General features: G+C 41.6%; 9 protein-coding genes across 22 annotated transcripts; 5 read left to right on the top strand and 4 right to left on the bottom strand.

The window, feature by feature from the left end:
• Positions 1-441: 441 nt before the first annotated feature.
• On the bottom strand, positions 442-3,760 carry nkx6.3 (NK6 homeobox 3). The gene is made up of 3 exons (XM_030417970.1): positions 2,997-3,760; positions 1,520-1,689; positions 442-1,116 (listed from the first exon to the last, which is right to left on the bottom strand). The coding sequence occupies exons 1-3, from the start codon at positions 3,409-3,411 to the stop codon at positions 886-888; spliced, it is 816 nt and encodes a 271-aa protein (XP_030273830.1). The 5' UTR covers positions 3,412-3,760; the 3' UTR covers positions 442-885.
• A 4,064-nt stretch (positions 3,761-7,824) lies between these two features.
• On the top strand, positions 7,825-10,863 carry LOC115581162 (E3 ubiquitin-protein ligase NEURL3). Its single transcript, XM_030416050.1, has 4 exons — positions 7,825-7,983; positions 9,175-9,687; positions 9,851-10,000; positions 10,112-10,863. The coding sequence occupies exons 1-4, from the start codon at positions 7,881-7,883 to the stop codon at positions 10,312-10,314; spliced, it is 969 nt and encodes a 322-aa protein (XP_030271910.1). The 5' UTR covers positions 7,825-7,880; the 3' UTR covers positions 10,315-10,863.
• Positions 10,864-29,496: 18,633 nt separating this feature from the next.
• Positions 29,497-60,506, top strand: sorbs3 (sorbin and SH3 domain containing 3). 8 transcript variants are annotated; one of them, XM_030417976.1, is made up of 21 exons: positions 29,497-29,576; positions 41,549-41,621; positions 42,366-42,554; positions 42,730-42,802; positions 43,532-43,665; positions 43,872-43,935; positions 46,141-46,179; positions 46,279-46,366; positions 48,106-48,214; positions 50,626-50,679; positions 50,858-50,965; positions 51,604-51,659; positions 54,355-54,425; positions 55,041-55,102; positions 55,289-55,335; positions 55,549-55,663; positions 55,756-55,881; positions 56,415-56,960; positions 57,063-57,166; positions 57,266-57,372; positions 59,198-60,506. In XM_030417976.1, exons 2-21 carry the CDS (start codon positions 41,610-41,612, stop codon positions 59,257-59,259), a joined length of 2,166 nt encoding a protein of 721 aa, XP_030273836.1. In that variant the 5' UTR covers positions 29,497-29,576; positions 41,549-41,609; the 3' UTR covers positions 59,260-60,506. The 8 variants fall into 8 exon arrangements, with proteins under 8 accessions (XP_030273836.1, XP_030273835.1, XP_030273834.1 ...); XM_030417975.1 differs by lacking the exon at positions 29,497-29,576 and adding an exon at positions 29,977-30,251; XM_030417974.1 differs by lacking the exon at positions 29,497-29,576 and adding an exon at positions 33,567-33,722.
• Positions 60,507-62,202: 1,696 nt separating this feature from the next.
• Positions 62,203-107,574, top strand: pdlim2 (PDZ and LIM domain 2 (mystique)). Of its 4 annotated transcripts, none has more exons than XM_030418084.1 (10): positions 62,203-62,636; positions 74,079-74,207; positions 76,071-76,222; positions 80,542-80,611; positions 81,035-81,186; positions 83,043-83,106; positions 97,047-97,165; positions 103,078-103,223; positions 104,497-104,608; positions 106,394-107,574. In XM_030418084.1, exons 2-10 carry the CDS (start codon positions 74,115-74,117, stop codon positions 106,581-106,583), a joined length of 1,098 nt encoding a protein of 365 aa, XP_030273944.1. In that variant the 5' UTR covers positions 62,203-62,636; positions 74,079-74,114; the 3' UTR covers positions 106,584-107,574. The 4 variants fall into 4 exon arrangements, with proteins under 4 accessions (XP_030273944.1, XP_030273941.1, XP_030273942.1 ...); XM_030418081.1 differs by having other exon boundaries at positions 62,205-62,636; positions 103,075-103,223; XM_030418082.1 differs by lacking the exon at positions 62,203-62,636 and adding an exon at positions 64,578-64,686 and having other exon boundaries at positions 103,075-103,223.
• Positions 107,575-115,179: 7,605 nt separating this feature from the next.
• Positions 115,180-161,116, top strand: adgra2 (adhesion G protein-coupled receptor A2). 2 transcript variants are annotated; one of them, XM_030418226.1, is made up of 19 exons: positions 115,180-116,230; positions 137,686-137,757; positions 150,844-150,915; positions 151,931-152,002; positions 152,088-152,159; positions 153,251-153,414; positions 153,816-154,029; positions 154,208-154,372; positions 154,451-154,649; positions 154,741-154,890; positions 155,006-155,167; positions 156,213-156,413; positions 156,527-156,716; positions 157,215-157,423; positions 157,508-157,635; positions 157,752-157,875; positions 157,959-158,107; positions 158,822-158,911; positions 159,066-161,116. In XM_030418226.1, the coding sequence occupies exons 1-19, from the start codon at positions 115,929-115,931 to the stop codon at positions 160,483-160,485; spliced, it is 4,155 nt and encodes a 1,384-aa protein (XP_030274086.1). In that variant the 5' UTR covers positions 115,180-115,928; the 3' UTR covers positions 160,486-161,116. The 2 variants fall into 2 exon arrangements, with proteins under 2 accessions (XP_030274086.1, XP_030274087.1); XM_030418227.1 differs by lacking the exon at positions 115,180-116,230 and adding an exon at positions 118,419-118,511.
• A 2,750-nt stretch (positions 161,117-163,866) lies between these two features.
• Positions 163,867-179,323, top strand: rab11fip1a (RAB11 family interacting protein 1 (class I) a). Of its 2 annotated transcripts, XM_030417685.1 has the most exons (6): positions 163,867-164,605; positions 171,032-171,468; positions 171,583-172,435; positions 174,742-176,499; positions 176,849-176,954; positions 177,704-179,323. In XM_030417685.1, exons 1-6 carry the CDS (start codon positions 164,256-164,258, stop codon positions 177,902-177,904), a joined length of 3,705 nt encoding a protein of 1,234 aa, XP_030273545.1. In that variant the 5' UTR covers positions 163,867-164,255; the 3' UTR covers positions 177,905-179,323. The 2 variants fall into 2 exon arrangements, with proteins under 2 accessions (XP_030273545.1, XP_030273546.1); XM_030417686.1 differs by lacking the exon at positions 174,742-176,499 and having other exon boundaries at positions 163,875-164,605.
• prlhr2a (prolactin releasing hormone receptor 2a) lies at positions 178,651-187,774 on the bottom strand. Its single transcript, XM_030417687.1, has 3 exons — positions 187,456-187,774; positions 183,534-184,014; positions 178,651-181,885 (listed from the first exon to the last, which is right to left on the bottom strand). The coding sequence occupies exons 2-3, from the start codon at positions 183,992-183,994 to the stop codon at positions 181,249-181,251; spliced, it is 1,098 nt and encodes a 365-aa protein (XP_030273547.1). The 5' UTR covers positions 183,995-184,014; positions 187,456-187,774; the 3' UTR covers positions 178,651-181,248.
• A 7,003-nt stretch (positions 187,775-194,777) lies between these two features.
• On the bottom strand, positions 194,778-205,436 carry got1l1 (glutamic-oxaloacetic transaminase 1 like 1). Its single transcript, XM_030416064.1, has 8 exons — positions 205,213-205,436; positions 202,903-203,084; positions 202,157-202,280; positions 201,194-201,411; positions 200,961-201,111; positions 198,769-198,934; positions 198,368-198,510; positions 194,778-195,980 (listed from the first exon to the last, which is right to left on the bottom strand). Exons 1-8 carry the CDS (start codon positions 205,382-205,384, stop codon positions 195,841-195,843), a joined length of 1,296 nt encoding a protein of 431 aa, XP_030271924.1. The 5' UTR covers positions 205,385-205,436; the 3' UTR covers positions 194,778-195,840.
• A 5,445-nt stretch (positions 205,437-210,881) lies between these two features.
• On the bottom strand, positions 210,882-223,306 carry adrb3a (adrenoceptor beta 3a). 2 transcript variants are annotated; one of them, XM_030415701.1, is made up of 3 exons: positions 222,914-223,306; positions 221,532-222,779; positions 210,882-212,523 (listed from the first exon to the last, which is right to left on the bottom strand). In XM_030415701.1, exons 2-3 carry the CDS (start codon positions 222,761-222,763, stop codon positions 212,496-212,498), a joined length of 1,260 nt encoding a protein of 419 aa, XP_030271561.1. In that variant the 5' UTR covers positions 222,764-222,779; positions 222,914-223,306; the 3' UTR covers positions 210,882-212,495. The 2 variants fall into 2 exon arrangements, with proteins under 2 accessions (XP_030271561.1, XP_030271560.1); XM_030415700.1 differs by having other exon boundaries at positions 222,905-223,306.
• Positions 223,307-265,635: the final 42,329 nt, after the last annotated feature.

Below are 265,635 nucleotides of genomic sequence, written 5' to 3' on the forward strand. Positions count from 1 at the left end.
TTCATTCCTTGTAGATTCTAAGTAAAAAACAGAAATGTTGGTGTCGTACCGTCAGACTAAAGAGCAGCTTCTTCTTCAACTCAATTGATCCTCAGCAATCCAACATAAAAAGTTGTTTTTATTTTATTACTTATTAAATTCACGTAAGTTGAAGTCGGTCCCAGGAATAAAAGAGAATAAATAGCCAGTCTACTCACTGATGGTCCCTTTTGCTTTTGTAGATCACAGAGAAGGATCAGTATCACACTGAGACTGTTTTATAACCAGCTAAATGTTCCTTGTAGCACGTTTTAAAAAAAATTGAAATTATTTTGAAAAGCAAATTCCTTCAAAATAGTTGTCCTAGAATGTCCTTCACATTTGTCACATTATTTCCTACAATGAGGGTGTAGAACCTTTGTTTTAAGGTTGCCAGAGCTTCCTGTTTATTGATGAATTACGGAAGTGTCATAAAGTCATTTTACCACCTGTCATGTCTGGCAACTCCTGCCGTCACTTTCATTTTGAAATTGGAACAATCACAAACTACACAAGAATACCTTCAGGTTACTCTCCTCTTTATTTCACTAGTATTACTCAATAGCGTCATGCAGTTTTTATATCGTCATTTTCTTCAGTTTTTTACAAAAACACGTGTGTATGAGGCGATCCCCCAACATACCGCTGTAACATGGAACAGGCCACAGATGATTTCTTTTTTTCACTCAGTAACAAATAAAAGTCTTTTCAGCTTCGTTCCCACAGCCTGTTTGCAAATGACCTCTTCCGGACATGCTTGAACTTTGTATTCAAAATGTGTAACTTTAATTACAGCATGCAGGTCTGCAGAGAAACGCGTCAACCTGTGCGTGCGTGTGTGTGTGTGTGTGTGAGTGGGTGGGGGTGTCAGACGTGGTGCGGCCCCAGGCGCAGGACGGAGAAGGCCCTGCGGTGTTTGCGCAGCAGCAGTCGGATCTTGTCGTCGTCAGAGTCCGGGTCCAGCGGCTTGTTGTACTCCTCGTCCTCCACCTCGTTCTCCGAGGCCTCCCCGCTCTGCCCCGGATGGCTCGCCTGCGTGGAGCTCGGCTCCGTGGCGCTCTTCTTCCGCCACTTGGTGCGTCGGTTCTGAAACCACACCTGAAAACAACAACAAGCGCGGAGGGGGGGGAGGTGGAGATGGAGGTAAAGATGGAGGTAGATAAGTATTCCTCTGCACGGGCATCTTTGAATTGCCACTCCTAGAAAAGGCATGACAACCACCCCTGACCCGGTTTCTGCTTGATGGAGAGCAGATAGCCAATTTATGTCATGTATGTTGTTTATTTGACCTCATTATTTAGGATGTTGAACCTGTTACTATTCTGCACCTGGAAGTAATTCACTAACTATACTTTTCATGTTTTGGATCATTTCCCTGCAGGTTACTTTACAGGTGCACATAAAGCCACACAGTACAAGAAACAAAGAACAACATAATGTACATTGAGTTCATGTGTTTCGAGTCTAACCCTCGATGTTATCTACGTGACGTTATCTTCACCTTGACCTGGGACTCAGTCATGCCCAGAGAGTAAGCCAGCCGTGCTCTCTCCGGCCCGGCCAGATATTTTGTCTGCTCGAATGTTTTCTCCAGAGCGAAGATCTGATGTCCGCTGAATGTTGGCCTGGTGTGTTTCTTCCTGCCTGACATCTCCCCCAGAGGAACACCGCCTGAGAGCAGCAAAGTGGAGAAAAATACTAAGAAACAAGATATATATATATATATATATTTTTTTTTACAACAGAATTTACACTTTATGACGAGACACACTGTTCTTGCCCTGATAAGAAACAGTTTGTCTCACATTATTTTGAATGAAGATCAAATGTTGTAAAAGTTTACTAAAACTATGATTGAATTTGCAGCAGCATCAACATTCTGAACACATTCATGAATACTCGATTGGCCATTCGGAATGCCACATTTACTCATCGACATCCATCGTTTCTTATTTTTGTGTTTCCTTCAACATGACACCCCCCCCCCCCCCCCCCCATCAGTACACCTCTTATTTCCCTCACGAAGCTGCTGAATTTCAGGCTTCAGCTGTTAGAAAAAGACATGTTTCTCGCTTTGCTTTGAAAAGTCGGTGAGGAGGGGAGCATTTTTTTAAACCGTCTTTAACATGTGCTGCTTTAGGCAAAGTGACGGGGGGATCATATGAGCTACTGACAGCTACTGCGGAGTGGACCAGGTGAAAATACTCAGCATAAATTACACACAACCTTTTCAGTCGTAGTGTACTGTATGCAATGGGTGAATCAGCAGGGGCGACTTTAAACTGCAGCTGCTGATGGAGAGCAAGGCGCTGGAAATTGTCCGTTGGACGCCTGAGATGCCACATTTACTCCTCAACGTGCGTGCATTTTTATTTTTTGCATTTTTTAAAGATTATACCCCCTAAACAACAATATAAACTCACACTCACAAACATTTTAAAATGTCAATAACGTGTAAGATTGTACAATTCCTAAAAAAAAATCTGAGCATTAATCACTTTTCCAGAAAAAACAGACTTAATGTTTGTAGTCAAATCAAACCACTTGACGCGTCATGACGAGCATGTTTCTGTATCGTTTGAATTTTTTTGAAACTGTAGTGCGTTGATGGTCTTCCACATTTACTCATCAACATCCGGAATGTCTTATTTTTGTATTTCCTTTAAGATTATACCCCTTAAACGTGACTCTCATCACACACACTCAAAATGTCAGTAGCAGATTGAATAAGAACTCAAGTCTAAGCATTACTCAGAACAATACAAACCTAAAGTTTTTTAGTCAAACCAGACAACATGATGTGTCTGAATTTTTGAAGTTGTATTATTTTGTATCATCTGTGATCAGTTTGGATTTGTCTCTTTTAGTTGAGATGAAAACACATTCTGACGTGACTAACAGTGATGCAGACACAGACGCAGTGAGGCGGTGATGTGTCGGTGATGTGTCGATGGTCTGGGTGCTGAGTTCAGACTCACTGTTGCTGCACTGCTGCCTCCCTCCTCTCCAGTCACAGCTGCTCTCCGCCCAGCAGCTCACACTGCGACCCTTCATGGGACACTCTGTGCCGGGCTTGGAGAAGCCGCCCAGGTTGGAGTTGTAGTCTCGGTTATAGTACATAGACGTGCTGGTGACGGAGGGTCCGAACCCCCCCATGGCGGAGTATCCGGACAGGAGGGTGGTGGTGCCCGTGGTGCCCATCCCAACCATGGAGCGGCTCAGGATGTCACTGATGCCGTGAGGGGTCCCTGCCTGCAGCTGGCTGTTGAGGGCCGGGTTGAGTTTGTAGAAAGAGTTGGGCACTGAGTACTGACACACTGGCGCTTTGAGGTCCGTTGGGAATTGGTTCAGGCTGTTGTTGAACAGGAAAGACCCCTGGATGTTTGGATCCATGGGGAGAAACTGTAACTCTGGTCTCCGGGTCTCAGTAACACATCCAATAAGATCCAGGCAGGAGGAGACCTCTGATGGGCCCACAAGGAGTGCTCTGGATCACACCCACCGTTCCCAGATATTCAAATAATTAAGAGCACTAATAGCAATTTCAACAAAGGCCCTGGTGTTTGCCAAAGTTGCTACCACATCAGAATCAGTGCAGCAGCAGATAAACTCTTCACTCTCGCCCGTCACCTCTTCTCAGCCACAGTGTGGTCTGTGATAATCCCATATCTGAAGTCTGGGGCGAGCCCTCCGGACACAGGTTTGAGCGTTCTCCTAAAGACACGTGCCTCCCGCCGGCTCTCTCCTCAGATTTCATAAATAAGCAGTATCTGGAAATGGAGTGGTACCTTGATAAAGATAGGCCACATTAGAATGCAGCATGGGATTGGCCCGGGTCTCACAGCTTTAATGGCCTCCCATTGGCTCCCGTCTGAGAGCCAAGCCTTTTATTGGAAGGCAGCAGATTAATAGTGTTTTGAACAGGTGGAGTGGGAACAAGTTGATTTTTTGATGGCCTGCCATGTCTGACCAAGTGTGGTGGCGCAGAGGCGGCTCAGAGGAGGAGGAGGCGGCGGAGGGTTGCTCTGTTTCCTGCTTTGACACTGGAGATGTGTGGTTGAAACAATGATATTGTTGTGTTAGGCATAAAAATAATCTAGAAGAAACAATATCTATATTTTGTAACTGTTTACATTAACAGACGTAGGTTAACATTAACTATAGCGTATAAGCGTGCATATTAGTTGCATATTGTTCTGTGTGTGTGTAGCTTTATGTTTTGTTCCCAATAGACCATATTAGTGAATTTGTTATTAGGAGAAAATGACAACAGATAAGATCCATAAGGATCAAAATTCATGCACAGCAACTTCCTTACTTACTATCAATAAGCTGTAATTTGGAGATTATTGAGGGATAACTCTTCTCTTTGGTCATGCATAATAAGGCATTATTAAGGGCGTTACCATGACTAATAAAGAGCCAGTATGCATACTAATAAGCATCGAGTTAATCTCTGTGACCCCACTGTGTGGCAAATCCCCGCATGCACCGCATGAATGATAAAGGAACAGTTCTCTCAAAAAATGAACATTCAGCCATCATCTACTCCCCCCATGCTGATGTAAAGTCAGGTTCAGTATAATAACAGTGCTGCAGCATTCCTCCTAAACTACTGAATCAACTGGGAACTTGTTTTATTAGTAAAGATAACAGTTTATGGTGCAGTGTGATGACATGTGTCAAAAAATGTTGAGGCAAGGGCTAAATATTAATCTCAACCCGCTGCAATAATTAATATAATAATAATAATGACAATAATAAGAAGAACAATAATATTAATATTATTATTATTATTATTATTATTATTATTCTTGTTATTATTATCTTAAATGAATATTGTCTATTACTTTACAAGTTAAGAAACATTCCGCTGGATAATGCAGATTTTCAATTTGGATCAATGCAGAAAAACTGTAAAAAAATAGATAAATAAAATGAAATAAAATAAAATAAAATAGATTTAGCTGATTCCATTTGGATCACTAACGAGTTGCTTATAGACATTATTATGTGTTAACAAGACTATATAAGAGTCAGTCCAATAAGGACAAATACCCCTACACAGTATAATGCAACAAAAAGCAAAGTTAACTGATAATTCACAATAAAGTGTGTGTTAATCTTGATAAAGCAACAGAATAAGCCAGTAATATCGTAACAATGACATAATAGGTCACTTAATTAAACTCGCTGGATGTGTTTGTAATGCTATTATAAACAGATCTCATAGGGCTAATATTAGCATTCATTAGCAGTCTGTACATGATTAACAACAGAAAATGTGTTTATGATGCTTTATTAAGACTTTGATAGTCTTATCAACACACAGTAACAGTAATAAGCAAGTTATGAGGACTTATATGGGTGTTTTTACCTATTACTAATACATACAAGAAGGACTTCATCATAACGCGTTACAGAATTGAATATTTAATGGATGCACATGGGCTGGATGATGGTGTTTAGGCATGTATGTGTACATACAGGCGTCCATGGTTTACTGACAGTGACAGTGCATGATGATCTGATAATCAAATATTGTCTTTCCCATATCAATTATTGCTAAGTTAATCATTGTAATTCATATTAAAGTATGAACTTCAATTAACAGATTTAGTCTGGGAGAGTCTCCAACCCATAAAAGCGGTTTCATTGCTTCTGGGAACAATGCACTCATTTATGACGTGTCCTGCCGAGACGTTCATCCTCTGTTGCAATAGTTTCAGCACAATTTCTACCCCAGCTTCATTATACGACTAGTTAAAACATGTCACGGCTGTGGACGTGCTGGACAAATATCTTAATGCATTTCAGTATGATTTAGCAATAAACACAGATTGTGTTCCACAGGCGCTACATTGATTTTGAAATTGATTTAGTTTCATTCGTGAATTTCCATTAGACTCTCTACCACAACAACCTGAATTAATCTACGATGCCTTTTAACATTTAATAGAACCATTTCAGTTATAGAAATGTGAGTGTCATGTCATTTACTGTCATGCTCTTGGACTGGGGTTACATCATTTCTCAACTGTCAGGATGTAAAGAAAATTCTCTGTACGTATAAGAAAAGAGCCGGAATGTATACTTAGAATCCAAAACTTGTTCTACAGGACATAGTTGTCTTTATCAAAAGATGCTTCACATAAAGTTTACATAAATTTTGACACAGAGATGTTAAAACATGCCCACAATTCCACACTCAGTATTTGCTTTCAGTGTGGCCATATGGTCAGATGACAGGATTCGGGGGGGTTCTCAGACATGTGCTTTTGGGTCATAGAAGCAGAGGGCTAGTAACTTTCCAGGAGTGATGATGTCATTTGGCTTTTCCAGTTATGGCTTATCCTGTCACATGGCCTCACTGCCAACCAATGAGGACTAAAGTAATGGCTGCGCATGTGTCCTGTAGAGGGGGACAAAGCTCAGCTGACACCAGTGTGTCTGGTCTGTTCCTGCCATATTCTCATCACACAACTATGCATGAAGTTCCCTGAAGTCCAGTGGGACCAGTCAGGAAAGTGATATCCCGTGTTTAAGTGGAAGTTTCCATCATTTGTTGCATCAGGTGACTTTTCCTGTGGTTTCCTTGGCCTCGACCAAGTAGGTCATGTTGTGTGACCCCCAAAATCTATTGATCCACTTCAGTTTTAAGGAACAAAGTCTGGTAACTGTGCATACAGTGCAATTGTTTAGCGTTTAAGGGGAATATGTGCTTCCTATTTTAAATTAAATTGGAATCAGCTCTTTTGGCCAAGCACGTGTACACACACAGGGACTTTGACTTTGTCAGTGTACTTATACAGGATACACTGCACGCCACCTCAGTCACTGCTATGTTTTTATTTACATAGGCAAACTTCCTTTTCACTTATCTTCTTTTCTAAACCATAATATGGAAATCACAGTCTCCATTCTCTTGACATTTTACTATGTGTTGTTCCCTTAAGTCCAATCTTTGGTGGTTTTTCGGCAACATCGAACCTCTGAACAGTGTAAGACTGTGGTGAAATCCACTGAGTCCAGTTTGCAAAAGTTTGACCTGATTTTTTCGGTGTGTTTTTTCCTGTTCGTTTGCTGTTGTAACTCTGTGTTGCTGCTGCAGGTGGATATGTGATTTCAGTGGGTCTAACCTGAGAAAAAAAAAAAAAAAAAAGGCAATTGAAATTAAGAAATCAATAGACATGCAGCTAAGAACAAGGACAAGAACTTTTAAAGGTAAAGAATAAAGAGTGGTGAATGGTAAAGTACGTTACACAAGCAAGCACACTGAACAGGTGCATGAAATCCAGTTACATACAATTTAAAAGGTTACACACAGGCAGAAACTACATGTTATCATGGTATCATCAAATATAGGTAACAACATGTGGATCACAATCAAGGTCAAGTTGACAGAAATACCAGCAAGTTGTTCCATTTCTCTCAGATATACTGCTATGTAATTGCTCCAAAACACTTTTTGGTCAGTTTTATTTTGTGCACGGACACAAACATGTGTTTGCATGACCTTTGTAACCACAAAACACAATCAACATGAAAATGAAAATGAAGAGTCCAGGACCTCACGTTGTAATATGCACTGTGCTTCTCTGAAGGTCCCTGATTTAAAAGAAGTCACATAATTATGACAATCAGGTCTCGAGCTGTAAAGAAAAAAAAAAAGAAAAAAAAAGAGGTTGGCTTGTCCTCCCCGCCCACAAGTTTAGGAAAATTTCCAAAGTCCCTCCCCTTTCCTTTCTCATCTAGAGCAGGCAATGTTTTGTTGACATGCCCCACACGTGCGCCTTGTTTTAAAGCCAGCCAAAACTTCCACTTCATGACAATCCGAGGAAGACACAGAAGAGAACACACGCATGCACACACTGCTCTCAAGACGAGAAGAAAAGAAAAGAAAAGAAAAGAAAAGGACTGTCTGCTTCTTCAAGATGGTGAAGAATGGTGGCAACGGCAACCCTGGTGAGATATTAACTATTTTTTCTTTTCAGATAACTTAATACTGCTTTGAATGTCAGTAGGATTCTCTGCTCACCACACTTTGTCAACTCGCCAAAAGGTTTTTAGGTTTTAATGTAAAAAATAAATAACAGAATTTTATTTCAAAAGTAAATTTTATTTTGTAATTATTTTGCACTTTTTTTTTATTATTTGAAACCACCCTATTTTCCTTTTGTCAAGAGCTACTGAGAGCCACCATTAGAACAGTGATTCTGACTGTAAAAAATTAATTATTAGCTGAGATATGAAACAGAAGCACGTTTTTTCGTGTCAGGTCTTGTCTTATCACATATACAATACCAGCAAGTTGCTGTAAAAGCGCTGTAAAACAGATGATAATACTGCGGAAGATGACCTGGAGCAAGCCGGGGTGATTGTGATAGAACCTGCGCTTTTAAGTGTCCGCCAGCGAAAAGATAACTATTAGAAACAGGCTCTACTGGAATAGCTCACTGGCTCTTACGAGAAAAAAAAAAACTTTTACAGTAAGCGGTTGGTTAGTGCTGTTCCCACATGTGTGTGAGTCACACATGAGACATAGATGTTAGCGCACTGTGCATTTTTATTAGCTCTTAAAGAAAATGTCAAATGGACACACAGCTATACAGAGAGCTGCAAGAAAATCATGATCATAATCATAATCTCAATTTGCAACAGATATTATGGTTCCATGTGCCGTTCACTGAAATGATTCATCTTTTGCGTGACTGTCACACCTTCACCTGTTGTTCAGAAGTGAAAGCGCAGGTGCACCACTTTCATTATTATGTTTTTACAGTTTTATCTGCTGTTTTCCTCATAAAAGATCAACTAGAGTAAACTTCACTATCACCGTAGTGAAGCAAAAGATTAACTAGCATCCGGTTTGAATGAGACTTTGTGACCTTGAGGAGAAACGTATGAGGTAGCTGTGTTGACTAGACTGTTTTAAATGTTGTCTCTTACAGCACCTTGATCTCATTATTAAAACTAGTTATCAGTGATTTCAAACCATTTAAATATCAGGTGCAGTTGATGTGGTTGTTTCAGGTTGTTTCGCTTCATTCAGGAAGTAGAGGCAAAACCTCCCAGCTTGTTGTTGTTTTCTGTACATGTGCACATTGTTGTGCAGATATAATCAAGATGAATAGTTTTGATTTTGTTCTGTTGCAGCTGTCAAGTCAGAGGCGTCACACAAGTGCAGCGTGTCCTGCCTCGGCCCTCTGATATTCCACTGTCAGGCTGTGGGAAACAAAGTCAGGCTGAGCCGGGGGGGTCTACTGGCAGAGAGGAAGGGCAGAACGTTCCAGAATGGCCTGGTGTTCAGCAGCCGCCCGCTGAAGATCCAGGAGAGGATCCGTCTGAGGGTGGAGAAACAGTTGATTAACTGGCATGGAGCTCTGCGCGTGGGCTTCACCAACGTGTCGCCCTCAGACAGATCTCGGCCTCTGCCCGCCATGGCCATCCCAAACCTCACTGACACACCTGGGCACTGGGCTGCTGCTGTGGACGAATCCTACTGCCAAGAAGGCACAGAGCTGGAGTTCTGGGTGTCTCATGGAGGCAGCATATACGTCACAAGTACCAGCACTGGCCAACAAAAGCTGCTGACAGGAGTGGATCTGAGCAAGCCGCTGTGGGCCATGATAGACATCTATGGACAGACGTGCTCCATCTCCCTCCTTGGTTAGTTTTCTGGTGAACAACTGCGATGTGTTGTTTTAGCACTGCCTGTTTTTCAACTCCTCGTTATGTGGGCAGGATGTTTCACATGCACTGACACTGCCAAGTTATTGTTGGAATGATTATCAAAGATGCATCAATTAAATGCTTCTACTCTTTCCTGCAGGCTCTCAGAAAAAGGAGCTTTTATACACCAGACGCTCGTGTCCTGCACCTGAATGCCTCACTTCACGTGATGCTGACTACAGCTACAGCCTGATTCCTGATGGAGACAGTGATGACTGTATGTCCCTTCTTTACATGGAAGTCCCAGCAGGTGAGAAAGAGTCCATCCAACCAAATACTATCTGATCTGCACATTTGTAACCAGAGGAATCAGTTTGTGTTGGATTATCTTCTAATTGTGACTTCTCTGTTTTGAGCACAGATACAGGCAGTGCAATGGACTGTGTGGTGTGCATGGGAAGAGAGGCCAGCATCACGCTGCCTTGTGGCCACCGGTGTCTGTGTCGGCCCTGCGGCTCCAGAGTCATCCAGCAGTTCGGCAGTTGTCCGCTGTGTCGACAAGAGATCAGAGCGCCATCAGTGGAGGAGAGGCAAGTCTCCGGGCTGCTGCAAGCTTCTTGGTGACTGCAACAAACAAACAAAAAACACCACGTGTAGCAGCGGCTCAATGTGACCTGCAGCTCACTGGTTGTGGCAGTTTGCCGCGTCACCACAGTGATCTGACGAATGGTCGGTCAGGAAACGTTTGAGACATGTTAGACAAATGATTGCATAATGTGTAAATGTTGTACAGCATGTGTACAGTAAGATGTGAAGATACTGAGCTGATGTGAAGATACTGAGCTGGATTGTTTTCTGATCATGTTAAAGAATGTGTGAAGCTTTACAGCTAAAAAAAAATGCACTGTTACTGTGACTCTTGCTTAAGGATGAAGGCTAACAAATGACTTTGGTGAAGAAAATCAATATCTTATAAAAATAGATTGTAAAACTTATTGGACCTAATTTAAAATGATATTTATTTTTCCACTGTACAGTTTATTTTGTCTCCCTAATGTTGTAAAAGTTAAATTATTGTATATGTTGTAAATATGTCTTTGTTCACTGAATGTTTTTATATCATTTAATTGTGAACATGTGGCTGTGTAAATAAATTCGATTTTGCACATCAAATTACTACACTCTTTTGTGTGTGTGATACAGATTCCTTAAGCACCTGTGCCTATCAGCTTTCAGGAATTTCACAGAACAAAATAATGATAATAATAATAATGATAATAATAATAATAATGCATTTTATTTGAAGGCGCCTTTCAAAGCACTCAAGGACACCGCACATAACGACAACAGTACAACAAAAGACAGTACAAGTACAGGACAATTTAGTGCAACAAATAAATAGATAAGTAAGGGGATGCAATTACATGGTGCCGTCTCGGGACAGCATTCAGACTCTGCAGTCCTCACCAAACAGGAAGTCAACCGGGCCGGGTTAGGCAGGGCTGAGCTTCCTGGGGGGGGGGGGGGGGGGATAGTGCAGTAGAGTGGAATAGAGAAAGGGAAAGAGTGTGTACAGGGTTCAGACTCTGCAGTCCTCACCATACGAGAAGTCAGTCGGGCCGGTTTAGGCAGGGTTGAGCTTCCAGGGTGAGAATAGTGCCATAGAGTGGGATGGAGAATAGGCAGGAGTGTGATTATATGATTAGGCTGATACAGAGTGAGCCACGCGGAATAAGTGTGTATTCAGGCGAGATTTAAAAGTGGAGACAGTGTCTTGACCCCATGGTGGTTAGGCTGGCAGATGGGGGTAAATAGCTGGATGGTAGAAGAGGATCGGAGGGTGCGGGAGGGTGTGTGGGTATGGGTCAGTTCAGCGAGACATGATGGTGCCAGGTTATGAAGGATCTTGAAAGTGAGGAGCAGAATCTTGAAATCGATGCGGGATTTGATAGGGAGCCAATGGAGTTGCTGCAGGGCTGGGGTGATGTGCTCAGCATAGGGAGTTCTGGTGATGATACGCGCAGCTGCGTTCTGGACCAGTTGGAGTTTATGGAGTGATTTCCGAGGAAGACCACGGAGGAGAGAATTGCAGTAGTCCAGACGAGATGCAACCAGGGTGTTTACGAGAATAGCACTGCAGGCTGGTGTGAGTGAGGGACAGAGGCGGTTGATGTCGCGTAGGTGGAATGTATGCAGACCGGGTAACATTATCGATGTGGGCTTCGAAGGTTAAGGTGCCGTCCAGGATGACACCCAGGCTCCTTACCTTGGGTGATGGTGAGGCAATGGAATTGTCAATGGACATGGAGAAGGGGTTGTGCATTCAAGCTCCACTCACTTGTTCGGTCCTTGAGTAGAGATTGTTTTGACAACCTCTCCATACAGGCTCCTGAACCAACTGTCAACTTTTTAAAATGAGCAGCTTGTTATTCATGACATTCTAAGACAGTGATGACTGTATGTCCCTTCTTGACATGGAAGTCCCAGCAGGTGAGAAGGAGTCCATCCAAATAAATACTATCTGATCTGCACATTTGTAACCAGAGGAATCAGTTTGTGTTGGATTATCTTCTAATTGTGACTTCTCTGTTTTGAGCACAGATACAGGCAGTGCAACGGACTGTGTGGTGTGCATGGGAAGAGAGGCCAGCATCACGCTGCCTTGCGGCCACCGGTGTCTGTGTCGGCCCTGCGGCTCCAGAGTCATCCCGCTGTTCGGCAGTTGTCCGCTGTGTCGAAAAGAGATCAGAGCGCCATCATTGGAGGAGAGGCAAGTCTCCGTGCTGCAACAAGCTTCTCGGTGACTGCAACAAACAAACAAAAAACACCACGTGTAGCAGCGGCTCAATGTGACCTGCAGCTCATTGGTTGTGGCAGTTTGCCGCGTCACCACAGTGATCTGACGAATGGTCGGTCAGGAAACGTTTGAGACATGTTAGACAAACGGTTGCATAATGTGTAAATGTTGTACAGCATGTGTACAGTAAGATGTGAAGATACTGAGCTGATGTGAAGATACTGAGCTGATGTGAAGATACTGAGTTGATGTGAAGATAATGAGCTGGATTGTTTTCTGATCATGTTAAAGAATCTGTGAAACTTTACAGCTTAAAAAAAAAAAGCACTGTTACTGTGACTCTTGGTTAAGGATGAAGGCTAACAAATGACTTTGGTGAAGAAAATCAATATCTTACAAGAACAGATTGTAAAACTTCTTGGACCTAATTTAAAATTATATTTATTTTTCCGCTGTACAGTTTATTTTGTCTCCCTAATGTTGTAAAAATTTAATTATTGTATATGTTGTAAATATGTTTTTGTTCACTGAATGTTGTGTTTTTATATCATTTAATTGTGAACGTGTGGCTGTGTAAATAAATTAGATTTTGCACATCAAATTACTACACTCTTTTGTGTGTGTGATACAGATTCCTTAAGCACCTGTGCCTATCAGCTTTCAGGAATTTCACAGAACAAAACGCATTCAAGCTCCACTCACTTGTTCGGCCCTTGAGTAGAGATTGTTTTGTCAACCTCTCCATACAGGCTCATGGACCAACTGTCAACTTTTTAAAATGAGCAGCCTGTTATCCATACATTTTGGAAATGGAAACCTGTTGCAAAGAGTGACTTGTATTTCTTTTACATAAAAAAAAAACTCAACACCAGTACTGTCCCCTGTATCAAACATAAATGTAGTGGTTTTTATTCTTAGTATTTTCGTGTATTATGAAGCATGTTCTTCAAATGTGCAGCGAGGGCAACATCTACTTTTAGTTTCATTATTACTTGTTTACAGTTACAAATGTTTTTTACAGCTGTCATCAAACTAAGCGTGATCATGGCAGCAAGCGAATGATTAACAAAGTTGTCAGAATAAAAGACAGGTGTCTGAGTCAAACCTGGAAGGTAGATGTTTCTGTTCGCCGGCCACCAGCTGGGTTATCATCACTCACTGCCACTGCTCTTTTTTGTTTTTTCAATTGTATTGTCATTAGCTTTTAAAGAAAATGTCAAATGGACACAGAGCAATACAGAAAGCAAACCGTGAAAGAGAAAAAGCAGGACAGAAAAAAGAAGACACATGCAAACACATACAGACACTCTGAAGAAACAGGCTGCAGGAAAATCAGAGACTATAAATGAGTGTGAGTTGATTCATGTGGAGTTAGATTCAGTAAAGTGGGGGTTTAAAGTTGAACTTCAGTATGATCCATAAATGGTTTGCAAATTCTCACAATTTTATCAGAGCAGCCATGTAATGTGAAACACAGTTTCTCAATTTGCAACAGATATTATGGTTCCATGTGCTGTTCACTTAAATGATTCATCTTTTGCATGACTGACACACCTTCACCTGTTGTTCAGAAGTGAAAGCACAGGTGCACCACTTTAATTATTATGTTTTTACAATTTTATCTGCTGTTATTCTCATAAAAGGTCAGTTAGAGTCAACTTCACTATCACCGTAGTGAAGCAAAAGATTAACTAGCATCCGGTTTGTATGACACTTTGTGACCTTGAGGAGAAATGTATGAGCTAATTGTGTTGACTAGATTGCTTTAAATGCTGTGTCTTACAACACCTTGATCTCATTATTAAAATTAGGTATCAACGACTTCATATAACTTAAATATCATCATTTTAATATTGATTTATGGTTGAAATTCAGCACAGTTTTTGCAGAAAGGTGCAGGTGATGTGGTTGTTTCCTACTCTTCATTCAGGAAGTAGAGGCAAAACCTCCCAGCTTGTTGTTGTTGTCTGTAAATGTGCACATTGTTGTGCAGATTTAATCAAGATGAATAGTTTTGATTTGGTTCTGTTGCAGTTGTTGAGTCAGAGGCGTCACCCATGTGCAGCGTGTCCTGCCTCGGCCCTCTGATATTCCACTCTGCGCGTGGGCTTCACCAACGTGTCGCCCTCAGACAGATCTCGGCCTCTGCCCGCCATGGCCATCCCAAACCTCACTGGCACACCTGGGCACTGGGCTGCTCCTGTGCACTAATCCCGCTGCCAAGCCGGCACAGAGCTGGAGTTCTGGGTGTCTCATGGAGACAGCATATACGTCACAAGTACAAATGCCAGACATGCACTGACACTGCCAAGTTATTGTTGGAATGACGATTATAAAAGATACATCAATTAAATGCTTCTACTCTTTCCTGCAGGCTCTCAGAAAAAGGAGCTTTTATACACCAGACGCTCGTGTCCTGCACCTGAACGCCTCACCTCACCTGATGCTGACTACAGCTACAGCCTGATTCCTGATGGAGACAGTGATGACTGTATGTCCCTTCTTGACATGGAAGTCCCAGCAGGTGAGTAAGAGTCCATCCAACCAAATACTATCTGATCTGCACATTTGTAACCAGAGGAATCAGTTTGTGTTGGATTATCTTCTAACTGTGACTTCTCTGTTGTGAGCACAGATACAGGCAGTGCAACGGACTGTGTGGTGTGCATGGGAGGAGAGGCCAGAGTCACTCTGTAGCGGTCCAATTGTTTGAGAGTTTCCTTTCTGTGTTTTGGGCTGATTTTTCCAAATCCCTCAGGACTAATTGCAGGGGAACAGGGTGGGCACAGTGACTCCTGATTGATGAGTGGAAGCAGCATGGGGCATTAACCTGCCAGTCAATCATGGTGTGATGCCGCCCTTTGTGCCCGTCTGTTTAGGCCCTTTAGTGTTTTCTTGGCTGCCCGACATCATTCTAGTGAGGAAACTGTGTTTATCCTGGAACCCCCTTGAAACCCTGTAGCCCCTATACACCTTCAGTTTGACATTTAGTTTCCTTGTAGTCTTGTAGGAGCACATTTGTTTATTATACCCAAGAGAGGAGGCTTTTGTTTATCTGTTTATCTTCAAAGGACATTGGGCATATCTCCTTGATTTACATGTTTTTTATTTATATTTTTTATATAGGTTGGGCTTGCCTGTAAGCCTTTTACTGTAAGTACCTCCACAACTCTTCGGCAGTTGTCCGCTGTGTCGTCACGAGTTCCGAGCGCCATCAGTGAAGGAGAGGCAAATCTCCGGGCTACTGCAAGCTTCTCGGTGACTGCAACAAACAAACAAAGAACACCACATGTGTTCTAGTTTCAATATTACTTGTTTACTAGCATGATCTATATCTGCTGTAGGAAAACATTCAGTGACCAACTGTTGTTAGATTTTCTGTGATGTGTGCAGATTGTCCTGTAGAGGTAATCTACTTTATTCTGTCAAGACACTCTCACTCAATCATTCTTATTTTGTGTGTGTGAGTACCTAAAGGTGAAAGTGTTAAAAAAAGAGTCTAGTTTCAATATTACTTGTTTACTATTATAACTTCTTTCATAGCAGTAAAGTGATCATTAACAACAACATGTTTATTGCAGCAAAGCAAATGATTCACATGAAATGCCGACATAAAACAGTGACAAGGCAAGAGATTATTTTGTTAACTGCGCTCTACAGTGGTCAAGAATGAACTGTCAGCATTCAAAATAGGAGCACGGAATCCATAGATTTTGAAAATGGAAACCTGCAAAGAATAAGTTGTATTGAAAAAAACAAATATAATATTAAGCACATTAGAAATCTTAATTTTTTTGCAAACAGAGGCAAAGATACTGATTGCCCACTGATGGATCTACATGGTTGAGTCATTGTTCAGGTCACAGCAGGAGCCTTAACAAAGATTGAAATACGAGTTAATCAATCAACAATACCACTGTTCCATAAATCAATCATAAACACAGTGCCTTTTTATCCGTTTATTAAACATGTAGCGTTTCTGTAATGGGTTGTTTTAATGTGAACGTGCAACATTTAGCTAGTTTCGTTATGACTTGTGAATAGTTATAAAGGTTTTATAGCTGTAATCAGGAAATACTTCATTATTGCTGCAAAGCAAATGATTAGCAAAGCCGATTAAGATCCTGGCAAGGTATGACATTGAGGATCAAATGTGGCTGATGGTGCAAGAAATTAGCATCATCAGCACCAAACGTGTTAATCACTTATTCAAATTGTCACTTTAATTTTTTCCAATCCAATCCAATCCAACTTTATTTGTTAAGCACTTTAAAACAACCAAGTTGACCAAAGTGCTGTACAGAAAAAAATTAAATAAAAAGACATCATACATAGAAAGACATAACAACTCACATGTAGCCCAAAGATAAAATATAACAATAAATCAAAAGGCATAAACATGAGTAAAAAACGCAATAAAAGTAATAAAAGTAATTAAAATAAGAAATAAGAAATAAGATCAAGTCGACCTCTTACTAAGTGTCAAAAGCTATGGAGAAGAGATGGGTTTTTAGAAGCGATTTAAAAACCGACAAAGAAGAGGCCTGTTTAACGTGCATAGGCAGATCATTCCATAGTTTAGGGGCCGACACAGCTCAATCAAGAAAGTACCTCAATTCACCCCTGATGTGATAGCATGATAGCAGCGGCTCAATGTGACCTGCAGCTCACTGGTTGTGGCAGTTTGCCGCGTCACCACAGTGATCTGACGAATGGTCGGTCAGGAAACGTTTGAAACATGTTAGACAAACGATTGCATAATGTGTAAATGTTGTACAGCATGTGTACAGTAAGATGTGAAGATACTGAGTTGATGTGAAGATAATGAGCTGGTTTGTTTTCTGATCATGTTAAAGAATGTGTGAAACTTTACAGCTTAAAAAAAGTGCACTGTTACTGTGACTCTTGCTTAAGGATGAAGGCTAACAAATGACTTTGGTGAAGAAAATCAATATCTTATTGGAATAGATTGTAATATTTATTGGACCTAATTTAAAATGATATTTATTTTTCTGCTCTACAGTTTATTTTGTCTCCCTGATGTCATAAATCTTACAGTACTGTATACGTTGTAAATATGTTTTTATTTACTGAATGTTATGTTTTTAAAAAATGCAATTGTGAACATGACGCTGTATAAATAAATTAGATTTTGCACATCAAATTACTACACTCTTTTGTGTGTGTGATACAGATTCCTTAATCACCTGTGCCTATCAGCTTTCAGGAATTTCACAGAACAAAATGCATTCAAGCTCCACTCACTTGTTCGGCCCTTGAGTAGAGATTGTTTTGTCAACGTCCACCTTTTATCCATGGATTTTGGAAATGGAAAACCTGTTGCAAAGAGTAACTTGTATTTCTTTTACATAAATCTGATACCGGCACGTGGCACAAACCCGAAATCTGTGCATACCTGAACGCCTCACCTCACCTGATGTTGACTACAGCTACAGCCTGATTCCTGATGGAGACAGTGATGACTGTATGTCCCTTCTTGACATGGAAGTCCCAGCAGGTGAGTAAGAGTCCATCCAACCAAATACTATCTGATCTGCACATTTGTAACCAGAGGAATCAGTTTGTGTTGGATTATCTTCTAATTGTGACTTCTCTGTTTTGAGCACAGATACAGGCAGTGCAACGGACTGTGTGGTGTGCATGGGAGGAGAGGCCAGAGTCACTCTGTAGCGGTCCAATTGTTTGAGAGTTGTTTCCTTTCTGTGTTTTGGGCTGATTTTTCCAAATCCCTCAGGACTAATTGCAGGGGAACAGGGTGGGCACAGTGACTCCTGATTGATGAGTGGAAGCAGCATGGGGCATTAACCTGCCAGTCAATCATGGTGTGACGCCGCCCTTTGTGCCCGTCTGTTTAGGCCCTTTAGTGTTTTCTTGGCTGCCCGACATCATTCTAGTGAGGAAACTGTGTTTATCCTGGAACCCCCTTGAAACCCTGTAGCCCCTATACACCTTCAGTTTGACATTTAGTTTCCTTGTAGTCTTGTAGGAGCACATTTGTTTATTATACCCAAGAGAGGAGGCTTTTGTTTATCTGTTTATCTTCAAAGGACATTGGGCATATCTCCTTGATTTACAAGTTTTTTATTTATATTTTTATATAGGTTGGGCTTGCCTGTAAGCCTTTTACTGTAAGTACCTCCACAACTCTTCGGCAGTTGTCCGCTGTGTCGTCACGAGTTCCGAGCGCCATCAGTGAAGGAGAGGCTAATCTCCGGGCTGCTGCAAGCTTCTCGGTGACTGCAACAAACAAACAAAGAACACCACATGTGTTCTAGTTTCAATATTACTTGTTTACTAGCATGATCTATATCTGCTGTAGGAAAACATTCAGTGACCAACTGTTGTTAGATTTTCTGTGATGTGTGCAGATTGTCCTGTAGAGGTAATCTACTTTATTCTGTCAAGACACTCTCACTCAATCATTCTTATTTTGTGTGTGTGAGTACCTAAAGGTGAAAGTGTTAAGAAAAGAGTCTAGTTTCAATATTACTTGTTTACTACTATAACTTCTTTCATAGCAGTAAAGTGATCATTAACACCAACATGTTTATTGCAGCAAAGCAAATGATTCACATTAAATGCCGACATAAAACAGTGACAAGGCAAGAGATTATTTTGTTAACTGCGCTCTACAATGGTCAAGAATGAACTGTCAGCATTCAAAATAGGAGCACGGAATCCATAGATTTTGAAAATGGAAACCTGCAAAGAATAAGTTGTATTGAAAAAAACAAATATAATATTAAGCACATCAGAAATCTTAATTTTTTTGCAAACAGAGGCAAAGATACTGATTGCCCACTGATGGATCTACATGGTTGAGTCATTGTTCAGGTCACAGCAGGAGCCTTAACAAAGATTGAAATACGAGTTAATCAATCAACAATACCACTGTTCCATAAATCAATCATAAACACAGTGCCTTTTTATCCGTTTATTAAACATGTAGCGTTTCTGTAATGGGTTGTTTTAATGTGAACGTGCAACATTTAGCTAGTTTCGTTATGACTTGTGAATAGTAATAAAGGTTTTATAGCTGTAATCAGGACATACTTCATTATTGCTGCAAAGCAAATGATTAGCAAAGCCGATTAAGATCCTGGCAAGGTGTGACATCGAGGATCAAATGTGGCTGATGGTGCAAGAAATTAGCATCATCAGCACCAAACGTGTTAATTACTTATTCAAATTGTCACTTTACTTTTTTCCAATCCAATCTAATCCAACTTTATTTGTTAAGCACTTTAAAACAACCAAGTTGACCAAAGTGCTGTACAGAAAAAAAATAAATAAAAAGACATCATACATAGAAAGACATAACAGCTCACATATAGCCCAAAGATAAAATATAACAATAAATCAAAAGGCATAAACATGAGTAAAAAACACAATAAAAGTAATACAAGTAATTAAAATAAGAAATAAGAAATAAGATCAAGTCGACCTCTTACTAAGTGTCAAAAGCTATGGAGAAGAGATGGGTTTTTAGAAGCGATTTAAAAACCGACAAAGAAGAGGCCTGTTTAACGTGCATAGGCAGATCATTCCATAGTTTAGGAGCCGACACAGCTCAATCAAGAAAGTACCTCAATTCACCCCTGATGTGATAGCATGATAGCAGCGGCTCAATGTGACCTGCAGCTCACTGGTTGTGGCAGTTTGCCGCGTCACCACAGTGATCTGACGAATGGTCGGTCAGGAAACGTTTGAGACATGTTAGACAAATGATTGCATAATGTGTAAATGTTGTACAGCATATGTACAGTAAGATGTGAAGATACTGAGCTGATGTGAAGATAATGAGCTGGATTGTTTTCTGATCATGTTAAAGAATGTGTGAAACTTTACAGCTTAAAAAAAGTGCACTGTTACTGTGACTCTTGCTTAAGGATGAAGGCTAACAAATGACTTTGGTGAAGAAAATCAATATCTTATTGGAATAGATTGTAATATTTATTGGACCTAATTTAAAATGATATTTATTTTTCTGCTCTACAGTTTATTTTGTCTCCCTGATGTCATAAATCTTACAGTACTGTATACGTTGTAAATATGTTTTTGTTTACTGAATGTTATGTTTTTAAAAAATTTAATCGTGAACATGACGCTGTATAGATAAATTAGATTTTGCACATCAAATTACTACACTCTTTTGTGTGTGTGATACAGATTCCCTAAGCACCTGTGCCTATCAGCTTTCAGGAATTTCACAGAACAAAATGCATTCAAGCTCCACTCACTTGTTCGGCCCTTGAGTAGAGATTGTTTTGTCAACCTCCACCTTTTATCCATGGATTTTGGAAATGGAAAACCTGTTGCAAAGAGTAACTTGTATTTCTTTTACATAAATCTGATACCGGCACGTGGCACAAACCCCAAATCTGTGCATACAGAAGCACAGGCCATAGGCACACAGCAGACAGCCCCTAAATCTGCAGTCCTGAATCATTGCAGCAGGAGCCTCAACAAAGACTGAAATATGAGTTAATCAGTCAACACCAGTACTGTCCCCTGTATCAAATATAAATATAGTGGTTTTATCCTTAGTATTTTTGTGTATTATGAAGCATGTTCTTCAAATGTGCAGCGAGGGCAACATCTACTTTTAGTTTCATTATTACTTGTTTACAGTTAGAAATGTTTTTTTACAGCTGTCATCAAAATAAACGTGATTACACAGCAAGCGAATGATTAACAAAGGTGTTCACGATAAGCCGAAAGATAGTAAAGGTGTTAGTGTAGTGTGACATTGAGGATCAAATGTAGGTGATGCTGCAAGAAATAAGCTTCATCAGCACCAAAGGTGTTTGTCACTTATTCACATTGTCAACTGAGCTTTATTTGTCAATAGCTCATTTGGTGTCTGCAGATTTGCTCTGTGCTGATTATAAGACACTGATGCTGGATTTCACCTTTGGTCTGACATATGCAGACTGTTTTAAAGATGTAATCTTCCTGGTAGGAGCAGAAAAAAAAGAAAAAGAAAAGCACAGTTGCAATAGTTTTTTTTTTTGTTTTTTTTTTGCCTGCATGAAAATTGGTGCTCCAGTGACAAAAACAATGTATGACAAACCACAGCAGATCAAAAGACTGTAATAATCGGGATGGACCTCAGGCACACCAAGGGCCATGACAGATATAGAAGCTCTTTTTCTTGCTCTTCTCATTAATTAGCCTGCTATTTCAAACACATTACCAAACCTAAAAATAGTATACGATTAATTTTCCACCGTTAAGGGTGGGATGTTCTAAAACTGGGATTATGTTATGATGCTGTGTCGTATTAACATTGGGAATCTGAGAAATCTTTACCATTTTACTGCTTCTACTGAAATGATTCATTAAGCTGTACTATGGTCAGGAATAAACTGTCAGCTTTCGTAATAAGAGCATTTTATCCACGTTTTGGAAATGGAAACTTGTTGCAGAGAATGATTGTATTTTTTCAATGAAGCATAATATTTTTTTCAGTCCGATTCTGGACATTTATTGGAATTGGAACACAGCAGTAGCACATTTGAGCTTACTGTCCTAAGTGATGGCAGCTGTGTGAGCATGATCTATATCTGCTGTAGGAAAACATTCAGTGACCAACTGTTGTTAGATTTTCTGTGATGTGTGCAGATTGTCCTGTAGAGGTAATCTACTTTATTCTGTCAAGACACTCTCACTCAATCATTCTTATTTTATGTGTGTGAGTACCTAAAGGTGAAAGTGTTAAAAAAAGAGTCTAGTTTCAATATTACTTGTTTACTATTATAACTTCTTTCATAGCAGTAAAGTGATCATTAACACCAACATGTTTATAGCAGCAAAGCAAATGATTCACATGAAATGCCGACATAAAACAAGGCAAGAGATTATTTTGTTAACTGCGCTCTACAATGGTCAAGAATGAACTGTCAGCATTCAAAATAGGAGCACGGAATCCATAGATTTTGAAAATGGAAACCTGCAAAGTATAAGTTGTATTTAAAAAAACAAATATAATATTAAGCACATCAGAAATCTTAATTTTTTTGCAAACAGAGGCAAAGATACAGATTGCCCACTGATGGATCTACATGGTTGAGTCATTGTTCAGGTCACAGCAGGAGCCTTAACAAAGATTGAAATACGAGTTAATCAATCAACAATACCACTGTTCCATAAATCAATCATAAACACAGTGCCTTTTTATCCGTTTAATAAACATGTAGCGTTTATGTAATGGGTTGTTTTAATGTGAACGTGCAACATTTAGCTAGTTTCGTTATGACTTGTGAATAGTTATAAAGGTTTTATAGCTGTAATCAGGAAATACTTCATTATTGCTGCAAAGCAAATGATTAGCAAAGCCGATTAAGATCCTGGCAAGGTGTGACATCGAGGATCAAATGTGGCTGATGGTGCAAGAAATTAGCATCATCAGCACCAAACGTGTTAATCACTTATTCAAATTGTCAATTTACTTTTTTCCAATCCAATCCAATCCAACTTTATTTGTTAAGCACTTTAAAACAACCAAGTTGACCAAAGTGCTGTACAGAAAAAAATAAAATAAAAAGACATCATACATAGAAAGACATAACAACTCACATGTAGCCCAAAGATAAAATATAACAATAAATCAAAAGGCATAAACATGAGTAAAAAACGCAATAAAAGTAATACAAGTAATTAAAATAATAAAATAAGAAATAAGATCAAGTCGACCTCTTACTAAGTGTCAAAAGCTATGGAGAAGAGATGGGTTTTTAGAAGCGATTTAAAAACCGACAAAGAAGAGGCCTGTTTAACGTGCATAGGCAGATCATTCCATAGTTTAGGAGCCGACACAGCTCAATCAAGAAAGTACCTCAATTCACCCCTGATGTGATAGCATGATAGCAGCGGCTCAATGTGACCTGCAGCTCACTGGTTGTGGCAGTTTGCCGCGTCACCACAGTGATCTGACGAATGGTCGGTCAGGAAACGTTTGAGACATGTTAGACAAATGATTGCATAATGTGTAAATGTTGTACAGCATGTGTACAGTAAGATGTGAAGATACTGAGCTGATGTGAAGATAATGAGCTGGATTGTTTTCTGATCATGTTAAAGAATGTGTGAAACTTTACAGCTTAAAAAAAGTGCACTGTTACTGTGACTCTTGCTTAAGGATGAAGGCTAACAAATGACTTTGGTGAAGAAAATCAATATCTTATTGGAATAGATTTTAATATTTATTGGACCTAATTTAAAATGATATTTATTTTTCTGCTCTACAGTTTATTTTGTCTCCCTGATGTCATAAATCTTACAGTACTGTATACGTTGTAAATATGTTTTTGTTTACTGAATGTTATGTTTTTAAAAAATGCAATTGTGAACATGACGCTGTATAAATAAATTAGATTTTGCACATCAAATTACTACACTCTTTTGTGTGTGTGATACAGATTCCTTAAGCACCTGTGCCTATCAGCTTTCAGGAATTTCACAGAACAAAATGCATTCAAGCTCCACTCACTTGTTCGGCCCTTGAGTAGAGATTGTTTTGTCAACCTCCACCTTTTATCCATGGATTTTGGAAATGGAAAACCTGTTGCAAAGAGTAACTTGTATTTCTTTTATATAAATCTGATACCGGCACGTGGCACAAACCCCAAATCTGTGCATACAGAAACACAGGCCAAAGGCACACAGCAGACAGCCCCTAAATCTGCAGTCCTGAATCATTGCAGCAGGAGCCTCAACAAAGACTGAAATATGAGTTAATCAGTCAACACCAGTACTGTCCCCTGTATCAAATATAAATATAGTGGTTTTATCTCTAGTATTTTTGTGTATTATGAAGCATGTTCTTCAAATGTGCAGCGAGGGCAACATCTACTTTTAGTTTCATTATTACTTGTTTACAGTTAGAAATGTTTTTTACAGCTGTCATCAAAATAAATGTGATCATCACAGCAAGCGAATGATTAACAAAGCTGTTCACGATAAGCCGAAAGATAGTAAAGGTGTTAGTGTAGTGTGACATTGAGGATCAAATGTAGCTGATGCTGCAAGAAATAAGCTTCATCAGCACCAAAGGTGTTTGTCACTTATTCACATTGTCAACTGAGCTTTATTTGTTAATAGCTCATTTGGTGTCTGCAGATTTGCTCTGTGCTGATTATAAGACACTGATGCTGGATTTCACCTTTGGTCTGACATATGCAGATTGTTTTAAAGATGTAATCTTCCTGGTAGGAGCAGAAAAAAAGAAAAAGAAAAGCACAGTTGCAATAGTTTTTTTTTTTGTTTTTTTTTTTGCCTGCATGAAAATTGGTGCTCCAGTGACAAAAACAATGTATGACAAACCACAGCAGATCAAAAGACTGTAATAATCGGGATGGACTTCAGGCACACCAAGGGCCATGACAGATTTAGAAGCTCTTTTTCTTGCTCTTCTCATTAATTAGCCTGCTATTTCAAATACATTACCAAACCTAAAAATAGTATACGATTAATTTTCCACCGTTAAGGGTGGGATGTTCTAAAACTGGGATTATGTTATGATGCTGTGTCGTATTAACATTGGGAATCTGAGAAATCTTTACCATTTTACTGCTTCTACTGAAATGATTCATTAAGCTGTACTATGGTCAGGAATAAACTGTCAGCTTTCGTAATAAGAGCATTTTATCCACGTTTTGGAAATGGAAACTTGTTGCAGAGAATGATTGTATTTTTTCAATGAAGCATAATATTTTTTTCAGTCCGATTCTGGACATTTATTGGAATTGGAACACAGCAGTAGCACATTTGAGCTTACTGTCCTAAGTGATGGCAGCTGTGTGAGCATGATCTATATCTGCTGTAGGAAAACATTCAGTGACCAACTGTTGTTAGATTTTCTGTGATGTGTGCAGAGGTAATCTACTTTATTCTGTCAAGACACTCTCACTCAATCATTCTTATTTTGTGTGTGTGAGTACCTAAAGGTGAAAGTGTTAAAAAAAGAGTCTAGTTTCAATATTACTTGTTTACTATTATAACTTCTTTCATAGCAGTAAAGTGATCATTAACACCAACATGTTTATAGCAGCAAAGCAAATGATTCACATGAAATGCCGACATAAAACAAGGCAAGAGATTATTTTGTTAACTGCGCTCTACAATGGTCAAGAATGAACTGTCAGCATTCAAAATAGGAGCACGGAATCCATAGATTTTGAAAATGGAAACCTGCAAAGAATAAGTTGTATTTAAAAAAACAAATATAATATTAAGCACATCAGAAATCTTAATTTTTTTGCAAACAGAGGCAAAGATACAGATTGCCCACTGATGGATCTACATGGTTGACTCATTGTTCAGGTCACAGCAGGAGCCTTAACAAAGATTGAAATACGAGTTAATCAATCAACAATACCACTGTTCCATAAATCAATCATAAACACAGTGCCTTTTTATCCGTTTATTAAACATGTAGCGTGTCTATAATAGGTTGTTTTAATGTGAACGTGCAACATTTAGCTAGTTTCGTTATGACTTGTGAATAGTTATAAAGGTTTTATAGCTGTAATCAGGAAATACTTCATCATTGCTGCAAAGCAAATGATTAGCAAAGCCGGTTAAGATCCTGGCAAGGTGTGACATCGAGGATCAAATGTGGTGCAAGAAATTAGCATCATCAGCACCAAATGTGTTAATCACTTATTCACATTGTCACTTTACTTTTTTTAATCAAGAAAGTACCTCAATCCACCCCTGATGATTTGCTTCATATATGGGTTACAAGACACTGATGAAGGCATGCAGATTGTTTCTCAGATTTAATCTTTACGATACTGTAAGACTGGAAAAACATCTCATGCAAACAAAATTGTTGTCTTTTATATCTAACCCTTATGTTACATAATGTGGATATGCATTCCAGTAGCATAGATTATGCATTACAATGGACAGCAGATCAAACTAATCACAGGGGTGGATCTCAGCCACCCATTTTGAGACATAAATACAGTTGATGTTTATTGCCAGAGCTAAATGACATATTATTGAATGATTACATTTTACACAAGAGACATATTTTATGTCTAATACCGGTCTACTCAAGTAGAAGTACTGATTCAACTTCTTAACTCAACTAAAGGTAATGAAAGTACAGGCTCTGAAGTGAACTCAAAGTGTAAAAGTCAAAAGTATCCCTTTCAAGGACATTTCTACCGGCCATCTCTATGCAAAGCTAACTGAACCTCATGCATGTTAATATAAATCAAAAACTATTGTAGAATCAGTAGGATTTGTCCAAGCTGTAACTTAAATGCACCAAAAAGATAGTTGACTGTTGAGTCTCATTCCTCATTTAAATTGTGGAAATAACGTCTTATCAAATCAGTTTGGATTGTGCTGTACTGGCTGTATGCAACCATTTATTTATTTATTTTTTATTTTTTTCCGTTGTTTATGAGAATGTTGCAACGCTGAATTGCTGTGGAGTTCCAGTGTCTTCTGTGGACTTGATCTTGTTCATGTTTGTATTATTACATTTATCGACAGTGTGTATGATAAACCGCAGTTACACAAAAATGTTAAACTCGAATAAGAGAAAAATGATACTTCGATAAGGTCTTTGAAACTGTTTCCACACACTGATGGTGGCATGTTTAAGACTCTGGCGACATCTGTCTGTATCATTCATGGTACAATAGGAACCGCACACAGTTCTTCTCAGGGCCACTAAGAGGCAGTGTGCTACAGCTTATCGTGTGACTGACCGCTGCGGAATGAAGTCTGTCAAAGTGAGACAAGAGGAGAAGATGTTTTGGGCAAAATGCATTTAGTTCCCTGATTTTTGGAAAGATTGTACACGTGTTAAAAAGAAAAAAGAAAAAATAGTGGCTACATTTTTTAATTTGAATGTACATACGTCCAAAGCAAAGGATGTAATTTATTGCAATGTTTATTTGTTTTTTTTTTATCATGGGGACTCAATTTGTACAAATGAAATAACTAGATATGTGATTTATTACAAGAGACATAATAAATGATTTGAAAAGCATTACATTTATGTCTAATATGTGTAATATGTCTAATATATCATGTTTTAGTAGGAGTTGCCTGAACTTTATATGTGATAAGTGAATAACCCATAATGCTTTTATTAAAGTTATTCAATTGATTAACTCTGAACTTTTGGATTAAATGTAACACTTAACATTGAATTTATGTCATAAAATGTGTCATTGTTTTTGGCAAATTATGCTTTGTAGATTGTAGATTGTGTTGTAAGAAGTATCCTCAAAGTCATACTCATACTGTTAAATGTTACTTTGGTAAAAATAGTGTCACCATGACGAATACTATTTGAGTAAAAATCTCAAAGTAACTGATATGTATAACTGAGTGTATTTAAGTTTCAGAAGCAATTCTCTCACAAAAAATGCAGTACAAAAGTACAAGTAAAAGTAATTCATACCCATATATACCTGTATGTATACACCATATGGTATTTATCGCAGATTATTGGATCGAGTATTTTTCATAACCATTTTTTTCTTAATCATATATATTTTTTTGTTTTCTTTTAACTTATTGCCAATAAGATCATTTTAAAGGGACAGTGTGTAATATATCAAGTATCTAGCGCCATCTAGCTGTGAGGTTCTATATTGCAACACTCCTTTGCTCACCCCTCCCGTTCTGAAGATGTTGGAGACGTTCCGGACGCTACGGTGGCCCTGACGGACAAGAAACTCATTTTCAAAATATGGACTCTTTCCCAACAGCGTCGAGTATTTCTACTGATTCAAGTAATGAGGTAACCCTTCTCCTGTGGTGTGGCATAAGTGTGTTTCTCTATTTATAAAACAAAAATTGCAGGCTTTCAAATTTTCCGGGGCAGTGACGAGCGCTTTCGCTGAGCTCCCTCCCAGTTTCCGCAGTCAAGCTGGCTCTGAGCAAAAGCACGTTTAGCCTTACCACGTAGTGCTTTGTGTCCCTCTCGGCAGTCCATAGTTTTTTTAAAACCGGAAAGACATGGCGGCCTCCATAGAGCTTGCCCGTGCTATGTATATTTAGATAGGTAATTCTTTGCTCAGGAGGATAAGTCAGATTGTTGGCAGAGGTAATTGTACACCAATGAGGACTTACTTATGAATGAAGACGTTGATTTGAGTTAATAAATTACTTAAATTGTTACACACTGTCCCTTTAAAATGTGCTACTTTGGCTCCAATGCAGCATGCAATCTACAAAGTAACTAGTAACTGAAATGATCAAAAAAAAGTATACATTTGCAGAAAACTGAAATACTCCAGTTAAAGTAGTAATACCTCAAAATTGTACTTAATTACAGTATTTTAGTAAATGTTCTTCATTACATTCCATGACTGAAAATAAACAGTGTTACAAAAAAAAAGAGTCATTCTTTATCATGTTGAAATATTACTTTGGTGACACTTAAATTTACACATAGAAAAAGTACCTGGGGAAAAAAATGTATCTGATATTAAATGGACTAAATTGCAAGTGTAGAGGAGTAAAATACTACACAAAAAAGAAGCAGAAATTGAAATACTTCAGTAAATAAGTGTCTAAAAAATGTACTTTAGTAAAGTATTTGAGTAAATGTACTTAGTTACATTCCACAGACAGAGATGGCACAAAAATGACAACTGCTGTTTGTTCAGGTGTGAAGCTGAAGTGTCATAAACTGATGCTTCTTTAAACGTGGTGGAGCTCGCTTCTCCTCTGGACTGTGGTTCCTCCGACTCACGGTGTCACTGTCGAGCTGTTGGTCGTTGCCTCCTGCTGTCCAACGAGACGACGGACTCCAGAGGAAAAGAGCGACGTGACCTTTGGTTGCTGATCTCGCAGCCAACCTGTTAAATATTTATCTTGGATGGCGGAGCTGAGAGCCACTTCTGGACACAGAGTGCAGGAATCCAACGGGCGTCTGCAGACTAATATGTCATGATGAGGAAGCATGGGAGTCAGAACAGACAGATAAACCTCTTGGGAAGCTTAACAGAAGCTGAACAGAGTCTGTAGTTACAGGAGCACAGCTGATCTGATGTGGACTTCTGTTGGCTTTGCAGCGAGGTTTTCCTCATACTGGGTGAGTGAAGTGAGGCCTGGTACTGGAACACAACATGGAAATACTGAGACTTGCCTGAGGCGCTTAACTGTTACTGTGTGCATGCATTAGAAATTCATTTGAAAGAACTCTTCTGAATGGAAGACTGAGCGAGGATGAACTGACAGGCGAGCAAAACAGCATATACATCATAGGCAGGGCTCCACACTGCCTTTTGTTTCTGATCTGAATGTGACAGACTCAACATCTGACAGTGGACAAAGCATGCTATTATAATATGTGTGTCACTCCCATTTATTGGGATGGAGATGAAAATCGCCTCCTCCTCTTTTCCACGTACAACACTGGAGGGCGGTGCCACTGAGCCTGTGCCTGTATGAGAATCTCTATTATTTCCAGCTGTGGATGGAAACTCTTACTGAGTGCCTTCTCCCTGATGAGCTGTAGAGTGCTCGCTCGCTCACACACACACATGCATTCACACGCCTACAGACGCTCGGTCAAACATCCAGACCCTCGCTGAATCATTCACCAAAGATAAAAGACACCCTGTTGGCCTGAGAAAGAGAAAGAGAAAGAGGGAGGGAGAGGGAGAGAGGGAGAGAGGAGCAGCCGTGGTTCCCTCCTTCTTTATCATTCACTTCCTCTCCCTCCGTCTGCACTGAGGAGACCTCACTGCTCAGCCTGCACTCGCCTGTAAGTACTGTACAACTTGTGCTGCCACTTTACACCATGACTAGAGAAGGTATAGAGGTAGATATTCACAGTTCAGTTTAAGAGTTTTCTGTCACTTTAATGAGCGTGACTCGGAGTTTCCTGCTCTTATTTGAAAGGAAACACACATTTGAGCATCATGTTGTTTTCCTTCAACAACCAGTTTATCACTGGAAACCATGCAGGCAAACCAGATCTGTCATTGTTGTCATTTTTCCTCATTTTTCTTTTTCTCAGCAAGTCATTGAGCAACAGTTGTATGGAAAAGGGCGGTTATGAGGAGGACTTTGCTTCAGTAGATGCTAATCTTTGACTGTCTGTGCTTCAGAAGATGGTTATCATCCCGACTTTTGTCGCAAAAAAACTGCCTCCTGTTGTGTCTCTAGTTGCTGTTTTGGTCTAAAACATTTAATCGTGTGAATGTTTCCCTGTCAGAAAAGCCCTCAATCATTTGTTTGTTATGCTTTTTTTTTAAATAAGCATCCTCAGAGCAGAATGTCCCACGAGGATTTGTTTTTCCTCCTCTCATCCTGGGACACTCACAGCTGGGGGAAAATGCTGTTTACCGCTAAAATAAACCCAGATGCTTTTGTGTTGTTCCCGGATAAATTCCACATGTGCTCTGTCAGAGTACAACCTGTGGTATGAATGACACACACTGCGCTGAGCTCCTTGTTATGCTTTACCTGCCTGTATCTCTTCAGTTAAATCCTCTTTACCTTGTGATTTCCCTTGTTTCCTTCGAGGGGTAATCACCAGCTTGGTTACACTTTTTTTTTTTTTTTTTTTTAAGTCATCATGTCATGTAGTTGTTGATTACATAACAAATTTATTTATGCGTTTGCTGGAATGTTTGGCTGTCAGGCTTTTTTAATGAGCCTCTGTAGCGACGGACTGGCACATACCACTCAGTGTGAAAGGACAGTTAACAGGGTGGTAAAGGTCTGAGGGACTGAGGTAAAACATCATGTGTCTTTCCTCCTCCTCTGACAATGTTTCACTGTAATAAAAAAAAAAAAAAGAAAAAAAAGAAGGGAGCTGGAATTGGTGAAGCCTTGTGTTTGTTTAGCGGAGACAAAGTGAACAAGGATCCAGTGTGAGGGAGAGGTGTCAGGTCCTGGGCCAAAGCTGCAATCGCCTCTTGCGTGATTACCTCATTTTGCTGCAGAGTGACGGGGTGTCAGATGTGGTCACAGCGGGGTGAAAGTCTGCTCCAGCGGGACACAGATTATTATGAGAGTAGCCTCCGCCTGAAGCCTGAAGCTGCACTGCCCAGCATGCCCATCAGGTTCAGCGACTCAACTGTTTGGCAAAAACAAGCCTGTTAGGAGTACAGGCTCAGTAAATGGATATCCACCCCGAGTTACACTCAACCAAGCCAGACCACTAAATTATTAAAAAAAGAGCTGAGTCCTTCAATTTCATGTTGGTAGTGGCCAACACACACACACACTTCTACACACACACACACACACACACACACACACACACACACACACACTAAAGCACTTTTTAACTCTTTGTCCTGTCTTCTGTTTACTGCTACAACCAACAGTAAACATGCATGAGAAAGCCAACTACATTTGTTAGCAGGCGACTGGATCTCCCACCTTGCAAGGGCCTACCTGCTGCACCCTCAGTGCCAAAACAAGCCTGTCAGCACGATAGATTTAAGATTGCGCGTTGTTTGTCATCGCTGGCAAGAACTGCGGGCAAACAGGAAATCCTGGTTTTATTTGGGTGAGTTTTGTATGCAAGAGCAGCGGTGGGATTTAAGAATTGTGCCTCATTGCTCTTTGAATGTTTTCAGCTCTGTGGTTTGAAGAGTCATCCGACCAGAATTTGAATGTTGACCGACTTATCTGTGCTCATACTGCATCTCCTAGTTTGAATAATTTGACCATCGTCCAGTCACCACCTTAACATCCAGCAGTATTGGTGTGTCTGTGTGTCTGTGTCTTGTTTTTATATGTAAGTGGGGACTGGCAACTCACATTGTGGGAACCAACAACTGTGTGGGGACCAAAATGCCGACTGTAAATTTTAGGGTCAGGACTTGGGTTAAGGTTGATGTTTGTGTGTGTGTGTGTGTGTGTTATTAGAGTACTGAGGTACTTTACCTGAATATTTAGAGAGAGTAAATAACATGTCAACATAGTTATAATTGACTTTTACTTGTAATTTTGATCCTTAAGTATATTTTATGTGAGAAAATGACTTTGAATCCTTACGAAGCATTAAATAGCAGATACTTATACTGTTTAACTCAAGTACTTGTTGTATGGGTCCAGATTCTAATTATCAGAAAAATGTAAATTACGTGTACAAATATATTCTAATGAACTTTGTAACTTCTAATTTCTTTACATAAGGGCTACTTCTTAGTTCACCACAACTTTAGTTACTAATTGCTTTGCAGATTGCATGCTGCTTTGGAGCTGAGTAAATAGCAAGTCAATATATTTGTAATTTACTTGTTTTGATACTAAATGCTACGTACATTTATTGTCAGAAAATGTATTTTGACACTTGTAGCAAATGTATAAATTAATGTAATTTATCTGCAATCAGATTAACGAAAAACCTCCAAAAGACTGATTCTAGTGATCAGAAAAATGTTGAATATCAGATTTGGTAAATGGCCAGGCCTGTAATCAATCCTTAGTACAGATGTAAAAAATGTGTTTAAGTCTGACTTTAATACTTAAGTACGTTTATAAGTAGATACTTTAACGTAAGTACTCTTTATATTGGTTAATTTGACTTTAACAAAGTAATATTTTAACATGATACTGTTACTTTTACGCAAGTATGACGTCTGAGTACTCCCTTACAATCCTGTGTGTGTGGTCATGTGAGAAACATCAGCAGGACTTGTCCTGTAGGGTGTAGAGTAATGACTCTGAAACACTTCCAGAGCTACTGGAACAGAAAGAACCTTTGCAGGCCTTTGCACTCACACATAAAAACACACACACACACACACACACAAAAGCAGAGGGAGGCATGGGAGAGATAAAGTTAAGAGGGGGTGTCATGGTGTCACTGGGCACTGTCTGGGGAGGTGGAGGTGATGAACTATTTTCATTCCCCTTTGGTTAACCCTGCATTGTGAAATATCACCTTATCACAACAATAGGGCTGCTCCACTGAAGGAGGTGCCCTGAACTGACAAGCCAAGAGCAGGGGGCCGAAGTGGGGTTGCTATGGCGATGCCTGTCAACCGGGAAGTTGTCCGCGGAGGCAGGCAGAGCGAGGGCTGGGAAAGACAGAGAGAGAGAGAGAGAGAGAGAGAGAGAGTGAGAGAGAGAGAGAGAGAGAGGGAGGCAGGGAGACAGAGAGATTATGTGTCCTGGTTAGTGTGCGAGAAAGAGCAGGGTCGAGTGTGCAGCGTGGTTTATGTGCAGGACGACGGTAGGAGGTGTGAGTTCCCTTGTTGCTGCCTCTTTTAAGGTGAGTACACTCTTTCCCATGGGACTAAAGACACAGGGAGTGATCTTAACATTGAAACTGTAGAAACTCGCGTCTGCTCGGCTGCTCTTTAAGGTGGAGCAACCTGTCTGCCTGCTCCACAGGATTAATGCTGCAGACTTACCTACGAGTGCATTGTGTTGAAAGGTGGGATGTTTTTACACAGGTGCACCCATTTGATAGGTGCAGTTTGGATGTTGTAACAGACCTGTCGGGCTTTTGGGCAAGTGGAGGCAGGAGCAGCTGTGAGCTACAGCTGGAGAGACAGAAACATAGAGAGAGGGTTACAGTGACAGTGTTTCCTAACATGTCATCCTTCATTGCTCTGCCCAGCTGCTATGTGTGCACCGACAGCAGAGTCAGAGGAAATCAGGTGTTCTCTCAGAGAACCTTCCCCTCTTTTGCTGCAGATTCGAAGCGGTAATGACCTGAAATCAGGAAGGTGCAGTCATCACCGGTGGCTCCCCTTACTGTCAGGGTGATTTCTACAGCCGGCTCTGATTCCCTTTGTGATATTACTGAGGGTCTGAGCTGCCAGTCCTCATATCCACAGGCGACACTCAGCTTTGGAGATGCAATATGACAGGCATGAGGATTTGTGTGATGTGTCTGCAAGTTCCTGTGATCTCAGTGTGCATTTTCTCATGCTGTGCCTGACACATCGTATTACAGTTTAACGTCTACAAATCGTATATGATGTAAAGTGTGTTTGTTGTAAGAACAAATCTGATAAAACTGCACAGCAATCCAGCTCTTCCTGAAAAGAGGGGCTCTGATTTATGACCCTGCTGCTCCTCCTGGGAACACATCTCCATTGACAAGAAACACGCATGCCGGCTCCTCCTGTTGCTCAGAGTGGAGGAGCACCATACAAGGAGGTGAAATACTTCTCTCCTGATAAATGTGTGTATCCCCCAATAACTGCATATCATAAACTTCCCACTGCAGGACCTTGTATGGGCTGCATGTGCACATCTGCTAAGTTGCAGAAGGGCAGCGTGGTTGTGTGATCAACCTCACAGGACCTCTAACGTCTCTCGCATAGCTGCAGAGTGACTCACTGAATGTGTTTAGAAATAAATGCCGCTTTTATTTATTCACCAAATGTGCTTGTAATTACCTTCTCACTACTTTTTTAAAGCAGGATTCCTTCGGTTTTTACGACCGCGTTATGTAACTTCTTGGGCCGCAGTAACATCACGTACGTGCAAACTGGTGATAAGACTTTACCCTTCTGTCTGTCCTGTCAGCTAATATTCAGGAAATACACACTTCATCAGACCGTCTGAATCTGTTTGTTTCCAAGTGTATGATCATTAATCTACATGTGATAAAAAGGTTATCATAGAAGTCACACGTGAAAATGTAAATTTATTATGTTGAAATTTTCAAATTTTCAAGAATGTAGAAGAAAGTAAGAAGTCAATCACATATTAGACATTTGAAAATGTAAGTCTCACATGTTAGTCATTTCAATTCATATGTGACAAAAAGTGAATTATCAGTCAAAGTCGAAATGTCCAGTTCATTTTTTTTATTTATTTATTTATTTTTTTTCAGATTTTAGTCAACATGTGAAAATATTCAGTTTACATATGACACGGCAAAATTCCTTTGCTGGTTGTAACTCAGAGTTTTTAGGGTCAAAAGTAATGCAGGTCAGCATTTACCCAAACAAAATGACCACCTTAAGCAAATACTGAGCTCATATTCTGTCCAGTTTCCTTCATGTACGTTGCAAGGACTTAGATCCCTTCACTGGACTGTGAGCAGTAGTTTCCACGTTATGGAGTCAATGATTAACTCACCACCCTGCACACAGAAGCAGAGAACAACACTTGTGCTAATGAATGGCTATCTGTTCACAAGTGACAGTTTTATTTGTTTTATTTAAGTCTCAGGACCTCCAGTGGCTGCTCATTACCGACACATTCTCCACCGTCACTCTCTTGTATAGATGATTTATTGATGAATTGATGAATTGATGATCCCTCCGACCACAAATCTTTACTTTCCTGGCGGTGCGCTAACAGTTCTCAGAAGTTCATGGGTCATCACTGTGACGGTTATTCATTAGGGTTTGTGTGGTCACCTTGACAGCCTTGTTCTCAGCGAGAACAATGCAAGAAGCGCTGCATGCTGTGAAGAAGGAGGTCAGCGTGGGTCAGGGTCTGTTCAGAGAAACCTGGTTGCATCCTTCCATGGAAGAGGGAAATGTGATGACTAATGAGTGTTGAGGAATAATGACCTCATAACCAGTTTTGTCATCAGTTGACTTTCTGTGCATGAATGGGAACTGTAGGGTGAATGGTTTTATCTCTTCACACATTTCTAAGGTTTGCCAATAATGGGATTTTTTAAAAAACATTTTTGCATGACTATGTTGCTATTCCTGGTTGTGGAAACCTCCCATTGTGATTCACAGGAATCACAGGGGTGTGGTGAAGTTCAGTGACCTTGTAGCTGCTGAGTAGGTCTGCTCTGGCTCAGCAACTTCAGATAAAAGTCTGGTTCCTCATCCGCTCCTAATGGGTAAAAAAGGAGAACAGAACGGAATTTTATTTTTTACCAATGTAGCAAATATTTAAAGGGACAGTTCACCCCGGGATACTTTTAGAATATACAAATTTTTACTCTTACCTGATGTGCTATTTATCCATCCAGATTGTGTTGTGGATGTCTACATTCTGCAATACAATGTATCTAGATGGCAAAAAACTAGATGACCAAGTTACTCAATATAATCCACAGACCTTCTTTTGAGCAGTTTCATGTAGGGACTGTTTTCTTTCTACTAAACTACACTACTGCTTTATCATGAAGGAGGAAGTGTGCATGTACTCATGGACAACAGGCTAGCTAACTAAGCCAGCTGATGTTACAGTTCAGCCGAGGAAGTCACCAAGGATGTTTCGTGCTGTCATGCACATCGGTCTCTAATACATGGGTACATTCAGAATCAGGAGAGCCTCAAGGAACTATTCAAGAAACCTTGCTAACTTGGGGGGTTCCTGGAGGAAACTTTAACGGTTTGATTTAGGGGAGAAGTTACAAGAGGGACTTTAAATAACTCAAAAATGTTTACCATCATGATCAAATACAGCATCTGACCAATAGCTCTGCACTTTGTCCACTGGGGAAGCTAATCCGTCTCCCTCAGTACTGTGAACTAACTTTTAAACAATAAAACAGATCAAATGGTTTAAATTGACATTAACTTGGTGTGATAACTGACAACTTTACATATTAAAGTGTAAACTATTTAGCTTTACTGTTTCTAAAGTCTAAGCGAACATTAGCAGTGATCCCAATGATCTAATGATCCTGCTGAAAAGGAGAGTTTGACAGTTCTGTAGATGCACTCTTCCTTGTGCGCAGTGGTGGCTGTGGTTCAGTAGAAAGGAAATACTTCCACCATGAAACTGCTCACAACAAGGTCTGTGGATTTTTTTGGTTTTCCCCCCTTTTTTTCGGAAAGAGATATTGCTGTGATATTTTCTCAAATGTATAATTGGAACTTTGAGCAGCACATGCCATCTAGTTCCAATATAATTGGAAAAAAAGACAAACATCTTATGGCCAATATATCTAAAACTTGGCAACTCACACCAAAAGAATCATGATGGACAAATAACACATGAAGAAAAACATGTCCCTTTAATTTTATGATGATGGAGTTGTTAGACTTCTGTTCCATGGATCAGTTTCCAGAGTTTAACATCTGGCTCAGTGCTCGAGAGGCCGGATGAGTTTCCTGGGGACAGAGGCAGAGATTTCCATACTAAAATCCCCTGATTCTCATTTTCAATGTCCTCAGTTACCCTGCCATGGACTAAATGTAAAACATGAGTCAAAGGCAACATAGGACACACCTCCAACTTTGAGTAAGGAGTTTAAGGATGCTGCGTGTTTTGAAAGTCTGAAGTGGACATCATCTCATCCTCAGCTATGATAAGAATGGGCCTTTTATGGCAATGTTTTTCCTTCCATCATAAAACTGATCTAGTGGTGATAATGAACCTCTGACCTATCAGGGGTTTAAATTGTAAATACATGGGCTATAAAGTTTATGTATTTCAGAAAGATAGCATCAAGGCCTTCACACACCACCAGTTCTAAAATCCCAGTCTCCATGCAAAACTTAACGCTTCCTCTGCTGTTGAGTCTCAGTAATTATATAAGAATGCTCTGGGCGTTCAGAGCAAACCCAGAGAGAGCCAGATCTGGACAGGGATTTTCTTGCTAGATATCGACCCTGATTTTTCCTTATTAGGTAGGATTGTGTTTGGTGCTCTCAAAGGGGGAATGCGTGCGATGCTGGAGGATTTCTCTGTTGGATTATCCTCCCCAAAGAAATGAGACACAGAGACAGTGTTATGACATGAGCTTACTCATCAGGATGCTGCATCGATGAAGCGGAGCTTTTCCGTTTAGTAGCCTCTCTGTGTGGAAACAGTTCAAATGTCAACTCAATATTAATGTAGTGAAAACAAAATGTGGTCCATAACTCTAATGATATAAAGCATAATAGATTTGTAGTAGTTTATGTTTACATGAGAACAACATTTATGTCCCACAGGGAATAATGAGGGTCAGGTTCTTGTTGTTACAGCCTTGCTTACAATGCATGAATCCCTATTTAATGAACAGCATTAAATCACTAACAGCTATAGGGTGTTAAGGGAAACCCTGGCAGGTGTTTTTCTGTTAGCGGTGGAAACACGAAATGTGTTACGGCTACATGTCATTTAATCTAGAAGTATTATCTCTTTACAATACATATCATGTCTTATTTGATAGACAAAGTTAATTATGCGTAAAAATGCTATGAATAACTTGCACGTTATTGCCTTTATGTACTGTGTTGCAGAGATATCTACTGAAGTTAGCATGCTAGCCATCCCTGGCCCGTCCTCTCTTGTAATAACAGTTTGTACCTCAAGAGGAGATAGTCTGAACAGTCAGAAAGTTTCTCTCTTTTACCGTGAATGAAAATATCGTTGAGCTAAGATGAGCTTAAATGTCCTCATAACTCAACGTAACTCGACTCAAAGGAAATAAAACTCACAAAAACCATCTTGGATTGTCTTTCCACGGTCACCTCTGGTTTGGTCAAACTATATCCTCATTCACCCTGAGGTGTGAACAAAGCCGCTGTAAATCACGTCCATACTGTGTCCAACATTGTCAAACTGACCTTTTTTGGGCTGGCTATAACCGTCCTCAGTCTGCTGTCCAGCCGTGTTCACTGGACTGAGCTCAACTTAGCTGAGCCCTGTTGGCCCCCGGAGATTTCCTGTGTGATCCAAGGTCTTGGTCCAGGCAAATTCTAGGGATACTAGCTTCATGGCTTGGGGCAAACAGAGCTAATTAGCTGACGGTAACTAACCACAGCCTTGTCTCGCATAGCAAGACCTAACTCCACAGCACTGTGTCAGCACCAATTCTCATTGATATGAGACAGAAAAACCCTTAGAGTAAATAACCAGTTGTAGCGGGTTGATGTAGTTTCATGTAGCGTTTTTGGTTTTTGAAAACAGTAGCAGATTGGAAGGAGTGAACAGGCGCCCGGTGACATAGTTTATACCGACAGCCTACATTCAGTAATTCATTGTAGCTACAGCCAAGCAGGGCAGTTGTTGGTTACTCTATATTTCTGGAGCTGCCTTTGAATCCTAGCCATTAAAGCCTGCTGATTAAATATCTATCGAATATGCTATGAACCTTAGGAGTTTGAAAAAAGTTGATATTTTTCAGGGAGGAAAAAGTGCAATCATATTGCACTATGGGAAATGTAGGATCCCAATGTGTTCCCAAAGTGATGATAACACAGTCTCTGCTGCTTTGATTCAAACCTTTCTGTTTTTATTAGACCTGTGCCTTGTGAGTCCCTCAACATTATGGAAGTATGCCTAATCAGTGGTGGCCCCTTAGAATTTGTTCTAATATTTTATGTAACCACACACACGATGAAATGCATGGGTATAGAAACACAAAGCAGAGATGCTGAACTGCAGCAGCTGCTGTTGATACATGAATGGCAGCAGTGTGGAGGTGAAAAAGAAGCTCCTTTGTTTCTTCTTCAGAATTTCTGTATCATACAAGCCTTTGTGGAAATGGTTCTTGTTGAAAATGCCAATAAATGACTCATGTAGTTATTTGTTCATCACTGTGATGTGCCCTTTAAAGTGAATGGCAGTCTGCTTAGGAAAGGTCTGGTGTAAATGAGTACCAGCATGTCGAACACATTGTAAATTGGATTACGTTAAGCCATTATTTGTACATGTGGCTTGTTTGCAGTGTTTCCTGTTGTTAGACGGATAATGAGCTAGCTGTGATTGCTTTGGGCGGTGATAGGTCATCTGTTATGCCTGAGCAGTAATGGTATTGTTGCAGACACAATCCTCCGGTTCCCATTTTTTTCCCATTACGTAACGCGGTTTACTGGGAGATGATGACTCAGATGGAGTGACATCGTCTGGAGACTGGAGCATTGATTCTATCTCTGCTGTAGCCTCCTAACCTTGTGCACAGAGACACAGAGTGCGTTTAGTTTTTCTTGGTCTTGACCACAATGATTATAGACTCTAATGCTCAGCTGCAAATTCCACATGGAAAACTCATCAGTACACATTGAATTGGGCAGCTCTCAGCCTGTAGTAGCCTGGCCCACATTGGTCACTTTCTTGCCAAGCTACAAAGCCATAGTTTGCACCACAACAGACAAAATAGCCCAATCCTTATATCAACCCTATTGTTTCCTTCTACAACTGATGGTTTTTCACAACATGAGACCAAGATCTGTTTTCACTGCAGTCCATGTGCTATGGACTGGTGTGGAGGCTCAGTTTTCTATACCAACACTGTTATTATGGGCCATTTAGCCCCTGTAGATGAGAAGTGCCTGCCTCATGCAGGATCGGAAATGGCCTCCCCCTCATTTTCCCCCTGTCTTTGATGTCCAAACAGCAGCGGGCCTAATCTGTTTTTCGGAGGTGCAATTGATTAGGAGCTGGTCTCTGCTTTCAGTAGCCAGCCTTTCCATCATCCAGCCCCCCAAGTCCAGCTTGTTACGGCATTATATGACTGGGAAAAATGAGGCGGGCATGTGAGTCACTTATATTGTTTTGGGTGGGTTTTTCCCTTAGTAACATGGAAAAGTAGTGACGGTAACTTTCCCTCTTCAGGATACAACAGGGATGGGATAATGGAACAGATGTCAAAGCTGCCTGGGTGTAAAATGTGATTTATGACAGAGAGGCTTTGACAACAAATGACTCAAAGGGTTAAAAAGGGCACACTGCAAGATTGATAGTAGAAGAGATACAAACTGAAGATTACGTTCACAAACATTGATGAGACATGCAAAATAAAAAAAAAGGAGATATTTTTGTAACTTTTACGCCCTGAAAGTATTTTCTCATTCAGTTTGGACTTTTGAACAAAGTCCTGATAAAGCCAGTTTTCTCCTTAAGTTAGTTTTATTTTAATAGCAAAGACGAGCTATGACTATAATTTCGTCGTGTAATCTTGTGTTGTATATTCTTGAGGTAGAGCAATACAACATGTATGACAAGCGCTCCTTCATATCTGACTCTACAATTGATGAGGAAAACGATAGAAATGAGGCGAGACACAAAAAAATGCCTGAAACACAAATAAAAAAAATTATCATCTAGGTCTTTCTTGCCCTATCATGAAGGTGCTGAACAGCTTAGTTTATGTTCATGATCTTGCGACTCTGGATAATATTATAATGGAAGTGAAAGTGTAATTTCAACTAAAAATGCATTTTTGTGTCTTTGCAGATACTTTTGATGCTGGGCGCAAGAATTTGATATCTGTCATACAAGGACAAAAACAGATCCCATGCAGTCTCAGGTAAAGTCATTTTCTAATCATGCTGAATAAGAACATTTAATCCAGGAAAAAAAAAAAAAAAACCTGTCCAGGAAACACTCTTGAGTGTCTCACAAGTCAGTCCAGTCCAGTGTCACAACAACATGCCTTTGGTGCAGATAACAGTTCTATCGTTACCACGAGGCACAGGGGCTTTCCCATGACCCCCAGCAGCCACACAGAGAGGACCAAAGCACCTGACTCACATACATAGTGCTCCAATAGAAGAGCTAAACTGGTCGCCATGGGTGGGGGGGAGTAAAGAGATCACTATGGAGACCACAAGACCGGTGCTGGCCCTGCTGGACTTTGAGGTTGACATCGACGGCCCCTTCCCAACCTCTCTGGCCCCGGCTCCTCCCCCCTGGCTGGAGAATAGAAAGGCCGGGTGAATAGGGAGTTAATGGGCTCATAATGGTCCTCTCCTGTTTCAGTGCCCCCACTCTGCACCTTGAATGAGGCCTTTCTGCAGTCGTGGCAAGAGAGATGATGAAGTGGGTGGAACACCACTTCCCACTGGTCCTGCTTTAAATAAATTAGGGGCCTTTTCATCACAGGCTCCCCCACAGAGGCCAGTTATTCTCTGGAGAATAGCTCTGCCACTAACAAGTTCACATGACCTCCCATAGAGAGCGGTGTTTGCCCAGAGCCAACAGGAGGACATGACAGGAGCAAAGTTCACACATTGTTATGTTCATCCATATTTCTCATTTCCTCTATGTATAGCAACGTGCGAACGTGGTCGGGGATCAGAATGGCTCCCGGATCGTCTTCTCTGGGGACTCTGATGGTTCCTCAGCTCAGCAGATCCTCACGTCTCCAGAGCTGACCCATGAGGTTGTCATCTCCCCTGGTCTTCCCACACCTCCTCTGAGTCCTTTTCGCTCCACAAGGCAGCCATATGGAGAGTTCAAGGTATGCACAGTGATGTCCTGGAGGCCTTGTTAATAACAGTGAGGAATTCAGTAAACAAGTGCTCCTCCCTGTGGAAAAATGATGCATCACAGGCTATACATTCAGCCAGGGTCATGTTTTGAAACCATCAGTGTTCCAGATGTCAGTTACTGACAATAATTTTGCCTCTCTCAAGGTGACAGAAGTGAATGGAGGTGGACCAACAGCCCTCAGCTTTGGATCTTATTATGGCCCCTCACAAACGCATGGTAAGTTCATTCTCTTTAGAACTGCAGCATCAGTTGCATTGAAAGTGCTGAGTGTTGAAATAGTTAAAATAACCATTGAGCTCTAAGTGATTAATAGAGTTGGAAGTATCAGTTGAAGTGGATGTCCAGAAAAGAAATCCATACGGAATGCACAGTAAAGGATTTTTGCAGATATAGAATATTTGGCTACTAATTTGGGCCAATTGCAGATGATGATACTGATACCGAAGTATAACACCATCTTATCGGCTGTTCATAACGGCATAAATGTTCATAAATATTTCATTTTATAGCCTTTATTGAACAATGCTGCTCACTGGTAATATCGTTCACCTGAAGAAGATGGTATCAGTTGAAGTGTAGGCACGGAAAGCAGTGCCAGTAAGTTGTGTATGATAAGAATGAACAATAAGAAGAGCTAAACAAGTGTTCTGAAAGGACTGGAAGTGTGAGTGGAAGTGTTAGTGTTGACAGCAGTTTAAAAGAAAAGAGATGAATGGGGCCAAAATATCAGATGACATGTAACCAATCAAACAAGTTTCAACTGTAGAGATGAAAGCAGTTGAAGCGTAAACCGTAAATTCACTTGAAAATTCAGTTGAAACATCACACAGTAGTTTGGACTTCTCTACAGTGTGAGGCGTTCAAAGGCTGTATGCTTCACCTAAAATTTATAATTAATCGAAATGAAATAATGACTGAAATATTATTGTGTCGGCTGTAACTCAGGCGGGCTGTCCAATGGCGTCCAGAGCTCCACCACTTTACCACGCAGCTGGACCCCGACCAGGGAGGAGAGGCTCATCAAGTTCTCAGGAATCGGTCCAGTTGATGAAACGGGCATGCCCATCGCCTCCAGATCGGTAAGACCGAGACACTGAATGTACTTTTCAAAATTGCGCACACCTTACAAAAATATCACAAGGAAATGTATGTTTTCATACATTACTACTAGATGAGAATTTCCACGTCTGCACACTCAACTGACATTTTTATGTGCCGTACTTCTCGTAGTCTCATTCCCTAGAGTTGTTTATCTTTTGCACCCTCCCTTCTTCTCTTATACCAGAGTGTGAACAAGCCCAGAGACTGGTACAAGAGCATGTTCAGACAGATTCACAAGAAGCCAGAGGGTATGTACTGTACACTCCTCCTCCTCCTCTTCTTCTCACACACACACACCGGAGAGAATTCCTCTCTGTCAATGTCAGGTACTCCAATGCCGATCCAGCAAACAGATTACTGCTGAGGCAAAATAAGACATGATGAAAGAGCCCCGAAGTCTTATGTCATTTCTGCTTGTTAGCTCTGACAACAATCCAGCTTCTTATCTCAGCCCCTCCTCAACCTAGCTGTTCATTTGTCTCTATTACACGTTGCGTAATAGAATCACATTCCCTGTTATTTGTGTGGGTAATGGCACCGTCGCAGCACTGTGGTGGTTTTACTGGATTGCTTTGGATCAGTTTTGTTTTGGACGACTATTCTCAACTCTCTGAAGGGGATTTTTCTATTCTTAAACAGTCCTGGAGGAGCACTGTCAGAACTAAGATAACCTTCTGAGATGCTACTGATGATCTCTGCTGGTGCAACGACAGGATCTCTACACTTCCGAAGGGACATTCATTTAACAGTTGAATTTACCTTGCTGATTAAGTTTAAATGTTCACATGATTGGCCTACAAAATATGACGACTTTATATATTTCAAATGTTCAAACTCTATCTAAAGTAGTTAAAGTTAGTCCTACCTTGTCCAACTTCGACACTAAACGACTGCTCATACATTACTACTTGTTCCTGACCAATGCAGGATTTTTTGGGGCCAATGTTGATACCGCTATTAATCAGAATCAGAAATACTTTATTGATCCCTGAGGGGAAATTGCTTGCTAAAGATGGTCCAATTGGCAATCCTTAGAAAATATGCAGAAAAATAAACATTGCATAAAAATATAAGAAATGTACACACTCTGCTAGAAATATATATTTATTGTGCAATAAATAATGCTACAGTTCAAATATGGGTTATTGCACATTATTTGTCGTAATTATTGCACATTATTTGGTTTGTCAACTAAATACAAAATACAAAGGAGAGAAACAAAGCGTCCAGAGTTTTGCTACTGACTCAGAGTGTCTGACACTCAGAGCGAGGGGTTGAACAGTTTGATGGCCACAGGCAGGAATTATTTCCTGTGGCGCTCTGTGGTGATTCTTGGTGGGATCAGTCTAGCACTGAATGTACTCCTGTGGCTGACCACCACGTCATGGAGTGGATGGGAGCCACTGTCCAAGATGACATGCAACTTGGACAGCATCTTTCTCTCTGACACCACCGTCAGAGAGTCCAGCTCCACCCCCGCAACGTCACTGGCCTTGCGGATCAATCTGTTCAGGCTTTTGCTGCTGCTACCCTACCCTATAAGGGAATAAGAAAAATCTGATATCTATGCGCTGGCTGATATTCCTGTATACATAGAATATATACAGAAACACACACTTCTTACAACAATCCTGCAAATATGGTTATCAAACAGTTCAACAAAAACACTAAAGTGTCCAATATTCCACTGAAACAATAAACTGCATTGGGAATTTAATGATTTGAAATGACCCTGTACCTATTTTTCAGCTTTGTTGTATCTAACAAAAATGGTCGTCATATCTGCACATATCCAACACATCAGCAACAGGCTAATATCGGCCGGTAATACTGATCATCTGATGTATCAGTCAGGCTCCAATTAACACATTCGTAAAATTAATCAAATTATGTAAGATAATACAACACTTTCAATCAATCAATCAACCTTTAATTATACACAAAGTAAAGACAGTCACACAACTGGCCAATAAAAAGCCAATGCCGCAAAAAATGCATTAGATGTGAAAATACTCATTGTACAGAATGCCATGCAGCCATGTATTCTGTACAAAGTGTATTTTCTTTATACTTTAGGTGCATTTGTACATTTTTATTTGTAATAATCAGAAGGTCTACATGTTGACGTGTCCTTGTGCAAGATGCTGAACCTCAAATAGCTCATGATGGTTGTTGGTTATTGTTGGCACCTTGCATGGTAACCTCTGCCGCCAGTGCATGAGTGCATGAGTGTGTGAGTGTGTGTGTGTGTGTGTGTGTGTGTGAAGAGGTAAAGTGCTTTTGAGTGGTCGGCAAGACTACAACAGTGCAAAAAAAATGCAGTCCAATAAGGTCTCACTGTAAGACAGATCCAGAAGAAATGTTAAAGTGTCATATTTAGTTTGATGTGTTGATATAAAGTACTGCAGTATTTGAAGGGTAAATAAATCCTTTCTTTCGTCCTTGTTTGTCAGAACCTGAGCTGGAGGATTCAGAGCGGTGGTCAGCCGAACGTAAGTGAAACCACCGGAGTCCACGTTGCTGTCCTGTGCAGTTACATCAATTTTTTTTTTTTTCCTAATACTGATCTGCTCTGATCCACTGATCTGCAGGGCTCCAGTTATCTGCCAACAGCGAAGAAAGTAATGAAGCGGACAAGAATCTCTTCAGGCTAACACCTTATGGAGCTCTGCCAGACTGGTGAGTTTGTACTGGTTTGATGTAACTGAGCATAGCACGCAACACACAATCTCAAGCAGGCGCACTTCCAGTCGATCACGTCACGTGTAAACAGACGGACTATCAATCACTCACTTTCACACCACTGGGCAATTTAATAAAATCTTGAGTCGACCTCAGCTGCATCTTTTCCACTGAGGTAACATAATTAACCTCTGGGCCTTCACATGCACACAGCAAGGCCCAGAGGCAGGTGTCAGACTTGATCCTGTGGAAGATATGCTTACTGACTTTCTTGCCAAAAGATTGATATTGATATCGCTCCTGCCTTTGTGCTGTATAAGTGTGAAAATATGTAACTACATATAACTATAACTATAACTATATATGGAATCGACTAGCCTGGCTTCTTCTCGAGTACATGGCAACCTCATGATGACAAAAATAATTACATAAGTGAGATATTATGTGTTCATTTGTGAACTTTAGAGGATCCGCTTGTTTTTTTGTTACCTTTGCACAGTGCCAGACTATCTGATTCTACCTGTCTTCAGTGTTTGTGCTAAGATAACTATCTCCTGACTAACTTCATATTCAGCAGACAGATGTAAGATCTGTGTCTATCTTTTCCTCCAACTCTTGGCAAGCGAATAAGCATTTTGCGCTAGGTTACCAACCTGTGACCAATCGAGAGCAGCAGGGATTTTGTGTTTCTATAGGCTTACCCTGACATTAGCATGGCCCTGGGTCCCTGAACCAGATCTTTTCAATTGGATTATTGCAGAAAATAAGCTCTGTTGCAAACACAGGTTCATGATACTTGCGTGTTCTCTTAATCTCGATCACCACTTTTATGATTTCTGACGCATGAATGCAATCGGCAGATGTTGAAAGCGAAACCTGTGGCTTAAAACGAACTACATCCCGGTAGCAAGACTATAAACGCGACCACCACTAAGCCTTCTTCTACACTTTATTACGCACACTTGACTATACATTGATCAATCTACAAGTTGGAAAGCTGGAGTCTGAAGCATCCAAAGTCTGCCTGTAGAGAAGTGAGTAGATGATGTAAAGTAGTGCAGCAGAGCAGTGAGTAGATGAGTCTCCATGTTCAGTGTAATGACCTCTGTAGTCTCATTTAGCCACTTTTGCCTTTTCGACTACCTTTTTAAAGAATCATAAACACTTTAAAATTCACAAGTTGGGTTATTACCGATATTTTTTTTTTCTTATGTCGTAGAACAAAACCTGAAAAACTCTAAAGCTTGTGTTAACCAAGGAACTTATTCAAGACAACCTGACTTCGAGACGTGGGAGCAGGGATTTCAAAAATGCTAATTTTTTTCCATTTTAGGGCTAATTTCTGCACCACTTTATTTGGTTTTAATTTCCGTGCAAATGTTTAGAGATACAGAGATTGTCCCACAAGTTTTGACGGATTCAAAGTTCCCTCTCCATGCATCACAATGTTTAAATGTGTTTGTCATGGGAGACTCAATAGTATGCTGATGTTTAAGTAAGTACTGGTTTTCTCAACTACGCCGACATGAATTTATCCCCGACATCAGATAAACACACAGCTGACGTCTCATGTGAATTCCAACCAAATCTCAGGCCAAGAGCAGTGGAGGGAAACGTGTGGGACGGACAAGTTTGGATTTGTTGCTACAGGCACTCACAATGAAGCCATGATTAAGTTGCTGTCCATGGTGTGTGTGTGTGTGTGTGTGTGTGTGTGTTGCGGTGTTATGTTTCAGGAGTGAGGATGTAGATAAGCTGTCAGACCCGGGAAAGCAGCACCCTCAGCCGAAGAGCATATTCGACTTTGAGCCTGGAAAGAGCGCCGCCTCAGAGAGCCGCAGCCAGGTACGACCTCACATGCAGTCATGGCGCAAAAATAGGATGTGATATCACTCTGATTGCATCACAGAGGTGTTTCTGTAGAGATCTTTAACCTGTAGATTCCACCAGCATTGTTGTTGGCTGTAGTCACTGCAGTTCTTTGGGTAGACGTGCACTGTTTTCCCTGTGCGGGGCTCAGGAACAGGTTTGAGGAAGGGCGCCTTTTCTTTAAGGATTATAGACTTAATCCTCGTATTTCATCTTCTCACGCGAGGTAACTTGTTAGTGTGGTCAGTCCAGAGTGTACCTGCTGCTAACCGCCAGATGTGCTCCCTTCTTTTTATTCAGAGGATCCAATAGGCCTCCAGCTTCCATTCATTTAGCTTTTTTCGGACAAGAAGGGACACAATCTGAGTATTTATTTTGGTGTTCCTCTCAGGTATTGTGCTGAACGTCTTTGACACGTTGACTCATATTTATTATCCTCTGGGGGTGTCATTTGTTGTCTAGTGTAATCTGCACTGTCCAGCAGCCTTTGTACTTGAACATGCAGGCGTTTGTGTGTGTCTTTGAGATTAGACCCCAGAGCTCTTGCAACAATGTCCCAGATCTGGTGCATATTGTGCCCTTGTGTCTGCACTCGTAAAGAAAAGGAATCTTTGTTTCCACTCCCCCACGAGAGCTGAGGTGTCTTGTGATCCGTATTAAATGGTGTTAACCTCTTGTGGTGCATAATGGCTCACAGCATGGAGACTTATTTGATTTCCTCTTTATGACAGCGGCCTATGTTCTATCCCCTGGACAGCGGTTGGAAAAACCAGCGCGCAGACCATATCAGGTGTTGTGCTGCCTCACAGTGACATTACAGTCTGTGATTGTAGTGAGGATGACTCCCAACCGAGGGGAAGGCCTTGGCGTTCAGAGAGACACATTCAGCCAAGGTTTTAGAAGAAAAAAACCTGAAAATGGAGCAGACGGTTTGTAGTTCTCGCCAGCAGAGCCTTTTAAAGTAATGCTTGATATAATCAGCTGCTCACTTAGAGTTAAGTCGTTGTAAAGGAAGGTGAAAGTTTTACTGGCTGCTCATTTAATCAAGTTCTGTGTAATACGAACAAAAGAAATATGTGGGTGTTTCATTATACGTCTGCTGGCATCTTGACATCCAGCTTGTATCCAAATGTGGTTTGACAACCTGTTATTAGCATATTGGCTTGTCTCCATTTTGAAAACTCTGTTCAGTTGCTTCTTCTCTTTTTTACCTTGTAATTGTAGGATAACTAAGGTTTTTAAGACCCGCAACTTTGAATTGCTTCAATATCTGTACTTGCAAGTACCTGTCCATCCAACGCAGTTGGTAAAATCCAGTTCATATAAGATATATATTGTCTTATATTTACGTATGTATTTGTATTTGTTTCCACGAAAAGATGCATGCCCGAACACTCCAACAAGCTTTTTGCAGGAGACTGTTGTTCCACATCCCTCTTAACTCCTGAACACACCTTCAAAAAACTGTTAAAGCATGCAATATTTCTGAAAGAAGTTTTGTTGAAAACATTCCAAAACTCCAATAAAAAAGAAAATATTTTTTCACCTATTTTGTCTACTAAAGAGGAAAAATAAAAGCGTACATCTACCAAATTCAAGTTCCTCTCTTTTACTGAACTAAGACAGACTTAAATGCTAATTGCTAACTTATTTCTAGACACTGCTTTACCTCATTGGTGCCGACAACCTCTCCCTTGCGTCTCTAACACTTCCTGACGCTCCTGTCCTGGTTGAGTTACCTTGGCACAGTATTACCTCTCGTCAAACTAGCCTCTGTCTGTCTTAGCTAATGTTGTTTTAGCCCCAATCCAGATCTGGTCTTAGGGCCAATAGCTACGCGGCCAACTGAAGTGACTAGTTAACATCAGCTGCTCCCAGTTGTTTGTGGAGACAGGTGGTGTTTGACAGGTGGCTAATTCTTACATATTGCACCTTTAAATTGTATTTATTTTCATTTATTTTTATTTGATTGGGTCAAAGCCTGTTGATGAACAGCAGTATAAAAATACACAACATAGATTATACTGCATACATACCCTGGACATGAATGTCTTATACGTCCCTATAACCCCGACTGTATATGACAGCTTCATTATTTCCCCAGACACACAGAAACCAACCAGAATACCTATATAATGTTTTTTTTTCTGGCCTCAAGATTTCTGTGTGTCAAATACTTTGAGACAGTTCAATGAAAACAACTTTATTTGGGAAGATGCGCTATGTGAGCACAGACAAACCAAACATAATTGTGGTTGTAAAACACATTTCTCATAAGTTACATTCAACCACTTGTTATGGAATGAACGTAGGTTTTTTTGTAGCCCCTGCATGCCTAGAGACTTCTGTTCAATGATGTTTCTCTCTCTTTCTCTCTTTTTCTTTAGGCTCATTTAGCTCCGAGGAAACAGCCGGAGAAGCCAAAGTCCCCGTCTATTGAGGTGAGCTGCTCTGACAGAATTTAGATTTCTGCCATTTCTGCAATCCACTCCTTCCAGGTTTCATCTTATCAGTCATAAAAAAGGGTCACAATTAGCCCCAAAAGTCACATTCTTTCAGCAGACTGTATTAGTGTTTTAATTTTGCCCTTCCAACTCCATCACTGGTCGGCTTGATCAGGCCAGTCTGGTCTCTGAGCTGAGTCGTTTTGAGGCTGAGCTGGACTCGGAGATCCAGGGCCTGGAGAGGAGACTTTCCCAGAAGAAGCAGCATCGAGGCCGGGGTGAGGTACTGAGCCCCCCTCCTGACTCTCTCTGTTGAAGCATCCCTCCTCCCCCACAATCTAGCAGAATCCTCACCCTCACCCCCACCCTTACTCCCCCCTCCTCTGAGTGAAGGCAGCCAGACCCTCCCTGCTTGCTAGCTTTGACCGCGTCTGTTGTTTTTCCTCTGTGACCTGGATGAGAGCTCCTGAGTCGCCTGCCTGCCCTGCACTTGGATTGATCTGCTCTGTCAATCACCTGCCTGCAAGTCCCTCAAATTTGGCTGCAAAAAAAAAATTGCAATCAAGTTTTCTTTAAATCACGTTTTTTGATCATGTTGTTTAGAGCTTCCCTCTGCAGTCCCACAGTGCTTGTCTTTAGAGAGACACTTGGATGTAAGCCTGCCAAAAACTGTCACTGACTGTGTTGCTGCTCCTGATTCCTGTGTGATTTAATCTGCTTCTGATCTGGCTGAAATCACAGACAGCTCAGACACATCATGAGCGGTGTTGTTTTTCTAGACTGAGGAGGATAGGACCCAGGGGATTTCTTGCTCCTCTGGGAGTGGTCAGCACCTCTACTTTGTCTGAGTTGTTGTGAGATTTCCTCGGAGCTGAGAGGCTGCAGGGAACAAACTGTGTTTAATGTTCACTCTGCTTTCAGGAGGCCAGAGGCCGGGATCCAGTGACCGCTCCACAGACCGGGACCACACACTACAGGTCAGTGACAACATTACTGATATACATGAGAAGGTTATATTTACATCTTTACAGACCTTTTAACCACATTTTAATCAATTATCAGCATTTCTCCACAAGAGATCTCACTGACAGACTAACTTGAAGTGTTTTTTCAGCCTGATACTGAAGGTAAATCTATGTTACATTACATGTCAAAGTAGTTTCAAGGCTTCCAGTGCTGACCAGTGTTGTAAAAAGTACCCAGACGTAATATTTGAGTAAAAGTAACAATATTGTGTTAAATATTACTTTGGTAAAAGTGAAACCCACACATATGAATGATACTTGAGTAAAGAGTCTAAAATGATCCGACCTTAAGCATCAAAAGTACATGTAAAAGTAAACTATACATATATTTACATGTTATTTACATTATTGACGGTCAGAATAAGTGTTCTTTTATCCGATTGCAGATTAATTGACTTTAAAAAAATGTGGTACTTTGGCTCTTCCGCAGCATACAACCTGCAAAGTAACTGCTCACTAAAGTAATCAAATTAATCTTGTGGATTAGCTCCAAATTTTAGTGGAGTGGATGTTTAGAGCAGCAGAAAATGAAAATACTCACTTGAAGTACGGCTACTTCAAAACTGTGCATGGGTAGAGTATTTGAGTAAAATGTAGTTACTTTTAAAAAATATTACATTGACAAAAGTGACACAAATATTACTTGAATAAAAGTCTTAAAAATGTCATCGGTAAATGTACTTAAGTATCAAAATTACTAGTAAAAGTAAAAAGTACATATATTGAGTATATTTTCCAGATTAATGGCGTCCGTGTTGTGTTAATCCGATTGCTGATAAATAAACATACTCTTTAAATGTGCTCCTTTGGATCTGATGCGGTGTGTAGTAATTAGTAGGGGAGTAAAAAGGTCAATGTTGACCTGCAGCGGAGTGGAAGCTGAGGTAGCACAAAATGGAAATACTCAAGTAAAGCACCTCAACATTTAAATACAGGACCTGAGTCAATGTACTTAGTTACATTCCTTCACTGTTTCCCTGGCACTTCTTTAAATCTTTTTACAGAGCTGTGACAGTGTGTGCCATGCAAACATTGAGAGCAGATAACTAAATGTAAATACAGTTATTGAAAGTGATGTATAGTGATGTTATTTCTATTGTGTATTCACGCAGGTTAGGTTAATGGAGATGTCTGGGTCAATCCATGCAACAGACCTCCTTAATCCTCTTTGATATTGCTTCATCAAGTGGGAGTAACTGCCCCGCTGCTTCCTGCTGTTTCAAGCAAGCGGGCACTGTGATTGGACGGCGCAATCATTAATTCTTCGCGGGGTACCTGCTCTGTTAGTCGATCAGATGACTCTCTGTGCTGGATTTTTTTTAGGAAGCTGTTGAACTTTAACAAGCCGCACAAGTACAGTATTTGTTACTTCAAACAGCAGGCAGCATTCCACATTTCTCGCCATGTGTGTCATGCTTTCTGGGAGGATTCTCGCTGTTGTTTGCTAAGTTGAGTTCATGGGGTTTGACCTTCTCTGGCTTAGTGGGATAAGGGGGCTTTTATTTTTAAAGAACCTGCTGCCAAGGACGTGTGAAACCAAACCATACGGCTTCGAGAAATTGCATGTCTTTAACGGTTTTCGAGTTGTTTCGCTGTGTCCATCCAGCTGCAAATGCTGGAATACAAAACAACAGTGTCAGTGTGGAAATATGCAGATGAGTCCAGAGGAAACCAGGCAGGAAGCGTTGGGTTTTTGGATTAATTCTGAGTCCAGAAAATGACCAGACTCATGGATTTGATCGTGAATAGAGTGTCAGGGCTGTAAAGTTCACCCCAAAATCAAAAACACGTAGTTTCCCTCTGACCTATAGTGCTATGTACCCATGGAAATAAGATCAGCGTAATGTCATTAGCGTAATGTCAAGAAGTCGTGGAATTAAAGGCGGGACTACTGATGAGGCGTTTCAGGAGCAGCGTTTTCTGTGGGAGAGAGGAGTTGGTGTAGACTTTGGGCTTTTTTTTAACCTTTAAGAGCTTTTTCATGCACAAGAACCTATATCACGACAAATGAAGGAGCATAATAGGTTTCCTTTCATGTCGTCCTTCTCAGGTGAGCTGTAACTTTGACTAGTTCAATCATGATGCACACTTCCTTCTGCGCTGTGGTATGGTTGTTTGGTGCAGTTCAGCAGAATGAAAGTGCTCACAACAAAGTCTGGGGATTATTTGAAATGTACATATGCCGAGTGCCATCGAGTTCCAGTATATTCAAACTGAAGGCAGACATTTCTGTGACTGATATCTCCGAAACTTGGCGACTCGCACCAAAACAATCTAGATGGATAAATAGCACCACAGGTACGAGGGAAAATGGTGTATTTCAAATTTGAGGGTGGACTGTCCCTTTAAGCTCCAAACTTCATGACTCACACAGTATCATCTGCACGCCCTTCTAGCTAGTCTAATCATTTGTGTCATCTCCGTCCAGTGTATGAAAAAACCAGCAGCTGCAACCAGATGTGTTGTACACTTAGTGTGCAGGAAATCCTCCCACACACTGTTTCGTGGACTGTGTGTGTGTGTGTGTGTGTGTGTGTGTGTGTTTCACTGGCCTTCATTGTCATCAGAAATCCCCTCCCCCGATCAGGAGACACAGTGACAGAATGATAAACACAAAAATATTTGATTTTCTTCACTTTGCTCTCAGCAGTCCACCAGCAGCAAGGCAGCCGGTCCATCGCCCTGCTGGAACATCATCGACCTCTGCTCCCACATATGGTAAACGACATACACAAGTGTTTCCTTCCCTTTTAGGCTCTGCAGCGCACATGCACTTTGGGATTTTCCCATGACACTTTTGATAAGTACCGCAGCAGTTTATATTTCCAGCAGCGCTGTCCGCAAGCTGATCGTTTTCTGCTCTTCTTCTTCTACTTTAAACCGACCATAAGTCATGCCCTCTAAGCGGGAGGGCGGCTCTTTCAATCAGGCTGCATGTATTTGATGAAAGCGTTTGGTAATCTAATATATTTCGGAGGTCTCATGATTCTCCCGCTTTGCCACGGCTGTTTCGGCTCTGAAGTTTGGCATTTCAGACGAGGCTGGTGTGAGCATGAAAAGCTTCTGCAGTTCTTTCCTACAGAATCAGAAGGGTCCTGTAGATGGGTGGGGAGGAAGCCCGCAGAAATAGGAAGTGGAACTCGGAAGACCTGATTAAAGATTAGCTTTATTCAATTGTTCTTCCTGGATATGAGTACAGAGTCCTTCTTGAGCTTGTGGTTGTGGAAGCCGTGATTGCTTTTTTGTCGTTGCAACACCTCCCAAAACAACATTTGATGAAGGAAGGAGTTTCAGACTCCACTCATGCTGCCGTGACTTCACTTTGTTCCGCAGTAGAGCGTCTTTCCCCTGCAAATGAGGCCATGGAGCACCCACCTAAGAAAGAGGAGAAAAAGGTACATTTCTGTGACTTTTTTTGCCGGCTATCATGCAGGGAAATGTTTCATACATCCATTTTGTTGTGTGGTGTTTAAGTTGTGTTGTTTTGTTTTTGTTATCTGGGATCATTCTGAATTGTTCACATAATAACTGCATCCGCGCGCATCGTCCCAAAACACTGAAGGATTTGTTTGTTTTTCCAGATGAAAGCAGCGCGTGCCAAGTTCAGCTTCCAGGCTCAGTCACCCAAGTGAGTTACAGCGTGAGCTGATGTGATAAATGTGCCATTTCCTTCCTTGCAGGGTCATTTAAGTTTTCTAAAAGAAATCATTACATTATAGCATTATCAGACATTATCATCAAATCCAAAACCCACATTCTCTTCATTTCACACACTCATTTAGAAGTCTGAACTGATTTTTCTTTAGCGTGTCTCATGATCTTTACGCCTTTCTGTCTTCAGGGAGCTCACGCTGCAGAAAGGCGACATCGTCTACATCCACAGGCAGGTAGATGCCAACTGGTTTGAAGGGGAACATCACGGCAGAGCTGGCATTTTCCCCACAACTTACGTGGAGGTAAATATCTTCATATCATTTCTCGGCACTGTTCGACTGTGCTGGTTATCTGATTCCTTCTGACACAAACCTGTTATCGCTGTCCTTCATAGATTCTGCCTCCTTCAGTGAAGCCGACTCCTATAAAGCCTCCCACCCTGCAGGTGTTGGACTACGGGGAAGCCGTGGCTCTGTTCAACTTCAACGCTGACCTACCTGTTGAGCTTTCTTTCCGTAAGGTGAGTGTCGAAGTGGAGCGGCTCTCGCTCTACACTGAGCCACTGTAGCTGTTTGTATCGGCGCACACAAGTTAGTTTCTGGCTGCAAATATTATAAGCACCTTAATACAGAGGTATTCTTTCTGAGAGAGATGAAAAGTTTGATATCACTGGCATGTTTGTATACTAAATGAGAAGCTAAAAACAGCTGCTGAGATTATCTTAGCATCAAGACTGGCAACTGGGGAAACAGCTAGCCTGCCTCTGTAGCAAAATCCACTGAGCAGACAATGTAAAGCGCTATTTGAAATGTCTAATGTTGTTGCTAAATCTGCGCAAAAACTGAACTGGAAATTTTACGCGTTGAGAGCCTAATTTTTCTCGTCTGTATGCTAAATTAAGCTAACCATCTACTGGTAATCGCCTCATACTATACGCAAAATATGCAAAAAGTGAGAGCTCTACTTCGAAACAAATGTCAGTATTTAAATGTCAGTGGATGTAACATTTATCTCTGTGTAACATCAAACTTTCCAATATGTTTCGTTCCTTAGGGTGAGGTGATCGATATAACCCGGCGTGTTGACGATAAGTGGTTAGAGGGGAGGATCTCAGGGACCAGCCGGAGCGGCATCTTCCCGGCCAGTTATGTCCAGGTCAACAAGATGCCCCGCACCAAATACTCCACGGATGACTACTCACCTGGCCCCATGTCTCCTGTCTCTCCTGGACCTCAGAGTCCAGGACGTCCGCTCCACTCACCCTGCCCGCGATCACCGTTATCCCCCTACACCCCCACTTCCCTCAGCCCCAAACCTGAGCACTCCCCCCTGAAGCCGTCCTCACCCGTGCCTTACGGCAGCCCAGCTTCACAGTCACGCTCCCCCACGCAGACACCCAAAGAGACGACCAATCGGTGGCCCCAGAGCACCCCCAAAACGCTTTCACCCACCATCCAGAACAGCCACTGGGCTGGGACAAACTCGGCTAACCAGAGCTCCGTTGTTAGAGCTGTTTCACCTTCCACTCAGTCGTCAGCGTTCCCACACAGAGCAGGAGCTACCACAGCGAACACTCCCAGATACACTGACCCCTCACAGGTCTGCTCTCACTGCATGTCCTCCCCGCTGGTGTTGCTTTTTAGAGTTGTTTATCAGTTCTCAGTTCATCATGTCTGACGCAAGGTTTTCTATTTCTTCCAGGGTGCAATACCAAACCAGGCTGCTCCACCTAATCCACACGTTAACTCCCTGCCACACACGCAAATGAAAAACAACCCTGGCTCTACTGTGGCGCAACACCAACCGTAAATATCCACATTTGTTGTTCACGTTGTTGCAGCACAGACCAAGTGTTGCAGCCCTGGTAAATTTGTGGCTCAGACCATTTGTTTTTTCTATATCAGATTCAAAGCTGTTTACAACTACAAACCACAGAACTCAGATGAGTTGGAGCTGAGAGAAGGAGACATCGTACAAGTGATGGAGAAATGTGACGACGGCTGGTTTGTAGGTAAGAAAGGGAGAGATCTTTCTTTAAGAAAAATCTACGCTGTATGTTATCGCTGAAAATACAAATGCTTTTTCAAAAACAAGTTTAATTTTTTTGGTTTTATTTGTTATTACAAAGAAATCTGCACTTGAAACAAGATATTTGCTCATTAAGATATCTTGAGATAAGATGTGACGTCTAAAGCTTGGAGTACTTTCCTTTTACTCAACTGCGTTTGTTTTACAAGTTTAGATACCAGTTACTTTGCCGTTTTAGTTTAATGATACAAAATATAATAAAGAAATATATCATGATATATGTTATATTACAGATTAAGATACATCTTTATTGATCCCCCGATGGAAACGTTTACAAGGTGCCCAGCTACTATATAAAAAACTGTAAAGTAGGTAAACCACCTTCAACAGCGTCAGCATTAAAGTGATAATTATAATGCAATAATATGATGGGGTCTTTCTGCATAATATGTACTTTGAGTATATTTTAATGCTAATAATGTTGTGCTTTTACTGAAGTGTCTAAGAGCATTTCTACACTTAGGTATTGCTGCTTTTACTTCAGTACAGGTTCCAAGTACTTCTTCCACATCTCATCAGTATGTGCTGCGTAAGAAGCCTACTGAAGCACGACATCATGTAGAGATAATTGACAAATTAAAGGACAGAACATCAATCTTCCAAAAGATGTTCCCTCATTTGCTGTTTTATTGATAGGTGAATGGTACCGAATAACACGTCGCTCTAAAACCTTAAATAGGTTCATCTTTGCATTAACACTAAGTGACTTTGAGGGCCACTATTCACAAATTTTTCATACTTCAAACTATTTGGTGATTTCTTGTGTCCTGCATGTATCTACATTTGTTTCGTTTGTGATCTTATTCAGGTTATTCCTCTAAATTGTCACCCTCTCGTAGATTGCACACCAGTGGGGTGTCATAGGGGCATTAAAGACGTTTTTTTAAATCAAAAATTATACTGATAGGCCGCGTCATCTGGGAATCAGCAAAGATAAAACTCTCTTCTTGAAGTAAAGGAGTGGGTTTTTCTACAGTCAGTGCAAAGTATTCTTACCTGTTCTCAGCAATGACAGAAGCCAGGGGCCAGTCAATCAACAAACATTAATAGTTTTTATGAGATAAAATGCACAAACATTTTACATTTTGATACAAATTAACTAACGTATTACCAATTAAATCTGATGAGATCTTTATTAGATATTTCACTGATATTTTCACTACTTGCTGCTGCTGCATTTTAGTTGTAAACCTTCTGGTTACTTTTGAAAGAAACGCTGAAAATAGCCAGCACCTCCTCCGCCATGCACTCACTCAGATTTTAGAATGATGCATAAACATGAACCATAAACATAACCTTTTCCTTCAACAGACAGAATAAATGGCATATTTAAGCTCTGTTAGTGTGACATACACATGTATGTGGTCAGATTGATCAGCCAAGGAACGTTTATTTATTAATTTAAACAGCAACAACAAAAGTAACAATAAAAAAAAGAATCAATGTATTTTGGTTATGAATAAGAAAGTGCACTGTATAGCAGACCAGATTTGACCAGTGGGCTGTAAATTGAGTTCCACTGGTTTACAGTGTTGATAAAAAACACAAAGTTTTTAACAGAGTTTCATTAAGATTGTAAACACGATCAGTGACCAGTATCAGAACATCGTGCAGTGTCATCGCCCCCTCTAGTGGACATCACGAAACATTGCACATGTCTTTTCTCAGTGAACTGCACATTCAGTTTCAGTCTCATCCATGTATTAGTTTCTGTTGTGTGACCACGCCGTGTACTCTGTTCTCTCTAGGTACGTCCGAACGGACTCGAGCTTTCGGGACTTTTCCTGGGAATTACGTGGCACCGGTTTGACCTCCCCACATCCTGCTTGCCCCACGTCCACCTGGACTCCACCAATCACTCCTTCCAGCAGATCCTGCTCTGACACTCCAGAGTTTCTTTTCCCATTTACCCTGCACACTCCTACATCTGGTTGAGTCAGACCTGCATGTTTCCCAGAACAGAGGTGAAGGCAGGGACACTGTGTGGTTTCTCACCTCACCTCCCTGCATGAGTGCATGTGTGTGTTCCACTGAGACATGCGGAGTGTTTTCACACACGCCACTTGAGAGGAAAGAATGAATGCTGATGATACTGTTTCAGATGCGGAGAATGGGCTGTTTTGTTCCACAGCTATTTGCAGCTGCAGGAAATTTGCATTCCTTCCCTCTGAGCAGCTGAACGGTTCCTTCTGAGGCCCTGATACAGTATGATGCTGCATTCAGCTTTTTGTGACCACGGTGCCATCACAAACCACTGCGGGGAGCTTTTTAATAAGGGTGGCACATTTTTTCTGGCATTAACGTTTCCTTCGCATGTCTTCCTCAGATTATCTTACAGATCTCTGAAAGCACCACGGGCAAGTTTGAGGAAACAACACGAACATCTGTAGATACGTGCTTAAAGTAAACATGACAGGTTTACAGCACTTTGACTACGCTATGCAGAAGAGCGAATATGATTATTGCATGTAAGTTGATCTTTAGAGAATATTTGGCTTTTTCAAATTGAATTTTTTTTAAATAACATTTGTCCCTCTTAAGCCATGGAGTATGATGCCAAAGTTGATAGGTAACGTGATCATGTTTTGTTCTGTGCTGTAAACGTTAAATTTACATTAATTCCTCCACAGCAAATAGTGGAACGATCCTTTAATGCTTAGGAAGTATTGCTATATGTGCCAAATCTAACCTTTTTATAACACTTCTCTGTTAAATAATGTCTTCTCTGCTTATGGGATTAACCCTCGCACTTTGTCAGTATTCCCAGAACCACTTGCTGTATGTTTAATGCAACCTTTGACAAATGTGGCGTTTCTAAGCCGAAATTAGAAATCCCCATCATGAAGTCATTTTGCAGTTTTGTTTGATATATGATATATTCCTGATTGTCACTGTAAAAAAGAATCATATTAGAAGCCACAGATGATTGTACAGACTGTAACCTTTTATCAAATTGAAAGTATAATATATATTTGCTTATAAGAAACAATGTATCTCATGTGTATGGTACGCAATTTTTAAAAAAAGCTATTAAACATTACAGAGTGATGCTGAGTAGCCGTGTGTTCATGTGCTTTTTTTTTTTTAAACTTCTTTTGAGACACTGGTATATTACTTTAACAAAGTATGGGGTTGAGCAGCAGCGTGGTTTCAGCGTGCAGGTATTTATACTGAATCCTTCAAATGCACATCAGAGTGGCAACCAAAATAAACTAAAATACAGTAAATGTAACAAATTCCGACAGTACTTCTTATGAAATAAGACAGCTACGTATTGAAAAAAAACAATACATGAACATGGTCTGATATACAGACAACAAACAATTACTGTTTGGATCAACAATGATATTTGATGAGTTGTGTGTGGTTTGGGTGTGTGTGTCTGGATGTTTGCATATTTGTATGGGAGGCAGTGATCTGTATCTGTGCAGTGATCTAGATCAGGTAGATTGGTGGCTGTGTGAGTAAGGAGTTTGACATGTGAGCGGCGGAAAGAGGGAAGAAAGGAAAAGAAAAAATGTGTTTTTTTTAAAAAAAAAGAAAATGTTGTTCCTTTCCATTTAAATATATGTGTGAGGCTGAATATTACAAAAACAGTTGAATCCAGTGCAACACCAACATTATCTCTGACCTCAATGCCAAAATGTATAACTGAATTAAGACCTCTGTGACAGCATCAAAAATAAGGACCATTATAGGCATTATAAAACCAGACTTTATGGCAGAACAGTTGTTTTCAATTGCACTAGGCTATCAATGTGTATGATAACATATGTACGTTTCTGTGCTTTAGAGATATCCCATTTCACAATAAACATTGTTTGTCATCATGTTGTAGAACATACATACAAACAACACACATTTGACGTCATATTTATCTCAAGTAGGACAAACTGTCCCCAGTGAACTGGCCTTCTGTCCGAAATTTGTCCCTGAAAGTAATCTGCACACATACAGTACATACACAAACACACACACACACACACACACACACACACACACACACACACACACACACACAGATACTCCTATTCCACAAAAAATACAGATGTAGCAGAAAAAGGTGCATAAACTAGGCTATAATTTTATGTTATAGTGCAATGGAAAATTAAGAGAAATTTTAATGAGAGGTTGGCAGTCTTCATTAAGTTCACCGGTGTAGCCATAAGATTTTGTAAATGTCTAATTGTACATTTTAAATCGGATTAGGTAATTTTGAAACTCATTTCCAAGATTAGAAGAATTTGAGATTATAGTGAGAATAAGAAACAATAGAACATGAAACAACTTCGTTATAGTTACAAATCTATAAATAATCAAAGGGCAAATGAGATGAAAGAGAATATTTATTGAAAAATAAACATTAGTTTTTGATTTGCTCCACCAATATTTATTATAATAATATTGATGCACTATTCATAGATAACTTATCAAACCGAAATATAATTTAAAAAATGAGGGATAAATGACAAAAGAAGAGCGAAATTAATATCTAAAACAAGAAAAACAAATATTCAAACCAATAACACAAGCAGGCGACTCACGTGCTCAAATTATTTGGCAGGAGCGCGTGCTGCTGTACTGCGCGCAGCCAGCAGGTGGCGCGCGGACACAAAACACATTCGCTGTGTTTTTTCGGATGAATGGATCAATTATCACCGCACTTCTCTCCTCTTCTCTCCTCTCCTCTCCTCTTTGTCCTTTCCTTTCCTTTCTTTTCCTTTCCTTTCCTTTCCTTTCCTTTCCTTCCTCCTCTCCTCTCCTCTCGTCTCCCCCCTTCTCCTCTCTCCTCTCCTCTCCTCTCCTCCACTCTCCTCCCTCCTTCTCCTCCCTGACGGGACACGCCCCGGGTTTCTGCCTGAGTCAAAGCTTTTATTTTGGTAACAGCACATGGCACCGCGAGCTCGTCCCAGTGATTTCACTGCGCGCGCAGCCACAGGTGGTGTTGAGCCGTGCCTCCTGTGAAAGGACGCCAGTCGTACAGAGACGGGACTAGCAGCGCCTCATCTCATCACCAGTGCCCCCACGCTGACGCAGGGAACTCAGAGAGAAGTGTTTTGGAGACAGCTGTTGTTGGGGGCTGAGGTGAAGCGGGAGCTGCTGGGTGCGTGTTCAGGGACGAGTCGGGGAGCGCGCAGAGATCCAGCAGGTGGAGACTGCACCTTCAATCACTCTGCACTCACCTCGGTAAGCAAACAAGCCCGACTTAAAGCGTCTTAACTGAGGAAACTAGATTTAATTCCATGAATCCAAACTTCGGAGGGGTTAAAGGGTGGTTTGTAAGCACGCTTTTGTTTGCAACTCGTGCGTCAGGTCGCGATTTACAACAGGATTACTGATAATTAATAAACCTGATGGACTGGTATCTGTTAACTAAAAGAAGAAAGTGTGGGAACCTCAGGGAATGCAGCGAGCCTCTGCTAAATTATGATTGATGCCGCAGCCAAAGCGTTCAGGAGCCACAGAGGAAGAACTGCTTTGGCCAGTGATGCATGTTAAAGAAGTGGAAATTGCAAGTCAGTCTAAACGGATAGAAAAAAAAAAAAAAAAAAAAGCCACACAGAGCACACTGGGTGTCGGTTGGCAGCTCCCACCCTGGAGAGCAGGGAGGCTGAGCACATGAAGCAGTCAGTGTGATTTGTGGAGGGGCTGGGCCAGGTGCAACCTCAGGACACCTGAAGTCAGTGTTTATCTCACATTAGCTGAATTGGTGAAGCTGTTATCTGCTCTCCTCCTCTTTAAGTGGCCTGTTGAGGTTTCCAGGTCTACTGTGGTTCAAGTTCAAGCCAGCCCTGCCCAGACATGGCTGTTCGTCCTGCTCACCTCAAGAAGATCCGACTTGTGCGGGCAGCAGGCGGGAAAATACTTAAAGAAAAAGTTCTCCCCGAAAATGAAAACGCAATCACGTTCCACTCGGCCACATGTGGATGAAAAGTCAGGTAACGCTTCTTTGCCCGCAAAACATTTCTGGAGCTTCACAGCAGAACAGCATGGCAGCATTCTCCTGATCAAGTGAAGTAGATGGAGACTTGTTTTAGAAAGTAAAAAAAAGGGGGCAAAATGTATATTAATTGGCTTCATACAGCTTGTACAGTAAAATCCAAGTTGTGAAAGCCCCAAGATCCCAAATCAACTCGATATAGATGTTATTTACTTTCCCCCTTAAATCGTCACTGTAGCTGCTAAGCTAAAAGTGTTAGCATGCACCCCGTCAGAAACGGGCAAAAGAGCTTGACTGTGCCTCGAGGGTGTAGATGGTGTCTCCTCAAATCAATTTGGGACTCTGGGCTCTCAGAGACTTAAGTCACGCTGCATTCACTTGCTCCTCGGATGGTCCCATTTCCTGAGTTGGGGAAGTTGTTCTTCCGTCTTTGGTGCGTCACATCGGAATGAGAGAGCAACATGGACGCCAGAAAGACGTTGTTTAACATTTGATCGCCTGTCGCGCCGACAGCTGTTTCCAGCATTTGAGCGACGAGGAAGATTAAAGGAAACGGCACAATGACTTTGGTAAAAGTTTCTTACCATCTGCCCAATGTTTACTTCTGTCCGCCATGTTTCAGCGCCATATGGTGTCAGCTCAGTAACTCCGATAATTCTGACAGCAAATCAACGCGCTGTTACGTGGTTTGTTACGTAGGAGAAGCTGTATGGACCTATTTAATTTACTTTTTTTTCTTTTTTACATTTTAAAACAAGTCTCCATCTACTTCAGTTGTTTAGGAGAATGCTTCAACACTGTTTTGCTGCGAAGCTCCAGGAATGTTTTTGCGGACTACAAAACCTCACCTGACTTTCCATCCGCATGAAGCTGGGTAGATTAATGACCCCACTTTTAATTTTTGGTCGAGCTGTTCCTTTAAGGTGTTGGTCGGCGTCCCTGTGTAATCCAGACCAGTCCCTGTGAAACCTCATATTCCTGAGCCCCCGCCGCCTGCTGTTTGTGTACCTTCCCCATTGTGCCGGAGCCTTTCATGTGTGTACTCTACCTTTCCCTCCTCTCACTTTATATTGTGTTTGTTTCCTGATGGCGTTGTTTTTTTTAGTTTGGTTTTTTTTTAGCGAGAGAGGGAGAGAGGGAGGGAGGGAGGAAGAGAGAACTCTGTGCTGTTCCTCAGATAGGATGAGGCTGAAGCCATCAAGGAACCAAAAACAGACCACTGTAATTTTGGATAGAGCGAAGCAGCAGCTTTTCAAGAAAACAGGGAAAAGGCCAACTCGTTACCTTCTAATTCAGGGAAGGAATTTTTTTTGTTTGTGTTACAATTGCGTTGAGGTTTAAACTGACGCAGAAGAACATTTTTGTCTAGTTTTGCTACCGTGTTGTCTTTTTTTTTTTTGTGTATACAGCTCAGGGCAACTTTTGTCTGTGATGAACGTGTGCACGGTCATGCAGGAAGTCTCACAGAGGCAAGCGGGGTATTTTTTTTTTTGGCTGTGGTTTTCAGATTTAACTGATACAGAGGAGGCATGGCTCTGACTGTTCTTTCTCTCACATTGCATCAGATTAAGTAGAAAAAGCAGTTTCACAGAAAACGTAGTTTCTCGCCAGGCGTCAGACGATGGGCTGAGGTGCACCGTTGCAGGAGCGTGCGTGTGAAGAACAAAGCTGGCGGTTGCTTGGTGTTTCTTTCGAGAGGAGCGCCTAATGGTGCATGCAGAGGATGTGGTGAAGTGAACTGATTGCTGAGCAGCAGAGTGTGGAGTCTGTGAACTGCAGTAACATGATCTCCAGAACATGATGATGATGAAGATGATGATGCAGAGGGCGATAAGTTGAGCCAGTAGCCGATGTCCTTGTCTTGTTACCTCACGGTGGACACATTCCAGTCCAGTGCTGCAGCAAACTGTTAAAGGGATGATGGGTAATCTTAGAAATTGATGTTTTTTTAATTGCGGTTAATGAGATTGTGTAACTTTTTCTTTAAAGGATTATTCCACACACAATTTTAAATTCTGTCATTATCTGCTCACCCACGTGGGCAGATAATTGAAGTTCCGTAGTCCACAAAACATTAATGGATTGCAGCGTTCTCCTAAATGACTAATATATATTGGGATGTGTTTTTTAAAAACTTGTGCTTTCAAGATTACGTCATAAAGAGCGCGCACCCTTGAAAGGGAGTCACCCACAAACATTTCAGGTATGGCCTCTTCTGTAATTATTTCGATGACAAATGCGTGATTGGCGTTAATATACAACCACAGAAACTCATCAACCAACACCCTTTTTTTGCCCTCATGTGTTATTGTTTGATATTTTCTCATCTCCCTAGTGATTGCAGCTATATCTGACCCAGTGGGTGGGATTTGGAGATTACCCAGAATGTTATTCCACTCTGCTCAGTCCGGGGAGAGGCTTGCTGTCGCATTCTTCTCCTTTTTATTCAGTGGGTGTGTGTGTCCAGGTAGGTGCCGACCTGTCAGGGTACTGCGTGACGCACAGGGTAGAGTCAACATCTGACTGCATCGCTGACAAGAGCTGTGGAAAGTTCACACTGGTGAATGGCCACCAGCGAGAGCCGGGACGAGAGTGATTCATCCCAGGAATATTCCCGGGCAGCCGCTGTGGTTCATCTGAGAGAGAGAAAGAGTGAGTGAGTGCGTGTGTGTGTGTGTGTGTGTGCGCCTTTGCGTCAAAGCTCAGCAAAATCTTTCAGTTTGAATGCATTGCGTCTGCTATGTTCATCAGCCATTCTTTCAGCATTAGCTTGTCGGGGAGCCAGTGCTTGTTCATTTCAATTCAGTGGATTTTGGCCCGGAGTTGAAGAAGAAGAAAAACAGTCAGAACTGACTCAGGGAAGAGGTGAAGGGTAGATGTAGGTGGCCAGGTTCAGCTGCCAGACATTTTATTAGACAGAGGTTTAGTCGGATATCTGTTTAGTTAATCTCTGTTTTCATTAATACTTGATTTCCACGACGGGACATATGATTACATCTTGTTTTTCCTGACGTTTCATTCCTCGGAATAAATGAGGTGTTAATTCTTAGGGTTAGCTTTGTTAAACACCGTGATGGTTGTGGTTTCCTGCGATGCGCGTATTTATTGGTTTCCCATCCCACTCTGCGTGTTTAGCAGGGCACGCATTCTTTCCATTGGATGCATTATTTCAGTTTTCACTACAAACACTAAGCAGAGGTGTGGGAATTTCTCAATTTTAAGATGCATTGCAATACAGAGTTGGAACATTCTGCATCGATTCAGAGAGAGAGCATAACGGAGAGTCTGCAGCTTATGTTGATTTTCCTCAGCTGGACAATAAAGTTACGCCACAATGTCACTCCCATGCTTTGAACTGTGGGTATACATGATAACGGACGTTAATGTTACTTATGTAGGAGGCATGTCGGAAGGAGTCGCAGGTCATCTGCGAGTGAGCGGGCATCTTGGGGCACATTTCATTTCACATGTTTAGGGATCGAAAAGATACAGCCTTTAGTTTGTAGACTGCTGTAGTCTGATTATTGGAAGGACTTTTTGAATAAAAGGGGAATATGAATGATGAAGAAGTAGCCATGTGCAGTAATATAGATCACTGAGGATGCCATACACTGATCTTCATCAAGAATCCTTTTGCATTTGAGTAGTTGACCGCTGAATCGCAATTGAATCTTGAGGCCAATGAAGATTCAAACCTCTTATACTAAGGTATGCTATACAGGATTTCCTGTATAAAACAATGTAGACTCATGCAAATACTAAGCTGGCACTCAATGGAGTAGATACCTCTTCAAACTGTCATTGATACCAGCCACCTAAATACTTTGTTTATCTTCAAGATCCATGCCTTATTCCCAGAGTAATTCATGCAAGTGTCGAAAAACACCCTTTCTCACGATGGTAAAGAAAGTGAGAGCAAATTCCCATAGCAACAACACCAACACAACCAACACCAACACAACGGACATGGGCATAGTAACAGGAAGTAAAGTTGCTGAGGGGGCTGCAGCATCGATTTAACAAAGCATTATAAAACCTTCAACATGTATCATGTATACCATTTGCTGAATTTACAAGACAGCCCTGATAATTAAGAATTTGTTGTCGACAGCATTTCAGAAGTTTAATAAAGTTTCTCTAAACTTTACAACTCACAAGATGTGGTGATTTTTGTAATGGAGTCTGGACTCACTCCCAGCGGACCTGGACATGGGTGAAAACACAACCCCCTTGGCGGAGGTCAGAATCTCTCTCAGTTGGCACTTTACGACCCACTAGAGCAGACCCTGCCTTTCCCTTTGTTGTGATATTTAGTATTTTGCTGTGTTCGGTCTGGTCCCCAGCTCCTCAGATACCACTGCTTTGAATTATTGAGACTCAACTCTTAATCATCTTGTTTACAAACAGCAACTTGACAAATCCTGCACAGTGTGCCTTTTAAATAATAATATAACTGTAAACACGACCTCGGTTACCAAAGCAGTATTGTGGTGACACGCTGTTCAGAGTTAATGACTCATCAGGCTTGAGTCATCATAATTTCTGCCACACTCCAGTAAATTACACACACAGTTTCAGACTTGTTTTAGCACGTTTCACCTTCACCCCAAATTACCCATAACTTTGTCACGGTAAACACACTAAATTGAAGATCGCACATCAGTTGGGTGTAATTGTGTCATGCCTAAATGAAGGACTGCTCCTGACCACCGGGGGCTTTTACTGAGACCTGTGGCACTTTTTCTCATATCTAGTTAAACTCTGATCATATACTGCAAACCCAAAGTGACATATTTATATTCATGCTTGACAGAAACATTCTGCTACACATTAAGAAACTCATACTAAGAATTGTTTTGATTAATCTTTATTCAGTGGGTCAAAAAGAAGCGTTTTAGCTGTACATACAATTTGAGAAAGTAAAAGAAAACATAGTTCTCTGGTTTTGACACAATGGTCTCATCCAATTTGATCCTTTAGTTTTCTGCATGACTACAAGTGATGTGTTATTGAAAACCTTTCGCAGATGAAACCCTTCAGGCTCTCTGCATGTTCGAGCAGTGAGTCTCGAATCCAGCATTTGAAGACGTCCTCTCTTCCTTCATTCCTCCAACATCTCTCTTGCCTGTAGGGACAATCTCTCATAGACGTGACAAGTGCCAAAAGGCCCTTTTTAATATATTGAGAATGCAAATGACGGCTAAATATTCCTCTAGTGAGTGAATCACGACCATATGGAAACTGATATGCTGTCTCGGCTCCTGTGGTGTTTGCCTTTTTGAACAGCTGATCAATCCTGCCATTAGATATGTCATTTGCGATTTTAGATATCATGGTATGTCAAGGTGTTGTTATTTCCTGTTTTTTTTTTTTTTTTTTTTCGATTAATGCATTACAGTAAAATAATGAAAAATGTTAAACTTACCTGACTGTTCTACTCACTTAGTCATTATATCATCATCATGAGGTATTTGGTCAAGTATATTGTAATATTAGATTTTGTCTGTCAGTCCTAGCAGTAATGAAGTGCTTTTGAGGAGATTTTCAAAATATCAAGATATTAAAGCTTTCAATTTTGTTATATTACTTGTAGGCCATATGGACTTAACCTCACCAGTAACCCCCACCTATAAAATGTGGTTGAGGAAATCTTCTGGCTGCAACTTATGATTATTCTCATTAACGATTAATCAGTTGAATATGTTCTTAATTATTCATTTGGTCCATAAAATGACAAAACATTTTGAAAAACTCGGGTGATTTTTACGTGTCTTGCCTGATCAGAACCTAAAGATATCTGGATTACCTTCACATAGATAAAGAAAAGCTCTTCACAGTTCAGCAGCAGGAGTTAACAGCTGTGTGGCATTTTTGCTTGAAATATCACATCAGATTTGAATACTGACTCCGGTAGTCCGTCTAATGTGACGCCTTCTTGGACTGCAGGTAAGTCATTGTGTGCACAATTCAAACACATTGGCTCAGTCGGATGTGAGAGTATTTCACTCCACCTATTGCTACAGCTCTCCTCGTGCCGACCTCCCGCTTTGTAGCTGATGCTGAACCGCGAGCCATAGGGATGACTTCATGACTAGAATTCTTCTCATTGTGTCGGCCGCGTTGAATTATAATGCCGAACTGGCGCGGCAGCAAAAGCAGCGAGATGTCACCAGAACAGAATTCACCTTTTATGTGTATTGGCAGCTTCCCAGCAGCACTTTTGTGTGATAGTGGGGTTGCATCAAACAGTGTTCAGCACTTTGCTTTATGTGAGCAGCAGCGCAGTCTTAAAACCTCATCAGTGGCCAATTAAGCACCACGAGTGTGCCAATTATCCCCTCCACCGCGACGTGTTGTTTTTCTTCCCGCACTGTTTGTCCGCTCTGCTGCATTCCTTCACCGTCCTTTCACTTGGACATTATCCACCACTCGCGTTTTTATGATGCAGGCAGTGAACGTTTACGCAGGGAATTAGCAGGGTGCTCGGCTGATAATGAGAGCTCTATAGGAGACGTTGCAGAAGCTCATGGTACTAATTGACACCCCCAAAGGCTGGGAAACATTGGGGCGGCTGCTCCCTGTCATTATCACAACTGCACTTATTTCTGGAGGCCACAGCAATTAAGAGACTCTAATGATGGTGAGCCCAGTAACCCTGCTAATTGGCCCAGACTGTTAATAACTAACTGGGTCCTGCACTGCGTGTCCCAAGCACTTGTGGAATGTGCGGCCGATGAAATGGGCCAGCGCTTGGAGGGATTTAGGGGAGCAGCGTGGCTGATGTCCTAGATCCACTTCATTGTAACATCCAGAGCCTCTCCTTACTTGCTCCTCATACTTTTATCTGCATTATGCAATGTTTGTAATCATTGACAGGCTTTTATCACTTTATTTATGCTTATTGAGTTGGATAATAATTTCCATTCCACCGTTGGCCACAGCACGTATTTCTGTCTTCACTGTCTGATATGAGCTGCTTTGGAGTATGAGAGTAAACTTTGTTTTGAGATCATCAGATGAGAACCCATGATTGACAATGACAGTGTATACAGAGGTGCGAAAAACATGTTCAAGCTGCGATTACTGGACAACAACTGACAGTCTTACCAGTCTTATCCGCTAAATGGTTTTATACTGAGAAAAAAATCCAAATTAAAGTACATTTTGATTTAAAGGTCTGGAAATGCACTTCAACATGACACCGTGTGGCTTTAGCAAGGATCAGGCACAGTAGGATGATGCAAGACCAGTCTCTGTTTGTGTTGTGAGTTAAGCAACAGATGATGTACAATTGTTCGGGTGGAGACATTTAATTTTTGGAGAGCAGCAGTGTGTACTTAGATGGCTTATGTCATTGTCTATGGGTGCAGCTGTGTATTACCTGTTACACTGACGTCTACGGTAACAATACATGCACATTTTCTCAGTGAGGAGTTACAGTTGCAGATACAGTGTGCGTGTTTGTGTTTGTGCGTCAGTGTGCGTGTGAATTGTGCAGGCCTTGATGTTTTCATGATCCTGTAAGTGCTCCTCCCCATTATCACTTTGCCCCACAGAGCTTTGTGTCTCCACCTTGCATTCATTGCATTTATACAGCAGACCAGCTTCATTTAGCTGCCCAGTTCTACAGAGAGAGCTAAACTAAGATAATGCAAATAAGAACTGGAAGATGCGCGCTACCAGCAGGGGCTTTTAAATCGGTGTAAACAATCAACAGTTTAAATTGTGGGTTAGTCGCAGCCCTAGTAAAGTGACGGTTGAATCACTGGGAGTTTATTCTGTGTGGTTTTGGCCCACTGATGATATGGTCAAAAAGTGATATTGTGCGATTTTTTTTGACAGACTTCGAGATCACCATATAATTTCTGATTGTTATGGATGATTTGATTTTACATCACAATTTCTGTTGTTATTGGAAAAACTAGTAAAATCATGATGAAGTGGCATTTCTCCCAGTCTCTGCCAAACCAAGCGTGTTTTCTTACATCTGGAGAACAAGATTTGTAGGCCAGAGCATCTCTGCAGCTCTACAGAATGTCAATGAAACATTGTTTTGTGACACGATTTACATGTATAAAATAATTGCAGTTCTTGTGATTTGGTAATTGCACTTAGTCATATTGCGATTTTGATCATTTTGCGATTAATTGTGCAGCCCTGCCCAGGGAACATTTTAGAAGATGGTGTCAGTGTTAACAGTGAGTTTAGTTTATCTTGGTCTGGAAGAATGGAGTTAGAAACGCTTCTTCCAAAACAGTCAAGGTTTCTCGGCTGTATTTGATAAGCTTTCACTTGTTGCCAACATCAGTGTTGTGTTTCGCAACCCATCTCTTTACCCTGCTGTACCTTTCTGATAAGGACATTATCATCCTCGTCATGCTGTTTGTGTCAACAGTTCTACACTGATAACGTACAGAGTTCAGACTGAGTGACCTGTTGGTATGAAGCCAAAACACAACCCCAAAACATGCAGGTCTCTATCATAAAGCAGTCAAGGAACATAAAGCTGGATAGTCAGTAATCACTGCCAGAATAACAGGGATAACCTTGCTGTTGGCGCACAGCTTTTACTCATGTGGATCATCATTTGTACATCTACAGAGATGAGCTCATGCAGAAGGTTCCACATACTGCTGGAGATGACGGCCATGGCACTGGCGGCAGCACACTGTCATTATAATTCTGTATTTTGTGATGTTTTGAAAGCTCAGTCGTCTCCAGTAATTGAGGCGCTACATCTGGGGAATCGGTTATTTGTTGGTCCTGTCATGAAGCTGTGTAGTTTTATGATGAATGAAAAATACTTAACAGAATCCTCAGTCTTAACATACAACATAATAGTTTTTGACCCCTACATATTGTTCAAATATAGAAATTTGTCCCATTTGGAAAAGAAGTGAAGAATTAAAAAGGCCAGTGGATGATATTACAGCATGATTTGTCCTCCTTACTACTGGATAAATGCCATTCCATCCGCCTCCAAGAGAACGGAACAATCAGAACTCCTCACATGGTTTCACTAAACATGGAGTCTCCAATGAATTGATTTTAAACACTGCATTTGCAGTTTTGGATTCGCAAGAATGTACAACAGACTTTGTGGAAAGCAAAATCTGTACATTTTCGTGCAAACCCAAACCAAATATAACTAAATGAGTCAGTGTGTGTGTGTGTATATAGCCTTGTTTATTTATGCCGTCCATTTTTGTAAACGGGTCTTAAAGGGCGTCCATACTAGATGTCACGTATCATACTACACCACTGTGTACTGAAGACATAAACATTAAACACAGTGGTTGCAGTTAACGCAACAGAACGTCCAGCTCCTTGTACATTGTGCTCCCACCACGTTTTCTTTGCATTTATGTCCCTTTTCTCAACAGAGCATTTGGCTTTAATGAAACGCTCTGGTTTTACAGGCACTTTAGCAATGTTGGTCATGTGTCTCTGGTTTCAGATTCTTCCCATTCCTGTTTGATGTGGTTACACAATCCGTGTCAAGGGGACTTAGGCCAGTGGAAGTGAGGTGTTGCTGGAGATGAAAGGCGGCTGATGCAAATGTTCACTGTCTTCATCTGTTGGCCCAATATTAAGCCTGGCCAGCAGTAGGACTGCAGCAAGGATTATTGTCATTATTATCTGCCAGTTACCTTAATGTTAAATACTTTCATGGTTAAGTAAGTAATCAGATATTTGAAAATAGCGAAAAATTCTCCGCCCCATGTTTCCAGAGCCCCGAATTGCTTCTTTTGTCCAACCAACGGTCTGTATTCTTGCTGAGATAGTTGTATACATCTATGATTAACATAGATTATAAATGTCTAAATTACCTTGGCACCGTGAATTGTAGCCGCTTTCTTTTCTTTTTGAAGCTAGCAACTGTGCAGTCCCGACAATGGTGCCATCGTAGCCCTAACAGAAACTTTATGGTCCATCCTGGAACTCGGGTGTCTTTTGGAGGACTTAATACATATTTCCACAATGTTAAATTTTGATATTGAATGTCTTCTGTGAATATTTTAGCACATTTTTGATGATGAAAAAATGTTAGCACAGATGCCAGCTGCCACATTTGATTCTGTCAATCAGAGGATGGTGTGTAGGCCAGCGTGCACTCAGAACCGCTAACTTGGACCCAGAGTGAAAAATTAGCACGTGCCACATTAACCACCACAGCTGGGTGATCACACCATCAGCCTCAATTTTTTTGCTTTTTTTTTTTTTTTTTTTTTTTTCCCCTGCTTGCCAAGACTTTGGAAGACAATTTTCAAAAAGCCCAAAAAAGTATTCATTATAGATCTCGGGGTGATTTAAATAAACTTTAGTGAGATTCAGTTTCCTTATGGTCATGTAACTGTTTGCACATTCATGTAGCATCACTGCAGCATACATACTCTGATAGCCGAGGTTGACCTGGAAAAATTACGTACATAACTTGATTGTGCATTACATGGTTGATTTTACTCAAACAAGATAAAATGGAAAAAACGGTATCATAGGTCCATCTAGACATACTTTACTCAGAAGTAAAGTATGTCTTAAATGTTTAATCAGTAATCAAAATAGTTGGCGACTAATTGACCAATCGTTGAAGCTCTATCCTAGAGCCATTCAGCAATGTGCATGTTTATGTCCCACATAAGTGTTGCTCGCACTCAAATCTCATCTTCAATGTGTCTCTTTTTCAGGATTCTGACAGGAGTGTGAGCTGACCTGATCACTAAATGGCACTGACAGTGAACCTTATCGGCCCGTCACCATGGGGCTTCAGAATATTTGGTGGAAGGGACTTCAAGAAGGCCATAACCATATCAAAGGTACTCGTCAAGAGTTTCCATGCTGAACCTAGTCGCACCGTATCAAACCATATCCTCTGTTTTTGTAAAAGCACAGTCTGTAATGGCATGTCATGCAAAGTCAACTTCCTCCTCACTACGACTCTTTTCTTGTCTTTGTTTGTGTTCGCGGGCTGCTCTGTACCTATTTCCTTCACTGCTGAAGCCGTTGGAATAGAGTGGAAGCAGATTACATTAGAAGGAAGCCACTGATTACAGTTACAGTGGAAGTTGAGGTGGGAGGTGAGGGGTTCCTGATTCCAGAGTTCAGTTTGAGAGTGCGAGTTTATGCTGGCGTGCTGTTGCGCGTGCATTACCACGTGTATCGTCGAATTTGTACTTCAGCACGTGCATGATGTTTTTAGTGACCATATTTTCCACGTCACTGTTTTTTTAAAAAAAAAAAGGGGAAGGTGGAATAGAAGAAGCGGAAACGTTACCACTGTAAGCAGACAGCACACAGTAAACAGCAGGAAACTCAGACTCAGACTAACTCCTGCATGCCAGAGACACCCAGTTCTGCCCACTGCACATCCTCAGCCTGGATTTTTCCAGTGAGACTTCCCCCAGTAGTCCCTCAGACCATAGAGGATAAATTATGGCTAAAGCATGGCAGAGTACCAGTGTTTCACTCAGACTTGGACTTCAAAGGCGTTTATTGTTCGCTCCCTTCACAATTTAAGCTAGAAAAACATGTCTGTCCCATGATAAATGGGCTTTAAGTCTGAATTTTTGACTGCTATCCAATAAACAACACCAACATGTTTGCTTGTCTCAAATATCAAACGGGCTCTCTGAAGCGACAGGGATTCCTGCTGAGGAAGAAACTTCATCACGGAGCTTGTTTTGCAAAGCCCAGTTCGAGAAACGGCCTGTCACCCCCACCCACCAGTAGCTATAGGGCTGGACCGTCTGAAGTGGCTGGCACTTGGCACACACAGACGACATAGATGCCCTCTTTTATTCCTCTTGGCCTGATAGATTCACTCGGGCACCGACCCTGGTAAAGGACCCCCAGCTGCACTTGGTTTATGTGTAACCAGGCGTTTCCTGATCAGAAAAGGCACGCACTATTGTGGGTCACCACAGCAACGCTTAATTGCCTCTCGAGTGGGCCCACAGACGTGGCACCTCTGCCCTCACGCTTGGCTTAACTGACAAACGGCCTGTTGACTGGCATTCTCTGTGCATCCAGATTTCCGTCAGAGATGTAAGAGCGAGACTTTCATCGACTCTGATTGGCTCTTTATTTATTTTGGTCTGCATTCTTTGTTTTATTGCTACCCTCTGTTTACAATTGTGTTGGGAGTACTGTTTGTGGCAAATGTCATACTTCTCTCTGTTTTTTAAGGCCGTGTGTTTGGGTGTGGATGCCTGGGACACAGGACCAAGCTGATATGGAGGCTAAGGCATTATGTTTTGGCCCATTAGTTTGGAATTCCCTCTGATGTGGTGGTACAGCATTGACTTTGACATGCGGTGAGGCTGGTTGCAAAGGTCAGGCCCAGTCAAACCATCAAGTAGTGTCACACTAATGACTTTTCCCCGAGGGTGTCATGAATCTGTCCGCTGTTGACCGGCACTGCCTCATTCCATGTGTGTGAAACGCTGCGGCCTCTGTTGGTATTTATTTGTTATGATTTGTGGTGAGAGCTGCTGGATTAAGAGCGTAGCAAAAGTGTGAAGCAATGGTCAACACGTTTCCTTATTTACATTTGTTGATGCTGAACAGCAAGATACAGATCTGTCTATTCTCACCAGGTGAATAGTATCCATAAAAGTCATGTTCAGAACAGGACCTGCGGCGACTGGGACATCACTCGTGCTCATTCTTCTGCTCAACAGGTCAACGGGGGCAGCAAGGCACATCAGGCAGACCTGCAACCTGGCGACATCATCTTGGAGATCAACGGGGAAAACACTTCAGACATGCTGAACGTGGAGGCCCAGAACAAGATCAAGAACTCCAAGACTCAGCTGCAGCTGGTGGTGGAGAGGTACGCTGCCATGCAGATAATGCAAATACTCTTGCTATCATGACTTGGAGTTTATTGTTGAGCACATGCATACTTTGGTTTTATAAACATAAATGCACACTAGGGGTGTAATGATCAGAGTTGCTGAGGTGAGAACATTCCTCCACCGACTAATAAGCTCATGGTAGCGCTCAAAAATCTGTAGAGCGCTGTTTTTATTTACAGTTGATGCAAACCAAGCATTTCCTGCTGCCGCAGCTTCACATTAAAAGCATTTAACAGGTGACACACTGCGTATTTAAAAGTAGGCTACTCACAGGGAATGCAGTGTGTTCGGTGAGCTTAGAACTTACTGCTGTCGTTCATCAAAAGTGCCTCTACAAAGCAAGACAACCGTCATTTTCAGCGTTTTTTGACAGCGGGTCGGATTAAATTATGTCGGAGGGCAATTGAACAATGAGCAGCTGTTGGATGAAAAGCTGCACACCTCAAACATCACAGTGAGGTAACCAACGTCTTTTCCCTGATGTTCAATGTATGTCCCGGCCCTACAAGGACGGGGAAAAAAACAAAAAACGTTTTTTTCGTTCTCACTCTGTGACGGCCTGCTCCAAACAGCTGCCTGGCTCTGTTGACTGACTGACGCTCTAAATGGTGCATTCAGGGCTGCTCATTTAGGGCTCCCATTTCTACCAACTTTTCAAACACTTTTTATTGCACAAGACTGCCCTTAAAATAAGTGTTTATTTATTTTTGTTTGTTTAGTAACCAAGGTATGAACCAAACTGAGGCTCAAAGTTGGAGGCCTGAACAACACAGTGCCATGCAGCCTTCTTATGGTTCCCCATATGCATATCTTTAATGTCCCTAATTCTCTGTGTTCGTGCCAAGACCACAATTGCCCCAGCTCCCATCTCCCTTTACACTGTTTTCGACTTTATCATGCGAGCGCTGTACAAACAAAACAAGTGATTGTAATCAGGGGAAATGCCAGCATGTATGAGAGCCACACAGTTCCCTTCCCTGGTCCTTCTTAATAAACATTGTTTTGAGATTTGCCAAGACCATGTTGGATGACAGGGAGTTGGCTACTGAAAAGGTTTTCCTCTGAGCCAGGACTGCTCTTGGCTGGCATTTTGATTAAAAGGTCCTCCCTAAATTCTCATTTCTTGTCACTGTTGCCCCTCTTTCTTAATCATTCTCTCTTATTGCACCCAGACACGCACACACACACACACACACTCTCTCACGCTCGTGTATTTTCCCATACTTCCTCCTTGGATGTCTTGCGTCCATGTGAGTGAATTTTTTCCTGCTGACCTCATGTCTCCCTCCGGGCCAGAAACAACAGCATAACCCCTTGCTTGCCCAGAACAATGCCACTGTGTACTTCTGCCATGTCTTTAATCCCATTCTGTTATCTGTCAGCGGTTTTTAGCACCGAGACTTTAATGTACCTCACAGGCTGCTGTCTCAGTGCCACTCGTCAAGCAGCAAATTTGGATTACTTTTAGATTTTCTCTGAAGAGGTTTATAATTGAGTGGCACAAATCTGTAATTTTTAATTTGCTCTTTTCTTTGTTTGAGTTGAGAGCGTCCCCTTTTTTTTTTTTTTTTCAGCAAAACATCTGGTTGGCAGTCTATTCACATCAAACCAGCAGTGATGTGGGTACTGGCTGTCATCACACAGATGGTGCAGAGGCTGGCAGCAGCCATTCTGCACAGAAGAGTTTTCTTTTAGGCGTGTCTGCTGTATACAGACGCAGTGCTTTTGTTGTTGCTGCATCCGAAGTGCTCATCCCAGACTTTGCTAACTGGGTTATTTTTACATGACAAAGCCACCGCACCATCACTGTCTTGTTATTGACCCTTCAAGCTTTTTTAGTCAGGCTTTGTTTACGGCTTCTTGTTTGGGCCTCATTGTTCATTGATGTCTCACGGATGATGTCACGATGATTAAAGCATTTGTCCTTCTGTGATCCTTTGCCTCTCTGCTCCACTGATGGGTATAGCTTTTACCACACAGTTGAACTTAAACGGTAGATTAGGGTTTCTCTCTTTGGCACTGAGACACTGTGGTATTATCTCATTTGATCATGAAAAATTAAAAATGTTGCTACGACAAACAAAAACCTGACTGCGTTTCTTGGACTTTAGCTTGAGCAGTAACGCAGCAGTGCTAGCTATCAAACTTAAACAGGAGAATTACAGAAGGTCATTTTTTTTTTTTTTACTTTGCCCAAAATGCCTAAAGAAAACATTTCAAATAAAAAAAGATAAGAGGACCACAAAGCTGCAAGATATCAAAACTTGGCCTTACATTTCCAGAAACATTCGCAGATTTAACTTTTCTTTCCTCAGAGTGTTGCTGGTGAAGTGTTTTTGGAGTTCATATGTCCATTTATTTAAAGAATTGAACAAAGGTATCACTTCGGCAGCAGTGACCGGACTATTATACAAGCACTAATTAATTTTTTAAACATTCTATAAAGCAGTGGCTTGCCTTGTTCACTTTATGACCAAATCAGTTACGAATTCCAGCTGTTTGATGAGGAAAAAAGTGCCAAAACATACAGTAGTACATTTACATACACCCATGTTACTGCTATATATCTTAAACTTGAATTGGTCTGTAAGTGGGACTTTTTCCAGTCAGCACCTGTAAAATTCTCATCAAGCATTTGGCCTTGTTTCCATCGTTCAACATCAAGTGGTTTAGAAACTGCTGCTCATCCTTAAATTTTGTTTCTGTGACAAAGTTGCTTTCCCAAGTCTCAGGCAACTAAGCTCAATGTATTGATCTTCAGATGCTTTAGTCACTTGGGTCTGCCTGATGGTACTTTGGATACAACTGATCCAGTTTCTGCAGTGTTCAATGCTCTGCCCCCTCAGATACCTTTTAAGTCTAGCCATTAAGAGACTTTTGGACTCCAGTGTACCATTGTACTATAGATGTACTGTACACATCATATTTCCCAACCAAAAGGAAGCGTGCTTAATTGGCAAAATTACATCATCATTTTTACATTTTCTTTGACAATAAATCTGAAAAATGGCGATTAATACTAAAATCGTGGCTCTTATCACAGCCGCAATATCTGTGAAAATAATCTAATCCCAGTTTTACGCAAAGGATGTGCCTGTTTAGCTTGTTTTGAGTTTGAATCCTCTTGAACTCTGCTCAGTATTACTTTTTTTTTTTTTTTAAATATTTAGCTCTGAGAATGGAGAGGTATTCTTACAATGCACACATTTGAGGAATCTGCCTCTGGCAGGTTAACTCCAGGTCCCCTCGATGACAGCTGTGAACAGCGAGTATCAGCAAACGGTTTCAAGTGCTGATTTATGTCAGTTTCACATCCCCGTGGTTTAAAGTCACAGTTAGCATTTTTCTCCAGAAGCACATTCTTCTGTGTAGAAGACTTGTACCTAGAGGTTATAGATAAGACTAGACACTGATCTGATCACTGAGCTAAAGACGTCGCTGTGTCTAAAGACCTTGACTTCCTCTGGTGTTCTCGTGTACATGGTAGAAAGTTTACAGCACAAGGTGAGCATGTTCCTAATTCATAGCAATGAGATTTTCAGGCCTGACACATTAATATCTCTCCTACGGGAAGAAACATCTTATGGCAGCTATATCAGCTTTCATCTTCTCGCCATCTCTTTCTTGTAAACAATATTTGGAGCCCAGGCCATGAGAGGTGTGTTTCTGGGTGATTTACCACAGGCATCCAGGCCTTCCTGTGTGCCTCATTACCCCGGGCTCAACTGAAAGCCAGTCAGCCTCAGGTTCTGCAGCCAGGGGGGCACTGTGTGTTTGCATTGGCGCCTATACTGCCCATATTTCCCCCTCCAAATTCAATGATGGAATTGCTTACAGAGTGTGTTTTCTATTTAAGAAAGTCAAACAAAAGTGACTAGTTGGAAAGACGAGATCCATCTAGAGAATATTTTGAAAAGGGAGACGGAGTCTCGTCTTCTGCAGCAACCATGAAGATTAATGGAAACATAGCAGCGGATGCTCGCCAGGACATCAGCAGGAGGGGTGTCCAAAACTGAAGTTTATTCAGATTTATGACCCATAGAAAATGGATTATCTTTTCCTCACTCAGCATTTTCCTTCAACTTCTTGAGCACATTACATACTATTATTATACTACATTACATACTAGTATTTTGAGCACATCAGCTTGACCGGATGTCATTTAGACGGTTTTAATTTCACACAAACATCTATACTGCCATGTTTTGATTTTTATTTTCTTTAGTCCATCTATGATGATGCGGGCGTTATCCCACATTCTAAACTTTGGATTCTGTATTTTCTGTCTTTCAAGACCTGAACCTCCCAGCCCCGGACAAACCAACGGCATCAGCACCCCTGAGCAGCTCACCGGACGATTCCAGGTCAGTGTGGCAGCTCTTGATTACTGGACTTTGTGATTGCTAATTACTGCCTCTTTGATTTGGATAAAGTCTTGTTTTGGCTTCACAGGGTGTGACGCTTTTACTTACGCATCCATCACACATCTGTTTATCACATATCTGCTGCTTTCACTGTCCTCAAGATGGAAGCAATACGAGACGTTGTTATGATTTAGTGCTTGTTCCTGAGTTTTATGGAGATCATGAGTCCCAAAGCACCACCCACACTACATGGCGATACTGAAGACAAAATACGTGCTCCTGTTTTAGGATGCAGCGTTTCCTCCTTTGTGCTGACATTCTCACAGGTGTCATTGTTATGCTTCTCAATTAAGCCTTGCAAAAATGCAGTCGCGAAGATCGAGTTACGTTCAGCACATGCTAACGCAATAACATGTTTCGCAGGAGGCAGTAATAGTGAGTCGAGATGAGAATCAGAACTACAGCGAGTACACCATCTCCAGCCCTGCGTCGCTGTCACCCGGACCTTACTCGCCGCATCCTCCTGCCAGCCCCAACGGGAAGAGGGAGATACTGACACCCACCATCAACAAGAGGTAGCTCACTTGAACATTTCAGTGTTCGGGGACGCAGATCACTTCAGGTTTTATTACATATCTGACCTCTCCAAAGTACAATCCCCCGCTTCTCCCCCCCTCAAAAGTGTGTGTTGCAAAACGATACTCAACTCATGTCCGTGCAGGAAACCTAAGAGAAAAATGGTTTTAAAAGGCTTCTGACTGAATGTACAAACTTGGATCCAGATGAGAAATGAAAAAAGATTCAGACATCTGCTGTCTTTAACTGTCTCATGCCAAAGGTGGTTTCTCGAGGCAGATGCAACCCTCCTCCTTTTAAGCTCAGTAAAACTCTAATATTAGCTTACTTCCAGCATTTGGAATTGCTGGTCCATGTATGTATAGCGAGGATGCAGTGGTGCAGCCCAGCCTTGCCTCTTATTCTAGCCATTGGCCACTCATGGTACTGAAGTGTAAATGACTAAAACTAAAATTTTTGACCGATGGAGTTTTTAGATTTGTAAAACTTTCCTCAATCCAAGAAAAGCAATTTAAAGTCTGTGACATCACCACAATGTAAAGTCTTTGGATGCAGCTAGAAAATTTTCAGCATATGCTACCAGTGAGCAGTTCTTATTGGACTGAATGGGTGCCATCTTTGGGTCTGGTATACTGTTTAAAATTCTGTTTTTAAATGAAGCATCCATGTTTTGACCGCTGAATACTGAAAACCTCAGCTAGCTCGACCACTCTTGCGTTGTTAATGTGCTTAGCATTGTTGTAACGAATGCAAAGAGTTGAACTGTTTGAAGTCACACACATGAGATTTGGTTACTTGTAAATTATAGTTCGGACAATCGGCCTGAAAGACGAGATTAGAAATAAATTCTTTCAGCTTGAACAGGGTCGAAGATAAAGTCTTAAAGCTCGCCATTTCAGACGGACAGTCGAGTCTTTTTCAGAAACCCGTCCATTCACTGCTTAAATAGGCTTACATCTGGACAAAAGGTTGCAACAAGTGCTCTCTTGACTCCACAACAGGCCCAGAGTCAATAGGTATGGGAATAACAGACAGAAAGTGGAGCCATGGGATTGTACTGTAGTAACAAAGGATATGCACAGGATATCACATTCCACCGTTTGCATTCACTTCAACAAAAGGCAGAATGTGGAACGTTCACCACGATCTCTCACAGCTGTTTGTTGGCTCTCCTGGACAACTTTTAATGGGTCAAAGTTTATACTCTAGTTTTCACGCTCATTTGGACTGATGAAGCTGCTGTCTATCATATTCACTGTAAATCAGTGTTTCAGTGGATAATATTGTCAGTACAATTGTGTGGTAGATGATGTCTCTTTTCAGGAATTATAGTTAAACAACAGTGGCTCGCCAGAATAAACAAGTTTATTGGTTCATCCGATTTGAACTTGGGCAGATCCCTGTGGGAAACCTGCAGAACTGAAATATGTTTAAGCAAGTATGAATGTGGTGTATGCATGTGTAATTTGAATGTGCTGCATTTGAAGAATCAAATAATGGATAGAAAACCAAAATAACTGAACTGAATTGAGCCGTACATGAGGTTTTTTTTTTTTAAAATCATCCAGCAAATACCTGACAAATCAAAATACTTGATCACAGTAATGCAAAAAGTCATGAAAAAGTATAGTATTGCAGTTCCTCCGTGCAGTTGATTGATAGCAAAGTGGTCCGATATGGCCAGAAACGCGTAATAATGCATCCAGAGATATTAAAGTACTCGACAACTTGATAGTTTGAAAAATGTCAGCGGGTTGACATTTTTGTCTGTCTCATGGTTTCTATAATCATATGCCCTGCCCCAAATCATACATACTGTATGTATCAATGACTCTCTGTTGTCTCGATGTTACAGTGTCCAGCTGCGCTCATGGTCTCCAGAGGAGAAGAGTCACAGACTGTCCAGACCATTGTCACAGGTTGGTTGTTTCTTTTAAACCTTTAAACCGGCCAAATCCTATTTTCCTTCCTGAACTTTCTGAGATGTGCAGTAGAAAGTTGCCTAACATTGACTGTTTACCCTGCTAAAGAAAAGCAGCTGAGTTCCAACTGTAAAGTGTCTTTAATTAGATATGGAAAATTGGTTCCTAGTGAGCATGAAATTATGGTTTCCTCGGAGAGGAGACATGAGAGCAGTTTGTTGTGTTCCTGTCCTGTTTGCACTAGAGCTACGATTAGTCGAGCTGATCGAAAGAAAAAAAAATATTTTGATAATGGATTAATATTTTTTAGTCATTTTTCAAGCAGGAAAAAGACTCCTGCACACGGTCCACTTCACTTGCGATTAGGTTTATTGATAACAACGTTTCAGTACTTAGACCTTCATCAGATTATAACCAGGAGATAACCTGATGAAGTCTAAGTATGGTCTAAGGTGTGCAAAAGCTGCACTCTGCAAGTCATTTTTCAAGCAAAAATGTCTTTAATTTAAAACTTACTTCAAACTTCTGATATGAAAGGATTTGCTGCTTCTCTTTGTCATTGTCACAAGAAAATGTGTGTTTGGGTTTTGGACAAAAGATGAAATCTAAAAATGTCTCTTTGGCCTCAGGGAAATTGTCATGAGGATTCATGGCACGCATGCAGGTTTAGGATCTAGGAGTTTGATATACCGGACAAATGCATGCAGCTGTTTAGAAAAATGTTTTAGTCCTCACAAAGTCAATCTGTGATTCTTCTGTAGCTGCAGTTCACTTTGTCGGTACAGCTGGAGGTTTGTGTCCCCGTGTGTGTATATTTATTTGGCTGCACTGTCCCAGACTGCAAGAATAACACTTGAAATCTCTGCCTTTCCTCTTGAATTGTTTCCCTCCGATGCCATGGAAGATGCCCTACAAAATGTTTGTGGACTCCAGTATGTGGAGTCCACAGTAAAGGCAGGATACAGAGAGGAGGGTTGACATTTTTACAGCAGGGAGTGTATAAACTTCAAAGGTCAGTCTTTGAAAATATCTGACATTAAGCTGAGCAACAGTCTGGAGCTGTTTGATTCAGAGCCTGCCATAGAGGAAAAAAAATGATTACTTTCTGTCAAAAACAATGGCCTTAACCTTTGGTTGTCTGAGTGGAGGCTCATTAGTCTCAGTAAGAGGTAAAATATGGGAGGCAAATAAAATACAGACAGGGGTTATCAAGAGACCGCAGCTTAAGTATGCTGTCCTTATTTACCAGTCCTGCAACAAAACAAAAAAGGGGGACTCTGGCGTCTGGAGAGACTTCAGTGAGTTAAAGAGAGAAATTGTTGTGGGAAAGTTCATCATGAGCTATTCCAGCTATGCCTACATGTTTCGTCTCAAGCCTGGGTCCCAGAACATGTGAGCTGACGGAACAGGAAAAAACATACAAGACCTTTTGTATCGCCACGAGGAATTCCAGCCATTTTTATCGTTCTGGACATAATGTCAGATAAATATCCAGAGGTTTGAACTTCAAAACATTCAAGGGCTCCTTCTAAGAAGCCGCTGGGTGGGAAGGTCCTTTTTTTTTAAAACATTTCTCCTGGAGTTTGGGATTCTTTGTGTTGTTTACATGTTAAATGGGATTCAGATGTACTGTCACTCACAGCGGTGTCACTCTCTGAAGGTGGTGGCTTAACGTCAGAGCAGTTTTCATCTGTTCCCCAGCGAGAGACAGATGAACCAGTCTAGCCATGATGTAACTGGGCTCCAAGTGGCTCTTCTGAGGATGCTGTCATTACTTTTGCTGCAGATCATGACCAGCCTTTCTTGAAATAAAATGCTTATGTTAGTCATGACTGCTATGAAAGCTGATCCCAGCAAAATATAGTCTTTAGGGAATCCAAGACAAAAGCCTCCCTTAATAACTAATTTGATGTGACTGCAAAGCCACATGGCATGTTGTCTCCATCCAAGTTGTTTTAGGGCAGGGAGTGTGTGCAGCGTGTCTGTGTGTGCAGACGTGAATCAGCTCTCTGACTGGCTCACTGTTGAGGCAGATTCAACTGACATGAGGGTGATATGTGATGTTCATTTTGAGGACAGACGCCTCGGGCAGACAGCAGGCCGAGCCGAAGATGATAAAGTTGTCTAGTGTCGAGTCCCTCACACTTGGAAGTGAATTAGCTTGTCTGTGCTTTGCGATCCCCCCCCCCCGGCTGGAAAGTAATTGTAAATTACCCATTTCAGATTCCAATGGTGAGTGTTGTTGTGTATACATGAACATCACTTTGCACATCACGAAGGAGATGACTCGGGCCTCAGTTTGATCAACATGAGCATTTACCACGCAGAATGGAGAGAGGAAGAGATGAGTTGCATCATGGGATATCAAGGATTATGTGCTTTTGGAGATTGACCCAGGCTAAAGAGAAATGCTGCATTCTATTGTACTCTGACTTCCAACATGGAAAAGTGCAGTTGAAAAGCCTTACAAGTCAGAAACAGGACAAGATGTTCATATTGTAAGAGTTCTGGGTTGTTTTTTGGTCCGAGTGTCGACCAGTCATGTTCAAACCGGGTTTCTTTGAACGCAGGTAAGCAGTCCGTGTGGAGAGCAAGATGAGAGGAACGTCTTGTCCAAGATGCAATCTCAGAACCCATCGGCAATCGTCTGACGAGTCATTCGCTTTTTAAAAAAAAAAAATATGTAGATAGATTAAGACTCATCTTCATTCTCACTTCTCAAGTTGCTGATCAGACAATAAACAATGACTGGCACAGGGAAGAGGAAGTCTTGGTCTGATATCCATTAAACACCGGCTACAGCGAAAGCCCTACAGTATAGGTTTTTGTCTTCACCGGCTAAATAGTCATCAGAGGATAGTCCATTGGTTCCGATATCGCATCTGTTCACACATGCTCAGTTAATCTTACTGATATGACATGTTGTTGTATTATTCCTCACTGCAGGCATTGTAAGCCGTTGTTAAGTGCAGATGCTGATGTTTTCAGCATCAATCCCAAACCACATTCAACAACCCACTGTGGAGTTATAGTGAGGCTGCGGCCAGCAAACCATGGCGGAGCACACTTCCTGGTTGGCCCACCAAAAAACACATTAGGAGCTGTGTTGTGGCCGAGAGCTCCATCAGTGAGAGGAATGAACGCGCTCATGTCACAGCTGTCCGTCCGGGATGGCCTCACATGTTTGTGGTATTTATGTTCTCCCATTCTCTGTACCATTTTTAAATTCACCCTGTTCTCTCATTTTTCCAGTGTTGGAATCTGTATCATTTGTATCCTCTGGGAGTTGTTACATTCCTTCTATCTCCTGCTGCTCCAATATCAACTTTGCCTTTTTTGGCTTTTTTAACTGTTCGTTCAGTATGTTTGAATTAATATCAAACTGTGTTTTCAGAAGACTGCAATTTGAGCTGTGTAATCACTGCCCTATCCACCCTTTTTTTTTTACTTTTTAAACCTGTTTTGGACTGTTTGCTCTGCCTTCTGTGCCTGACAGCCTGAGTGTTTACCATTATCCAGCCTATTGGATGAGAGTTTGGGGTTTTGGCTGACCCCATCCTCGAGGGATGTCTACCCTGGTTTTAAAGTGGTGACGAGCCTCCTGCCGCAGCGCTGTGATTAGTGAGTGGAGTTCTTTCAGAGCGCTCGGTGGGGAAATGGCTGGGAAGAGGCCTGCCATGGGCACTCTGTGCATTATGCAGCTCGGGCTGGCAGGAACACAGCAGCCCAGTGAGCGCTGATATGTGGAGCCTCCATGACAAGGGCCTCTGTCCTGTCTGAGAAGTGCAGAGTGCTGCTGTATCAGGTGATCAGCCTCTCTGAAAAGCTCCTAAAAGGCTTTTCCACCCCTGTTTTTGCTCCCTGAGTGTGGAGAGTGGGATGCGCAACAGGATCCCCCATTTTCCAGGGTGTTGGATGTCCTGAGAAAAAGCCTGTGTACAATAGTGGCTGTTATGGCAGAGGCTGTGGAAGGCTGGTGCTGCTTTTTCCCCCTCGCGCCACAAGGCCTGTCGTTGTGTGATGGGAGCTGGAAGAGACGGGGGTCGGAGTGGAGCGCAGTGGACACCAGGGAGCCTGCTGACATTCCCAAACTGTACTTAAGCCATCACACCACTGTGCTCAGCCTAGAGGCTGCTCCAACACAGCTATGTCCTTTGTGCCTCATCATGAGTCCAAATTGCCTGCACATGAATTATAACATGCGAAGATTAGAAGTATTAGACAATGCACTTCCTGGCTTTGACTTACAAAAGACATCTTCATCGGCCAGTGTTGGCCTTTTCTGCACATTTCTTTCATTGCTTTGCATGCTTAGTGCTTATGGGATTTCTCTCTGTTTTTGTTGCGGTTAGTGCATCTAAACTTGACTGTAAAACAATTTTCCCGTGGGTCAAGAATGTCTACATTGACCTTTTTACATTTCCCATAGAACAAACATTTGGCCACTTGAATGAATGTTGTTCAGGAAGTCGATCCAGTACATCTCAATCAAGCTCTAAAGGGTCGTGTGTTGAATACGGCAAGTGACCTTTTTAATCAGTGGTCCTGTTGCAGGAAGCATTCCTTACAGTATCAACCCACCAGCTTACCCTGACCTCTGACCTTCATTAGAGGAAAGAACAACTTAAAGAAAACTGCAGACATTTAAAATGCGTTGCTGTAGACATTAAAAACTCCTGCAGGAGTCCATACGTAAAACTATTTCTTTATTGGGTGTAACTTTGTATGCTGCAGTTTTTGTTATGTTTTGTTTTTCCATGATGTGACTGGCTGTGTTCACTGACTTCAATACCATTTAATAACAGCTCACCACCATGACAAAAGGAGCAAAGGCATCCTGGATTCCTTGAAGTCAGGCATGAGATTATATCTGAACTAGCCGGCCACCGTCATGATTCAGAGCGTCTGTTTATATCATCAAGAAATGACCACAACAGGATCTCTATTGCGATGCACAGGGCCAAAACCGAGCTGCTCTGACCCATCACTGGGCCATTAGGACCAGGCTCCATGTCTGGGTTTGCAGTTGCTGCACTTTGAGGTTCCTGAGGGTTGCCTTAGTGGGCTGCAGGATCCTGTGCTGGGATAGGGTGGTTGCTTTATAAATACATCCCTCCTAGTGTAGGATGGCCAGCTCCTGCAGGGTGACACTCAGTGCAGACCAAACCTTTCCTCTTTATGCTATATTGGGTGGAGTGGCCTTGGCTGCATGACATGTGTCAGTAAGCTCTTTATCCAGAGAGGGCAGGGTAAGTCTATCCATACATCCTCTATTCCATACATCTCCACCGTTCTCCTCAGAGCAGCCCAGCCTGCACGCCAGCGGCTGGCTTCGTCCTGCACTATTCTGGAGATTGTGGTGGACTAGAGTGCAAAGCAGCGGTCAGCGCTTTGAGCCAGAACTGGTGACTTGGCATGCAGGAATAGAACTCAGTTTATGTTTTTTAAATGGAACCAGAATGTAAAACTTTATTTTGCACGCACTGCTGGTTGAAGATTGTGGTTATTACCAAGACTTTTCTTCTTTCAGAGAGTCGCTGAGGTAAATGCGCCTCACCTGTAGCTGCTTCTCCTCTAGCACTAAATGTAGACATGCATAACTTTTCCTTGACGATGATGGCTTGGAATGATGTGCTATTTCAGGGCTGACATGAGCGGGGCTGTTGTTTGGATTGGCAGGTCGGTGCTTTGCTAAGCCAAGCTAGTGTCAGGGGAGCGGGTTGGCTGGCTGTGGCCACGGTGGAGGGATGTTTTCTTCTCTGCACAGTGAGCTCTGTGACTGGACAGTGTGAGGTCTTTTCACGTGGACTCGTCGCCGTTAAGCTCGGGGTCCATTGTGGCCCCAGCACGGGCGGCGTGCCTCTCCTCATCCCCGCTGATTGATCAGCACGCGTGTTTTTCTTTCCCCCAGAGTGGAAAAGCAAACTGGGGCACTTTTGATTCCCCGTGCTTTCCAAAGCCCCCGGGCGCACTCATGGGGACACTCGGCCCTGCAAGTTTTATGGGGAAATGTTGGCCGGGAGAGATGGGTCTTTTCACTAGTTGCTGCTGTTTACGAAGGTGGTTGAGCGGTGTGTCAACATTCCAAAAGTTGTTGTCAAGGGAACGACGTGTATAACTGCCCCTCAGTGTGTTGGTGCCAGCAAAAACAGACATGTCAGCGTATATTCCCCTAGTTTTACACAGGACAACACCTACGTTTGAGGGTAATGGTTACTATGGCTGCATTTGTTGGTCATAAATCATAATTGTTAAGCTAGTAAAATGGCATCTGCAGTTAACGCCGAAGAATAATTTTGCTACACCGAGACCCCATAAAGGCATGTCTTGCTGACACATTGGATTTATGTTTTAGCCAGTCACGGAAAGTCCTGTAGAAATATGAGCATTGGGCCACACTCCATCATGTTGTATTGCATTATAAGTCATAGTATTATGTTATACAGTAGAGTTACTGTATCTCTGTGTGAAACCGGAGAGAGAGACTGTTTCTAATTACCGCTGTCATCATTAACCATTAGAGCTCTGACTGTCACCTTGTTATGGACGGATTGCAACTGATGAGCTGTGAAAAGTGGCACCACATCGAGACCTCCCGACTAAGTGACATTTTTGAGTTGAAAGTCAGCTTCTTTCGAATGTTACTGTGCTTTATTTGATGCATATGAAAGGAGGCATCCAGGGCGACTGTAAATTAAAAGTATCATGAAGTCCAGCGAGTTGAGTCCAACCATAATGAACTCCAGATGTCTAATGGGCTTGATATGCTGCTGCAGTCGGAGCCTTGTGGGGAATTTAATAGGGATGAAAAATGTGTTGCTTGTAGCACCCTTCTCGGATAAATAAACGCTCAGACTCGGTACTCATTCCTCATTGTGTCTCTGACTTTTTGGTGGCAGTGTGGGTGAGTGAGTGCCTCCCTCAGACCACCTACACTATGATCACATGAGACGGCTTTGGCTAGTCTCAGGGGTCTCAAAGTCTTTACTGTGCCATTACAGTTCACACACAATCGGGTTCATCCACATTCATCATGAGCATTACAGCACAGAAATTGCTTTGCTAAATATTTCCTCTTGCATCTACTTGGAAACAGTCCAGTGTATCATTAATGTGTCTTTTTCTGAGCTGATATTGTGATATATATTATTCTCACAGGCAGAAAACAAAGAAAAAAGTCAATTCAGCTCTGTTTTATCCGACAGTGGTGACAGCATACAGAGGAATTACTGTCTACCAACTGTCGTCCTGTTGTCTTCATCCCTCTGCTGTTCAGTCGGCCTCTAATCTTATCCATATGGTTTATATCTGAGGCAGTTTGATGGTGTGTGGCCGCAGTGAACGACTGGAGAGAGGGGGAGGTACAGTATTAGCACCGGCATCACGAAGATATTGAATGCTGCACAAGGATTTTTGTGTAGAAAGACTAAATGGAGGATTGAGAAGATTGAGCTTGACTTTAAAAGCTCACTTCTTGTAATGAGTGGGTACTGTTTATGAAGTGTTTTACATTCCTTTTTTGATAAAAGGTTGAATGAAGCCTGCCCTGAGGTTTAGAATGTCTTGATCCTTTTGTTTGTATACATTAAAGGAGCAATTTGAAAGATATGGAAGATATGAAGAATTTAAGTTTCAACAGTGTGAAGAAGCAAAGAATCAAAGACATTTATGTATTATGTAGAATAGATGTCCACTGAAGCTACATCTTATGAACACGTAGTGCTCATTTCAGAGGATGTGCACAATTGACACTTAAGACTGACTCAGGATACACGAGCTAGCCCTTGTACTAACCTGTGTGCGTTGTTAAAAGCAAGTATATTTTCAGAAATGGTCCTATAGCCACTGCAGTATAGGCAGGAGACATAAAGGTCGCTACTTGATCAAATAAATGAAAATAATAAAAGTACACCCTTTTTCCTTACTAAAAAGAAAAATTCTGCTGTGTATCTCCTGAATTGAAGTTTCTTACTTTTACCTAAGTAAGACGAGTTTAATTTCCTTGTTAACTTATCATAAAAAAAACATTTCATTCAAAACTGACATGAACAAAGTAAAACCCACCAACATAGTCTTAGTTTAATTTTTACCCCCATCACCTTTTTTTTTTTTTTTTTTTTTTAAATGGAAGTTGTGAAAATATTACGTCTCTCTCTTTTATCTGCCGCTTCACACCTCTCCTGTCTATGCCTGTTGTGTTTTCCGGCCCTTGGTGTCATATTCCTGATCAGGGCCACTGTAAATCACCTCCATCCCTTGTCTTCAAACTGGCATCCGTTGGTCTCGAGGGCTGTGTTCAGCCGCATGGTGGTGTCCCGCCCTGCTAACTGAGCCCTGTTGCCTGCAGTGACACCCAACATCATCAGAGGTTGCAGTGTGTACAGCCGATGGGGCCGCTTGCCTCCACAGCTAACTGAGTTAGTTTCTCATTGCAGGTAGTCGCTAGAGCCAAAGGTAGCTACAGCAAAGAGTATAGTGAGCAGAAGTCAGCAGTTACGCTGCCCCCTGTGGTTTTAGGGCCACCTTCGAATTCTAGTAACAAGTAACAATGTTAACTGTTGGACTTGAAAATTCATGTAGCTGTAGTCAGTTTTCACCCATCAGCGCCCTGGGCCAGTCACTTAATTCTGATCAGACCTTCCATAAAGCAGCTGCAGCGGGATATGAGGCAGTAATAAAGGTCAAGAATGTTAATGAGATGAATTTTGATATAAAACGATGTCCCGTGTTCCAGTGCACATTGTGTTTTGCTACAGAATGTGCACACAGCAACGCACCACTGCTCAGACATAATTACAAGGCAGGGTCCATCAGTGACAGTGGATAACGAGTAGGTTACCATCAGCCTCAGGTCTTTGCTCAGGACCTCCACCAATGCACACTGCTGGATAGGAAACAGTGTACACAGCACTGATTATTACCCAGCCCAGGATGTCTGCTCGTGTGTCCCCCGCCTCATTGTGCTACAGCAGTCATGTCTGTGGTGGAGACAGTGAATGAGCAGTTATAGCACTTTCTTACAGCAGCACCAAGATTCCCAAAATAAGAACTCCCCTCGGCATCGCTGCTGTGTGCTGCTGGTCCATGCCCTGTAATTGAAGCTGCAGGGTGGTAATGATGATGATGCAGAGCGGCTTGCTTGGAGCCAGACTGAAGGCTCCTCCACTGGCACTGTCCCCAACGTCTCCCATGGGTCTTGATCTGAAACAGCTGCCCTCACTTCAGCTCACCATTTCCTGTTTGTTTGTGTCTTGAAGTGGCCAATCATAGACCAGGGGCTTGTTTTCATTTTAAATTGACTCTCTTGCATTTTGACAGTTTTTTTTCCCCCCTCCTGTAACATGCCTTTTCTTGAACATAAGCCAGTCACGCTCAATAACTTCAATCAAAGCATGACATTTAAGTTCAGTCATCCGAAGACGCTCTTTAGAGCAACAAAGGACATCTTAATGAAATGGTAACGGTAATAAAAGCTGGTATCCCTAATGGTTTTAAATCCATATTTGTAGACAGATTTAAACACAGAATGTAGCACAATTGATAGATTTTGTTACTTTGAGTAATTAGGCTGGCTATGGTTTGTCAGGTCAGCTCACACACTTCGTGCTGAGAAAGTCTCCAGCCCCCTCCCCTCTGCCAGGGATAAAAGCGGGTAGAGAAAATGGATGGGTGGATGGATGATTCAAATAAACAGCAGACAACTAGTCTGCCATCTTTGCTGCAGATGTCTTGCCACTGCAGAGGGACTCATCCCGCAGAAAGTTCCAGATTTCAACATCAAAACTTGTGAAACTTAAAATTTGATATTAAATACATCACTAAGTTTGCTCAGAAAATCATATCCATTCATGATACTTTCCTTTTTTTGGGTCCTTTTTCATGACTTTAGGCAAAAGCATAACTCAATGTTGCGATGTACTCCCTAAGGAAGTGTTAACCAGAAGACACCTCGCTTACCCTCACGTCCTGATTCATGGTACAGGCCGCAAGACTGTGTGGGTTCGATTTCGAAGTTGCTCAGCTTTGATTGTTGGCATAGGTGTCATTTACACTGGTGGTGCTGGAGACATGCCTCTTACAATTTTGTCCACTGACATCTTAAAACCATTATAAGTTTAAAATGTGCTAAAAAAATAGCCCACACCAAGATAATGTTAACTGACAAATGAGATTAAATACATTTTGATGCGCCAGTGTGCGGTTTGTCATAACATCTACTGACTTCATACAAACATGATTACATTGCCCCAAATCCTGTATGTTCAAGAAAAAAAGGTCTCCCATATATTCCCACCACTTTTCAACACAACATGATGCCCTTAATTTTTACACAGAAGTGGGTGCTATTACCTTTTTCCAACTGAGCCCTCTTCAGACTGTAAAAACAACACAATGTGAAATACTCAAAAATGTTCAAACTTTGGCAGAAGTTGTGTTTGTGTAGGACAAAAATGAGTAATCACAACCCTCACTTAAAAAAACTGAGGGGTTGCGTTTCAGTGTTTTGAATGTACTCATAATCTCACACAGGTCAGATATGTTATTGTATATGCAGGTCAAGACCAGTGCAGCGGACTTGACTTGGCCTAATGATTCTGAGTATGTTGACTGTGAGCTCCTGATTAAAGTTTAATGCAGCTTTAATCAGAGCTTCCTCCTTTCTCCAGTCACAGGAACCAGGAAGAGTTGGCTGATTTTTGTCAGTGGTCTCTCTGAACCGAGCTCGCGTCCAAGACGAAATAACAGGCTTCCCTCAGCTCGCCTGTGCCCCTCCCTAAAGTTTGTTGGTGCATGAGACATTGGGGCATTGTTGGCACTTCCATGGCGAGGTTTACCAAACGCATTGTAGGCCTGAGATCAGCCGTGTGTAATGGTGCGATGGCTCACAATGCAGCAGTGAGGATTTTGGGGGAGCCCAGTTTACGGCCACTGCCAGCCGTGCCATGGTTACTGCTATAAAAGCCTGGCATCGGAGACTGTAGAACAGATGATTGTTGTGGGAGAACTGCTCTGGTGGTGCAGACAAAGTTTTTTTGAACTTGCTAAGGTCAAACTCAATCACAGCTGCATACTCGCTGTCACAGTGGAGCGCTTGTTTTTTCTCTCTCTCCCTCTTCCCTTTTGTTTTTCTTTACTTCATTGCATTCCTCTTGAGTCTCATAGATCAGAGTTGTGATTTTACCCGTAATTCTTCTGCTGCTGGAGAGCATGAAGATCCACGCTCAGTAGCCAGACACTTATATAACATAGGCTTGGTTTGCATTAGTATGGATTCATATGCACATACTGTGTGGCTTCACTAGGTTTTCCTGAAAGAATCCCTAAAGCATGTATGTCTATCAGGTATATGCCCTTGAGATTGGTTCACAGCAGGAGAGAACATGGATGTCTCTATCCTTGTGGTCTGATGATATGGAATATGTGCAGTTATGAGCCTGCAGTCATTATGCTGGGTTTATCCTGGGAGGAATCGCAGGGAGATGTCCCTATGATCGTTTCTGGTAAAGGCTTCCTGGCACGCACCGCTAATCTGCCCACTCGCTGAGGAAAAAGAAGAGGAAAATTGGACTCAATTGAGAACAGAGACATTGTTCAAAGAGCTGCTGAATTGGAAGCGGGTGCTGCTGGCACTGGACACACAAATCTTTGACTCCATCGGTGCCACTGTGTCAGCTTGGAGCTCCAGCATCAGCTCCAGCTTGAGTCACAGGCATGTACCGGTTCAAAGGGCCGGGTGGAGACATTTCTCCGTTTGGATGGAGGCTGCGTGACACTGATGCCAGCTGGAGACAGTTGAGGGAGAAAAACTTGTGAGCTTTATTGTGAAAGCTCTACTCTTGAGACTTTTGAGTTGTCTGAGGGCTATTTGATTCAGAACTGCTCCTGGACTGTGCACAGACCCAAAATAAAGTAATAGCTTTGTTTCCCTGGTAAAGTGCAAGTTGTGAAACTGTTTGGAGACAACATTTTTAAAACAATGTCATTTTGTTAGTTTGCTTTTATGCATCAGGGTTTAAGTAGGCTCCTTATGTTCAGTAAGTGTTAGGGCTGTAAAGTTTAGGACTGAACAATAATTATTTTTTCCAGTGCGTTAACCGATAATCAGCTGCTCTCATGGCCTATACCAATAAATCATCTTTTTCTTCTTCTTCCTCTGCTTCTCTGTGTTTATTGAAGGATTGCAGACCAACTTTAGAGAAGCTTGCCGCTAAATTTTATCAACTCCATTTGTCGACTTTAATGCATATCCATATATAACACATACAAATTCTCCAACATCTGGCCGATAGTTTATCAGGCCAATATTTATTGTCCATCATTACTAAAATGAATGAAAATATCGTCGAAATCACAACATAGCCAAGTGCAGTTTCCGAAACGCAGATGCTGTAGTTTTTGGATTTGTGACAAAACCGCATCATAATGAAGGTCTGTAGTGCTGCACAGGTTCTGGATCAAACAAATGTTTTTTCTTGCAGGGCAACATTTGTAGGCAAAAACATCTGGCAAATTTCGGACCATCACAGTAAAATTGAGATGCAAATATGACCATTCCCACTAATCATATCATAATTGCAAAATCTGTCAAAACAATCTCAATATGTATTATTTTGTCACAATGTGCAGCCCCAGTAAGTGGTCAGTATCCCAGGTGGTGAGGAACCAGACAGGGTTGTGGTTAAAAACAATTACTTTGTTTGGATTCCTGACAGTAAAAATGTCTGCTTTGAGTTATGTGCTGTGCAGACTTGGTCCAGGTGTGCCGAGTGTTTAGTGTGAACATGTGCCTGAGGTCACTTTCATTAGTGGCTCACTCCTGCTCTCTCATGACCTAATTAAACTTGAATAAATCAACCTTTGCCCATAATGTTGGAAGTGTGTGCTGCTGCCTCTGGATTCTGCAATAAAGTGTGGCATTATCACATCAGCTGAGCCCTTTAGTTTATGAGCTTCTGGTGTACAGAAGGTGTGTAGCGCCCTCTTCTGTCGAAAGACGAATATTCTCCTAAGACTATGCTCTTATTTTCCTTCCATAATAACGGTGTAACTTATACAGTAAGTGTTCAGTTTGAGGTTCTCAGAGTGGAACCTTTTCTCTCCTTTCATGACGAGGGATACTGTTTCTACCTACCATGAATAACTGTGAGATTGGCCCCGCATCTGGAACCTATTGAAGTACATTCTGCCTCTGTATTTCCTATCAGACCAACAGTTGAGTCGGTGCCAAACATCTGTTGCCAGACAGTCCGTCATCTATCAGCTGTGGGGCTGAAGTGCAGCGCATATATAAATAGTAATCAAGATAAGAAATGTTGATGTGGGTTGCTGCGATTGTTGAGACTGATCGGGCCGCAGGAGAGGAATGTTGGGCGTGACTCACGCGGTAGAAATTTAATGTGAGAGCACAGGGCAGCAAATTCAATCAAAGGTTAACCACGTTTATTGTTTATTCTGTTCTCAAAACTGAAACTCCAGGCTTCAGTCAAATGTGATGACGTAGAAAGAGCGATCCCCAGCGTTCTGTATGTGGTGCTTTCTCATGTGGATCTCATTCAAGCTTTTATAAATCTCTCCAGTTTTGATCTTGACTGGATCTATCTTACATGAAGGTGTGTCAGACTGTGTTTTATTCCAGGCTGTCATACAGTAAAGTCTCCTCAGATTTAGAGCTTCCTGAAACAAGGACGCTACATTTGTTCAGTGCCAATACTGCTGCTTATCCAAGATTATTTTCCTGCCTCTGCGATGACTGAGCATAGCTCTTTCTGTGACTCTTTTTCAGGAACCATTACATCATGATCTAAGCACTTGCGCCCTGTCTCAATAGATGCATTAACTCTAAAGCTGCAAAGTTGTTTTGTTGAGCTGCTGCAGGAAGTGAGACTTTCAAGATTACTCACTTTTTCTTTTTCTGTCGCCCTCCTCTTCCTCTACAGGAGTTCTCCCCTTCAGACTACAGAAGTAACTCTGTGTCCAGCAGAACCCCGACACCACCGGGACGCTACTCGCCTCATAGCCCCATTGATCGGGATGTACCCATGTCCCCTCGCCGCAGGTAAACACCGCTCTGATCGCACCTGTAAATCATCTTATTTGACAATGGTTCGCTAAAAAACATGTTGTAATTTATTATCTGTGCATACACACATCTAATCTTTTATTTGCCCAATTTATTGCGGTGAAACATGAAGTACAAATACGATACAATCCTAGAAAATCTAATCAATCAATTCTGAATCATTGCTTTTACTGCTTCTATTGTAGAAGTGTGAAAAAAGACTTATTTCTACTTTTGCATGTGAGCAATCCAAAGCTTTTACAGTGCACAAGACACACTTCACACAGAACTGAACACACATTTCACATGCGTTTTATGACTTCATGAGTGAAAAATGGTAAGTTTGGGAAAGTTTTGACATAAAAATGACATTTTATATTCCAATCTAAATGGCCATTAAAACCAGTTCCTCTTCAGAGTTAGAAGTGTAAAGTACAGCCTGAAGCTTCCACACATTCCATCAGCGGCAGGGTGGTGTAATGGCCAGGCAGTCATTCAGCGCCATCTATAGGCCAGTAGGGGTGACACCCAGAGATTCAGACCTTAGAAGTCAGCATTACCTGGTTGTGTTAATGAAGGTTCCCAGTCATCCAGGTCATGGTAAAACAACAGAGGAGCCTAAGACATTACTTATCAGTTCTCTCCCCAGACAGCTTAAAAAGCATTCACACCTGGGCTCAGCTAGCCTTAGAAACCCGTATGAAGGCCAGTTTGACCAACGACCCACAAGCGGCCCTAACAACTCTGTAAGGACACTCCCACACAGAGTTTAAAGGCAGCCAACTCCTCCAGTCAGTAAGAACTGAAGAAGCCTCTTGAGTGAGAGGTGAAATGTCTTCAAGAAATTGAAATGGGTCCAGTTGCCTACGATACAGCACCTAGATTACCTTGTTGTGAAATAGAATCTTTCAGTATAAGCCGACACTGACAGTAATAAGTACCTTATAGTAAAAAACTGCAGGTCCTGCTTTTTGGGGCTGTGACGGATAAATTGCGCTGATTTAACGGCAGTACAATGTTAGAGAATTTCTTTTATTGTTCTCAATTATTTCTATATATATATTTATGGATATTTAATGGAGGTGTACTCTTGACAAAAGGTATATACTTACCACGACAGCATTTTTAAATCAACATCTCTGACACTGTAATCAAAACTTTTTTTTACCTCAGGGCTTTTGGATATTGTTGAGGATTAAATGAGCATATATCATTAATTATTACGATATTGCAATATTACTTATTTTGGAATTTTATGGGCAGCCAGTTTCTGCTTGGAAAATTCCTTTTTATATCTGTAATTATTGTTTCCTCTAGAGGTCTGCTGATTTTGAAATTTTAAAGGCTGATATAAAAACAAAAGTTTTGTTAAGTAAAAGCCAGTAGCGTACTAATCACCCCTTACTCACAATAATAAAATGAGAAATGAGCTATCTTTGATTTTATTTGAAACTGATTGCTGTTGAACTGAACACCCAAGTCAATAAATATCTAAATGAATAAATAAATCTTGGCCCTTGACCTCAAAGTAACCAGCAAAAAAGTTTTTATTGTACTTTTTGAGGTGTACTATCAAAACTGAGTTCCCCTTATATCCCGGTGGTTTGTAATATGTCCTCTCGGTGCCAAATCGGTCTACATCTAGTTTCCTCCTTTCAAAAGTCTGTGAAAGGCTAGTGAAGTGCCTCTCAAATCTGAGAAGTCTGTCAAACCAGTGCTTTCATTTAGAGTCAGTCAGTTTGTGAATTCACTGCTGTGCTGCAGCTGACTCTGTTCTTAGAGCAGTTTGCAGCTGCACGACAAGTACAGATGAATGTTCAGCCTTTGGGAAACACTATATTGTTTCCACCACCTGCACTGCAGTTTGCTTTTCCCGTTTCGCCCCTCTGATGAGGTGATGCAGCTGTAATTCGACTCAGTTTGTGGCGTGCAGGTGCTGCCCTTTGAGCATTTTCCGTATTCACGAAGACCGTCCAATGTTTTCTGTCTCTGCAGAAATGAAAATCTTCTTTGGAGTCTCTCACATAATCCTTTGTGTCCACTCTCTCGGCTGGAGAGCCTGGTGCGAGTGTTTTCACAGTGCAGGACGGTTGACTTTGGCCCCAGTTCCCCCCTGTGTAACCACGGCCAGTGATATGACGTGTCAGCAGCTCCACTCATATACAAACACCCCATATTCCCCCAAAAAGTCTGATTGTACTTCTCCCCCTGATTGGCCCCCAGTCTGGAGCCCCCAGCCTGCACACCAAGCCTCTCCCTGCTCCTCCCCGACCAATCACAGACTCTGTGACACCCATTTACCCTCCCCTTCATGTCGCATGGCCAATGAGTCTGAGGCCAGAGGCACACCTTTCAGTCAGACTCTTGTTTTTCTGTCCCGTCTGGTTAGATAGAGGTGTGTGTTCGGCATCTGCAAGCGTGTGCTGATATTTTTTTTTTTTTTCTTTCACGCATGTTCTGAGCCTCAGCAGTGTTAGCAGCACAGGGACAGTTACTGGAAAGAATAGCTCAGCTTCTTTTTCTTTGTTCCATCATTCTTTCCTTCTGAGGTGAGTCTTGTCATTTTGACTTTTGTCATTTGGATTTCTTTTTGCCAGTGTTAAATTCTGTAAGTGAGCCGGTTTGAGTAATGGGGATGGAATTCAGCCTTGTGATCTTGGATATGTTTTGGCTCAATGCATGTGCTATGACTAGATTATTATCAGTGTTCCTCTGTTCCAAGTCTGGGACACAACACACTCATGTTAGATGCAGACATTGTGTCGATGTGAGAAGATCTACCCTGAAGATGTCTGATTCTTTTGTAAAGTCTGCTTCCACTGTGGATCCTCACACTCGACTGCTTATTCAGATGCATGCCGTTCCCCTCTCCCTCTCTTCTGCTATTTGTTTTACCCCCATTTGACCTAGACTTTCCATTTGTTTTGAGATTGCAATTTCAGAAGGGACAGTGAGCGAAGCGAAAAGGGGAAATGGACTGAGGGTGGAGCTGAGCATGTGGAGAACTTGGAGGGTGTTCTGTAGAGGTCTGTTTTCAATTTGAACCATGTTCAGTGATGCAGAGGAAAGGGTCTGAACGTTTGGTCGCATATTTGTTGTCTTGTCAGTTTGCCATCTCTTGTTTCAGCCATGTTCATTTAGCAGGAAGCCTGAAGCTGAAGTCCAGGAAGGAACCATAAATGTCAAAAGACACACGGCCTTGTTTAAAGCTTATAAAACCTTAATGAACATATGAGATGTAGTTTTAAATGCAACACAACGAGGAAGCGTCCATGATCATTTGGAAAGCAACACGGTTTTTAACATTTTGTCTTTTGATGTTTTGCATTTTTGGTCTTTAAGACACAAAGGAAGCCCTTTTCTCTCACCGTCCCCAAAATTTAGAACGGCGCATGAGAACCGTGATCCTGAACAAAGCAACCAGGGAGTGTTTTCTGTCAGGCCCAACTGCTCAATGTTCTTGACTGGCCAAGTCCATCACCTGACCTCAATCCAACTGAGCATGTGTTTCCCAGACTGAAGAAAAAAAGTCCAAAATGAGCGAGAAGTGAAAACTGCTGTTTCACTAGGGAAGATGCACAGTATTTGCTGATGTCTGTGGCTCATTAATCCCATAGACTGCAAAAGGTTTGACACTCAATATGTTACACAGCCTTTTCTGAGATTGTCAATAGTCGAATTCCATATCAGAAAGTTGGGGATTGTGTGTAAAAAAATAACTACTATTCCTTCACCGTTTGCTCCAAACTAAAGCTTAAAAGCCCATCATCCTCTTTCATGCTGGAATTGGAAAGTAAAAAAGTCGCTTGAAGGAGGATAGAATAAACACAACTTGCTTTTTGCAAATCTTTCACCGTCCAACTGCTTTTGGACAAAATGTTGTCCTTGTCCAACAATATAAGGTTGTGAAAAGTATCAATACTTCCACACTTTTCCCCCATGGCACACGTACGTCTTGCAGATGCCGGTACAAGTCATGTTGGAAAGACGTAGTACAGGGATTGTTGCTCATTGGAAGACGATGACAGTGTCTTATCAATGTCTTCCAAATTAGCAAATGCTCCCCATACTATGTCACTGCATTGAACTTATATTCGTCGGACTGAGGTCTGCATGTATGTATGCTACCTGGATTTCGATACCACGTGTTAGAAATTATATGATAACCACATAAAATAGTAAGTGCTGAAGCTATGGAAAAAAAAAAAAGCAGAACTACAGTCAGATTGTAAGTGCTGCACAGATTGTTCCTCCACCAAGGAGGTTACGGTTTCACTCATGTCTGTTGGTTGGTTGGTTGGTTGGTTGGTTTGTCAGCAGGAATACACAAAAACTACTTTAACTACTGATTTCCACGTAACTTAGTTGGATGATGGGTCTCGGGCCAGAATAGACCCCAACACCCTTTTGGTGCAGTTTTGATAAAGGGGCAGATCCAGGAATCCTTTCTCACCTTCTTAATTTACAGTTCGCATGAAATCAAAGGTGGAGTGATACTTGCCTCTGCATATTAATGCATTTCCTGTGAAAATGGTCAGGTAGAGATGGTCTTGTTGAGGGTATTGAATGGCAGACAGCTGCCAATTTGACAACACAGAATGCAGGACCAAGTTGGTTTTCTTATCAGGTTTTGCAAAAATGGCAAAGAAAAAAATGACGCTGTTTTGTGTGTTTTTGGGCCCTGGTATCATCAGAGGTATGGAGTGTCATTTTCTATTCTAGTATTGTTTTTAGGTTAAAAGTTAATCACAACCTTACAACATCTAAATGCCCCAATAAGGCCTCATAGTGTGGTGATGGTTTAAAGGGTCACATGTGTGTTACATCACAGTAGGAAACGGCATAGGCGGTTGAAGTTTCGGTCACCGTCTCCCAGCAGATTCCTCGCAGCACAGGTGTCAGTTGACCAGTAAATATTTTGTCAGATCCGCTGCTTGTGACAACAGGTGAGACAGTCAGTCAGGTGAAGTTGACTAACAGCAGCTGACAGGTGGAAGGCATCAAACCACACCTGGCCCAACTAGAGTGTACCTGGCCAACCAGTTCCTGCTGACGGCAAACGCTCAGCTCCTCCGCTCAGGCAAACAGACGAACACGAGGAGCAGGGTTTGTGTCTCTGTGTTTCCTTTACGCTCGCTGATACTTCGTGTGTTTCTTCAGCAGGGGCAGGGAGGGATTGGTATTTCAACCACACATTATAGAAGCAGTAAAAAAAGTAACCACTTTTCCACCACAGCAGGGGTAAAGAATTTGCTTGTAAAGTGAGCCACTGTTCTTTCTTCTAATTTCTTAATGACTCGACAGCGTGTACTACCAAAAGGTGAAAGCTTCCTCTTCCCTGCTGCCCCCTCCTGCGAACTGACTGTCTGGAAACACCCACGAGATGCAAAGTTAGAAGTAGTTTTTTCCGGTTGTTTCTCGGCGGTTTAGTGGACTGTTTAGTAGGAGGTTCAGAACTCCTGTCTGTTATTTTCCCCCATGCCTTTTTGTCAGGCATAGGACCTTCTCATTTATTCACACGCAGATAATATTTAACCACTGTTGTTTTACAGTATAAAAGATGTCCCTTGTTATATGCTCCCATTATCAGCCTTGTGTCCACTTTGTTTTTGCCTTGGGGTTTGAAACTCTGCTTCTGGTAAGGGAATACGATGGGGTCCTGTTGAGCGTGTGTGATTGGACACTCTTTGGCCTCTTGCCTGTGGTGTGCAATCTAAACTTCATGCTAGAAGGTCAAAGTCTTAAAGCCAGCTGCTGCCCCCTCCCTCATTTCCTCTGGATTTAGTTAAACCAGACTCGGGACTCTTTCATAAATGTACATTATCTGCCGAACACATCAACTCGACGTATAATTTTAGTGTGATAACGTAATTTTTTCCTTTTTTTTCTTTCCTTTCCTCTCACAGCAGTTCGAGCTCTGACTTCGCCATGCAGAAGTACGACAAAGAATCTGAGGTGTACAAGATGATCCAGGAGAACAAGGAGTCCCGCACGGCACCTCGTCAGTCCAACACCTTTAAAATGCTGCAGGAGGTCCTGGAGGCTGACGAGAAAGGTTAGAAACACTTTGCATTCAAAGTAAATATGGACTATTGAAAGGAGACAGATCGCCGCCTATTTAGCGCGCAGTGTTGAGTAATGTTTGTTGTTGCACAAATGTTTAAACACAAATTCCACTATGAATTAAGATAATGTCTCATTTTTTAGTTAAATGGGTGATTCGGTAAAACGCTGTTGTTTTCAGTGTGTCAGTACTTTGAAGCATGCAACCCTGAACAAGACGAGCAAGTACAGAAAATAAATGGGACAAAAGAGCTTTGATTGCCTCCATTTTTTTTTTTTTAGATCCAGACTGTACAACTCTTTTTACATATCACAATATAAGATTGCACAAGATGTCCAAAATCTAGGACGAAATATAGTCTAATGTCACGATGATGATATGATATTGATATATCTCCCAGCCCTAGTTTATCTCGGTCTCAATAACTTGTAAGCAGGGCCTGTTTTCAGTATTTGGCTTTTATGTCAAATGCATCATCATTCATATCGTCTTCTACAGTTGCTCGCACCATTTTAATATCGTACCCGTTAAGTGCATAGTGCAGAACGGAGCCGCAATGATTAGTCAATTCACTCATTCTTCAAGCAAAAATGTCAGACATTTGCTGGTTTCCACTCCTTTTGACGGACGGATTTGCTGCTTTTCTTTGTCATTTATGAAAAGTTTTTCAAAGATAGACTGTTGGTTGGACATAGAAACAGCTGTCAGTTCAGACTCTGGGAGAATGTGATAAGCGTTCTTCACAATTTTCTGCAGAAAAAGACTGAACAATCAAACAACAAACAGTCAATCAATAGTGAAAATAATTGCTAAAGAAAATGATCATTAGTCGCCGCTCTAGTGCAGAACACGCGAGTGCAAGTTACTGGCTCCTAACTTGGACTTCCATGTGGCCGTCACCTGTGCAGGATGTAGAGAAGAGCTCTCCTGTGTGCCGTTTATGTTGTGAACAGCAGATCATGAAATACATGTGTCCTCCTTTCCCCCCTCTGCCTTGATAAACGGCTGGGCGATTACATCCAGATAGCAATGACATTCTTTCATGAAGTGATGATGACCAATGTGTGGAAACCAATTTCATGAAGCGTGTCCCTCGGTTGCTGAGCTGGTGAAGACGAGTGGGGAAACACAAACAAGCTCCGCTGACAGAGAGCGGTGAAGACAAACAGAGTGTTGATGTGATGAACAGAGAGACTGTCAGAACGTCCCAGTGAGCAGCTGTGTTAATGTGTTCGCGTGTGTGTGTGTTTGTGTTTGACTCCAGAGGCAGCCCTGCGGTTCCCAGGGAAGCTCTCGCCCAGCGCGCCCAAACCAGCTACGTCAGTAGGAGGAGTCAAGAAAACCCACACCTGTCAGAAGTGTGGCAGCAGCATTGTGTAAGTGTACAGTCACCTGCAGTGACACGCTCACTGGAATAACTTAGGTGTGGCAATAATTACAATCATAATCTGCCCTGCAGTAAAATATGTTCCACATGTACAGTGGGTCACAGCTGTTTTTTTTAAAGGATGAATATCGACTCAGCTCCATGCTGATGGACAGTAAGGTGAACATTCTGGAACTTCAAAGCAAAACAATGTTTCACTCTCCTTAAACAACTGAAGTAGATGGGGACGTACACAAATTTATAAATAGATAAATAAAAGGTGGAACCATACAACTGTTCCTGCATAATACAAGTTTCTGGAATACACCCACTTCACCCACACTAACTTTTTTTGCAGGGTAGCTACAGGGAGGATTTTGGTGTGAATAACATCTATTTCAAATCAATTTGGGATCTGTGGGCTTCCAGAGACGTCAGTGTGGGTGTACTGCACGGAGCTATTTTATGTTAGTTTGTATGTTGTTTCTTTTAGGTCGGTTGTTTTTAATCTAGCTAATTCAGTAATTTACTAGAATGCTTGAACACTTTGCTGTGAAGCTCCAGAATTTTTTTGTTGACCACGAAACTTCACCTGACTCTCCATCAACATGAGGGTGAGAAGATAATGACCAAATTTAAATTTTTTGGAGAACTGTTACTTTAAGTGCAGTTCAAATATTGTCACTTGTTTGAAAAATATAACAAAACCAGGTGAAGCTGTTTTGGAGAAATGTTATGTCACTACATTTACAAAGCATTTGTATGTAAGACACAGGATTAAAGGATGCATGCTAATATTTTTGCTGTGGTGTCAACTAAGGTTGTCAGAAGTAACAATACTTCAACACTTGTTTGTTACCAGGTGTTTAAAATGATCATTTATTTTAATGATTGTTAATATAAACAGTATCTTATTTTAGTGCCAAGGACTATTATTTCTTTTTGCTGTGATATTGAAAAGGTATAGGCTCAGTTTTTCATCAGAGTTTAACATTCTGGTATTGTGACAACCTCAGTCTAACTTACAAATGAAATTATGATGTTTATCCTCGGCCGCAGTGTCAAAGTGTTCCCACTGACTGGCTTGTGACAGTCCTGGTGTTACGCAGTACTCCAGACTAACTGAACACATATATATTTTTACTGCTGCAGCTTTCACATTAATTTCATTTAACTAGTGAAGCGTGAGTTTACTTCTATTCCATCACAGGACAAGCAATGTGTTCAGTGAGATCCGCACTTTCTGTTGTCGATCATCAAAAAGTGTTTCTAACAGAGCAAAACAACGGTCATTTTTGGCATTTTTGACAGCAGGTCAGTTTGAAATATGTCAGGGAGAAGTTTTACACAGTCTGTTGAATAAGAAGTAGCTGTTAGATGAAGAGCTGCAGGTGAAAGGGTGCACACCTGCAACTTCTCAGTGAGGTAACCGACTCTTTTTCCTTCATTAGCGTTATCAGGTTCCACCATTAGTTTTGGGTTTAAATCTGAAATGGGTGCTTTCGCATTGACAGCATATCCTCTGCCGTCGTCTTAACTGGTCAAATATGACTCCTGCTACTCAGTGCTGTAGGAGCTGCAGAGTTTGTAATTGCAACATCCGTTGTCTGATTTAGTATTGTTTGAAAAAGCAAAATTATGTTGGGGCCAGTGGGCAAGTAATGTAGTCACTAACATCACGTAACGTAGCGAGCCCAGTATATCTGTGTTGATCACCGAAACACTCATGTTGATTTGCGTTGGAAATGATGACCAGTAGTTTGTCCGATGTCTAACTGCATCCATTTCTCCACAGCACGGTGGCTGTGCGCATCACGGACGACCACTACCGCCACGCCGAGTGCTACACGTGCACAGATTGCGGCCTTAACCTCAAGATGAGAGGTCACTTTTGGTTCGGAGATGCGATGTACTGTGAGAAGCACGCCAAAGAGATGCACCAAGCTCTAGGAACATCCCCTCGAGCCACCGTGTCCCCTCGCTAGTGAGCCGGCCACTCCTCACCCGCCCCCCCCCTCTGGACGTAGAGTGCTGCTCGTCTGCCTGAAGCTCCACCTCATCCGACTCAGTTAAAAGACATTGGGATGGGCCGTGGAGGTGGACACCGGTCAACGATATGGCACAGGATGTTCTTTTCTGATCACATTTAACCATACTCTGCAATATTATGATTCACTTTCTTGCCTTTCTTATAATTGTATGAGAATTGGGGCTTTGTTTTCCATACGGCCCAGCCTCCACAGTCTCTTTAGGTTATTCTTAGCTCTAATGATGCACAGCTGCCGTGGACTCGAGCCACATCACATTGTACTAAGGCCAGATTTACATAACACCAACGCTTTAGACAAACTCAACAGGACTGGCTCTCTGACTCTCTGAGGATCTGGACAATCATTTGAATCTCCTGCTGACACAAAGGGACCAAAATCTCACCTACACCGCATGCCATGTTTAACGACGCGCTCTACACAGACAGCGCTGTGTGTGGGTGTGGGTGTGTATGAGTGTGTGCTTTCTTCTGCAGGCCTTCCCTGCATCTGTGTGTGTGCGTGTGATTGTGTGTGTGATTGAGAAAGAGAGGAAGGGGGTCCAAGTTGTTACAGATGGTAAAGGAGTATGTGAATTTCTCGCTAGAGTCAGGCCAAAAGCCCTTGAGTTTTTTTTTCTTTCTTTCTTTTGTAAGCAGAATTTATGAGTAGAAATAATGAAAATATACATATATATACTGATGACTTGTTTTGCTGTTTTGTTGCTTATGAGGGACTATAGATTAATTCAATATACAGATATTTTGGATGTTTTTGTGATTGAACTGTATTCTATAATATAGACCATTTAAAATGCATAATGTATGCACAGGACATTTAGTGTGAAAATAATTGATGATGCTACACTTCAATCCAGTTACAGCAGTACTCAGAGATACACTATGATGTTCGCATTTCATGTGGCACTTAATAAAACCGCACAACCTGACGCTTCTGCAGCTTTACATTTCATTACTTCTTCATGATGTCTGCCCTGACTTCAAGTACTTTCACCGGCTCTTCCTCCCACATGTACACCTCGCTTTATTAACTAAACGTGAATAACACACAATATAAAGATAAACAAAGTCATTACATTACAGGTTTATGTCTTGAGCTTCGCAGCTGACATTTAGTCGCGTCTTGGCAGTAAAACACAGGTGTAACCACTTACAGTGATGCTGACTTCATTTCTCAGAAGCGTCCCAGTGAGAAGTATGTGAAACAAAAAGGCCCTGGAGCTTGGGTTGCACCATTATTAATGTTATTAATGTTATTAATGACATCTGTGCTTTTCTTTCTGACGCGTTAAAATGCCTGCTGGGAGAACGGCCACTCTACAGTACATGACAAGTGACAAGCCTTTTAATCCTTAACCAGTGATGCTTTATATAAAGGTCTTACTAATATGAACAAGATTGTATGAGTGCTAATGACAGCATCAAAAACAATTTGTTAGATAATAAGACATTTTCAAGCACTTACATGACACTTTTTATTACAGTTTATAGACGCTTAGGAATGTTAATTAAAGCCTTGAGATTCCTTCAGTTGTTTGTAATAGCATTACAAACGCGTTGAGTGTAACTCACTTACCACTTGGGTTATTTTTAAACCTTAACTAACCTTCTGGTTGCTTTGTTAAGATTGATACACACTTTATCATACTTTTACGAGATGTTTACTGTGTTTTACAGCTCTCAGAGCCAAAGCAAAAACAATGCCTTTTAAAGGTTGAAGGATAAGTTCACCTAAAAATGAAAGTTCAGTCACTATCTGCTCATCCTCATGCTGATGGTAAGTAAGTGAAGTTTTGTGCTGCAGAAAACATTTCTGGAGCTTCCCGTGAAAACAGCATTGCAGCATTCTCCTAAACAACTGACGTCAGGCATAATCCAAGTCTTGGGATGCCAAATTGATTTGAGGAGAATTTACAGCTGTGCAGCTCTTCCAGCCACCCAGCTACAGTGAAGGTTTTGGCTTAAACGAGTGAAAATATTGTATTTTCAAATAAATGTAAGATCTCTTGTTTTCCAGAGACTTGGATAATATGGAACGAGTTGTATAAAACCATATCATTTTTTGTTTTGTTTTGTTTTTTTACATTTTAAAAAGTCCCCATCTACTTCAGTGATTAGGGAGTATGTTGCTGCACTGTTTTGCTGTGCAGCTCCACAAAATGTCTTTTTCAGACTGAAACTTTCCCAATTTTCCATCGGCACAATCTTACCCTTAGATAAATCCTTTATCTAATAATCCAACAATAAAAATGTTTATTCCGCTGTAATTAACTCATGTGTATATTCTTAGGAATGTCAGTTAGCACCCCATAAATACTTTAGTGCTTATTAAAGGACCTTTGGTATATAAAGAGTTACCCATGAAACAACTTGTATCACAATTCTCCATGGAGGTTAAAAGATTTGCATGCGGACAAGTCCTTGTTTGCTATGGTAGGAAACTTGACTTATTACATAACAAATATGATATGAAGCTGTTGTGTCTCATACCGGTTTACTGTTTTGGCAACACTGGTGCAGAGGAACACTGATGACCTCAGTGTCACCTCATATTTACACATAAGTAAAAGGACTGTGAGGCTTTCAGGCACTCTTGATACCATATGAATAACAGCTGGGTGGAGTTTTTAAATCATAGGGAGTGGAGGACAGGTTTGCTGGGTGAAGGTATCACCCACATCCGACAGGTTGTTGTTAAGAAAAAGAAATCTAACCTGCCTTTCACCGCCTTCAACTTCAAGCGTGATCATTTTTAAACACTATTAGTGTAGTTCACCTTGCTGACCAGCAGAGGGCAGCACTACTACAGTTTCCCATTCGCCACTGCAGCCTCGCAGGGATTGAACACCAGGCATGTCTAAACACTGACATGTATTTTCACACATACAGTTATTGTTTTTTATAAGAGGCGAATGTATTTACCTCTGGAAAAATTCTTATCAGGGATTAGGATTTGTTTATATGAACATGCACCTAACAACTATGCATACATTTATTTCAGTACATGTAACTTCTGGGGATATGCCAGTATGTCGACCATCATCGGTATCGGCCCATATTTGACCTGTTGACTGATGTGAAAAATTAAAATGACATTGAAATGGCTGCATGCAACTTGTCTGGTTTAATCAAAGTCTCCAGAAGCCCCATGATCCCAAACTGATTTGAAAAGATGGTTATTTACACCCTCAACATACAGTCGAGCTCATGCGTCCACTTTGAGCTTAACGGCTCCAGTGAAGATTTCCATTTTAAAAAAGCTCGTAAAGAACGTCTGAGCTGTATGGAGCCATTGTATGTCCTTCTTTTCGGTTACCTCTTTAAACATTTTAAAACAAGTCCCCATCTGCGTCAGTTGTTCGGCCGAACGCTGCAGCGCTGTTTCGCTGTGAAGCTCCAGAAAAGACTTTCCATCTGCATGAAGGTGAGGAGATAACACCAAGATTTTTATCTTTTTGGAGAACTTTTCCTTCAAGGGTTGTTTCATGAAGTTGCATGATCAAATGTGTGTTCTTTCAAAGACAGTGTAATGAAGGGCTGAATTTTTTTTTATATAATGCAGATGGATTAAATAACAAAAACAAAATCAAAATATCGGTGTCAGAATTGGCTCTTGGCCAGAATTTGTAAACTGGTGCCTCCATTAGGATACAATTCAATATCAATATTCACAAGACTGAATGCTACTGCATTAGGCTTACAGCTACTGTTGTTGTCTCTACTGCTTATATAAATTCTTAATGATCAACAAAGGTATTTATTGCTGCAAAATATGGCACTGCATTATGATTTGATAACCCCATAAACTGTAGAGGCAGCAGGTTTTACATCCCTATAAATACTTTATTAAAACCATTCATCCAGGAAGCACTGATGACTGCTCGGAGAGGGAGGTCCCTCTGTGTGCTGCAGACCACACCACTAGATGTCAGGAAAGACTCAGCCACAGACGAGGGCCCTGCACAGGGCCTGGTGTTTGCTTCCCGGCTGGAAGTTTTCTTTTGTTTATCCTTTGGCAGAAACCTTCGCCCGAGCTATGCCTCGAGCTCAGCAGTCACTCGGTCTGGTTCACATCTCTCGTTGCGCCGAAAACCTCATTGTTTTGAGATATTTCTGTTCTAACGTGAGATCTGGAGGACCACAGGAACATGCCCGGGAGGAATCATCAAAGAACCATCTCACGTATGGTCTGTCTGACATCCCAAAAAGCTTGCGTAACTTCCACCAAAAACTTCCCCCAAGACATTATCTCAGTCTTTATTCTGTGCTCTCTGCGTTCCACCTTTCCTTTTCCCGATGTTCTCCCCTTTCTCAACACCCCACCTGGAATGGAGTCCAGATGTTGAGCAGGGAGAAGGAGAGATTGCTTGCTTGGCTATAAGGAGCGAGAAGGGGCTGAGGGGTGCATTGAGAGAGAATGTTGGAACGACATTAAAGTTTGTCTGGATGCCATTAAGTACAATTTGATGTAATGTGCAGTTTGGGACGTGACATTTTAAATGGAAACTGTGCTTTCCAGATGAGAGAGATCTGGGCCCGGTGGAGTTGGAGGGGGGTGTTGTACTTGAAGCCTTATTTAACAGCTTGGATAAACAGCCCGCTGTTTCGGTGCTGAGCAGGCGCCCATCTACTCTATGGGCTCTCTTTCAATAATCACGCTGACTTTCTGAGGCCGCTCCAGAGTACAGTATCATATACAGGAATAACAAACCCGGGGTCCACTGTGTGGGTCAGAGCACAGTGGACCATTATTCTGCCGGGCACGCTCGCACGTCTGAGGTGCCTGCAGTTTGGATATGTCAGCGAATAGATGTCAAGCCCAATTGCATAAAGTCCCGTTTCAAAAGCTTTCCTGGTTCACCTTCTCATATATTGAAATGCTCTCCAGATTTGAGTCGATATGGTCTCCAACCTCCCGGGCCTCTCGTATATCAAAAAGTATTTTTAAAACAGAAATCCGTGGAGTCCAGGGCTGTATTTTGGGAACTTTCCATACACACAGGCGAAAAATGTGAAAAGGAGACTTTGAGGAAGTTTATGACCCTCTGTGTTTTTTGGATTGTGTGTGCTTCTTTCAGGGGGGGAAAAAAAAGTCATATTTGAAAAAATGCATATTATTCTTTCAACACGAGTCTTATTTCTAAATCTCAGCATTTGAACTAGATCTGCTGGCCCGCAGACAGTGTTGTATCTGCTCTGACAACTAAAACAACATATGGTTAGCAAAGAGCAACACTCTCTCGCGCAGTTGACTTCACTTCTTGTTAATGTTCAGCAGGTTATTTGTTACAACTGCAAAAAACTCGTTTACATTCAGAACAGGCTCGCCTCTATCACACAATCCTCCCTAACTGTGGCCATCACCTTGTGTGGGAAGAAGTACCCTACAGTCATACTTAAGTAAAAGTAAAAATATGCTGAAACATTACTTTGATTTCAAGGGAAACTCACTCATAAGAATAGTACTTGAGTAAAAGTCTGAAAGTATCTGATGTGAGATGATTACAAAAAACTTCCCCTCGATTCTATTTTTTCTTCACTACATTAACATCATTTATGAGTGGTTATAACCCTGAAAGTAACAAAAGTACATTTACGCGAGTACAGTACTAACGCAAATTCAAGGTGCTTTACTCGAGTATTTCCATTTTCTGCAGCTCTATACCTCCTCGCCACTTCGTATCAGAGGTCAGTGTTGTACTATTTACTACTCTACATTTGTCTGACACCTTTAGTCACCAGTTGCTTCACAGATTACTGTCCTGTCCAGTGAAAACCAGGTATCTCCAGACGTGCTTATGTTGAATATTTGTATAGTGTTGTGAAAAGTACCCATAAGCCATACTCGAGTGAAAGTCTTGAAGTATCTGATGTTAACTGTACTTAAGTATCAGAAGTACAAGTAAAAGTAAATGATACACATATTTACACTAATGCACGGGATATAATGTGCACTACGGGTCCTCTGATGGTTAGAATCAGTGTTTTTTATCTGAGTGATTATAAAATAGACTGATTAAAAAATGGTACTTTGGCACTGATGCAGCATGTAATCTGCAAAGTAACTTATAACTACAGATATCATATAAGTGTAGCGGAGTGTAAAAAAAAGAAGATATTTGCCACCAAAACTTAGCATAATATAGCAAAAGATGGAGATACTCCCGCATGTGTTCAATACTGCAGGTAGCTCGTTGGTGCCGGCGGCCTCCGAGTGGACACGACTATAACTGCCTCTGGACTAGAAAAACAAGGCACTAACTTGTGTCACAGAGTTGCCATCTACGAAATGACAGCTCCGTCTAATTTTATTTTCAGGATCAAATTGTTCCAGACGGCCGTAACTCTTTCTGCAGCAACAATTCACCGGAGTGTATCTATAACAGTCTTCGCTTCCTCTCCTTCCTGCTGATTGAATGAGAAGCATTTTGATTTGACGGAAACACACAATACACAAGAGGCCTTCAGCATTCATTCATAACTGTTGTTTATTCTCCCAGAGCAGGCGCGCATAGAAATCACGACCTTCCTGTCGTCTACAAGCCCGACTGGAAGCAGCTTATTCAAACAAAATTGTCGAAAAAAGCAGAAACATCAACAATATAGCATCCAACTCATTTGTATTAGGTAAACTTATTTTTTATTACACTCACATAATTGTCTCCTTATTCACACCCATTATGTTCTCGCTAATATGACAGTAATTCTTATTACCTCAGCTAATGAGGTTGTGTTTTCACCTGTGTCCACTTGTTGGTTGGTTTGTCTGCAGGATTTTTCCAAAACTACTGAACGGATCTCCACAAAACTTGGATGGAGGATGGGTCGCGGCCCAGAATAGACCCCATTAACTTTTGGTGCAGGTCCAGATGTTTCTTATACATTGCGAAATAGGCCATTCTTTTGACATTTTCATTAATTTTTTAAAAAATCTGGCATATTTAGGTGACTGGTATCTGTGAGTGAGAACAAAAGGGGATGGTGGGCCTTGGCGGAGGTGAGTACTTGACTGAGTGCCATTCTAGTTGTTTAAGAGGGTAATAAGCTCATGTCACCTGCAGAGTGATAAATCAAGACATTACAAATGACAAATGTATTTTACTTGAGTATATACTTTTTTTTGGAGAACTTTATCTTCTACTCCACTGCATCTCAGAGGCAGTTATATTACTCTTCTAAACTTGCTTGAGTTGTTACTTTTCAGATGACCACGTGTCCTACTTTACTTTTCAGTGAAACCCGTGTATCTCCAAATGTTAATGATAAACTGAAGGATGAAGTGTTGTTATGTGTTCTGTTATGTGAGTCCTATTTTCTACTACAGCCCCCAAAAAATAATAATAAAACATTAAAACCTCTCTTTGATTGGTTGGAAAATGAATTATCACAAAGATGAAAACTGCTCACCTGACACCTTGAAAAGATTACTTTTTAGAGATATGTGGTTCTCACTGAACAGGAACCCTACAAACATATGCTGATCTTATGTAATATAATGCATTGCTGTAAAATTAAGGTCCTCTTTTTAAGAAAAAAATATTTTTGAGATTTCACTTCAATTGAAAACTGATACATAAACTGATGGCCGACCCGGCCTACAATCTCAAAGTGTTTATGATGAGTTGGGAATGACACTGGGGAGTTGGGAGTGCAACTTCCTCCTTTAAACTAACGGTCTATAGTTAAAATAAGCTTAACATTGTGTCTACACTGGTAAAATACAACATCCATGTTAGTGCAGAAGTAATATTATTCCAGAAACGTCACATTTAATTATATAACACTGACAGGGAACATTTTACTGCACAATGAGTTTTTACTTGATACTACGTGAGATTTTTTGGTGAAAAAATTCAAAAATCTAAATTACAAACAGAGCGTGAATAAATGCCAGGTTATGCATTGTGTTTCAGAGATGCCTACTGAAGTTAGCATGCTGGCCAGCTTGCTCCGGCCCGTCCAGTTCAGCTACAATTAGCAGCAGTTAGCGGCTACCCTGGTGCTACGCTGCCGCCTGTTTGTTTGGAGTATAAATATAACAGGGGATCAGCTCTTGCTCCTTTAAGTACATGTTGATTCAACATACATACTTTTAATCAAGTCAGGTTTTTAAAGGTAATTACTGTAGTGGGGTATGTTCACAGTGTAGTATCAGTACTTTCCCTTAAGAAATACTTCTTCCAACACTGATTGTTGTGTAATTTTGTCAATATGTTATTACAAGGGATATAACATTATACATTATTATTCCTAATCAGTTTACTTACATCACAAAGAATATATGCAAATGATTTATCTTTTTTATTTATATTTGAATAGTGGCTGCAGAACACTCTCACTTTCTCTTGGTGTTGTGCTATATCATTTAGGGCCAACACCAGCAGCCTACAGGAAATATCCCTGTAGGCTGTGCGATGAAGGTGTGTGAGGTGAGCTCAGGTGTGTACTCCCTGCCTGCCCGCCTGCCCGCGTGGTCACGTGTGCCCCTCCTCTCTGTCTGTCTCTCTCCGGCTGGGCTGGCTGCGCTAGGACCGCGGGGACCAGAGCGCAGACGCAGACGGAACGGGCGCACTTGGGGTTGTAACTAAGTGAGTTTGAGTGTGACAGAGGCAAGCAGGCAAAACCGCTAGATTTTGGGAATTACACAGGAGCCGACCCTGACCAGCTCACTTCTTGTCCGAGATCATTTTTTTTTTCTTCTGCTGATTAAATTCAGCTCAAGTTGGGAGCGTGTGCGCACAGGATCGGGGGGTGAAAAACGCGGAGGAAAACTTTTTTTTTTTTTGCTGAGCAGCGGAACAGATGAGAAAAAGTTTGAGAATATACTTTGTCTCAACTTTCTTCACATAGATGAGTGTGTGGCTCCGGCTGTGACTGCTCTGTCGTGGATCTCATCAGCCATCAACCTGGATTAACTTTTAGAGCTGGAGATAACGGGAACGAGGAACACTCCCGAGTTTCCCTAAAAGTGATGTAAGTTTCTCCAGGTAGTTAACACGTCCTCCAACTTTTCCGAGACACAGTCCTGCGCCTGTGTGAGGGTGTTGGAGACGTTTGGATGGACTCACACATCCACTCATTGACCATCTGGACCAAAAGGGAGCTGTGCGCCCGGGCTGCCATGACATAACGGGACACTCTCGGACAACCAGCGCTGAATATTCTCTGACATGAGCGGATAAGTCATTGCTGAGCGTTCATTCAAGACCTGAGAGATCATTCTGTTCCTTCTCGCCCTCTTTTACACCCCCCACCCCTGAGAGCTTCATGGTGGAGATATGGGATGACTGGAGGCGGGGGTGCAGCTGAGGTGAGATCCAGCCGAAGGACAATGTTTGCGCCCGGCGTTGGCATCCCTCTGCTGCCGGGGCGTCTGGTACTGATGCTGCTCCTGCTGTCCGCCTCCGAGCCGAGGTTCTCCCAGGCTTGCTCCGACTTGCTCGCCTCCACCAGCGGCTGCAGCTGCACGGACGAGCGGTCCAAACCGCACGGCGTCCAGGCTGTGGGGAGCAAGGTCAGCTGCACCAAGGAGGAGCTGAGTGAACCTCCGGATGGCAACCTGCTGCCCAACAGGACCGTTACTCTGTGAGTTGGAACAGTCTGGCAAGTTATGTGTTACCTCTGTGCTAATGATGTATGTTCTGATCACCCCGCTGCCGCCGCTGCTGCGGTGAGATCATGCTGACCTTATAACCTCACAGACTGTGTGGGGAAAATCTCGCTCCCCTTCAGGATCCACAGTGTTTCCACGGGTGAATGTTTAGTTTGAAACATGAAAAGACAAACTGAGGGTACAGTCTTCCAGTTAAGCCCACACACCCATGACTCCGAACCCATGACCTCAGGTTTAACTGTATTGAGGACTCGCAGCGGTAATAAAGCTTATTAGGTCAGAAGTGTACATCTTGATCCAGTTTGACTCTGTAGCGGAGGCCTCTGTAAAGCATTAGGAGGATCAGTGAGAGGGCAGCCATCATCTGGCCCTGCCTCTTTGACACAACTCTGTCACTTTAAATTTGAATCTGACCCAGCCAGACAGCTCTGACTTCAGCTTTCCCTTTCACCCTCCGCCTCCCCCGGCACATGGTCCAGCTGACGTGCAACACTAGAATCAAAAGGGACACATTTTCGGTTTTCACCAGAAGCGTTTGGTGGGAACCGGACAGCAATAATTCTGGACCGAGCCTGATGTTTTTTTAATTAGGGAGCAGTTATTCATTTGGTCTGCTTGGACAAAACTTGAAAGGGCCACATCACGGGCCAAAACACACTATCTCCCATGATGGATGGACTACCGCTCTGTCAGTGACACATTTTTTGGGTGGTGTTGTAAAGCGGCGTGCTCTTCGCAGCTGCTCAGGCTTTCTGAAGACGCTGCTCGTTCCCACAGTGTGTTACTGTCTGTGTACTCTCACCCAGTGGGAGAAAAGCTAGCTGCACATGGGCACAGTAAAAGAACATGTTCCACTGAGGTAAAGTGAGTGGATTTGTGCCCCAGGAGAGCTTAAGGCAGCCAGGAGTCAATTTATAGGTCCTTATGTTTCTTCCTTAATAAAGGCAGAATAAACATCTGGGGAACACATTGCAGGAAACCAGAGGAGGAACAAAAAAAAAAAGTGGCTTGGGTGGCAGTGGTCGTGGTGATTGAAGACCATCCACCATCTTAGCGTCTGCTCATACTGGTGGTTCCTGTTCCCATGTCCAGCATTCTGTGAGCGAACAGTTCCACCATTAGTCCACCGTTTCACCTTTACCTTTCTCGTGTCTGGAAAGCTAATTTTCCTGAAGATCTCCTCAAGCGCCCACGCTCCCGTCGTCGCTCATGACATTAGCTCCAGATGTGGAATGTGAGAAGTTGTGTTGATATTCGTGTTATTCCTGACATTCCTCAGCCCGCTCGGCGACTGTGGACAGTATCCCAGGTGCAGCAGGGGAGCTCTCCCCGTGCCCTACGCCACCTCGGTCCCTCCCCACGTCGGACGGGCCTGACAGCCAGCCCTCTCTCCTGGGGCAAGCCTGGAGGAATGCTCTCCTCCATGCTGAGCAGGCGAGGGCTGGAGGACACCGGGCCCGGGGCTTCCGGGGCCGGCTGCTACGTGTAATGGACAACAGCTGGCCCCTGTGAACATTCCAGCTGAGGCCCCTCAGCCTCATGGGAAATCCCAACAGGGATTTGTTTATTAAAACTATTAGTTGGCTGTTTGTTGTTCCTGCCAGCCATAAAGAAGCAACCAGTCGCCCGGTATTATCGCCTCCTCCTCCGGCTCTTGATTACATTACTGTGTCAGATTACATTCTGCACAGTTCCTATAAACTCACACCTATCACCAGTTTAATGATGCGTCATGCTATCCCCAACCATCCACCATTATGTCCCACTTTCCCTCTCATTCTTTATCTCCAGCTCCCCATTTCTCTCCCCTTCCCACCCCCTCTATCATGAGTTCATCCACACGCAGTAACTCTCAACCTAAATATTTAGTCGTCCTGGTAGGAAACTGCCATATCCAAACTCCTTCCAGATGTGAGCCTGCGCAGGCTTGTGTTTAGGCCTAATTATGCACGGCTGCAGAGGAGCTGGATCACTGGGAGAGGAAGAGGAGAGGGGGAAAAACAGATAAGAGTGTGAAAGCGGAAAGTGGCGTCGTTCAGGGGAAAGTAGGAGTGAGCGACGGAAGTTGAAGAGTGGCTCAAGTGAAGGAGAGAGTTGAGCATGAGGAGCTGAAGAAGTGGGAACAAAGAAAGAGAGCAGAGCAAGAGAGAGGATGGAGGAGGGAGAGGAGAAGCTTGGCAGGCGGTTCAGAGGGATGTGCCCCTGGAGACTGAAAACTCCCCTGCCCCTGACTAACAGATCTTCGACACTGGGGTGAGAGGGAGGAGGAGGAGGCAGCGCTCGGCAGTCCTCAACAGCATAGCTTTCACTTCACAGAGCTCCATGTCTCCATTATTGTTATTAGTCTTTTCTGCGTGAAAGAGAAAGCTATTCTTTTTTTTTTCTTTTTTTTTTTCCGTGACGAAAAAAAAAAAAAATCTGCATGTGGACACACGTGATATACATTCAGCCTAAACACACAGAGCGGTAACTCATTCCTCCGCTCTGTGTGGTGGCAGCTGTGTTTGTTTTAATGTTTTAATGGATAACAGACAAATGAAGAGAACGTACAGTGGCAGTTCTATGTGCGAATGTGCTGCCGTCTCCTAGCTTGTGGTTTCTACCCAAGTCAAACCGTGCTCCTCCCTCGGCGTATTTTGTTGTCATCGTCGCCGGTGACTGATGGCTTTGGCTCAGTGGGTGCCAACTTGAATGAGTGGGCACAGATGCTCAGGGTGGGGGGGTCAGCGTGCACGCCCTTGGCCCTGATGCACCCTCATCCAAGACAGCTGCAGTGCAAGACAGTTGCTCCCCGCATTGGCTGCACTTGAGCCCAGTGTGTCAGTGTTGCTGGCTGGTATTCAGGGTTTAAGACAAAAATATTCCAACTAGGGCCGTAATATTTTTGTCTGTGAGGGTCACTGTTGTAGAAGAACAGTTGTCCTGGATCCAGTTTGGACTGGAGAAGTTATTATTGAGCAATGGCCAGATCTCGGTTTTAGATTGCTCTTTTTCTGAGTCTCATTCCCAGGTCATCAAAAATTCCTTGGGTTGGTTGTCGGCCCATCCCACCAACCCAGATCCTTTGGTATTTGATGATCTGGGAACACGACTCAACAATCAAATCTTTTTTACAGAATCACAAAAGTTGTTTGCTTCGTTGCCTCGTGGCAGATGAGAAGATTGATATTGCTCTCAATTTTCTACTCTAGAGATGAATCTACAGCTAGCAGCTGGTTAGCGCCTAGCATAAAGACTGGAAACAGGAGAAACGGCTAGCCTGCTCTTTCCAAAGCTAGCAAAATCTGCGTCCGAGCACCTCTAAACCCCGCTAATAAACACATTACATGCTGTTTGATACATGCAAAAACTATTGTGTGAAGCGTTTCCCCTGTTTTGAGTCTTTATAAGCTAAACTACGCTAATCAGCTGCTAACTGTACGCTCATACTGAATGGACAAGAGCATTCGATAAAGCTTTATGATTACCATCATATAGAAATGCCGGATTCATAGTTAAACAAACAATTGTAAAGGTTTAATAACATCAGTTGTAACTTTATAATGTCCATCTAAATTATGTTTATAGAGGAACTACGCAGTATTTGTTAACCATTTCATAAATATTATAAACATTAGTTTTTAATTTTACGCACTTCCTTGTGAGTTAACCGTGAAATAACTATTAACCGAAGTGTTATCCACTTTTTAATTTGACCTTTATTTATAATGTTTATACTAAAGTTTTACCAGTGTTTTTCCAAAAATATCAAATGATTTATTTCACCGAAAAGTTTGTCTTGAAGCTGTGTCAGTCATGACATCAAGTTTCCATTTCATTTTACGGTGTGTGTTTTTTTTTTTTTTTAGCAGGAAAGCACTGAAAACCCTGTTGTATTGCTCTTTGGAGATTTAAATAGTTGCAGTGACTGTTACCCCACAGTGCAGTGCAATAATGCTTTTCTTCATGCAAAAACGTGCTGTTAATTGCTTTTAATTAAGGCTTTCTTTTTCACAGCATGCCTCATTTGGGTTACTCAGAGTAGAAACAGGCAACTTTTCTCTCCCTCTTGCATTTCCAGGTGATATTTATTATATATTTATGGCACTGCTCGACAAGAGTCAACTGGATCGCTTTACGTTCACGTAGAGAAGTAGCTGCCAGCAAAACAGAGAAATCATGGACAAATCATGCCAGGTGGCTAGCATGGACAGTCAGCCCTCATTTTCTAAGGTTTTTTTTTAGAAAATCAGCCGACAGAATAGAGTAGTGAAAGTAAAGTTTATGGGGAATATATATAAATGCTGATGGTGCAAACAGTTGTTTGACATTTTGGGATATACGCTTATTTGTCACTGCTCTTGATGTTATACCTGTCTGATGTTACCCGTCTGCTTTTGGACTCGCCAAGTACTGACGCTTTGGGATGGTGGCCGACCCGACTTACAATCCCAAAGTGTCAGTACTAGATGAGTTCAAAACGAGACTCAAAAATCAACTTTTCTCTCAAATGGGACCTTTGACTAGCTCTAGCGCTTTAATGAATGTGCCTTAGAAGAGGTGGTGGACAGATTTAGTTTTCTTTTGATCGTGCCAGGTTTGCTGTTTCCAGTCTTCAGCTAAAATATGCTAAGCTAACTCCTGGCTGAAGCTTTGTGTGTAGCAGACACACACAGAGGAGTGACGTCAGTCTTTCCATCTGGTGTATCTGGGAACATTAAAAACAACAAAATGATTCCTGAGTATGCTTTTTAAGCATATCTGGCTCCAGTGTAGCGACACTTAATCTTGCCTTGATAGTGGCTGAATCAGTCTTTGGCTGGAAAGGTTCTGAGGGTTGAGTGTGCTGTTTAAAGACGCTCTAACTTGAGCTTTGAATGACTCGTTTTTATACTTAACCCACATTTGTCTGGTTTCTCTCTGTTCAATTGCGGGCCCATTTAGCCGACCATCACACAGTCGGTCGTTTACTTGACTCACCTCAACAGTATCATCGATTGGCCACAGCATGATTCCCTTTAATCGCCATTTTATCCTGCTGAGTCACACCGTCGGCCTCTTACTTGTGGCCTATGTGTGGACGGAAACCAAAGGGGCAGCAGATGTGTTGGTGGTGGATGTTGGGTCTGTGAGTCAGTGTGTGTTGAGACGGGAGTATGTCGATGAAGCGAACCCTAACAGTCCTCTTATCAGCGGGGAGAATTCCAATAGCAGGGAGAGCGCCGGACCCCAGGCATTCCTGCAGCGATAGGGTTTATTTATATGGGGAAAGGTGTTGAGAGGCGGGGGGAGCGGGCTCTCCTCCGCACATGTTAGGTGGGGCAGTGGTCAGCAATAAATCAAAAAAGCAAACAAAGGCCCGACACTGGATACTCTGAGATTTATACTCAGCTGCGGCACCTGCCCATGCCACACAAGCCTGCATTTTATTGTGCCCTCAAAGGTCGAGGTGACGCGACTCCTCCTGACATACCCTGTAGCCGCGGCCATGATGAATGCATCTTTCCCTTATCACCTTGTTGTGTTTGTTGATTAAAAGGCTGCGATATTTTCAAAAAAAAAAAAAAAAACCCTGGCAAAAACAGAGCGATGTGTTGTCAGGGTAATCTCATACCCCCAAGAGGCTTTTTTGTTATTTTAGTTTTTCCTTTCCCGCCGCTCTCTTCTTATCTTACTCCAAAAATGCCTGACTTTGACTTTTCTTTGCCAGCGCTAACTTCCCTCTCCCTGCGCCTGACCGCAGCGGCCCCCAAAGTTCCTGCTCTGGGTCGACAACACATGGATACAGGCGGAGATAATGGGCGTCTACAGTGGGAATGACTGTGGCTTCAGTGTGTGCTAGTGCGCGTTTCCGATGTGCTTTCTCCTGAGGACTAATGCGTGACAAGAGCGCACTCATCCGTTGGATTTAAATGTAATCTGACAGCGCTTTAATAACTTTTTCATTACTCTTGAATTAGAAAGATCCAAGTTATCATCTGTAACAACATGTCTTCATCTATGAGACATTTTCATAGTTTTTAAGAGATTTAAGAACAATAACAATAGAATAATGGTGATGCAGCCTTTTTTTAAAAATTTTAAATAAAGTGAAAGAATAGGTTTTCAAAAGAGCTTTGAATAACTTTGCAGACTGATCCGAGCTCAGTAGACAAACTGTTCAACAGCTTTTGAAATCTGAAGACAAATGCCCAGTCCCTCTTGACAGCAGTCTGGATCTTGCTACAACTATTGAGGGTTTAGGTCATGATGTCCACATTAGCTTGTGTCCCACTAGCTTCTGCTATGATACCCACTATAATACTTGCTTTTAACATTTAAAACCTTCAGGATTTAATTAAACAAAATTAATTTGTCTACAACTGCGAAACTAACTTTCCAGTGATGCTTTTGGGTACCTTCATGATGTTCTTTTGTCGAGCCGTGACGTTCAACCCAAAATGATTCTTCTGTAAAATGGTGTTTGTTAGAGGCAACCATAAAAAGATAACAAACAATGATATTAGACTGTTTTTTTTTTTTTTTTTTTTTTTAAAGCATACTGTCCATCTCGGGTGGCCACATTATACACCAGTTATATATTGTATTAGGTTCACAAGTCCCTTCAAATGACTGGTTCTCGGTGCAGTGTCGCTCTGCTGGCTGTGCTCAGATTCTAAAACAAACACCGTATACGAAGAGCCTCTCAACCACAAAAGAAATAAAATAGAATAAACAACAATTCATATATATGTTTAATATTTGTTTTTTTCCGCTTGAAATATCAAACGTCATTGCGGGACAACTTTGGCCCACAGGCCCAACTCTGGGCAACCCTGATCCAAACATACAGAGAAACCACACAAAAGGTTCTCTTCCAGGGCTGGATTGTTATTTATTTGTAGTATTGCAAAAGGAAACAGGATTTTGAATGAGTTTTTGTCTTTTTTCTTTATTTGTGGAACAGAACCCAAAAGTTTTGGTTTCCTTTCGGGTCTCTTTGGGATGTACTTAGTTTAATGTTTTGAGAAATATGCGTCATTTATGTATTCATGTTTTTGCCAAGAGTTAGATGAGAAGATAAATCCCACTCTTTAAGTTCCAGTTTGTAAGACAGTTGATTGTTGAGCCTCATTCTCAGCTTGCCAAATACTGAGGCCCTGGTTTTGTCCAGATTATCGTCGGGCTGTCCGCTGACCGAAAGCATAAGTATTTGACATGTTGGGAAAGTAACTCAACAATGAACTGTCTTACAAACTGAACCTTTGACCTTGATGAGAGCAATTAGCTTAGCATTAATTCTCAAAATACTGGGAAACCAGCTCTGTCCAGAGGCAACTCTACATTAAACCACAACTTGGTTGTTTTTACATTTCAGCTTGTGTATTAATTCAATCTAGTAAATCTATTCCCAGTCCTCATGCTGAGCGTCTCCTGGTTCTAGCTTCATGCTAACTGCAGTTTGAAATGAGAGTGATATCAATTCTTCTCATCTAACCCTTCACAAGACAGGAAATTCCCAAAATGGGGAATTATGAAAGTGTATAGTGAATTGCAGTATTCAATTCTGGAAGGGAGATTTGTTTTAGACCATCAGTTAATTTAAAGGAACTCCTTCTACAAACATCTTTAAACAAAAGTTCGGGTCAGTCACACACAGATTTCTAGCTACCAGTTACACATTAGATGCCATATTGACAAGTTTAAAACGACACAAGAAATGATCGTAAAAATTATTTTGTCTTCAACCAAACATACTCACATGACCACGCTTAGTTTTAAGTCTATAAATATAACCTGTAGCTATTTTTTCCCCCATTATCTGCTTACATGTAAAACAAAACAACGTTACACCGTCATCGCTCCGATCCATTTTTAATGTTGAGTATGTTTTTGCTGTAACACAGAACCACAAGATATTAAAAATCTGTCACTTCAAGTCTTTCATCCATTGCTCCTTCAGTAAATATGAGTGTGTTTACAGCTCCACTCAAAGAGACAGAGGCAGTTGTGAAACATAGCAATAAGCTTTTATTAAAATCTTTGTTGATGGAGTGAATCGCTGGTGAGAGCGACAGCATGAATATTTATCCCTTCAGCTGAAATCAAATCATTCTTCGGAAAGTATGTTGGTCCACCATGCCTCATGATTAATCTCCAGGCAGTCACACAAACAAACTAAAAAAACCAAAACCTTTCTCACAGATGACTCTAAGGACCCTCTGAGAGTATCTGGGGCAGAACCATTTTTCGCCGACCCTTTTGTAAAAAGCAGCCTGATTTCCCAGCAGTCTTTGCTCAGGAGCAGAAAACAGAGGCTGGTTATGAGACAGAACAATGAGACCATGTTCGCCAGGCATACACCACATTCCACTCACTGTCTGAAAAGGCTAAATTCACTAAATTGCCTCATTAAAAGTGTAAAAACACTTTAGACAGTGATTAAACTGACTGTTGTGTTCCTGCTCTGCAGCCATAAACTTTCCAATTTGGTTTGTCTTGACTTGTCTTTGACTCTAAATAATGCCATATTTATTGCAGCTTTACAGTAAAGGCGCCGGTGTTTTGACTTTGTGCTCTCTGGCTGTTAATATTCATAGCAGCTACTTGTTTACGTCTTTAAAGTCCAGCTTTTGTAAACTGTTATAGGCGGCACAAGAAGCACACTTCACGGACGGTTCCTGTTAGCAAACCTCGATGAATTGTCTAATAAGACGAGCTCCAAGTGGGGGACCTTCCTCCCCAAAGTGGGTATTGTGTGTGTCTTCGCCAGTGTGACCGTGCACACACATGTGGGAAGGGCGTGCATGGCCACAGCTCTCAAAATAGGCTTCAGTCCTCCCCTCTCTAATTAGAGACATTTCAAAAACCCAGATTTTAATTTTAGACTAGTAGCTTTCGGACCACTTTTGCACACACACACACATACACACACACACACACACACACATACACACATAGAGTTAAGCATACACACTTTCCATATAAATAAATCTGATAGGTCACACACTTGTGCAGCTAAATCTGCACACACACACACGCACGCACACACATACAGAGCCACAAACCACAAAGCCTTACTCCCTGGCCCAGCCTGGTAACCCAAGCACAATGCAGTACACTCTATAATAAGTGGTTGCACATATCAAATGCAGGAGCTCGCTCCCCACCATATCGAGCCTCGAGGCAGGAAAGTATGATAATAGCTCGAAGTAATGCAAGATTCTCTACATACTATAAATCATCCGACTCATTTATTTGCCTCTTCAACATCTGCGACAAGAATCCGTTCCACCCCTTTATGTGGCTTCTCTCGGCCTCCTCTCCCCGTTTGATGACTGATTTGCTCAATCAGGTTTCGCAAAAAATGATTTCACAAAAAAATATTTTGCATGCAATTACATGGATGCTCCTTTCCATGACAGGCGGTGAATGGAGGCTCGTAGCTTGGCAGTGTTCCCTAGTGGCTGCTACAGGCCCTCCGGTGGGTCAGGCACAATGGGCACATTCACATCTTGACATGCATTTGCTGCTAAAGTGCCCGTTGTGCTCGAGGGCATTTAGTCTCTCTGTTGCATTCAGTGGCGTGACTCTCTGAGGACAGGATCAGGGTGCAAGGGGCTCCTGGGACCGCTGGCTTAGGTGGCTCGCCGTCTTTTTACGACGAAAGGGTTAAGCTATTTGGATGGACCCAGGCGCTGAATAGTCAGCACAGTCTGGAGGCCTCTTATAAAGTACTTATTGTAACAAAGATGACACAGCCAGCTCCCAGTCTGAGAGATCTCTCTGCTCATGCTCGCTTTCATTCCTCCTCCCTCAACCGCCCTCTTCTTGTCTCCGCAAAAGTGTCCATTAGCAGGAGAGGGACTGAGGGACGAGCCTTTCGAGGCCAACATGTCAACAGTGACACATGTGCAAACACAAACGTCAGTGTTCTGGATCATTTCATACCATAAAAAGTATGATAATAATCGTAATGCTTCGTGTCTTGCAGAGCCAGCACAGTAGCAAATCTATAATACACAATCCAAACACAATCAAAACATCTGCACCACATTCGGTATATATGGGGTTGGGTGACACGGACCGGCCAATATGAAAGTTTTATAGTTTTTTTTTTGTGTGTTTTTTTTCCACAGCCCACTTACTCACATTTACTGAAATTACAATTTACTTCCCCAAAACTATAAACACACGCAAAAAAAAGCCACACTTAGTCTGGCCAAACCTCAGACATCGGAGACTAAATTAAACACTTTATTCCAAACATGTTATCTTCCATCTAAATTAAACTGCGGATTACTTCTTGCCTCGGGATGACAGACGGAAGCTGCCAAACACACAAACGCCACAGAAATAAGTTGAAAACTACAAATCGTGGATCATGACACAGGCAACAAGTTCAGACAACAAAGTTAGTTTCCATCTATCTATTCACGTTGAACAATTTCAAACAGCCTGCTGTTATCACAGTAGGGTTTTTATAAGAACTGCTATTATTTGGTTGCTTTTAACTTAGTGGCAACATGAGCAGCAGCATATGAGACTTTGTCACGGACAGAGGGAGACTTGGTTTTATCATCGTTCCTGGTGTTTACACAATCCAAGACGGAGACACGCATTCCACAGTAGTGGACTTGAAAAGTTGGCAAAACAGAAAATACACACCATAATAGCCTGTCCCCTGTCCTTACTTGGACATCTTTTGTGCATTTGCCTTGAAACATTAACCAATCAATGTAAGACAGTATTCGACAGAGACAAATAATAACATGACGATGAATAGAACAACTCTTCAACACAGTTTACTTGAGTTCTTCATAACAGCAGCATTAGCAGTGAGACGTATTTGACAGCTCTGCAGGGCAGTATAATAGCTGAAACAGGATTTCAGCGTGTAAACATGACTTTGCCTCTGCCTGAATGCGTGTAGTCTCCCTGACAACATTACAACATAACTGCAAACATATTAAGCTTTGTCAGGGACAGAACGATCATTTGGCATTTTAATGTCACCCCCCGGTGTTTACGCAGTCCAAGACAGAGACAGTTGTTCTGTAGTTGTAGACTAGAAAAAACTGGAGAAACTGAAAAAAAAAAGACTGAAATTACTATTTTGTCCAAAATCGGAGTAAACACACCAAAATAACTTTTGTCTTTAATTTTCCTCATCATTGTGTCCTTGCTTGAAAAATCTCTTGTAAACATCAACGTGTGTGACCGTTCAAAACACAAAAGTCCAGAGTGCTCAACACAGCCACATGAAACAGAAAGTAAGTAAAAACAAGCGAAATGCCATAAAAACTAAACACAACACACAAGTATCAGAAAGCAAATAAAATCACCAAAAAATTGAGTTTAATTAAGTGCTACATTTAACGAGGGAACCCGGAATTGCCGAGCACAGTCTCTGTGGCTTGATGAGCAATACAGGAATTTATTGACTCCCCTCAGTCCATGCCTCTCCACTTACCCCCTCGTAAGTGGGGCTCCGACTGACGAAGGTGGAGGGAGAATGGAGGATGGCTGAGCCGAGGTGGACGGGGAGTAAAAGAAGAGACGCAGACAGGCACGGCTAGGACTTGATGTGATATCACTTAGCGTGACTGGCAGGAGTGAGGGTCATGATCCAGACAAGCTGAAGCAACAAAGTGGTGATGACCAGGGATGAAGAAGTACTGCTAGAATGATGCGCTGATGGATGGCAGGTGTAGCAGCAAGGCCAGATGCAGGCGATCAGGTACTCAGTCTCACAAACAGAAACAGACCATGGAGGACAGGAAACAGCAGGGTAAGGGGAGGAAAGCAGGGAAGGACTGAGGTTATGGCACCAACAGTAACGTCAAGTGGGTTTTCAAAAGTTATTTGAAAGACGAGGGTGAGTTTACAGCCCCGCCTGTCACCTTTTTGCATTGCTCTAGAAATCCCTGGAACAACAAGGAATGATGCATCTGGTGACTAACTTTGTAATAATAATAATAATACATTTAACTTATGTAGCGCTTTTCAAGATACTTAAAGACGCTTCACAAAAGAGACAAACACACAAGCCCAGGTGTCAGTGTTCTGAGTCACAGTCCTGGCAGCAGACTGTTGGACGAGCTGGAGGCCGTGGTTTGTTTTACTGATGCCAGAGAGGAAGGAATTACGACTAGTCATGAAGGCATGTATAACAGTTTCCACATGTTTGTTCAAAAGAAAAATAATCATTTATTTATTATAGTTACACACTTTCATTAAGTTTTACAACAAGGTATCAACAGACAACAGCATAAGCAGTGAAGGTTTCCCTTTGTGTTTAGGTGCGCCGGCTTCTGGAGATTTTCAACTGAAGTCTCATTTTGACACGCTACAGTATGAAAAGCACAGGTGTAAATACTAAAATCCGTGTTGGCTAAGTTACTTTTAGCCGCTTCAGTTTCAGGGTCCTGGTAGAAAAAAAATCTGGACTGTGTACAAAGGCATCCACTAATGAGCCCCTGCTCACGTCCACGGCTATTAATTCTTGTATTCCCTTTCTCTCCCCAGTCCTGCTCCTGGTGTTTTTTCGTACTGGTTCACTGTCACACCCTCATGGCTTACTGGGACACCTAAATAGAATAGATCCATCATTTATGTTACAGATCGCGAAAACGTTTAATGACTGCAAATGTACTGTATGTACCAGTTAGTCACACACACACACACACACACACACACAAAGACACACATCCTGTGACATGTCATGACCCAGAATTCTCGGCCACTAATGAAGCCCCGCGCCAATTACTGCTGCAGGTTTGTCGCCACAGGAGCCCCAACTCAGCAAGGGGTGTGTGTGTGTGTGTGTGTGTGTGTGTGTGTGTGTAGGTGTGTTCATGTGTGTGTGTCTTAATGTACACCAAGTGACAATAGACTGCTGACTTCAAAGAAGTTGAATGCAGTTGATTTCTTACCTTCGGCCTGAATACACTTTATATAGCTGGACAGACTAATGTGTTCATCAGTAGGCTCAGCTGTAGATCTTGGAGGCAAATATCATCCTTTTCCTCCACTACATTTGTCTGTTACTTGTTACTTTTCTGTTCAGGAAAACTTGACTTTTTACAGATATATGATATATGATGAACTATACAGTACATATAGTACATGAAGTACATTTGGGTGAGGTTATGAATACAGGAGTTGAAGGAGTAGTGGGGCATTTTCACAGCGCAGTATTACTTTTACTTTATTAAAGGATCAGATTATTTTTCACACTGCTGACAGCCAGAAGCTTGTTAAGGACTGCAAACAGTGGGAACAGTTCGCCTGGCTCTGTCCAAATGTAGCAAAATCCACCCGGCAGCACCTCTGAAGCTCACTAATTGACATGTTGTGTCGTTTGTTTAATCCGTGGAAAAGTGTAAAAACAATAGTGTGTGTGGTTTTATGGGAGGTTATATGTCTTGGACTTTTTACACTAAACTAACAGGCTTAAATTTAACGGGCAGATAATACTGGAGCGTGTTCTTCTCATCTAACTCTTGGCAGAAAGTGAATAGGCGCATTTTATGGAACGAGTCTATTCCTTTAACTCATTTATAAACAGTGTGTAATGTTTCATGCAACACAGGTATTATCATAGTATGCCGTCTCTGATGTCATAACTGGCTCTTTGATTGAGGCCGGGCAGCTCCTTGTCCTTAAGGTTATACAGCAGTATAACCTCGTTCTCCCTTAATGGCCTCTGAGCTATTGGACCTGGCATTTGGACGCATAAAGCGGTCTCAGAAAACCGTGTAACAGCCAAATTAAGTAATACATGTTTTTAATCCATCTTTCGGTCTAACCACAATATTTTGTTGATCCACTACGTCTGTCCTCATTACTGTGTGTGTGATGTGTATGTGAAGAGAAATGCTGCCACGTCCACTTAGCGCGCCTCCGCGTGCTGCCAATACGCTCGAAATGCAGCTCTGGCAAGCAGAGGCGTCTCGAATGGAAAGCAAAGAGGGAAAATGCAGTAAAAAGAAAATGTTGAAGGTTTTGTATAGAATGTTCACAGCTGTAACGTACACAGTTAAAGTGCTCACACAAAGCCGGGCTGTGAGTGTAAAAGTGGATAATTGCAGACTATTGCTTTCAGCAGAATTTAATTACCTCTAAGGAAAATTCCCTCAAGGCTGAATTATTATTTCTAATTCATATGAACTTTGGTACTGCTGTGACACAGACCGGCGTGTGCGTTATCGAGTCAGCATGCTAATTAAACTGGGCTTAATTCAATAATGACGCTCTGAGACTCTCATTGAAAATCACTCTCATTATCTGGCTCCCATTGGTCTGTGAATTAGGACTGGATTTATGGCAAGTTACCAATCCCTTTCAAGGGTTCTTGTCTTTCACCTCGCGTGTGGTCCTCGAGGGTAAGAGACCTATCCAGAGTTAAATGATGTTTACACAGCGGCCCCCGTTGGCTTGTTTTGACTCTCTTTATTGCGCTGAACCTGCGTCTCTCTGTCTCTGCTGGCCTCGGAGCGCTCGATCAACGCCCGGGGTGGGACAGGCGGTGGAGCGTCTAATTGGAGCTCTTGTCTTCACACAGTCACCAGTCGCACCGCAGCAGCTCCAGCTGTTTCGCCGGTCACGCTACATAAATGCGCCGTGTTCAAAACGAAAGAAAATATCAGCATTATTCAGAGATCGTAAAGGGTAATACATAGGTAATGAGAGCAGGCAGCTTAGCCTGCAGATGAATTCTTATTAAATATAAATCCCTCCTTAAGACCCTCATTGTGTTTGTGGTTGGCTGTGGAGGCCTGCAGCTACATAGAGATCACTGTCCAGGATGCCTGAATATTTAGAAGGCAACAGGGGCCAGTGGGAGTCAGCACTTTTTACTCAATGCATCTCATTCACGTCCGGGACTAAATGCCAAACCAGGATGGAGCATTTCCTGTTTATGATTCCCATGAAGTTTAAAATGTGTCTGTTGGGGAGACTGTGTGAAGGGGCGCAAAGAATATTGACACCAAACCTTCAGTGGTAACCGGCTGTAAAGCGGGACTTCCTGTTGAGCTTGGGTTTCTAGCTGCGGTTAGGACAGAATGGGTTTTCCGTGGCCGTCTCTCCGCACCAGGTTGCGATCTGGAGAGCTGAAAGGACTCTGTTCAGCTGCTGCACACCACACACAGGCCTTCACAGCTCCAGCACACAGACGATTCCTCAGCGAAATGATCGGTTGACAGTGAACCCAAAACCAAAAGCAGCTGTAGAAATCACGCAGACAGTTATAGTTTACAGCGCACACAGGTAATCACAGACATATATGAACACGCACACACGCACACACACACACACGCTAGGCCTTCAGGCAGTGTGTTGTAGTGAGACAACCTTCAAGTCAGGAGTCAGAGGGGAGAGCGGAAGTAAATCAGTGAGCAAATACGATTTGCGACATGCTGTCATGCCCCTGTGTGGCCCTCAAAGGCTTTGTGGGTTAAGGAAGCAAATTGAGCAAACCAACAAAGTGAGTGGCACGGCGCAGGGAGGAGCCGCTGCGGTTTACTAGACAAGACTCTTTGTACGGTTTTTGCTTTTTCACACTCTGTCACGCACCAGAGGAACCCCCGAGCGAAAAACATCAAGCACACCAGTGGTGGTTTTCATTTGGGCAATAATGAATGGAAATGACCACAAAAACACTGATTTTGATACATTATGTATTCTGTGCAACTAATGCTTGACAACAAGTTTGCTTTGACACCAAGACGTCTGTTTGGAGAAAGCTCTGCCAACATCTGGCTCAAGGTGATGGAGGGGATTTTCCGTTCTTTTATAAGCAATAAACAATATTAAACAGTATCAACTTTTACAATTTTACCCTTAGTTTTCTCAAGATAGATTTTTTTTTTTTCTACCCTGACCCCCTTCACTGTACCAGATTACCTTCCGCTGTATCAGGTTGCTGCTGGCCTGACAGTATTTTTACGGTTCTTATCTATTTCATGTGTTTTCTAATCATAACCTTTCTGCAGAGACCAGAATTATTTAGGAAACATGCTGAAGAACTGAAGTAACTAACTGCAGTCAGCTTATTATGGAAAACGAGGCCCTTTTTTAGTAAAAAAAAAAAAAGAAAATACAAATTAAAAAAAAAAGAATGTTTTGAATATTTGCTTGTTTGAGCGTTTTTTGGGCAAGTTTCGGGCCGGGTAATAGATTGATTGTTAATTAGTCTTCTCCTTGTAACACATTCTACATGACTTCGCCTGAGTACAGGATAACTTTCAACCCACACCTGCCGACACACACACCTACCTTGGTTTCTCACTTATTTCAAGGCAACCTACCAGCCCTCCCCCTGTTGTTCCTCCCTGGAAACTCCTGTAATATGCCCTGCTCTTAAACATTATTATGAGTCATCATCATACACTTATCCTTAAGATTTGGTCAAGAATTTGCCAGGTCTTCTATAGAACAGAATCTTGCCTACGTGAACAGTGAATTCATATATATATATATTTTTACGTATACAGGGCCAATTCACAACAAGAGTTAGCTCATGACACTATGATCCTCGATTGCCTAATTTACACAGACTGAACATTGCCCCCCATGGGCAAGCACTTTGTGGGCAGTAGTCCACACATTATGATCAGTTCTACCCATCTATCAACCTGGCAGCCCACAGCCTGATTCAGGTGGCATGTATACTGCTTCCCTCTACCCAGGCAGACCACCATCGAGCTCCTGTCAAAATGCTAAATGTGAGGGCGGGACAGCGTCGCACTTAAAAAATCTGAATACAAACAATAACAGTGTTTGTTTACGCTGTGGCTCTGGCGTTCCTGGATCACGCCCCAGCTTACCTACAATTTCACTGCACTGTTTAATGATGTTATTTAAAAGTGTTGGGCCACAGACTGAAGAAAATGATTGCTTGAGTTTACCCGAAACTACTGTTGGTCAAAGATGCTGGCAACGCAGCTCAGTACATAAAATGAAACAGGAGAAACATCAGTCGATTTTGACTACGTCTCGAAATCTACATAGACAATGTTTGTGTACTCAGTTCAGACTTGTAGGCAACAGCCGACATAGCAGAAGTGAAGAGCGTGTGGCTAGTGAAGCGCCGGTTGGTATACTGTATGTGCTCTCCATGTGCGCTGTGGTTTCACTGACCCTGTTTAACCCCTCTACTCCGAGTATGCCACACAAGAGAAGATCTGGTGTCTGTGCTTCTGTTTGACCCGCCTCTTTCCATGTGACCTCCCGCCTTTTGATCTTCATGTAAATGAATTAGATGAAACGGGTGGATGGGATCCCGGAGCCTGACATGTGGCCCTGGTTTCTTCGACGGATTCAATTAGCCCATCTGATTTCTCAGAGGCCTTTGTGGTCTGAAAGGGTTAAGTGAATGAGAGATACCATCCATAGTCTGGACCGAGTTATGACAGTGTCGTGCCATGTACAGAGCATTGCTCTTGAAGGCCGATTAGCTGAATCTGATCTGTCACTTAGGGAAGAGAAGCCGCTCGTGTACACTTTAAGCTTCGGTGGCTGAGCAGACGTTTAGTCCTCCGAGCGGCGCGTGATGAAGAAGCCACTCATCTTCTTTGCTTGTAAAGCTCTGTTAACCTTTGTATACTCCGGTGATGAAGGGATGCACTCTCATGTGCCTCCGCTGTCACCTGCCTCCAGACACTCCTCCATCTGTCTGCTGCCTGGCCAGGAAGTGCTCTCTCTACAACCCCTGACCTCTCAAACCGAGTTCTGAATAAACAGCTAATTGGCTGGGTTTCCTGTTTAGCCTGATGGGAACGCAGACTATTTCTGTCTGTTTACAGAGTTCGGCCTCTCTCTCTTTCTCAGAGTTGTACTCTCTGTATTGTTTATGAAAGAACAATGTCCTTCAATCACTACAACTGCGCTCCAAACATCAGGCTTCGGGGATTACACAGTAGTGACCAGCCTCTGCAATTCCCTTGCGTTCCTGGAAGTCTTTTGTTGTCTGTGGGAGGGTTTCAGTTAGCTCATTTTGTGGCATTTGTTTATTTGTGAAAGTGAGCTTTCATGTCCCGGTGTACAGAACAGCAAGATAATTAAAATATTGTGTGTTGAAATGTCTTAACTTGAGACAAACAAGGGTTATTGTGATAGGATGCCACATGTGAACTTCATCTTTTTCCAAACATGCGTGCAAACAACACACAAATAAACACATCTGTGTGTCTGTATTTGTTGGTTATGTGTTTTGTGTGCATAGACGGTACGCTGGTATCAGCACGCTAAAGAATCGCGCACACATGCAAAGCCGAACTATTCTTTGCTTTTCTGCATAATAGGCGTTCGTCGAAGAGGAACTATCTGTATCTCAACTGCCTGCGTTGAATTAAATGGATTGCGTTTTTGCCAGATGTGACTTTCTCCTCTCCTATCTGTATTGAATTATTCAGGCAGTTCCGGATCTTCTGTAGCTTTCATCTGAGGCCTGCATCCAGTTATCGGAGAGATACTGTGCCCAGAGTCAAGTGAGAGACCTAAAGGTTCAGGAGTCGTAGGTTCAAACTCAGGCTACGCCACATGAGGACTGGCTCTGCTCGCGTCTATACAAAGTCTCGACATAATGGTTTTGATTTATTTTGATGATTGAGCGTTAATTTGTGAACATGACATGCTTATTTATTTTTTTTCCAAAGCTAGAAGAACGACTGGGATGATGTCAGTTTCTAGACTTCTAAACTGAATGTGGATTTTGTGTAATTTGACTGATACAGCACATTTTCAGAACCTTAAAATAAAGATAATTTGGGTTTAAACGCTTAGTAAAACAGTCATTAACGGTGGTGCAGCTCTCGTCTCTAAATACATCTCTCTGGTTTTCTTTTGGTAGATAATTGTAGGAGGATATTGGCCGAGGTGTAACTGGAGCAGAAGATGATTCTCTTTCCATCCTTTGCGTTTCTTTTATTTTGCTTCTTGAATGGATAACTTCTCTCTTTCACCCTGGTATTGTGGCTCTCGGTGAAGTAACCGAAGTGAAGGAGTGAGTCACACTGGTTTGTCCCTGTGTACCAAGACTGGATGATTAAATCTGGTCATTAAGTGAGCTGGAAGGTGCAGAGCTGAAGGCAGTGTTTTTATTGATGTGGCAGGAAACAGGGGGGGCTGACTGCTGCCGCTGCTGCTGAATGTGTAAATCTCACAGACTGTTCACATGCCGCTCCTACTTTTAAAAGCGCTCACACAGCTCCGCTCTCTCGATTGAGAACACACTTAATGTCGCAAACAGCCCATTAAGCACCATGTGGTAGGGGCGAGGATGATGTGAAACTGAAGGGTGTGTTAATGATGGTGGGCTGTCGCCAGAGCAGAGCCCCCGCAGCACTCTGAGCTCCTGCTGAGGGGACCGGGCCAGAAGCAATAGCAAAGGGGATCCCGATCTTGGTTGAGTACTGTGAAAGTCAACACTGACTTGAAGCTTGAGACGGGATGCACTCGCTTTTTAAAATATCTGAGCAAAACCACAGTCTTTCCCTCGCTGTTCCCAAGTGCTTTAGCAGCCTAAATTTGGGATTCACAATCCAAACCCCAGACTCGATGGTGTCAAAGATTTGTGCTTTGTGGGCTCAACGACCTCCTCCATTAAACTTCTGTGTACTCACACTTCCTCAAAAGAAATACATTGGCAATGACAATCCAGGCTGATATTTGGCAGAGCACATTACTATGCAGTTTGAAGCTATTTTGTAGGAGGGCTTGCACGATATACGAGGAAGATCTGCACTGTGCAATAACATTGTTCAAGACTGCGATGGTTACATGACTTGCTATGAATGTACTGTTGTAATATGTAAGTGCCTTTGCTCCTTTCCCCAAATAATCTGAGGTTATCTGACGGCTAGTTGGGGCTTCATCTAACTAGCCGAATGATGTTGATGCATGGCCCTTGTCAACCATATCACCAGCATCAATGTTGGCAATGGACATTTCTGCAAACCATTAGCTTTTGAATTTTATCTTGTGACAATGCCATGTTATGCTGTGGTAAGGTTAAGGCACAAAAAACACTTGTTTGAGGATAGGAAAACACCGTGTTTGGCTTAAAATGCATGTTTTCTCACCACAAACAAGGCTGGAGATGCCCCAAGGTCTTGTCAAAAACACAGGGTTTTGATGCCACAAACATGGCTAAAGATGTCCCAACATTCCTTCAAAAGTGTCCGTTTTTGTCATCACAGCTACAAAATTGTCTGGAGGTCTCGTTAAAAATGTCCAGCAGAATCGCACATAAAAACATTTCTTGAACTCTGGTCACTGGCTTGGCAGCCTTCTCACCTGTAACCTGTCCCCTCCACCGCTTGATACGAAAGTCGGGGTATGTAATGTGAAAATAGCCATTGATATGTTGCAACGTCTCTTTTGGTTCAATTTAAAAATCTTGCAACAATGCTGTGATTTTGCTCAGGCTGGGTTTTGGCTTAAGCTACCTGTTTTGGTCACCAAAATCAAGGCCAGAGATTCCACCAAAATGTGATTTTTTTCGTTGCTACAAACACAGCTAGAAATTGTTCAGCTAGAAAGCATTCTGCTTATAAATATACAGCGGCTTCACACATAAAAATGTTGAAACGCAGTCTTGAACTGAGGTCACTGGCTTGGTAGCCTTTTTCGCCCTGGTTGGGTTTAGACACAGTAACCACTTGATAAGGGTTAGGAAAAGCAACAACAACATTTTTTTCACTTCAAATATCCGTTTTGATGCCGCAAACGTGGCTGGAGATGTTCTGACATTCCATCAAAAAGAATACTTGTTTTGTCACTACAACCGCAGCTAGAAACTGTCCTGAGGTCTCCTTAAAGTACCCAGTAGTTTTACACTTACAAACGTTGAAACCCATTCTTCAGCCGCGGTCACTGGCTTGGCAGTAAATACAAACCACCGGCTGGCTGTAGCTTAGCATACAGACAAAAAGAGTCAAACTATTCTGATATGCAAAGGTCTATCTTGAATCAGAGCAAAGTGATTGCTCGAAATAACCATGTCCCGAGATCCCCTGTCGGTTGAAGCAGCTCAGCCTCACTTCCAGTGTGTCCTGTTGCCCCCTGCCCTCTGGTCTGATAAGAGCCCTGTGAGCCAAGTGATTCGCCGGCAGGGAAGAGGCCAATTAACATGGTCCGTGCCGTCATTCGTTTGATGTGGGAAGACATCCTTTTGATGTAGAAATGTATGCAAAATGATTATCAAGATCACAGCTTCCTCGCTAATCTTGATGTCCGAGTCCGTTCTTTATCATTAATTGGAAACATCTTAAGATAATGTTTCTAGTCAGGCTAATGTCGCAGCACCAAGTGGACATTTCACTCGGCTCTCATCCTTCTCTTGTGACCTCTTTGGTAAAACCTGAACTCCCCAAAGCTGCCGTCCAAGATAGTGATTTAGCGTGTTCTAGTTTATTTTCACTGGCATATCTCTAACAATACTGTGTTGTTTCTTTTTTAACAGGATACTGAGCCACAACAAAATCCGAGTTCTGAGAAACGGATCTTTCTTTGGACTTAACGCTTTGGAAAAACTGTGAGTAGCCTCCTGTTTATCTGGCAGTATTTTACTTCTGTAGATGCTACAATGTCATGTTTGGATATAACGTATGCATCCATGTAGGAGCTGTTATTTTGGCTGGCCTCAAGGCCTCTGTGGAGAATTACAGACACGGTATTAGTAGGATCTGAGCTGATCTGTGCGCTTTCATCCAGTGATGGGCTTCGTTCCAACAGGGAGGATGATACACTCAGACTGGCTATCACAGAGTTTAGTTATGCTGAAAAGATCACATTATTACACTTTAGTCCTTCATTATCAGGTAAGCCCCACTCCAAAAGATAAGGGAGATCCCTGGGAGGGGTGTGTGTTGGCAGCTTGGCCTGTGGTTCACAGACAGTCTAGCCCTCCTTAGTAGCATCATAATCTCTCTGAATGGGGTGTGAGACAGATGATGGACAGGATAACTCCTGGGGAAATATAACTGAATGGCGGTACTGGTGACCACACTGGAAACTGGCGCGTATGAACAGCTCTTTGCCCCACCTCTCCTCTACGGGCAGTCTGTTGGTTGGTCCGTTCACTGCTGAAATATCTCAACTTGTCTTGGATTGATTGCCATGAAATTAGCTTCAGGCATTCACGGTCCTCAGATGATGAATCCTACTGACTTCTGTGATCCCCTGACTAATCCTCTAGTGCTTACATGAAGTTGACATTACAATCAGGATTAATAGAGTGCTGCAGGAAGGATTCCCAAATCTGGCTCCCTCAGCTTGTATAGTATAGTCAGGGTTCGTACGGGTGCTTGAAATCCTTGAAAGTGCTTGAATTTCAATGTTGTGTTTTCAAGGTCTGAAAAGTGCTTGGATTTTAGTTTAAGTGCTTGAAAGTGTTTGACATTATAACTCTGTGTCTTTCCCAAAATTGGGATCAGACCGGATAATTAATTTCTGAAGTTTTTGCTGTTATGAAACATAATTTTAGATGTTTACAGCATAATATATACATAATTGTGATAAAAAGTGAAGAATAAAATCATGAGTATATATATTCCTGTAGATAAGTACTTTACCCCAGCAATAAGGTGCTGGAAAATCTTGAAAATTACCCTTAAAAGTGCTTGAAAAGTGCTTGAATTTGACCTTGAAAAATGTGTACGAACCCTGTATAGTATATGCACAAAAAAACACCTGATGGATTTTCGCAAAACCTGGACTGAGGATGGGTCTCGGCCTAGAATAGAGCCCTGTCACTTTTGGTGTACATCTGGATATGCTGCAGCTTAAAAAATGGGGTTGCTAATTGAGACTACAGAGGTTTGAAAGTCGCGGACCTTGAAAATCAAGACACCCAAACTCATCTACTCTACTCATGCTAATAGTGACTACTAGCAGTACTAATGCTAATAAGCAAATTTTAGCATGCTAGTGTAACCGGCGGTGACTGACATTGTGTGTGTTGTGTTGTGATGACGAGGCCCAGAACAGGATATCAATGGAGGTGATCTCCTTTAATAATAATATAACAATAATTGAAAGTGATAGTTTGGGTCTTTGGGTGTGGGGTTGTATGCGTTACTTATCCCGGGTCAGTGTGTAACCTGCTGTAGATGACCGTCAGCTCTCCCCCTGTGTGGAGAAGCAGTGCTTAGCACCAACAGGGAAGCAGAGCGTTGTACTGCCAAACAACACAGACAGCAAGATGTATTTTGGACACCTAAGAAAAGGTACACTTAAAAATATATATTCCGTTTAAGTGTTCGCTATATTGTTGCCATCAGACAGCCCTTTGCTTTGGGACTAATTTCCTCAAATGTACAATGTCCGTATACCTATGCTCAAGTACAGCTGTGCCTGCCCCATACTGTGTTATGAGGCTTTCTGAAAACAGTAACTGCTATATATTTATATTTTATAGGTGTGCCTTCTTTCAGGAGGCTAAAATACATCTTGCTGTTGGTGCCGTTTAGCAGTACAATGCTCTGCTTACCTGTAGGTGCCACGCACTGTTTTTTCCACACAGGTGGGAGAGCTGACGATCCTCTGCTGCAGGTAATAAACTGAGGAGGGATGATTACCTCAAACAAGCCCATGTCAAAAACCCAAACTATGCGCTTTGACAGCAAGGCTAAAACACAGAAATCTCTGACAACGATGTCGCTTAGCTCTCCCATGGAGCATGGGACAGAAACTGAGTCTCAAACGTTTGACATCATGACTCTGGAGGTCTCACGTGTCACGATTATCCCGATTTTGTGTAATCATAAAACTACACATTATTAGTACATGTTTAACTTTGTTATACATATTACTGCTATATAACCAACTTTGCACGAAGATGAGAATGTTGTCATGTTAGCAGGTCCAATCAAGGAAAACTGCAGAGACTACAGCAGCTTATTGAACTCTTGGAATCACAAAACAGAAGATGGGGCGGCTGGCAGTACAGGTCGGACACAGGAGGCCCGTGTATGATATGATATGACTTTCTGGTCAACTTTCATCGCAGTCTGGAGTGGCGTTTAATGGCTCCAGCTGCTACCACTCCTGGCTTTTTTGGATACTGTGATGTGAGAATTACATCTAGGCTGTGTTTCCCACCAGAAGGTGTGCTGTTTTACAGAGCATCCCAGTAAATCTTTATAGCGCCCTGGTAGCTAACAACACACATGGAGCAGCTTCAGTCGGATACTGTAGTCTGGCAGACGCACTTGTGGGAGGGGGATGGGTACGTTCGAAGGGATATTAGTTCCACATGCCACTCGGCGCTGCCACCCATGAAGCTAACAAGCTCCTCAAAAATGTCGAAAGAAAGAAAAATATGGTAATTTGCTGCAGTTTCGAGCTCGTTACGACCTACCTGCTGGAGCTCACACCAGACGTGCCGGCCGAGATCAAAAGCCAAATTGCTGAATTGCTGTTTTTATGTCTGGCATGTGAACGCCATGGGTGAACAACTCCACGTTCTCAGTTCTCACCTCGACTGTCTTGCACCAGCGACGCTGATAAAGCTGTTGACAGGAAGACAGGAAACCAAGAACCTGTGACTAATGCTACTCGGGAGAATAACTGATAGCAAAGTAAAGCTAAAGCAGACCTGTTGCTTGAAGTGTTTGCTGTAAAATGAGCTGATGTTGCTTGTTTTTGTATGTGCAGACAAGGTTCCCTGTAGCGCCGTAGGGTCGGTGGGTTGGGTAACCCGAGCTTACCCACTAACTGGCCCTTGTAGCTGGAGCAGTGATAAAACTAGCAGGGGGCAACAGGGTGGAGCTTTCCTGGAGGCTCATAACTTGAAGACCTGTGAGAAAGACACAGAACAGGCCGACAAACTAACACACACACACACACACACACACACACACACACACACACACACACACACACACACACATTTATGTTCCGCAGAGAAAGATGTGGGCGTCTGGTGTAAGGAGAGGACATAACGTAAATCATGCAGGCCTCATTTCACTCCTCTGCCTCAACCTCTGCTGGCTCTGTGACACACAGCGGCGGAGGTCCGCTCACTTACTCTGACGTCTTCAACCTTTAATTGAGCCCTGCACAGCTTATAATTACATCTGAGCTCATGGTAAAATTGCTGTCTGATGTGAAAAAAATGCCACATTGAAATTCACCGTTGCAGTGATGGAAAAGGTTCGGGAGACAGGAGTGAGTTCACAGTGAAGGTCTGGACGTAAACTGGGAGATTTCAGTTTTATTTCGTCTCCTCAGCCCGCCATCGCTCCTCAGGTCCTCTCATTGTTTCCAGCATGTCGGCTACATGTGCTTGTCATTTGGCGCAGTAGTGAACAGTTACTCATATTATGTGGTCAGTGCTGTAATCAAAGGCCAGCCCACTAGGGCTGAGTAAACACACATCAGGGAATTACACTGCATCTCTTCCCCTACGTGACGAGGATAAACACAGTCTGCTCCCCGACTGCACACACACACACACACACACACACACACACACACACACACACTCTCACTCTCCGTCCATCTTTGTTGTGACTCCGGCGTGTTTCCTAGTTTGGGCACCATCGTTGCTTCGTTTCGAACGGGCCTGCTTACTCTCTCAGTAGACACACTCTCACACCCGACTTCTATTGAGAGTTGAATGCAGTCTGATCTGCTGTTGTTCGTTGGAGAATACAGCTCCAGGGCAGGCCACCCTCCTCCAGGCCTGGGCCAGACAGTGCAGCAATCTACACAGTTAGCCCTTTCATTGGGACAAACCTCCTCAAAGCCACTATTGCCTTCATAACCTGCCAAACCACCCAAGTGCAGAGGAGCAATTTAGCCGTGTTTGTTTTTGCCCTCTTACTGGACTACTGTGTTTTTGTAGCTCTTTTAAATAGGCCTGCCATCCAACAGCTACATTTGGATCCTGGAATTCCTCAATTTTTCCAGCTTTTGGGATGAAACAGCCGTTGAATCATACCTCACTTCAGTGGCTGCGCTTGCTAATTCCAAAATAAGCCGCTTTTAACGGACACCATCATGCCTTCGAGACCAGAGGTGGGAAGTAACAGAATACAAGTACTCGTGTTACTTTTTAATTTTACTCCCGATATTTGAACACAAATATCAGTACTTTCTACTCGTTTGCCTAAGCATTTGCGTCGTGATTTCACTGATTTCACCCCATCGGTGCATATCACACAGGGCACACGTAGCGAGATGAAACAACGTAAAAGACGTCACACGACAGAAACAGACAGAGAGTGGTATGGGGGTAAAGTTAGTCTCTTGTGTTTGTTGCTGCTCCGGACGCTTTCTCACCCCAAAATGTCAGTGTTTGACATCCTAGGAATGAACAATCAACTATCTGTTTGGTGCGTTCACAAACACTGATTCTACCTTTGAGTTTAAAAGTCTTTGAATTATATTAATATGATGTGAGGCTCTGTTTACTTTGCACAGAAACGGCTGGTAGAAATGTCCTTCAGAGGGAGCCTGTACTGTATTACTTTACTTGTGTAAAGGAGTTGAATCATTAATTCTACTTTTACCAGACTCTTATTTTACACCAGTATCTTTGCTTCTGCTGGAAGTAAAGAATTTGTGTGCTTTTGCCACCTCTGCTCGATACCGTACTTGTGCACCTATTTGAGTACCTCCACCTCCACCACCTCTGTGCACGCCCTTTCTGATGAGAGCTGACGCTGGCAGCCCCACTAACGAGCCGGGACCTTTATGAGTTGCGGACAGATCCCAGCAGCCTGTCCTGCGCTGATTTGAGGCGAGGTAATGAGAATAATGAGCAAAGAGTGCCGAGGCAGTCTGGCTCTTGTCCAACTGGGCCCCACTGCACCATGGGACACAGGACAGACAGGGCACAAGGGGCCCTCATTACCAGGTCTGTTCACCCTACAGGGAGAGCGGGAGCAGGGAGCAGAGAGGGAGAGCAGAGGGCAGCGATGATGATGGATGAGGGAGCAGCAGGGCGCTTGCAGTGGACAGGGCTGAAAGGCCGGAGTGAGGCTTGTGGTTAGAGGCTCAAGGTGTTGGCAGCGTGATAGACTTTGTCAACAAGAGTCTGAATGTATCCATACAGTACCTGACGGGATTGTACTTTTTTACACATGCACAGGAAATTTCTTCCGAGGTTTTTCAAAAACTTCCTATTGACTGAATCATTCACGAGCAGGAAATGAGGACGTGTGATTTATGTGTTTATAGAGCAACACGAGTTAAGGGAAGTTTGCGCTGAAACCTGCGACCAATAAGTCACACAGTGCATGAGAATGTGCAGATGCTGGATTATGTTTAGGAAAATGTCTGCATGATGGAAAACATATACACTATTATCACATTACGGTGAAGAATTCTCAGGGCAATTCATTACTTCTTGACTTGATAGTATCTGTTTTACAAAAAAGGGGGAGGCAGGCCACTCAGTCTTCGCCTGAGTCTCGCTGAAACCGACCTTGAAATCGCCTCTGCCATTCTGTGCAGCCAGGGGTTAGGAAATGGTCCAACTTAAACAACTTTACCATCTGACGGGGGGGGGAAGTGGAGCCGAGATGGCTAAAGATGGTATGGTGGCTGGAGAGAGAAAGCGAGAGGGGAAGGAGAGGAAGACGGAGGGAGGGAACGGAGGAAAGCGCACTCCTGCAGTTTGTCTTATATAAAGCTGAGGTTGTTTTTCTTAGCGGGAGATTAACATTATTTCCACACAGGCTAAGCAAATTACCTTAATGAGTGGGAACAAAGCAGAGGTGGGTAGCAGTATAGCATGTAAAAACAGTGGAGAATGTGTGGACATGGCAAGGAGCCCTCCTGTCTAGACTGGTCTGGGTAAGACAAGGTTCAGATTGTAGCAGGGAGCTAAGGCCAGCATGGGAGCCTCACTTCTCCCTCACAGAAAAAAGAAGTAAAAAAAAAAAAAAAGAACATTTGTGTTGGTGCATTTGCCCGCACACGCCATGGAGTGGCCCCCGGTTAGACAACGGTCACCTAATGAGAGTGCATGACATGAAGGGGTGGAGCAGGTGAGGAAGGGGTTAAGCGTGCTGGAGAGTGGAAACAGAAAGGGGGGTGCTGCTGGAGTTGATAGACTCCAGATGTGTCTTTCAGATAAACTGAAGGAACGGGGTGTGTTTGTATTGCAAGCCGAGCTCAGTCATGGCTCTGGGGGTTTATTGAAACAGCGAGCGAGCCCCCTCATAAGCCCATTACCAAATTGTACGCTTTATACGCCAGTAACTCTCTCGCGCGCACTCGTTCGGCAAACTTGATATGGTTTCAATGGCGTTTTTCCTCCAGAGGAACTTGAGCTTTCTCAAGCTTACTTCCCCCCACTTCCGTTTGTGTTCCTTCTCTGCTTTATTTTTGCATCTCCCCTCTCCCAGCTCTCTCGCCGTTCCTCCCCCTTCCCACTCTCTGCATGCTGTAGTCCACCTACTGGCAGAAAAGACACTCGCGATCATGAGTCTCCCTTTTCATTGATAATTTGAATGAAAGGCGTTTGTTCCTGTTTCCCTTCCAGCTATTAAGAGTGCATTGTTTCAGCCCAGTGTCGATTAACTTATTGGGAAAGAGACTTTTGGGTCGTTCACTACGAATGACTCAGTTTGACAGAATAAAACAGCATTCCTCCGCCTTTTGTCTCTTCAGAAAACTGTCACCACCGGCCCCGAGAAGCTTTGACTTTACATGATCATTAATCTGACGGACGGATATTATGATCGACTGTATGTCCCACTGAAGCCATAAACCGACTTTCATTGTTTCTCACTGCCGTGCATGCTGGTAGATCTCATGAAAGTTAACAGAGCTGCCTAAACAGGCATCGCTCCCGAAGCCAGAACTGAAGTCAATAACAGTCCGTGGTTCCAGAGTTTTCCTTGGCAGAATAATCTCCGGCCCTTCTTGCTGCAGACTATAGAAACATATAATCAGTTTAGGACATTTTACACATCAAGTGAAAGTGTATATTGCTATTTCTGTACATCTACATTTGGATCGAATGTTTATTTTACAGTTTCACAAGAGCAGAGTTGAGGGGCTAAAAGTAAAGGCACTGGTTGATCAGGTGGCTGTCGTCCAGACCTAAGAGGAAATATCCGAAGTATGCCTCCAAATGACAGCGATTTAGTACATTGAATAGAAAAGGTGGATCTTTGATCCTTCAGCTTCGTGGCTGCACCAAAGCAAGTAGTTTCCAGATGGACACAGACACAAAAAAGGTTGATTAGGTATTTCTAATCTGAGAGGAACCAGAAAAAAATAAAGAAAATAATCTGGGGAAGGGGCAGCAAAGCAGGAAATTAGTAGAAAAACAAGAGCTCGGCAGATCCCGGTTTCCTGTTTTGGGGGGAAGGCAGGAGTACGTTTGGGGCCTGTGTTACAGAGCCCCCATTGTGAGCAAGTGTGTTGAGGAGTGGGGAGGTGGGGTCTGCGGGGCCATACACAGGGCCGATTCTGCTCAGTACTGAATCCCCTAACCCACCTGCCCCTCCCTACAGGGGAAAGCTAGCTAGTAAAAAAAAAAAAAAAGTCGAAAAAGGAAACTGTAAAAATAAACGAGCAAGGGCCTCTTCTAGACACGCCAACCAGACAGGAAATGACACTCGGCACAAAAACGGTCTCCACTGACCTCTGTCAGGAACCAAGGTGCCTTTGCTTTCTTATTCCAACATACCTTTCATCCATCCATAGACACATATATTTGTTTTTGTCTTCGGGCAGTTGCTTTTTATTGCTTTGCATCAGAGATACGTATGAGTATAGAAATTGGCCCTGTAATGTCTTTCCATTAAAAATTTCCAGGAACAGGAAATTCTTGATTCCAGTCTAGCGATAATGAGTTGCCATCCCCTGGCCTCAGTCATTTTCCCAGCTACCTCCGGGGCCAGGGCCTAAACAATGTCAGTGGAGCACTCCAGTCCCCGCTGCTGTGCTCCTGATAATGGAGCACTCCACGTCTGGAGCGCTTTACAGGCCACGTCTTCATTATTACCCCCTTGCTGCCCTGCGAGCACGTCGCTCCTCTCCAGCCTGCATGGGGCCCAGGTGCTCATCCCTTATGCCCACAGAGAAATGACTCTTCAGAATGGCGGAGGACCAACCCCTATTGATCAGGAGGAGTTTTGTGCGGAAAAAAGACATTCTCAATGGCAGCCGCTGGTGTTAGGCCCAGCGGCAGCAGACAATGGCCCCTTCTGGGCTGGAAGCGAGGTTGAGTCTGTCACAGCCCAATCACACAGGCCACATGTGGTGAAGGGGATAAAGTAGTGCACTCCTGAGGTTAAGGAGCATAACTCAAAGAGGAAGACCTTGGTCACAACAATAACGTGTCACCACCAATCACGTAGCTTTTTGAAGAAGGACATGCTGCTACTGGAGAGAATAAAAAGTAATAGCTACAGCTGCAACTTTTAACCTTTTTAACTTTTTTCATGCTCAGCAGGCGAGGGGCTTTGAGCTATTTCTCATCTCAGCTATGATGCTCTCGCTTGGTGACAGCTGTTGTCATCAGTGTCAAGGCCACTGAGCTGTGAAGCTGTTGTCAGGGAGGGCACTGTCTACTGCAGAGGGCACGCAGACAAGTCATCGCCACAGTCTGAGGCCTGCTTTTAAAAGGAAAAGAAGTCGGATATACGTCTGAGAGTTGGGGGCGGGTGGCGAGCGGCTTCAGCAGAGATTTAGCCTCAGTTACGATTGTGAACGAGAGCTGACATTTGGGGCTACAGCAGAGAGAAGTGCCTTGCTACTGCTTCAACTCCTGTTGACTCGGGTGAGCTCCTCCACATTCCCCAGCTTGGTGATAAGAGAGTGTATCAGATGTAGTAGACTGATGATAGCCACACAAAAACGCCCTACTCTCTGAAGCGGAGAATAGAAGAGCAGACTGTAGGAAGTGCATATTTTCTCGAGTATTACCGTTGGTTTCTAGTTGAAAATTGATTGATAGTCTTTTCAGCCGGCTAGGTGTGTCACAAAACACGATGCTGCATAATCCTTTTAATAATTTGTTGATTTGTAGTTTGAGAGAGACAATATTGATCAGTGTTAGGGTATATCTAAGTCACATAATTGCAGGTGACAAGTGGTCTACATTAAGACGTGATTTCAACGACTTTAATGTTTCATATAAAATGTCATGAATATGGAACTATATAGGCAGAGAGCTGCCAACAAGAAGCTTGCAGGACATTGTGATGGGAGCAGTTTCACACATTAATATGAAGCTAAACTTTCACTTGCCGTTATTTAAATGTCTTTTCAGTGGGAAAAGGCTCTCTGGGATACTTGTTTTTATCACAACAAGCAAAAAGTTCATCTTCAGAGAGCTTGATGTGTGGCTCTCAGCACCTGTTTGATCGGCATGAACTCTCTCTCTCTTGTTCTATTTACCACCTGTGCAATATATAATGTGCTTAACCAATGTATTGCAAGACCAATATCATACCACCAGTTTAGATAAGACCTTTATTTTGTAAAGCAGTTTTACTGAAATGTAGATCTATTTTGCATAGAGAAACAAGTATTAAAGAGAGGACATGCTAAAATAAACAGACCTACAGTGCAGAAAAAAGGAAAATACTCCTGTGACAGGAGCGGTGGACAGTAAAAAACAAGGATGCAGCGGAATCAAATGTAGCCTATGTAAAGTATCCTCAAGCAGAGACCCAACCATTATAGTAAATGCTGGCAGTGCATGTTTTTACAGCGACAGATATATTGAAACTTCACATTTCTTTAGGTTCAGTTTTCCAGTTTATGTTGTGCTCTGGTTAGGTTTAGGCGCAAAAACTACATGGTTAGGGTCAGGAAAGGATCATGTTTTGGCTTAAAAAACCTACTTTGCCAAGAACACAGCTGGATTGTACAGACCTACCAACAAAGATATCTGCCTGACATTGTCCCGAAGTCTCCATGAAAATATTTCACTCTTACAAATGTTGAAACTCAGTCTAGATCTGTGGTCACTGGTTGGCAGCCTTCTTGCCTATAACTCCACCACCATACCCTCCACCTCAGTCAGGTCATTACCATGTAAACGTGAACGGGATATGACACATGTAGAAATATCAACATGGTACATAACCCATGACACGTAAAAACGGCTGTCGTTGTCAGCTCGCATCTGAAGGCCGTTGAAAGACAAGCATGAAAGTGAGATTTACAATCCTGATTTCTATCTACACAGAAATCAGGACATGGGTTCTTCCTCACGTGTCAGTTCTCTTTGTAATGCAAATGCGCGTTTGAGTGCGTATACATGGAGGTCAGTGTTACACAGCAAATCCCTGAGTGTGAAAAGGACAGACAGGGAGGGAGAGACAGTCATCAGAGAGAGGAAATAGTGGGCAGTGCCGCGTCTTTCATCGCTGCACTAATGAGCCCCGGGACACACAGACTGGAAACTGCAGTATTGTTCTCCCCCCCGCCCGGGTCAACAAATCCTATACAGCTACTGACACACAGAAACACATGTACATTCAGAGCAGGACATACAGGCGCACACAGATTACCACATACTATACACTGTAAGGCCACACACAAACGCTGGGGAGTATTCTCGGTCTCTGTCAGACACAGCAGCACCAAGATGATTTTTGTAACTTCTTGGTCAGAATCACGGAGGTGGAAACGTCTCCACCTTTTTAGAAAGTTGTTAAGTTGTTGCAAAGTTTTCTGCCTGACAAGCTGGCACGCTCTCAAAGAGCTCGGCTGAGCCTTCCAAGGCTGTCTGCTTTGAGACAAACACAACAGACCTCAGCCTTTTGGGCCGAGGCCAGACAGCTTTTGCTCCATCATTATAACCTGTCTCCCGTCTGTAATCCAGATATGAGCGATGGCCCGGCCAGAGCTTGGACCAACAGCAGAACCCCTGATCTCTGACTCTATCCCCGCCACACCGCACAATCTAATTCGCTACGGGAAGCCATTTTCTGAAACAATTTTCCTGCCCTAGTTTGATCAAAATAGCTCATCTCCTGGAAAGCAGACAAGACAATGGTTAGGAGATGCCTGAGGTTGTGCATGGTGTGAGGCAGCGCGGTCAAGAACAGCCCTGACAGATAATCTTTGCGGAAAGAAAGGAGCAGAAAGTCCCCTGAGGTCTTTGCCTACCACAGCGGCATCTTGGGCAGAAGTGAAACGGACAAAAAATGCAGCCACAGCAGTGATGCTTTTGAGCTCCTACTAGGAAATCCTCCTCTGCGACTGGTCCGATGGGAGCAGGCATTATTCATGCTGTAGCAACATGGATCACATTACAGTGCACATCGGCCTTGTCCCGCCGATAACCATCCGTCTTCTGACCTGCTTTAACCCCGCTATTCCCAGCTGGCCAATAAAAAACTTCTTGTATTCAAAATCCAGGGCAGGATAGCCGATGGAGAGGGGCATCTGGCTGAAGAGTTAAACACATGGGCGTGGGTACGGAATGGGAAGAGGGTGGAGAAAAGTGCAGCGGAGAGAATGAAATGACATCCTCAAAGGCAGTTAAGGGGATTAATATTTATGGTGTGTAAGTTTGTCTCGGGGAGAGTCATTTTGAAACGAGCAGAAAAAGCTTGCCCGCGGTTTTAGATCCCACTGATGTTTTATTTGGGCGACTATCTGCATCTTGCTTAACTCAAGCCCAGTTGGCTGATGGGATAAGATTTTCTTATCTGTGTGCAGAAATACCCTGCTGTGTCCCAGTGGAGGAGCCAGCTTTGGGAAATGTGTCTCCACTCCTCTTCTTTTGCAATTAAAGGAGTGTGCTTATTCTCTTTACCGCGAGAAGAAGATTGATTCAACTTTCAACGTTTCTTTATGTGGCAACTTTACATTTGTTTAGGTTGAATTTCTCTCTTGTCACTACGCAGTGTCTATGCTCAGGTACAGTTTAGGCACAGAGACCACTTGGTTAGGGTGGTCTCTGTGGTAATACCACGGGTTGGCTTTAAATACCTGTTTTGTCACCACGCTCACCGATGGAGATGGTCCGACTTCGCGTGAGAAATAGCCGGCGTTGGTCATCGCAAAAATATCTGCGTTTCTGACTCAACCTGCAGTTGGCTGTTTGTCAGCCTTGATGGCTGTTAATAACTTCCACCACCGTCCCCACATCCTGATGTGAAATTTTGCTAATAAGCATATAATGAGAACGTGATATGCCACGTTTGCTACAAATGTCAACCTCGGACATATCTGTGGTTTGAAGAAACATCAACTGCTAACATATCCTGTTGCCTGGGCTCAATGACCTACTGTAAAACTGAGACTTGTCTTCACACCGTTTTTGTGCAGACTAAAAGAATGAGATATATCATGTAATTCACAAAGCTTTAGAGGTGCTGGTAGCCGGAGCCACTACTCTGACCTTCACAGCGGCTCTTAAGAAACCTATAGGTGGCAATTTGGAGATGACGTCCATGTTTTATGCAGTCAGCGCTTAAAATAGAGCCAGGCAAGCAGCTCTTCCTTGTTTCCTGTCTTTTTGCGAGGCTAAGCTCCCCGCCCCAGCTACAACCCACTACACAGACAGAAAACTAACTCTCGGCAAGAATCCAACAAGTGCATTTCTCAAACTTTAGATCTATTCTTTTAAGACGACTAAGACAGCATCATCCCTGCGCGCATTCTCTCATTGACCTAATGTTTTCTCTCTCCCCAGGGACCTCAAACACAACTTAATCAGCACCATCATGCCTGGAGCCTTCCAAGGCCTGTCTGAGCTTCGGAAACTGTAAGTAGACATTAACATGATCCACATTCCATTTGGTTCAGAGCAGCAAACATATTAACGGAAATCATAAGTGCAGGCATGGAAATTCTGCATTCACTTGTTTGGTATGAGACAAATCGAGGAGTCGATACGCGCAGCATCGCTCGCCAGCTTCACAGTAGTTGTGGAGAGACACAGGCGCGCACGTACCCTCAAGTCTATCTTAAGCCGATTCTGTTTTGGCTGCTCATGCTTTAAATTGGGTCAGTAACACTTGGGTAAGGCCTCCTTAACCAAGTGCTACCGCTGATCCTTGTGGGGGCCATGCAATGTCATGTCTAGTGCCCACGATCCACCACTGTGGAAACCTCAGGGCCTCCTCACACGGCATTGGATGTGACAAGGCGTCTGTTTGCAGCCACTCGCTGCTCAGTCACTGTGCTTTAAGACACCGAGGTCTGGTTGCGGCGTGGGTCGGAGCTGATCGTCTGTGCTGCGCCGCGTGACTCCCCTTCCCTCCTCCCCCTACTTGTGTTTTCCCTGCAAGGTCTGGGGCTTCTCAAAACAAACAGGGGGAGATAAACACATGCTCTGGACAGCTCTCTGCTGGGTAGTGTCAGAGGTGCAACAGAGCAGATCCCTCTCTGACTGTGGCTATACATCACACTCAGAGGTGGACGGGAGAACAGGGGCCCTGCTTTTACCCCATCGGTGATAAACCTTCGTTGGGGTCCAACAGAGACGAGATAAGGGAAAGTGGCAGGGACTGTGGGCATGTTTGTTTAGATGGTGAGCTTTCTAAGTCCTCTAGCTACACAATACAAGAGGCAAGAAGACAAAGAAAGACTTTTATCATTATTTGTTTAATCATGAATGGGACCTGGAAGGGTTCTGCTCAGTTTCACTTGTATGCTGAGTATGTAGTGTTGGATCTGATATCACTAAAACAACACGAGTGTACCCAGAGTCAGGATATTACGATCTGTGGCTGAGTGACTAAGACGAGTAACATTTCTTTGTCTTTTCACACTTTCAGCGACCTTTCCAACAACCGCATTGGCTGCCTGACTGCCGACATGTTCCAGGGATTGACCAATCTCACTAAACTGTAAGCGACGGATTAACCAGTTCCAGTAATGATATTGCTCTTGATGAGTTGTTGAGTTCACTTTTTCATACATGACTTCTGCTAGGATCCTCTCTGGCAACATCATATCGACCTTGGATCCAGGGGTGTTTCAGGAGCTGCCGTCCCTTAAGCTAGTGTGAGTATTAGACGCCGTCGGCGCCAACACATTCACTCTCACAGCAAATCACTTCATATCTGAATAAAACAGTAAATATCGCAGATAAAGATAACATTTATTCTTTCAATTTGAATTTATTTCGCCCATGGCTTGCGCACAAGTTTGTAGAATGGCCGCAGAAAACCTCAAATAAACAATGAAGATGTATTCGCCATGAATTTATTTTGATTTGTATATTTTCTTTATCTCAGTCTTATTTGCAGATGAAAAACATAGTTGAGCTAATGCTGCCATAAATCAGATGATAATCTTCTCTGCAAACATTTCAAATGTGAACAAATACTTGCTTCTTCATGCAGCACTGCCAGTTCTTGCAGTACTATTGGTGACAGGCAATTCATTGCAGAGTGAAATCAGTCTTTAACATGTGACAGATAGAGTGTCGGGGTGGCTGTAATTCAACTTCACCATTTTTTTGCGATTAAGATTTGTATTTTTCCAACACTGGAGGTTAGCTTGAGGATGACAGCAAAACATCAGCCTTTACATACAGTTGATATACTTGACACTGGTAATTTTAACCATGTTAGCTGATACATTTCCACGGTGATGTCACTCAGTGGCAAAGTTGCATTGTGGGTAATGTAGGCGCCAGGTTTAGACAAGGAAGAAGAATACCTGGAATAAAAAAGCAATGTCTCTGGTTTTGCTCTATCGATCTCGTGATTAATTTTTTAATTGTCATTACAAAAGTCCAACAGTGTTAACATAAGATACGATAAGATTGTGCTTACATTACCCACAATTCAGCTCAGCCAATGAGTGACATCACTGGAGAATATTTATCAGATTACATGCTACTTCCTCTGGAGCCACAAAAGGTGTTATACTATTTTTTCACATATGCAGTAGTACTCTGCAAGACTTCAATAAGATAATAAAACCCTTTAATGTGTCAAAATGGTGTAGTCACCCTTTAACAAATATGCATCAAGCCAAGTATTTTTTGTCGTGTACATCTATGATATGTTGATCCTATAATGAGATATCACTGTATCTGAGCCATGCAGATTAAAAAAGTGAAAACGTTCTCACACCTCTCTCTCCAGAAACTTCAACTCGGACTACCTGACATGTGACTGCGGGTTGCGTTGGGTCCCGGGCTTCTTTCGCGGCAGCTCAGCCCGGTTGGGGGACGAAACCCTGTGTGCCTACCCCAGGAGCCTGAAGGGAAAGCCCCTGCGTGGACTGAGGGAAAGCCAGCTGAGCTGTGGTGAGAGCCTGGCTAGAATGAGACATATGAATGAGGCGGTTCACCGCTTTGTTGCAGAGAACATTGGCTTGGGGATGACAATGACAGTGCACTCATAGCAGTGCTCGAGCTCATCCCAGAACTTCTAAGAATTAGCAGACCAAAAGGGTGGAAAGAGACGCATCCCACCAGCTCAGCAGGGACATATTTCTAAAAGTATCAGTGAGATGTGTTGACAACTAATCCTGTGGGTTTTATTTACGAATTGCCACTGCCTGCATCCAATCTGCTCTAGAACAGCAGACTCATAATAGCTTCTGTGGAAACATTTAGCTGAGGTTTGGTAATGAGAGAGCAGCAGGAATAATTTAGAGTGATGTCTTGACGGTCACATCTGCATCTTTTCCCACCGTGTTGCTCAGACGGCCCTCTGGAGCTGCACACCCTGTCGCTGCTGCCGTCCCAGCGGCAGGTGGTCTTCAAAGGCGACCGGCTGCCCTTCCACTGCACCGCCGCCTTGGTGGACAAGATCACCACTTTGCACTGGCGTCACAATGGTCGGCTGGTGACCTCCGACCCAGAGATGGGCGTCCAGCTGGAGAACAGTGTGCTGCATGACTGCACCTTCATCACCAGGTACAGAAACTTAAATCACAATCTGACCGCCCCCTGAAGATGCCGTCTATACAAACATGTGTTTGTTCTTACCTTGAATTGATTCATTTGAAAAAGAAATATTTAACAAGTTATGACATTCATTGCAATTTGTGGTGGCAGTGTGTCATGACGAGAAGTCTCTACCCTCTCTATCCAGTGAGCTGATACTATTCAACGTACATGTGGAGGCCAGGGGAGAGTGGGAGTGTGTGGTTTCTACTGGGCGGGGTAATACATCTCGCAGTGTTGAAATACTGGTGCTGGAGAACAGTGCCTCCTTCTGTCCAGAGGATAAAGTTGTCAACAACCGTGGGGAGTTCAGGTTAGTTACAGCTGCAATGATATTTATAGTACAACTTATGATTCGGCGTTCTCATTCTCCTCTGGCTTTAATCCCCAGGTGGCCCAGAACCTTGGCAGGCATCACCTCGCATCAGTACTGCCTGCAGCTGCGTTACCCCTCCCTGTCTGTGGAAGGAGGTATTGAGCAGAAAAAAGCTTCCCGACAGTGTGACAGTTATGGAAAGTGGAAGGAAGGTGATTATTCAGACTGTCACTACACCAATGGCATCACCCGTGTCCTGCATACCTTCATCCTGGTCAGTACTGCTGTCAGAGAAAAAAGGTTTACTCCAACGTACGGTTCCTGTTCCGCAGACTTACTGTTATGTTTTCGCTCCTGCCTCACAGAGGCCCATCAATGCGTCCAATGCTGTCACCCTGGCACATCAGGTGCGCACGTACACCCTGGAGGCTGCAGGCTTCACCGACTCTGTGGATGTGTTGTATGTGGCACAACTGATGGAGAAGTTCGTGGAATATGTCAGACAGCTGCGGGAGGTGAGCAAGATTGATGTGCGTTGTTTAAAGTTTGTAATGCTGTCTCCTAGCGCACCTATCCTTTCACTGTAAAATGTGTGGTGTGTGTGTGTGTGTGTGTGTTTGTTTGTTCCAGCTGTCAGAGGTGTTGGTGGAGATGGGGAGTAACCTGATGCAGGTGGACGATCAGATACTCACTCTTGCCCAGAGAGAGAAGAGAGCCTGCAGCTTGATAGTCTACTCTCTGGAGATGTTGGCCTGGCCTCAGCTACACAGCCATGCTCAGGACTTCTCCATGGTATGCTTTCATTGTTATTGGCTTTTCTTTAAAGAGCGAGTAGAGCTTTTAGAGAATCTCATTTATACACTTATTGTTGATTGAGATTTCAGGAAATACATGTACGTGAAATTAGGGAGTAATATCATATCCGAATACGACAAAACATGGAGTGTTGTTTTGATTGCACAAATAGAAAATTAACTTAGCACACCTTATTCACTCATCTATTTATTCAGTGTTTATTTATACTCGAGGATCAATATGAAAAGAGAAAAGGAAAAAACAAGAGATACAGTAGAGTGTCGTGATAAGGTGGACCCAAAATGCAGTAGTCTGCAGGCGAGCACGTCAATTGCAGAACTTCATCGCAGGAACAAACAACTATTACGTGAGGCGAACACGGCAGATGACTCGAGAAAGACTGAACTTAAAGACAAACTAAACTAATGTGGGGATGACCGGAGGAACCAAGAGAGCAGGGAAGGAGCTGATAGGCTGGGAAGCACACTGGAAACATCGCCATGCTATTTAGACCGATGCAAGACGGGTGTGGTGGGAAAATCAGGCTGGTGAGGAGCAAAAGAGAAAGAGGACGGAGACAGAGCACAAGAAACCACGAAAACACATAAAACACATAAATCAAAAATAAAATGAAAAGATGACATATACTGATAAATGAAAGGCAGTCCCATAATAGGCCAGTAGAAAGCCATTAAAAACTTTTGGATTATAATTTGATAGATCAATGAAGATACTTAAAATGTAAAATACATTCTGTGTAAACCCCAAACATTGCAACTGTGGTAGCTATAGATAAAACAATTAAAATAATACAAATTTAAAATTAAAATACAGCTGTATTAAACAGTTATGCTTGAAATAATTAGATAAATAATATTGATATTTCCGCGTTTGTGGAGTTTTGCACATAACTTACATTATGTCAAGTGTTTCCAGTCATGTTCAAACGAGAGAAATCCACTAGTTTGAATGCGAGACAATTATCCGGGTGACTGATGAACAATTGATAAACTTTATCGTTTCAATTTTTGGATACGTACAGGTCTCCAGGAACATTGTGATGGAGGCCCACTTAATCCGACCCGCCCATTTCACGGGCATAACCTGCACTGCATATCAGCGTCGTGAGCTCTCGCCGGTCAGCCAGGGGATGGACATGGCGGAGTCCACGATTGAGCAGCAGCTTCGTTTTCGCTGCAGCACCGGCTCCCACAACACATCCCTCAACAATTTTCCCTTAAAGGTGAGGCATGAGCACGCCTCAATGGGTCTATTACAGACTGCGCCATCAGTAACCTGTTGTACCTGTATTCAAGGTGTACTTTACATTTGTGTTTGTCTTGTTTTTTTCTCTAGAATTCAGTAGCCATGGCCTCCGTGACTCTCCCAGCCACTCTCTTTCCTCCTGATGCTCCTGCAGACTGTAAGCTGCAGTTTGTAGCTTTCAGAACCGGCAGCTTTTTCCCTCTGGCTGGGAACTCGAGCAACAATGGGGAACACTCTCGTCGACGTAGCGTCAACACACCTGTCATCTTTGTCGGCCTAGGTGAGGAACCACTGAAAGAGACGGAGCGTCCTAAAATGTTGTTAGAAAGAAACTCTCTGGGACTCTTTCATTCTTTTCCCTGTCAGGATCAAACAACCACCTGATGTTTTGTGTGGATTTTCTCCACCGTAGCGTTTGCAGATTTGTCATTTGTGCTGCACAAAAAGAAGTCTTTATCTGAGCCGCTGGAGCTGACAAACCACAAAGCACGTTTTTTATTCTTCTCACCCTTACAATTTTTGTAATACCTTTAAGTCTTTCCACGCACACAAAGGGCACAGCGAGTCCCAGTCTCCGAGGGTTATTGAGTCACCCGGAGAATGGTAAAAACTCAGTATGAAAGAGCATGAGTCAGGTTTAGAAAAACAAAGAATAGAGATCACAAAATGACTCATTCGACAATTCAGACGTAATCATCAGCTTTAATTTCAGTATACAATAAGCGTTCCAGCCATCAGTACGGTTTTGCATTGGTAAAATCCATCCTTTCTTTGGCAGACGGCTGCAGCATGTGGAACCACTCGGAGCCCATCTGGGTTTCCCTGCGCCACTTGTCCCCTGGTTCGGATGCTGTGGCAGCCCAGTGGAGCCTGAAGGCACTGGAGAGACAGGGAAGCTGGAGCCAGGAAGGCTGTCAGCTGGTCCACAGTGACAGCAGCACGTCCACGATGCGCTGCTCTCTGCTCAGCAACTATGCTGTGCTGCAGGTAAGACAGCCTTCAGCTTTTATCATTCATCCAGGTTCACCAGGCTGAATGAGACTTTCATTTGTGTGTGTGATTTCTCTGCAGGAGGTGCCCGACTTCCCCAACCCAGCACCCATCTCTGTGAGGGTGCTCCACCCTGTGGTCTATGCCTGCACTGCAGTGCTCCTCCTCTGCCTCTTCACCATCATCATCACACACATACTCCACCACAGGTACTGCAGTGTGTGTGTGTGTGTGTGTGTGTATGTGTGTGTGTGCATAAACAGACTTCTCGCTGCTATTTGTTAATTGTTTTGTCTCCTCATTTATGTATTCTGCTCCCCTACAGTTCTATTTACATATCAAGAAAAAGCTGGCACACGTTACTCAACACCTGCTTCCACATCGCCATGACATCAGCCATCTATGCAGGAGGGATAAGCCTGACCAGCTACCCGGTGGTTTGTCAAGCAGTAAGTCCTGATTCAACACAGTCTCCTCATTTTGATTTGTCGCGCGCAAGCCCGTTGTCTTATCTGACTGTGACATGTGACAGGTTGGCATCGTCCTGCACTACTCCTCGCTGTCCACCCTGTTGTGGATCGGAGTCAGCGCCAGGGTCATCTACAAAGAGGCTGTGTGGAGAATGCCACGGCAGCCGGACGGAGAGTCTCCTGCTCCACCTACTCAGCGACCTATGCTCAGGTCAGCGAAGCGAGCCTCACCCTCACCTTCTTCCCGTGCTTTGAGATTGGTGTTCGCGATCAGTACGATTTATGTTTTGAGACAGATGCAGGAGTTCTGGTGCACGGCCACCCAGACTGTGGCCCATCAAAGTGGGTCATTGTGTTCCTGAACCAAAGTCCCTCTGTTCGTAAGGAAACCTTGCATTACAGAGTGCCGCTGAAAGGCACGAAAAAGCAATAAGTCAATATGAATTCAGAGTGGGGGAGGGGAGGAATGTATGAAACCAACATAACAGAAGCAGAGGGGGTCAAAATAAATCAGAGCAGGGTGATTCGGGGGGGGGGGGGGGGGGGGTGCAATGTCTTTCCAAATATTCCCTTCTGTTTCTCCTCTCCCTGCCCCTGTGATCCCGAAGCTGCCATCATACACTGACCTCACTGGCCCCTTTGTAGCCCACTCGGCCACCATCATCATACGACAATAAATCACAGGCTTCTGGAGCCCTTACTGACCCTTGTGTCAGTCTGCACACTAAAGGAGTGAAGGATCACGCAGCTCCGTTCAGATTATAGAGGGGCAGAGAAACATAAAAATACAAAAAGAAAATGACACGGACATGCACACTTTAAAAACATCGTCGCAGCCGAAGGTCGTACAAGAACTGCTCTTCATCTCTCACACTGAAGCTGGGACCTTGTGTTTGATGTGTTTTTTTTTTCACTTTTATTCCAGGTTCTATTTGATAGCTGGAGGCGTCCCTCTTATCATTTGCGGGATCACCGCGGCTGTCAATGTCAACAACTACGGAGACAACAGCCCTTAGTGAGTACTTTCCTTCTCATCTTTGACTTATTTCACTCCTGACATTGTGTTATTTTGTTTGGTGCTAAAGTGCAATTCTGTGGGAGATGCTGAATGCACAGACGTGTCCTTGTTGTGCACTGACCTTTTCCGACTTCTTTTCTGACTCTTGCAGCTGCTGGCTGGTTTGGCGCCCCAGTCTGGGGTCTTTCTTTGTTCCGGCTGGCCTCGTGGTGCTGGTGACCTGGATCTATTTCCTGTGCACTGTGTTTCGCCTGAGGCACCGTCAGGCCAAAGAATGCACCGGAACCACCCTGTCCTCTCCTGTGACTGAGAGCCAGCCTGCATTGGCAGGAAGCACCAGCCTCCTCTCCACAGACTCAGTGGTGGGGCCTATAAACCCTGTTGTGGTGCCAGAGGACCAGTATTCACTGAAGACACAATTCTTGGTGCTGGTGGCAACCCACTTCCTGTTTGTGGTGTTGTGGTGTTGTGGAGCCATGGCGATGTGGCTGACAGGGCACACTAGCTTGTTGTTTAGCTGTCTCTATGGGATGGCTGCTATAGTTTTGGGTGTGTTTCTGGTGGTGCACCACTGCTTCCGCCGTCTGGATGTGCAGGCTTCGTGGCTGTCTTGTTGCCCAGGCTATCGTCGCTCCCATCCGATGTCCACATACACACACACCTGCACTACGGGAAGCGGGGTGCAGACCTCTGAGCAGGGATCACAACTTTTCATCAACTGCCATCCACCCGGTGACTCGCACAACTCCTCATCAGCTCGCTCATCATCCACGCCAAGTGGAATCAGCAGCGTGGGCCCCGGGCCATGCAAGCTCACCAATCTGCTGCAGGTGGCACAAGAGAATTCTAACAACACTTCACGTGCCCCTGCAGGCAACAACACCAGCACTAGTACTGACAACGTCACCAAGCCAACAAACAATATTCTGCCCACCATTAACTCTGCAGCCCCAGTGCATCCCCAGAGGAGGAAGGTGAGTAGCAGAACTAAACAAGGTAGCAGTCAGTATCACCATCGAGGCGAGGGCCGGGGTCACTATCGTCTCAAAGCTCTAAGGACTGCTGGTGGTGGGGGTAGCCTGGGAGCTTTAGGACCCCCTGGTTCAGAAAACCTCAGTGCTTCACATGCCGTTTACAAACAGGCCACGAGCGAGAACGGCAGCATCCACCACAGCCTTTCAGAGAACCAAGCCAGCCCGCTGACCAATGGGAAGCGCATTGGAGAGTCAGTGGCAACCAGCCCCTCAGAGGGAAGTGACGGTGGCAGCAGCGGGAGCCGCAAACCCTTCCCCCTGCTGCCCACCATGGCCAGCAGAGCGGCCATGCACGGCGCTCAGAGACGATGTGCCAGCAGAGACAATTTGAAACTGGCGGCAGCTGCGGAGCGAGACACTAAGCGCTGCTCGTACCCTTCGAACAGCGTCACCACCACTGTGCCAGGGGCTGCTGCTCCAAACGGCACCCTGAAAAAATCGGTGCTCGAGCTGGAGCAGGACATGAGTGGCACGGACCAATCACAGAGCTCCGTTGGAATGAAGAGCGGTCTGTGGAAAAGTGAAACCACAGTGTAACCTATACTTACATGTGAACTCCTATGCATGACCTTAATGGACTCTTAAATGATCGGGTTATGTTTTAATGGTCTCTTGATTATAATAATTAAATAATTTAAGACATAAAATGAGGAAGGCATCCAGGACCCTAAACTGGTACTTTTGCCTCCGTAGCATTGTAAGAGTTTGCTGTGAAATGGTAAAAAAAAATAATGAGGCAGGTTTTTTTATTGTCATTTTCAAACGTAAGATACTCACTTGTTTTATTCATTTCACAAAAAAATGTACAAGATATCTCTGAAGTTGGCATGTGATGTTGATTTTGGATGTCAAATGAAAGCTTTACTGTTTTAGTTGTGATTTTTCTATGCATATCAACTATAGCATGAAATGGAATGCAAGACGATCCATTCCCAAAGTACAGCTATACGCATTTAATCTGTGGAAAACATTTCACCCCTATGTTTGCTTCACGTAATTGTTTGCGTGTGCTCATGTATGCTTTCGAATGTTCTGTGTGTGTGCGTGCGTGCGTGCGTGTGTTTGTGTGTGTGTGTGTGTGTGTGTGTGTGTGTGTGTGTTTGTGTGAATGTGGCTGTACAGAATCTCAGAGTGAATTAAAAAAGCTATGCGAGACTTTTGAATATAAGATGAAAATGTCTCATTTTTGTTTCTGTGTAGTCTCATCAGAACCCAGAAAGGAAAGGGGGGAATTCATTTCTTCCTTTCTCTCACCCGGACTTGGTTCAATTTTCAGTCGAATGCAGAAATGATCGTCCTCTCCCGGGTGGCGGGGAACCCTCCCTGTTGATGTCAGGGATTAGAAATGTGTTAACCTCGCCAGGCACGTGCACACATAAGGCCCGAGGGGTGCTTGAGCCCCTGCCCTTTTTGCCTCGTATTATAAAGTGCCCTTTTTGTGTGTGTTTTTAAATGAATAAATACATTCCTGTTGTGCATAGGGATGTGAAATAAACGACGGTATAAAAACGCCACCGTACGGTTATCTACTGTACGTATTTCGTACGTATTATGGTGTTTTGTGAGTGTGTTGAGCCTATAAAGCCGCTTCTCTGTCCGCAGCGGCTCCATTATGTCTCTGAGAGAGAGAGAGAGAACTCCACCACGCACATAGATGAGACGTGACAGTGGAGCGATTTGAACCTTTGTGAGTTATAAATCCATGAACATAACTTCCTTGTGGGGGCTAACAAGTCGCCTTCCACTTATTCAACGTGCTTAAATATGAGACATTTCAGAAGAGTGTCCATTTATGCTTGTTAAGCAAACTGCTTGTTAATGAGAGATAAGAATAATCAAATATGACAGCTGTCTGTGTCGGCTGTTTATCTTGCCTCCAATCTTAAACTTCTTCCAGATATTGGGTTTACTGCGACTTTGCTGTTGTAAACATTGCTGTTCATATAACAGTCACAGTAGTCATTTCTTGGGTCTGTCACATTTTTAGATGTGTAGCCTGTATTTCTAGTTTGCACTTGCCCTCCGATAAATAGCCAAATAATAAAACCAGCGTTGTATTGCTTTTTAAGAACCGCAGCTGAATTGCATGTCTTCCAAACCTCAGTATTATGATAATGTGAATAAAATCATGTTGACAATACTTTATTCACACAAAAGAAATGGCAATTGCGTATCACTCACAGCTACACAGGATACACAGCTAAGTAGTTAGCTTTCTATAAATACTTTTTTTAAATTAATTTTACATTAATTCATCTACATATTATGTCATGAAGGCCTGAAAAAATGGGCACATACTGCCCTTTCCTGACTTTGAGCCCCTGCCCCTCTATAATCATGTGCACGTCCCTGAACCTCGCAAATCAGGCAAATCTCATTGGATTTATGAATTACTCATCCAATCCATGCTGACTGAACAGCAAACCTTCTTCTCAGTGCAATTTTAGAAGTGTTTTAAACATTCCTCATACTCATCAGGGGCCTGACAAAGAACATCACTGCGGGCAGATTGTAAGCTTTTTGAATTAATTCAGTCAGAATGTTGCCTTCACATGTGAGGGGATTTACAAAAGGCCTAAACTGGACTTCTGTTTGTTTATTAATTTTTTTTTTTTTAACAATTTTATTCAGGAAATTTCATTTACAGGAAACTATGCAGCACATTGTCACTGCTTTTCGCCGTTCTTTGGGAGGAAGTCGTCATTAAATACAGACAATCACATACTGTATATGGCTACTTTCCTGTGTTTTGATACGGCCAGTCTGTCGTGAATACTATTTGATAATCTGTGTGCTTTTGGATCAGCCCCCAGCAGGATGCATTCAGGATGTGAAATATGAAAAAATGATCATCTACTCCATGTGAACCTCTCATTGAGAACAAGTATAAGCATGAAGACACGCTTGTTCATTATTCAGTATGAATCTCAATGTCATCATGTTCAGGTGTTTCATACATCAGGTGCAGATACTGTTATCTGTGTTAATATTGGCTGTGGCATGATCTAATCTTGTAATCAGTAAACGTAGTAGAATGCATGCATGATTGACCAAATGTCTTTTTTTCAGACACTTTTTGACAAAACATAATAACCTTGCTGATGAAGGATAGAGCAACTTTGGAAAGATTTTTCAATAATTAACCTTTTTTCATTTGTTTATCAATGAATGTTAAATTCTGCTGAACGCCCCAGCCTTCTTCACTTACTGAAACCGTCTGTAGTGACGTGTACTCTGTATTGAATATTACACACCCTCTAAAAACCCATGAAGATGTGGTGATATGAAAGATTTTGTTCTTGACTTCTTGCCTTAAGTCAATTATGTCTCAATCCTCATGATGAAAGGCCCGTGGTCATTTCAAGCTCCAGGTACGATGATGTCAGTGAAAGATGAACAACAGAGTGACTTCATCCTGCTTTGTTCTGGATGACTCACATTGTATTACTTCACCTGAACATACTGTTCCTTGAGCTTCCTCAAATAAGTAATACTATCATCTTATCGGTTTTGTTGTGCCAAAACAGCTTTGTTGATAAGAATAGATTTCCACTTAGCCTACCTTATTTGCCTATTATGATCAAATTACCTTCAATCTTTACTTCACTTATACATTTGTCAACAAAACTTCTGAAATAAACGCTGACATAAAAAAAATACTGAGAAAAATACTGTGCCTTGATATTTTTTTTTTATTCTGTAAATTCCAGAATAAGATCACTGTACTCAGTTCAGTATAAGTCCTTGTCCCATTTAACTCCTCTATGTCTTTAGCGAGGGTAAACTGACTCACGATCAGTGTCTGACGGCGATTCTTAACGGTCCACTATAGTCCAACGCCCCCCTAAACCACCGTCCAATCACTGACGGGCTCCAAAAAACTGACGGAAATATCAGCCAATCAGGCGGCAGTTTGTAGAGTATGGGTGGGAACTCCTAACATCAGGGAAGTGAGCTGTTTTACTTGGGGAACTGTTTTCATGGTATCTTCTTAAAGGAATTACTCGCATCGCAGTGATGTCCTGGGTGGGTTACTCAGGCTAGTACCCGCTCAAAGTTGGTCAACCGAGTTAGCTTAACTTCAGTGTTATTAGAAGTTTAATTACTACGTGACGGAGAGAAAAAAGAGAAGTATTACGACACGAAACTGAGCTTCCTGAACTGAGGTGAAGCTAGGTAACAAAACCTCCAACCGCAGAGGACGCCGAAGGTGAAAAAGGGAGTTCAGGAAGAGGTTGACCAAGTTCCCGACGAAGTGAGCTATTTATAACACGATTCGGATTAAGTAAAGCTGAACGGATTTCGCGATGTCTCTGGCCGACCAGAGCCAGCAGTGGTTCCCGACGAGTGTCCAGGTAACGGTGCATCAGGCTCGGAGCCTGCGGGTGAAGGGCAAGAATGGCACCAACGACGCCTACGCCATCATCCAGGTGGCCAAAGACAAGTTTTCTACCTCCGTGGCCGAGAAAAGTATCGCTCCGGTGTGGAAAGAAGAGGCTTCGTTTGAACTGCCACTCTTCCACCCGGGAAACGCTGAGCGCTGCACGCTGTATATCATAGTAATGCACCGAGCTCAGGTGGGACTCGACAAGTTCTTGGGTCAGGCTGTGGTGAACCTCCTGGATCTACACGACAACAAGACTCGCAAAAAGTCAGAGTAAGTGGCTGCTGTGATGTGGACCTAACCCGTTTCATGTTCACTCTTCACACAACATCTGTATTGGGTGTTTTCCCAGGGTGTTAGGTTGTTTGTAGTAGTTAAGAGTAGTTTCTTCTTCTTCTTCTTCTGTTGTAAGTTGTAGCTCAGCCTTCATCTTAATTCCAGAATGTTTACAGTGCAGCAACACCCCATGAGGTCTCCATCAACTCTACAGAACTAAAGCAATCCATTCAAATAAACAGTCCAATACCAACAACTATCATGTTTGACTCTAGGCAACATCATAACACTTAAAAGCATGGTTGAGCTGTAGTCTGCAAAAAAATAGGTCAGTGAACAACCATTAAGTTTCCCTGGGGCCCCCCATCTCCCTGGGTGTGATTGGCTGTTATAATCAATACAGAATTAATATTACAGCCTGTCTCTACAGCTAGTTAGCCCTGAGTGATTATTGCAAAGCAGACCTTAAAGGACCCCTGACAACAATTGGGGCCAAACTGACATGGTAAATGCATATTTGAATTGTTGGGATATGTCAGCCCTTACAGACCTATGTCGTTTGGGAAAAAAATAAAATCAGGTAACATTTCCAATATTGATAAGGTAGTAAAACATACACAAATATTTATTTGAAGTATTTCTTTAAATAAGCCATCATCAGTGGGGAAAATGGTCCCCAGAACTGTGTTAGAAGCCAAACGGGTGGTTTCTTATATGGGTCCCGCAAATATAAACAAAGTAAAATAAATGTATATGAAAATAAAAATCAAGCAATGCAGTATTTTGGCTTCAGACTAATGTCTGACCTAAACCTACATAGTACATCATAAAGAAGCATTAAGGAAACTGAAACTGGTAGTCCAATGATGATTTGGTGATTTGGACCCAATATATGAAATATTTTACAACCTGTTTTACACAAGCAGGGGATATTTTTAGTAATTAACCTGAGACATCAGTCTTTGGATTTGCATCAATAAAACTCCATTTATACTTTGCACATTATAGCTGTTCTCAAGCTGCCCTTTGTCTAAGCTTTCTACATATATTTATATTTAAACAGTGTCTCTGATCATTTGAGAGCATTCCTTGGTTTGCTTGTATGCATAAACTGTGAAACCTACCAATGAATTATGCATCCATCCTTGATCTCTGGTTTCAGAGACAAATAGAAACACAAATGATTTCACAACACCTTTCGCTTATATATTCTGCAAACACAAGACCTTTAAACAGGCAACACAATTTAAAAAAAAAGCTAGATATTGCCCTTAAAATGTCAAAACATAGTGATGGACCCTCTTGTCCCCTCCCCCCTCTTATCAGTGTCTGAGAGGAAAAGCAGAAACTACTGTATGGTGATGGTGGCAAAACAGTCCTAGATTATTCTTATCTCAGTACTTCCCTCTGTCTTCTCCGTCTGTGTTGGACAAACCCTGACGTTTGGCTTTTACTTCATACCGTGGTGTGAACTGTCTCTTCCATGGAGGCCTAAGTGGAAAAATAATTTTCACAGGCTGCTGCTATTACTGTAAAATTCTCCAGGCCTATTTACTAACAAACAATACATCCGCTCACACCCAGAGACGTTAAATGAGTCAGGATGACATGTTTGCTTTGACACTGCATGGGTGTAACGTGGGTGTAACAGGAACCAAAATAAAATGTTGCGCTAGCGTTGAATTGGGATGTACATGCACTCCCTGTTATGTAAGAGAGGTTTTAAAATAGACTCTGTCAACTTTTGGTAACAGCGGTAAAACTTTCCAAGTGCGAGTTTTAATATCGATATGACCTTTGATAAAGTGAGGTGTTGGTTATGAGTTCTTCGTAATCACTCAACCAAGGCCAGCCTGGATACAGCGCCAGCATGACCTCATTCACTTGATTATTGTACCGTCATATCTGAAACTTTATCTTGTGTTTGCTCAGTAGGTTTTTACACTTTCGTGGCAAAGTTCAGTCCTTGCACTTTCCTTTCCAAGTCTGAACTCCTTCAGTCTCCTTCAGCTTGGCTTGCTCCTCCGGTCTCCCTTAAGACCCAGTTATGCAGGCTGGGTATTGAATGTTGCTGTTTTCGCCTGGAAGCGCGCGGTGTTCGATTACCATCCCACTTCTCTATAGTGCTGATACAGGGCGTGACACCGAAGACTTTGTTATTCTGCTGAAATGGAACTCTGCTGTTGCCTCTCAGACAAAACAGTGTAGCCTTTTCAAGCTGAAATGAGGTTATCGGACCTTATATTCGAGTTTGTGCGAGAATATGAGTCACTGTCACATATCAACAGACATTCTAATGAAAAACTAAGTGACTATTTCAATTAAAGGATTGGTTTTATGTTACATTCATGTTGTTATCAGGGCTGCACAATATTTTGAAATAGAATTGAATTTGCAATACGACTAAGGGCTATATCCAAAGAAGCACCAATTCTTTGATAAAGGTATATTATGTGACTTAGTGCTGCAGAGATGCATTTGCCTACAAATCTGGTTCTCCATATGTAAGAAAACATGCTTCTTTGGTGCAGAGCCCCAAAGTGTACACAGGATCATGATTTTAATAGTGTTTTTTGTGAGAATGAAAATTGTGATCGAAAAATTGATGACAATCATACCATGCAGCCCTAGTGTGAGTGGATTTAAAGGGCTTATTTGAGTGCATTTTTTACATTTGCAAATGACTTAAGAATCTGTGATTAAAGTCTAACAGTAATGTCTTGTGTTTGTGGCTGCGACTAACAGTTATTTTACATGTTAATCTGATCTTCAAGCTTATTTCTAAGATTGTAAGAGTACAAGTATTTGTTTGGTCTATAAAATGTCAGAAAATTGTGTAAAATTTCCATTAGTCATTACCCAGTAGTCAGGATTTCCTTGAAAAGGTTTCTGAAAATGTGATGTATAGTCATCAAAAAAAAATTCCCTCTCCATCATCCTCACTTATGACCTGGAGGAAGTGTCTATATCTGCACAGACCCTGCCCTCTCTCTGTATTGTTGCTAATGTTCTGCTGTGTTCCGTGGTGTGGGAATGAGACTCAAAATTCAACTGTCTTTCTCAGAATCACTTCCTTCACTTTAAATGTTGTGTTGAAAAACGGCAAGGGACAAATCTCACACGGTGTGCCTTTAAGCACAACGGGACAAATATAGGGGGAAATGACTTCAACAATCAATCCATTTATGGGAATTGTTCAGTTACAGTATTGGATCAGATCCAGCTGTTGCAGAGCCGGTTCTCCTGAGTCAGGTTCATGTGTTGAGGCACCTTAGCTACAATATTTATTATGTAAACAAAGAAACCAAAAATATCTCCCACACAGATGTATCATGTTTATTCATCCAACATGGGAATCATGGTAAGAGAATTCAAACAAAATGTGATCCTAGAAACTTTTTAAAAACAATGTCTGGTGCTCCCTGATGATCCTTAAAAACCCTTGAAATGCTACTGATGTGTAAAAAATGTATTTTGTAGGAATCTGTATTTCACAGCATTAGTACTTTACTGGCTGAATCCACTCTGGTGACTCACAGGGTAAATACAGCCTCTCCTGTTAATCATTAAACATGAGACCTACAGGAGAACTACCCTCGACAGGTGACAGAGGGAACCTGTCCAGCAGGACCTGTGAGAACGTGCGTCTTTAGTTCTGTGCTAACAGAACATGTACACCCTGCCCGTCTGTTCATAATCACAACAATGCATTGTGTGTGCACAGTCATCTATGGTGTGTTCTCTAATGTAATCCACTTAGACGGGACAACAACCAACAGTCTCTTGATTGGCTTGAGAGCATGATCTCTCAGTCCTTGTGCTTTGGCTTAGTTAGTGATTGTTTGTCTTGACATGCTTGGTTTAGGGTGGGGACTGAGGGATGTTTGAATTAGACTCAGTGTAACTTTCATTACATCACGTTCCTCCCTGCATGTTGGAGAGTGTTTGAGGAATGTTGGGTCACTCCCAGCCTTGTTTCCTGACTGTTATCCTCAGAGGAGCCAGTCTGGATGTCTGCTACAGTGCATGACACTAAACTAAACTGAACTGTAGATATTTGTCTGGTCAATGCCTCACCATGCTTTAGATTTACATTTGGTAATAGATAGTGTTACTATTCCTCAGTTTGTCTCTAACAAGGGTCGAATAAACCTTAGAGCTCACATATTACTCTACAAAGGATCAAAGAGAAATCGCACAGTGACCCCAGTTTTTTTTTTTATGAAATGTTTTTTTTACTTAAACACAACCACTACCAAATCTCTGTGGATTTACAGCCCACTCTGCACATTTGATATCGTAAAAATTGTTCTGTCCCAAACCACAACATTACTTTCAGCTAGAAAGCAAATTGCCACATCGGGCTACATCAGCATCTAAATGTATAAACAAGTAATTGCACCTATGTTCTTTCCTTAATGACCACCATTAAAGACTTGTGCCAACTCTAGATAGGGGGGCAAATGAGGCAGAATCCAGAAAATGTGTAACTGTATGTGACTGTGCAGCATTTCACTGTTCTCCAGTCACAGAGTGGTTAAAGCCCACCCCAGGGTGGTGTCAGTTTTCCTTCCAATTTACTCCACATACCTCAGCACCATCAAGTTTATGATCGCCATGCTGCCACATGATCAGATGTCCCTCTTGGATCCAGTGAATGCTGGATGTGTGGACATGATAAGCAGAATGTTGTCAGGGATGGATTAAGTGTGCAAAAAGTTTTTTTCACAGGTGTTATGAGTAGGAAAACTGACATTTTTGTTAATTTCTCAGGGAAAAATGCACAGGTCATAATGGAAAAAAGCAAATAAAGTTTTACCTTTGAGAGACAAATGTTAAAACAAAAGCTGTCAGCGTTTTGGTATACGAGTTGATCCTGATGTGTATGAAGTGTTTGGGTTGTATAAGGGCATTTTGGATGTTATAATATTTGCTATGCAGAGAGCTGCGTGTCTGTAATGAGAAATGACTGATGATTGTTAGAAACATGAACTCGGTGTGTAATGTGTGTAACAAAAACCAGTAAATGAATCAGTCGGAGGGCTCTGCTGTGTAACAAAAGAGTTCAGAGGGGGAAAGGCTCACCGCCACGGGCACTCCTGTGACAGTATTAGTACATCTAATAATAGCAAGGCTGTAATTATACAAGCAGAACGCATCTGTTAATGGCACTAATCGCCTGTTATGGAATAGTTGTAGAAAGGGCTCTCCAGAACGCTCCAACCTTTCCCTTGCAGACAATAAGTGCTGATCCTGTGCAACAGAAAGGACGTTTGGGGGGGGGGGGGGCTAAACAAAGCTGTAATTGTCAGGCTTTATCTGTGGTTGGCATGGCACTCCCAACAGGAACTGGAACAAGCTGTATGTTAGTTAATGATAACCATGAGTCTCAGGTCAACAAGCATTTAAAGTCAGAGCTGTTAGAGCCCAAGACGTTTCTGTTGGATTTATTTACACTATTGTATTCAGCGTTAACCTCATTTAATAAGCTTAAATGGGCCCATACATGACTTTTTCTTTACATGGCAGTTTTGTAGTGCCAATCCAGCTTTCTGGGTTGTAGTAACACTAATTACACACAATTGTTGATATCACAAAAATGTTGATATCCACAGTGCAAGAGTCTTCATATTGCTCCTTTTGTCCGACCAACAGTGCAACAGTCAAATTGCAGCAAATCCTACCGTTTGATAAGCTGAAACCAAAGAAATGTTTGCATTTTTGCTCAGCAAACAACTGAACAACTAAGCAGTTTAAAATATTTGTTTAATTAATTGTTTAATCCATTAATTGTTTTACCTCGAGTGTGCGTAAGAATTTTAGCACATGGGACTAAATAAACCTGCAGCTAAAGATTAGTTTAATTAATTTCATTGATAAATCAATTCATTGTTTTTTCAGTGAAACACCTAATTAATTAACCTGCCATTAATTAACCTGCCTTTGAGATCATGGCAAGTCAGAAGAAGCGATTGTTTTACTTGCCTGATTGATTCAACTATTGATCAGCGATTTCAATTTTGAGATTATCGTCTCTAAGCAACTAAACAGTTAATCTAAAAATGTAATTTAGCCCAACAGAAGGCTGTATTAGAACCCGTTAATAACCTCTGAGCCTTTGTATCTGATTCATACAATGGCAGTGATTTGTCTTATTCTTCATTTTAATTCATTTAAATCTTCATTGTCTGCAGTCTGCAGTAAGGCTTGATAATACAATGTGTTCAAGTGAAAATGTCTCACCCTATTGCCTTGTTTTTTATTACATTCTTTAAGGGTGAATATGAGGCTAAATGACCTGATTAAATGTGAGTTTATTGTGGTTTAATGATATACAAGCCTATCTTTTATCTTCAGGAAATTCATATGATGCAAAAATTCCACTTTAACCATCTGTTTCATTTTGTCCCTTTTGTTTTTCAGTTGGTTCAAGCTGGTGGACAAGTCTGGAAAAGAGGACAAGGCGCGAGGGGAGGTGCTGCTTGATGTCCAATTTATGAGAAACAACATGTCAGCTAGCATGTTTGACCTTTCTATGCAGGACAAGCCGCGCTCCCGCATCTCCAAGCTGAAGGACAAAGTCCGTGGGAAGAAAAAGGATGGCTTCTCTGACTCTGCCTCAGCTATTGTTCCCTCCGTCAGCCAGGTCCTCACCGACAGCGATGCTGAGCCAGATTCACAGTCGCTCAATCAGTCTCCAGGAGTGAAAAAGAAATCTAAATTCAAAACACTCTTTGCGCCAAAATCAAACTTGCAGCGTAACATCTCGCAGTCCATGTCTACGCTGGGGTCTCTGCCCGAGAAGAATTCATCTCTCAGTGGCAGCCGCTCATCTGGCCTTAATGTTGACTCTCCCGAAGGTAACTTTATGTCTCTCTGCTCAGTGTGTACTGTCTGTTTACTCAGCGCAACGTAAATAAAGGTGCTTTGCATGTCCACAGTGACGTCATGACTCACTATTTCTCCTCCCACAGGTAAGAAGAAATTCAAATTCCTGGGACACAAGCGAACCGGCAGCTCTGACAGCAAGGTGTCTCAGGGTCCTTTCTCCCTACTGGGCCGCTCCAAGCAGAGTAACAGTGACCAGAACAACCTGTGCATCAACGGCAACCACGTGTACACAGAGGAAGAGTCCAAGAGTGGATCCACTCTCAGTTTGAACAGCTCTGGCCAAGGATCTGTGGAAGACATCCACAAACACACATCTGATCCAGATCCCATCAGTGTACCTGTCCCCTCCATACACATAGAGTCAGATAGGGCAATACTGGAGCAACAGCGCCATCAAGAGGAGGAGGAGAGAAGACAGGCCGAACAAAGGCGCATAGCAGATGCCAAGAAGCTGGAGGAAGAGGAGAAATACAGGATAGAGATGAAGAGACTTAAGGAGGAGGAGGAGAACCGAGTACAAGAGGAACAGGAGAGGAAGCGACGCTTCCTTGAGGATGAAGCAAGGAGGAAGAAACAGATTGAGGAGGAAGAGAGGAGAAAGCAAGAGGAAGAACGCAGGGTGCTGGAAGCAGCAGCTGAGGAGCAGAAACGTCAGGAGGAGGCCTCCATGAGCGACAGGCTGACGTCTCTGTTTGGAATGATCAGAAAGAAGGAGGAGAAAAAGGAGGAGGTCCAGCAACACATTAAAGAGGATCAACCCACACCATCCCCTCGCAGTGACTCCAAAGACCCACAACCAACCACCAACCCCTTTGATGACATCCCCCTCAGCTCAGATCCTTCAGCTGATCAGCCGAAATCCAGCCGCAACCAGCAAACCCCCTCTGCCATGGTCTTCCTCAACCGCACTGCTAAAGTGTCTGCAGTCAAACCCAGGTAGGCCTTCTTTTTATTTGGTGCTTTTAACAAGTAAGGCTTCATTCAAACCAAATCAGGTGATTGATTTGATCAGTTGCTAGTGTGTTTTGGAGAAACACAACCCAATGTCACACTGCACAGGCAATTCACATACAGTAAGATGTTAATCAGACAGATTAACAGTATTGTTGTTCAAGCTAACACTACATTTAAAAATGTATACTGGGGCGCAGTTTAGCTCAGTTGGTAGAGCGGGAGTCCCATGTGCTGAGGCTCTGCAGCGGACCCAGGTTCGACTCCCAGCCTGGCTCCTTTTGCTGCGTGTCACTCCCCCTCTCTCTCACCCTGTTTCCTGTCACCCTCTTCAGCTGTATTGTCAATAAAAGCCATATAAAGGCCAAAAAAAAAAAAAAATTTAAATGCATACTATAAATATAGTCGACAACTATATAGGATACTAAATTTTTTATAATATAAGCGCTGTTTGCTGTAAGATGTTCTGTGTCAGGGTGAAACGGATACTGTCACATAGGCCAAAAAAAGACACTCAGAGGTTTGCCAAATTGCTCCAATTTGCTATCATGTTGTTTGGAGCCTCAAACTACATTGCTGCCAGGATACTGCGCCAGGATGGGAGAAACAATCTCTGCAAACTGGTTGCATAGAGAAAGTATCTCTGGAAGTATGGCTGGACAATTAATGGAAATATTGTCAAAATCTGAATATGGCAAAGTGCAATATCCAGATTACAAGAAACAGCATTATGATGAAGCTCTGTAGTGCTGCAGAGATGTTCTGACCAAAAGTTGTTCTCCAAATGTAAGAACATGTGTTTGTTTGGTAAAGACCCCAACAATTGTTCAATCATTATGACTTTTCTTTTCAGTATAAATGCAAATTGTGACTCACAAAGTATAATTTCCACTCATTGTGATTCAAATCCCACTTGTCATATCTGTCAAACTAATCACAATGGAGGTTTTTTTTCCTACCACATTGTGCCATATCGGTTGTGTCCTCCTCCATCTCCACACTACACTGCATTACCTGTTGGCATACCTGATTTGGTCTGAATCCAGCTTCACACTGCATTAATGTTATGTAATAATGTTACTGTTATGTCAGTGTTATGACACTTGGGACACTTGTGGTTGCTTGGAGTCACTTTATTTTTAGCTTTACCTAACTACGATTCAAATATTGCCTTCAGTAGGATCACAAATGAAGCAGCGTACAATGAAAGGCACCATTGCACCATGGTTGTATATGTGCATTTAATCTAACCAAAAAAAAAAACCTAACCATACCAGCAACAGAGGAATTGTTTTCTTCTGCTCTTTGTTATCCACGCATATATCAATTAGAAATCCTATTTAACTGAACCAAAACACTTGTTTGTGATTATTTAGCTGGGCCCTGTACCATGTCTGTCAACACTGTAACTGTGAATTTCACAACTTTCCATTCTGTTTCTGTTAACATTGGCTCAACCTTGTGACTGTCTTGAATTACCAAAACCCAGCGGTTGGTGGACCTGTTTGACCAGTTTGGTCGCTGTACAGATGAGAGTCTGGGTGTGACTTGGGGGTGTTTCTGAGGTTGTTGTGGAACAGGTAGTGGACTGAGCAGAGCTCGTAAGGAGGGACTGAACCACAGTCTTACCTTCTTTGCTGACGTGCTGGTTGATTTCATTTTGTTCTTTGATTTTATTTATTTATTTTTTGGGGTTCGGCTGGATTTTTCATACGTAAGGAGTCCATAATGGTAAGGAGTTTGATCTTGCTCTTGTGATCTTGCTCTTGTCATTTATGTTCCAGTGGTCCTTGTTTTCAAGGCTTTTAGGGTTGTAAAGTTGTTTGTACTGTTTAGTTGGGATATTCTGATGCTATGTTGGACCACCTTTAATCAAAGTGAGATAATCTCAAAGAAGAGATGTCACATTGTCGTCTTTTCATACTGGACAGTCAGAATTCCTCAACGTGAGAGTCGCAGCTAAAAATAGAAATGCTAACCACAAGGCATGTGAATCTTAGATGTTCTGTCTGTGGGTTGTGCCTTTGACACTGACGGCAGACCATTTTATCAGCAAATGATTTTGTCATATTTAATGGAAGCCTAGTTTGGTGCAGAATTAGGAAAGTACCTATTGGTTGAGTAAATAGTGAATTTTCTATTGGGCTAAATTATGAGGTTGTAGATGGGCCTTTAATAGTTTTTGTGACTGACCTGTTGACATGTGAGATGTTAGTTTAATTGGTGACGGGTTGTACATTGGTGATGATGGTCAAACTGACCCTTAGGCCTTTGTCTTCACTCCTCGGCAGATTGCCTCAATCTCTGGAGTCTGAACCCGCTGACTGCCGAACCCCCAGTCAGCTGTGTCCTTCCCCAGCCACCTCTGAGTCAACCCTTTCTAGTGTCCCATCTGAGTCCCCTGATACTTTCTCCAACCTCCACTCGTCTCTGGCTCCACCAAACATAAGTCAAAGCCTATCTGGTTCCCCTCCTGGCAGCATAGACAATTTGTCCTCAGAGGGATCTTCACCCACCATGGCGGATAAGAAGAAAAGAGCCCCCCTGCCGCCTCTTCCAGCGCATGGCACCCAAACTGGAGGAAATCAAATCCATAACCCTGCATACGTAGACGGCCCGCAGCAAGGCAATAAGATGTCTCTTCCACTCCCTGATTATGAAACCCTATTTCCTCAGAAAAGACACGGAGTGCAAGGGCAAACTCGATGGGACCACATCATCGCTGAGGTCAATCAGAGACAGAGGGACATTCCATCAGATTTTCTGGGTCCTGAAATGAGTGTGGACGGCCCAGAGGAGCATGAACCCAGTCTGAGGTCTTCACTTCCACAGAAGAGACCTGCTTTGATGCCTAACCAAACACAACCTCAGGAGACCAAACCTGTGTCAACCAAAAAAGTGGCGGCCCCAGCTCCCCCTGAACCAGTTGCAACCCCACAACCTCGACCAGCTGCAGAATCCAGTCACAGACAGAGCCAGAATATTCCCCAACAATCTCTCATGAGGCCTAATCCATCTGCTGTTCCAGGATCTGTGAACACAGATGCTTCAAGCAGAGAAATAACTTCAGCGAGGTCCAGGGAAGGAGCACGGAAGGTGTTGCAGCCATCACCTGCAACCAGAGCAGCTAGCCCACTGAACAAAGATCTTTCACCACCAAACGATGAAAGAAACGTGCAAGTCACAATGAACAAAGAGGCACCCACAGCCAAACCCAGACAGAGGGTGAGTGGCAAAGAGCCAGAACAACAGGAAGACGCCGCTGTCACACCAGTTGTCTCCGACAAAAACATGAACAGTAACATTCAGATGTTATCTAGTTCAAGTGTGAGCAGCATGGACAAAAAAGGCAGTCAGGTGGAGACATTTGCAGCGTTTGATCCGTTCCCCAGTACTGATCTTCTTGCCAAAGACCCATGGGCTCAGATGAAGCGGAACCAAGAAGCTGATGACCTTTTTAAACATAATGTACGAAAAGAGCAGAAACTTGAAGATCGGGGACTGACGGCAGGTGATCTGGATAGCATTTTTAATCAAGACAAACTGACAGACCCATTTGCTAGATTTAACGGCAGTGATTCAATCAAACACAGTGAGCACAGGGAAAAAGATGATTCAAAGGTAGACAGTCTGGCTTTCCAAAGAAGGAATTCACAGAGAAGAAACCAGACACCTCCTTCCACAACTCAGCCTGATAACAGGACATCGAAGTCTCGACAAGAACCCGCATTTAAAGAAGAATCAGCCAGAACCACAGCTTATCAAGGCCTCAATGCACAAAATATCACCAATGAGGCTTTCACAACAAAGCTACAGGCTGATGTGAAGACACATAGCCATGTGTATCGAGGAGAGGATCCATTTGGAGCTGAACCTTTCATCTTGAACCTCACAGAGCCCCACCAGGTAGTAATGGAGGAACCAGAGCCTCTGGCAGGAGGTTTGTCTGAGGGAAAGATGCCTTTGAGGGCGTGGGTCGCACCCTCTGAGACTCAGCCTGTCAATGCTCAGAATAGCAATGGAGGTGGGCTGTCCTTTATTCCACGCAGGTGAGACTGACCAGGGTGTTTATCTTGACTTTGTAAAGGGCATCCGCCCGCTGTTGTTGTATGTGAAGGCAGAAAAGGTGTTGGGATCGACACTGGGTGTGACTGTTCTGAAAGCTTGTGATTTCTTGGCATCTTTCCTCCATTTTGAGTTTAATTCTGGATAGTGGTTTTGAATAACAGTGGAATGGTTTGGAACATTTGCAAAACATTAGATTGAATTGTTTAATCTTTTTATTCTCCTTACAGTATGTTTTCTTATTATATTCAGTGGAGCTTTTTTGCATATTACTGTTCTCACATGTAATGTTTTAAAGATTTTGTAATAACAGCGTGTGCACGTTCTTTACAGGCCTCATCCTGTGAAGCCCATGAGCACAGTTGAGAGCAAGAGTCCCTTCGGCACCCCTGCTGTGAAAGAGATAAAGGTCCGTGACAGCACACCAGGGAAAATTCAGGTACTGCCATGTTGACATGAATGACACTCTAGGATCAAAACACCTGCACATTTAGACCACTTGAACGCTGAAATAAGCATGTGTGCTATATTTTTTTTTTAACACAGGTTAAATAGGCGATTGAGAGTGGATTGCCTGTTTGTTTTTCCAGACCATATACCTCATCAGACTTGATCCAGAAGACATAAAACTTGTTTTGAAATGTCTTGATCAATAGCCGTCTGAATTAGACACACCAATTTTTTTGAAGAACTGATTACACAAGTTGCTCAGGAGTGAGACATATCGCTTCTATCTCATCTCCGTTGAGAGTTGCACATGTGCGTAAGGCAGCTGACAGGGCTCAGTTGTTAGTAACACATAAGCCACTATTATGCCACAGTCATTTTTTAATTATCTTTTACTTTACTCTAGATTTGCTTTCTAACTCTGCGGATTGATCATCAGATAATCACAGGTTATAGCGACTATCAATAGATAGAACTATGGCATAAAAATGACACATCAAAAGGTAGACTTACGTTGTTTTTTCACTCCGCAGATGTAGTTATCTTTTGTATTTTGCTTCTGATTTATTCAGAATTTGCATTTTATTCTATGGTATATGTTTTTACGTTTTTCACCTTTTTAGTTTGAAGGCCAAACGCAATGTAATTTTGCTCTGCTGTGTACTAGTTGTGTGTATAGTCTGAATGACAATAAAGAAAATCCTTGATCCTCGAGTTTTACTGTCTCCTCACTCCCCTCAGCCGGCAAACACAGCGGGGAGTGGCCCTTACACCCAGCTGACACAGGAAGAGTTGATCACACTGGTGGTGAAGCAGCAAACCGACCTCTCCAGGAAGGACGCTAAGATCACTGAGCTCGAGGAGTACATCGACAACCTGCTGGTCCGCGTCATAGATGAGAAACCCTCCATCCTGCATTCTCTCAACGCCAAGCCGGTGTAAGGCGACGGCTTCTGGGGAGAAGAGAGTCCCACTTAAGGGACCCGGTTATGTTTGTACTGTGTGGTTGTACTGTGTACTGAGAGGCACAATCTCTATGAAGGTCTTGGAGCATCATGCACTTTTTCAGTTTCAGAGTCAGATTTGTTTGAGAATGCTGTAAAACGGACTCTGAACTAATAACATTTGGTGATTACTTAATAACAAGCAAGGAAAATAGTCTTTATAGGCAAATGAATGTATATGTTTTGACACTAAGGTACTGGAATTTGCTTTAAATAAACTTCCTACTTCAAAATCTATTCAACACCCTGATTTATATAATGTACTTGATGAAACTTGGGTTGAGCTTTATTTGATGTACTAATAATACAGAGAGAAAAAAAAAAACTTTTGATTTTTTTTTTTTTTTTTAACCATTATCTGGCTGTTCACACCGTGCTTTGTGTAACTTATTGCTGTGTGATTAATGATTATAAACATAAACAATCAATACAAGTCCATGCAGCACCTTGATGTGGTAAGAATGTAACATGTCTCTCATATAAATATATTTGCAATACATTTATAATTTAATGCATTTCTTCAGGTCATGACTAATTAAATAATTATGACCTTACGAGCTGAGTAAAGATAAAGTCTGTTTATATAACAAGTGCACATTGACTGTTCCCTCCACCACTGGAGTCTTATTTTTTATTTTCTCTTTGCCCTCATGGTTAGCATGTGTGTTTTTTTTTGTTTTTTTTAACATTCCTCCTTTGTTGTACTCACCACTTGAATGTCGGCTCGTCTTCCAGCCCTTAGAGAGATACACTGTGCCTATTATTGCTTCAGAGGGGTCTTATTTAGAAAACCAGCAATAAATAAAACAGGGAGCTTCTTGGAGTGTATACAGTTTGAATTACGCAGTAGCTCTTTTTCTTTCTTGTGGCTGTAATTTAGCCTGCGCACACAGAAATATTATGCAAGTAATCGTGCAGAATCAAACTGTTTGTTGTATTTATAAAATGAGAACCAAGAGATAATCAAAAGGTAGTCATCAGAGGAACAGCAATAGTATCAGTGTCTGTAATAATAACCAACCAGCCTTGTCTTTGTATGTGAACTACACTAATGAATGAACCCTGCATATATGCCTTGATATGACTATTATTTTATGTTTGGGCAGAAATGATAGCAATATTAATCTCCAGAATGTACAGCCCTGTGCCTTCAGAACCTTTTTCATGACTTTCCTGTCTGATTTGCTGGATGGACGTTGTACGCTACCTCTCTTCTTTCTCTTTGGACTTGGAGGTTAAAGAATGTGCAGCCCGATGACACGATGATTACACGTCACCCGATGTAAAACGTCTGAAAGAAGTGATGCTGAGCAAAATATGATTTTTATTTGAAATAAAGACACTAGTTATTTCACCAGTTTGTTTGTGTCTGCAATGACTTAAAATTAGCTCTCTGGTTTTTTACAGTATGTACAGCAGATGGATGAAATGGAGCTTACGTATGAAATATTTAACCCACATATTTTACCATAAAGCACTCGCTCAAATGAGCTGCACATCACAGTGACGACTCAAGCATTTGCCCTCACAGCAGCTTTATTTTCAGTGCCCCGACAAATTCACTATATACTATTTGCTTGAGTAAATGTTTGGCAAAAAAAATAAAAAAAATACAGTTTGAGGAAATTATCAAGCCTTTAAACAAAATAAATATATATTTATATATTTTTTTGAAGTTTTATGCTTTGACTAGGAATGAATTGGTTTGGTTCTAAGAGCCACACTCAGGCAGGTGAAGTCTGACAGCAGTGACATGGATTAACATGCTGTTGATTGAGGTCTTTTTCATGCGATGTGCCGACAGTTACAAAAACTTTTCTAATCCATGAGGTCTTATCCTTGAATTCAAAAAATGTGAAATGTGAAAACATGTGAAAGAGACATTGCCTGAATAGATGAGTTGAATCTTTGCAAAAGGCAGGCAGGCTATTCAGTTTGATTTGAGGATTTTACACAACAAATGAGCTTACAGGGTTTTATGACTCTAGAGGGACTTTCATAAAATCTAATAAATTACCTCAAGTGATGTGCCTCAAGTGAATCCTAGGCCAGATATCACAAAATCAAAGTTAGCCAAGGCTGGCATGGAGGGTTGTCATTATCTGTAAGGTATATGGCAGACAGATCGTTCTCTTCAGTCTGTCCTTCTCCCATCATCGAATAAACTAGAGTTTAGCAAATGGACTGCTGATGGAAATTCATAGCAGGCTAGCGAAATCTCTTCTTGTACATGATCCCTGACATACATAAAGAAAAATGAAGAAAAACTCAACCAAAGTTAAACGAACATTTAGAACATACGGTATACTGTATCTTTTCTAATCCTCGCACTGTGCGCAACCCAATTGCCAGAAAAAACGATGACAATGTACGTCTCTGCAAGCCAGGGATATGTGCAACTTTACAACTCTTTACGTTCAATTTGTAATTCTGTCTTGGGACGAGGCTGTGCTTACCATCTGATTAGGTTTAGGCACAAAAGTCACTTGGTTAGGGGTAGAAAAAAAATACAGTTTTTGGTTTAAAATACCTGTTTTGGTTAGGGTTAGGGTTAGGGTCCAGATATCCTGTTTTACACTTACAGATGTAGAAACACAGTCGCGATCTACAGTGACCATCCCCTCTACCTTCCAAAATGAGCGCGTTGTATGTTGAACATTTGTAGAAACGTCAATATGGAACATAGTCAATGACACATATGGTGGTTTGCAGAAATGTTTACTGCAAACAGTTCATTCTGGTGACTGGGCTGAGTCTGTGTGCGTAATCTGAGCCATTAACCCTCCATCAACAACAGAAAGCGTGCAGCCCGCGGGTCTGTGGGTCTGTGTCTGAACACGACGAGAACAGGGAGTGTGCACTGAGCATCTTTTGTACTGTTGGTACAATTATTCTCACAGTCTCCTCACCTCACTTCCTTCCCTCTCTTTTCTTCATCCCTCAATGGCTCTTCGCTGTTGGTCACACCTTGTTTACTTGATGTATCGGTAAGAGGACTTTTAACTTTATCTTTTTATAAGAGACATGAGACTTATTTGACTTAACTAACACTTTCATTCTTTCATATACAAGTCCACGCATGTTTTTTTCTGACCATGACGATGGTTAAGCGGGCTGAGCCTATCCCTGCCCGAAGCTAGACACCTTCGATAATAGCTTGATTACCTTAAAGAAATGGGACTTGTATCCTCTACACTTGTCTAATTCTGCTAACCTAATTGTCACAAAAATGAGAAGAGTACAATCAAGAACTAACCAACAGCAGCATATAAACAAGGAGCTTCACAACACCACACTGGCTGTGGCGCAGTTGTTGGCCGAGATGCCGATGCGGCGGCGACATGTGAACATTTTGCGGAGCTCGGCGCGGAAGCGGTCATGCAGCCAGGCGTAGAGGAACGGGTTACAGCAGGACGAGCTCATTGCACACAGGTGACAGAGCAGCTGAATGAGCAGGAAGTAGCGCTTATCGATCAGGTCGATGTCAATGTCGCGCAGCACGTTGAACACACTGATGGGCATCCAGCAGAAGCCAAAGGCCGCCACCACCAGGCTCACCAGCCGGAAGGTCTTTCGCTTGCGCATGCGCTGCGCCTCCGCCTGGCTCTGAGTGCGGTGGCCGGGTACGACACAGTTCCTCAGTTTGACCGAGATGCACAGGTAGGAGATGCAGAGCGCAGACAGAGGCAGGACGTAAGTGATGAAGAGGGTGCTGTACGCGTACGCCAGCCGCTCCCTCTCCTGGCCCATCCAGAACTCCTCGCAGATGGTGAAGCCTTCATTTTTAAACTCCACATGGTAGGTGTGAGCCACCGCTGGAGCCACCAGACCGCAGGACAGCAGCCAGATCCCGGACAGAATGTAGGTGCACCCCAAGACTGAGATCCGCTTTTTCAGTGGATGAACTGTGGCATAGTATCTATGAAGAAGCAGACGAGAAGAAAGCTAATGTTACCAGACTTGTGTCAGATTTGATACATCCATCGAAACTTTTTTCGAAAAATGCTATGGAAACTTGCCAAACTTGAGTTAAGAGGAGCAGAATTGCTTGCCAATAGCAATCAACATGCAGGTGATGGTACAGCTGTTGAGCACCACAGGTAAGACAGCCTCTAAATGACCACAGGTGGATGCCAACACCACATTGGCAGTTCTCCAAAAGAAAAAAAAAATTATGCTTCTAACTTCACAAAAAAATCTATTCAGCTTTGCCACTGTTGCCAAGGTGTTTACAGATAAAGCAGGGTTTGGGCTTCTGGCACACAGCTTGGTGTTAAGACCACAAAACTGTGGAGTCAAGAGCAGTGGGGGAAGGTACGGTATTAGCTTGATAAATGCAGCACCAACACCATATTGACCGTTTCCAACACAAAAGAAAAAAATCCTCACTCACAAGAACAGTCAAGTTGTCATGTACACGCGGTGTACGCCGTGCAGTTAGAGGTCATCGTGATGGCTGCTTTTTAAACTGTGTATTTCATCACCTTGTTTTACATGTAAATGAATTGTATAATAGAAGAACAAAGGTGGCTCAGGAACTAGAGCAGATCATCCACTAATAGTAAGGTCAGTGGTTTGATCTGACCAAAGTGTCCTTAATGTGTTTGAGTGAATGGCTTTTGTCACCTCTTACTAGCACATTTGTATGTTGCATAGCACACTCTGCCATCAGTGTATGTTTGTGTTAATTGTTCAATGTGGCAAGTGTTGTAAAGCACTTTGAGTCACTGGATAGGACTAGAAAAGCGCTATGTAAATGCAACCATTTACCGTGGTTGGGGCTTTAAAGCATCTGCAGCATAATGATGCAAGCAGCCATTTTAGAAAAACTGTGTCCTTTTTCATTGTGGCAAATGCATCTCTTCAACAAAGCCGAAAGATTGTCAAGTGGTATTATGAATATAGCAGGATATTACATTTCTGTGGCCTCCCCAAATCAGCAAGCTTAAAGGAGATTCTTTATTTTTTCCCGTCTCTTTACTATGTTATAAAGGTTCTGGTGCAAGTAAAAAAATCTTGACAATTTACAAAGCTCCTCTCTCCCACAGACAACACTGCTCCTGAAATGCCTCGTCAGTAGTCCTGCCCTTTAATTCTATGACTTTGTGATGTCACACTACATCACTGTGTCACACATTTGCATAGTTTGTGCCTAGTTTGTCAGGTGGGAATTAATTTAGCACAAACCATTAATAATGTGGCACAAACCATTGTAAATTAGCCTGTATTGTGCTTGCATTTGTACACTAGAGTCCTCGAAACTCAGAGAATGTAAGCTTTTTTAGGGCTAGCTTAAAATTGCGTTTGCCACAGCATATTGGGCACAGCATCTTTCAAGAAATAGTCGCATTTAAATAGAGGCTACGCACTGTATTATTTCTTTATAATGTGCAGTTTATAACAGGGTGACTAAGTTGGTCGGAATGAATGCCTTAAAACTTCCCACTATACATCATACTGTAAGATATGTGAATGGAATGCAGGATGCCTGTAAATGAGGTTCTACAGAACTCCCCAGTAGGTTTATCTAGAGTCTGTCCACTGTCTTCTGGCTCTCAATGACTCACCTGTCCACGCCAATAGCAGTGAGAGTGAAGACCGACACATACACCGTCACCGGCTGGATGAGGTACACCAGGTAGCACATGAAGCGGCCAAAAACCCAGCCGCGTGGGTTGAAGGCGTAGGCCAGTGTGAAGGGGACGCACGTGGCACACATCAGCATGTCGGAGAAGGCCAGGTTTCCGATGAAGAAGTTGGTGACGTTGTGCATCTTGCGGGTGCGGCAGATGACATAGAGGAGCAGGTAGTTGCCAAAGACGCCCACCAGAGCCACCAGGGTGTAGCAGGGGATGATGAGCAGCTTGAAGGACTGCAGCAACTCCACGCCGACAAACTGCGGGCTGCGGTTGGAGGAGCCGTTCTGCAGCGCCACCTCGAAGACCTGACCCGTGTCGTTACCGTTGACCTCATGCATCAAACACGGTGGGGTGAGCTCAGCTGCCCAGCCACTGCCTGTGCTCTCCATCCCAAAGGACTGATGTCAACCTGGAGGGAGGGACATCATGATTCAACAACATTTATTCAACAACATGATCATTCAACACTGTAAAGTATTAAGAATATGCTGAATGACTCTATCTTTGTGCCCAGTCATTAGTTGGTGGGTTGGTTTGTCAGAACGATTACGCAAAAACTACTTAACAGATCTCCACGAAATTTAGATGGAGCCTGGGTCTCGTCCCTGAACAGATCCCGTTAACTTTTGGTGACAACACTTGTATTAATTCCTCAGGGATTAATGCACTGATGTTGATGACAATAATCCGAAATAATAAGGTGGCTGGTATCTGTTCAGCACAGTCGCCAGGACATAATGTCATTAGTTAACATTTCTGCAAACCACAGACACGTCTATGGTCGACATTTATACTATGCTTATTCACCAGCTTTCACATCAGGAGGTGGAGGAGATGCTGGTGGTGTTATTACAAGGCTGACAAACAGCTAAATGGAGACCTGGGAAGACCTCTCTGCAGCATCAAAAACTCTTACACACATTTCCAGGTTCATACTTTTATTTGGGGGTCCTAGTAGAGCAGGTTTGAATACTTTAATGTTCAAAATACATATTTTCTAATATGGTGCATTGCTTCAGAACCCTTTTACACAGTGCCTTGAACGTGAGACATCTCGCCTTTGTTTAATCATTGATAATAAGTTGCACATGCACATTACTCAAGATGTAGCCAGTCAGAGGCAGAGTAGGGAGGGTCATGCTTGGCAAGGTGGCCTGATCTGAAATAACGCTGCTACAGCTGGTAACCATGGCTACAGTACAGCTGCATATATTCTATAATATATAGATTTATATAAATATATATATGAGGCCTGTTACATAGTGACGCACATACGTTAATGGAAGTAAAGGCTCGTCTCCAAACCAGGCGGTGCAGGAGCAGTGTGTTTCCTGTGGGACAGAGTCCACACAATAACAGAAAGGCAAAAAACCCCAAAAGCATAACATGACCTCTGTAAGGAGACCTGAGTGTTTCTCAGCTGTTTTTTGTGGTGACAACACCGGGTGTTTTTTTTTTAGGGAGACACGTTTTTTAAGGGGCATTTCCAACTGTGGTGAATGCTGTATGTCGTGACCAAAACGGGCATTTTAAGCTGAAACAATATTTTTTTTCCCCCTAACCCTAACCAAGTTTTTGTGCCCAAAGCACAGCATTGTGGCAAAATAGAAATAGAAAATTCTGCCTCAACAACAATAGGTAGGTACAAAAAGAAACGTTCAGTTTCAACTGACCTGCGGTTTTTGCAGAAAGGTAATTAGCTAACATTTATTCTGGCTATTGGGTTGATCTATAAGTCAGTACCAATATACAGTTTGTGTCAATCAAGTGCCTTCAATGTAAATTTTCCCTTTTATAATAATCCCATGTCGACGCAGACAAAGTTTGATGAGCGGGTTTCTCCGTCCAGTTAAAGTACTTCCTTGTGATGACATATATTCTCAATCTTGCGGGGAAATCACCACTGACAGTCACTTTCCTTCAATGGAATAAAGACTTGACGAACTTAATCAAAAAAATACAACAAAGATTTGTTTCTGTTTTCAGTTTACAGTCTTTAGCGGGTCGGCAATTGTGCTACAGTTCAGACTTAACTCCTGTTGGTCACTGTGAGTCATTGGCCTTTCAGTTATTTCATCAGCTTTTCAACAGTAAATATTAAAGGAAAATGCTGCTGCGTGACTCAGACACACTCTGGACTATTATCACTCTGCATGTGCACGGGAGCCGGCTGGTTCCCCCTCACATCAGTACAATCCACCTATATTTTCGCCCATTTGTGGAAAATGTAAAGAAGCTATTATGATGTTACAACGGTGTGACAGGAGAGGACGATGGTGACAGAAAAGGGCTGTACTGGGAGGATGGATTCACTCAGCGGTGACACATTTAATTTGCTGCATTGTGAGTGTGCCATTTTAGATTTCCTGCTGGTTAAAGCAAAAGCCTGTGGTGGAGCTCTTGAAGGAAATCTGACTTGACAAAAAAAATAAGGATTTTTATGAATAGCGGGGATCAAATAAAACAGACGAAAAACATGCCCTGAAAAATCCCCCAGTCTCAGATTCTCACAAATTGACCCAAACTGACAGTAAATGTCAGATCTTTCACAAAGTTACCAGCATGGAAGGTATTAGAATAATGTCATGGCTCAAAGAGAAATGGAATAAAAACCATGATAAAGAACTGAATTGTCACAGTGTATAAACCTGTTACTTATCTGTAATCAGACTGAAGTCTGAAGTCAGAGGGTGTTTAAACTGGACAGACTGTGAAACCAGTTTGGTTTGTTGACTGTATGTTTTTTTTGGTTTGTTGACTGTATGTTTGTGAGGTTTGTTGACTGTATGTTTGTTTGGTTTGTTGACTGTATGTTTGTTTGGTTTGTTGACTCTATGTTTTTCGATTTAATTTTTAATGATTTTCATTGCTGTCTTATCTGTGACTTTTTACCTCATTATTATGACTTACCGTGGGGATATTGTTTTCATCGAGCTTAGTTTGCTCCTTTTTCTTTTTCTTTAGCTGGTGGAAATGTGCTTCACTAGATGAGGCAGGGACGGCTACAAGGTGAAGTGCTTCTCTCGCTCTCTCTTGCACAGACACCCACACACACGCGCACACAAACACACTCACAAACACACACACACACAGAATGCACCTGTTAAGCTATTGATTGATTGCTTGATTGCTTGATTGATCTGCCTACCTAAAGTTGGCTGTTTCAGAGAGCCCAACACAGCTTACATTATGTCTGAACTGTATTCTCTCCCAGACACAGCAGCCTCTCACATCCCTGCAGGAGGATCAGCAGCAGGTCTCTTATTCTTATATTCTCTTCAACAAGTGAATAGAATATTTTATATTAATAGGCATGGAAATATCCTATAGATCTCATCTGCTCGCCCAACTGGTTTAAACTCTGCTGTGTGCCTCAGCTTCTGCTGAAATAGTCGGAGGGATACTTTGATATCTGAGACATTAAGACGCTTCAGTGAAAGCATTGATAAAATTTGTCTCTGTCTCAAAGAAGAAGCTGCGTCGAACAGAGACGCTGCATGGTGAAACTGCGATGCAATTCGAGGGATACAGAAAAGTACATGCGGAACACATCATGAGCAAATTGAAATAAATTGTAAATCAATAAAAGTAATCTCAACGAAATCCCGAGAGGTAACTTTTAAAAAAGAGCATCAGAAGAGGAAATCTGTTTATCATTATTATTATTATTATTATTATTATTATTATTATTATTATTATTATTATTATTATTATTAGGCTATTATTTTAAGTGCACTGATACAGATTTGATGCATTAGTTGTGCATGATTTTCCATCTCTTCTCAACTCTACCTTTTTGGATCGCAAACCAATTCCAGACGTCGAACAGGAGGAAAAGTAGCAGACCTACCCGCCGTGTGTGGATGAGCTGCAGCGGAGATCCAGCCGGAGCGTCCGTGCGCCGCAGGAGAGATGCGCGCCTCTCACGCAAGTGACCGCACACTAGCCTGCGGGTCTGTGAGCAGCACTTACAGCCACGCACCAGCCCTCTGACCCTGCGGTATCTGGGGTGTCATCGTGGACTTGCGGTGGCACGAGTGTTGTCAGGCGATCAACAGGTCTGACGGGGATGGCTCGCTTTTTATATCTTTCTGTAAACTTGACTGACAGCTCCGGTGACCGAGAGAGCTTCTGACGCGTGTGTCTCCGCTGAGGATCGTTGAATCTGCGTGGCTTCAACGAAAAAGTCCTGTGAAATAATCCTGCAGTCACACCAACACAGCTGCTTTTAGGCTGCTGGAGAAAGAGAAGTTACAGTTGGTCTCTCTGTTCATTTCTGCATTTAGTCCTCGAATGGCTCTCCATAATATTTCTCAATATAAAAGAAAATGTAAAATGTCAATTTTTAGCCTGATATCAGCTCTAAACCCAGGTGCGAGTGTAAAGTTTGGCAGATCTTGTCTCTACAAATATGATTAAATGAAAAAAAAAAACGGTGCTCCTGCAGTGGTTAGGTTTGGCACAGAAACATGTTGGGTTTAGGGTTGAAATATGTTTTGGCTTAAAATAGTTGTTTCGTCACTACAAACACAGCTGGACTTTGTCCCATGGTCTGCTCAAACATATGCCTGATGTCGCTTACAAATTCTGAAACTCAGCTTTAAGTCTTGGTCAGTAGCCTGCCAAAAACTGCAGTTCCTGGAACAGCCACCTGAGGCTGACTCCATAGGACAATGTCCATAATCCATTAGCCCAATTTTATAGCAGAAATAAACACGTCTACAGCCTGGTACAAACACCGTTTTGGTCTCTATATATAATTTCTCCCTTCATGAAAACTGTAGGGAGGAGACATTTTATATCACCCTCTGGTTTTCAGTATATTAAGTCTTAAAGTCATGCATAAATTGGGGCTTTGAGTGACAGGCAGCCAAGAGCTGTCTGCTTGGCCTCAACTCAGCTAATTCAAGTCACTGCACTTGATCTTTTGGCTTTATTCGTCGTATTGATGCCTTTCAGAGGTTTTTTTTTTAATTCAGATATTCAACACATCAAATGTCTTTCTTTGCAGTTAATTGGACTGAAAGACCAATGTGGAGGGAAAGAGGCCAGTGTTTTGGATTAACAAGCGACTCTGTAAGGGAGCGTTAACCAGCAGACAGCTGCTGGAGCAACCAGAGATGTTATATTAAATCTGGACACAGCTTTAGAGGTGGAGTCATGTTCATTCCCATGAAAGCTGCTCAGTGATGCAAATAAGCTTGACCCCCATGGTATCAAAATACTGTGATCATCCATATTGTGTGGCCCAAGGAGGATGTGCACTAGGGACTTCCGCCAGACAAGTCGGCTAAATTAAACAGAGATAAAATGATTTATTCTGGTGATGAGACTTTCTGAATTTAATTGGACCGAACTGCTTAAATTATGGCAGTGAAACCAATCATTCTGTGGGGCCTGTGCAGCTCATAGAGATGTATCCACCATTTTACAGACAATTCTTTCACAATGTAAGCTCGCGGGAAAAGGTCTTATGGTTTGGCCACTACAAAAACTGGCTTCAAAGCCGGGCGCTTTTCCTTGGGGCTTGGGCACCACCCACTTTGAGTTTCATTTGGGCTCTTCAGAAATCTATGGGTGATGTCACGGTGGCTCTGTCCGCTCTTTTATACAGTCAGTGGTTTCACCTGTCCATGATGGGCAACCTGTGTATTTCGTCCATGTGTTTTCCCTCCTTCTGTTGTGGTTCATTCATGTTCCCTTTGTTTGTTCCTGGTGTTTGATCTGCTTCATTTGATTCATATTTAGTTTAGTTTTTGATTATTTTGTATTTGGTTCTTGTTTTTTTCTTTCTGCCTACTTTCTCAGCTTCTGATTTTTTTTTTTTTTTTTAATATCAGCTGTCTGGAGTCTGCATTTAGGTAAATGTTTGCCAACAGCACATGCCTGTGAAAAATTAAGTAACCTTATGTTTGCCAAACATTTAGAAATATAAAATACAAAAGAACCTCCTAACCATTCTTTCAATATTAGTATATTTATTCATTTATTTATTTTCTAAAACATAAACAACATTCCCTCATTAAATTAATGAGCATAATAATAACTATGTGCCGTTTAAAACATTGCGTTTGTTTACAAAATATGAAAACGTGCATTAAGAGGGGGCCTGAACATACAGTCTGCCTGGTGTCATCTATCCATTTAAGCCGGCCCTGGTGATAAGAACCTTTTTATGTGTGTCAGTGGGCAGCTGTTTGAATGATGCAGCAGAGGCCACCGCCACGGGGGCGCTAATGTTTGAACTATCGTCCTTCACTAGTCACAAATATTTGTAAAAGGGACAAAGAGGCAGGCTGATAAGGAGGTGAGGTGGTGTCTGATTGTTGAGAGGCCATTGTGAGGAGGACAGCCAGACACGGAGCTCTGTAAGCATGGTGTAAAATTGTGCAAACTTGCTCACAGTTAACAATCATGGCAGAACGCTGTCATTAGTGGATTGATTCTGAATCTATGGCCCGGAGTGAAGCCAGATGACCAGGCCTGCTGTAGGAGATCTTGATTTGATGTCCACAGTGGATGTCTTACTCAGTGTGTCTGAGGCTTCAGCGCTTTCATTTAAAGCTACAACCGTTTGGTTTTCATCAATACAGGTTAACTCTGCCCACTCTCCTTCCTGCATGCAGCAAATCACAGCTCAGTCCCTTGTCAGCAGGATCTCCTTAGGCGGGGGCGGGCCAGAAATTATCCTCGAGGTTATTGTAGGTAGGTTAAAGGGAAAACATAGAACAACAATATATAATAAAAACACCAACAAAAATAAGAAACAAAATTGTAAAGTTCACAGTGAATGAGTGTCATGTGACTTTCAAGGCAGTCTGGAAAATGTAGCATGACATTTTTCACTTTGGGTTTGGTGAGATTAGAGAAGCCAACAACAGCAGGTTTAATTCTAAAAGTATCCAACTGAAAATATCCAACCCCTTCCCCTCAGGCCTCCCTCCAAAGTTACTTCTCCATCACACATGAGCTACACCACACCAACACAAACTCCTGCTGGCGAGCTGGGAGACGTGTGTGAGCGGCTATTTTGTTACGTTTCACAAACGCTGAGCTTTTTTTTTTTTTTGTCTAATAAATCAAACAGAATTAAACAACTATGTTAAATTCCACAGTCATATAAACAGGATTGCGAGTTGTAGTTTCCCCAGTAAACACACCGACCCATGTGGCCGTCACACCTGCAGTGTCACCGTGCTTTCTATATTTTTAATCTAAAACAAAAATCTTGTGCCAGAGCATTGGTGCTCATAACTAGCTGTATTTGTTTATAGACTGAAACATATTTCACAATGACACTCTGTGGTAGATGATTGTGCAGATTTCCCTTTTCTGTGTGGCTTCATAAAGGGTTTCAAGATTTCATTGTATCCAAGGCCTTTACGTTGCATGTTCTCAAGAACATAGATGTATGGCAGGCAAGGCAAGGCAAGTTTATTTGTATAGCACAATTCAGACACAAGGCAACTCAAAGTGCTTTACAGGCACACACAAATTACATTAAAAGACATAAACATTTCATTTAAAAGACATTAAAAATTGCATTAAAACAAATAAAAATAAAAATAAAATAAATAAATAAATAAAAAAAAATAGCATTTTAAAAACATTAAGAGACAAACATCAAAACAAGTAGGCTAAAATAGAGAAGCTTTAAAAGAAACAAGACTGTAGAGTCAGAGTAATAATGCAGTTCAAAGACTTGAATTGCTTCAGTTAAAAGCAGTGGCAAAAAGAAATGTTTTAAGTCTTGATTTAAAAGAGGTGAGTGTTGGAGCAGACCTGCAATTTTCAGGGAGTTTGATCATAATCAAATCATGTATGATCATAAATACTGTGCAGTTGCAGTTATACTGCAAACCCTAACCCCTGTTTGAGAGAAAAAAAAACTTTACACAGTACAAGCTACAGATGCATAGTTTGTTCACATCTGTTGTTCTATATAGATGACTACCAGCAGCAGTAGCTTCAAAAGAAAAACAATAAGCTACTGTTTGGGAGAATTCACCCACGATAGCTGGAAAAGACACTGTACTTAATATGAAACAGAACAATCCTTATTTGTTCCTAAAGAATTCAGTCTATTGCTTGAAGTCTGATTGCTGATTTTTACCCTCAGTCCTCAACAATTCTGAATAAAATGTGTGGACAGAAGACTTTCAGGAGTTGAAGTAATAGCTAAACTCATTGACATAGACAAAATAAACCAAGAGAAACATGCTCACAAACTAACACCGAGTCACCTGTTGACAGACACTTGTATGAATAGCTGTTCCGCACAACAGCCCTGTAGCATGAACTAAGTCTCAGAGGCAGAGCTCTTTGCATTCAAACAGCATTTGTAACCAAGGGCAAACACACAGCCTGCAGCAATGAATATATGTAACTGAGGAATCAAGAGGATCCGATGAGTCACCGTGTTGTGTTCTTACCTACAGACAGCTTTACACTGCAGTCCAATTATTCAACACACAAAGCCTGTGGACATGTTTGCTGATCTATCTTGTGGTATTGTCTCTAACTTATCTGACATGGCGACCACAGTCATGCATTTCACAGGATCGTGTCATCCTATGGAGAATACATTGTTGGTTTCATGCATACCTGTTCTAAAACCCCTGATCTTTCAACACTGAAATCTACAGATAGTTTCAGACACATCTTTTATGCAAGCAGAATCACTTTTTCTTTACAATCTGTAATCTCTTTCTGCACGATGCAAAATGATGGCTGTAACCAGAATATCTGTCACAGATATTGTGAATAATGCAAAACCAAATGAGTGTTTGGTATGGGTAAGATGTTAAACACTTGATTTTCCAATTTTTAGACATGCTAGCTGCATGAAAATTGTTCTGTAGATGTTAAAATGCCAATGAATAGTTGGAAAAAGTTTTCACATAATAGTGCAATGAAGATCTACTAGATCATTTTGTTTAGATATTCATGGTTCACGGATGACTGATCCCCAAATATTTGCCCTACCAGTGCCAGCAGATTGACATTTGTGGTTGTAATTGGGATTAATTGTAAAAACTCTTGTGATCCCTTACATTTCCATGCCCAGAAGATGTTTTTTGCACCCATTTTAAAGCCAAAATTAATAAAGGCTTTTATTGTTTAGTCAACTGGCATGCACAATGATACACTGTGTATAATTATTGCAGAGAATGACACTGTTCAGACAATCCCTGTGTTGGTTCTATTCAACTTCGATTTAATTATTATAGTTCCAGGGAATAATTACACAGTAACTTTTACTTTGATTGTATTATACACTCCTTTTGTTTAAAGATAATAGCAGGTGTTGACTCAGCATGCGACTAATCACTGATCACCGTCAATCAGCACATACTTTTCTAAGTCTGAGGCCGAGGTCAGAAATCATTTACTGGTGAAAATGAAGGGCCTTTTCTGCCTCAACTGGTATCTTGCTGTGGCAATTTAGAGATCTGCTCGGAAAAGATAAAATGTCAATGAACAATCATTTAGACTGGTGTGTAATGACTGCTGCAGTCTAGTTCAACATCAATGAGCTGCTTGGATATGTGGCAGAGACAGACAACATATTAGAACCTCTGTGAGGTGATAAAGCCGCTGATGGTGATGTTAGTGATTGTGAAAAGTTATTATGAAACCCACTCAATCGGCCTCTGATTGGTTGGCTTTGTCAGTTGTGGTCAATACACTTGACTGAAACTGTTTACTCTTACTGTAGCTCTGGCTATGTCTGTTTTGGGCAGTAAAGTCAGCAGCGCGCCTACATGATCTTAGTGATGATGAAGAATAATCTTAACCACCTTCATAATCTTAGTTAGCATGATAAAATAACATTGGTGGATAAGCACAGCTGAGGTTGATGTGGAAGTATTTAAGAAAAAAAAAAAGTATTGGACAAATTAAAAAAATTGACCCTGCCACTAGCATGGCAAAAAATGCATACCACTTTCCCATAAAGCTTGTGCCAAGAGTTTGAAAGTTGTGACTTGTTCATGTTCTAAAACATAAATGCTTATATCAAGCCACTGATGAGAATGACCTTTTTGGTTGCCAGGTTGTGAAGAAACCCTATAATTAGTCTGACCACTTAGTCAAGTAATTTGCATACGTTAATGCAGACTTGATTGCTTATTAGAAACACTAATCAGTGTTTGGGAACAGCAATTCAAATTCAAAAAAAGGAATAAATTAAGTTTCAAATTTTGACATTTAAAGGTCCAGTGCGCATAATTTCACATTCCATTTCCATTCAAAAATGGAATGTAATATTTACAATTACGTTTTAGTTAATCGCCTGATGTAAGAATTGTTGTGTTTTTGTTGATAAAAATTTAGCCTTTTATATATACAGAGGAAGCATGTCCTCCTCCCTCGGGTCCGCCATGTTTCTACAGTAGCCTACAATGGACAAAACAGACACTGACTCTACAGAGACCTTTTGCATTTTCTTGTGTTTTTAGTGGCGAGTAGAGGGGGACACAAGGGCTGTTAAGTATGTTGCAGTCTGCAGCCTCACCACTACATGTAACTAAATCCTACATACTGGACCTTTAAAACACCATGTCCATGGTCCATCTTTATATCTATATAATTTTAAGAAACTTGGGTAATTTCAGTTGAGATGCAGCCCTGTTTGTGATAAATGCTGAAATTAATGGGGGGACACATTTCTCCTTTTTATGGTTGCTTTTTGCAGAAATGAAAAAGTCCATTATATTTCCATGATAAGTTCATGAAATTCGTATATAGGCACCCCTCTTTATTCATGTATGCTAGGATAACTGTCGGTATAATATTATGATGCACATAAACAATTCATCCTTGTTTGCTCAGAGGCAAATCAAAGGGCTCCAGACAGCGTCTAATGGCTCAGACTGTACGATGGTGGATGCTGATTATTCTCGTTCACCCAAGGTCACTAAAATGAAAAGAGTGACCACGGGGCCTCCATTAAATACCTTGCCGCAACCTTTTTCTCAGAATCTAACAGCATACAGTGACAATAGTGGCATATCTCACTAATGAAAAGAGTGCTAGAGAGGATACAAAGTTAGGCAGATAAAAGCCCTATGTTTTCCAAAAAATGACATTAATCTTTAACAAAATAAGAAAATAATACTAATTTTCATATTTCCCCACAGAAACAAACATAACAGAGGAGAGGACCACTTATTGATGTTTTCAGATAAACAATGATTCGCTGGGTAATACATTCACATCAGCTGAAAATGTTTCAGAAAAGAAAATACAACTGAAAATATAATTTTAGACAATAATCTTCATGAGACAGGTATGTGGGAAGCACCAAAGCATAAGATAAGAAAGAAAAAGATTTGTCAAGAGACCATTGATATAGTATATGTTTACACAAAAATGCTTTAAAGATGCCCAGACAACGTTAAAAGTCAAGGATGTTTATTCAGCAATCCAGCTGAATTATGATTGCAGCTGAGATCTGCTGGGATCACAGCAGGTGGCTTCAATAGAGATTTATAACTGATTGTTGAAGGCTTATACCTCTAAAGGTTTGCCTTGGTTGACTAATAAGCTCTTAATTCACCTTATAACAGATAGTGAGTCTGGTCATTAACCAATCATGTTGATCCTTACACAGTACAGCACATATCCACAAAAACATTGAGGTAGAAAGCTTACAGAAAGAAAGAACAGAAAGAACAATGTTCACATTTTCATCTACCTCATAATTCTACAGTTCACACGCAAATTTGTCAATCCTCTAGATGTTCCTCAGTCACTTTGCAGATTCATATCAATAATACAAACTACAATAAACAAATAAATTATGACTTTCTGATCCACAGGGGTATATTCAAACGTTACTAAGTTGGATTTAAAGTAATTAAAGGTAGCTCTGCCTTTACCTGCTGTAACATTACAGTGATGTACACGTTCATGTTTCAATATAATAAATAATATGTGCATAAACTCATATATATATATATATATATATATATATATATATATATATATATTAAATGGACCATTTTGCATATTAAGTACTTTTATTTTTGTGACTCTGAGTATATTTTGATGCTAATATTACTACGTTTTCCCCCCATTAAGGGTCATAACAACACTGTCACAATCACTTGTAATTGGATGCTTGTTACAGTGACCCTGAACCGGAGTATTTTAAAAGCCACATATCAAAAGATCCGTCAGGCTGAAAGGCCCCTCTGACACTGATTTCAGATCTCGATCAAAAGCCACATGGTCAGAGTAAAGTAGTCAGGGCCAGATGGATGGACTCAGTTATATATTCCAAGTTGTGACTGTTGATTGCACTGATGTTGAGACAGCCACCGGGGAGCAGGTACACGTGTCTCCTATTGGACAGAAATTCTACCTGCTGACCTAATGAAAAAAACACAAGAAATACAGTATTATTCTGCAGTATTCAAACTAAATGATCATCTGGAACAGCAGTAAATTAATCTCATGAACAATCGTCTTTAATATGACTGAGAACCTTCATCAACAATCCTCTTCAATGTTATATAATAAATTAGGGTGAAAAAGTTCAGTCAAAAAATATTTCATGCAAATCCCTTTAAAGGCACTGAAATCATGAATTACAACGCTGTAATGAATAATTAATATTCATATGGCGCTAGGATTTCAGGTATGAGTACAAAGTGATTAATCTATAACAATGTACTTTACATGCCATTTGTCCTTTCCAAAGGATTATACAAAGGATTACAGAAAAGGAAGAGCTGGAAAAACGTGTTGTGAATATCAGACAGTGTTTCATTTCATTTGTCACTTTATATTCAGGGTTTCCAGGCTCGGCAGTCTGCCAGGCCTAAGTTGACTCTCTGGTGGACCTAAACTTCTGGGAATAAAAAGAAAACCCAAACAATTCTTCATAACATTTTCTAAACGAAAATGCATTATACAAGCAGCAAATCTATTTAAGCTTAGAGCTATGAATGTCGCAGTGCGGCGTGTGAGTGGTCTGGGCTATTTGTCGTTGAATAAATACTACAGCTCTTTAAGATCCAAAACCCAAGTTCCCGTGTCTTGCTTGCCCGCTAACTGAAGTAAAGGGGGTAAGTGAGCTACTGAAATTTCAACCCAGACGCTCTTAAGGTGGACTGACCTTTAAAAGATAAGTTCACCCAATATTGTAAATGAGTCATTCAGTCATTCACTGAGTCATTCACACCCCTATACCAATGGAAAGTTGGGGGACATTTCAAAGTCTGAAAAACATTTCTGGGGTTGCAGAATTCTCCTAAACAACCTTAGTAGATGGGAACCCAACAACATAACAACCTCGAATTCCTGCCATCAGTGTATGAACGGTTGAATGTGACAAGTGTTGTAAAGCACTTCGAGTGGTCAGTAGATTGGGAAAGCACTATAGAAATGCAGGTCCATTTCGAAAATGTCACCTGATGGTTGTGGAATTTTGGCTCACTTGACTGTTCAGGAGAGATGAAGAAGACTCAGAGACACCGATGGCTTACGTTGAGATAGTTTACAAAACAAGATCCTGGAGGAGCAACATAACATCACGTCTGTCTACACAGAGTGCTGCCATGATAATCCTCCCGAGATTTCTCAAGTTTCCAAATGATATCTTACAGCTTCAGGAGGCAGTGCTTCCATACATGGTTATCTCTAATAACACAGCAAGTGGGGTGATGCAGAATCTCACCCCACTAGCCAGAAGACTAAGAGGTAAAATGGGTCGGAGACACTAAGTCTGCTAACACAGATAGATCGAAGTCCTCCTTACAAGGTTTACGCAAACAGTTAGCTTAGCCTTGGCTTGGTTCGTCAGACATCTGCTCTGTTGACACATCTACAGTAGCTCTGAGTATCTAGGTAGATTTTCTAAACCAAGCATCACTATACATCTTGTACTGCTCCTTTATACTTCCCTACATAAGCCACTGTGTGGAGGTGTGGGGTAACACGTACAAAACAAATACTAAACCAATCATTATCCTTCAAAAACGAGCCATAAGAATTGTAAATAAAACCACTTACAGAGAAACAACAAATCCATTGTTCATCAAGTTAAAAGCTCTAAAATTTAATGATCTGGTCGACTACAAAACAGCTCAAATTATGTATAAAGCCAAAAATAAATTATTACCCAGCAGTATCCAAGAGTTGTTTCAATCGAGAGAAAATCGTGGCAGCCTGAGGGAAACCAATATATTCAAGCAACAACTAGTGAACACAAACAAAATATCACCGTATTACAGTCAAAGGAGCCACCTTATGGAATAATTGTAACAAGGAACTGAAAACATGTACATCATTAAATAAGTTCAAACGAATGTACAAAGACAACATACTGAATGGACATATGATGGAATGGGATGCGTAGGTTGTTTTGTTATTTAAGTATGTCTTATTCACTATCTCTTTGATCTGAATCTTTGATTTCATGCCTGACTTGTGCATGGTAATTGAAACAGAAAAAAAAAAAAGGTTGCTGAGACTATGAAAAGATTGCTTGGAGAGCAATCATCACCATCATTATCCAGACTTCAACATCTGTACAAGACATTGACATGTATGTTTGCAGAAATACTGTCCTGGAATAATCATATTTCTTCCAAAACATTGACTTTCCATCGGCATGGGGGAGAGCAGATAATGACTAAATTTTTTTTATTGAGTGAACTTAACGTACTTTAGGTATATTGGTTATTCTCCAACTGTTTTCTGGCAGAAATCCTACAAAAGTCCTAGTGGCAGAAATGGCGCCGTCTACTACTCACCATTCAAGCCTGTACAACAGTAGAGTCCACGTTGTTGAGTCAGGTGCTCCCAGCTACCTGGAGTTCCCAAAAGCCTCAGCCTTTCTCTCAAAATGTGTCTGATTAGCATACATCTCTCCACAATGTGCTTTACTTCGGCCTGCCTGGGTAACACAGTGGACAACATGGGGGGGAAAAATATCTATGATTATATGATTCAATGTCAAAACACTGCAGATCCAGAGAGAAAAAGAGTGCATATGAAGGGTGTTGTCACCACTGCTATTACATACTCAACTGTTAAGCGGTTAGAATAAGTGTATACCTGTTAATCACAAATGACATCTGCTGATATAATAATGTGGCTGTGCAGAAAATGCTTTTCAAATACCAGATTTCAATTCAATCGGAACCAAACCCACCACTCAACACGATGGGCCGGGTTACTGAGCACTGTAGCAACAACTTGTGCTCCTCCTACAGATGGCTGTGCCCACAGAGATTGGATGATTCTTTCAGCTCGTGCCTGCAAAGATAACCGGAGGGAGCTCTGCTTTAGGATGCACAGGAGGTGTCCGACAGCCTCACCTGGAGAAACCGAGAAGAAGCTGAGTCTGAGGTAAAGAAACACAATGTTTCAGTGATAGCAATGTGGTGTCGTGCTGCTTTCCTCTAAGGGCAGCTCCTGAATTAGGGAGCTCGGGTGGATATTCACCAGGTCATACATAAAGAGAAAGAAGCTGATCTGCCACACTATAAACCCACCCGATGCTTCAAAAAAAAGTCATTTGGGAGTAAAATTGGAAGGCAATAGAAAGCAGGACTGTAGATACTACGAGCGTGTATTTCCTGACAAAGAACGAGTAAGACATGAATACATGTTCTTATCTGTTGTATGTGGGGAGCCCTCCATCTGACTGCAAACAAGAGAAGAAAATTGAGTTCACTGTGACTTCTATTGATAGCTGGGCTGTGCTTTGAGATCACAGATTACATTGGAATTATAGTGTGAGCTCATTTTCACATGTGGAGTCCCTGTTACGCTGCAAAAACTCAAAGTCTTGCCAGATATATTCATCTAATTTCTAGTCAAAATATCTCACTAACACTACATCACAAAACACCTTACAAGTAACATTTCAGTGAGATACAGGGGCTTGTTTTTTGCAGTGGTGACGAAGGTACACACATTCTCTACTCAGATGGAAGTACAAATAAGAAGTACTGGTTCAACTTCAACAACTGAAGTGCACTCAAAATATTAAAGTAAATAGCATCCCTCTGTGCAAAGCTAACTGAACCTCACATCATATTAGAATTAAAAGACTTTTAAACTTAAAGGTAGAATCAGTGGGATTTGTCTGCTGCTGCTGTTTGCAAACACACCAGAAAGATAACTGATTACTGAGTCTCATTCCCAGGACATTAAATAACAACATTTTGGGTTGGTAACGCATCGTGAGCACAGTAGCAAACAGAAAATAACAAAATCCAGGCAGAGGGCTGCAGGGTCTCTGCAGCTCCGAAACACTAACACATCTTTTCTCCCAATTCCAGTCTTCCTCTCTGTGTGTTTTCCATCTTGTTATGTCGGCCACGTTTTTTTTTTTTTATATTGCTATATCGGCCGTGTGCGCTATGCAATGATGGAAATTGAAAACCAGTCTTGTGATGTTGGGAAGACCATAATAAATAAGTTGATAATTCCATGCTTCATGAATATCTTATCTTATCTTAAAACAATATTTCAGCATCCTGAAGTAGGTCTGGAGCATCTACCTCGCAACTAAATATTGATAATTCCACTCACTTGTAGAGAGGGGTTTGCATTCACAACAACACACCGATGCATTTTCGATCCAGAGGTTTTCCAGCTAACTTAGACATAGCTCATCAAAAATGTGTGTTTGTTTCACTGTGCACAACCATGTATGTGCAGAGTCTGACAATAGAAAGCCGTTTTCACATTTACTGCTCAAAATTCATTTTTTCTGTGCTCATTGGAAATCTGGTTTCAAGCCAGGCCCGTCATCACCTCTCTCCCCCATCTCTCTGAAGTTGCACTGTCCAATAAAGAGCAAAAAATACTAGGTTTTAGCACCACCGGCTTATGATGACCCATAACACTTCTCAAACCATTAAAACATAGCTAACAACGAGTTTTAATGGCTAAACTCAAGATCTTTTTTAACTCGAAAAGGCCAAAATATCACATCTTATTTCAAGGGCTGCATCTAACGATTATTTTCACTGTTGATAATCTGTCAGTTAATATTTAGATAAATCGATTAGTTGTTTGGTTTAGAGAAATGTGAAAAATGTTGATCAGTGATTCCTAAAAAACACAATGTCCTAATATGTCTTGTTTTGTCCACAACCCAGAGATATTCAGAATTCAGAATTTTGACTTTTAAAAATTATTTAAACCAATTAATCATTTAACAAATGATTGGCAATTCAATTGAATGTAATATCCTTACAAGCAAGTTTCATGTCTTGCTGGCAGAGCACAAATTCATCTTTGTCCAACTTGCTTTTTACTATGTTTTCCATTGCACAGGAGTCGCACACATAAATCCCTAAAATAAAGTTATACCTGTCATTACTTTCTCACCGTAAAGTCCAAAGCAGTGGGAGAACGACTGAGCACAGAGGAGCTCCATCCCCTGCGATGCACAGTACTGTACAGGCCAGGCATCCCGCTCTAACTCTCCGTAGCAGAGTGCCTGAGCAGGCAGCAAGAGGAAAGGGAAAAGCCTACGCCTCTGTTGAAACAGTGCCAAAACAGCCAGTGATGATCTCAGTCAGATTGAAGAGCTACTTGTCTGATAGATAATATTCAGTTACCATGATGAGTTGTATAATCACAGCCCATTGACTCTGAGAGAGGTCTGCACCAGTCGGGTAGTGGCCTGACGCTGACAGAACAACAACGCTTTGTTGCGGCGCTCTCTCCAGATCCTCCAGAAGCTTCTCCAAACAAGCACCCCGCTGCCTGTCATCCCAGAAATAATACTCACGGATATCTTGGATCCCTGCAGCCTGGAAGATACCAGCCAATGAGTCTGCGGTTGATCAAGACAAAACGATTAGCTTTCTACAGCAGACGAACTCAACAACAATACTGCTTTAAACCACAGGATGGAACAGTATTTACATGTACATTTACATTTAGGGCATTTAGCAGATCTTTTGTCCAAAGCGACTTACAATAAATACATTTGTATGGACTGTACTGTTTTGTATTCAGTGTGAGTGAATACTACTTTTTTTTTAATTAACTGAATTTTTCAATCGTTATAACCTTCTAATCTGATGAGCTGACTTTCGGCCTGTGTGTAAGGACCCTGAAACAAATTATGCAGGCCTCTGTGGAGTGCTTCATTTAACATTTTAATGAAGTGATGCATTTTTCTTCTATGTCTAAACCTCCATCAAATCATCTACAACTGCAAAAGTAAAATACATACAAAATCCTGGAGAATATCTGACATGGTTGCCAAGGTTTCATCAATATTTATAGGCTTCTCTTTAGATCAATGTGCTCAAATGTCTTCCTTGTACACTTAACTTCTTTCCCTCAGAGATCTCACTTTACACATGTAAAAGTGCACATCTTGGTGATAATACAATTAAAAGGTAAACGAGTAGTGCGTACAGTTGCAGACCTAAGTCATGACTGTACAGTGTGTTATTTATGTTTCAAGAGGATAATCTAATGATGTCTATTTCCATTTCTAACCCACACACTCGCAGTTGCATCTTTAAATGCTGTTAAGAGGAGGTGAGATTTTTTATTTTTTTTTATACCATCACAAGGGGTAGAAAGGTAGACTGGCCCACACCAAGTAGCGCTGACATCATGCCAGTGTTTCAAGAGTTCAGCCCCAAGACGCACAGCAGCGGTGAAACCAGGAGTTTGGACACCTAACACCTGCAGCAAAAGACTAAGCTCAATGAACCGTTTTCCATTGAAAAGAGAATTAAAAACAGCCATTGTCATCAGTCAAAAGATATTTGAAAGTGAGTGTTTTTTCACCAACTACTTGAAAGCGCTGACTGAACATTTACATTTAGACTGAAAGTACGACTCAATGTACAGTATATGTCAATTACCAGTGCAATATGACTTTGGAGAAATACCTTCACACTAATCAATATTGTCTCTCTTTCAACCTACAAATGAACAAATTATTAAAATCATGTTTTTACTTTGTGGCACGCTGACGTTGTAATCACATTTTAGGTTGTTGAAAAGAGCTTTGAAAAGACATCTTAGAAAATAAATGTGGAAATTCCCGTTGGTGGTCACTGGAAGACTTGAGTTATTACTATGACTGATGCTTGAGTGCTGATACTCTATTGATCTACTCTGAAGAAAAGGCTGGATGTGTAATTACAGGTAGCTCTGCACAGTGCCTCCAGATAATGACATACTTTGTACTGACTGATTGAAGTATTAGGTACAGGCTATTGCACTTGTTGCTGTGCAAACTAACCTGTAAATAAACACTTAAGCTTTAAGAAGGTGTAGGTGTATGTACAGCTGAAGGTACCCGATTCTCCACTATAGCACAACAGCTCTTCCCCAAAGCAGCTTCTGTGGCTCGCCGGGTGAAATCGGTCAAACCAAGAGAAGGTGCATACTCTGGACGAAGAGTGGGATCAGCGCCTAGCTGCTGCTTTATTTTTCCAACAAGGCGCAGTTCAAAGGTCTTCCCTTCCTTGCTGTAATACTCTGCGAAAAACAATTATTGGAAATGTTTTGTCATGCAACAAAACACTGTATCAAACTGCAAAAAAAATAAATAAGTGAAACCTGTTGTGAAGGTCAGAAAGTCCACCATGAAATGGGATTAACACAGTATTTCTTAAACATTTAAATTTGAATGTGTGATTTCTAGATATCTTTGCATCTTGAAACAAATAACAAGCAGCAAGCAGGCAAACACAGATACAATTTACCAGATGAGTCAGTGATAAATGTATTAATTAATTCAAGGGGTTATTTGTAGAATATGAATAGTATTTGTACAGATACTGGTGATATTCTTAGAAGGCTGTCTAAGTAGCTAGTTTATTGCTCCGTATGTCTAGTCAAGTATGTCAATTCTTTGTCAATGAATCGAATGATCATGAACTGATATCATTGTATTATGTGCTCAGTCCTGAGGGCTGATTGCTGTATGTGGCTGAGAGAAAAAAAAGATGATTACTCAAACTTCTTTTTTTTTATTTTTCATATTATTTTACTAAATTTAACTTAATTAGTAGTTTTTTTCAGAGTAGGTCTACATACCAGTGGATCATATATTCACTTTGCAAGTGTTCAGTTTGGTGTTTTGTTGGTTATAGAATCCCTGAATAAAAATGTAAAGCACTGTCTTTATAGAAGCCTGCATCTATGAATTAGCTTTTTTTATTTATGCTGAAAAAAATCAGGGAAAAAAAGCAATGGTCATTTGTGAAGATTATTGCTGAACGAAATACATGACCATCAGTATGTAAGTGTACATGCTTAAGACCTTTTTTTCCTGCAATAATCTAAACTACAATTGAGAAATCCCACATGCTTTGTTTGTGAAAGGAACCAGGGCAATCATCACATCCCTGAGGCCCTTTATTGGCTAGGCCTACTATGGCTATAGCATTTATTTTGCTATAATTCATTTATGGTTCACTGAGCTCATCAAAATATTCAGTACAAGTAATACCTCAGACAAAATGCCTGTGAATCCCAACATGAGTCACTAATTCAATTTAATTACTCAATGTTAAATGTGTAATTTGTAGGATATGAATTTAATTCAATGGTAGCTCCAAAAACACAGGGGGCAGCATATCACCGACAACTGCCTTACTTTGCTGGCTGTTTTGACTGTGGATGGCTACTTTTAGCTAATTTGCTCATGATTAAGTTAGCTTGTGGAGTGTGTTGATGGAGCCAGTGGCCCTAGAATTTGTCTGAGCCGGAACCACAGGTGACAGGGCTCAGCTCAACTGGATTTGGCGGATTGACATTAGAGTGAACACCAATGCACACCGAACTGGGACTGAATACAGTCATCAAGATCGACTGAAGTCGGTTTGACAACAACGGATGCAGTACAGAGGTGATTTACAGCAGCTCTGACATAGACTTTGACTTCAGAGAACACTGACTCCATTTAGGAGTGAAAGACAGAATTTGGTATTTATTTAAACCAGAGGTGATAGTGGAAAGACAAACTCAGAGAGTTTGGGTGCGTTTTATCTCTTTTTTGTCTAGTTTGAATGATGCTGGGTTAAAGGCAATTAAGCCTACTTGGTAAAGGAGAAAACTTGAAACGTAAATAATAATAATATAAATAATAAATAATATAAATATGAGTTATTTATTTCTTGACATCCTGTGCGTTTATTTTTTCATTCAATCCGCTAACAGCTGACCTTTATCTCCCTCCTGAAATGATGGAGGCTGTGGTATTACAGAGGGGATGGGCTGTGGCTAGCACGCTAACTTCTGCAGACGCTGGTGCAACACGATACGACGTCAGCACTGCTGTTTCTTCACATAATATTACTTATTTCTAAACTTTTAAACAAAAATTCTGGCCGTATCTCACAAATTGCTCCTTTAACGGACAAACAAACTAGTCATTCAAGTCTGCTCTCAGTTAAAGCAGAAGGAGCAGACCACCTGTACTGTGACCGCATGATTTACACTTAGTTTTTATTAGAGTTTTTGCAGGCCTACATAAAGACACATTACTCTGTCCGCCTCCTTTAGATAACATTGGCCTACAGAAGCCGTCGTGAATAAGTGAACCCTGTCCCCTCTAGCGTCTTCTGAACTGTCACGGATGAACGCAGACGAGCGGACTCACCTCTTCCCGCCAGGTAAACCTTTCTGTGGTGCGTATCTTTTCTGAAGGCGGACAGCAGCCTTGTTTCGGGGCCCACCGCTGCGCTGTGAGCACTGGTCAGCACAGACAGATGACCTCCTGGGTCTCCATTTTGGCTCAGCCCTTTCTCGTTGCCGCCGGGTCCACTCATCATGAACCCAGCGAGGCAAATCAGCGCGAGAAGCCGCCAGTCTTTTGTTTAGCCACGGTTGCCAGGCTACGGCACGTATCTGGATGCTGTCACCCTGGTAACGGTGATGAATGAGTTTGACACCGGCTAATTTGTGGCTCTTGTGAGTTTAGTTTCCCCATCGCAGTGAGCTATCAGCAAATAGGCTAGCTTGTCTGAAAATGAAAGGGATCAGTTTTGGTGAGGAGAGGACCCACATGTGTCCGCCTCAGCCTCTGCCACTGAAATCAAGCCAGTTCAAAGAGGAGCCTCTGCTGCTCATTAGGGCTTGTTTTGGTGGTTCTCTGATGGACCAGTAGCCTTCTTCAGTTAATAAAGACAAAAGCACTGAGGGAGAGTGAAGGAGCAGCTTTTAATAGTACAACAGCCCACTGAAAATGAGCTGCACATAATTTGGCTTCCATGGGTTTAATTGATCCACAGGCTGATCTTTGGCAAAGCAGATGATTAATTTGGACCTCTGTATTTTTTCTTTTAGAGAATCAGACATGCCTCTTGTAGTACTACATTCTCTGTGTTCTCTCCGTTTGCTGTATAAGACCTTATTGTAAGCCAGTTTCTTGGTTTGGTAGTGTGCTTGTCTTTTCTCACTTTTCTCTCAACTTCTCCTTTTATTAATCTTTCTTTAATCGACAACAATTGTTAAAAAGACATTGTACCCCCAATTTCACTCTTCCTCATTGCACATGTTAATCTTCCTCTATTTCAGTACTACTGGCCCTTCTTAAAATGGTTGAATGGAACTAATATTTACTCTAATGTTTGTCTATTGTAGCCCTTGGTAACTCCAGGTAGCATGGAGCACCTGACGACATGGACTCTATTGTTGCACAGGCTTGAATGGTGAGTAAGAGATTTCAAGTAGTCTTAGGGTTTTCCGCCACAAAGCTTCTTAGATGGAGGAGTCACTCGTCATATTTGTAGCTCAAATACAAATAGCTAGTCTACCTGAAGGGATAGGTTGAACAAAATATGAAAATTTAGTCATGTGAAGTTTCATAGTTCACACAAATTACTTCAGCTTCACAGCAAAACAGCACTATTCCCCTAAACAACTGAAAGAAAACATAAAATGGATCCACACAGCTCATCCAGCATCTCCCAAAAGCCAGAGATTACAAATGAGTTTGCAAAGTTTTTTTTAACTCTTTTTAAAGCTGAAATCTTCACTGTAGCTGCTGAAAGCATTAGCGGACACGGTTAAAGTGGGTGCACGACCTTGATGGTTTGTCAAGGGTGTAGATATTTCAAATTTCTTGGCGATCGCAGGTCTTCCAGAGACTTGGATTACACTGGGTGAGGTTAATTGAGCCAATTTTTGTTTTCTTTCAGATTTCCCCAGAAGTCCCAAACTCCTTCAGTTGTTTCATCAAGTCAAGTTAATTTCTAGAGCACATTAAAAACAACAAACGTCGACCAAAGGACCGTAGAAAGTGATTACATAAAACTCAGGAAGTTCCAAATAAAAACATAATCATTTAAGTTAAACACAGGAATGGGTTAAATCATAACACACATAGCACAACATAAAATAATGAAATACAAAGACAATAAAGTCTAAAGAATGGTGAGGCATCTTCATGGTGATGATTCATAGGCTAAGGAAAAGAGATGGTAGGGGGGGTGATAAGGAAGTGTTTATTATATTCTCCACCAGTCCAAAATAATGCTGTGCAATCAGTCGTACTATATCATTTACTACAGCCTACTGTTCATCTGAATTAGCCACGGACTAAGTATAGTTAACTTAAGTTATAAGAATGACCAAATGTAATGTCTACTGTAAGGTATACACATGACGAAGAGAGACTTATCACCTCAGTGATTGCACATCAGGCTTCTGAGAAATAGAGCTTTTTCCCTGGGCAGAAAATGGAAGAAGAGCCATTACAATAGGATGAAAAGGCAGCAGTGAAATGAAAACCCAGAATCACTGTTAACACCTTGAATCTTGGGATAAGGAAGAGATAGTCAGTGAGCCAGCTTGTGGATTTCACTTAATGAACTATTTATTGTAATCACAAATACCTGCACTAGATGGCAGTAGATGGTCAAACCAGGCAGTTAGTTCTGTCAATTAGTTGACCAGAAGTAATTTTAGAAAGGGTAATTTAAGAAACACAGCCTGCCTCATCCTCTGCACTATGGGTTACTTCTCTGAACATTCATTGACAGCTTGCAGAGAACCAGCCGTTATCAATAGTTTTTGCAGGCAAAGGGAGAATTACATCCTTCCAGAATATGTCTCAGGGGAGGCATTATTTTCAGCTGTCAGCAGAGAAATCTGTATATTTGCCCTTTCTATGATGTTTTTTTCCTTGTGCGATTATGAAATGTCAGTACATGATGGTAAGTGCAGAAAGAAAGTGGCTTTCAATTTCGTACTGCAGGCATGACAACAAAACATTTACCTTGACTCTGTCTATGATGAGGCTTGTTTTTCCTCCAATCAAACGGCAGTGTGGCCGCAGGTGAAAAATCCGTGGGATGTTACGTGTTCACTCACTTCGCGGGTGAGAGAACAATTACAGTCTAGCCACAAAATGGGCCTAAAAATATTTGCATAAAGGAAACAGCAGTGATGGAGCGTCACTGAGTACATTTACTTCGTATTATAATTAAGTACAGTTCCTAGATACTTACTTTCACTTTACGTTTTCATGCTGCGTAATTCTTTCACTCCACTACATTGCAGAGGGAAATATTGCATTTTTTACTCATTTGATAACTTTGGGTATTATTTACTGGGCTTACTGCAGGGATTTGTTTTTATTGAATTTCCTGTGAAGTTTACTCTTTTGGTGCACTGATGTCAAGTTTGACAGTAAAGTGTTTGATTACCACATTTGAGGCATCATTGCAAAAACTGTTGGTTTATTGGTCGATATGTCGATATGCAATTTTTACTACCTAATATCGTTACCCGCCTCTGCCCCAAAAATTGATCGGTTGGGCTTTATCATTTATTTTATCAAAACAAATACTAATCCTGATCATCAGTAGAATGCTGAATATCACTTGAGTAACAGCAAAAACTCCGATGATGAACTATGACTCCTGACCTGTGGTCATTTGAGGAAAAGACTTTTGTGGATTCTTATCTCCACTGCTACATTATGCTGCCATATGCTGTCAATCAGACTACTATTAGCAATTAGAAATAGCGTGCAATGGTGGAAGGTTTTTAGCTGGAGCCAGTGGCATGTGCCTCAGTCACGCCACCATGTTTTCAAGATAAATCCCGATTCTTTATCTAATTAAGATGCTGTTGACTCAATTTGATTTAAGGGTGCCTTGGACTTTCCTTTTGACTGAAATGCCCGGTGTTCTGAAAATATCTGTCCTGAAGAAAACTTTGCCCGGTTGCTGGCTCGGGCCAAGTTGTTGGCATAGTCAAACATGTTTATTGTCCAGTGATTTTCATTTGCAATCAAGAGGAGAGTCAGAGAAAGAATACTGCACAAGTAGATCTATGATTACAAATGTTTGCTCAAACACTAGTGTTTGATCAGCTCACGGAAACACATCCTTTGAAAATCATTCCAGTAAAGCCAGTGGCCTAAAATTAGGACCTTGAGTCGTCCTGTGTGAAGAGCTTCTCTGACAAAAAACCTGTTGAAATTACATTTTAAAACTTCTTTGACTTCATGGTTTAAATGTGCAGTTTGACTTAAAATATGTAACCTATTTTGTGTATGTTGTGGCCCTGCAATGAATGTAATTTATCACTTTCACTTTTTATTTTATATGACTTAGTACCAGTTGGACTTGAAGAGGTGGCTTCTTTCTTTTCCTAAACATGTTTAGGATTGATTTCAATCTAATCCTCCACACGGAATGTGTTGTAACAGGAATCAGCTGATAAGAAGGTGGCTTAATTCTCAGACAGGATAAGTGTTTCCACTCCGAGTTGCTGTGGCTTTTTTCCCGGATGATTTTTCACTAGTCAAATAGCATGTCTGGCAGAGCCAATATTGGTCTCAGTTTGTTTTCAAATGGCATCTGTTCTGCTCAGTGTTTGCTTTTTAAAGTCCCAAATCTTGTAATTTCCTCTCACAGCACAACATGTCTGCTCAAACAGTTGCAGAGCCAGAGCAACAGTGGCATTGGTGGGTGGAGGATTATGTAAAATCCCGAAAAATTTAATTAAATTAGAGGAGTAGCAAAATAATAAAAGGGATTAAAGCAAAGATAAAAATAACAATTTCTTAAAATATTTAAAACAAATATAATGTATTTTTTTGTTCTAACTTTTCAGAAAATGTCTCTTTTTTCACATTAAAAACCAGATGGACCTCCAACACTGTGAGGCAATGCAAGTTTAGGAATAAGTGTTGATGCACTGACTGGTGTATGGAGGCATAAAAAGGCCATAAGTATTTGAAAGTTGAATTTGGTTATTTAAACTTTATCCCTAAACTTTTGGGTTTTGGGTTTACATCTTTAGATAAAAACTTGAATTAAGATAAAACAAGCGAGTGTTCATGGTTTCCAGTTGCTCGCCTGTGTCTGGATGATGTGACAAACAGTGAGGACAGTTGGTCTTATTGATTGTATTCAGGCTTAATTACTAATCCACTGCAGCCCAGATGTTCTAATTTCAATTTTGAGAACGTTCCCACTACCAACTCGTCCCTGGTCTTCAAAGCATGAATTCGATTTATTATTTATTTAGTTATTTTGTTAGTGAGTTAGTTAGTATAATGTTCAGCCAATCAGTCATACTAATTTAATGTGTAAGGAAAAAACTCATAACATCTGACATGGTATGAGTTTTGGACTGCTATTAAAGTTGTGTAAATGTTACGATTTGGTTAGGTTCTGGCACCAAAACGACTGTTAAGATGGTTAAGTTTAAGAAAAGATCCTACTTTGGGTTAAAATAATGCTCAGTCATGTAACTCACACAATGTACGGAAGTGATGTTACATTATATAACAGAAGTTACATCATTTAGGTCCATTAACTTGCATAACGTTCAAGAAAAAAAGAAAAACTAATCTGACTCTTGGTTTTACTTGAGACGTGAGGGGATGTCCGGTGTCTGACCAGTTCAGCCAGCCTCATCCCCCCATCACCCCGGCTTCTCTCACTCTTTATCCAGGCAGGAAGGGCTCACCCAGAAGTGATGCGAGAGAGTGGCTTACAGTGTCATACAGTATCAAGTGCTGGGCCTCTAACCAGGCCGCTGTATTTGAGGCGTTGGAAGTGAGAACGGGCTTCAATTTTTTTTATCTTGAATTTTGTTGATTTTACAATGAAGGTTTTGATTTGACTTGAATTTTCAGAAATCTTAAAATGTCAAGTTCAATTTGAGGACTTGAATAGGTTCTTTTAGGGCCACAGTACGCTAATGCTAAGAGTTATGGGTAAGCTTTAGGAGTTCACTTGTTGAACTTTATTATGGCCTTCGTTTACTTCCATAGTGAGTTTTCAGACAAAGCACACATGAGCAACGTCACACAGTTTTATAATATTTTATTTCTCAATGCAACAGGTGATGTAATGTAATGCACAACACAGTCCTGACAATAGATAAGGTTAAGAAGACCTCCTGCATCAAGTCCATTGTTTTCCTTATTCAAACATTTCAGTGATATTGAACTAGCATTGCCGCTTGCCAAATGAAAATAGGTAGACAATTTGCCAGTAAAATAGCATTTAACAGGAGTGTTTTGCTATGGCTACCTGCAGTGTATAATACTCTACCTTGACCTTGAACAATTTATATTGATTTATGATTGATCGTTTTTTAAGTTGTCCTTGTGGGATGTTAACAACAAGCCAATCAGAAACCAAGCCATGGTAGAAAATGGGATTTAAAGGACGATTTCAAACAAAAATGAAAATTCAGTCTATTATGTGATCTCCAAATCAGGTGAGGTTTCGTGGTCCACAAAACATTTTGGGGTGCTCCACAATAAAACAGCGTTGTGGCATTCTCCCTAACAACTGAAGTAGATGGAGACTTGAAAATGTGAAAAAATAAATGTAAAACAATGTAAAATTCATACAGCTCATCCAGTGTAATCCAAGTCTATGGAAGTGCTGAGATCCTAGGCTGATTTGAAAAGATGTTATTTACACCCCTCAACACGTGGTGCATCCACTTAATATATGTGTGCACATGCTTTAAGCTTAGGTGAAGTGAAGGCTACAGTTAAGATTCTGGCTTTAAAAAGGGTTTAAAAACCTCTTTTCAAATCAATTTGTGATCTAGGTACTTCAGGAGACTGCGTAATGTACTTTTTCAGTTATTCTTAAAACAATTTAGAAACAAGACAGACATCATCTTCATCAGTTGTTTAGGAGAATGCCGCAAGCACTGTTTTGTTGTGAAGCTCCACAAATGTTTTGTGGACCAAGAAACTTCACCTGACTTTCCACTGACATTGGGATGAGTAGATGATGATAGCAAATTTTCCTTTTCAGCTGAATTGGTCCTTTAAGCAAGACAACTATTGAGCAGATACAGTGTTGAGGATTCAAAACAGAACAATTAAGACTGAAAACAGACACCAGAGTTGAATATTTGAATGCACAGCCCTTTGGTTTAGCTGATATGACACTGAGGAGTTTGTGCCATGAAAATGAATATATCTTACCGGCACAGTGAAGACTGCCTTGCCAGAATTTTGAGCTTGTATTAAGCTAGACAATGTTGTAATTTGCTAGAGATTCGGTGTATCATAAAAAGATAACTTACCAGATAATATACTGTACAAAATTATTTGACGCTGTCATTTTTGAAACCACAGGCCACAAACACGATGTCCAAAGGGTTACTGGAATGCATCTAAAACCTGTGGTTAAGTCTTATTCAGGAAAAGTCTTTGAGAGGCTCAAAGTTGGTGTCACCCTATGTCTGTGAAGTGCTGAGTTGCAGCGGTCTGTCGCCTGTCCACAGAGACAGCCACAGAGTTCCTGTCCAGACCAAATCAGCTGTTTCTCTCGACAGTCGCTCCAGCTGTACACTTCTTTGGCTCGTCCTTGCTGCCGTTCGGTCCCAGCCCTTGTGGGAATCACAGTATCGGCTGGAAAAGTAGTTTGTTTCAGTAGCTTGCCATTTTACAGTTCATCTGTCGTTTTCCTGCAATGTAAAGCTGAGAAGAGATGGACATGGAGAATCAGAATCAGAATCAGAATCAGAATGAAAGCCCTGACGATAACAGACGTGACAGAAGAGTGTATTTTAAAAGATGTAGGATGCAACCCTTTAATCACATCTCTACTTGTTTATTATAGTTACTAGTAATGTTATTGATCATCATGCCGTCGACTTGCAGTCTAAAAATACCAATAATGCTCATAATTGGTTGTTTCTTTGTGTTCTTTGTAACACTAAAAAAACCTAAGTACACATCAGAAGCATCAAAGCTAAACTGCTGTGGCATTTGATGCAGGATGACAAAGCTGTCAACAAGTCACATAGTTATGTTCACTCTTCGTGATTTGATTGTAAAATATGTGAACAGCTATGTTTTTCCAGTTCCCCCGGATGAAATAAACCAAACTACGGGTGTGAAAACCCCCTAAAAGTGGAGGAAAGGCAGAAATTACCCTTAAGAATGACAAGGATCCAACAGTTATTTGTAAGTACTGATTATATTTTTGACTTGGTTTCGCTCTGTCACTGTGACTTGTTGGCCTGTGCTGGTCACACCCTGTTTTGCATTTCAGTTTCTATCAGATAAAAAATCAACAACGGCTTGTTGTTTTGCAGGTTATTTTTATGTCCATGTTTTCATGTGGAAAAACAGAATCCGTATCATCGCTGCACCTGTCCCATTTTTGTTCAGTTTCTCTTGCTTATAACAGAAAGTAAAAACAAAGTTGTCCTCATCCTTTGTGAAACTCATGTGAACCCTTTTTTTCTTCAACAAGACAGGAATTCTGATGCTATCACCTCCACTGTACATGTCCCCACAGGAAGACATAAATTACCTGGAACTGTAAGCTTCACAGAAAACTGATTGCACGCAGGAAAGAAATACACAGGGAAGAAATGTGGCCACATCAGAATTCACATCCCAGTTGATTATGTTTTACATTCTGTTTAATTTTGCATTTAAACAGGAGTTGTTGGATTGTTTTAATGTGATAAGTTCACAAACCACAGGCATGGTCGGCACATATTTTGTAGTGTCCATACATTTTAGAGAAGCTTAGCTCACCAAAATTAAAGGAAATTCATTCATCATGTGTGACGTGTATTTTCTGTTTTAAAATCTGCCTGTAAAACACAGGAAAAATCAAAATATACATATTTTCCCTTGTTCCTGTAGTGTTATTCATTTGTCTGGATTGCTCTGGTGTGAGCTGCAGAGTTCGGGACATATTGGCTGTAAAGTGATCTAGATGGTGCTCAGCTTGTGATTATCTTGTGTAACTGAGAAATGATTTCTGGATCATCGTCTGCAATAACCAGTAACCAACAGGTTTGACCAGCCAATCAGGCCAAAGTCCACAATTGTTGACTGGTCTGACTTTCACAGACAGTGATGGAGGGCTACTTTTAAGCTTTGCAAGCTATCAATTACTTCACTACAACAACAAATCTCAAAATGTACATGTGATGTGATGGGATCACACAAGCCGCAACGCCCATCAACATGTTAATAATGACATAATGACCCATGACGACTCAGACCCATGACTGCCATTACATCTCTGAACTCGGCCCTTGTTTTTATCACAACTACACAAACGTGAAGTCTCTTGATTGTATCTTGTACAGTTGTGACGCTATTGGGCTGACATAATCAGCCCGCAGACAGACAGACGGACATACAAACACAAGTCCAAATACTGGAACTTGCTTCTGCGTAAGTTTACAAAAGGTGTCTGCAGGGCAACATATTCCTATGACACACTCAAACAAGTTGAAAGCATAACCGTCCAACACTGTTGCGACTGGTTAATATAATACAAAATAGTCAAATGCCAACAAGTAATGCCACTGAGTTGGGTCCCACTTCTTGACAGATCACTATTCACGTGAAAGTGCAAGAAATGTAAATCAGCCTGACAACTGCCTTCCAGAAACTGGAGTCTGACGTATTGGACAAAGCAAGATCACCCAGTAGCCAGGTACTTCAAAAATAGCACGTAACAACTTCACAGAACAATTATTAATATATCGCAACAGTCAGTATTTATACAAATTGACACCTAATATATTAACTTTTTCCTTCCCTTATATTGCTCATAATTGTTTGTAGTTTCAGCATCTATCTCAATAAAAATATTGCGATTCAACAACTTGAATCACGATGCACATATCAATATAGTTGAACTACCAGCAAGCGACTGCAAACTGTAGTTACGTTACTTATTTAAAAGTGCAGTATGTAAGAATTATATTTGAAAAGATTTAGAAATTAGCATGTGAAAGAAATTACAGATAAGAAAGAAATAGATAACTATTGAAGTTAGCAAGCTAATCAGTTAGCCCCTGCTCTTCCTGTTCCAAAACACCAACAATTCCCCAGTGCTCCGGGCTCCCAGTCCCAATTGCTGGCTGCACAGCTATCTGAGCTAACAAGCTAACTGCAGCTACAGTTAGTGACAGTAAGAGACAAAAACAATATCTACTTAGATTAATTTCTTCTTAATCCATTCAAATTTAAACAAATGAGTGTTTGCTCAACTCCCGGATACCTTAAAAAGCGTCACGCGGGGTGATTGGTTCTTTTGATATCAGAGAGGCTTGTGTGGGAGGTTTCCCACAGGTCACAATTCCTGTTAAACACACGACTTGCCCTTCACAGTCTGTGATTCACTGGAATACACTGGAACTGTTGACACAATTCTGAAATTGTCTTTCATGTTTACTGCTAGCTTTATTTTGGCACTGCGAGGACAACGTGCCCATTGATTAGCGCCTTTGGGAGGATACTGTCTGCATGTGTGGGAAATAATTCTAATTACATCATTATTTGCATAATGAAACAGCTGGTTCCATAACCACATAGTGAATTAAAAAAGCTGAGATGCTGGCATTAGAAACACACTGTCCTTTAAGATTTGTCCTCGTGAGTTGTCTACAACATTTTACACAATCATTTAGAGTGAAGAGTCGCATGTAGAGACTTATGTCACTGGAAAAGAGATTCTCAGCTCAGTCGCTCAGGATGAAACATTGACAGTTTCTGCAAACCAATGATACATTCACATTTGTATGTGTCATAGACCTATTTACCATATTTTCATGTCTACATTATCATATCATGTTCACATGACATGGTCATGAACTAATTTTCATATTTTCAGGTGGTGAGAATGAAGGTGAACAAGAAGGTGAATTGGCCGCCAGCCCAGTCACTGCAGTTCGGGACTCGACAGTATGAAACCACTGGATATTTTTAAGTAGACCTCTGGACAATTTCCTACCATGTTTAAAGCGACAAAAAGCATTAATTTTAAGCATTTGTTTTTGCCTAAATCCATAGATGTCATTTGGAAACACCTTTTGAAATGGCCAGTTTTGTCCCCATTGACATCAAAAAAATCTTCTGAAAAAATATCTTGCACCAAGATGTTGTTAACAAACAATAGAGAACGAATACTTTGCTGTCCATCAGTACCTGCAGAAGAAAATGGCTGCTGCTGATTCTGATGTGAAATATGACAGAATTTTAACCAAGGACATGATATGCAAAGTAGCGTCCAAAATGTGCAGTAATACAAATAGCATTTATTGGATAAAGGATGTGATCAGCATACGGTGTACTCTAATACCCGCGCACATAATATCACATATCCATATTTTAATTATCTTCTCTGATCAAATCCAGTCTTCCCAATACATCGCCTTAAAATTCATCTCTTTGAAGACTGAGCTTTAATGTCCCCACAACATAAAGAAATGTAAAGTTTCAATATAGCTGTCGTTCGCAGAAACACATGTTGTTAACATATATTCAGACTGAGAATCTACATTGTTTCTCTTTTTTGTAATTTTTGATTACTCCAAACACTTACAGTGTATCAAATTACCGGATTGTTTCCTTTCTGAGGTCATGGGAAACTAACTGTAAGTGCAAGCTCCTGCAGTGCTTATTGTGATCCATCATATGAGCTAAATATGGACAGATCAGTGCCATAAGTGTTTGCTATTTCATATACAACCTTATGCTTATCCTACTTTAGCTTTCCTAGGATGTTAAATGTTTTAGTGTGAGCATGACTTTCAGTGCTGTTTACTCAGTTACTCAGCAACATGTTCCCTCATGTGTCTGTTGATACTCTAATTTTGATGCAGAAGCACAGCTATAGCACACAGCATCCCTCCTGTAGAGTATGACCTCTATAATGATGATATCGGTCCGTCCTCTCTATGCCTGCCTGTATGGCTCCTGTGCAGTATTTCTGATGGAATATTAGTCTTGTGTCTCTGCTCAGCAGTACAGCTCTGGTAGTGTTTCTAAATTGGTCTATCAGACAGAGGCTCTTCATTTCCGCAACATATTCACACTTCAGTGTCGTCCACAACTTTGTCAGCTGCTGCCGTTTGAAATGAAATGTTCCACTCTCTGTTAGTTTGAATTTTGTGTTCTCAATCTTGGAAAAGTGTGCTAACAAACCCCTCTCTGCTCAGTGCTGCCTGTCAAATATATGTGGATTTTGGCTTAAATACCCTAAAAACACATATTAATGCTTACGCAGGAGCAGCCTGTCTGACCTGAGAGCATTATGACAAAAGTCAGCAATGTCATTAAGTAAATTTACCCAAGAACTGTACATTTTGATGTATTTGTGCTTTGCTATCTGTGACTTTATACTTCCACAGCACTACATTTGTAGGCTAATATTATACTCTTACTGCACTACATTTATTTGACAATTTAAGTTACTAATAAAATCCTGAATATCTAATCTAATAATAGACCCAGCAGGTAATCCGTCGACCCATGTAGTACTATTACTTCATACTTAAGTACATCAAAATGAGATACTCTAAGACTTTTACACGTAGTTACAGAAAGTTTGAAGTTACAGAAATTATACAAAGTACTATTTGTATGGGTGACTTTCACTTTTTACAAAGTCATTTTTTAGCACAATATCCGTGCTCTTACTTAAGTATGGATACTTTTTACAACACTAACAAACACACACAGCTAAAACTTAAAGGGTAAAGTTATTAATTGTACACAGTAAAGTGTGTTTACAGTGCTTATGGAGTACTACTGCATGTGTGAAAAAAAGTAGCCTTTTGTGGCTCCAGAGGAAGCTGCATGTAATTTGATACATTTTCTCCAGTGATGTCACTTTGTTGCTAAATTGCATTGTGGGCACCAGGTAAACACACCTGTAAACACACGTTATGTATAAAATTGGTGGAGTTACCCTTTAAATATCTGCCAATATACATATTTGGACTGATACAGTAGCAGCCTGTCTCACTTTAGAGCATCATGACAAAAACAAAGAAAGACTAACAGCTAGACAGCTAAACATCAAGACATTCTGTAAGAACAGTCATGTGGACTGCACAGCTTTCTGTATTTGCCTCCACTTTGATGCCAAAACATCTTTATTCATAACCATGAAATATGAATTAGAGAAGCTGTCATGCAAGGAATCCATACAGACTTGTCATATAAGATGGTGCATACGTGACAGAAGCAGAAGGCTGCTGTGGATGTTGATAAGGGCAGCAGTAATACGCCTGCATGTTTTTCTGTGAAAACAAACTATTGATAATGGCCTTTCTGTGGAGTGCAGCGCAGCGCAGCGCAGCCACTCTTCCCTAGTAACCATTCCTGTCAGTGGTTGTACCTCCTGTTTTATCAGTCCTGTTGCATCAACTTAACTAGACCTGCTGTTGCATGTTGTCCTAGGGTTTAAAGGAAATACGCTGCGCAATTGCCCTTTTGTTTAGCTGGTTAGATAGATTTAGAAAGTTAACCGAGGAAGTCTCTCGCCTTGCGTTGCATTATCAGCAATAACTAACCAATTCAGCATTGCGGACTCTACCTGGAACCATTTGTCATATTACTATTTAAAACCTGTCTCTGAGCCATTCTCGAGCGGCTGGTCTCACTTACGCTTGTAATCCTGCTCAAAGCGCAGGGCGAGTCCGCTGAGCCTTCCTCTTGGGGTGATTTACGACAGAACACACCAGGCTCCTTTTAAGGAAGACTTTTATATGCTCCTAAATGTCTCTCATTTTACAGCCTCATTGATAATGTCTGTAAAATCTCGCTGAGAGGATAAGAGAAGAGCGTAATGATATAGTGTAGTGTGCAAAGTAAATATTTAAGATAAAACACACCTCTGTCATAAAACTTGGTTATTCATGGGAATTTGCAAAGCAAGAGCTGTTGTGGAAGCAAGAGAATAAGTTGTGCCGCCTGTCAAAAGAAATTGAATTATGAGTTGTGTATCGAAACGTGTCTTCTTCTGATTTTACATTTGTATGTTCATTACTGAAATTCAGGGGCGTCACTTTGTGTTGAGAAGTGGTGGGGATACGAGGGCTAAGATAATGACACTACAACAACCTACAGTAGGTACATGTCACAAGACAGTTTTTAATATAAGCAGCATTTATTAAGCCCTTTCAAAGCAAATTATTTCAAAATTAAGGCCCAATAGTTTATAAAGATGCTCTCATCTACCAGTCAACTTCAATTATGACACAAACATGCTTATTTATTATATTAAGTACTACAATTCATTATATTTTGAACATCATGCTTTTCAAGTGAAATATTTTTTTGGTCTTATTTGGCTTGTCAACAAACAAACAGCTTTGGATTTCTGATGGTGATGTCAAAACTTCTTTGTTGAGATTTAAAAAGTTTCAACGAATTTACATCAAATATTATGAGTTCAATTTTTCAAATTACACAATTCTTACACCCGAGAAAACGATTTACTTAACTTACAGATGACTGATTTTCTAGAATCTGCCAGTTATGCCGAAAATCATAACTGTGTAACATATAACTTCCCTTTAATTTGTGACAGATTCGTTGGGGGACCTGTTGTGGGTTATATAAGAGGAATCATACATCAAATATTGAGTTAGTCCAACCCCTGTTAAACTGTGTTAATGAGGGTGTTCTCATTGGCTGTCGGCCTTGTAAACAGCCTCTCCATTCGTGAGGGCAAGTCTTGTGCGCAAGTGATAAAAATTTATCTGCTGCAGAAGATGTTGGGCAGGGCACACTGAGGCCCACTGACAAGAGACATACTGCACTTAGTGTGCCAAGCGGTTCTCCGAATCAGCCTCATCCTGTAGACATCACCCAGAGCCACATTACAGTCATCTTAATGTGACACCGTTTTTAGATATAACATATTAGATAATGACACTGACAAAAACTAAATCTGCATTTACGGTCAGCAGGTTTCCATAGAAGAAAAAACGGTGACATTGTTGACTATTATTAGCGAGTGAGCTAAAAAAAAGATAATAATACCCACACACAGACACAGTACCAACAACAATAATGTGGACATCTGTTGGTTATTTTTACTGCACTGACATCAGCTTGATTCAAAGATTGATTACAGGTAACACAGTGCAGTAACTGATACAGGTACAGTCCTCAACAGTTATTGACTCATGTATAAAAATCTAAATATTAAGTTTCACTTTTAGTTTTGGGATATTGTACCTTTCCCAGCAGCAGCAGCCAATGCTTCAGAAATGATTTATTTTGCTGCACTGTTCAGCTCAGTCTATTTCACTACTGGTCAGCAGCACACTGATGTTTTAGAACACATCCAAATATGGACCTCTGTTTTTATGAAATGGACAGTCGCCGGTAAAACAAAAGTGTTTTACCAAATCTAATATTTTCATCAAATTAACCTTGTACATGATATGTTAAAAGCATCTCGGATGCCGACTGAATGTCTTGTTTTAGTATTGAACCACGGTTGAGGGGGTTACTTTAAAAAAGTAAGTAATGTTCTAATACAGTTACAAATTACCCGGTAAAAAATTTAGTCAGTAACAGAATACAAATATCACAATATTAAAGTAATGTAACTTTCAGTTACTCTGTGATTACCTCAATACCAAACATGCAAATGAAGGCAAAAGAAAAACAGTAAATAAGAAGACTTTTATTTAATCTTAATCACGAGACCAGAGTGATGGTGTGTGAGACTCCTCATATATGGGTGCATGTGCACTGTTACAGACTAGTATATTTATTTTTAAATTGTAATCCTCTCATTTTACCTAATGTATCTGTAATCTAATCACATCTTTTTTCTGTAACTTTACAGGAATACAGTTGCCTTTGTTGTATCCTGATTATGTAGTCCTGTTAAATGTATTCCATTACTCCCCAATAATGCCAAAAATAGATTATGATTAGATCTCAAACTGTTAAACTTGTAAGAAATTGCATATTTTTTGTGATGGATGTTTGCATTAATTGGACATGATGAATTATTATTTTCTATAATCAGTACCTTTTTGATTATTTTGTTGTCAACTTTAATTAAGCAAACTGAAACAAGCACAGCAGTGTGAGCAATTTTTAACATCATCATTGTAAAGTACTTAGCTAATCTGCAACAGGATGTCAAAAAGCAGTAAGTCATGTAAATTCTTTGATTAATTGATTCTTCACCGTAATTCTTCACACTACGGCTTCAAAGTGCAAATTATCTGCTCATGTGTCACATGGCTGACCGCTGACATCGGCCTTACACTTAGGCTTATTGATTTATTGGCAAAAAAATAGATATTAAGTACAAAGGTGATCTCAAGATTTCACCCCACAGTGAAAAAGACTTGCTGATAAACTTCACTGTCTTCTCAGTGTCAGAGAGATTTCAGTGTCTGAGTCAAGATGCACTGAGATTCCATGATGTTACATTAAACAATGTATTTTATCAGATTCTATTATTACATAAAACATTCAGAAAAGTTAAAATATTGACTGTAATGCTCATTAATGCTCTATTGATCATGATGTTGTGTTCAGGTGCCCAATAGCCATGAAAATTATGTCTTCAAACCATCTGTTTTAAGATGATGATGAGGAGGGATTTATGTGTTTTTATGAAAAACATTTAAAACAGCATAATAGTCAAACAAAATGTTTCACTGGGTAAAATAAGTTGAAGGAAAAGAACTTACTATTGTGTCTCTGGTTCAGATAAGTCACTGAACTGTGTCCCGCCGTTGGACTGCAGAGAACCAGGGGAAGCCTCCTCACATGTGCTGCCGGCTGTGCCTGACTCAGGCTGCCACAGAAGGCAGGAGCAGCGAGTCCGCAGCTCTTTATACAAAGTATTAAGCCACACGATGGAGACCCATGTACAGCCCAGTAGGCTCTTGAATGCTGCACGAAACTCTGGGCTCCTGCAGTAGATGATAGGGTTGAGGCCCGAGTTGATGTATCCCAGCCAGTTTAACAGCAGGAGGCTCCTGCCATCCCTTGAGGAATAGCCTTGAAATACACTGATAATGTTGGCGAGGAAGAATGGCAGCCAGCACACAGTGAAGGTCCCCATGATAATACCCAGGGTCTTGAGGGCCTTGTGCTCTTTGACGAGCGTCATCCGTGACGGTCTGCGCTTGGTGCTCTTGGTCGGCACAGCATTGTTGTAGCTGCTGGAGCCTGCACAGCCCAATGGTACGATATTGTTGATGTGGGTGCTAACCTGCATCTGGGCTGTTGGACACTCACTCTGGAAACGCGTACGATTCTTATCTATGAGCCTGACCTGCCGTTTGGCTATTAGGAAGACTTTTGCGTACACAAATATCATGATGAGCAGTGGAATGTAAAAAGACACTGTAGAAGATCCAATAGCGTAACCCTTGTTAGTCACAAAGTCACAGCATTTAGGGTCATTGTAGCAATCTTTGGCTTCATCAGACTCATCTTGCCAATATCCTTTCATAATTGGCACAAAGGAAATACAGGAGGACAAAGCCCACACTAAACAAACTATTATCCTGGCACGGCCCTTACTGAGCAGCACCTTGTATCGGAGTGGCCTCGTAATGGCTATGTACCGATCCACTGCTATGCAGCAGAGTGTCTCTATGCTCGCTGTCACACACAGGACGTCCACAGAAGTCCAGATGTTACAGAAAGTATTATCGAGCAGCCATTGACCTGTCACCACAATAGTGCCCCCCAGGGGTACCACAAAGACCCCCATGATGAGGTCCGCACAGCCCAGGGACATAATGAAAATGTTTGTGGTCGTCTTCAGCTGTGAAGTGCAAGCCACAGCGATGATGACCAGCAAGTTTCCCACCACTGTGATCAGTATGATGATGACCAGTATGATGAGGCTCCAGGGTCTCACCACATCGTCTGCCGCATCTGTGCCATTTATGCTTTGGTTTCCATCCATTATTCACCACCTTGACCTGGACACAAAAAATATTTTCATGTCAAAGACAATAAAACTAAGGAAATTCCTTTTTTATAGAAGCACCATAAACCTACTCTGAATAAAAAGATTCCTTACTAAATAGAAGTTACCACAGCTTACATTTCACACCTTGTCAGTCTTGTTTGGCAGAGTTCAAGTCGCTTTCCGTGTCTCCAGAGACGTGAATGTTTGTGGAAGTTCCTCTGGTGTGTGCGGCAACATGTTCTCCAAAAAGATGTTTCCAAGTGTCCAGGCAGTATTAGTTCAAAGAGTTGCAACACTTTCGTGAATCCAGAGAACGTAAAGTCAAAAAAAGTTTTTCAAAAGAAAACTCGTCCATGTCAGTCCATCCAGTGGGACTCAGAGGAGTTTGCCATGTTTGTCACTGAGCGACAATGCCAGAGTTGGACTGTTGGAGATCAGGCAACAGTGACGCTGTTGCAGGAACCACCAGAGTGCACCAGAGTGGCTATCCACTCTTTTCTTTTGCTCTCTCTCTCTCTCTCCGTCTCTCTCTCTCTCTCTCTCTCTCTCTCGCTCTCTCGCTCTCTCTCTCAGTGCAGGTTGCCCAAGATTGTATTGGCTCTAATCACACCCTGGCTGAAGACAGAGGGGAGGAGTTGAAAGTGTGCCTGTGTGCCGAAGCCATACAGGGATCAGTACCCTAAAAGAGCCACACACACACACACACACACACACCCCCACACACACACATACACACACATAGACACATATTTATATAACTGCAGGCAAAGAACTAATCCTCCATCACAGAGTGGAAATTGGTGTAATGCATGTCAAATTGTTGCTTTAAAACTGTTTATCTTTGTGACACACACATTGTTTACTTGTAAGTGGAAAGGTACGTGATGAACATCAGCTCTTATGCTTTAGTGTCCCTGCTGTTGTGTTGAATGTAGCAGCATCACTAAGCGTGTTAACTTATTAACTGCTTCTGTCACCTGACTGTGTCAACAAGGTGACAGGCTTTTCCACTCCTGGCCTCTGTTCTCATTCCCCAATGATGCTGGTTTATGTCAAAAACACACTCAGCAACACTTTTTTGTCATTCATTTTAACAACAGCTTTTCAGTCAACACAACATACTGGATGATCTTGGCAGGTTTTGCTGTTAAATTGTGATTATCATAATCTTTACTTTAATACCACAACTCTAAAGGTTTCTTACCGGTTTATTTGTCAAACAGTTTGTGGTCAACTTTGCAGACCACAAGGCATGAGGCACCTCCAACTGTGGAGAACAGGAAATAAATGCCCTCCCTTTGACTCGATGCAGTAAAAGCAAAATAATAGATCACTATCATTGTTCCTGAAGCTGCTGCACTGAAGAAGAACAATCAGGCAAATGCCTTCTATGCGATTCCCTTGAGATATCATGCTGCAGAGCTGCACTCTCTTGTCACTGGGCAGTTCCTTCTTTGGTCTGATCAGCTCCACAACTGCAGCTGTGACAGCTCTGCATTCATTTACCATGCATTTAACTTGTACTTATAGAGAATGTGAAAATCAGAAGACTCGCATACAAATGTACATAATTGTTGGCAGTTATGCAGCGCAGAATATTCCCATGATTTATGATTAATTCATATTGTACCATTAAAGTAGTTATAGGCCTAATCAATATTTCATATTAACAAATGTGGCTGCAAACAACGTAAAAGCAATGTGACAGAGTAGAAGTCACCATCATCATCCAAATCTGCAGCTCAACACGACTTCATGGCACTTTATACGTTTGATTCAACTCATTGTTTAGTTGTTTGCCCACAACTTTGCTTTTTTGGTTCAGTGTTATCACTCTCTAGCACTGTTTTCAACCAGAGCATGCAGTTGTTTATCACAAAATATGGCAGGGGAACATTTAGCAGCTAAACCACAAACAGCTAGCCAACAAAAAGATTACTAGCAGCAAGTGGATGTTAGACTTACATTCACCTAGGCAGCCAGAAAACACCTCGAAATACAGGACAAAATTGCTCTGTAACTGCTGGATGTGAAAATAGAAAAGTTTATCATCAACTTGTAAAATAAGGTGGTGATAGGCTGCCCTCTAGTGGCCTAAAAAATAGGTCATTGCACAATTGACGTACAATATTAGACGCAACTGTTCCAGAGTTGTAATGCCAAGTAAATATATGCTACCGCTAAAGGTAGCATCTGCCATATGAAGTAACATACATTACAGGTTTCACAAAGCTATTTTTGGCAAATATACCCATACTCCTTGACATGAGTTTGAAGGAGCAATTGATACAACTATTTGTGTATCTGTTGGTTCAATATCAAGCCATAGCCATGATATGGTTAGCTTAGCCTGCTAGCCTGGCTCTGTCAAAGGCTAATGAAACCCAATTACCAGAGCCTCTAAAGCTCACTAAATTTTCATTTTTATTCTTTGGCTTTTGTACAGATTAACCAAACAAGATATAACATGCTAGGACAGAGCTAGGTGTTTCCTGCTGTTTTGCGTCTTTATGCCAAGCAAAGATAGCAGTTGTTGGCTTCAGTCTAAGGGTGTTATCAATCTTGTCATCTAACTCTCTGCAAAATACGAACAAGCACATTCCCAAAATGATGTACTCTAAAGCTTGAAAAGTGTATCTGACTGATTTGGAGGCTACTTTAAATTTAGCAAAATATTCAGGTTAATAATTGTATTGGTACAATACAATGGAACGTTTCACAGATGGCACAGAGCCTTTTTTTGTTTTACTGAACTTGAGTGTTGATGTCTGCAGAAGGGAGAATGCTGTCTGCTTCTGTACTTCTTTGTTGCCAATAAAAATCACTCCTTAAACAAATGGCCCCTTGGATATTTAATCAACTTGAGTTGGATTGTATCCTGCTTTTCTCATCATGTACACAATGTCTTTCTACCCTTCTGTCTCATTTAGGTTGAAATGACCTTTTTTTTCTTTTTCACTTCGTCACTCATCTGATAGGGAAGTTGTGGAGTTGTGCATGCACTCACAAAAGGGCAAAGGCGGGCAAAAACAAAACACTGGCGCCTTTTTAAAGCTGATGACCAAGAGGCCCCTCCGGACAGCATTTCTGTAGATGAAGGTCACCGCTGTGGAGCTGACAACTTGACAGCTGCTCATTTGTCTTTGCGTGAGAAGATGCCATTGGTGGATCTGGACCTGGTCCTGGTCTAGTCAAGCGTGACAGCTGGCACAAGCTGAGTTGTTGATAGTTAAATCAGCCGTGACAGCTTTCTCACCATTGCAGAAGAAGCCCTGCAATGGTGACATCAGTGTAATGTAAATGCAGGGATTTGTATTTCATAAAAAGTCATCAGGTCTTATCATTTTCAGTCATCCAGGTAATGGTATTACTGAGTGGTATATCAATATAGCACTTACTATTTGTTAGAATTATTTTTTACTTTAATTTAGTTTGACCGAAAACACTAATGTAAGCGTTGCAGATGATGGAAACAGTTTGTAATTTTTCTTACCCGTGAAAAGAAAAGTTTGATGACATTGTGGGGTAGCGTAGCACCATGGAAGTTGTTGTCGTCATTGTTAAATTTTGATGATAGAATGGATGGGCCGGAGGATGCAGGAGGGAACCTCCGCTGGGAATGGTTGTAACCCCATCATTACCTAACAGTGAAGCAATGAATCAAGGTTTCTTATAGAGATGTCAGCATGAAGGATCCAACTATATCTGACAGCACTCTCATAATCAACTATTCCCTGGATGTGTTGCAGTGGTGGTGATACAGCTGATTGCATGCAGTACTTTTCCTGGTAAACACACCAACCTCTTTGGTTCGCAACTGTGTCTCTGGGCAAGGCAAAGTGGACACACTGGTGTCTGCAGGGCTGGCTGCCAAGCTTGGATGCAGGACTTACATTTCTTGGTTTTGGCAAGACTGCTCGTGGAGGGCAGCCCACCCTTCAGACACTTGGCTTGTCCCCACTCTCAAGCACAGAGGTACCCTGGCAGTGAAGAACAGCTCTGGAGGACCAAAGAGGAACAACAGCAGGCTGGTCAGACAAGACCACAACAGCCAAAGAAGCCAATGTGTTTACCGGGGAAACTACAGCTCACAATCTCCTGTATTAGCACCACCTCCGGTTGTTTGTTGTAAAAGCCAACAGTCAGGATAACTGCACATAAGCAACATTTAATACAGAAAAACCTCAGAGTCAAATTCTCAAGACAGGTGTTCAGGTAATGTACACATGCATGTTACATTTATTCATATTCATGTTTAGTCACATTCAACAAATTTCTTCCTAACCCTGTGACGAATCATCTGATGTTATAATCCAACGGTACCTTGTTTAAATGTACAGATTACTCTGGGTTTGAGCATTGTAGGAAACATTCGGTATTACTTATCGGTAAGTATACAAACAAAATATTTAACAAAGATCTAGTCATTTAGTCTTTTAGATTTTTTTATTGAAGAAATCTTACAAGTTTTACCTTTAAGGCCAAATGTGTGATGTCTGATCTGTTAAACATCAGCAACATCATGTGTTTTATCGTACAAATCAATCAGATGAACATATATCTCATGTTGTACATGACCTCAGCAATATGTCACTAAAAATAGGAGATATATTTGGCAGCAACTGCATACTTTCTCTGAAAAAAGAAATATCCCGATTTACAGTGTGCAGAACAGTCAGGGATTTGCTTGGTTAGTGATGGCAGTGCTGTAAATCATCAGAGCTGTCATAAGGATTTAGAAAGCCCCTTCTTTACGGGCTCACTACCCGCATATACAGTGCCCTGGGAATGTTCTCCTCCTCTCCATGGAAACCTAAAAGATGATTAGTTCCAATGAGCTTATATTAAAAAAACTTCTGGTATTTCTCTGTTGAGACTAACAGCATATAGCAAAGGTCTGATCCATGGCAGCCATCTGGACTCTACAAGCTTACATTTCAATTCACAACGCAATCCATCTGGTCAGTGCCAACACTCCCATGCTTGGAAAAGTCCACACAGTCACTCTCCCACTCATTGCCAATGAAGAATGCCAGAGGGTGTAAATCTTGCAGACATCAGTTTGCTCATATTCAGCAAGACTGATTGTAGGTCATTTGGTAGAGTCTAGATGTGGATTTTTTTAATTGAGTGGTTCTTCAAGATAATGTTTGGATCTGCTGAAGTGCCTTTTCCAGGGGGAGACAAGAGAGACGTTTAATGTCTTCATCCTGTCAAACAAAAGAAAAACTGGAGCTGGCACTTTGAGCGGGATCACAATACAAAAAGGGGTCAAGCTATTCCATTTTATAAAACCACTACACTTTCATTTTGTATTCTTTTCACACCACACCTTCACCAGCATTTGGGTTGTTTTCTGTACATCAGATGTTTAGGAATGCTCCCTGTGAGTTTGTTTGGAAGTTTTTTTCCTTTTGCACAGGAAACTCTACATTAGTTGGAGAAGCTAATCATGACTGGAAGGAGGAGGAAGGAGTGGCTGCAAGTGGAAAACAAAACTAAGCACACTAATGTTGGCTTTACTTTACCCTCTACATGTAATGTGATAATATGCATAATATGTGACATACATCAAGAATCTGAAGGAAATTAATCATGGAAATGATGTAAGACCAGAGAACATTTTCTACGCATGTATGCATCCTGTGGGGGTTAAAGCCCAAAAGCAGTTCCTCTGCCAGCAGATACAGTATGAGGCCATATGTTGAGGTGAGAGGAGCGTGGTTTAAAGACCGAGTTGTTCAGCCTTCCGCAATTCTCACGTCTTGGGTAAATCACACTCATTACACTCTGAGTGGAACCACATGCAGAGAGTCTCTTAGGGGTGTATACAGGGAATACTGAGGGATTATTAAGGCAACTGTCGCCCCCCATACACTCTCAGGAGAGATGTCCAGGACCAGTGTCAAGCTATTTTTGGGCCATTTCCTTCTGACCACCACTCTGAATGCATACATATGCTTCCAATCTCAAGCTTTATAACCAAAAAGTAAAAGTGACCTTTGGCATGACCCACATCTCAAAGCAAAAATGGCTTCTCTTTATATTAGCCTGTTTGATACGTTTTTGATTTGATTTGCATCAGCATTTCATGCTTGATGAAAATGTATCATAATTTATACCTTTTGTAATACATGACTTGAATGAATTGATGAAAATATTCTTACCGTCTTCTGTCTGAACTGTGAATTTGAATCAACAGTCAGTAGCCAGTTAGCCTAGCTTAGCATAAAGACCTTTAAGGCGTTATTATGCATCCCACTGCTTTTCTTGCCAGAATCACCCTACTCCACCTCTAAGGCCCAACCGTTGGACGTCTGAAGCGTTTGGGGAGACTTGGACAAGGTCGGGAACAAATCTGTTTGGTGTGTTCAGCTGAGTTTGAAGCTTTCGTAGCCGTGCAGACATTGTCTGCTCCGATTCAACATGCGAAGTCTGAGCCCTTGGATTCACTGATTGGTTGTGTGCTAGCTGTATGACCATTCTGATTCACACGGATTCGCACTAGCGAATCAGCGTGGTGTGTGGGAGTTGCAGAATACCGTGTGCGCTTTGTTTTTCTATGCACTCCGTTCTGTCACATCCTCTTTTCATGTCGCACCACCAGCTTATCGCATCTCGCGTAAGCGCAGGACGTTCACGCTACTGTGGAGCTGGCAGCACGTCGAAGCGGTGTGTTCAATGCAACTTTTCTGCCGAACGGGTCAGACGAGAGGCAACAGAGCGGTCGGATAAGGCAGCTGGCTGTTGGTTTGAGTCTGGGCGGTGTGTGGTGGCCTTAAGTTGTTGCCTTTGTTGGTTGCGTTGGTTGCATTGTGTGTTGCTCTGGTTGTAGATGCTTTTTGCAGAGCCATTAGAGCTGTTAATGAGCTGTAGTTTCCCCAATTAACAGACCAGTGTGATAGCCCGGTCTGCTGCTGCTCCTCTCATCCACCAAAAGTAATGTTTTCTTTCCACTTGAATGACAGTTTGGTAGGAGGTTTCTTAGTTATTGGTTTTCTTTAAGTTTTAGTTTTATAATCCGTTAACAAAACTAAATCTCAATGAATTACTTTTAAAAAGCTTTGTTAAATTGACCAATTTACCACTCAACAAGGATCAAATGAAAGTCAGTATTTTTAGTGGCTCCATAAGGCTACACATCCTGATACCTAAGCAACTCAATACATTGTTTGATAGGACCTTCACAGTTTGGTTAGGTTTAGGAGAACACGATGGTTTTGCTTAAAAAAACAACATTACTGTTTTTAAATTCAGTTTCACTTCTTTTACTTCTGTTTATTTTTGAAAAGCACGTGCGTGTGGAGGGGGTTTGTATCACTCAGGTTATGTCTACTAAGGGAAATCCTCTACCAAGGTGTCTCTCTTGAGGCAGCCTGTTAATTAAAAGTCCATTCTTCGACATGTAGGAAGCTTTGCTTGTGTTTTCTTTGGGAGTACCCGCACAGGACCAAGAGTCACTAAACAGCACACGTGCTACAGGCAGCAGGCCATCTAATTAGAGGATCGCGTTTGGCTGGTTTTGAAAGCAAACAGAGCAGTCCCAACACTTTATGAATAAGAACCATGCTGGGGTTCCCATTTGGTAAACATGGAAACAAACATAAATGTGACCTGACTTGTCTTGCTGCTTGTGACATTCACATTAAACCCCTGAACCCTTGGTCCCTCGGAGCAGGTCGTTAGGTGGTTGTAAATCTGCAAGACTGTTGGTGATGGCCATTACAACATGCTATTAAAAAATCCATACAGCCAAAAGGTCTGCCATTATTGCTCTAAGGCAAACAATAAATTTGAGTCAGAGGTTGACACTGGCTATATATCTTAATAAAAGAGGTGGTTTGGTTCTGATCATCTTCTGCATCAGTGTCAGAGCGAGGAAGGCAGGAGTGCAGGGTGCTGGCGCCAGAGACAGAGACACACAGACAGAGAGAGGAGGGCTCTGGTTCAGCCCTCATCCTGTGGGGATCAATGACTACAGCTAGTGTCAGCAGCATGTTGGCCCTCAGCTGGGGGTTGAGTTGACATTAATCACCATAATTACTAATTACCACCTGCGATCTCATTGAATTATTGATGGCAGTCCAGGTGAGATCCACCAGTAGGTGAAATCCGCTGTCGGGTAAACATGCCGGATAAAGATTAACCACATGAGATATTTTGATGGCTAGAGCGATGAGAATCTTGTCAGTACAAAAAAAGGAATGTGAGGCAAAACAGCAGACGGCTAATTGAGCGTACAAAGGTGAAATACGGGCACAAGAATATCACCGAGCAAACATGGGAGGGCAATCTGAGTACACAATTTAAAAACTACTAAATGGACTGCTCAGTGTGATATCACTGCATGTCTAACATGTTGCATAACTAACTGTAATTGTAATGATAGATATACACCCTGAACAGTCATGACTGAAAATGCAGCCAAGTCAAAGCTATATTTAGTGTTTCTCACCACAATGCATTGTGTGTACTATTAAACAAGCTTTTTTTTTTTTAATGATCAAGTCGAAAGGTTATAAAATGTGGTCCTTAAGACTTCCAAACATCGCCTCAAGTTTTGTAGTTAGGTGTCGTTGAAAGTGCGATACGCTTTTTTGTGAAACTGGGACAGGTCCGACCTCATGACCAGGTTTCAGATGGTAGATATAATCCCTTGTCATCCTTGTCTCCAAATGATCGCAAACTTCAGATTCAAACAATTTCATGTTGTGGCACCCTGTGGAATTGAAACCAGTCAAGCTGCTCTTTTTCTGTCTCCTCAATGGGATTTACGTTGTTCAAAAGCAAGTTCTTTTCTATGTATCCACGGCAGACATTCTTGCACAGCAAACCCTCAATGTCCCGCTCTTATGTTCTAAACATTAGTAAAAAATGAGACAGTGAGCAGACATTTCCTCGTGTTACATGTTCCAATACACAGTGTGTACAGTCACGCTGAAAGAGGCAGTGATATGCAGTCATTTTCCAGACTAATGTCAAAGCCCAGCCCAATAATGGACAAGGTGTACCCATTTTCTCTTGCTGCATGAGGTCCACTGTATAATAATTAAGACAGGAGAAGCCTGTCAATCAGTGTTAAGATGTTTTTTTTTTCTGTTACAGGGACATAAACAGTCATTATTTGAGCTCACAGAACCCCTTTTGACTGGCCGGCATCCTCAGTGGTCAAAATGCAGTAACCAAATGTTTCCACCGACTTGTCATGCACATCTGTGAGCACAGTGCTGCAGCCACAGTGTCTCAAGGCACATCATTGTGCCCTGCTTTGCACCACACCACCCATGTTAAGTGGCCTCATTATGGACCAAGTCTTTTATTGTATTTTAAGGGTCAGGAGGAAAGCTCCCCGAATAATTCTTGTTAAAAGCTGTTTTTCGCGCCGCTACACTGACACAGATCATTTGACCTGTAACCAGGACTTTCTCCTTTACAGTTAATATGTGGAGATTCACCTGATAACACGACAGAAACAAGAACACACCCACATCTTTAGCTGAACCCACTCCCACTAGTACACATGCATCCTTGTTCTGCTAAACCCTGTGGGGACATTACACTGGCTTCTATTCATTCCTTAATCCGTGACCTCAGTCTGAACCCTCCTCTCTTAACCTTGATACTTAAACTAACCCAAATATCCCCATGTACCACATTCCTTCGATTATATTCATCCTACAAAAATACACGCGTAAGCACTTACATTTACACAGAGGTTATATGTATTTAGTATGTAAATATGACTCTCAGGGGGGGAAACCCATATGAGTGGTTGGAGATGAAGAAAGAAACCACCATGGAAAGACAGTAGCTGGTAATCTCAGGTGTGGATGAAGAGTGGAAACTGAGGGCAAACCTGATTTGCAGGTCAAGCATTTCTGTTTTATCTTTAAGCTATACTTCAGGGCATAGAGTCAGGTGTGTCATGTGTTTTCAGGGAAAAACTGAGTTTATTCTAAACATGTCATATATCCAAGACCACAGATGTTTTACCATACCATAGTTGAACCCACATGTCTCTTTTACAAGCTTCACAAAGGAAGAATGCTCTGTTTATTATTATTGAAGCAATTTTGTTTATTTTGAGAACTGCGACCATTACAATTTTACACATTCTAATATACAACTTGTCTTAAAGATCAAATCCAGTTTATCAAGTAAAATACAGAAATGAAATGTAATTTATCCAAATTAAGTCTTTGTTATAATCAATTAATCGTCTTTTTCTAAGAAATGAAATCCAATGTCATCAAAAAATGTAATTAAATTCAAACTAAATGAATATATATATATGTATATATATATATGTATATGTATATATATGTATATATATATATACATATATATATATATATATATATATATATATATATATATATATATATATATATATATATATATATGTATATGTACATATATATATATACACCAAACTAGTTTCAGAAATGAAATCAAGCGAATCAAAATCAAAATTAAGAAACTTAGTTGAAAATATTTAAAAACAATAAAAATGTATTGTGCAGATTTCTCCTGGAGTAAGGATGCTTACCAGCTGGCCTGGGCATTAAAAACTTCTTTCCCCCAGTGGTCCAAGCGCCCGTGCTAATGGTGTAAACGTCACCGTCCTGGCTAGCTGCACAGCTAACTGAGCTAACAAGCAAACAGTAGCTCCAGTCATGGATGTATAAAAGAATACAGTCATCAGCAGTTGGTGACATGCTGGTCCTGTTTGTTGGGAGTATGAATTAAACAGGTGGCCACTTCTTACATATTGTACCTTTAAATCAATTTAATATTAAAAATTTAAATGAAAAAACCTATTAAATCAAATTGATTGCCAATGTCTAAGTTTTTTCAATTGAATAAAAAAAAAGTTAGACTTAATATGCATTCATCACATTAAATCAAACAATTTGTGAAACAAATAAAAGTAAGTATTTGTTGTTTTCACTAGACGTTTCATTTCAGTAAGTTGTTGAGTTAATTTGATTTGATGTCTAGTTTTTGTTCTATTTTTCCAAAAACACTGATGAGACATATTACCTGCAGAGTGTGACTGGTCGCGAGCAGGTCCTTCAGACTTTGGACTCCTGCCTCGAACATCTCTGTGGCTGTCAGCTCCTGTGGTGCTAAAAATGCTTTGTGACTTACGCTTCCATCAAAACCTTAGGACCGACACACCCTTTCTCTTACGGGTACCTCCTCAGCCAGTAAGGCGCTACATTTATGTTTTATGAATGCGTTCATTCAGCAGATAAATCATTGGAAGTAAACCAACAGGACGTTGCCTGCGACCCATCACGCCACCTTTTTGACAAGTTGCAGGTGACAGTGTTCTGGCGAATAATCAGCAAGGCTGTTGGAAGATTTTGACAAGTTCAGCAGACCCATGTACATACTGCTGCCAACCTTGACATTTTGCCTGTAAAGTCATGCCAAATTAAATCTCATCTGGAGTACACTACTAGCCTTCTCTAATGCACACTGACAATGTGATTATGTTTTGTTGACATAAGAAGAAAACGTATTCAATATCAAGATAACAGCTTAAAAAAAATTGCCAGTGGACGTGGTCCACGCTGCTATCGAGCTGTTCTGTCAGAGAAAGGCAAGACAGACTTCATGAACTACAAACCCACACAAAAACAATACCTGCCTGGCAGTAGCAAAGAACCTGTTGCTTGCAGGTAAGGCTATGATGCGCCTTGGTTGAAAACACCGTCGTGACATGTCGTATGAAATGATCCAACAAGAGAGTTTGGTTACATACTGTAAATATTTACTGTTAGTACTTGACAACGGGCCTAATGTGAATGTGATGTTGTGAAAATATTACTTTCTGTCAGGTGGAAAACGGGTTATGTAGGAGAGCCCATGGTGGTGAGACTGGCAGGGTCATAAATAGTAAGAGGCTGGATGAACATTAGGAGGGTTATGTGCTTTTTCTTTTTCTTAATGGGACGGTGGAAGGTTTTTTTGGGGGGAGGCATATTTATATCCTATTTCAACCCTCACTTGTAAGAATTGTAGCAGTCCCATTATTTGCTTTCTTTTTATTTCAGCAAAATCCTGTCCCTAATTGATGTGTGAGCAGCTTGGAGTGTTCCCCTCCCAGCCAATCAGGATGTGACGACGCCCTTTGGTGAAGGCTTAAGAGAGGTGGGGAATGAGAACACCCAGGTCATTCTGACTCTGATTCTGCCATTGACGTGCTGTAGAACTCATTCGAAACAGTCTGTCGGCCAGAAAGTATGGTCTGTTTAGACCCTGTTGAGATTTCTTTGCTTTGGAAATTGGGAGCGTTCTTCGTTTTAGTTGGTTGACCATCAAAAGTCCATCAAATAAGTTGTGCAAGAGTGTTGCTCGCCTTTCAATAGCCTGGCGCCTGCTGGTTGCCTTCAGTTTGTTTGTCTTGAACGAACCCGTTAACTGAACCTCTCCATACACCTTCCGCAGTTTCCTATTCCATTTCATTAGGGACTTAATATGGAATAAAATAAGTATATTTCAGTTTATTTATTCCCTGAGGAGGCTTGTTCATTATTATCGAAGTATTTCTGACCTTTGGCATTCCCCACAGATATACTGTATATTTTTAGTTCAGTGTGGGCTGCATTTTCCCGGCAGTACTGCCACAGAGTTACTGAACAAAAAATTGGTAACGCTTTGTGTAAGGTCCTTCGAAAAGGGTCTAATTTATGACCCTTACAAGGCAATGCTCTCACTTTAGATCCAGTAGCAACTAGTACAGTATTCTGCTAATAAATGAATACTAAACTATGTTTTCAGTTAATAGAGCAACATATAGGCTTAGTAAAGGTCCAACAGTGAAATAACAGATAATGGAGAAGTGAAAGATAAGTAAGTTAAAGACAATGTGTTTGTGATGCTATTAAACACAATTATAAGAACATATTGCTTTTAAATGCTTATGATCTAACAATAAATGTGTTTGCTAAGCTATAACACTTTGACAGTCGTATTTAAGTACTCAGCTAATGTTTATTACAAGGACATTAATATAAAGCGTTAGCCACTAGTGCTGTCTCTGTAGGGCTTTGTTCCTGTTCCCATAAATCAGTGGCTGCAGTAACCTTTTCATATAGCAGCCCTTTCACTATCACTGCTTATTGTCATGAATACACTTTCCGGAGGTATAGGGGACAGAGTATTGCAGTTTCCCTTCTAAGAATTTAAGTTGAGTGGAAGTTAATAACTGACATCTTCAATGCCATTTTCTTGGCTGTCTGTATCGAACTTCTTAAGTGTCATTTCTCTGTAGAACATCTCTGCTTGGACCTGTGAATGAGACACGTGGAGGATGTGCAAGTAAGCCTGTTGGAATGAGATTGGTGTTAAATGGTGATTTGCTTGCTTGCTGAGTTTTGTAAGTATCTAAATAGGTTTTTCTGTACGGCTTCCATTATTTCCATCTTTTTCCTTTTCTTTTTTATGCGGTACACAAAGTGCTGCTATCAAGCTGTAAAGCCTATTATTATGCAGAGTGCCTCAAGGAATCAAAAGGGCTGTAGGTGTCCTTATCTCTGACTAATTATCGGGATTGTTGGACTGCGACTTCACCAACATTTACTTTTCTGTGCTGCTCAAGATAAAGGACCAATTAAACTCTGTGTGACCAGGCCTTTCTCCTCACATCGATTGTCAGCTTTAAACAAGCACATGTTATTTTTTCAAAACACTAATTAAGTAAACAGGCCATAAAATAATAGAAAATTAAGAAAATACAGTCAGGAGGCCATGCATCATCACATCTGAATAATCTATGTTTTTTAATCCATTCCATCTTAATGATCACTGCCATTTTGTTTTGTTTTGCTTTTTACCTTCAGTCCCACTTTTGTTTGTGTTCACTTTATTTTAATTGCTGGCCCCTAACATATCCTTTTAAGGCATTTTCTTTTCAACTCTAATTGCTCTTGCCTATCACCACCTCATCAAACAACACAAGCTTGCTCCCAAACTGTTTTTGTCAGCAATGCTGAGAACCTCTTGACCTGAACCAGGTCCAAGGCTTGTTTGTGCACTTTTTGGTTGTTAGTGAAAATGATGCTGAGTTGTGCCTCTATATCAAATCTTTTTTTGTTTTTCTTTTGGAAAAGAAAGTTTCTGCTAGATGTGTCATTTGTGAAGAAACAGCCTGAATTATTGCTGTAGCAGCAAGCTACAAGCTATTTTTATTTTGTTTATGTCAAGTTTAGGTGAAGTGTTTATGATGAATTATTGAGGCAATTGCACTTTTTTTAGTGGGTAAAAAAGATTTGTATCAACATTTTATGAGTTAATTTTGTTGAATTTGCAATTACAGCGACACATGATGCTCTGGGGCACAAAAAGACTGTTTTTCCAGAAGCTTATGCTGCGAAAGAAGCAGCCCTAAAACTGTAGACTGAGCTTCATAATTTGAACTATTCTGTCCAATAAAATTAGGGAAGTCCAGAAGAGCAGCAAGATTAAATCATTTTATTTCTATTCAAGTTAGCCAGGTGTTTAACCAGAAGTTAGCTGGCTTGGGGCCACATGACACGAAAGATCCAGGTAGTTTTATAGCCAGGAAGCTGAGCCATTTCATAGGAATGAATTGTCCGCTGCTCTCTAAGACTGTTTCGAGGTTTAATGTTACGTTCTTGGCTATCAGATTATCAGCAACCGTGGTACAAAGTAGTATGAGGAGACAGGACAGGCCGTCTGGAGTAGCTGGTTAGCATGCTAATATCTGTAAACATCTCTGCAACACTACATAGATATCTTTGGCACAACATCAACATTGTTGATTCCTCACAGTTAAAAAAAAAAGGGTTAGAAACAAATTGCCCCTTTAAATCCTCAAGTTTCTATTTGGGAACCACTGGTTTAAAGCCATGTAGCCCTCAGCATGCCTTTCTGGCTGGCTATGCTTAACTCAAAATTCAAAATAATTTTGCAACTTAAAGTAATTTTACTCCTTCCCACTAATATAACTTTCAATGAAAGTGTGTTACGGGTGCAGTTAATGTCCATTGGTTCCCTGTGTGACTGCACCTTTAAGGGGGGCCTCAGCCCCTGGCGCCATGTAAAGCATATTGTAATAAGGCCTAACGTGCTGATTGAAGATAAAGCTGAGAAAAGGAAATGTAGAGGAAGGGGAACTGGGTTGTGTAATCTACTACAGCATGATCCCTAATTGAGAAGAACAACAAGTCGTAGTACAATGACTTTATTTCTCATCTATTATTATTCTTTCTCAAATAAAATCATGATCTGTGTAATTACTTTGGGAAATCTTCATGACAGTATCTATAATTGCCCTGCTGGTGATCCCAGGGGACTTTAGAGATAGGGGGACAAGAGGCGAGTGGGGGAAGGCGGCATCTGCCTTCCTTTGTTACTAAATTCCTACGATGCACGCAAGTCCCCTGACATGCTCACCTCCTCAGTGCCAGTCGGACTAAGATTAGAGAAGGCACACCTCAACACTGCTTTCTAACAAGGCAACAAGGCAACAAGGCCTGCTTGCCTGTATCGTCGCAAGAATCTTGACTGGCCAGTTTATGCTTGAATTGCAGTGGGGAGACAGAGCGAGCTAAGAGATCAATGTGCATGTCATAATGCGTGGGTGATGGAGGAGATACTGCAGTTAGGAAAGGTTTTAAGCCTGTGATTGAGACAGCGGAGGGACACGAATGGCATGAAAACATGAGAGCGCGCCCTGCGATAGCATCTCTTCAGCCGGCTTCCTTTTGCTTTGGAACATTGCTGGCATTGCTAATGGTATATGTAGGCAGTAGACGAGCTTAGACCTGTTCCTCTGAATTTTAAAATAGAACAGCCAGGCCCTGTGTTTGGTAAGGCCGGTCGAGTACCAGCCCAAAAATGCAAACAGGACATCTCGTTGCTCAGGGGAAACCAATCCTCATTATGTGGGGAAAAAAAGAAAAACATGTCTGGAGAAACGTGCCTTGTTATCCCAAGTCATTAGAGATAGTGCCTTGCCACTGAGCCGGAATGCTGTAAATGCTGCCCTTTATAGAGAATCTGACAAAAAAATGCCCAACCCTCACTTTCTGCACTACAAGGAGCAGCGCTCACGTCAATAAACAGCTCACTAACACCAGACAGTATTGTACAGGGCTGTATTTTTTTATTCTCTGAGTGGATATCCTCCTTCCTTCTCTTTTAAAATTTGCCGCATGGATCTACAAGGCAAAGTGTTTGTGCAGCTCATGCTAGTCAAGCTGGCTTGATGCAAGCAGCATCAACAAGGTCCGCCAAAGGTTAGAGGAGTGGGAAATGCAACCGAGATAACAAAGTGTTGATTACAGTTTAGGACAGCAGGACAGATTTCTAATGGGATTACATGTCACTGAGACTTTGATTAGTTCTGTAAATTAGCAGCTTATCAGGAACTGGCGATGACGATGTGGTTAGGACGACCTCAGTTTCACTGGGGCTCTTTTGAAAAAATAGATCAGATACTAATGTATGATACAGGGTGAAGCAGAGATAGAAAATTGATCGCTTCCGATCTACAACAAGAATCACAACCTAGAGCCATTTTATTAATATGCCCAGAGCTCTGGACTTGAGACTTGAGACGGCACACAAGTTAGGTCTTAACTGTTCTGAGACTTGAAGTTTAAATCAAATAACTATCAAAAATAACTGATGTTAAAAAAAAAGTTTTAACTGATTTTTGACCTCTTGGGTGCAGTACAAAACAAGCTGTAACACAAAGCTGATATATTTTGATATTAACATAATGATACAGTTGCTATTGAAACATCCATCAGATACAGAGCGTCCAGCATTTCTGACCAACTGATGAATGTAATCCAAAAACTATGGAGGTAAATATCTGGTCCCAAATCCACCCGCCAGAATAATTGTTGGCAATGTGTTAAAAATGTATGTTTCTTTATGTTTCCACTTTGTGTTTCATTGTGTGACAATGTTGTGTTTATACTCTATTTAGGGTTAGGCACGAAAACCGTGGTTAGGCTTAGGAAGTGCTCAGGTTTTAGGTTTAAATACCTGTTTTCATCATTACAAACATGCCTGGAGATGTTCCGACTTCCTGTCAAAAATAAAATATATAATTTTTTAGAGATTTTTGTAAGAAAACAGCTGCATCTGGAAACAACACCACTGAGACAATTGATACTGAAGCCCAGCAGGCAAGTCTTGCACCACCAATCAAAGAATACGCTTAAAGATGTTAAAACGCTCTGTGGATTGTGGATCTAATAATAAAAAACTGAATACAGTGATACAGTGAAGCCCTGACCATTCCGATGAAAGCGGAACCCCCAAAAAGTTTGACTTCCCAGGTTTTCCATGTTGTGTTTGCACATGATGATGTAATTACACAGTTTTGCCACTATGACAGCTGGCTTCCAATCCTGGCGCAACACGCAACCCCTTCCACATACACATAGATATTCGATCAGGGGTTAATGATATGATAATAACAGTTTTCAAGACTGACTTACTGACTATCTTGCAACGTAAGACTTTATTAGCCCCAAAAGACGTAAGATCAGCTCTGTATGAGCCAAAATTTAAATAGGATGTCGATTCTTGTTGATGCAGAGGGTTAGTGGAATTATTTTATGCTCCGGAGAGGTTTTCAATGCAGAGTCTGTCACTGACAACAGCTTTCACCTTCGGCTCTAATCCTTTATGAATGTGTTTGTCTGTCGGCTGCAAAAGTCTCCACTTCCCATTACTCCTGCAGCCTGATGACGGCAGATTAGACCTGGACTTACCAGAAGATTTGTCCCCCTTTAAACTTATTTTAATGGCACTGTATAACAGAGCCAAGCCAAATGGGCACTTAATCGCCAAGGGGAAGTTGTTTGCTGAGATATGGAAGCAATTGCCTCTTGTTGTGACTCCTTATATGTATCTCATTCTTATCAGCTCTGTCAACAGTATCGTATCAGTGATCTATTACTCTTGTACTCTTACACATATCGGATTGAGGAGAGAAGTCAGTCCTGTCCTTCCTATGTTTACGCCTACAGCAGGTTCCCATTCATGTGATTTGAGCCTTGTCCTGTTTTCCTCGATTTGCTGTTGTTGTTGTTTTTGTTGCATGCCATGAGAAAATTGTTTTGGTTGTAGAATGGCCTTCGGAGGCCCACGTTCAATTAACCTAATTAGCGTTACTAAAGAAAAGTGTGTTTGAACAACTGCCTCCAACTTTCCCACAGCTCCATCGACTTCAGTTTTGGATTATTAAAAAAACAAATTTTTAGACAATATTTTTATAATTTATTAAAAGTTTGTTCTCTTTCAGAGTGGGTTGCCCCCTGAGTCCTGACGATGCAGGTTCATCCATCTCTCTACAACACCCTCTGGTCAAATATTAAGCTGAGCCACTGACCATGATCCCATGTGCATCCATGCACAGAAGTTTTATCCATTATGTATACCCTCTGCACATGCATGTGTTTGTACAATTTCTGACACGTTTTTCTATGTGTGCGTGTCTGATGTGCAGAGAAAACCATTTAGTAATGATGGTTTCCCCCCAGTGTGCCAAGTGAGACCATCTGCTAAATGAAGGATGCAAGCGGCCAAAGTGAAATATTTGTTTGTAGACCATGATAGCAGCTCTTCCGAGCGAGGAACCAGAGATGCGGACACACAGAGGAGGGAGGTCAAGCTCAGTAACTAATCATTGAAAGTGTGTGATTGTGCAGAGTGAACCTTCCCACCGAGAGACAAAGGTGCTGCCAAGAGTCTGCAGTTTAATTCAAATAAAGTTATCTGATTATCCTGTCTTTTGTCATGACCCACTTAGCTGTAATAGAGTGGTTGATAAAGCCGCTGCGCTAATGTTTTTGAGAGAGTGCACTGGAGGAGATGAGTTCAGCTTGTATTAACACCACAAGTAATGGTGCTTCAGTGACTTCCCAAGCACCGGCTCCTCTTCTTGTGTTGAGAGAGTTAATGAAGGCATTTACGGCGAGCCATGGGAAGCCGAGAGGTTTTCCTTCCTGAGTCCCTGGATTGAATTGGAATAGTTTTTCCTCAGTATGGCGGCTGAGAGAGCTCAACACACAGCATCGCTATGTAACTTTTCTCTTGATTCTCTGGTCTCAGCCCTAGCTTGACCAAAGCAGGCCTACAAATAATGTCCCACTGAAATTACGGAGTTGACAGTAAAAGTCAAACAACAGCATCTAATTAAAGCTGTAAAATATAAGATCTTAGATCACTACATATGAGCCTGTCTTAATAATTAATTTGAAAAAGATCAATATCATGCATACCTAATATCACCTATCTCCCTCCAGAATTCTACACATTGTTGCGTCAAGAAAAGTGCAAATGGAAAAAACAAGTAACGGTGAGCAAATCAGCAACACCGTCTGTCCGACAACACGTGCAGCATTTAGAAAACACGCTGCAAATACACACAAACCAACGTTAATAACTTCATGAGCCACAAAACCATGGCAACATGCGTTCACGAGCCACGTTCATCACCTTTTTCACTCTGGGAAAGCTTTGTTGTTCATGTTGCGTCGTTTTGTGTGGGTTTTTTTCACCTTTTTACTGGAGATTTCTCTACTTATATGTGTTTATTTATGTTGCAGTGCGTTGAGCTCTCGCGAACGCCACACCTCAGCCCAGTTTGGTCTGTTCTTCGGTTGAGTGCGCAAGCTGACTAGTAACCTCCAGCCGTTCAGTCAGATTTAATTATGTAAGAGCAGTCTTGTGCCGTTTTTCCTGCATATTGAGTTTCTCACTGTGCCGCTTCTCACTCTTTTTCGGATTTATCTCACAGTGTCTTCTAATTGAATTCCGCGTTTATCTCAGAGTGAAATCATGCTTCCTTCTTGAGTTAGAGTTTCCTGCATTGCTGCCTGTTTGGTTGTCTCCAGCATTCCCCACTTTACCTCCCCCATCATGATGGATCCCTGATGCAGGGAGGGCAGGTCCAGACTTAGGCCAGAGACAATGTGATACTTGAGAGGCAGGCTGAAAGTTCAACAGTATCCTGCTTTTTGTGTTATTGGTAGCAAGCTGTTGTTTTGTTAGACGACGCGAGATAGCACGATTCCTGTCAACATAAGCATTGCAGCACCGGGTATGGTAAGTTGAAAATGTCAGCTCTAAAATGATCATCACTCAAACTGTTTCTGAAGTCGCCCTGAGCAGACGAGGTGACTGCCAGCCTCGTGTCACCTGCATTTTTCACATTCCTCAACAGGTTTGGGAGACATTTTATCTCACCGGAGATTAGACACTGTCTCCATCGCCACTTATCATCAGGGTTTGGTAGTAAAGATTACATGTAATGGGGATTATGTCATCAGACTGCAAAAACTAAGTCACTATTATCAGCCCAGATGTCATTAACCATGATAAGCATGTCTAACACACAGGGTTTAGTAGACAAGTGCTCCACTTTGTGGCGATTGTAGTAGAAATTCTCCTTTGTGAGGTAGAGAGTTGCTAAGTCTCCGAAGAACTTTAGACTTCAGCGTATGAATCAGATGTCATTTAATAACACGCAGCGTGGAGTAGAAGGCGTAAAAGCGTTCTCTCCTGAACTCTGAATTGTTACCCATTTAAGTACGGATCAGAGAGGAGGTTACATTCATTTACAACAGTCATAAAACATCTTCTTTACAAATAAATGACTCTTTGATATTTTGGTGTGTCCTGTCTTCCCAGGACAGTGACCCTTTGATGTAACAGATGGGACAGTAAATGTCATCTTATCTAAACTTTGTGTACATTCCAATGTGGGGATGTGCCCCCTCCTGTGGCTCATTGACACCTCAGGCAGTGTGACAATCTCCCTCCCCCTCCTGTCCTTAAAGCACATTTGATAATAAATGGGAAGACTATGTCATTTTCTCACACGATCTAGACAGGAGGAAAAAGAACACTGTTGAGTCGAAGCTTTAAGCAGCAATAGTCCCTCTGAAACAGAACCCTTCTGCTCTTGGCAATATTGTCATCATTTTGACTTCAAAAATGTGAAACATAAGAATGTCTCTGTGCAGTTTTGCTGGCAAGGAGGTCATCATCAAATAAAAATTGAAAAAATACTTTTTACTGTGCTGTAGTAGAATACACTCAGTACACTTGTAGTTTGTGCCAGTGCTGTTTTTGTAAGATGATTGGATTTTATAAAGTTCAAATGCTGCATACGCAAAATCCATTTTCTTGATTTTTAATGGAGAAAAAAAATTTGTTTTTGTGTACCTCAAATTTTTGTGGCGGCTTCCATTTTTTGTATTAGGTAATATGTTTTTTAGTGTTTGATTTGAAATTGCAAACTATTCAAATTAGATTACATCTGTTTGTAATTCAGTTGATTGAGTTGCACGTCACAAAAAATGCCAAGTTACATGTATCCAGTATCTCACAAAATGTCAAAGAAATTTGAGCTGAACTTGCAAATCACCCATATCCAGTAAGCAAACATTTTAAAGCTAAATGTTTAGCTTTAAATGTTATAACAGATACAGTATTTATCCCTTGAGAAATTAACAGAAATTACAAAAAAATGGCTCAATATGTTAAAGAGGAGAGAAAAGAGAAAAAAATCCTGGATCTTGTCCGGATCTGCACCAGAAGTTAATGGGGTCCATTCTGGGCTGAGCCATTCTCCATCCAAGATTCAATTGTTTTTGTGCAATTCTGCTGACAAACCATCCAACTAACAAACATACGGACATAGGCAAAAAGAAAATTATATCCTTGGCAGAAGTAATAAGCAATATACTCTTGAATTGTCTTTGAAATTGCAAATGAGTTGTCATTGGACACACACAACCCCTCTTTTTTTCTTTTTGGCCCTTTCAGGATGCTGTGAGTTAAAAACCTCAGTGCTGAGGGGAACACCGTGAACACTGACAGGATTTTCCTGCTGTGTCCATCTCCAAAAGGTTTACAACCGAAGAGCACGATTACATATGTGCGTGTTTTTCGGTCGTACCCTGAATATCACATCATGTTCGGTGCTGCTGCTACATGATAGTTGATAGCACACTACTGTGTGAACATACAGTGTATCAAACTATGTGTTTAATTCATAACAGGTGCACACTCTCAGGCTTGACAATTTCCAGAACCGCTGTGAATCAAGTTTCCCCGCTGAGCTTTTTTTAACCCTCAATGCGATCATGGCACAAAGGAAATTTCCAGGGCCTCATGTCTGCGTGTTGATTGAACGGTGTTGCTGTGTGTGCTGTGTAAACTTGACCTCCATCTGCGGTTCCTAAAGCAGGTAGAGCCCAGATGGCACGATTGCAAATGACCACGCTTTGACCCCTGAAGCCTTCCAAACAACAGCGTCGTGACTCAGAGAAAGAAAGTATTTCATTATGCATGGAAGCCACATTAAAGGGAAGAGTTCGACTTGTTTTGAATTGCTTATGTATCACCTTTCATGGCCATCCTGGTGACTGATGAGGCTGGCAGTCGGTTCAGCCTGGGACTCTCACGAACACTCTGAACACTTGGACCGGACATCATAACATATACACTGTGATTCAAGGCCAAATTTCCTACATGATGTCAGCTTGACTGAAAAACATTTGAATGTTAACTTTAGCCGCAGTAAAAAGATCCTCCTTGTCAAAGTGAGCAGAAATAGCAAAACAGCTGTAGTTGATAGTGTGTGGTCTGAGAACAAGCCTCTCTCTGCCACTCATTGTATTGTGTTTGCCCCCATGTGTCGTCTCCCCCGGGCTTTAGGGAGTGACCTGGGTCTGTGGGATGGTATGCTGCTTCAGTCAGGCGCCGTTTTTAAATCCAGACACATTACATCAGATGATCAGATTCCTTCAGGCTCGATCAGATAAGCCAGAATCTCACCTTTCAACCTCTTTCCCCACACCTCACATCCACCTGCAGCCTGTTTGTTCTCCAGTTTGAAGGACAGAAGCGAGAGAGCATTGATGAAACTGTGAGTTGATTGGACATCACGACATACTGCAGCGCTGCAAGCTTATCAGAACACGGGTTACACAACTTCAAAAAATATGACGAAACTCCGATGTTTGCGATTAAGACTCGAGCTGCAGTGGAAGGAGTGGCCTCAGATGGATTTCGAGGAGAGCAGATCTGTTTTTAGACTCGTGTAATAAGTTTCACTCTGATAGCGGCTGCAAAGCACTGAGCACTTTTTTTTGCCGAACTTAGTCCATAATGGCTGAACAAACAGTGTTGCATTTGCACGGCGAGCATTATCAGCAATCCAGGAGATTACATAGGCTGTTTTTACTGGAGGAGAAAAATGGGAAATGAGGACTTGGGATGGGGATTGTGGGAGTGAAGGGTGGGGGTACATGAGACCATTGTGAACTTGGAAATGTCTGGGTTTCTTTACGCCAGCATGATTAATCTCACACACACACTCACTCACTCACTCACACAGAGAGCCATGGCCTGTGGTAGTTTGTGGGAACTTTGCTCAGACCAATGGGAATCCTCAGTATAACTGCAAAATTCACATAATGTTCCCTTGAGCCACAAGGTATATGTTCTAAAGAGGAAAACAAGAGATAGTTGCATAAACCTTTATGTTTATTTATAGTGCCTCTGGGGTTTATTTTCAGCCAGCAGTGCCGTTTACAGTTGCTTGTGAATTGGTGTATTGACATTCCAGCCTTGTTCTCAGGCTGTCATGCTGGGCTCCACATGGCCATCCCCTGGGTCAGTCCCCGCCACATTGTAGCCACAGTTGAATTCAGTTCAAGTTTTCTTACTTAATTCAGAAGCACTGAGGGCTGAGAGACTTGTATTCTTCTATTGCTCCTAAATTTAAAAAAAAAAGGAAAGATATTGGACAGGAAATTACTCTACATTAAATTAGATTTTATCAACTTGCGTTGGGCAGCAACTTGCAGCTCAGCAGTGTTCTTGGTGAGGCCCATGGCAGTTATTTCATACTAACCCAGTAGGGTCTAAATGTATACACCATGTGTACGCACAAAAAATGTACTAACACCAGTTTCCACACAGGATTGAAAATGTTTAAAAATCCACAGAAGGAGAGAACGTGCGTACTGGTACACATCTAACGCACCATGCATGCAGTCTTTTTACTCTGATTAGTGTGATGGCAAAAAGTGATACGAAAATTGTGTACTCTTTGTGAAATTGGGAATCTTTGGTGATTTTATTTAAAGGAGTCATCACCTGGTTTTTTACATATCCAGTCCCTCTTGGATCGCTTTGGATCAATTCTTAAAACTTATTAGAACATTTTTTTTTAAAAAAATCAAACATAGAGCTTGTTCTGACACTTTTTCATACCGCGACTTTCTCACGCGAGATTATGCGCGAGGTTTTGACCGGTCCGGATGTGCATTGTATTAATATGTAATGAGGCGCGCGTTGATTGGCCGCAGGAAGGACAGAGCCGGAATGGGGGGCGAGCCTGCATGCACACACAGACTCCAAAACATAAGCAGCCCCCTGTCATGGCGCACACACTAAATGACGAACCTTACGGAATTCAGGCATTTATGTACGAGCCGGTGTCGGAAACCGAACGGGAGAGTGAAGAGGCAGAGACGGTGGAAGAGGCACATTTACAGCAGGATGTCTCTGAATGGTAAATTCTTTTTTTTTCCGTCTTACTTTTCACACTCGTGTTTTACATGTAACGGTGACGATGTATGGCGTGAAAATGACAGAGAAATAAGCAGTTTCGGCGTGCTCACTCTGGCTGAGGACGGCTGTGAGCTGATGCATTATGCAAGCAGCCTCCTGTGGTAACGTCACCACAGGAGCAGAGTCAAAATCTCGTGCTTTAGGAACGCACACTACTGTGCGCTATTCCTGTTCGGAAAAAGAGCCAAAGCGAAAAAAATAAGCCACTTTCAAACTCCAGCTTTTCAGGCAAGTTTCAACAGAGGTCCAACACCAATATGCATGATTTAACGAGAGAAATTGCGATTTCCGGGTGATGACTCCTTTAAAGCCGTTATATCCACAATCTGTAAATATGTTTGTCAGTAAGCATTAATATGATTAGAATGAGAATGACATTTATAAAAATGAAGATTATATTCCTGTATTATTGGGGAGCGAGAATACCTTCAGTCATGACCTATTATCTTTAGCTAATGCGAACAAATAAATCTCGTTTTCGTCTGTCAGTTTAATCAATCATTTCTTCAAGTTCACGTTCTGTAAAAATCTTGCTTCTTCTTCCACTGCTTCTCTGTGTCCTAAATTTAAATGCTAAATGCTGGCCCATTATATGCAAAGCAGGGAACTGGGGGCGTGTTTAAAGCCATTATCAGTAAATTGTGGGGATGGTCTGGTGGCTCGTGCACTCAGTTTCTGGATGATTGATATGTATTAGGAAAAGACGTGTGGGAACAGATGCACCTGGGATCTTATAAATCTGATGAAAAGACTGCGTATGCATGTTTCCTGTTTTGTGTGAACACGGATTTCTAGTTGTATACATTTGGCCATTATCTAATAGGGAGGACGCCATAACTTCACTGTCAATGGTCATACAGTACCACCAGTGAAATCTGATCAATCAAAAAAAAAAATCTGTTTGACTTTGGCCCAAAAAGAGTTATAAGGCACTTTTTAGCCCCACAGGTGAGCACTTTAACTAGAACAAATGCAACTTTAATATCTAATGTTTGAATAACCTCACCTTTTTTGTGAATCCTGTGTATTGGTGGGATATTCTCCTATTCCATGCCAGTGACAAGTTTGTCTCTAGCCACACCGAATCAGTTGAAACTGTTGTAAATTGCAACTGTCGCAGAATCGCAAATGAAATTTAATAATTACATTACAGCTAAAAATCCCAGTACGGCTCCATTACTTCAACAATTTGATTGCGAACTTCAGCAACTGATAAGCTGACATTCTGCTGACAAAGCTAGGTTTTGTGCAGGGTTGGGTGGTTTGTAAACAGTGCAGCTTCATTATACCACAGTTTTAAAAGATCCAGGGATGAAATTATAACCATGAGCTCCCACGTCAACATATCCACCTCTATGATGAGCTGTCTCCGTCAGCTGATGAAGAACATGTGGTACCGTTGAAAGCTTGGGGGAAAAATGCCGCAGAATGATGAAAGAGTTCAACCAGAACTCAGAAATTTTAAATCCACACTATTAATGAGGTAATAATACAAACTCAGAAATATACATTTTTTCCATAACTGAATAAACAAGCTGTCGACTGGTCCCCAGAACACAGTTTGAAGCTTGAAAGGTGGCATCTACATAGCGCACCTTTAAGTGAAAACTGACTTGTTGTTTGCTTAACTTTGCAGCAGCACAATTGTGACAACATATTGTTATCTAGTAATTGCTGTTACTGATAATACTTTATTCCAAAATATATCCGAATCATGAACTAAATAATCAAGAATGTTGTTACTTAGACTGCTAGATATCTAACTATTTAAATTTGATAATACATAAACTGTTCTACTGCCATAAAACGGAAGAGAAAGACACAGTAACTAACACTGTATGTGGATTCTTTGGCCACGACAATCATGCAGTGAAAATCTGATATTGTTACAGCCCTATAACAAACAATTTTCTCATCTTTATCTCCCATCTGAGAATCTTTGTTCCGGCCACTCTCCTAATGTGACCCTCCTGATCTCAGAAACAGGAACTCCTCACTGTGCCAATAATTTGAATCCCTTGAATGTCTTACTAGGAATGCATTACTTCATGATACCAATACCTAAGCTTTCAACCGCTGCCATAATATGACAATAAATGACCTCTGTTGCTCCGCAAACAGCTGTGCTGTCACAGGTTGTCTCTGCTTCATGTTCATAATAATCTGTTTTGACTATTAAACCATTACAGACTGCTGTGTTTGTGTTTAAGACTCCGGCTGACGCAAACATTTCTCTCCTCTATCCGTCTATCTGTCAAGTTGCAAATTACAGCAGTCCTCATGACACCATGATTCACATTTTCCTTTCAGTAAAAAAAAAAAAAAAAAAAAAAAAAAACACATTGGAAGGTAGAGAGTCATTTAGAGTGTGTATTATAGGCTATGTGTTAATGCATTAGACTTTGTGTGCTGCACCTTTGGACCTGTGATAATAGAAGTTTTTCAAGTATGATCAAATCCTTGGAGTTCTGTCTGATAGCTCCTTGGGATTAGATCACATTAATGGATGTGAGATGTTATCTGCAGTGACATATTGGCACACTGCCACGGTGAGGCTCGGTTCCAGCTCCTCCCTCATGATAACTGTTATGATAACAGGACACACTAGTCAGTGCTGATTTGATTGGGAAATGGGGTTCTATGCACACTCAGTTACTCTGTATAGGTGTCAGTGCAGAGCAGTTTTGGAAAAAGAAATGCTGACATACTCCTTGCTGTCAGGATCTGACGGCAGCCAATTATCTGTTGGAGCCTTGTACGTAACAATAATGATGTGGTGATGTGTTGTGTTGATCCCTCAGGTCAGAGGTCAGCAAATACAGTCGGATTAAATGAGTTGTTTTTGAGGTGAAGTGAATGTTCTGGTGCCTTCACTATTGTGGTAACTCCACTCAGTCAGGACACACAGCCCAATCTCATACTTCATTAATCCTTTCCCAGTGAGATGCTGCCTCCAACATATGACCTATCAGACGAGGGGTTACTTCAAATTGTCATCCGGTACTGTGATTTATAACCCACCGCAGCCGTGGAAAAAACAAAGAAAATTGCTTCTGTATGGTTTAGTTTGATGTCTATTAACTTCTAAAGGAAACGAACCCCTCCATCAAAAAGTAGTTAATAGCAGGAGGCAATGATTAATTGAATTGGGTCAACAGAGACAGAAACAAAATCCCTCCAGTTATTTCCAACTCCCTTTTCTCAAAGCCAGTGAGTATTCCTCCATATTTCCTCTGGATGGAGCTTATCAGTCAAGCTGATGAAAATCACTGGCACTGTCAAGCACTGACTTCCAGTGACTCAGGGTTACGCAGCAGAGCCAAGTGTTGAGGTAATCGGTTTCCAACAACAACAAATACCAAGTTATTATTTGAACGCAGTCAATTGCTTGTGTTTAGAACAATGATAAGACCTGATCTATGATCGAGGTCATTTTAAAATGACAGCTTTGTAAATGGGCACTTACCATAGTTTGTCTTTCATTGATGGGACTTCAAACAAAGTCTCACCACTCAGCAGTTATCTTGGCAACCCCTCCAGGCATTTATTTCTGGCTAACAAGCCAGACCCGACCGCTATCTAAATGGACGGGGAGAGAGCCATAACTGCGCTTTATATCGTTACCTTGACATAAAATCTGCATGTATAGAATCACCAGTCCAATCTGATTAATTGAAACGAGGAACAAGATAAATTAGTCATTATATAACACAGGGTTGCATAACAAAATAGAAATTCCTAAACCCCTTCAATGCTATATAAGTTACAGAACATACAGTCATTTATATACACTAGTGCAGTGCCCGTAGGAAGTATGTATTCCTATAGAAAAGTGGGAGGTTAAGTAGCTTTTTCATGGATGGCCAAATGACGCTGTGTTTGAAGGTCAGACATCAGGGATATTTAGGTTTGTTGTGAAATCCGATATTCCAGGGTATAATTGGCCGTTTTTGACTATTTTTGATTTTGCCATAATATTTCACCCTATTTACCTTGCTTGGTGTCATTATTTTCAGCACAACCTCACATAACACAATGGACCTTAAATCACAAAAAACATAAAATCCGAGTAGATAAAATTTAGGTTTTTTACTGTGAAAACCACAAATGTTTAAGGAACTATTTTCATTACTATGCAAATATATAAATTGCTGTTTGCTAAAAAGAATTTGAAATTTACAAAGTTATACGTAGTGATATGTTTCCCCCAGCTCCTTCCTGCCTGCTGAACATTCAGCAGTCTCCTCATTCTTTTGCCTCATTAAACAAAAAAAAACGATTCCACTATACACTAAACTAGACACTACATAACACACTAACAATACACTCCAAACAAGCTTAATGTCCCAACTCTCCAAACCTGCTGTCTCTATCACCGTCACTGTCCCTCTAAAAACTTCCCCCCCACTCCTAAGCAACCAAATCACGTAGTTTGCCGTTTAATTTTGTGATTGGTTGGTGAGGTGCCTTTTTCCACCAATAGGAAAAGGAGTAGCACAAAGCAAACACTTCCTTGCTTCATGAGGGAAGGGTTAGGGTTTCTTCCTGCACCAAACGCGCAGCAAACGTGACCTAAATGTTCGCGAAAAAGCGTGGCAGACTTTATTTATCTTAAGTCCGGTTTTACTTGGCCTATCAACACGATTTATAAACTGGTATACAGTTTGAACGGCGCACATATACACATACGTCGGACCCGAGACTCATGGAGGCTGCGTTTTGCTGCTACGTCATCTTAAATTGGTCATGTGACGCACTGGCACGTCCGTCGACTCAGGAGGTGGGGGTGGGCTAGCAGCTAGCTACACACGAACATCCACAGTTTGTTGTCCTTGCATGTCCGGATCTCCTCAGACCCGAACAGACTCGGCCCGGACTCGTTCAGTCTCATTAATCCACAACAGACAGTTTAGATGCACAGCACGGGACCAAACCGCCGGCAAAATCCTAATCTAGCTCGCGCCGCTGCAGCTATAAATCTGCTTGTTTCTTAAGGTGGGGAGTCACGGTGGGCTCTGCAGTGATTGGCTCTGGTGCGCACGTGACTATGGTGGCTATGGTGGCTATGGTTAGCAATGCTAGCGGAATTCGTATATTTCTGAAATAATTTATTAACTGTATCATTGTAGTCCAAACAGATGCGACGTTGCACACCCTTGAACCACGCAGCAGCCATGTGGAAACTCTCAGGTCAGTCTGATCCTGATCCGCAGAGATATTTGAGGCAAACACACAGACAGACAGACAGACAGACAGACAGAGATTCCTTGCTTTTATAGAGAGATATACACACAAACACGTAGTGCAGCTTTTCAATTTGTGTCAGGGTGTATGTGAACAGCTGCAATATGATGGTGATGACAATGTGTTCGGCGTCTTCAAATCAAACGTTTGAAATCTGGGAAATAATGTCCAGCCACTTTGACTATGTGCTGGGGACTACCATGCATCAATGTTGTAAACACAGAGCCCCCCTCTCCTCGTCCCAGTGGAGGCCTGCGCTCTGTTGGCCTAGAACTCCGTACGCTCATCGAGTGCAACAGCATGATCCAGGATGTTGTGCTGGAGACAGATCTCTGTGGGCACAGAAGTCTCAGTTGCATGGCTGTCCTGAGTCCCATTTGTCCATTTCATTTTAGGTAAGTGTAGCCGGGTGGCGAATCTATCAGATGTAATTTTCCGCTTAGGTTTGGAGTAGCTCTCAAAGTTGTTTAAATGTTAATGCACGTGTTCTTTGCTGGTTTCTTTTGAGTATAACATTGTTTAAGTCTGAGCAAAGTGACAAGCAGATTGTAAGTGGGCCACCACAGTCTTACTTGCTTTTATAGACTTTGGGAACAGGATGGAAGCATTGAGTAATATTATCAGTCCGCGACCAAATGCATCATGGTCTTTCTTCCTGTTTATATGCGAACAACCTGGAGAATTTGAATGCGGATGGTGCTGTGATCCCGTCGTGTAAAGCAGTAGACACTGCTGGAATTGCTGTCGCTGAGGTTTAGGCGACAAGCCTGCCAGCTTAAATGATGAAACCAGGGCTCAAAGGGTAATTGTTAACAGTGCACCCACCCAATTAATCTACCTTCCAAGAGAACGCCAGGTACAAGGATTTAGTGGGGAGTGTGGTACAGATAATAGATCTGTGGAAGAGTTCATTGAACAGGTGGAAAGGGTTTTAAGATCCAGAGAGCAGACAACAGAAGAACGGTGTGACTACATACTTTCTCTGTTACGTGGTCCTGCGTTAGAAGAGGCTGTGCATGAGGGGTCAGTGGGTGGGGCCTGGTGATTTATACTCTTACCTGAGAAATGCAAATGGGGAAAAACCCAGCACCACACAGCTTTTGCAGACCTTTTACAAGTGTAGAAAAGGTGATGGGGATGACCTTCGTGACTACTCCCATACACTGTCCCAGACCTTGAGCTCTGTTGTGAAGCAGTCCACAAACACAATACCTAATGAGGAAACTGCTCTCAGGCATTGAGGGTTTAAGGGATGTAGCCTTTTGACGTCAATTTCGAAAGATGGTTAGGGACCCTGCTAGATGTGAGGAATGAAGCCCTCCTGTGGGAGATGGAGGACAGCTGGTCCCATCAATCCAGACTTGTAAAGACCAACCAAGTTAATTCAGAGGTTTCAGATACCCAGTGCTTCATTTAAATAAACAATGGCCACTCTACTGTATTAGATGATGATCAAAGAGCAGTAGCCCATCAAGAAAAACAGCTAGCAGAGTTAGGCTCGTGCAGTGAGCAAACTGAGTATGCACAGCACTCAAGAGAGAGACATTTGAGGCCCAAGTCACAAGTTGGACCCAAGTTTACACCAGAGGGTCCGCCTATCTGTTTCAAGTGTGGTCACATTGCAAGAAACTGCCCGCAGGCCAAGAGGGTCCAAGATTGTGGAACACCTGGTCCTTCAGTAGAGCAAGAAAACCTACACCCTCTGTTGTCATGAGCCAAACAACTTAAAGGGAAGCAGCTGGCTCACCAGAAGAGACACCAAAGAGAAGTTGAATCTTAGCGCATGCAGTTGGAGAACGCAAGACTGGCGCTACCTGCTGCTGCATCTTCATGCACTGCATCGTCAAGAATAAAGTACAGTTTAATTATGAAAGAAAAATAAACCAAAAAATGTAAGCACCTTTATAGGATAGCCATTTGATAAAAATAAAACATGAAAAGTGATTTAAAAGAGGACACGAGTGTAGTCACACTGAGATCTGGGAACACGACAATAAAGACATCAGATGGGACATTGTACAGTCAGCTGTACAGGTTGAAAACAAACCATCAATTTAGTAAAATTAATACAACCGCTTCATTTGCAGGTAAACACTAAATGTTTAATCCACCATTTACCAGGAAAACTGTGTATGTGCATCCTGTGAAAAAAAAGCTCTGATATTTACCTTTTTCCTCTAACCTGGAGCTGTTATTAATGACGTTGTGCCCCCAGAGCCAAGCAAACCTGGTGCAATGTGATTTTGACTGAAAGACTTATACGTGCTATGAGTGATCCACCATGTGCAGATGATCGTTATTTAAAACTCTTTTTGATGAGATGGTATATAAGATGCACTATTGTAATATATTTCAAGCCACTTCTGTTTTCCACCTGAATTGGACAATTTAGGCCATGAAAATAAATAAATGGCAACTTCAAGGCAATAAAATAAACAAACATCAATGCTTCACAGCTGATTTTCTCGTTGCTGAGCGTTAGTGACACTAACGATTATACCAGTTTTATATCATGGGTAATGTTATCGATCAACATGATATATAGCTTTTTTCCACAGTGTTTTCTGGGTCAATATTTTTCCAAATCAATCTCATATAGCCTTTTCATTAAAGCAATCTATTTGTTCAGCACAAGTACGGATTAATACTTTGAAATGGTTAAAGCTAAATCATGCACATTATTTTCCAACTTATAGCTATTCTGACATAAAAAAATGTTTTTTAGAAATCCAGCTCTAACGAGAGAAAGAGTCGTTATCCTCCTGCTGCTGTTTAGTTTGTTATTTCAACTGGGAGGACAGTGCCTGCCAGAAAAACCTGCCAGTTATTTTGGAGACCAGCTATGAGATGTCAGGTGCAGGAAACATTGCTGATGCACATGACAGCCCCCTTTAGTGCCTGCTTCAATTCACACCATCCATCTCATTTTACACTGACTGATCATTTATCTTATGTTTGTCAACCTTTTCCCTCAGCCAAGCATTAAGTAGGCTTTGACTGAGCCTGGTTTTGGGGACACTCAGATCTGCACGCACACAAGAAGCAGTGACGGACTTGCCCCCATCTCATGACCTTTGAATGTCTTCATTCTCTTTGTTTTAGACCCGTTCTTAACTCTTAATTCTACATAAGGATAGAATAGTTATTCCAGGCTGAAAGTCCATGTCACCACTCGCATATTCGCCAGTTCTCTCTCATCTCCCAGGGCTTTTCATCTCAGAGGGTGAGGGCCACTCTAATTTTGACTTTGCGAATTTTTCTTTCCTTTTATAGCACTCTTGCCTCGCTGTAAATAATTGAAAAGGGTTTCATTGGATTTTCTTTTGTTGAGATGTTTATCATCCTTTCTGGTTACCGTCAGAATTGTGTCCCTTTCATTTCGTACAAGTTGTAGTTGCTGCAAGGACAGGGCAGTGAGTGACTGAAAAAGGATGTTTGTAACAATCACCTGTAGCAAATGACAAAGTGAGCTGAGCGATGACTACAGTGGAGTGTCTTCTCATGCTGTTGATATATTTTATCTACTACCATCGGCTGGCTAATCAGTGAGAGACAAATGTTAATGTGAAACTCTCGCCAAAATGCCACCTAGGCTTTTTTTGTGAATGTATATGAGTCAAACCTTCGTGTAAAAGCATAATTACAACAAAATAACCACTTTTAAGATTTACCATATTTTCATTTTCGGGTCAAACTCATTTTCAGTGGGAGTGCATGGGGCAAATTAGCCATAGCATCAAAATCGCTATTTTTAAAACACTAAGAAGGCTCGACACAACATGAAACTTTGCTCGTAGTATCACCAGGGTCTCTACACATGAACACGAGCACTGAGAACATTGTTTGTGCACACAGAGTTTACTAAAAAGAAGGTTTTTGGACAAATCACCTTAGCAGTAGCTTGTTCCGGTCACAGCCGTCCTGGCAGCCGAGGGGTATCGATCTCAGAATGCAATGAAACCTGGAGGAGAGTTAAGGTGTCTTGGTCTTCCAACAACAACTATCCACGCGATATCTTACGTGACTTTTCCGGCTTTTGATTTTAGTATTGTTTCTTATATGAGGCTCCTTTTTCAACTTCAAGGTCAGTATTGTTTTCCGCTAACGACAAAACAGTGAATTATCCGTACATTATATGGAACTAAGCTTTAGGAGCGGTCCACCTTAACTGTCCTCCATGTTACATCACAATCGGAGATCAACACTTCTCACTGGCAGGACGGCAGCGAGCGGAAGAAATATCTGCTAACGTGAGTTGTCCAAAAACTCTCTTTTTTAGTAAACTCTGTGTACGCAAACATTGTTTTCAATGCTCGTGTTCATGTGTAGAGACCCTGGTGATACTGCGAGCAAAGTGTCATGTTGTGTCGAGTGTTAAATAATAAATAATTTTAATGCTATCGCTAATTTGCCACAAGCACTCCCATTGAAAATGAGTTTGACCCGAAAACGAAAATAGGGTAAATCTTAAAAGTGCCTCTTTTGTCGTAATTCTGCTTTTACACAAAGGTTTGACTCACAATTCACAAAAAAAGCCTAGGTTGCATTTTGGCGAGAGTTTCAATTCAAAATTTAAAAGAATGCAGTAGACTCATCAACAGGGGATGCACCTTATTTTAACCTGATCAAGCTACATTGTTTGCAACAAATCTGCGTTGGAATCGGCTTGAGTAGGGCAAGTTCATTGTTAGCTAACTCCCTGTTCACTTTGCAGTTCGCAATCCCCTCCCTCCGCTCTACGTCAGCACATTTGCATGACATCTTTCTTTCTTATAAAAGTATTCTGTCAACACAGTATCCAGATATCGTATCGTGATTTACAACCTTTCATTTCATAGCAATATAACTGCACAACACACAGCAAACCTGACAAGCCAGCCATGTCACAGACGGAAATAATGAAAGCATCAGTGTGTTGTGACTGTGCCATCACATCTATTTCGCTTTTGTCGCTGCCGATCTGTCGCCTCCAGAGAGCTTGAGGTCAGGCCCGATGACTCCGCTGACTACTCATTACTATGATACTACAATCCACCAGGGGTTTGTTGTTCATTTGATGAATGCGGTCAGTGGTGCCAGGAGGTAGGATAAAAGTGGTAAGAATATCTGGTCCACTCAGTAGGAGGAACACGCTACTTTATTTTCATCTACAGAAAGTGATGTCTAAATGCAGTTCGAATCATCCACAAAAGAAAACAAAACCACATCTGAGCTTTGATCTTTCCAAGACATCTGTCATAATCAGTACAGCTGACTGCCTTTTTGTCATCACATAAAAATGATTATAGCATTGGCGTCATCTGTAAGAAATCACTGGAGTTGATTCGAACTGGTGAACTGATTTGAATAGAAAGGAAATTCAATCAGGGAGATGAAAAACAGGGACAAAGGCAATGTCAAAGTGCTCATTTTATTCCCTAAACCAATCAGGACATAGCAGGTGCTGAACTATTTTATGCTACGAATCACATAGCATTTTCCAACAGCACGCATTTGCTGTAATGACATTGGTTAGTAACGTAGTATTAGGCCATTTTCAGCGTATTTGCCGTAGTGAGTTCCTTGTGGATGCAGAGGTTTTTAATATGTGTGAGGAAGCTGTAGATTGAAATGGCATTTGCTTTGAGAGCTTCCCCATTGGGACAGTGATCTCAGGGTCATCTATTCACACTCTAAGAGAATCTGTTAGCACAGAGACGGTCAGCAGTAATCTCCTCTGATCAGACATTGAAAACCAAAACAAACATACGACAGTCCAGCGCCAGGGAATATACATGATTAAATTGTATTTTAAACTTTCATTCAGGGATGCACACATCTTTGAATCACATCTCTTTTCTACTGTTTTTTCAGTGTTGAACCTTTTCAACCAGTAACGGATACAGCTACAGTAATTTTGCTGTGACCAAGTCGACACAGGGTTCTGCTACCTGGAATTTAATTGTATTATTTTATTAATATTAATTAAGCCACAAATTAAACTCTAAAGCTGATATTCATACCATTTAAAATGTCACTGTAATCTTTTTTTTTAAATATATGAATATTGATATCAATAATAATAATAATAATAATAACGACAGTCCGATGGGAAAATATATTTAAAAAAGAATAAAGGGTTATGATAAAAAACAAACAAATTAAACAACTATAAAGATAGAAACCATGGAGTTGTATGACACTACAAAATAGCCAGACTGAATAGATATTGTGTGTCAGGTGTCAATATTTCCAGCCCGTCTCAGATCCTCCGGTAGGCTCTTCTAACAGCTCAGAGTGTAATGGCTGAAAGCAACATCACCACATTTTTTAGATCTGCTTTGTAGAACAGCTAAAAGGGAAACGCCGATGATCTGAGGGGCCTACCCGACTCATAAACCAAAAGTATCTTATGTGATGTACTCCGTTGCAAGGCCATGTTGTACCAGCATTTTAAAACCAATGCGAAAACTAAGAGGCAACCAGTTGATGAGGAGCACCAGTCCAGTCGTCTACACATCATAACCGGTTGCAGGTAAACGTAAAGGGTAAAAAGATGTGAAAATGTTGTAAATGGGGAATAATACAGGAGAATTGTTGCCTCGAAAGTAAAAACCTGGTGAGGGCAATGAAAATCAGGAGGACTTGCAACCATGCATACCAGTTACTGTAGGTAGAAGAAATATGAGGCTTCATAATCATGATTAACAGATAGAGCTCCTGAATATACATCTGTTGCTGCTCTAATGGGCCAAAAAACATTTTGAAATATTTAATGAAATACACATTTTCAAATGAAATGAGACATATAACATGGCAGCCAAGTGGTGAGTCTTTCCGTTCCACTCAAGGCATCACAAGGTAATTTCCTCGTTCCTTGGAAAAAAAGAAAAAAAAATTATCTTCTGTAATGACCATCTCTGTTTACAAACACGGGAAGGTTTTTTTTTTTTTTTTCGTGTACTCTGACCACAAATCTCTCATTGAAGAAACAGGGTAAAATGCTCCCCTCTTCTGTCTGGAAGAAGCACTCTACCCTTTGCTGGAGAAAAGAGGAACATTCCTCAGGAAGTTTACCCACCGCCTCTTCCCTTCATCCCTCACTCTTCCTGCCTCCGCTGATTTTCACTGATTACTGTTGGCTGGGTGGGCTGATAAGAGATGCTAATGAGGAGAGGAGACCCTGAAACATTTAGTGGTGTGAAACTTTGTCACACACAGATAAGTTGCAAAGATCTGCAAAGATAAACTATATATCATACTATATTACTTTATTATACTATATATTAACTATGTATTATTAGAATTAAAGATTAGAAATCTATGTCATTTGAAAAGTAAGTGTACACAGCATACATTGGTTTGAAAGCACAGACGGTTTACCAAGGCCATCACAGACACTACACATAAATGCTCCATCCAAGGCTCACAGATTTAATTCCATTTTCCCCCACAAAATCTACTGCTGTAGCAGCTGCCAGAAGTTCCATCAGATTGCGTGATTGTTCCAGCCAGGTCGGCAGTTTGTCATCACCGCCATCAACACCGTCCGCTCCCGGTCAGCACACCTGCTGCAACTGCAATCAGACGACTAACCCACAAGCTGCTGCTGCATTGTCTGTGGCTGACAGAATAGCTGCCTGTCACCACTGACCTGTGAAAAGCAGCACGTCTCAGTGCCACAAACGCTATTTGTGCATTCAGTACTTTTCTGCAGAGCAGGTGAATGTGTCTTTTATATTGCCGATGACATACACGCTGAGTTTAAGTCAGGAGAGTGCAGCCATCATCACAGTGGCTAATGGGGTACAAGGCCGTGTCCGCAAAGGTGTCATTTACAGCCGGGACGTGGTGGGCATGTCCAAACCACTTTTTCAGATTACAAATTTGGTGCCTATCACAAAATTACCTACTCTGACCTTAAATGAATCCCTCATTAACATAAAATCGGGTCTTAAATCACACATGTTGAAGATCATTTAAAACTGTTGTTTCTTTCTTTTTTTTTGCTGCCCAAATCTGGCGCGCCATAATGTCCAGATCAGCTGGAGGAGCCAGAGGAGAACATAAATATTCTGGTGGAATGCATACGGAAATGGACCCAGCCATACTGTGTCTTTACACTACCAACAGTTTTGGTTGTGTAAAGGCTGAAGGTGAAGGCTGAAGCAAGAAGGCAGGGACGGATGGTGCCCTGGTAAAAAAAAAATCCATATTGTATGATGTGAACCCTGACATGCACCAGGCTACCGTACAAAAGCAGTGATGATCTTTTTCCTCTAAAACTTTCCGTTTGATTCTCAAGATGCACTTCACTGCACAGCGTCAGTATTCTCTTGGAAGCCAGATTTCTTTCAAAGTGTGCCCGCTCAGCCTCCAGAATCTCTATAATGTCAGATTTTGGACCATACCGATGAAAATCATAGAACTTGGACATCTCCGATGCTGAATCCCGAGAAAATCAAGAGTGTTTGCTCAGGTATGTGATGATTGGCCTTCTCTTGCAGGGGGATGAGATCCAGATGTGTGGTGTGTGTCTGCTGCTAGACTGGAAGAGGGCACGTGGGTATATTAATGCCTCACACACTCCAAAAGTCTAATAATCAGCTACTCTAAAAAAGCAGTGAATGCCAAAACAAGCCAGCCGATAGGAAAGAATCTGACAGTCCCTCTTCTGACAATCGTGTGGGAATCTGTTTTTCAAAAATAAACTATCATCTGTCAGGAAGTTGGATCCGGCTGCTTTAATTGAGATTTAATATACAGTACATGACTTCTCTGTTCTGAATAGCCAGGCTTGCTGGAATATCTATTCATAATCTGGATGCTGGCTGGAGTGTCCTATACCTGCAGTAAGTATGAAGCCATATTTGTCTGAAGCTAAAACAACATAAAAAAATGAATTACCAGAGAGCAAGAGCTATGACCAAACTAAACTATCAATGAGTTAGTACATGAGTTCTTTGCGACACCCAGTTGTCACAGATTGACAGTGGACAGCGTAGTGTTTGACTTTACCCATTACGGAAAATGGAAAGATAACTAAAGGTCATTTAAGGCTGAAAAAGGCCATCATGATGAGAACAGCTAACTGCAATTGAGGAAAGATAAAGGTCAGGTCGTGTCAGCAAGACTGAGTGGTTTTGTTTTCATTTCAACCACAACTCGCAACGCTGGGGACCCCCAGATCAATTTTTCCATTTATTTCAGCAGGCATTAAGGTAAAGTTGAGGAAAATGCATCAAATGAACCCTTCTTTTTATTCTCGCAGTCAGAAAGGGAGGCGAAGAAGTGAAACATTAAAGCCAGTTTCGTTTCCCATTGATCCAAAGTAATTATAATGAAATACTGTTGAATCATTCAAAGGGTGATTTCAAGCATGAAGAAGAAAATCCTGCAGTTGGGAGGTTTTTCTAACCATTCATTAGAGGGATATTCCAGGCAAAATCTTGTGATTCTCATGGAAGCAGTGTAATTGGTCATATTTTGTATGTGCCTGCGCTGGTGACAGCTGTGGCTGTAGGCATTATGTTTTCAGCTAGTCCATCTGTTTATGAATCCTTCTCAAGGCTCATTTATGCTCTCTTTATGTATAACTTCATCTATATGTAATTTCTACCCAAAATATACGGCATTTTTGAAAGTTCTTCCTCTTGACCCGTGGTCGCGCTTTGTTTCAGCTATTGGCTACAGTGCCACACTGCCCCCCACGACTACTGGAGGTACTGCTCCGTTGATGCGTATTTGCAAGCTTTCAGAAAACATGCAGACATACGAGAAAGATGAAGCAAGAAGGTTCAGTCCATATCCATACATGTATCTATCGCTGGGCATAAATGTGCCTTTGCTCTTGTGAACACGATATCTCCAGATCAAAGATCAAAAGTCACCGTTACCTCACAAAACACATTTTTGGCCATTACCCAACATTTATTTCGATAATAATGACTAAATTGTACACAAATGTCAAATTGAATAAGATATTAAAGTTATGACATTTTATTTATCAAAAGTCAAAATGTCCTGGCCATACAGCAACACCACAGCAACTTGACTGGTGCATGGAGGCATACAACCATGAGTGGTAAATCTTTTTTTTTTCTTTTCATCTCAAAACAAGGACTGTTTGGAACACACTGAAGATAAAAATAGACCAAAGGTCAATTATGACACCGGAGTGGTTTAGAAGTTCCTGCTGGCATTTTGACAAAATAGAAAAAGGAAAAACCATCCACTAGCTTTTTCTTGGGAGTGCACTTAAAAATCTTGAATACGTCAGGAGTCAGAGGTTTGGTAATGTGGCCACAAATTACTTTGTGAGACCTTTTTAAAGTGACAGATCCACCTCTCTAATGATGTAAGCGTAGCACTGCTCAGCTCATAGACTCATTTCTAATACTTGCTGGTGTGCATATGTAAAGCTTGCTTATTTGACCCTGCCTTTTTCACATTATCATATCTAAATCCAGACACCAAATTGCAAAGATGTTTTGGTTCTCAGGGGACCACACAAATTGAGAACAAAGTATGTTTACCTTCAGCTTGTGGGTCAGCAGAGATCTAGCATATTGTAGATGAACACCGGCGAAAAGAATGCATGAAAGCTTTGTCATTTATCACCAGAGCACTAACAACTCTGCAGCTCGAATAACTTAATGGCCCAATTATTTCAGCAAAATTGTCACCACATGTTTAAAGGCATTAGCAGTGCCAGAACGAATGTCCTGTACTCTGTAGACAAATAATCGTGCGTAGACACATTGCCAAAGAGAGACATAAGAGCATAATATGAATAAACACCCATGTTTCTTTAACAGTGCCATTACACGTTAAGTATGTAAACCACTTCCGATAGAAACGTCAACCACATTTACAGGGAGCTTGATTTATCAGTGCTGCAAACACTGCAGGTGACACTGGTAGTCAGGAGTTTAGGAATGAGTAAGGGAAGTGGTTTATGTGGAATTTAACCGGGGGGAGACCCATAAAATGATTTTGTCAAACTTTGTCCAAAGCCTAATATGGTTAAAACACACAGAGAGACAAAAAGAACTCTCCCACTGAGATAAGGTATAAATATTGGTCGTATTATCCTTGCCTCGAGCTGAAAGTGGCAGTAAAAAAACAAAAAAAAAACATGGTCTGCACATTTATTTAGTGATGAACCAGTGACCCCTGCTGGCGGAATTGTCACACTGCTATAAATGTGCAGCCTTACATCAATTTCAAACATACTCAGAAAGTTTGTGTAATGTGTAATTTCATAAAGAAAATCAATCTTTGATCAATCAATCAAATTCGAGATTGAAGTTGACCTTTTATTTAAACCCAAAGTTTCTCAACACTAGGGGTTGGAACCTCATGCTGGCTCACGACACATCCACATGGGGCTATGTGGAGATCTGTTTAATTGATTTCCTGATTTTGTTCACTACATTCTTTAAAAAAAAAAAAAAAAAACACACACAAGGAAGCCAACAGAATCTGTGTTGAAAAATGTCTGCTTAAGACTGGAGAAACTTGTAGATAGTAGATATATTATAAGGAGTAGTGTACGAATCCAGTAAAGGGTGAATGTTTTGGGGCAGATTTTTGAATCGCAGACACTCGAAGGTCTAGTTTGTTGGACTATCTTGATTTGCATCTTTTAACATTTGTTATTGGAAATATTCAAAGGTTGCCCTTGAGGTTGACATGGCATGTGCTGAGTTCTTGTGCCGAGTGTTTCTCATCGAGTTACTCCGTGTTTATTATGGAAGAACAGAAGTTAAATCCCAGAGGGATTCTTTTGACTTCAAGCTGCTGTTGGAAATTCAAATGGAGTTGACAGCAGAATGACTCTGCTGTAAGACTGCAAATAGGCCTAGTGATATCAGTAGGCAGTTACTGAATGTCTCTTGTATTGACATACATTGACTTACATTTACTCAAGTATGGTACTTACGTACAACAGTGATGTTCTTGAACTTTACTTATTTACTTTTTTCAATACATTGATTTTATCAGCAGTTGGCTAAAAGAAAAAGAAACTAATTCCTGTTATCGGAAAAATACTGAAGATCAGATCTAATAGTTGGCCAGGCAGGTAATCAGTCAATCCATAGTACATAGTATACATGTATATTTATGGATAATTTATTTCTACTTGCACTTTTGATAATTAAGTACAATAATTGCAAGAAAATTACTTTTGATGCTTAAGAAAATTTGATATCAGATACTTAAAGACTCTTGCACAAGTTGTTTTTGTAGATAGATAGATAGATAGATAGATAGATAGATAGATAGATAGATATACTTTATTGATCCCAAGCTGGGAAATTACAGTGTAGCAGCAGCATTACACAGAGACAAAAACATCACAATGAAATAAGAGGAACAACCTAGACATATTAAATAGCAATAGAAACAAAAAGAAGTAATATATACAAAATAATGTACTTTCAATTTAACCAAAAAAGTTTTCAATGATTAATTAACATATCTTTACTTTTACTGATTTGGGACCTATGGGTACTTTTGACAACACTGTCAGTAGGTTTGACTTGAGAAATATTTATTTAAACATTTAGTACCCTTACCAGTGGATGGGAAAAGACTAAATGAAAGGTCATAAAACAGAAAAACACAGTAATAGAACATGGTACAGATCAGATGGCAGAAACTAATTTTGTCAGTACATCTTAGCATGGACAACCAGAAAGCAGAGGGAAAAAAGAGAGACAAAAAAAGACAATGTGTGCATTGTTTATATAACTTCACAGACAGCCAAAGTGAACCCGACCTCAGATCATATTTGACTCTGTGATGCTATAAAAACCATCTTCTGTTAAAATTGATTATTAGCCTCTACTCACTGTAATCATCGCTTCCCACCAAAGACAGTGGGGATCAGAATAACAGATTTTCATAAATGCAATTCTTGATACATGTAGCTGCACAAAATACTTTATACAACATACTTTATTTTACAATTAGTTACAATTAGTTATTGTTGTTTG

This window comes from Sparus aurata, chromosome 5 (genome assembly GCF_900880675.1).
Source record: "Sparus aurata chromosome 5, fSpaAur1.1, whole genome shotgun sequence".
NCBI classification, from domain to species: Eukaryota; Metazoa; Chordata; class Actinopteri; order Spariformes; family Sparidae; genus Sparus; species Sparus aurata.

Bases quoted from the DNA above. Each gene is read 5' to 3' on its own strand.
- nkx6.3 (XM_030417970.1), bottom strand. From the start codon at position 3,411: ATGGATCCAAACATCCAGGGGTCTTTCCTGTTCAACAACAGCCTGAAC. The intron at 1,690-2,996 runs GTGAGTCTGAAC...TGCTGCTCTCAG, and splicing joins GAGGCAGCAGTGCAGCAACA to GCGGTGTTCCTCTGGGGGAG. The intron at 1,117-1,519 runs GTGAAGATAACG...TGTTGTTTTCAG, and splicing joins TGACTGAGTCCCAGGTCAAG to GTGTGGTTTCAGAACCGACG.
- LOC115581162 (XM_030416050.1), top strand. From the start codon at position 7,881: ATGCACACACTGCTCTCAAGACGAGAAGAAAAGAAAAGAAAAGAAAAG. The intron at 7,984-9,174 runs GTGAGATATTAA...GTTCTGTTGCAG, and splicing joins TGGTGGCAACGGCAACCCTG to CTGTCAAGTCAGAGGCGTCA. The intron at 10,001-10,111 runs GTGAGAAAGAGT...TTTTGAGCACAG, and splicing joins TTACATGGAAGTCCCAGCAG to ATACAGGCAGTGCAATGGAC.
- sorbs3 (XM_030417976.1), top strand. The intron at 43,936-46,140 runs GTATGTACTGTA...CTTGTTTGTCAG, and splicing joins GATTCACAAGAAGCCAGAGG to AACCTGAGCTGGAGGATTCA. The intron at 55,336-55,548 runs GTGAGTTACAGC...TTCTGTCTTCAG, and splicing joins TTCCAGGCTCAGTCACCCAA to GGAGCTCACGCTGCAGAAAG.
- pdlim2 (XM_030418081.1), top strand. From the start codon at position 74,115: ATGGCACTGACAGTGAACCTTATCGGCCCGTCACCATGGGGCTTCAGA. The intron at 76,223-80,541 runs GTACGCTGCCAT...CTGTCTTTCAAG, and splicing joins CTGCAGCTGGTGGTGGAGAG to ACCTGAACCTCCCAGCCCCG. The intron at 104,609-106,393 runs GTAAGTGTACAG...ATTTCTCCACAG, and splicing joins AAGTGTGGCAGCAGCATTGT to CACGGTGGCTGTGCGCATCA.
- adgra2 (XM_030418226.1), top strand. From the start codon at position 115,929: ATGACTGGAGGCGGGGGTGCAGCTGAGGTGAGATCCAGCCGAAGGACA. The intron at 154,373-154,450 runs GTTAGTTACAGC...TTTAATCCCCAG, and splicing joins AACAACCGTGGGGAGTTCAG to GTGGCCCAGAACCTTGGCAG. The intron at 157,636-157,751 runs GTACTGCAGTGT...GCTCCCCTACAG, and splicing joins ACACACATACTCCACCACAG to TTCTATTTACATATCAAGAA.
- rab11fip1a (XM_030417685.1), top strand. From the start codon at position 164,256: ATGTCTCTGGCCGACCAGAGCCAGCAGTGGTTCCCGACGAGTGTCCAG. The intron at 171,469-171,582 runs GTAACTTTATGT...CTCCTCCCACAG, and splicing joins TAATGTTGACTCTCCCGAAG to GTAAGAAGAAATTCAAATTC. The intron at 176,500-176,848 runs GTGAGACTGACC...CGTTCTTTACAG, and splicing joins CTGTCCTTTATTCCACGCAG to GCCTCATCCTGTGAAGCCCA.
- prlhr2a (XM_030417687.1), bottom strand. From the start codon at position 183,994: ATGGAGAGCACAGGCAGTGGCTGGGCAGCTGAGCTCACCCCACCGTGT. The intron at 181,886-183,533 runs GTGAGTCATTGA...GCTTCTTCATAG, and splicing joins ACTGCTATTGGCGTGGACAG to ATACTATGCCACAGTTCATC.
- got1l1 (XM_030416064.1), bottom strand. From the start codon at position 205,384: ATGATGAGTGGACCCGGCGGCAACGAGAAAGGGCTGAGCCAAAATGGA. The intron at 203,085-205,212 runs GTGAGTCCGCTC...TGTTTTTCGCAG, and splicing joins GGTTTACCTGGCGGGAAGAG to AGTATTACAGCAAGGAAGGG. The intron at 202,281-202,902 runs GTACCTTCAGCT...CTTTTGCTGCAG, and splicing joins GTGCTATAGTGGAGAATCGG to GTGTTAGGTGTCCAAACTCC.
- adrb3a (XM_030415701.1), bottom strand. From the start codon at position 222,763: ATGGATGGAAACCAAAGCATAAATGGCACAGATGCGGCAGACGATGTG. The intron at 212,524-221,531 runs GTAAGTTCTTTT...ATCTCTTCTCAG, and splicing joins TCTGAACCAGAGACACAATA to CTTTACATTGCAGGAAAACG.